The sequence below is a fragment of the Notechis scutatus genome, chromosome 3, assembly GCF_049901735.1.
Source record: "Notechis scutatus isolate UNSWTSFEM ecotype Mainland chromosome 3, rNotScu1.2, whole genome shotgun sequence".
NCBI lineage: Eukaryota > Metazoa > Chordata > Lepidosauria > Squamata > Elapidae > Notechis > Notechis scutatus.
In genome coordinates, this window is record NC_142011.1 from 179,329,681 (window position 1) to 179,598,640 (window position 268,960).

The 268,960-nt window shown below is 37.1% G+C and overlaps 1 protein-coding gene and 1 long non-coding RNA gene across 5 annotated transcripts; one reads left to right on the top strand and one right to left on the bottom strand.

The window, feature by feature from the left end:
* Positions 1 to 7,064: 7,064 nt before the first annotated feature.
* On the bottom strand, positions 7,065 to 38,470 carry SNX16 (sorting nexin 16). Of its 4 annotated transcripts, none has more exons than XM_087961950.1 (9): positions 38,251 to 38,470; positions 33,026 to 33,472; positions 32,002 to 32,088; positions 23,673 to 23,821; positions 20,187 to 20,256; positions 18,003 to 18,139; positions 17,041 to 17,160; positions 16,462 to 16,569; positions 7,065 to 7,184 (listed from the first exon to the last, which is right to left on the bottom strand). In XM_087961950.1, exons 2-9 carry the CDS (start codon positions 33,392 to 33,394, stop codon positions 7,181 to 7,183), a joined length of 1,044 nt encoding a protein of 347 aa, XP_087818076.1. In that variant the 5' UTR covers positions 33,395 to 33,472; positions 38,251 to 38,470; the 3' UTR covers positions 7,065 to 7,180. The 4 variants fall into 4 exon arrangements, with proteins under 4 accessions (XP_087818076.1, XP_087818073.1, XP_087818074.1 ...); XM_087961947.1 differs by lacking the exon at positions 7,065 to 7,184 and adding an exon at positions 8,252 to 8,566; XM_087961948.1 differs by lacking the exons at positions 7,065 to 7,184; positions 38,251 to 38,470 and adding exons at positions 8,317 to 8,566; positions 37,947 to 38,061.
* Positions 38,471 to 77,246: 38,776 nt separating this feature from the next.
* On the top strand, positions 77,247 to 242,313 carry LOC148131508 (uncharacterized). Its single transcript, XR_015748382.1, has 3 exons — positions 77,247 to 77,273; positions 161,892 to 162,049; positions 242,271 to 242,313. It is a non-coding gene; the product is annotated as an uncharacterized LOC148131508 (long non-coding RNA).
* The last annotated feature ends 26,647 nt before the right edge of the window (positions 242,314 to 268,960 follow it).

The window sequence follows — 268,960 nt, forward strand, 5'->3', positions numbered from 1 at the left end:
CAAAATCAGCAACACTGATATCAATCAATCCCCAGCTGTCAATCTTACATTGGGCTTTTCCCTCTAAAAATATTTTTTAAATAATATTCTGAATGATAAGAAGGTACTACTCTGACTTCATAAGGCAAGTTGTTCCCCTTTAAGGTTCTGTGACTGAGAAGGTCATCTACTCAACTTCTCCCTTCTTAACTATCCAGAATGTGGAAATTATAGCATGCTTCACAAGCTTCAAGTATTCGGGAAACAGAATCTACCTAAGAGATGGTCTTGAGATAAAAGAGAACAACCATTCAGGGCTTTATACAATATGTGATAACCAGCACCTTGAATTTTTCCCAGAAGCCAACTTGTAACCAGTGCAACTCCCATAGCATTAAGGTGCCTCTGCTATAGCACCTACCACTGAGCGGATGGGCAATTTCATTCTATGCCAACTGTAGTTTCCAGGTGATCTTCAAGAATAGTTCCATGTAGATAGAACTATAGCTAGCAATTGATGAAGGCATGGGTCACTATTGCCTTGACTCTTAGTCCAAGATAATTCACTAGTGATTGGACCAATTGGACTTAACCAAAGATTCATCTAACCATGAAACATATTTTCATAGTTTCATTTTGAAACTAAGAGAATCCCCAGACTGTGAGCCAAAATCTTCAGGATTATCTCAGCCAAAGCTTTCTTAACCACTTTGGTACAAGAGGGCCTCTTTTTTTAATAGTACCCCCTCCTTGCTGAGGTCCTCCTGAATCTGTTCCTTCACATGAATTTAGAAACTTTTGAAACAAGTCTTGGTCAAATACAGACTTTGTATTTTAAAAAATTAATTGTATTAATACATAGTTCTTAAATCTGCTAGTAGTATTATGACAATGGAAATATTTTCATCAATATGTGTTGTGGAACTCATCTTAAACTGTCTACTGCATATTTCTTCTTTCTTTAAATTAAAACAATAAAACAACAAAGAGCAAAGTTGTGTTTGAGAAAATCCTTCCCTTTTCTAGAACTTAAGATGACACTTCTGTTGAGAAATAATGGTAGTAATTTCCCACTGCAAGCTTTCTCAATATGTTGCTCTTCAAATGACCCAGACTACAACTGTTAACACCCCAAGCCGGCAGTCATTGGAAAGAGAAACTGGTCTAGTGGTTAATGCTAGAAACTGGGAGATTGTGAGTTCTAATCCCACTTTAGGCATGAAAGCTGCTTTCTCAGCCGACCCACCTTATAAAATATATAAGCATTAATAGCCAACCTTTAAAAAGTAGTAGCAGCAATCCTAACCTTAATCTTCTCCTGCTTCTGGAAATTATTTTTGTATGCAGTTTATGGACATCTTATTTATGCAGTTTGTCCATTATATCCAAAGTATGCTAAATTACTCTGTTAAACTGAGAATTTGCTTATGCCACCATAATCAATGGGCCCTACTCTAAGTATGAATAAGCTTGAATCTAATTCCAGACTTCATTGTGTATGTGTGTGTGTGTGTGTATACATATATTGATAGGACTGGAAGGGGTTTAGTCCAACCTCTTGCCCAAGGCAGGAGTCCCTATGAGTTGAAAGGGATCTTGGAGGACTTCTGATCTAATCCCCTGCTCAGGCTGGAAACCATATACCATTTACATCATTACAGACAAATGGTTGTCCAATCTCTTCTTAAAAACCTCCAGTGTTGGAATACCCACAACTCCAGGAGACAAGCAGTTCTACTGATCAATCATTCTGTCAGGAAATTCCTCATTTCCTCTGATGAGTTTCCATCCATTGTTTCTTGTCCTACTCTCAGGTGCTATGGAGAATAAGTCAATACCAATTTTTCTGTCACAGCCCTTCATGTATTGGAAAACTGCTGATAGGTCTCCCTTAAGACTTCTCTTCATTAGGCCAAATATACTTGTTCCCTTGGCCATCCGTCATACGATGTAGTGTCCAGAACCCTTACCATCTTTGTTGCTCTTCACTACACTCTTTCTAGGATCTTGGATTATTTTTTATATCATGATCAGAACTGGACGGAATATTCCAAATGTGGCCTCACTAGTACAGTACAGAGCAGAACTATCACTTCCTGTGATCTTGATGCTGTCCCTCTGTTGATGCAGCCTAGGATTACGTTGTGTTTTTTTGGCAGCTGTAAAACACTGCTGACTCATACTTAAGTAGTGGTCTACCAGGACACCTAAAGACCTCTCACAGACACTACTGTTGAGCCAGGTACTGAGTGGTGGGATTCAATTTTTTTTTACTACCAGTTCTGTGGGTGTGGTGGGCATGGCAGGGGAAGGATACTGCAAAATCCCCATTCCCTCCCCACTCCTGGGGAAAGGTTACTGCAAAATCCCATTCCCTCCCCACCCCACTAACCTGCTTTTCAGCTCCGTTCTCCTGTGCAGGGCAACAAAAGAAGACCCAGCCAATCAGCTGGGAGTCAGGAGGCAGAGAAGAGATGGGGGCAGGGCCAGTCTGAGGTGGTATTTGCCGGTGCTCCGAACTACTCAAAATTTTCACTACTGGTTCTCCAGAACTGGTCAGAACCTGCTGAATAGCACCTCTGCAGGTACTGCCTATCCTGCACTTGTGCATCTGGTTTTTCTTGCCTATGTGAAGGCTCTTACTTTTCACACTGCTGAACTGCATATTGTTGGGTAGAGCTCAATTTCCAGGTCTGACAATGTTATATTTATAAGAATAGATACATTTATAAGTAATCAAATCATTGAGCTGTTCTTAATATAATCCTCACTTGAATTACTCATGTTTTCAAATCGTTAATTATTTTCTATTAAGCATTTTTTTAGATGTTTACTTAGCATTTCATAATGGGAAGTCTAATATTGCTTTGAGTGAAGGAAGGAGCCCTCAGTAGCCCTCCTAGAATTCCAATGAAATTGAATCAGCTATTCTTTGTTATTTATTATTTATTCAAACAATTTTTTAAAATGCAGGCCAGAACAACACTCAAGCTATTTTGCGGTCTCTAGATGGAGCTGTGGATTCAATAATAATCTGAAACTTGTTTGACAAAATCTACTAAAATACTTGCTATTTCATGCTATGTTTCTCCTATGAGGAAATCCATAGCCCTGGAAATCTTAGAGGTTATGTAAATAGTATTTACTGTTTCGGTAGGGTCATTGCTTTGTGAAATCTATTTGAATCGGCTGTATAAAAACTGCTCTAGCAATAAATCTCCACTCCACCTACCTTGTGGCCTTTAATGCAGCTGTTGAATTTCGGGGGGAGGGGGAGGGGGAAGGAGAAGTAAAAATAAAAACTTGTTTTCATTTCATAGAATCTGTTCAGAGGAATAAAGGGACCATTTCCTGGACTTCTTTGTATTCTTTGATAAAATATATGAGCACATAAAGCACAAGCGATTTACAAGCGGGTGACATTACTTTGGAAAGAGTGTACAGAGAAAATATTGGACTTTTAAAAATGACATCCATCTTCTTCTCCAAGGTGACTGGAAGTACATGCAAAGCATTCTTCATACTTCAGGCCTATTTATTTCACAAGCATTTTTCTGAGCTAGTTTAGGATTACTGGCTCAAAGTCATGGAGAATTTCATGACTGAGAAAACATCCCCAATTCTTTTTATAAGCTAGTCTCTCTGTGCTGGGAATGATGGGAATTGTAGTATAGTAGATGTAGGATGAAGATGTATTGGTCTTGTCATCAACACATTGGGAAGGCCTTAGAATAAGGAAGGATGCTTTAACCACTAAGCATACCTTTCAGTTTATATTCAAAGGTAATAAAAATAATTATTTCTATTAGAAAAAATCCTTATTCCATCTATTATATCATCATTGCTCTGCCAACTATGTCACAGAATAGTAGCTCACCAAGACCATATAGGCAGGAGTTGGCACAAGTAGCACTGAATTCTGTGCTTGCACAAGGAAACATCTTTGGAGGTAAGAGAGAGTAATCTTACTAATGACTCTACTAATAAATTGGAATTTTCACAATGGTCTCAAGTGCCTGAAGAGACAAAACGCTTTGCATTCTTTCCATAAGGACCACCCCTATTCTATTATTTGGACAAAAATGTTTTTAGTTATACTAATGCTCAATTTTAGGCCATCCTTTTATTTTCATATTTCTTATGTGTGCCTTAATTGACTTTTTGCAGAAAGCCAATACAAAAACATTAATTATCAAGAAATAAAAACAAGAAATATGTTTCATTGTTAAAAAGCTAGCTTTTAATGAATTTGGGGGTTTATGAAAAAGATCAGTGCAGAATTGTGAAAGGGAACACAAAAGTGTTAACAGTTTGGTATTTTTACTAATGTCTCAAACAACTGATGTCTAGTGTCTAAACTTCTGAACCTTGGGCTTTCTAATTCAATCTGCCTTTGGATTATGGATTTCCTGTCTGGCCACTCACAGAGGGTCAGATTAGGTAATCATACCTCTTCAGCCCTTATTCTTAACACTGGTACACCACAGGTTTGTGTGTTGAGTCCCTTATTCTTTATGTGCATGACTGCATTCCCACTCACGCTAGTAATACTATTGCTAAATTTGCAGATGATACAACAGTGGTGGGACTCATCTCCGAGGGGGTGGGGGTGGGGGGGTGAGTTTGCCTACCGAGATGAGGTAGACCAGTTGCTTTTGTGGTGTGGAGACAATAACTTGGTCTTCAACACCAATAAGACCAAGGAGCTTATAGTGGATTATAGAAGGAACAGATCAGACATCCAGCCCTTGCTTATCAATGGAGACCGAGTGGAGCAAGTGGCCAGTTTTAAGTTTCTGGGTGTTACCCAGTGGTGGGATTCAAATTCTTTTACTACCGGTTCTGTGGGCGTGGCTTGGTGGACGTGGCAGGGGAAGGATACTGTAAAAACTCCAGTCAGAGGTGGTATTTGCTGGTTCTCCAAACTACTCAAAATTTCCGCTACCGGTTCTCCAGAACTGGTCAGAACCTACTGAATATCACCTCTGGTGTTACCATGACCTGGGGTGCTGACATTGCAGCCCTGGTCAAAAGGGCCCAGCAGAGATTATACTACCTGAGACTTCTCAGAAAACAACTAAATGAAAAACTGCTGGTGACCTTCTACTGCTGCACCATAGAGAGTACCTTAACTTACTGCGCCTCTGTATGGTTTGCCAATTGCACAGTGGCAGATAGGAAAGCACTCCAGAGGGTTAACGTCATTGCCCAGAAGATCATTGGTTGCCCTCTCCCCTCTTTGGAAGAGCTTTATAGCTCCCACTGCCTTAAGAAAGTTCAAACCATTCTCAAAGATCCATCTTATCCTGGGCACCCTTTTTTTGAACTATTACCATCTGGCAGACAGTACAGAGTAATAAAAACAAGGACAAATTGGCTGAAAAACAGCTTCTATCCCAGGGCAGTAGCTCTGTTGAATTCTGCTGTATAGTGCACTATTGGTGCAGTGTCGGGGGTTTTCAGTTCAATGTGTGAAGGGTGAAGGATGTGTGTTTGTGTTTATTTTCATGGTTTTGGTCATGATGTGCACTGAAGATGGTGTTTGATTTCGTTGTACGAGGTGCAATGACAATAAACTAAACTAAACTAAACTGATAGATCTAGGTTAAAAAGAATTCCACACTGTACTACTTAAATAGGGATTGATTTTTAACTCAGCCTGTCAGCAAAACGTCAATTAAGGGGAGGGTCTTGCTGCAACGTAAGGAATTGAGTACCTCTCTGTCAATGTTATATAGATTTATTCTAGCAGCTATAATAGCTGCTGGATTATAAACCTATTCTGCCACACACAGAAAAATAGTATTAATTTTAATATTAAACTTCTTAGGGGATTTACTCAGTGGTGGTATTCTACTGGTTTGGCCCATTGCTTCGCATGGCACAGCTGATTGCCACTGAAGACACGGAGAGTGCAGGATTGCAGGTTAGTAGGAAACCCTCTGTGCATGTGTAAAGCGTGTGTTTGGCGTATGTGTGCATGAAGCGTGCCCACCAAGCCACATCCATAGAATCGGTGGTAAAAAAAATTGAAACTCACACTGGATTTATTTAAATATTTTAGCACATTTATCTATAATTTAAACAGCCAGAGGTATTATATTACTAGAGACAAGTAACCTTAAGCTCCATTATGTTTAAGCACATATTTAATTTTCTGTCAAGTCAGTGAAACTTCAAGTATTTTTCAAACTAATTTTATCTCAGTGTTCTGAAGCCACATTTTCCGAATCCACACTGTAATCACACTGAGTTTTAACAAAACCACTATTAAACACTAAAAGGACCCAAGCAATTTGCCATATAGAAATTTGCACTTGCTAATCTATGGGCGAGGATACAAGTATACCAAATTAAGCATCCAAATCTGGTTGGGCAGTCCAAGAATTGAAGGAGTTGTCATAGCCACTATTACTTCCCTCGGATCAGCAGTTCTCCCTCTTACTCCTTAAGGTCTCTTTTGTTCCTTTGTGAAATGGCCACTATGTTCAAACACTACTTTGAATTTGTGAACTGAAATTTTTATGCCTCCCTGATCAAGAGACTCAAGCGTTAAGTGAGAATATAGCTACCCCTCAGAGCTTTATTCTCACTTTAACATCTCACACTGTACTATTTAAATTAATCATGTTTCTTCCTCAGCTACTGAAGGACTCTTTTCTAAAATAAATCTATTATTTTTTGAATATGAAAAAATAGTATTTAATAATAAGATGTGCCTTGTTAAAAATACTATTTTGTGAATTACCTCAATGATTACTGATACAAGTTTTGTACCATAGGACAGTTTTTGGCAAAAGGGAGTCTTTGATAGTTGGACAAATTCTAAATGAAGATTTCCTTTAATTAATCATCTTTTCAGCTAGATTGGCATACAGATTTAGCAGTTTCCTGGCAACCTCTGATATTGTATCAAAATATTAAATTTGATAGATAACCTGTCAGAACAGTCTCATTCTCTTTCAGAATTCAATTCTTTTGATTTCTGAAATTCCTTTAATGGCCAATTGCAATTCCCAAGCATTCCACAGAGTGCTTTCTGAATTCCATCATGGATAAACCTCTTGCTTCTCTCTCCTACACCTTCCTCTGAGTAACCTTAAGTTCTACTTCAATAACCAACTTACATAACGATGGCAAAATATGCAATTCCAATGGGATTTTCAGATCTCAGTGATGGACTGGGCATGCTTTCACGGCTTCATCTGAAAGAATGATACCAATTTTTCAAGACCTATTGGAAAGATTTTTGAGAAACCATACACAATGCGTTTTAAAACCTAGAAATGTGCTAAAGAAATGCTTTCTGGTAGGTGTGCAATATATTCTACAGCTATGCAAATAGTATTTGCACAAAATATCCATCCCAAACAAGAGAAGACTTACAAAACATAGAATGTAGAATCATAGTGCTGAAAGGAACCTCAGAGTTCTTCTAGTCCAACTCCCTGCTCAAGGCAGATACCTTATACTATCCTTATACTATCAAATAGTTGTCCAGTCTATTTTTGAAAACCTCCAGCGATGTAGCATCTACAACTCTTGAGCAGCAAGCTGTTCCACTGATTGTTCTTGCTGTCAGAAAATTTGTCCTTACTTATAGGCTGGATCTCTCTTTAGCAAGTTCCACCCATTAATTTTTGTCCTGCCATCTGGTGTTTTGAAAAATAAGTCAATCCACTCTTCTTTGTGACAGTACTGGAAGACAGTTATCACGTCTCCCTTCATCCTTCTCTTCGATAGGTTAGACTTACCTGGTTTTCTCAACCATTCATCATACAATTTAGCTTCTGGACCCTTTATCATCTTTGTTGCTCATCTCTGCATACTTTCTGGGCTTGGTCCAGAATTTTGTATTGTGACATCAGTATATCATAGAAATTTTATCAACACTATTATGGTTATTGCAATCTATAGAAATTCATTCATATAACCCATCATTTTCTATAGGAATATATTCCAAGTAAATGAGCATGAGTGAATTTGAAACACCAAAATAGTAATTCTTTATGAATCAAGATGAGTTACTAACTTGAATAGTGTTTCCACAGTTTGGAAGTAGAATATATTTGATTTTAACTCTTGCCCATTGAAGCTTTTCATATTGAAAACTGTTGGGAGACCAAGTCCTTCCCACAGAACAAACCGCAATTTGCTAATCCTCCAAATTACTGTCACTGCAACAATTTACAATCCACAGCAAGTGAGATAGGGTGCCAGATCCTCCACCGAGAAAACAAAGGAGGAAAGAAAGTGCACAAATTACCATTTCCAGAGGAGAGATGTTTATTTGGGAAAAGAAACTACACATTTAAGAAACTGATATGTTCGTGTGATACTTTGTTGTCCCAATGTAAAATGCTTTTTGTTTGAACAGATCAGAGCTTACAGATGCACACACTACTAATGATATGACATTTAATATCAATAAGTTAATGCCTTGGCCAAAGGCCTTATTTAAAACAAAGAGGGGAAAAAAAAGAGGTATAGCACAGGGAAAAGGGATTCTGTTGAATTTGGAATGTTACAGCACATAGGAAGTGGAGTGTTGAATGTTGCAAATCCTTTTTCCTCCTGGGCAATCAAGCTGAAAAAAATAATTGGCGGCAGTGAAAGCATTTTTTCTAAACTTTGTAGGGGTCACAGGATAAAGAGGAAGTTTACCCTTCCCTTACAAACTTGTACACTTATGCTTTGAAATTCCTTTCCTACTCCCCATTGCAAATTAAACTTAAAGAAATATTTTCTGTTGGCTTTCTTACCTCCCCTAGTTTAAATACCATGTACGGTAGAATGAATTTTTGGAAATTACAGCCCCGGGCTTTTGCTTCTTTTTCCAACTATAATTTCCCAAGTTACTGACACCCAGGGATCTCTAGGAAGCAGATTTGGAACATGGGGAAGTAGACTTCAGATTGAATGCCTGTAGGGTCAAGCCTAATAATATTGATTTGCGAAGCATAGCACCCGGAATTAATTGTATGGGGAAAGGTCCGCACCCAATTTTGCAGTTTCCTTTTATCAATTTGATTACCTTTCTATCCTTTAATTCTTCAAGGAGCAGAACAGTTTTATTCTGGCTCTAAATGATTAGAATGGTGTTTCCAAAGAAATGAGATGATTTGAAGAGTTTGCAAGGCTGAAAAAGATTGTGTGTGTGTGTGTGTGTGTGTGTGTGTGTGTTGTGTGTATTATATATAACAGATGGGAAAATAAATTGAATTGATAAAACTGAAAAAATAATAGAAATTACACAAACATGATTTTATGAAGAAGAGGAAAAAGTCAAAATGAATGCAAGGACTACTCAATTAAATTGCCTGGGGAAATGGAGTGATGTGTAGGAAGGAAAAGAATACAGAAAGGGTTTTAAAGAGGAACACCTCAACATGAACTGATCACATTCAATCACAAAATTACTATCAGTTAGTAAAGAGATTTGGAGAAGAAGGGTAGATATAGATTTTTTTCCTGCAGAAAGGCATTGGTGCCTTGAAGCTCGAATAAGAACATTTCACTCTGCAATATTTTGATTTCAGATTCTATTTACAGTTCCTAATACTTACTATATATTGCTACACTTCTGCTGCTTTCTTAAATCTTTTCTTGATTGATCAAATAGGTGCAGTCAAGTCAATGTTGATTCTTCATCACTATACTGTCTTTTTCGATTATGACTTGTTGTCCATCAGGCTGTTTGCTGTCCATACATATTCCTTGCTACTGCAATCAAGTCCATCCACCTTGCTACTAATCATTCAATTCATTCAGTCCAGTTTCTCACATTAGAAACTTTTCTTTGGGGGGAATTTTATTTGAGTTTTCACACACACAAAAAAACACAATACAAATAAAACATCTTTTTTGAAAGTAGCATGGTCCCAGGTTACACTTCTTCGTACAGACACAAATTCAATTTCATGCTCATTTTTATGTTCTGTTCCATATCTTATTGCTATTTTACATTTTCTACATAGCTTTCCCCCTCTTTTAATTTTCTCAATTTTATTTTGATTATCTCGTCTCAATTCAAATCATTGTATTTATATTTTTTGTCTGTCCTGTTTCAATTATCTATTATCTTTTCTCATTAAACAAAATTTCTCCTGTAATTACTAATTGGAGTATGACACCTTTATATCTTTTAGTTTTATCCATTTAACTCTTATTTAAGCTTCAATATATACCTTAAAGTTATAACATTCAATATAATACATAACTTCCATTCGAATTCTACTTGGTACATTCTTAAAATACACACTATATTCTTAAGAAAAGATTATAAATATATGTAATTAAAACACTCATTCCATTCCAATTCAATTCTATCATTAATATTAATGTTCATTAAAATCTTAACTTCTTTAACATTACTTTTCAATTAAATATCATACTTCTTTGGGAACAGTTATGAGCTTTCCATAATTAATTTTTTCCCTCTATTCCTCTTCACTTATATTTTATAAAATGTTAAATAATTAAAATGTTCCCATCCTTTCCTAATTCAATTCTCTCATTCATTTTATTTCATTTATTTATTAACAAACATTTCAGTGGGTTACAATAACTATTTTATCCATCATTTTAATCATACATTATTTCATATTTTCTAAAATTATTTCTATTTCTAATATAACAATACAATCTTATGTACCTTTACAGAATCCCTTTTTCAATTAAATTTTCACCCCTTACCTCTAAATAGGCCCTGTTTCTCTATATCTTGTTTCTGTCCTTTGTAGCTTCTTTTCCTTTCCTTCTTCCCTCTCTTCTTCTCCCTCCCCTTTTCCCTCTCTTCTTCTCCCTCCCCTTGTCTCTCTAGTTCTATTTCTCTCTTCTGTATTCCCCTCTTCTGTTGCTTTCCAATATTATACTTGTTTTTCAAACTATTTTTCTTTTCTTTGGTTGTTTTTTTAAATCTTAAACTTTTCATTCTCTTTTCCCCCCTTTCCTTTTTCTTCCCCACATAAAATTACTTGTTCATTAAAGATGGCTTCTTCTTTGTCCCAATCTTCTTGTTCTGCAGGAGTTTCTTGTTGTTTCTCATAGTTCCAAATCTCCATTTCTAAAAATTGAAATATGAAGCCAAAAGAGCTTCTTCCTTCTTGTGCATCTTCTTTATACTTTTTAAGTTCCATCTTCAATTCTTCTAAAAGTGGTGCCATTTTAAAAACCTTTAAACAACCACCTGATTAATTTTAGTCATTCAAATGCAATAACCAAAAATCCAGAGATCACCAAGTAATCCAAATACACCGAAGCTGTTTCTTTTTGCTTCTTTTTTCCACTTTCTCTTCTTGGGGTTCTACTATTTTGTTGCCAAGTTTCAGTTAAAATGTATCTTTTAGAAGTCTTGTTAAAGTTTTACTGTAGATTCCTTTTAATTCCAGGCAGTCTCCTCCTTTCCCCCCCCCAGATCCTGCCCTTTTATTCTTTTTCTCTCCTTTCCCGCTTTTAAAAGCTTTTAAGTATCCAGAAATCTTTATTATCCCTTTGACATTTTATTTTCAGCTTCAATGCCTATTGATGTCCAAGTGAATTTTTTTTCCAATTTCTTGCTTAGCTGTCAATATAGGGAAAGGGAGAGAGAGAAAAAAAACCAAATCCTTTCCCTTCTCTCTCTTTTGCTGCTTCAAAATCTTCTTTGGGAATGTTACTTTTTTTGTAGTTTAAATTCCAGGGTACCTTAGTTGTTGCTTTTGCAGTTTAACCCGGTTAACCAAGACTTTCTCTTCTTATCTTCCTCCTGCACATTCTTTTCCGGTCAAGTTCTTCTTTGAAGTGGCCATTTCTGACCACCGCTGCAACCACCTTCGGGAAAGGGAGTAATGGCCAGCTGAGGAGGAGAGATGCGGCTCTCCTCAACCCTGCTGGCAGTCTCCCCCTTCTTCACCACCTCTACAGGGTGGCTTAGCCCCGAATCCAGCTGGCTCGGGGTGCTCCAACGGCGAGCACGGATCGAAACTGCGCACGATCGCAGTTTCGGTCTGTCCGTGAAGCTCAAACCAGAAGTCCACATTAGAAACTTTTCAAAGGAGCTGATTTCTCATGATTTCTCCAAAATATGAGCGTCTGGTAATTTGCACCTCAAGCAATAATGCTGAGTTGATTTGTTTTCTGAGTTATGCATGCCATTTCCAGGAGTCTTCTCCAGCACCAAAGTTCAAAAGTATCAAAACTCTTTCCACATTCTCATCTTTAAACATCTTCTATTTGTTAGACTATCTTATTTTATTCTACCAAGACCTTTCTTCCACACTGATATCCCAGCACTCCCTTTTTCAGCTGTTATGTGTACTCTTTTTTCATACAAATAGAACTTTCTGGCAACTAATAATGTCATTTTGGGGCTTTAACAATATCTGCCAGCAAATAAATATTAACTTTTAAAAATAATCAGTCACAAACATAAAAAAAGCCCATTGGCAATCTGGTAGACCTGGATCTTGAATAACATGAATGAGTAAGTTATGTAAAAATAATTGATGGTAGCTTGGGAATGTATTTTGATACATTTAGATTCTGTAATCCTATAAACTAAATTGCAGATTTCTAATTTAGTTATTCTACTTAGTTGAGTTTTTGCAAAAGACAAAAACCTGAAAAGTTCTTTAAAATATGCTTAAAATAGAGTTTGGATTCTTGGAAGATAACGGAAAAAAGGAAACCAATAACAATAAAATATTGGAATGCTGTATTATTAGCAGTTAGACAAAAGAACAAATGATATTTTAACATTCATAACGCACATGCTTTTACAATTTATCAATTCCATTAAGCTGCTTTGATTTCAAATTCAATCATTAAAAATAGATTTTAAGCACCTGTTCATAACATCCAATGAAGAAAATTAGGTTTTGTTATTTTTCTTTAATCATTCAAATACAGCGTATACAGATAATGATTACAGTGTTATGCAATGATTATATAGTATATGATTGCTTTATACTCTCAAATTGCTCTATCAAATGTTTGCACAGACATATCAAAGGGAAAAAAAAATCACAAATTGTGTGGAAATTACCTGCATGTCTGCTACACTATGATGGATAGGAGGTCACAGAAACAAATGTGCTGCATGTGTTGATTTTAAGAATTTTGGAACATTAAAAAGTTCTAAAACCTTTTAATGATTGCAAACATAGGCCTCCTTTCTTCTAAGTGAGCAATCATTAACATGGATTAGAATCTCATGTAACCCTATCTTTACTCTTCCAGCAATATTAAAATCATGTTAACAAAGTTGCCCATAGAAAGCATAACCTGTATGGACAATAGGTCACTAAAGCTTAATAAAGTATGATTAAAGTACTATAGCTTTATGTTGCACATAACACAAAGTTACACAGTTAAAGTTTTTGATGTAGTTCAGAGTGAGGAAAAAGATGGCCTGTTTTCTGTTTACATTGCAGAAACAAATGGGTGCATACAGAACAGGGTAGAAGAAGCCTATGCATACAGTGCGTTTCTAGAATTAAACTCACATAGCAATTACCATGAAGTGCAATCTATATAAAACGCTCTGCATTTTAAAATATTGATTGCAGGAAAAACCAGAACATAAAATAGATCTCTTCAGAGTGATACTATTCTGATCTTAAATGTCTCCTGCCTTTGGATAATTATTTGGGAAATCAAATGAACGATATTTTTAATGTATGGCTACTAAGAGAAAGCATACTTGATTTTCTCATTTTAACAGCCAAGATTCCTTTACTATATAGGAGAAACTTTAAGTTTCTCTAAATCAAGGGTGTTAAACTCACAGCTTGTGGGGCTGGATGTGTCAAGTGCTGGCCCTGCCCTCACCCAGTTTAGTGAAGGAGAAAAAAGTCCCAGCATATCACATGATGCCATCGTGATGATGTGAGTTTGACACCCCTACTCTTAATTGCCTCTGGAATTCCTGTTCCAGGGATGTAATTCCAAAATAATTTCCTACTCTGCTCAATTATACTCCATTTCCTTTTCATACGTGCTGCACCCAGTTTCTACATTTCTTTGGAAACAATAAGAAGAGATTTCATTTTTTCCCCCCTGTGTGTCTTTCCCCACAGATGAGAATAATAATAGATGTAAGCCAATAGTACCAAGAAATGGGGGAAGTGGGTAGTTTGAAGGAGAAATGAAAAATGTAGAAAGTAAGATTAAGAGAAGTAAGGAGAGTACCACATATCCTGTTAATTTCGCCAACTCTCTATTTACCTCAAGTGATAACATGGGAGTAGAGATTCATTAAGATATGGCATTTACTCTGTTCTTCAAATGGCCCCCATCTTGGGAGGCAACAACATTGTATAGTGAAAGTTACAACACTGTTTCATATCTATGATTTTGAATCTTTCCTGTGTGGAGATGCAGATGCCTGAAATAAACTTTTAAATAATTAGTTTGTTGACCTAAAAGACCAGCCCTATAAAATTCTCATCTAAACTCTTATACAAAATATACCTTTAAAAAAATCTTCAAATCTGGAAACTGTATTTTATAACTACTGGATTATACTTAATAGTAGGATTTCAGCATTTAGACATTGTGTATTTGTCTTTGTGTCGGGAACCTTGAATAAATATTTCATACCTAGTATATAAAAATACCACACCCAAATGTTTATCTGCATATGAACAAAATATCTGGTGCATCAGGAGTTTTGCTGTTAGGCCTGTTTTTGAATTTTGGTAGAACTATTTAAAAATATATCAACATGTCAAGTAATAACATATAATATAGGACTAGATCCAACCATGCCATTCTGTATTCATGGAGGGTCTGTATCCAGAGAAGTTCATAAATGAGAGGAAAATAACTATTTGTTATATCTCTTCAATTCCTGAAGACTGCTTGAATACTGAGAGACTTTATGGACAAATTGGAGATGGGAGTGGAAGTTGTAGGAATAAACAGTAATTGAGAAATCTATATGAAAGTATACCTTATACTTTCATACAATGAATATATTTCATAATATTTATAATGCAGATGAAACTTTGATGTGTAAGTGTGACACAGGTGAATGTGTCACTAAAGTCAACTTTAATATGAGGAAGCTTTTACCTTTACTTTGGCTTTTGAATTTTTTTCCACAAAAGACAGCAAAAGATCTCATGTCGAAATCTTTATTTTCCTCGGACAGTTGTATACAATTCTACAGAGTGCTTTTCCTCAGACCCAAAATTACAAAGTGAACATTGAAAAGTCCAAGCACATGGAGACGTGTGTGCTAACAACATTAAGATAAACAAAGAGTAAATGGCATAAAGAAGAACAAAGCTTGCATTCTTTTCACGGGAAGAGGAGACAAAAGGCACTTTGAGCAAACAGCCGCTCAGCAAAATGTTTCTGAAGATTCCATAAAGCTGACGCACACTACAGCAAACATAAGTAACAGGCATAATAGAAAGAGACATGATTGTGCAAATCACTTCACCTTTTCTTGATCAAAAGGTATGCATGGGTGTGTGTGTATGTGTCTCTGTATACGCATATGCCAGTGATCCTGACACAAGGTGTGTGTTTACAATAAAGTGCATTGTTGGGCATAACAAAATTTGTATGTAAGCTACAGAATTCCTGGTATCTTCATACAAACTGCAACTAGATTTCATTAACGGTGCAGAAGTATGGCTTTAACAAATGGCCATTATCAATCATATACATATTGAATAGGTATTAAACAGCACACTTATGCATAAGTAACAAAGTAGGAGGTAGTGTTTATATATATATATATATATATATATATATATATATATATATATATATATATATATATATATATATATATGATTATTATAGCAAAATTATCGTAAGATTTAAAGAAAAAACAAGTACAACGTTAAATCAGTTTTTACAATATTTTCAAGTGTATATGACTATCTACAGTATAACTAGGCTATTATTCTCCCTCTCCCATTATAAAAAACTCTCAATCTTATTCCTATTTCTGAAGTATTATTTTGGTACTTTAAGCTTTTCTAGTTTATTGCATTAAAACATACATATTTAAATTTATCACTTTAAAAACATGAGAGATCATATACTGTTTCTGAAGCCTGATGGCAGTATTATATTTCCAGAGCATAAAACTATATCCTATATAAAGAATCTGCAAAATCAGATACCAAAAGCTGCCCATACAAAATAGTCACATAGTAGTAGTAAACAGGTGTGACAAGCCAAATGATAATTGACATTTAACCTTTATCTACTCTGCTAAATTATACACATTACTTAGGATTCTAGGCATAACATAAACTTAACCAAAGTTGTTATATATTAATATAGTTCTCCACATATCAATATATCTTAGATAACAAATGAATTAAAGCAGCAGCACTGATTATTCTTCTTGTGTCAAAAATGTATTCTGAATGATTTATGTAAACATTCCTATCATCTTCAGTTCTACTGCTGTTGTTCAACAACTTCCAGATAGATCTTTTTTAAAAATAAAATAAAATAAGCAAAACAAGTGATGCTTACATCTCATCTATATCAGCAGTATATGCCACTTCGGCTACTTCTATTTCTGGCACAAAGTTTTCTACCAGTGACCCACTCCAAGAGGTTTTCCAATCCTCTTTTTCAGACCTGCAGATTCAGATCAATATATTTACATTAAAAATGTGAGCCAAAAATGTGAGCTATCACTCAGTTCTAATATGTGCTAGTATGGGGACACTGTCTATCTGCAAATTGCGGGGCTCATATTTTATACAATACTCATATCCTACAAGTTACCATGCCGTGTGATTTTTTTCAGCATACAGCCAACTGGAAAGCTATTGGCATCAATTAATTAACTTTTAATTTCAATGTCATCCAATGACTTTTTAAGCGGTAGAAAAGCATTGGAAAACCCAAGTACGTGCAGAAACTTGAAGACAAGTAATATAAAAATTACTAAGTTTGATTATAATGAAGGCACAATCCTATGGAAAACATCTCCAGCAAAATGCCTGAAATGTCTGCAGCGGGTTACCCCAAAGGACTGTTCTAAGCTTGCAGATGATTTGCATTTCAGAGCTTAACTTTAAATAAAACTGCTCAATGATCATTTACCGGCTGTCTTCTTCCAACGTTCTTTGATCTGCCTCTGTTGCGGATGACTCCACTTCTCCACTGCATTCACTTCCCTCTCCTGACAATTTACAAGACTTTGTTTCCACTAAATTTAAGTCCCTGTAACAAAATCAAGGCAGGTCTTTTATTTTAGCTGGGAATTATTATTAAAATGTCTCTGGGGAAAGCTTCTTTCATTGGAGAAAACTATGCACATGTATTTAAAAGAGTCATTGCATTCAGTGGAGTTTTCTCCTAGAAATTCTTTTAAAGCGCAGCTTTCTATTGATAGAACAAAGCAGTAATTTTCATTATTGTTAATATTACATAGTCAATGTATGCTGAAAAATGTTCATTGAAGATAAAATAACCTCTGATACCATTTATCTGGTGTCTGGGATTGTAAAATTGAATGTTTCTGAATTATTAAATATAAACAGAATATTTAATTCTGAAATGACCTTTGCCAGAAAAGCATTCCACCCTGAATACTTATTTTTCTCCCTTAAGAGACTACAAACTCTGTTGCAATGTTCTCGTTCTCCTTTTCAAATAGAAGTTAAGACATGATACGGGTTTTATCTCAAAGTCTCACACATGTTCTTGGTGGAGAGACAGAACTTAAAATTTCCTCTCTGATTACCATCTCAAGTGTTTCCTGCCTTTTGGGGGCCCCTGGGGAACTGGACAATAGTAAGATTATTAATATCTCTTTGTCAATTTTTGTTCAGCTGTGTCTTACAGTTTTTAATACTTTTAATAATTATAATTGTTATTTGTGAACTATTTTTTAACTTTATTATAGGCCTCCCAGAGTCATTTCTGTTGTAACAGTTGGGAAGCTATAGAAATTTGAAAAATAAATACATACAAGGAAGTATTCAGAGTTCCTAAAGTATTTGATTCCAATCACTAGGTATGATAGTGAGATTTTGTGGTGAGCAGCTTTGTTTCAGTCTTACCCAAGTCTTTTCTCCATTTCATTTATGTACAATTCTTTTTCATTTAACAACTTTTTCAGAGTTTCCACCTCTTTTTGTTTTTCATTAAGTTCCTTTTGGAGCCGGTAGTTTGCTTCCTCCAAAGTTTCACAAAAAGCCTAGAAGGAAATTTAAATTTTTGAAAGTAATGTTCTATCAATGTTCTACTGATATCCTTGTACTAGAAAACTAATAACCTGAAAAATTATTAATTTTTCTTTTGGATAAACCTTTTATTTGATCAGTTAATTTAATCAAAAAAGTTGACAACATTGTGTAACTGCCTCAAACATTTCTATTTAAAGATAAAAGTCAAAACTGAGATGGGCTATACATTATTTATGTAAATAAGCCTAGAGGGTATGTACGTGTATATGTAGGTGTACTCACACTGTTCAGATTCTGAAAGACTAATTATAGGATTCTGTTACACCTTAACCACAATAAAAACAAGCAACTCAAGAGGATGCTCAAATATCTCTGACATGAAAGCCCACTGGTAGCCTCAGCAGATCATAGAACTTAACTGATCTTGTCTCAGCTGCTAATTAGGGCTGGTCTGATTAGTCCTTGGACGAAAAATAATCAGTGTATGAATCCGGAAGTTAGAGTTGGAAATTAAAGATACACAAGATGCAAGATGACAAAGGCAAACAACGTTTTTGAGAAAACTGCATAGATGTGTCTTTATGAAGTTAAGCCTTAGAATGCCTTTTACTTTCTGTTACACCCACCATTTTGTGAAGCAAATTATGTACTTAAATTACATACTTTGGTTAAGATAACCAAATAATTTTTGTTAGACTCCCATTTATCATTCATATGTGACGAATATTTTATGGCAGTTCTGCATTTTCATTGTATGTAAATACAGTTCTTAAGTGCAGCATTCTTCCTTACAGCAAAATATTATGTGTATAGAAGAACTATTTAACGAAGAGAACTATGAAGCATTGGCCAATAAACAATTGTTCTCTTAAAAGCAAATCTATAGTTAATAGTGAGAAGTTTGCAGTTCATAATTTATCAGTGCCAGAAAACGCTAATTTGGTAGGATATCTCATCTGGCATTTTTTAGTCTTTTCAGTTAACTACTGAAGTTGTTAGATATATCCTCCCAGTTCTTCAACTGTAAAACACTCTGACAATACTATTAATATGCTACAGTTAAAAATATTTGGGAGTTGGTATTGGATATAAAATAGTTCAATCTTATTTAGGAAAATCCAAATGAGCACCAAAAGCCTTATGCAAAGCTATTATTCTTTTAAGATTGCTAATAATCCATTGTAAACAAAAAATAAAAAATTAAATTCATATTGATATTCATAAGTGCAACATACTGTATAGCGTTCACAAAAACAGAAAATTTCTGTAGTGTCAACACTAAGCTGTTTCAATCATATTTGCTGGAAATAATCCCAAATGATACATTATTCTATATATTTCTGCTTAATGGTAGCAATTTTATGAATTCTCAAAATACTATTTGTGCTACATCAAAAAAATTAGTGACTCTAATATATTCACAAAAATATGACAAAAATACTTTTTTCTCTTATTACAACAATAACAGTAAGATAATTTAAATAAGAAATTATTGATAAGGCAAATATATCAACTACCTGTGATAGATTTTTATTTCATTTCATACCTGGCTTTGTATTCTAGAATTACAGTATATACAGGACAGGCAAACACATGATATTTAATGTTTATACAGAGAAAAAGAATAAAAAAGGCCCATCCAATTGTACATCATAATTGAAATGGTTTTAAAAGCCTATAAACATACAAATAAATCACATCTAAATATAAATATAACAAAATAGAACATACACATGGCATGAACAAAGCTGTGGAATCTCTGTGTAGTTAATTATTATATTTCCCGAATTCTTTTCCCCACTGTCCTATTCTTTTCACTTTTGCTCTTTTACTAAATCCATCTCTTTGCATTTTGGTCCCCAGCTCTGCTCATATATAGTGCATAGTTTATTCATTCAGTCTATTTTGCTACATGATGACCATGTTGAATTTATAGTTGGAGAAAGAACAAAAAGTTGCTGCTATTCACATGAAGGCACTATGTGATAAAACTTAGGTCACTTTGCAATTAAAATCTTCTCTTCTATGGTAAAAAACAAATTCCTCTATTGCACTTACCCTGCTCTCTTCAAGGCTATCAAAGGGCCCCGGAGGGTCATCCAAACAAAGAAACTCTCTTACTGCAAGGCTTTGAAAAGAATGGAAAATAAGAGCAATTGATAAATAAGAGCAATTGACAACGAAAATACAAGACAATGCATGCTGGGAATATGCCAAATGCTGTACAGTAATGCTTCCCCAAATAGGAATTAACTGCATTATTAAAATTTATAAAAGCAGATGCAAACATAATTAGAGGCAAAGATTTGAACATAATTTTCTCTCTAGTAAGCATACATGTTATTAAAAAGAATGAAATATTTTGAAAAGGTGGTTCAAGATAAAAATAAAATTAATAGTTCAACTACACATCATTTTCCTTGAATACAACACGTCATGTGTAATTGAATTTTAAAATAATCCACACCATTTAATGTACTGGTATGCTATAAATGGCTTACTTGATACACCAAACTTTTTCTTCCTGCCTTTTTGTTCAATTTATGCACTACAATATCCAAAAAGATTCCATATAACTGCAGTTAGATAAGTATGATTCCACATTCTTTTCCAACAGATTGCTACATAATCCAATTTGCAGAATTATTTCTTTTAAGAAGTCTATCCTAAGATTTCAATCAAAACTGTAAATAGCTGTGGCTACAGCATGAAATACTATCAAAATGGGGAAAAAAACCCTTCACATTATAAGAAATATGAATGAAGACATTCATTTCAGTATATCTATTCCATATCTATTAGCTTATATATTTTTAGAAATAAATTATTGTTTAAGTTTTCTTAAAAACATTGCTTTTTTAAAAAAAATACATTACAGGTAATAATATCTGAAAAATTCTAACACTACAAAGTAAAACCTTATTATTGACTGTTGTCATCACAAAGTTCCTACCATAAAGTTACAAAAGTCCTTTATTTTATTTTACCATCCTCCATCCATCCATTTGATTTAGTCATCTAGAGGCAACTTTATATTACAGCCCCCCGCCCCCAAGGGAAAAAAACCCAGTAGGATTCTACAAATTTGTAGAATCCTACAGTAGATTGTCAGTTTTCACTTTGGTAAGGCAGAGGGAAGGAGAAATTATATGGTACTAAAATCTACCTAGTAAAATGGAAACAATACTCTTTTTCTTCATGTAATATGTTTGGAAAAGGTCACCTTTTGAAAACGTAATTATGTTACAGTGGATATTTTTTATCAGTAGCTGAACTGCTTCTTTGAAAAGAAGTGAGACAGGCTGCAAAAGGCCATCTCATGAGTTTATTTTATGAAGTATTGCTGCTTGCAATTTGTCCTTGATTTTATTTGTTCTATAACACATTGAGAATGAACTGTCAAGTTAAAAGGATAGTTCCAAAATACATACCTACAAAACTGAATATTAAATAGCCAATATCAAAGCATGATAATAAGGTGTACACTTCTACGCACTTAACTAAGAATGTCAGTTGCCTTTACAAGTAATTAGTGATGCAGTTTATAGCCTGTATAACAGTGGTCATTCTATGTATACAAGAAGCAAAGTTTTCATTAAGAAAAAATGCAGCTTAAATGTGCAATTCGGTAACTCTCTCAAACCACATTTGAAAATAAGCCTCACATGAAAATATGTTTCTAGGAGCTAGATAAATATGGACCAAAAAAACAAACAAACCCCGAAACCCAACCCTCACACAGAAGTCTTAGTACAGAGAACCAACTAAGCTCTTGTTTGAAACAAGTTGTAATGTAGCAAGCTACTTTAATATATTTTATTTATTTTTTATTTATTTGATTTGCCAATTGTTTACAAGATAATAAGTATAAGTGTATACATAGTTGTGAATACATGAAATGGGTACATATAAGAAAAATAAAAGAATAAGAGAAACAATAGGACAGGGACGGTAGGCACGTTGGTGTGCTTATGCACGCCCCCTATATGGTTAGATTTGTGTAATCTAATCATATAGTGGAACGGGCTGGCCAGCAAATTGGCTAAAATCTGGTTGATTTGGGTTTTTGTTAGCAGGATTTCAGAGAAGAGAATTTTAGGTTTAGGTTTTAAGGCACCTGAGAGCTGTTACAACCTACTGTATTGAGATTATAATTTAATAGCAATGACACTTAAGCCCTCTCTGGGTGGTTTACAATGTCAGCATATTGCTCCCCACAATCTGGGTCTTCATTTTATTGCCCTCATAAAGATGAAAGGCTGAGTCAATCTTGAGCCTGTCAGGATCACAGTTAATAAGCAATATGCCTTTAACTCTTCAATAACAAGATAATAGTAACAATTATAAGTTATTACTTATGTGTCTTCTACAAAAAGTTATGATTTATAGCAGTAAAAAACATTTATATATTCATATCTTGCTTACTAACTATGCTGAAAACAGAAAAAAACACTGAATTTCCATTTTTAGATTTTCTTTCTTCTTTCTAGCATCGAGCAATTAATATCGATAACTGAGGAAAAGAAGAAAGAAGACAACTATATAGCTTTAAGGTTTCTTCAGTTTTGAATATTCACACATGGGCAAAACTCACTAATAAAATCCTATTATTATCATCCAGAAATGTTTGTCACACAGCACTATAGAATCAGTACAGTATGTTTTACTATATTTCATACATACCAGAAAAAATATAAAGAGGAACATGCACTCATGCTTTAAGAGTTATCTTGATACAATTGGAAACCAAATAGCTAATCAACAACGCCTTCGTCTATTGTTGTGTTTATTTACTCCTTAAAATTGAGACCAGAACTTATTATTCTTTTTTCCCAGATACTTGAGGTATTATTAAAAAATAATATTTAATATCCACAAAAGCAGCCAAGCTCATAGATTTAATTAAGTCATAGTATGTCTGCTGGTAGTTTTTTTTTAGCACATTGTGAAAATCGAGCCATTGTGTCTTATTCAACAAACCACGATTAAGCAAAAATAAAGCTAAAAATAAAGCCTTTTCTACAAAAGTGTTCTGAAAGAAGTTTATGCAGCTGCCAATATTAAAGTCTGAAACATCTGGGATAAACAACAAATATGCTCTAAGATTACTCAAATCAGGTGCCTATGCAACAGAGTTGACAGTTGTCTACCAAGTAGTATCTATTTTTGTCACTACTGTTCTGTCTCATTCAGTCATCCACACATTCCCTGCTTCTGTATTGAAATATTCAACAAGAATACAAAAGGTACAACTTTTCTCAACCAACTCTAAATCGTTATATCTTTTATCCATTCTACTCTGTAAAGACATTACAATCACTATTCTGAATCTCTATTAAAAAGAATAAAGCCTCTGAAATTGAACCTTGCAGTCTCAGAATTATTTAAAATGTAATGCACTGCATTGCCAAATTCTCCTTGTCTTATTAAATACTTTGTTTACAGAAGAAAATTATTTACACCCTCTGAAAAGTAACAGTACCATTTAAATGAGGAAAGGAGAGCTGCAACATCTGCTGAGAATAGTTTAAAAAAATTACATACCAGTTGGCAATGTCTTTGTGAGCTACTAAATTCTGTAGAAATGCTTGGAGTCCTAGCTGTCTATCTTCTAGGAAGTCAGGATTGTAATTATCCTTGAACCAACGCTTTGGGGGCAATGCCAATCGAAAACCAGGAAACATATCTTTCAGCTGAAAATATATACCAGAAGGTTATGGTGTACAGAATCATAATTTCTGTAGATAAGAGGGAATAGTAACATTATACTATCAGAGTTATAAAACGTCAGTGGTTAAGGCATCAGGCTAGAAACCAGGAAACTATGAGTTCTAGTCCCACCCTAGGCATGAAATCCATCTGGGTGACTTTGGGCTGGTCACTCTCAGCTCAACCCACCTCACAAGAATGTTATGGAGAAACAAGGAGCATTAAGTATTTTAGATGGCTCAAGTTATTTATCAAAATAATAAAAGTGGTATAAATAAGAAAGTAAAGTAAGTAAGGTAAGTAAGTATATAAATAGGTAAAGGAAGGTAGGATAGGGGTAGGAAGGTAAAAACAGGGAGACTGTGAATTCCAGTCTAGTCTTAGGTGTGAAGCCAGCTAGGTGACTGTGGGTTAGTCACTCTTTCAGTCTTAGAAAAAGAAGAATTGCAAACCACTTTCAAAGATCTTGCCAAAAAAACTGCAGGGAAGGGATTTTTTTTTTCCATCCAGGAAGTCATCAAAAAACAAGACTGAAGGAGCCTTCATACATGCACACCTATGCCCACTCACAGAAGAAGAGTTACAGCAGTTTAGCAAGGATGCTAAAATGCATTTTGCATTTCAGATTTGTATTAACATTAGATTAGCAACATTTCCCAAAGTTGCACTCTCCAAATTAGACAACTTTTCATGCTCTACTTTATTATACTCAATGATTCATCTGATGAATACTGTATGTATATTCAAGGAAGCAACCTATCTTTAGATATGTAAAATAAAAGCTAGCCGTACCATATCTAAGCTGCAAAAACTTTCCTTTTTACCATCTATAGTAGTAGTTTCCATATATTTGCAGCCTACCTGTGGTACGCCTATTAAAAAAATACAGAAACTCTATTAAAAATAAGTCACTTTCTCTCAGAGCCTTTTCACATCCTTTGATAATTATATGTGAACTGTTGAAATAGAAACAGCATTTAATTTTCATTCATTCAGTTCAACAGTAAACATGTCAGGCAAATGATTTAGGACTCCTATCTACATTTATTTTCTTTGAAGGCTGCAAGCTTCAATTTCATTTAACTCATTACACAGGATTACCATAACTCATTTCCACAAATACATTCCATGTCAGTGCAATGTGCTTGGGAGTTTGCACCACTGAAACATAACCTATAAACATGATCATTCAGCAATCAAAATGTAAGCATTGTTGACAATTACCAAAAATGTAATCTGTAGTTTCTCCCATGAGCTGTTCAGAGCATCCAGAAGTGGGAGGTGCTTCAGTCTCTTCTGGAAAGGCTGGGCTTAAAACTCCGGGACGCTCCTCCTCCTCCACGGAACACCTCCCCTGTATCCCCCCGTTTTAGCTCGTGGTAAGAGGTTGTGCACTCCCTGACTGGAACGGTTTTCTGATTCAGGTTTGCTCTTGGGTTATTTCGGCTTATAAAAATCTTCCCCATTTAATTTGGTTTTTTTTTCAGGCTTGTGCCTCTATTAGGTTGCCTCGATCAGTTTAAAAACAGTTTCTTTGTAACTAGCGGAGCCTGCCACTCCACAAGCAGCCTGAGGCGACTGCCTCAGGCAATTACCTTATCTAACTTTCTGATCGTCTTCTCTGCGATTGTAGCGGAGCGCTCGCAGCCGCGGCTCACTTCGCCTTGCCGTTTCGTCTGACAGGAGCATTTAATTCGCAAGTTAGAGCCTCAGCAGCAGCGGCTCATTAGACTTCTTAGACATTAGCGGAGATTCTGGCTTCCCGCCTTTTTCAATGGCTGGCTCAAGTTCACACCTAAATATCACAGGCGCCATTCCCCGCTGGTTTCCCTTTTTGGGGACCGGGGCAGTACCTTCCCACTTCGTTCTCCCTGGGTTTAGCTCTCCCTTGTCTGGCTGACGTTGGATAAGCAGGCTAGTCATTAAAAAGGAATTTCCTTGCAATTGCCTTTGGATCATTTCTTTGGAGTGAAGCCGCAAGTGCCATTTTAAACAGCGGGATGTTTTGTTTTGACAGGAAAGAATCCACCTCAGATCCTGTATAGCTGGTTTCCCTTGTTGGGGACCAGGGATCCAGAAAGTTCTCGTTTGGAGCGCTTGGGGATTTCCCTTGTTGGGGACCCTGATATACTGTTTACCATATGCACAGTTTTACATATAGATATAGGCATATGTATATGGGCATGTATATATAGATATAGATATATATATAGACTTACTCTCCTGGAGGAGCGTTCTACTTTCAACCACAGGGGAAGGCATCACCCCAAAGTACAAATAATAATAAAATAATAATAATAATATAATAATAATAATAATAATAATAATAATAATAATAATAATAATAATAATAATAATAATAATAATAAATTAAAAATTAAAGTCAGAGGCAAGAGAATCAGTCATCCACAATGGAAGGTGACAACGCTTTCCGCTCCAAGACAAATAAGTCTCGAGATAAGCCAGTAGGCCCCCAAAAGGCCTCTAAGACGGCACCTAGCTTTGGAAAGGCAATTGCAGAAACGAGCCAGGGAGGCAGACAAGGTGGCTATGACACAACAATCTGATCAGGACCCAAGTCCATTGTTGGGGCCAGGCAGGCTGTTTCTGGACAACCTCCCATAGGCACATCTCCTCCAATGAGCACTGCCTGGCTAATCCCAGTGGCAACCTTCACCCCTACGGTCGCCGGCCTAAGACAGGAGGAGGAATTACCTGAGACTATCCCCATCGAAATGAGGCAATGGATGGAGATGGCGATTCAAAGGGGCATTGTGGCTGGAATTCAGCAACCCATCAGGACCAGACACTTCTCGGCCGCTTCGGATGTGGGATCCCTGTCCGGTCAATCCTTTGCGCATATGGGACAACATCAAACTCAGGTATTCCCCAATATTCCTAACATACCAGCCCAGGGTCTTCGGGAGGAGGTGGAATTTGAGGATCAGGATGTTCCCATGGAGGTGGGGTCGATCCATCAGATGGACTTGGGGTTGTCAGAGGCTGACCCACTAGAACGGGGAATGTCGGACGACGAAGGCCTCATTCCGGACCAACCTACCTTTTCTGGCCTTTTTCGCCCACACCTCTTTAAATCCTTACTGTTCAAGGCAAAGAACACCGCTAAACTAGGCACATCAAACCCTCATCCATTGTCAACAGGGTCTCAGGACAAATCCGAGGATCTAATATTCTCACAACTGGCTAATGAGGCAGAAACTATTCCTGTCCCTCGTATGTTTGCTGAATTAGTACAAAATCAAAGGGCATCAGCAGTATCATACCCAGTCCCAACAGGGTACGATAAACGATATTATAATTTGGCACCAGAGTTTTCAAATTTTCTCAAAATGCCGGAGGTGGATGAGCCCATTGTGGCACTGGCCTCTTCTTCAACCTTTCCCAACGAGGCCGAGGAAGCCCTGAGACCGGAAGAAAAGAGAGCAGAGTTGGCACTCCATAGGGCGCACGTTTCTGACGCCTGGGCCATTAGGGCAGCTACAGCGGCGTCCTTTTTTACACGGTCCTCCCTACGATTGCTCTTCCACTTGAGGGATATATTGCCGGCGTCAAATGTCAGAGCCCACCAGGACATAGCTAAAATTATTGCAGCAGCAGAATTCTCCGCCGACGCCACATTTAATGCAGTCAAATTCTCATCTAGGGCCATAGCATCTCACGTTTCAGCACGGAGACTGCTATGACTCAGGCATTGGCAGGTGGATACCAAGCATAAATGCAAGTTGGCATCAGCCCCAATATCGGGGGATAAATTATTTGGCAGTGTCTTGGAGTCCGTCCTTATAGAGAATAGAAACAAGAAAAAAGTGCTTCCCCCTCTTTTTCGGAGGTCTGAAAACAGAATGCCCCAGTCGTTTCGAAGGGGTTCTTTTCGGCCCTATTATCAAGGCTCATACGTTCCCAGATCTCAGAGAACATCAGGCTACAGGCCCAGTTTTAGACAGGATAGGTCTGAATCTTCCGATAGAGGTCAGCGGGGAGGCCAAAACAGAAGAAACCCCAGAGGCACCGGAGGCCGATTTTTTCATCACCCCAAGTGAGTCCTTGACAGCAGTTCCCATTGGAGGGCGGCTAAAATTGTTTGCTGATCAATGGGACAGCTCCACCTCTGATGTGTGGGTCAAGGACACTATTAGGTTTGGTTTGGTGCGAGAGTTTCAACAGGCATGATATTCCGCTCTGAAAAAAAAATCGGGGCCGGCCAAAAGAGACCCCCCGCCGCGCGCCCGGGGACCGCCCGCTGCTTTCCCTCGCCAGGACCGGGCGGCGGCGTGTTGCACGGAGGCTGGTCTGTGGCTGGCCCAGCTCCCTTTTCCTGCCGCTCAGCGGCCTCCGCTCGCACCGCCCGGGCTCCGCTCAGGTATCCGGCTGGGGCTGTCAGGAGTTGCTACCGCCGGCGCAGCTCCATGCGGCTCCAGTCCCGCGTTGCCTCGGGAAGGAAAGGCAAAACCAGGAGCCGCTGCTGCCGTTGTAAGCGCCGCCGCGGCTCTTCCTTTTTGCCTTTCCCTTCCTGAGGCAACGCGGACTGAGCCACGCGAGCCGCGCCAGCAACTCCTGACTCAGGGCCTCCGAGGGGAGGGAAGGAGGAGAAGAAGGGGTGGGGGGAAAGGAGGGGGCGATTCCCCAAAAAATCGGAATTCCGATTTTAATCGGAAGAATATCATGCCTGGTTTCAATCCTCCCCCCCCGAACTTTTTCATTAGGAGCCCTAGGTCCACGGACCCCATTAAGTTGATGCAGGAGGCTATCAATCATCTTTCACATATTCAGGCCGTTAGACAGGTCCTATCTGAACAGCGGGGTCAAGGCTGTTACTCTCTATAGTTTGTGGTCCCAAAGAGTTTGGGGGTCTGGAGGGCAATTCTGGACCTCAAACATCTGAACAGATCATTGGTTTATCGAAAATTCAAGATGACTACTCTCCAGTCCATTCTGCTCAGCATCAGAGAGAACGATGTCCTGACCTCTATAGATCTCACAGAGGCTTATTTACATATACCAATTAGACCTGCTCACTACAAAAATCTTAGATTTTGCTATTGCGATCGGCACTACGAATATATCGCCCTACCATTCGGTCTGGCTTCGGACCCTAGGACTTTTACCAAGGTCCTAGCGGCTTTGGCTACCTCATTCAGGATCAAATCTATTCGCTTACAATGTTATCTGGATGATATTTTAATTTTGTCATCTTCCAGACATCAAGCAAAATTGGATACCAAGATTACTCTGGAGACCCTTCAGGGTCCTGGCTTTTCCATAAATTGGGATAAAAGCCATTTGATCCCCTCAACTAGGTTAGTTCATTTAGGTGCAGTGATAGATACCGTGGAGGGCAAGGTCTTTCTCTCTCAGGACAGGTTAAACAGTATCCAGTCTTTGGCCAGAGAGATCAGAGCCTTAAAGAGGGTTTCCCTGGCAGTGCTGTCTCAACTGTTAGGGAAACTGATTTCTTGTATTTCCATTGTGCCTTGGGCTCGATTCCATTCTAGAGAGCTGCAATGGTTCCTGCTACCTTTCCAGCGATCCGGAAGAGCCACTTCCAACGTCCGGATAAAGGTACCGCACAATGTTCTCCGATCGCTCTGCTGGTTGTCGGAAAAAACGATAAACAAGGGGTGTCCTTTCAAGGAACCTTACAGGGCAATGATCACAACTGATGCCAGCCTGGTAGGATGGGGAGCTCACTTCCAATCCCACACAGCTCAGGGAATTTGGACTATTTCCGAACAATCACAAAGCATCAACCTGTTGGAGCTGCGAGCAGTTCACCTGGCCTTACTCAGTTTTCTACCCCTTTTCCAATCACGCCACGTTCGCTCAAGGCAGAACACATAGCAGGGGCCTTAAACACACAAGCGGACTGGCTCAGCAGGGCCATGATAGATCAGGCAGAGTGGCGCCTACACCCGTCTGTCTTCCAGGAAGCAGTGCGGAGGTTTGGGCAACTGGTGATCAATCTATTTGCCTCTCCTCTCAACGCCCAATTGCCCCAGTATATTTCAAGGTACCCAACTCAGGGGACGGAGGCCGTCAACGCTCTGCGATGTCAGTGGCCTCCCGGACTTCTATATGCGTTTCCTCCACTCCCGGTAATACCCAGGTTGATCCAGAAGTTATTGGAGGAATGAGCGGAATTGATATTGGTCGCCCCTTACTGGCCCAGGCGAATGTGGTTCGCAGACTTACAGGACCTGTTGAACAACCTTGGAAAATTCCACCATCGAAGGTTTCCCTCTCCCAAGGGCCAATACTTCACCCTAACCCACAATGGCTCAGTCTAGCCGTATGGAGGTTGAGCGGAGCCATTTAAGGGCCCAACAGATTTCAGAGGATGCTATTGCCACCATTCAAGCATCCAGACGGTCCGCAACAAATCATATATACAAGGCCACATGGTCCGCTTTCTGTCGTTGGTGCCAGGGGTCTAAGATCGACCCAACTGCCCCATCAATAGGACAATTATTGGACTTTTTACAGGAGGGGTTGACCAAGGGCCTATCTCCAAATACTTTACGCAGACAGGTGGCGGGTTTAGCCTCGGTGATAGCCTGGGGTGACCTCCGTTCCATAGCGCACCATCCACATGTCCGCAGCTTTCTTAAGGGTGCTGTAAACTTACAACCTCCTGTAATTCACCGCTATCCCACCTGGGACCTCAACAAGGTGTCAACCACACTTACAACTGGCCCGTTCGAGCCTTTAAGAACTGCTAGTCTTAAATTCCTGACATATAAGGTGGCCTTCCTAATTGCAATCACATCAGCAAGGAGGATTTCCGAATTGGCGGCATTGTCAATGAGAAAGGACCTGTGCGTGTTTCATGCGGACAGAGTGATTCTCCGATTAGATCCATCGTTCACTCCTAAAGTAAATTCAGCCTTCCACAGAGCGCAGGAGTTGGTGCTTCCAAATTTTTGTCCGAAACCATCTCATAGACTGGAGCATCAATGGCATCGACTTGATGTTTGAAGGGCCTTAAGCATCTATCTAGACCGCACGGCGGCATTTCAAAAATCTGAGGCTCTATTCCTATCCTTCAACCCATCCACTTTAGGACAAAAGGTGTCGTTGACGACCATCAGTAGATGGTTGAGAGCCGCCATAGCTAAAAGTTACGAATGCCAGTCCATCTCAGTTCCTAAGGGCATTACAGCCCACTCAACAAGGAGTGTGGCAACATCAGCAGCATGGGCCACATGGGCTTCCATAGAAGAAATTTGCAGAGTGGCAACTTGGGCTTCACCATCTCCCTTTGTCAGAAATTATAAAATTGATGTCTATGCCTCAGCGGACGCTTCATTTGGCAGAAGAGTCCTGCAGAGGGTCCAAAGAGTTTAGGAGTGGATTTCGATCCAGACAGGCCAAGCTTTGGTATGTCCCACTTCTGGATGCTCTGAACAGCTCATGGGAGAAAGGGCGTTGGTACTTACCCGATACGCCCGTTCTCTGTGAGCTGTGAAGAGCATCCAGCCCCACCCATTTCTTTCCATCTGGGGGGTTCCATTCCAGTCAGGGATCCAGATTAGGTGATGAGTTCCGGACTTTGGCACTCAGTCTTCGCAAAACTGGGGGATGCTGGGGAGGTGTCCCGTGGAGGAGGAGGAGCGTTCCGGAGTTTTAAGCCCAGCCTTTCCAGAAGAGACTGAAGCACCTCCCACTTCTGGATGCTCTGAACAGCTCATAGAGAACGGGCGTATCAGAGTACCAATTGTTCTAGAGTACCAATTGTTAGGTGTAACTTGAAACATTTGAAAAGAGCACTGGGCATATACTACATCGCTATCTCTAGAAAAAATGTAACTGCAAAATCCTACGAACAGGTACTGTTAATTTTTGCTTTAATTTTGAAGAACAGCTGACTGTTAGGTACAAAAGCTGAAAGGGCCTATACACAGTGTTGGATTCATTTGTTTTTGTTTCTCATCCAACCATATTATATAGAATAGATCTTTACAAATTAGCATTTAAATCAATTATATATTGTCTTTATGGCAAATAATACACGCATTTTCATGCAATCTTTTATGTTGATTTTCATGTGTTCATTTTATTTTTAATTTTTCAAAGAAATTTATGAAACACAGGAATAATATTAAATTAGTAATATTAATTAGAAATTGGCCTATTTAAATGGATGTACCTTGTCATTAAGCCTGGAGAAGTCTGTATACCTTCTGAAAACTACCCAGTTTTCTTCTGGATTTTTCTTCACAAGTATTTTGTAAATCTATTAAAAACAAAAAAGACAAAGCCCCATTAAAATAGTTTCAGGAAATAGCATATGTAGCAGGCTTCTCATATTTCACTGCAATTATTGAATAGTTCACACAACTGTTCTTTGTTTATGGAACCAAACTAACAGATGTGGCTAAGTTTACAGAACTTTAAAAAAGATTTTTTTCATACAAGTTCAGGATAGGTATGGTTTCTACTAGCCAAAATGAACTAATTAATGATGTTAGCCAGTACTTTTAAAAATTGATTTCATAAGCACTTCAGTTTGCTGCAAATTATATACAGGTATCATTTATTTAAATTATATTTAATCTGAAGGATATTTAATTATAGTCCTTGTTTCCTGGGATATATTCTTACACCTTATCCATGCCTCAATTCTGAAAGTTATTGTTGTGTTGAATGAGAAAAGATTGGAGAGTGTTTGTCATTTCATCAACTTGCACTAGATGTTTTCTTCAAAATGTAGCTTTTATAGGTTATATTTGCGAAAAAAGATGGCAAGGAAAAAGCAAAGTTCTGCCTATTCAAAAATGCATTTTGTGAGGCTGATTCCAAGGGAAATAAGGTTGCAAATTATAATGAAAACTATGTATTAGGCACTATCTCCATTACAAAATCAGCTTAACATTAGAATATAAAAATTAATATTACTTTATGTAAATCTAGACATGCTTAAAATTACCCATGTAGGTAAAACTGAACAGGATTAAAATATACAAAGCTAAAGCATGTATGATATTTAAGAACTGTGCTGAAACCAGTAAATTTTACACAAATGCAGCAGTTTGATGTAGCAAGCAATTTAAGAGTCACTAGAAAATGTCCCTTACAGTTGGGAAGCTGTATTCACATTTATAAAACGTCAATGATTAAATGAAATAATGCAATACAATTTGTATTTCACAATACAAAATATTACAACTTACAGTGAATTTTGCTCTCTCTTCCATTACTTCATAACCAAGTATTGTAGGAGTAGCGGGTCGATCTTCCCAGTTCTCCAAGGTATTTTGCTCAGTTGTTTCCAATGGTTGAATATAATATTCCAAGGAGGTGTTAATACCTAACATTTTAGTTCTAACAAGTGGACTATTGCAAGGACATGAAGTAGTACCAATCTCATCGGGAACACTCATTTTTTTAAAGTTACTTTGAGACGATTCTTCTAACTGTCCCTTTGGAGAATCTGAACATGCTGAAATACTCCCAAGAGATGATCTTCTTTGATTTCTATTTATGGTAAAACTAGTAGAACTTCCTATAGGAATTGGAACAGGAACATATGGAGTAGTCATCCTTCATTAGAAGGTTTATATATGCACAAATTGTTGAGCTTAAATGATTCTCTTGTTTTAATTTTTTTTCACAGGTATCTGGAAGGATAAAGAAAGTTTAAAAGTATTTCAATTTTCCAGAATAATGTCCTTTCAAGCAAAATGTCAAATTAAATGACAAAGAAGTATGGAACCTTACATATAAAAATATACAATTAAATAATAATTCTACAAATCCAGAGTATAATTTAAGGTTATTAAATATCATAAAGTATTTTAATAGTTATATATAAAAACTAGCAATCTCAAACCAAAGCTTACTAAAGACAAGCAGACATGGATATTAAAATGTAATACCTGTATCTTTCCAAATATATTCCCATAGCATAATAAAAAATAACAGAAGAGTTATTTCAATCAGCTGATGAGTATAGAAATTTGCCATTAAAAAGAAATTATCTGAAATGGAATGCCATTTCCTAAAACTCATTTCACTGTAAGAACTATTATTTACCCAGCACAAAGGAATGTTTTGAGTTTTGAAAATATCAATACAGTACAATTTAATATTATCTAATATGTCTTTATGCTTTAAGCTTATAGCAATATTTTTAAAAGAACAAAAACTTCAGCCTTTGTATTTTCCATCATGATTGCCATCCCAGTAACATATATGCGCTGGATGTCAGCATTATTAAATTATATACAATATTTTAAATTGGATCACCCCCACATTTCCACCTAACACTGAAAATGCTCATACTACTCCCATTGTTTAATTACAGACAAAATTACATAATATTTGCCCTAAGTTGAGAACTGTACTGACACAAAAGTAATTTCATTATTATCATTATCATTATTAAAAGAAATAATTTGAACCATGTCATTTCAGTTTCTTCTTTGTAACCTCCCTTCTCATACTGTAATGCAGATCTTGCACTTTCTTTTACTCTATTAATTGTCCCTTTTCTTTCAACTTCTTCCTCTTTCTTCTGCACCCTCACTCTTTGTGTGAAAAGTAATTTATGCTAACTTTGCCATTTTAATTGCTATCATATGTCTGCCTCCTTCAAGAAAGCCAAGTGGAACTCTGGGAATGTAGACGTGAACGTGGCACTGTGTGCTGTTCTCAGCTGTGTTTGGATATACCTAACAATAAGAGTATAAATTTTTTGACAGCTTCCCAATTTAGAGTAGAACATTTGGCTATCCAGGAAAGTTATAGCGGAAGAAAGAAATTAGTCTTTGAAACGTGAACCTACAGGTAGACCTCAACTTACAACCATATAGTTAGCAATCTTTCAAAGTTAAAATTCACTGAGAGGTGACTTATGATAGGTGCTCATACTTATGTCCATTGCAGGTCAGGTGATCAAAATTCAGGAGCTTGGCAACTGACATGTATTTATGATGGTTGCAGTATTTTGAGGTCATGTAATCACCATTTGTTATCTTTCCAGCCAGCTTTGACTAACAAAGCTAATGGGGAAAGCTGGGTTCACTTAACCGCATAATTTGTTTAACAACTGTGATAATTTGCTTCACAGCCATGGCAAAAAGCTCATAGTTGTGAATCTCTGAACAACTGCCTTGCTTAGCAACAGAAATTTCAGTCCAAATGCAGTTGTAAATGTGGATTACCTTTACTGCTTTCCAAAGTATTCACCAGGAACATAAAAAATGAGGACTGCATTGTTAAGAAGCCTTACAGTTGATTATGCATTGTTCCAGCACTGTATTGAATGTTTCAGATGGAGCCATTGATAAAACTTAGTGAGTTCAGGCATGCTTCTATGATAGATCACTTCCTAAGACCAATGCTGAGCAAAGAGAATTAGAGAATGCACAGCTGGTAACTTTATCTCCCCCCCCCCAAAAAAAACCCCAAACAACCCCTCCATTCCAGTGTAGTAATCAAGAAGACAACGCCGACAAAATATGCAGAGGTTAGACTTTTTAAAACCATGACTGAGTAAAATAATAATTGTGGTCAACTTCATACATAAAATTTGTTCAACAGAAAACCAAAAGTACAATTGGCCCAAAATCAAGAATGACACATGGTAATTTTATTCAAACTGAACTCCTTATTGTTTCATACCTATAGGCCAAATCTTACCGGACTGAGTACTCTGGTATCTGTATCTACAATATACTCTTAAGATATACTGGAGAGGGGCAGTTTTCACCTTTTTTAAATCACACATAGTATCTGGACTATGCTGCCTTTAACTCCTCTGGAATCCACCCCTCCCTCCTGGAAATCCATCTCTTTACTACATATCATCACCTTACCCATTATTTCACTAGAAGTTCAAGAGCTGATACTACTTGTATACCATCAACATATTTTCAGCCCAACTTACTTCGTAGGTTATTTTTGTGGAGAAAACAGGAAGGAAGAACATTATGTATGCTTCCTTCACTTATACAAAATGAAGGCAAAGAAAAATGTAGTAATAAATAAGTAACTGGGTTCATAGAATCAAACTGGTGGAATTGATTTAATAGTACTGGGCACTTGAAAGGTTCTCAGGGATGAAGTAGGTTTCAAGGGTTGAAGGCTACTAGAAAAGCAGCAGAAACTTCTACAGGAAAGTTATAAATCAAACTTTAGCATAGGTAGAATTATGTGTATAAAGCACTTTATCATTAATTCTGTTAAATATAAAAAGAAATACTGTAAAAGAAAAAACTCAGCAACTTTAAGATACATCTTAAAGTCTTGGACCTAGAAAAACCAAGCAATGAATTTTGCTCATAACTGCTAGAATCAATACAGTGTGAATTTCTAACCTTTTGAACGAGTGGACATACTGTATTTGGAATCTAATAAATTTATTTATTCACTCAGTCACTACTTTGTTTTCTTTGCAACTCCAGTCATGAGGCTCTTGCATGGTTGACATTAGGCATTCAAATAAAATGACTGCCAATGGAAGGATGTCACTGTGGGTGTGACTTGTTACAAAACAGGAGATATGAGAAAGCAAACTTGTGACTGTATTTTTCTTCACCCTATCCAGCTTCTTAGAGCATGCTCTACCACCCTAGCTTGCATGTCTTTTTCACTGATTAGGTGGACAGCCTTCTAAATAAACAAGTGTACGCATTCATTGTATAGTTTTTGAAGACTATGCACTTCTATAATAAACATTCTACTTTACTCTGCAGCATGTCTATTGTAGTCTTTTCTTTTTTAATTGAAAGAATCAGCAATAACAAAAATAAAACTAAGTGGATCAAAGACCCTTGTGGTGGCAAAAGCAGCATTTACTGAGGCTACTGTGTTAGCAATTGCAATAATACAGGAATTTCACAAATTGTCTATGAGTTTCTAACTCAGTGTTTTCCAATCTTAGCAATTTGAGGAAACTGGTTGGGGAATTTGGGGAGTTAAAGTCCATGCATTTTCAAGTGGCAAAGGTTGAAAAAATGTGGTTCCTAGATAATACATGATAGAAGGATCCATTATAACACCCCCCACATGTTAGTGCAATTATGGATGTCATCTTAAAGTTAAAGAAAAGGCAAAATGATAAACCATGGGAAAGAAAGCCAGTAGTGTTCAAGGCAAATATTCTAGATTTGTGGGATACATGTTAAATGCATGTAAAATGTTTGTTCAAAGCAAATTTACAAGATGAAACATAATTTTACCAAATGGACACTAAAAGATATAACATTATCAATTGGAAGAGAAAGATGAGAAAAAGGTACGTATCGATTATAAGAAACTATCTATGAACGTACAGTTGAGGAGACTCAGAAATTATCTGAATCAGGCAAGCTACTTCATAATTTTGAGTACTTACATATTCAAATATCAAAAGAATTAAGCTGAGAAATGAACATTTCAATCAGCAAATTCAGAAAAATATGACATACCAAAGGGAAGAATACTTGTCAAAATAATTGTTTATAAATAGAATTAAAATCTAGAAGCCTAGAAGTTATTTCATGGTTTTTAAAAGAAAATTTAAGATTATTTACTCCTTCTTTCTTCAAACAAAATAACCATCAATTCAAATGGGACAGTCTAAAAAGCCAATGAAATCTCAGATGTCAAAAGAAAAGAAAAGACAGGCAGTCTCACCAATAAATATATTGCACAGACTTCGCAATTTTTTTTTTTTTTTTAAGACTATGCATGTCTTAGGACAAATCCAGGCTGGACAACAAGCTCCCAAAATACTGTGGGAGATCAAATTACATCAACAGATTCAACTTATAGACAACTGGGAATTGGGCAAGGAAGCCATGAATATGAAAGAACCACAGGTGACATTAGAGTGCCAAGCATACTGTAGTTATTAATTCCACAGTATGACTATCCCGCAGTAACGCCCATTTCCTCAAATACAATTTTATATATTTAGTTTGGAAAAATATAAATATATAAAACATAAAGATAAACATACTTTATACATATGTCTCATTTATAAAGAAGACGGAAAAGATCTCTCCACATTGAAATTGTACTTTACTTTTGATTTGATTGACAAATCAAAATAAATAAATAAAATAAAATAAATTTTCACTTCAAGCCTTCCTGAATAGCTTTTCCAACCCGGATTCGCGCATCACATGATGCTCGGTCGAAACCACGAAAGTTTATGCCGCATCACAGCTCTTAGTCTTAAAGTGCCCGGACAATTTCCCCATAGTTTTATAAGTATGTTTTGTAAGTTAAACAATTGTTTCGCTCTTGGGAGGGGAGCGCGAAGTCCGTGGAAAGCAAGCAGCAAGCGAAAGCAGACGGCTGCAAGGGACCGGGGCAAAATCCCGCACAATCCCTGGTAGAGAAAGGCACGCGCACCCACCCGCCGCAGTGCGAGGTCCTCTTCTCCGTCCGGACGCTGGCTCGCCCTTACCTTGCGGGCAGCAGCTGGGCGCTTCCTTGGCTCGCCTGCCTGCCTCGTCTCGCCTTTGGCAGCTCGCCGCCTCCCACTCCCGAAGAGGCGACGAAGAAGGGGCCGCGCAAAACCTGTTGCGAGGGGCGGGAAGCTGTTTGGACGCGGCGCGATCCCTGGCCGCCACTGGTTTGTCAGGCCGCCCCGACTACATCTCCCGAGATGCACCACAGCTCCGTCCGAGGCGCTGCCTTTTGGAAACTACACAACCCAAGAGGCATCGCGGTCAAAGAAAGCCGTGAGTCGGCGTATTCAAGTTAAAGCCTGACGGCTAGACTAACCTCTTTCTCCTCCTCCTTTTGCCGGCTGCTGGGATTTGCAGTTCTTGGGCGGAGCAAGTGTGAGCTAAAGGTATTAAAAAGTAAGGTTGGGTTCAGGTTGAATTCGCTCCTTGTCTCCGCCCTCTGCTGGGAAATCTTTAGCTAGGCAAATCGAATTAAACAGACATCGACACAGGAGCACAAAATGTGGGCTGGAGAGTTAGGATGGGAGAGAAAAGACTCTTTGCCTAACAAAAAATGCTTCAGGAGGAAGAAAATATCACACTACTAATATCACACTACTAACCAGAGCATACAAAACATTTGCTAGACCAATACTCGAATACAGTTCATCAGTCTGGAACCCTCATTACGTATCTGATATTAGCACAATTGAGAAAGTCCAGAAATATTTCACAAGAAGAGTTCTCCACTCTTCTACTGGTTGTAGAATACCTTATGCCACCAGACTTGAAATTCTAAAACTAGAAAACCTTGAATTACGCCGTCTTCGGTCTGACTTAAGCATGGTATATAAAATCATACATTGCAATGTCCTACCTGTCAATGAATACTTCAGCTTCAACCATAACAACACAAGAGCACACAATAGATACAAACTCAAAGTAAACCGCACCAAACTTGATTGCAGGAAATACGACTTCAGCAATAGAGTGGTCAATGTCTGGAATACTCTACCCGACTCTGTAGTCTCTTCCCCAAACCCCAAAAACTTTAACCTTAGACTGTCTACTATTGACCTCACCCCTTTCCTAAGAGGTCTGTAGGGGGCGTGCATAAGCGCACCATCGTGCCTACCGTCCCTGTCCTATTGTTTCTCTTATTCTTTTATTTTTCTTATATGTACCCATTTCATGTATTCACAACTATGTATACACTTATACTTATTATCTTGTAAACAATTGGCAAATCAAATAAATAAAATAAATAAATAAAATAAAGACACAATAAAGCAGAGAAGTTTCTGATCTGAAATACAATTTTGCTTTCAAAGTTATATTTCAAATCAATTCTTCTAATCATTCAGGTTATTTTGGGATATGTATGTATGCGACACAAATATATAATTGTCAAATTTTGATTCCAGTCTGCAGTAGTCTTGTATCTAAATAGCAGTACAACACTTACAACCATCCTTTTAGTGACTGTTCAAACTTACAAAGACACTGAAAAAAGTAACTTATGATCATTTTTCACACTTAATGACCATTGGTACATCCCAATAGTCATGTGATCAAAATTCGGATGCTTGGCAACTGGTTCATAGTTATGACCGTTGCAATGTCCTGGGATCATAGAATTCACCTTTTGACAAACAAAGTCAATGGGAAAGCCAGGTTTAATTTACAACTGTGATACTAATTTAACAACTGCAAAGATTCGCTTAACAACTGTGGCAGAAAGGTCGTAAAATGGGGCAAAATTCGTTTTAACTGTCTTGCTTAGCAATGGAAATTTTGAGCTCAATTGAGATCATAAGTTGAGGACTATCTGTATGAAATAATTTCATAGGACTTTGACTTCTTGGTAAACCAAGGCAGCAGCTTATTTTATAGCAATAGTCTTTGCTTCTGATTCAAAGAGAGGGAAAAGAAGCACATCAACCTGCTTGTGAAGTTAATTTATTGTTCAATTCTGAATTAGCATTAGGCATTTAACAATGAAAGAGAATATATATAGCTCAGAGCTGGACAGTGGAGTCCTGGGTGTTCTCTGAGTAGACTTTTCATTACCCAACTAGGTAACATCATCAGTGTAAGATAACTGATGATGTTAACTAGTTGGATAATGAAATATCTGCAACCAAATAACCAAGCTCAGAGAGCATCATAGATCCACAGTTATATTTCTAGAGAAAGTCGGCAGGTTTTTCTGTGTGGTGATTGTGCTCTAATGCAGTGCTTTGGAGTCATAGTGACTTTAAGATGTATGAACTTCAACTTCCAGGATTCCCCAGACAGCATTCTTAATTCTGGCATTATATTTTGTTGCAAATTGCCATAAATGATCAGGATAGTAATGACAGAAGCATCCTGACGAAAAGAAAGCATATAATTCTTTTTCTAGATTCTTGGGTGTCAGTTCAATGCAACTGTACTGTCAAACTTTTTATCTGTCTTTTTTTTTTTAATAAAAAAATCTTCATTAAAAAATACAACTTGTGCATTTTGGCTAGTGGTTTTGCTCAAAAGTAGTTGCATTGAGAGCTGTTTTGTTACAGCTTTTAATAAACAGTAAACAGAGAAAGAGAATGGAAGATTAAAGGCAATAGTCTTGTTCTAGAAAACAAAATGAAGCCCTCTGGTGGCCACATAATGTATTTTACAACTATTATGAAATTATGCAAATGATCAGTTCAAATTTGCAAAGTTCTGTCCACACATGGGTAATGTTTTTTCAAGTGTCTACATTTATTTTAAAGACTTTGATGGCTCCTGTTACATATTTTCCTTTTTGATTGATTTTCTGTGGTGAAGAAAACGCAAAGGAAGTATAAGAACATTGTACCTCTTCCATAAAATTTAATGAATGAAGCGGAATGACTGTACCATATATATATATTATTTGGAAACACAGATATTTAGGAATAAGTTCCATAATATTCAGTAGAATATAACAGCCTAATCAAAGTGCCAATTAAATTCAAAATGACATCCAGTGAAAAACTTGATTTAAAATTTCGTCCTTTAAAAATATGCAAGGTATAAAGGCAGTTGGTCAAGAGTAGGTAGAGACATTTATTTTTCTGGCCTCACCAGTTTAACCATAAGAAACAGGTATTTAAAGGAACTGCATTTAGCAGAGCGGACATTTGATTAATTAAGAAGTTTTCACTCTGTGACACTATGTTGTGATACTTCCTGTAGAAGTTCCCCAAAATATTAAACAATAGACCTCTATATGGCATAAATACTAGCCTCTACATCTTTTAAAAATGCTGCATAAAGTACTGTATATTAGATACAATACATCTATCTGAAGAATTAAAGCAGATGTATACCTTGGAAGACTCATGTTTCTATTTCAGAGGCTGCCCTCATCTATACATCCGTGATCATGCACATGGAAAAAAACCAGGACATTCTTTGAAGCAATCATGTGAAACTTGCAGAGGACATGGCTCTTTTAATCTTTTGAAGAAAGGTGTTCTGTTTATGACAACCTTCTTTTGAAAGGACTTAATTTGAATGTACATCCACAATGTTTACTATTTAATCATACAACCCTACCATTATGTAAAACAAGCCATGTGCAGTAGGCATACTGTAACGAGATGGCAAAATAGCAAGCTTGAGGGATGGTCTATTTTGCACAACCCAAATTGTCTTGCTTCAATATAATCGTGAATGTCTCACTGTATATGTTCATGATCAAGAGGCTATTAAAGACAAATTCTGAAGCAGGGTGAAAATTGAGTCCCTGATCGGCTTCTCCTTTCCCATTTTTTTGATTATATGTGGATAAGGGTGAGGGGGCTTTCATGATCTCATTTTTTCTTTTACACTTTTTAAATTTTTTAACTTGCCCAGAGTTGTTGGAAAATGGGAAATCTATATATTGCATAGTAATCTCTCATCCTCATTGTGCAAACAATATTCAGCTATTAGTCCAGTAGCTTTTCAATATGGAGAGCAAGCATTATTTTGTTTATGTCAGGCAGTAAAATATCTTGGGAGAACTCTACACATATTTAGCAAATACAGGGAATCATTATCCTACAACAGAGGAATACTGAATAAGGTGGTCCACAGGCACAATCATAAAAAATGATACAGACAGCAGACATTTAAAGTTTTTGTTGATATTTTGCAGTATAAAAAAATAATATAAATAAAGCAAGACTATATTAAGAGAATTAAAACTTGAACAGGAATGCAATTCTTCTGGATATCAGTTTTGTTTGAAAACTGTTTAAAACTGGTATTTGAGCTTGTTGGTTTATTTCCAGAATTCATACAACAGTATTTTTATTAGGTAAGTCTGGATTGAATGAATATGTTGCATATTCAAATGCAGATGAGAAAGTCTTCACATTCATTTTATCTCCAGAAATATTCTATTTAAATTCATTGCTGCATGCTACAAATGTCTTTTACAAAAAGTGATAGATGTATTAACTTTTTCTTTGCTGTATGTTAAAGATGCTGGTGTCTATCCAACTGTATTAAAAGCAAATAGTTATTTGACAAACATACAAAGATGCTTTATAGAAGAAGTTAGGGGGAGAAATAAGAGGATTGTCTCCAGTACATGATTGCAGTGATCCTGTAGAGAATTCAGGCTGAGCGGCAGATAAGATTGGACAGCATGAAGCAAAAAAGGGAGAAATAAAATTATATGAATTTGTTTATATATTATGACATTATCTATAGGCAATTTTCATAGTCTACAATGCACTTCCCCTTGTATATGTCTTTTCAAACCTGTCTCCTCAGGTTAATGTCATTGCCCAGAAGATCATTGGTTGCCCTCTCCTCTCCTTGGAAGAGCTTTATAGTTCCCGCTGCCTTAAGAAAGTTCATAACATTCTCGAAGATCCATCTCATCCTGGGAACCCTTTTTTTGAACAATTACCATCTGGCAGACAGTACAGAGTAATAAAAACAAGGACAAATAGGTTGATAAACAGCTTCTATCCCAGGGCAGTAGCTCTGTTGAATTCTACTGTATAGTTCAGTGTTGGTGTGGTGTTGGGGATTTTCAGTTCAATGTGTGGAGTGTGAAGGATGTGTGTTTGTGTTTATTTTCATGGTCATGATGTGCACTGAAGATGGTGTTTGATTTCGTTGTACGAGGTGCAATGACAATAAACTAAACTAAACTAAACTCCCTGTTTCCTCTTTTTTCTTCTCCCAAAGCCAGGAATGAATATATGATGTTCACTTTGGATATATCCTGTGGAACTGATGAAGTAGCTGTATTCCATGGAAGTTAAAAAAATGTTACCTTTTAATGTGATACTATTTTTGTTTTTGATGACAACAGACCAGCAAGGCTATTCCGTCCGAAATTGTTATATTTTGCTGTAAAATTAGGAATGAGAGTACAGTAGATCCATCCTATAGAAGCTTAAATAAAAACAAAAGGTTAGGCAGGGGTGTCAAACGCATGGATCACATTTTCGTCACGTGACGTATCATGACTTTTTCTCCTTCGCTCAAATGGGGGTAGGCATGGTTAGCACGTGATGCATCCGGCCCATGGGCCGCAAGTTTGACACTCCTAGATTAGGCTTTCAAATTGGAAAATTACTAGTATCTTTATCTATTTCTGGAAAAATTAATTTGTATGTCAACCGGGATGGCTCTGGCTGCAAAGATGCTGCTATCTGTACTTGGAACCTAACTCAATGCAATGGCCTAGTGGAAGAAGTTTAAGAAGAAATGTAGGGTAATTCATTTTTCAGCAGAACACTTTTCCTATTAAAAAAAAACTTTGTGCCTTAGCCTCAGTATGCATGTACTCTTATTTCCATTCTTTATTTCTCAGCACTATTCTGTATGCTGTTTGAGTAATTTCAAAGGAGTGATGAGCAATCACCGATAACTTATTTCTTCAGAAGTTTTTAGTAATTTCAGACATGGACATTTTTTTTATTATTTTCCAGCTTATAACTTTTAGCATCATTTTAACGGCACAATTCATTTCTTTGATGTATAATAATTTGTTGCAGAAGGGAGAATTTTCATTTTGCTGTCTCGAGCCTAAATTAGATTTGATGAGCTCCATGTCAAAAAGAAATGGCAAGGAATTATATATGCTTTCCCTTTTGAACATGTATCTTGCATTGAAGCTACAGTGCTACTCTTTGAACTATAATTCTGGATTTATTGGACTGACAACATTTCAGTGAAGGATAGTAACTATATAGAGGTTGGAGCATGCAATTTTATTACAAAAATGGTCTTTTTATTGTATCCAACTTTGTATTCCAATATCACCATTGTTTTAGGATCAGAACTGGCTTTTGTTTATTGTATTTAGATGATATCTAATTAGGAGAAGGAAAAAGTAATTAAGAAATATTTCTGATTTTTAAAATTTCCTATATTTTCTATTGCCAGATTAATGCTAAGCATGAAATAAGACTATGTATCCTTCTTCAGAAAAACAAGTTTCATTTAGTTCCTTCAGAATGGAACTGATTAGTAGAATCCATTAGCAACCAACATATGATCATCAATTGCAAATTGTACTAATACTATTGAAATTATTCTATAGCTTTATCCAAAGGACAACCATTAATTCCTTACAAAGAATGCCAATTATTTATTGTGAATATAGCACTTAGCACTTAGACCAGGGGTCTTCAAACTTGACAGCTTTAAGACTTGTAGACTTCAACTCCCAAAACCTCTCCTCCAGTCATGTTAGCGCAGGAATTCTGGGAGTTGATGTCCACAAGTCTTAAACTTGCCAAGTTTGAAGACCCTTAACTTAGACTTATATACTGTTTTACAGTGCTTTACAGCCCTCTCTAAGTGGTTTACAGAATCAGCATATTGCCCCCAACAATCTGGGTCCTCATTTTACCACCTCAGAAGGATGGAAGGCTGAGTCAACCTTGAGCCTGGTGAGATTTGAACTGCCAAATTGCAGTCAGCTGGCAGTCAACAGAAGTAGCCTGCAGTATTGCACTCTAACCAGTGGGCTACTGTGGCTCATTGTTGGTGGCCTTTTGAGTTATCCAGGTTTTAAAAACTTTGTTTTTAAAATAAACCTTGCCCTTAAGCTGGGGGTCAACTTATTATTCTTTCAGAAGAAATATTTTGTGCTTTGTTTGTACAGAGTTCTACTTTGATATTTTATACACTGTATTGCACTCTAACTACTGTGCCACTGTGGCTCATATAGCAATATTTATTCTTATTTTAGGAGAGATTGGCAATCTGTGGCCCTCTAGCTGATCTTGAACTTTAAACATATCTCATAATTGATGAGGAGTTTGGGTTGCTGGAAGTTAGAGTTCAATAATAGGTTACTGATAAATTATTGATAGATTACCCATCTCATCTAAAGAGTTTCCCTGTCCTGCTACTGATGATGGAATGCCTGACAGTCCATGAGAACACAGAGGGACAGCAAAATAGTTAAGGGAGGAAAGAGTGAAATGGAACAACTTGTCCTAACCAACTCACCACTGCCAGTTCACCACCGCCAACTTGCTGTGGCCAATTTGCCTTGGCCAATTCACCAAGGCACAACTTGCCACAGGAAAATTCAACAATTCAAGTTAATTATTTAAAATAATTAAACATTATTTAAATTTTTGTCAGTCACATTTTATTTTGTCCCTCCTTTTGTATCCTTTCTTTAATGATTGTATTCCACCATTTCTTTGATATTAGTGTAACTCTTGTCCTGTGACGAGTTGGCCATGGTGATTTTTCCCGTGGTGAGTTGGGCTGTGGCAAGTTGTCATGGCAAGTTGGCTGTGGTGAGTTGGCCATGTCAAATTGTCATAAACACAGAAAGAGAGCCATTGCAGAAGAGATTCTTGAGTCCAGAAGAGAGGGGAAGAATTAGAAAGAGAGTAACTTCACCCAAATTTTAGCAGGTATACATTATACAGGAGAATGACTTTGGATTCAGTATATTATCTTATTAGCAATAAAGATCTTTCCTGCAATCCAAGTGGTTCTTGTTTCCTGAGTTTGCCAGTCTTGAAGAACTTGATACTATCCTTTAAGGCCAAAGATGTTTCCTCCAAATATTAATACAGTGATATTACTTTCACATATTAAATTATGTAACTGTAACATAGTAGGGTGGATATATATCATCAGAGCTGGTTAGAGGGATTCATTATGACTATGCCACAAGTTTATATAAAATCTTATTTCCATTGCCTTGTGAACAGATTATGTGTCATGTTCTGACAAATTACAAAATGTCATTCATTTTACCTACTGCTGAGTTAAGAAGCCGTGGCATTTGGATTTGGACTGCAAATGGCAATTGAGAGGGCAATTCATGAATAAGCATTGTTGATGCTGAGACATTCTGCTTACTGGTTTGTGGCCACTCTTTCCAGTGGAAGATCCTGAGCACCTGCACTTTGTAAAAGGTAATGAAAAGATTTTGATTACATTATTTACTGGCAGATGAACTTCTTGCTGAAGATTAGTAAACAAATTACTTTGTACTATTAAGACTCCTTATGTGGATGCCAGATGTTCACTTGATGGACAAGACAGCTATTAGATAAAAGGTAACTAACCATAAAACAATTGATTTTTGTATGGAAGTTTACTGTGCGTGAGAAGGTGTAGGAGCAAGATATGGGGTTACTTATTGAGTATGCTGTTGAAATCTAACTAGGTTAAAAAAACGTATATTGGGTTGAACTGGTAAAATTGAGGAGAGATTAAAGAGAAAAGGCATGAAACCTCATGCAACCATGTGACTTGGAAGTGACCCCCCATGTATTTAAATTATTCATTAACTGGAATATGCATGCTGAACACTGTAGCACATGTCCCCATAATCTCTATTTGGGGCCTTAGACATTAAGTTGATACTGCAATCTACTGCAATCTACTGTACACAGAAGAAAGTTGATAGCTTTACCGCTTGTCTCCAATAATTTGGAGGAAAGCTGGTGTCTATTGAGGACAATAGGGTATGAACCATTCTTTCCATAGCCATATAATTATTTTACACTGAGTTCTTTGTAAGTAATATAACTTTCTAAATATTTTACTATGCATAGACTTTTGCTTACGCTTCCAAACCATGAAAAGCTGCTGGCTTTTATATAAAAATGTAGTTGTATTTTTAAAAATAATCTGTCAATCAGCTTCTGTCCGACAGGGCTGTTGGACAAAAAATCCCTGACACTTAGCATACATATTTCTTTCTTTAAATAGAGAGATAAAAATTGAATGCCATCAACAAAAATATAAGCTCAATGCATTGTTTAGATTATTTGCAATGAACTTTGCTCAAATTGGCACAGGGGAAAAGAAAACCCCATTCTGTGTTCTCTTAGGAAGAATCTACTTTATTCCAAGTCCGATAGCATTCCAACTGAATCAGTATAATTGTTTACAATGAATTAAAACATCTCGTTAAGCCATGTTTTGCTTAACTGTTTCCTTCAATAAACTACAACTGGCTTTGTTTACATATCACAGTAAACTGAGAACCACACTTTAAAATTTACAGTCTGATAAACTAAACGAACCATGATGTGTGAAACATGCCTGTCATTCAGAATTTCATTAAGGTTTTAGAGATAATTTTTTTCTGGTCGAACCTGAATGTGCTTGTCTTTGAATATGGAGACTTTTCCACAGAACTAACAGATCATATAGGATTTATATGGGACGATATCTACAAAACCATAACTACTATTGTTTTGATGGTAGCTGAGATTTTCATCTTTCAAATCAGATATGAGCTTCTGCTGATTAAATCAACTTAAATATCTTTGGTACATAGGAGAATTCTTAACAGATAAGGTATGTGATCATTATGGTGCTGGATAAATCCAGGTCTGCACTCAGCTTTAGAAAAGAATTGGGTGACAGTCATCATTTCCTAGCTGACTTTGGAGATAAAATTGGAACAGCTCTATTAATTTCTTAAATTTATATACCATCCATCTCACTGTTGAGCAACTCAGTGTACACTATTTGCTTCAGGGAGGAATGTGGAGCTACTTCAATATGTTTATCTGTTTGTCTATTTATCATCTGTCATATATCTATCACTCAGAATTAACACAACACACACACACACACACACACACACAGAGTATATATCACTTAACATTTGTTAAAAGGTTAAAAAACTGGCCTAAAGTCAGAAATATTGGGAATTTTTCCATAAAAGCTGGAGATAATCTCCAAGAGTTTCAGATAAGCTTGTTTTTGTCAATTCTGTCTAAGTATACCAAGAATGGGGCATTTGTACTGCCATTGAGTCTGTCTCTTCCACTACAGAGAAGCCTGACTAAAATTTTTAAGATTGATACTGTCTGGAATTTTTAATCACTGTGTCAGAAGCTGAAGTTTTTTGTGTAACTTTTTAAAAAAAATCTAAACTGCAAATCTATTACGGGATAGTGCCAAGCATGTAATCAAATAATATATTCTTTATGAATCACAAATTAAAGTTAAATTTGGTTTAAGAATTGTACCCTGCTGTATAACCCTGCAAGTAGTATAGCTTGCAGACATCAGTTGTAAGACTGTCTCTACTAGCAAGCAGGCTTGTAATCTAAAGGATATGATCTACAAAAAGAAATCTCAGAATGAATTTATCTTGAGGGCTGCAAAGTTGCTTTCAGACAAGGCTTTTATTGCAAAATTCTCATGCCTTATTAATAGAATTTTACGTAGAACTATGGAAGATGTAACCATGCATTGGGAGTTATGCATCTTTTATGTTTGTTTTCAGTCTACTTATAGTGGAGTTCTAAAATCGTGAACAAGCGACCTATTTTTATTTAAAAAGTAAAAAATGTGATATGGAGACAAAGAGTAGCTTGTCAATCTCAGCAATTGCCTTCGTTATCTTTCATCTTTAAATGAGGAGAGTTTGGAAACAATGAGCCTTTCAGTTCTTGAAGGATATAATTAAATACTAATATTCTTGTCCCCCTGTGAAACTAACCATAATAATGAAGTGGTAAGTATGAAATCAGACAAATCATATAGGCAAGCTTTAGAGCTATATTATGAATATGATGAGAAAAAGCTGGTACAATCCATGTTTAGTTCAAACTAACCTACTTTCTGTTTAATCGTTCTTAGCACATGCCTAGTTGTTCCAGCCAACTTAGAGACATAAATGGCTACAGGCACAGTGAAACAATAGTTTTCTTGTTGAGAAAAAGAATGCAACTTGTGAACTTTCCCAGTTCCTAATACTACTGTTACCCTAGAGATCCTTCTGTGTTTTTTAAGAAATCATGGAGAGCAGACTTAGTGCCAGAGAGGATTGGAGAAGGGCAAATGTTATTTTTCAAAAGGAAAAGAGAAAAAGAAAACTTGGGTTACAGCAAATCACTGGAAGAGATTATTATACAGATGATTTATAAGCATTCCTAAACGAAGTCTGTGCTTGGAAAGCAAAAGCATAGTTTTATTAAAAATACATGATGCAAAAGCAGATTTTTTTTTAAAAAAAAAGACATGACCAATTTAGATGACCATGAAAATGGGCTGCACATTTGATAACATTTGATTTTGATGTTAGAAAGTGCTGGACATAGTGTATTTGATTTTTCATGAAGACTTAGAGAAGAAGTTGACAAAATGTGGGCTGGATTGTGCTATTATTAAATAGATACAGGTTTGACTGAATTATTTCACCTATTGAGTGTACATCACTGATTCTGTGTCTAGCTGGAGGGAAATATTTCTTGATGTCTGCAGGGTTACCTTCTAGGCCCTATGTTTTTCAACATATTTGCAAATGACTTAATGACAGATAAGAGGAAAACTTCAATAATGAGCTGAATTCAGTAAGATGAAATGCAGTAGGGACAAATATATTTGGTTGGGTAAAAAGTAAATACATGAATAGGATGTGGGAAGGAAGGAAACTCTTCTAAATAACAATTCATGCAACCCAAACAAAAAAGAAAACCTCAACTAGGTTTCTAGGGTTCACTCATGAGTCAACAGAGTGATGCAGCTGCAAAAAAGCAAATTTAATTGTAGGTTGCATTAACATATGCATAGAATTTAAATGAAGATCTATTATTCCATATTCTCCATTGATCAGACCATACTTAGAATGCTGCATTCAGTTCCAACCACCACATTTATGAAGGACATTGACAACTTGGAATATGTCCAGAAGGGAAATATTAAGGACCTGGAAGGAAAAAATGATGAGGAATGGTTTAGGATGTATATAATTTTGAGAAAAGAAACTTGTAAAAATATGATTGCTGTCTTCAAGTATCTGAAGAAGCTATCATATAATAGAAAATAGGGCAGAATTATTCAGATTTGTTCCAGAAGAGAGGATTTAAAAAATAGGTTTCAATTACAAAGCAGATTATTGTCAGACATTAGAACATTTTGTAATGGTAGCAACTATGGATGGTTTGAATAAACAAATGGAATAAACAAAGGACACTAGAAATATTGTCAACCATCTGGATGATCAATCAGGGATGTTATAGAAGTGGATTCCTGAAGTGGACAAGGGTTAGCTAAATGATTTCTATGATATGTTCCATCAAATCTTTGTTCTATGAGTCTATGATACCCATCAAACCTTTCTCAATGCATTCTTTGTGACCCTCAGCCATGTCTAGCTGTGACCCTGTCTTGTGATTCTATGGATTGCATTCCAGCTTCCAAGTTTTGCTATTGTACAAGTGAGAGCATCTGACTTGATTTCACATTGTACTACTCAAACTTGTTGTTTGGAAAATGGGTCTAGTATACACAAACATATATCACATATCATCATATGAATGGATGATAAAAATGCTGTATAGAGTGATAAGCCATTTAGAAAATTTTTAGGTTGGATGTCAGCATTGGGACTGATCACAGTAACCACAAGTTCTTCTTCACCTTTTTGTTATGTATTCAATATTAATATTTAATATCAATGCATATAAATGGTCTATAAAAAGAAATACCCCAAAGAAACAAAAATAGTCACTTTATATAGATTTTCTGCATTGTTTTGTAAGAAAGATTATACCTGCTTTTCCAGTAATATTTTTATTGTCAGACCAACCTGCTCCTGCAGTGCATTGCTCTTTATAGACACTTGAAGAAGAAAAATATTACATAACACAATATAGCTAGTTTCTCACCACAGTGGTGCTTTTGTTTTGTATAATAGCGCTTATTCCATGCAGTAAATAGTCATTGACTCTTGGCTGAGTCTTTAAAGCATAGTTCTTTCAGGGGAACTTCCACATTTTATGTGTTTTTTTTAATAATGGATTTACTTTAGAATGCTTTCTAAGAATGAACCAGGGGGTAAGTTCTCTAAGAGATACTTGATTATATCTTTTGATCTATCATTTCTGCTAATGGATGGCTTTGGCTTTTCTAGTCAAAAGCAGTGCCTCAGCTCAGTTTAGTTCTTTCCATTCAAATTCCCTTTTAGCTGAAAATTAATGATGCTGCCAGGCATGGGCTCTGTGATCTAGATCCATAAATTCTCCTTGGTATCTTTTGCCTGGCAACCTGGTTTAAAATTGGCAGAAGGTTCCCAGACTCACAATGCAGCAGGACTAAAAAAGGATCTTTATTGTATATTTGGATAAAACAATTTAGAATACTGTAGTTCATTGCCTTTTGTCAATGTGAGACTGCAGTCCCTCCATATTCTCACTGCAGTTGAAAACTGGGAGTTTTTTTCAACCATTGCATGGTTGAATGACAATTTTTCTTTCCCTTTTTCATTGTTACCAGTAAAAGACAAAAATCCACATGACCACCAACAAGAAGAAAGTGATTATACAGTGGAGAAAGGAAACCTAAACTCATTCTAGTGATCAAAATAAACTATACGTGACAAAAGAAGAAGAATTGACAGTGGTAAAAAGAATCATATAATAATATCATATATTCATGGAAAAGTTTGAAAAGTTAAAAAAATGATAAAAAATTGTTATATTGGATCCATTTGTTAAAATCACTAGAGAACGTTTTTTTTCCAGTTAGGTCAAGTTGCTGTGTCCTTGGTCTTGGTACAGTCAAAGCTGTTCATGAGATAACAAATTAAATGTGGAGGAATATAGTTTAATATCACATTTCAAAGCTTAGCTATGATATTTCTTCACAAAATTTTACTGATTTCACTGATACATGCAAGAATTCCAAACCTAAATGAAGCTATCACTGGACAAGATCATGCGAGATAATTGTCAAATTGTTTACAATGCCAACATTAAATGTGTTGTCTGTTAAATATAATGTCAGTGCCTTTTAAAATATACTTTGAATGGGCCAATAAACAGGAAATAATAATTTCTGAAGAATTCATTTCAGTCTTAAAGCCTGGATTCACTGATTTGCCAAATAGGATATACCAAATCTTCATTCCACATATTTAGTATTTAAATATCTCAGTTGTGGAATCAAAAATTAGAAAAATCTTATTTTATTTTTAAATTTCATATAACATTAAATTACAGTCCCTTCAAGTGCTAACAGTACAACAGTTGTTTGTGTTTGGTGGTTTTGGCCTTTTTATTTTCAGCTTTAATAATGATTTTTGTTGGCATGCATGATTGATAGCATATCTGCACCTCCCATACCATCTTCCCTCTTCTGTGCCTGGATGGTTAAGATTCCACCTCTCTTTCCTGACTTAGAGGAGAAAGGAGGAAAACTTTTTTCCTGCTTTGTTATATTGTTGTAATAATGGGCATCTTGTTCTTTGGTGAAGAGATTGATGCTTCTCTGCCTGTTCTCTCTTCAGACTCCATTTTTATCTATTCTTCAACTTATACTGCAATATTTCCATCATTTATGAACTCTCATAAAGTGCAAGATTACCCTTTCACACCCATCCAGTGTCCCACCTCTAATTCCAGCATATGAGAAATGTTGGGTTACCATGTCCTAGGTCATTTTGGGGCAATTTAAATGGGGGGAAAATGAGAATAACTGAAATAAATCATGTAACCACCTCTTGACCCTGTGAACTGAAGACTGTAATTGGGGAGATCAGACATTCCTCCTTTTGATAGAGTGATTTCACCAGAGATAAATAGATTCAAAATTTATTTTTCTAAAAAGAACAGGCAGACCGGGGGGATAATAAATTGTATGTATGTATGTATGTATGTATGTATGTATGTATGTATGTATGCATGCATGCATGTGCTTGGCAAACACAATAACAATATGACGTTGGTCTAACCTTAATTTAAAATTTTGCTGTTACATGAGTTACAAAAACACACAGCTTACAGAGCAGTCTAAAGCATCAGTACCACAAATAAGAAAGAGGAACACAAATAACACTTCAATCTTTGAAGTCTAATGTAGTACTTAGTGTTCTTTTCTTTTCCCTTCTTCTCTAGAGAAAAGGCTGGCCTCGAACCAAATTTCCTCTTTGATTGTTAGCTAGAAATTCCATTTTAAGAAGCTTTTGGATGGAGATCTTCGCTTTTTACTTCTGCTCGCCAATCCCTCCCTTGGCACACACCTTTTTGTTCCTTTTCGCCATGTGGTCTGATGTCTGCTTTCACAAGAGCAAAAACTCTTCCACCTGCAAAGAGATGGCTGGAGTCTGCGAATTTCTTCTGTTACGTGCTCAAGGAAGCAGCTCTCTCAAGGAGATTCTTCAAACGTTTGTTTCAAACGTCTGAGCTGGCAGATTGTCATCTGGCATGAGGGCCTGGCTGGCAGACTGTAAGAGTAGAATTTTTTTGCCTGCCAATTCAGTGCCCCATAAAATAAAATAAATTATTCACTAAGGTATTAAAAAACCTTAGGGGTGCAAAACAAATCCCCCTCTTTGCAGATTAAGACTCCTTTTCCTTTTTAGTTTTAGGTGGATGGTTTAGGTCACTAAGAAGGTTTCCTTCCTTGCCCAGATCTGTTCTGAGATTGTCATATGTTTTGATTCTATCCTATCTTTAGGGAGAGTGTTGTAACAATACGTTTTTAGATTTTCTGAAAGAGCAACAGATATTTGGTTTATTGTTATTGTATTTTTACTAGGGGAGTGATGGCTGTTTGTGGACTCTTGTGATATTTGTTTTCCCCCCCAAGAACTCAAATAACTAAACTGCCTTAATGCAGCAGAACTGGGGAGGAAGATAATAGTATTTGCTTGTCTATTTCATGCGGTAAACATTTTGGATTGCCCAGTGACTTTACTTCGCCTTGTCTAGCTAATTTTTCAGTCTGATGGGTTGCAGTTGCATTGGCCGAAAGTCATGGTGTTGTTGTAATGGTAAATGAGAAATCAAATATGCAATCTGATTTATCTTAGTCTCAAAGAAAAACAAATTAACTAGCAGTATGTTCAATTCCTCCTTGGTAATGATATCTATTTTGTCTTTTTGTATAAGAGAGGCTTTTGGCAAAACGATTTATACATTTCTATAATCCTAATTTGATTTCTGCCTGGCAGTTGCTACCATACTTCAGGTAGTTCTCAATTTACAAGCACAACTGAGCCCAAACTTTCCATTGCTAAGCAAGACAGCTAACTGGGTTTTGTTCCATTTTATGACCCTTCTTGCCACAGTTGTTAAGTGACTCACTGCAGTTAAGTTAGTAACACAGTTAAGTGAATCTGGCTTTCCTTTTAACTTTGCTTGCAAGAGAGTCAAAAAGGGGCTTATATGACCCCAAGACACTGCAGCCATCATAAACATGCCATTTACCAAGAATCCAAATATTGCTCATGTAACCATTGGGATGCTGCAGTGTTCATAAGTGTGAAAAATGTCATTGTTTTTTTCAGTGCCATTGTAACTCACTAAACATGAGCATTAGAGATCATGATTACTTGACCATGGAGTAGTTGCAACAGCCACAACATTGTAAATAAAACTGTCTGAACAATGTGGGCATTTCAGTTTCATAGGAGGGTCCTGGATTTTTCAATTATTGTCTAACTTAGTGGATTTTAGGTACCTTGACTCAAAAATTGTTGTGGTACAATGCACCACAGGTAATTTGAGGGTTCAAACAGAAAAATATAAACACAATGGCAGTTTTAATAGTACATAAGTAGATTTTCAAACTACTCTATGTATGAATCTTTAAGCCCCTGTTTGTTTTTGTGGGCAAATTCCTAAGGATGACCATTCATTTAAATTAAGATTTTTTTTTTAAAAAAAGTGGCCCTTGCAACTAAATATTTTTGAATACAGTCTTTTTTTTAAAAAAAAGATCTTGTAAGGCCTGATAGAAGATTACATAACCCTGCTTGTGATACTGGGGCTTGCCCAGAATAACACCTACAATGAGGTAGGTTTTGAGATGTCAAAATGCAACAGCTTGTCCAGATAAAGAAAGAATCCTGGAAGTGGATAGAAGTGGGGATCAGCCCAATGAAGAGAAATGATGTGACTGGAGAAAGTCCTTAAAATTCTTCATTCATTGTTACAAAAGATGTGATCTTTTGTAAGATGAAACTATTGGCAAGCTTGGGTGTAGAAAACAATGGCCAGGAATTCCTAACTGTCCTTTCCTGTAGTCTTTGAATTTCAGGGTGCAGTTAGCAAAAGTTGGCATGTTAATTGTAGTTGTAGGCACTAAAATATGTTTACAACATTAAAATCTTAGTTTTTTTCATTAAAAAACATAGAACATAAAAGGTACCACAGTCACTAATATATGAAATAGTGCCGCCTATATCCCAAAGGTGCTTTTTCAAGAGGCAACTGGAGTTTCTTGTTTTTCTTTGAAGACATTTAACTTCTCATCCAAGATCACCATCCAGTCAGAAGTGAAGAAGTTTCTTGGATGAGAGGCAAAACATCTTCAAAGAAAAACAAGAAACTCCAGTTGCCTCTTGAAAAAGCACCTTTCAGACAACCATGACCTGGATGTTGAGAAACTCCATAGACAATGTCACCTATAACCCATAAACTCATGTATTGCAGACATTTTTTCATTCAAAGACCTTAAAAGGAAATGAATTATGGTATACTTTGAGGGTAACATTGTTATCTTCAGCTTTGCAGAGGCTTAAAACTCCTATTTATCTGTTTAATACACTATAATGCTGCAAAATGAGAATAGTTTCTCCCACTTAGGGCAATTGGATGAGGACAAATTACAGCCTCAACCATAAAAGATTATACACACATTATAATATTTTTGCTTAAGACAGGAAAAACATTGAAACATTGTTTATTTTGTCTCATTAAAACAAAAATTATTTAAGCTTGCTATAGATAGTACTCAGGTTTATTTCATGCATACCAAACAGGAAAATTATTATATATGGCCAATTTCTGCATAATTTACAGATAGTACTTCATTCTCTATCTTGGGAATTTTGTGTGCAATAATTAAGAACATTTAAGCATATTTGCTTTACTGTAAAGTTCTTTGTTTTATGCCTTATAGACAAGAAGAAATTGCATTTAATAGTGTACATTCTGTTATGTTTAAAAATGTCTAAGCTGCAATGCATTCTCTATTATTATTAAATGCTGAAATATTTAGCTGCATGCAGAGTTGGCACTGAATAGCTATTTGAATTTCTGATTCTAGAAGAACATTTTCCATGTTATATAAAGGATTCTGTTCCATTTCTATAAATATTACTCATGCACCACCTTTTTCAGGGTCTAATGGCAATTACCAATATGCCATTTTATGGCCAGTATTTAGAAAGCAGCTGGTGACTTAAAATAAGATGTGAGTTTTCCCCCCAAATTATAGTACAATGCATGGCAGAGGCATATTTTAAGCAACTCTATGTAGATAAAGTATGTAAACTAACATGGAACAATAGTTTAAAAAAACATTTTAAAGTAGAATAAATAATTGTTGACATAATTTCTGTTATAACCATGTAGATACACGGTCATGAAAAAAGGTTCAATAGAGAGTAAGAATAATACAATACAAGGTTAATGCGCTCAGTCATATCAGTTGAGTCACTTTTCCTGAAAATAAGGATTTAACTCTGAATGCAGAGACAGCTGCACTTGAACAATATTGCAAGTTATCACATCACAAATTGTTTGGGAGATCAGCTGTTTTACTAGAAAAATTGCCCAGCCGTTTTACTAGAAAAATTACTGGAGAATTAAATTTCTTCAGGACAGATTTTTAGACATTGCCTCTATCCACACATTGGATGGATAATTTTGATGCATTATTTCAGACTGTAATGTTAAAAACCCAGTTGACACGTACATCTTAATGCTAGGTTGTTAACATTACCATCTGAAATAATGCATCATAATTCTCCATCCAGTGTGTGGTCAGAGGCAATGCCTGCAAATTTCTCCAGAGGAAAAGAGAAATTTTTGAAGAGTACCATTTTCACCCTAACCCAGACCCACAAGCAAATACTATTGGGAAAAATACCTTTTTGATCTTTTAGCTAGGATTTATCTGGAGCATGAAAAGCCAAGGAGGCTGAAAGCTACTGGAGTGGTGATCACAGGATAAAAGATAAGACAATCACATCCATAAACTTGTCACCTTGCAGTTGATTGAGTAAAAGAATACCATGTTCCACAGATACAAATTTCTCTAAAGGTACTTGTCCTTTAAAATAATTTTTAAAGTTAATTCTCTTTCAACAGAACTTGTAGGAAAAAATATATCTATCTGGCATAATTAAAAATGAATGTTTAGACAGAATTTTTAACATGAAGTATATCCACACTCCCTACAGGACTGGTTTATAATTGCCTGGGATGTACTTGATAAAGTATTTATGTACTCAACCACATAAGTGGATGAACAAACAAACTTTTCCATTATAGAATGGTCAAGGGAGAGATGTGCAAATTAGATTCTTGGAAAGGAAGGCAGCGGAGAAAAGAAGACAGGGAAGCAAAAGATTCTTAGGCAAAACAGTCTATTGTAAGTATCTTAATAATGTTTTTAGTTACTGAAGTTCAAAAGATGACCAAGCATATTTCTACATTTTGTTTGCTGGCTAATTCAGAAAAAGACATGGAAAACAAAGAAAACAAAGATAAAATATATACTGTCTTAGGCACTAAATTTTGTATGATCTTGTTCCCATTGTTCCAAAGACACATATTAAAATTAACATCATTCTTCATAGATTTATATAATGCAAAATGCAAATGAATAAAATTAAGGGGGTGGGAGAAAAGAAATGATTTCTGGAAAGCTTTTCTTGAAATTATGATATTTCTTCATTGTGTATCAGATTAATTTATTATATAGGTAATATAGTATTAGTTTTAACTAAATTTGATTGAAGAAAATGCATAGCTTCATTTCCTCTCCTATGAATTCCTGAATGGTACAGGAAAATTAAATTAGTATGGACTCAAACAGGACATACTGTATTTGCTGGCGTATAAGACGACTTTTTGCCCTAAAAAACATGCCTCCAAGTGGGGGTCGCCTTATACGCCGGTAAATACATTGTCACTCGGTGCAAGAGCGACGGGGGCGGAGCTCCGCAACTTGCGAAGCCCCTTCAAGCCCAGCCGAAGTCTCTCTTCCTCCTCCTCCTCCCACCCACCCACCCACCCTCCGCCCGGCTCGGGCGCGCGGAGGCCAATCTGGAGGTGGGGTGGGGTGGAGCGGGAGGGTCTCTGGTGGGGCCGCCGCCCAGCCAGCCCCGAGCCGCGTAATGGCCCGGGGAGTGGGGGGAGAAGGTGGTGGGGTGGACTGTGGCGCCTCCTTCTGGGCAGCGGGGCGGGGCGGCACTTGCTCCTCCCGCTTCTCCCTCCCTCTTTGAAAGACCGGGAGGGCTGTGCTTGGGGCGGGGGGGTGTGTGTCCTCAGGAAGTTCCTGATGGGACCCCGCTGGGCAGGGCCACCCGGCTCCCGAGCTGCTTTCAGGGTCCCCTTGGGAAGAAAAGGGTCCGGTGGGCGGTGGAAGAAGGCGAGCGCCCTCCTCCCGCCCCTGTCCCGTCCCGTCCCTCCTCTTGTCCCCTCCTCCCTCCCCGCTTAAGAGAAAGATCTGCCTCCCTGCACCGAGCTTCCACCCGGCGCCGCGTCTCCCGGCCAGCACGCGCTTGCGACTTGGGAACCGGCCAAGCGACTTTAAAACCGAGCGGAGGCCAGAGATAGCCGGAATTACCCTCCACACCACACACACACACACACACAGAGAGAGAGAGAGAGAGAGAGAGAGTTGGCAGCTGTCCATCCCCACCCTTGGAGTCCCGATGGCACGCACGCGGGGCTGTCACAAAGAAAGGGAGAGGAATTGAGTGCCAGCCTGAGAAAGGCGAAGCTGCCTCTCTAAAGCATTTTGGTGGCTTTGTAAGTTTGGGGGAAAGGGGTTGGGGTGTCAATCAAGAATTATATCCAGAATACCCCAAGTGTTACAACTTACCGTGTTGCCGGCGTATGAGACGACTTTTTGCCTTGAAAAGCATGCCTCCAAGTGGGGGGTCATCTTATACTGCGAGTATATAACAAAAACTATATTTTGAGTGGAAATGTTGGGGGCTCGTCTTATACGCCCAGTCGTCTTATACGCCGGCAAATACGGTATATACAAACCAGTGGTGGGATTCAATTTTTTTTACTATTGGTTCTATGGGCATGGCTTGATGTGTGTGGCAGGGGAAGGATATTGTAAAATCTCCAGTCAGAGGTGGTATTTGCCAAGCCCTCCCCCACAAATTATCTCCCCCTCCCCCCCCCCCAGAACTGGCCTGCACCCTACCAACACCCCCCCCCCAAAAAAATAGTGCAAAAATAAAAAGGAATAATTTTTTATCAAAAAAAAAATAAATAATATAAAAAAATTTCCTAAAATAAAAAAAAAAAAAAACAAAAAAAGAATTTTAATTGAATTTTAAACAAAAAATTTAATTATAAAAAAAATAAAAATTAAAAAAAAAAAATTAAAATAAAAAATGTGTTGTGAACTAAAGAAATGTATTTAATAAAGATTCATTTGCATGGCAGGATCGTAATCCTGCACTTCCTATTGGCCCATATAATAGCAAGTTATGATTGGTTCATCTCGAGCAATCTGATTGGCTGTTGGCGGGCCGCGCCAAGATTCAAACGCTATAACACTATCCATTGGTTATCCGGATAGCAGCTTACTCTATAAAAGAGTGACTGCTAGCCGGGGGTTTTTGTCTCTGTTATCATGCTTTAAATAAAGAGCTGAAGTTCACGGTTTACAGTCTGGTCTCCGTTCACTAAACCCATGCCTCAAACTTAACACTGGCGACGAGGATGGGATGCGGAGACAAAAGAGCTGACTAAACCCTACAGAGCACCAACCGAAGCACGTGGTTGAGAGTGCATCTACATCGGCAGGATGTCAGGTGGCGCTATACCACCCGCTCCTTTTGACCCAGAAAAGGAAGACTGGGAGTCGTATATGGATCGGTTTCAAATGTTTCTAGAAACCAACAATTTGAAAGACGCTACACCCGGAAAGAAGCGGGCGGTGTTCTTGACCCATTGTGGACCCGCCATTTTTAAGATGGCGAAAGCACTCGCGAAAACGGCGGAGGTGAAATCAATGGATTGGGACAACCTCGAACCTATCCTACGGGCTCACTATGCCCCCGCCGTACCAACGTTGGTCCGGAGACACGAATTTTATCAACGGGATCAGCGGAAGGGTGAAAGTATTGCAGACTTCATCGCTGACCTTAGAAACCTGGGAGGCCTCTGTGATTTTTCAGACCTAGAAGAAGCTATGCGAGACCGCATAGTTCTGGGATTAGATGACCACACAGTACAGAGCAAGATCATGGCAAAGGGGGACATCGGTCTTGCAGATGCCATTGCAGACGCTACTGCAGCAGAGGCAACCAAGAAGTCGGCTGCTCGAATGCGCCGCACCAATGCACCGCTCCGTCAATTCGCCCGTGAAGCCTCGCCTCAACTAGAAAGACACTCAGCAACAGCGCACCATGAGGACCTCGAGTCCCAGTCCGAGAGTGATGAAGAAGAGGTTAACAGACTTCGAGCCGAACGAGATCAACAAACTCTAAAATTTCAGCGCCCATGTGCGGGTTGTGGGGGAAACCACCCGCGATCCGGTTGCAAATTCCTCGACGCAATCTGCCGTTCCTGTGGGAAGAGAGGCCACATCGCATGGGTCTGCAGAAGTAAGAGGGAATCCAACACAAACAGAAAGGAGAACAACCTCCACCAAACCACAGGGAACCTCCCTGCAAATCGGGATCGTTTGAATAACCAATGGAACAACCATGCCTACAGCAGCAAAACATCTGCTCTTCCAGCAAGACGAGAAGAGGCACACCAGACTATTATTATCAGCCACGCTTCGTCATTAGACAAACAAAAGATCCGAGTGAAAGTTACCATCGAGAACCAACCTTGCCTGATGGAAGTCGACTCTGGGTCGTCCCTCTCGATGGTTTCCTGGAAGACCCTTAAACAGCTGATCCCTGCCATTCGTCGTCAAGACCTCAGGACACAGAAAATCATCCTCAGAGACTACCAAGGGAACATGATCCCAGTCGTCGGAGAGAGTCAAGTCCAAGTATCTTTTAAAAATCGTGCCGTGTCACTCCCATTAACTGTCGTCGATGGTGACCGGCCCAGTTTACTAGGCCTACAATGGTTCGGCCCACTCGGGATCGAGGTGGCCGGCATTCACCGGGCCGGAAGCGACGATTGGGAAGAGAGCATCGTCCAGGAATTCCACGACGTGTTTTCGGACAACTTAGGCAAGTACAAGGGGACCCCTATATCCTTTAGCCTCAATCCAGAAGTAGCCCCTATCCGCCTTAAGCCTCGTCGGGTGCCGTTCGCCCTTAAACCCAAGATTGACGAGCAACTTGATAAGTTAATAGCCCAAGGGGTGTTGGAGCCTATTGACCATGCCCGTTGGGAAACCCCAATCGTAACCCCCATCAAACCGGATGGGTCGATTAGAATTTGTGGAGACTACCGCGCCACCCTGAACCACGCACTCCAACAGAGCGCTTATCCGGTGCCGGTGGTTCAACATCTTCTCCACTCCCTGGGCGGCGGGAAGATCTTCGCGAAGTTGGACTTAGCGCAAGCGTATCAACAACTACCCGTTGATGCGGAAACCGCAGAGGCACAGACTATCGTTACACACCGAGGTGCCTTTAAATGCAACAGACTCCAGTTCGGAGTCAGTGTAGCCCCCGGGATATTTCAGAGTCTAATGGAGAGACTTTTACAGGGAATAAAAGGGGTTGTACCGTACTTCGATGACGTTTTAATTGCTGCCCCAAATAGAGAAGAGCTTGAAAGGCATCTCAGATTGGTTTTACATAGATTTAAGGACGCCGGTCTCAAGGTTAAAAAAAATAAATGTCAACTGTGCACTGAAAGGGTAGAGTTTCTTGGATACCTCCTCGATAAACAAGGTATTCACCCTACCGAAAACAAACTCAGGGCAATCAAGAACGCCCCAAGACCTAAAAATAAGACTGATCTCCAGGCTTTCCTGGGACTTATTAACTTTTACAACATCTTCTTGTCCCAGAAGGCGACCGTAGCTGAGCCCCTACATAGACTTCTCGACAAGAAAGCCACCTGGGTCTGGGGACATCGAGAAGAATGCTCTTTTCAAAAAGTGAAAGACTTATTAACATCCGATGCTGTTCTAATGCAGTACAACGAGACTTTGCCATTAAATATTACGTGTGACGCATCACCATTTGGGGTTGGAGCCATTTTGAGCCACGTGTTACCAAACGGGAATGAGGCTCCCATTGCATACTTTTCCCGCACATTATCAAAGGCTGAACGAAACTATAGCCAACTTGACAAAGAGGCTCTTGCTATTGTATCGGCCGTGAAGCGATTTCACGAATATGTTTACGGGCGGCCCTTTACTCTAGTTACAGACCACAAGCCTTTACTTGGCATTTTAGCAGGTGATAAACCAACGCCGCATATATTGTCGCCTAGAATGACTCGCTGGTCAGAATTCCTAGCAGCCTACAACTACGTACTGCAGCATCGCCCGGGGAAAGCCATTCCCCACGCTGACGCTTTGAGCCGTTCCCCACTTCCGGAAACCGTCAGCGACCCAGCTCCAACCCTCACTACGCTGCAAATTGAAACTCTCAACTCGCCGCCACTAACGGCAAGGGATATCGCCGCCGACACAAAACGGGACTCTATCCTCGCAAGAGTTCTCAGTTGGGTCGAACGCGGGTGGCCAGTCGAAGAAACCCCCACCATTTTTGCGCCATTCAAACACCGGCAAACAGAACTATTTTCCCAGAAGGGCTGCATCCTATGGGGAGATAGAGTCGTTGTGCCAGAGAGACTACAGCGACTCGTGTTGCAAACCCTGCACGAAGGACATCCGGGCATCGTCCGCATGAAGGCTCTCGCTCGAAGCTACGCCTGGTGGCCAGGCATCGATAAACAAATTGAAGCCTGGGTAACCACGTGTAGAAACTGCCAAGAGGTCAGCAACGCCCCACCGAGAGCAATTCCCACCGAATGGGAAACTCCTCGAGGCCCGTGGTCCCGCATCCACATTGATTTCGCGGGACCCACTAAAGGACACACCTTTCTTCTAACCGTGGATGCTTACTCCAACTGGCTCGAAATCCACAAGATGAAAAGCACGACTACTGACTCCATTATTAATAAACTAGATAGATTATTTGCAACACACGGTTTCCCGGACGTTCTAGTTTCCGACAACGGACCCCAGTTCACGGCCCTCACCTTCGAACAATACCTGGCGGACCGGGGCATCCGCCATGCCTTAACTTCGCTGGCTCACCCTGCGGCAAACGGTAGGGCGGAACGGATGGTCCAATTCGTTAAAAAGACACTACAAAAAATGGATCCTGGGGACATCGACACTAGATTGAACAAAATACTCTTACTACAGCACATTACCCCCCACAGTGTCACCAACAAGACTCCAGCCGAACTTTTAATGGGGCGGAAGCTTCGCTCCCACCTCGACCGATTACACCCGTCTTATTCGCCAGAGAAACCTTGTGGATCCAGTGGAACGTATCGCCAATTCAAGGTAGGCGACTTGGTCTATGCCAAAAACCTTTCCGGCAAACCGTTGTGGGTCCCAGCCACCGTAGTCTACCTCACTGGCCCTAGATCTTACCGCCTTAAAACGACAGACGGCAAGATATGGAAACGCCACATAGATCAACTTCGATCTCATTTACAACCCAATATCCGCGACCCTCCGGACTTCCAAACTCAAGGGGGAGGGAATACCGAGAGGGACGAAGGCCGTATAGACGACGACGTAATCGAGGACAGACGGCCGCTAAACCGAATACTCGCGCCACCTGAAGAAGGTCCGGGATCGGGGGCATCCTCCCCGCAGAGGAACACCGTAGTGGTAACATGCCCGCCCAATCCAGGAGTGGACTTAAGGGACCCTGATAGTATCGAAAACAGCACCGCGGAATCAACCCCGTGCGAAGACGAGCCTTGCGTTCCACCGGAACCGAACTTTAAACAAAAACCGGTGGAACAGCGAAAATCAAATAGGCAGGTAAAACGACCTGCATACCTGCGTGATTACGTCACCACGGCCGTCAAACGGAACCCAGGGGGGAGGGGTGTTGTGAACTAAAGAAATGTATTTAATAAAGATTCATTTGCATGGCAGGATCGTAATCCTGCACTTCCTATTGGCCCATATAATAGCAAGTTATGATTGGTTCATCTCGAGCAATCTGATTGGCTGTTGGCAGGCCGCGCCAAGATTCAAACGCCATAACACTATCCATTGGTTATCCGGATAGCAGCTTACTCTATAAAAGAGTGACTGCTAGCCGGGTTTTTTTTGTCTCTGTTATGCTTGTGAATAAAGAGCTGAAGTTCACGGTTTACAGTCTGGTCTCCGTTCATTAAACCCATGCCTCAAACTTAACAATTTGAATAGCATTTAAGTACTGGTAAAGAATCAGTATCACTTTAAAGTCGTTTCTCTCAATTGAAACTGGATGCTGCTAGTATATTTTTTATGATAAATAAAATTACATTCTGTCTCAAGGAGACCTTATAAATAATTACGTTAGGATGGGGGAGAAATTTCTCTCCTCCACCCGGATTTTCTGTATGGAATCTCTAATCCATTTCTCTTTTTCTGGTATTCTTGCTTCTTCATCTCTCCCAATTTTTCCCTCTCCCAATCATGCTTTATTGATTCTTTTGTGGTACTAAAAGCTGCAGTAAGCTATATATACTCAAGAATTGAACTTTCCTTTGTCAGTCAAGCTGTTTTCATGTTATATCCCTCAAGACTAAGCTATGGCATCAGCAACTGTGAAGTGTACTGTCATCGGGTATTTAAAGCAAAACAGAGCAATTACAGTGTGTGTATATTCAAATTAAAAAATGATACTGTACATAGAGCCTGATATTGATTTTTCAGATTTTTGCCTTGCTCCTGTGTTACTTCTTGCACTGGAGTGGAAAGGTGATTTTTTTTGGATGGAAGCTTCTCCTTTCCTGGTTCTGAATAATTGCTTCACATTTGCATCCAGAGGGAATTGGCTAGAGGCAGAATGACAACTTGAAATGTGCTTATAGATTTCAGTTTCTTTATCATTGTGCTTAAATGTTAAATCTAGGATTTTCTGCAGGCCAGTTGAATGTTAACAGGTTCCAGATGATGGAAGCAGATTTGCCATTTATGTTAGGCAGAGAAGCAGGATGATAGGGATTTGCAAGTGACAAAGGCGAACAGAAGATTTGAATAAAGGATTGCACCATTAAAGTAGCAATGCCATGGAAAACTTGGTAAATATACTTGATGATAATAAGTCAGCAAAGGAAAATACTGTTAATATAGTATACCTGCTGTTTTGCATTTATTAGGGAATCTGCCTGTTTTTCTCCAAGAATAGAAACCGATAGAATATATATCTGTGAAAGATGAAAGACCAATAATTATTTGCTATTCCTTTATGATAGAAATCTGAGTGAACCCTCGATGCAACCAAATACAATTTCTGCAGTCAGTAAGAACTAATTTTCAAATATATATACCATCTCAATGGTCCATCTTAGATTCACTGGGTGCATCCATGACTTGATGCTAGCTTTGTTCTTTGTATCTCACTTTCGTTTCTCACTGTTTTGTTAAACTTCTCCATTATTTTTGTTTGTGTTTTGGGAAAAGAACAGAGCAAGAACAATAATTTGTACAGAAGAGATGCTTGCTTGTATTTTTGGTCCTAAGTTAATAATTGGAAGAGGACAAGGCTTAATTTGCTTACTTTCAATGAATACTTTCTTGGTAGTTTGTGGAAGCTGATGATTCCCTCAATTTGTCCATATCAGAGCTCAGTAAATTAATTCTTTCCTTTATTTCTGTTCCTTGGTTCTACCCAGCAATTCTACTATTAGTCTGCATGCATATTAGGCTTAACCACATGAATGAAATACTGGAATTGCCCAGCATACTAAATTTGGATGGTTAATCTTGGGCTATTTCTTTTTGTGTAACCTGTTAATGCAAACCCAGCCCTATTAGTGATTTCAACAACTTTTATCATGCATTTAAAGAAGTGAAGTGTGTTGGCAAAAGCAAAATACTTCTTAAAGTTGAGATAACTGCATTCTCTCCATATGGCTCTCCATGTGGCTGTTTTGAGGGCTTTTCTAAGTTGCTAGCATGTGCAAGCACAGATAAGTTTCCCCTGGGCAGATACAACCTGTGAAACCTTCAGGCAGCCTTCTGGAGGATATAGCTGCCTCAGAGCTTCAAGAAGAGGACTCACTTACTCCAACATGCTTCACCAAGCACCTTTGCATGCTTTATACAATCCTGCTCAGATTTTTATGTATGGCACATTATTCCTATTTGAGCTCTGTATGTTCTTTTTCATGGGGGTTTGAAGTGTGTCTAAAGAGTACATTCTTTTTAAAGCCAGTGAAATTATATATTTTATTACTCTTTCCTGGAAGCTTTCTTCTGTCATGAGAGTTATGGCTGAATTGTTAGTAGTCTTGACAGATTCCCAGAGTTTCTTATATAAAAGCATGATAGTAACTTACATATTGATACAATTTATTTCTTCTCCTACAAAATTCTTTTGTGGTATAATATAGATGAATATGAAAAATTCAATTGATTTCAGATATTGGAGAAATACCAAAAAAATCTTCCTTCTCTCAAATTCATTGCCTTATATACTTGTTATATATTTTCTATAATATTTTTTTTCAATACATTTTTTATTTTTATATTTTAAAAAACATCTCTTTTGGTGAACAATGTGGTTCCAGGTTTTTACATTTCAATACAAACATGACCATAGTTACATATTCATCTTTCATATTCAATTTCATATTGTATTATTACTTATTTCATTTTCCTTAAAATATTCTCAAATATTCTTATATTCATTACACTTATTTTATCCAAGTCATATCATAATGTGTTTCATTTTTCTTTAAATATTCTCATATCTTCTTTTACAATATTATCTAAGATTCTTATTTCATTTCTATATTCAGTACACATATTTACTTTTATCTGTCATATTTGCAATTTTATCACACTATTATTCCATTCAATAGGTTCCATCCTAATTCTAATAATCCAAAAGTTGTCTCCTTTAATTGTCAATTCGAGTTTGCACCCCTTTGCCTTGTACACTCCCCCAATTTATTCTCTTTAAATACTTATAAAGATTTACCATAATATGATCACTTTTAATTCTACATTAATAATAATAATCTATAATATATATATATATATATATATATATATATATTTGAGTCAGATTCTGCATAGTATTCTTTTACTTAATTACATTCTAAATAATCTATTTATTTCAAAAATATTACTCTATTCAATTAATTTTAGAAACTGATAATAGTCTTTCCATTACAATTCTCATAGTTCATTTTAACTTTATTCATCGCTTTATTAAATAATAATTAATATAATAAATTCCCATTACCATATCTATTTCAAATAAACCTATATTGGGTTTAACAATAATCCTTAAGAAAAAAAATCAGTTTCATTCTTTTATATATTTAAATCTATGTTCTTATATGTCACCACATGTTACCTTGCAGAATCCCCTTTCCTATTCTTCTCCTACACATTGTCTCTCATCCTCCTGATTATATAATTTCTTTTCATTTTTGTTTGCTTTCTGCTTTCCATCATTTTCTGGTCCTTTCTCTTAATTCCCCCCTTTTCCTTTATTATTTCCCTCCATTTCTTATTCCAATTATTTATTTTATTTCCCTCCCTCTCTTGATTTTTTCTCTGTATTTCCCTCTTCAGCTGTTTCCTTTTTCTTTGTTTAACTTTCCAACCAATTCTCCCTTTAAGTATCACATCAAACCTCAAACTTTTAGCTTTAATTCTTTTTCCCCCCATTTTAATTTTTGTTGTTCCACTTGTTCTTTAAGGCTGATTTCCTCTTTATTTAACTCCTCCCCCTCTGGTTCTTTTTGTTCTTCTTCAATCTGAATAGCCATTTCTAATTTTTGTAGTATGATATTGTACATTTCCAAGTTTTCTTTCATCAATTCCTTCATATTTTGTAGTTCCAATTTTATTTCCACAATCTACAATCTTTCATTTAAAAATTCTTCATTTCTTAATTCCAGGGTACGTTAATTTCCATGCATTTCACCTGGTTCACACACTGCTCACAGCTTCACCAATCCAACACAGTCTTAGTTTCCCAGATTGCTTCCCTTCTTCATGATGGCCATTTTTGACCACTGCTGCAACAAGGTTTACCTTGTCAGGGAGGGAAGATGCAGCTCCCCTTGACCCACCAAGTGGTCCCCCCTTTCTTCACCACCCCTCCAGGGTGGTTCTGGTCTCAATCGGGACCCTCCAACAAATGAGCACAGAGCGAAACTGCGCAGGATCACGGATTCCACTCCGACGCAATGGAAGCACAACCGGATTATATGTTCTATAATCTTATCCAACATAAAACTGCAGCTGAGATTTTTAACAAATATTTGGATTAGTTCAACATATTATTATTGTTGCTCAGTATTGGTATGCAAACATCACTGAAATACAGAATAATTATATATGGAGCAAGAATATATTTTTCCTTGATTTTTTGGGCATGTTCTAATAACTCTTTTCTGTGTTTTCATGCTAGGTTAATTACACACTAACAAATTATGATGGAGTGGGGCCACACATTCTGTAAACTAAAAGCTGTACTTTATAGACATGAGTAACTTGGCATGTTGGGCTATGTAGTGTAATATTTACCCTGTTGCATAGATGGGAATGTTCATTTCTCATAATTCTGGGTCATGTAATCTCACCATTTGTCAAAGCCTTTTAAGGCTGGGATTTATTTTAAAGCAGTTAAACAATTTTGCTGAGGAATGCTTCTGTCAGATTACAGATAGTCTTTACTTAATGACTGCTCGTTCAGCAATGATTCAAACTTACAACAGTATTGAACCAGTGATAGTTCCAACAAGTTTTCAAAATTCCAGCCATTGCAGAGTCTGTGACCACATGATCACAATCTGGATGCTCAGAACCCTACTTGTGATGATGGCAGCATCCCATGCATGGTCACACATGATATCGTCGCTTAATGGTGCATTGTGATTTGCTTAACAAATCAGTACTTTAAAATGTTGACATTTGTGGAGCATACAGATTATTTATAATTTTAGTTTTTCAGATAATAGGCATTTGAAAAAAAAGTGGCCCAGATAATGAATGGCAATCAGGAATTAAAGCTTAGCCAACACCCTCTCTCTAACAGAAAAGAATAACAAGGGGTTTGCCCAAGAAATTTTGAATGGTATTTTATTCTGTTTCCAAACTGGGGGGAAAAATATCCTAATCCTTTGCCTCAGTGAGGTTAATGTTTCTGGCTGTTCTTATGATTTTTTAAAAATTTGTACACCAATCAAAATCCATTTGTTATTGTACAGCAATAACAAAATTATTGGGGGTTGGTAGCCAATAATTTTTAATGAATAAATAAATGATATTTACTAATTATACAATGCTGTGATAAATAGCAATAGCTCTGTAGGAAAGCAATCCTGAAATTTATAATACATTTCTTCAAACAGATTTTTCCTGGTAGGTATATCTTTCGTTCTTGTAGTTGGTATCTAAGTATTCCCCCATTCTTTTATTATAATTTCATTTGAATCATACCTGTCATGACTGATTCAAGGACTTGTTAATAAAACATGTTGGAAATATAATTTTAATTGACTGCTATCTCCCAAGACAAACAGAATAATTGTGCAGCTTCTTATACATTTATGATTCTATGATGTGCTGTTAAAAGCAGCAGTGTTGTTGTTATTGTTCTTTTATTGTTCCTATTTTCCACATGTCATCTTAATTCTGATATATACAGATTCTTAATTACATTTATCTTTCCATGGAATATTGTTTCTTGAAAGGGAACTGAGTAATATTAATTAGAAATCCTTTGCTTGTTCCAAGGAGAGCAATGTGTACATGGGACAAAATTTCTCTTATTCTTCTTGTTTGGTTCCTATACAATTTTGTGGTTGTTGTTCTTGATGGTAATGATGATGTTCCCAGGATTTCTTCAGCTAATGGTTTTGGATATTATTGGCAGTGGATATTATTAGAAATGCAGTTCTAGAAGCACCAACTTTATATCTTCTATTTTATTGATCTCTAAAGAATTAGCAGAACCACCAGCAAGCAATTACTATTTTAGCTCTTTTCACCTCTGATATGCTGTTTCCTGAATGGTAGGCAAATAGTTCTGTGGAAAAGTATTTGACAACTTTGGGGTTTTCTGAATTTTCATGTCTTTTGATCATCATCAGAGTTTCATGTAGATCATAATGATGCATAAAGGGAATCTGAGTGCATAAATAATACTAAATTCTGGGATATGTTTTCTTTATATCAAACATCATCCCACATCCACAGCATTGATAACTATGAAAAAGTAATTGCTTCTTTAATTCAATCAATTCAATTAATGGACTAATTATATGAATGCTCAATTAAATAAGCAAGGCTGATTTGAATCAGCCTTGTTGTGCTGTCCCAGCTAGTCTATGGGAATTGGATAGTTACTTAGGAATTATGAGCTGTCCCCCTAAGGGAATGCATCTTGGTAAATGTAATTAAAGGTATCCTGGGAAATGTAGTCCATGTCACGTGACCACGTCTGTAATCCTGATTGGTCACTAGTGTGACCCTCGAGGGGTTGGGGGAAGTTTTCCTCTTTCTTTGACTGAACTCTCTTACTCATAGCACCTTCTTTCTATCGCTACGAGATAGATTAGGAGATAACCGTCTTTTACTACAAGGCTACAAGGCAGATATACAAAGGATTGGTCATAAAAGAAGAACTTCATCACAAACGTGAGTTATGAGGATACCTGATGAACCAATAAATGTAATTTGTTATGGACCTCTTTTTGAGTTATCTATCTGCATCTGTACAGCTTCAAATCCACCTCTGTACAGGATACAGAAAACTTGTCATTTATACATTTCACAACCTTTGACTCTCCTCATCAGTGAAATTCTTTAGGTAAATTCTAGAGGCATATTATGCTTAAAAGAAATTCCTGGTGACTTCACTAAAATGTAATTTGATATCAGTTCAGTTCAGGAAGTCACAGAGAACCTCAGAAACATATTCATATACTTGCATGTCTCAAATCTGTGTTCATATTAGGAAAAATATCAACACGGCAAAAGCCATTTCTTGCTAAGAACATTGATGTTCATCTCAAGCTTGCAAAAATATTGTGGCAGCCCGAAACAGATAGTTTATGCTAGAAAATGCACTGGGTGTTACTGGGTTGAAGCAATTCAGCATTGAAGGGATGGGCTCAAATTCCTACACAGTGATCACCCATTACAGGAAACATTTACTTTTAACTGAAGTTGTGGCCCAGATTTGGCTCAGTAGAGCAATCAAATCATTTTGAAGATGCAACATAGTTTTATTAGCATGCATACTGTAATGCAGTACAGATTGGGCTCCAGGCAAAGCATTGGCAATTTGTTGAGCAACGTTGAGCAAAGACAGTTGTAGCTTATATTGTCTTGGCTGAAGGAAGGATTAAAACAAGGGTAGACAATGTAAATTATAGCACAAAGGAAAGATAAAAATAAAGGTAGAGAATGTAAATTACAGCACATCATTGGAATACTTTTGATAAACCATCCATGTGACCCTCTCCCCCCCCCCTCCTTTCTTAGATCAGCATGCTAGCCATACCATCTTTGAGATATGGCCAGTGAATATAAACAATTTACTTTACTGGATCACAGGTTCTTGACTGATTTTAATTTAGTTTGCTGTAAATATTTTCTTATAACGGCACTTTAGTTTACATGTAAGAAGGGGCATCTCAGAGGTTTGATAGTGAATATAGTTTATATTTTAGTTATATATAAACTAATATAATAGTGATAGTGAATATAGTTTATATATTAGTTATCAGTACATTTACTTCAAAGATGGTATAATCAATTACTGTAACTAAAGGTATGACTACTTTTCCACACTGTCACAAGTTAGATTATTTTTTACAGTAATAATTATACAGGAAAGTACTGAATATAAAGGGTATTTGATTACGGAGTACCCTAAAATCCATATGGAGTTCTTGGTAACTTTCAGTGGCAAAGGTATGTTACATTCAGAAAATCTATAAGAGCTATAATAATTTACACAAATCTGTAGGTTTTCCCCTTCAACCTGTTTCTTACAATATTTCTAGAGTTTTCCATGTTTTCCTTTCCTCAGTCATGAAGAAAGAAAGTTTAAAAATGGTCAGTTTTTAAAGAAAGCTGACATAGTGACTAGCAAAGCACCAGATTCTGGCATCCTATTTTCCTGTAAGAAAGCCTTTATATTATCTCAATTATGTAGAGCAGAGCAAGAAATAAACTCCATGGAAGTCTAAAACTCAGCTTAGGTACCTCAGCTAAGATGGACTATAGTAACAGAATCTTGCAAGATTGATTATGCTTTATCTCCTCCCCCTCTTATACTGATGTGAATTAGAGGGCTATTTGTCTAAGATGTAGCTTTGGTAATGGAACTCTCCTATCTTGTCAAGGACATTTTCTTTTCCCTCTATACTTTGGCTAAGATAATAGTGTTCTCAGTCATCTAGATTACCTTTTGGTAACTGGATATTTTATGACTTGCCATATCCACTAGGGCAGCCATTTCGTAGACAGGTAAATGTCTCTTGCCATTTATTTTTAGAATGTACCTTTTACATGGTCTTAAATTGCAATATGCTTCCTAGCTGCAGAGTAATGAAGCCATTCTAGTTCCCCCCCACAATAATATATACTCCAAGATGGGAAGGGAGAAGGATCAGTAAAACTTTAATTTTATCAGTCCAGTGCAAATATACTTTACTTGCCCCAATCTGTTTTGGAAATTTGATTTTATCATGGTAAAGAATTTTTTTTTGGGGGGGGGGGGTGTAAAGAAAATTTTTGAGCTTGGATTTCTGTTTCTGTGATAATAATGGTTTTTTTTGTCTTCAGAATGATAGACCACAAGATACTTGTGCCTTTTAGAAAAGTAAATATTAGACAAGAGCTGTATTCTTTACCTAAGCTGAATTCATGTATAGATCTAGATATTGGAGGCAATAAATCAACCATTTGCTCTTCGGTTCAGTATAACATTTTTCTATTACTGTAAGCTTTGGTCAATTTAGAACTATATCTGTAAAGTTTTAGAATAATACAAATGTAGCCAATTGTGTATATAATTTATTTTAATATTTCAAAAAATTAGATTAATTGGTCCTTCTCTTCTACAAGAAGAAAATACCATGTAAAGCAAAATCAAGCATTTGTAATGCCGGCAGACTTGCATATATCTGTGCTTGGGATATATTAAAATGTATGTTATGCTCCTTCTTGGAGCAGGATGTAAATCTCCATTATTAATTTTGGCAGCTTCCATGTATTTAAATATCTGGAACTCTTGCAGATATACTCCCTATGATTATTTAGCTTACCAACTGCACTGTTGAAAGAGATGGTTTACTGCGGGAGAATATTGTGCTTATTCTGGGAAAGCTGGAGAGATCACTACAAAATAACAGAATAACAGAGCTGGAAGGGACCTTCTAATCCAACCCCTGTTCAAACAGGAAACCATTTCAAACAAATAGTTGTTCCAATCTCTTCTTAAAAACCTGCAGTGTTGGATCACCAACAACTTCTGGAGAAAAGTCTTTCCACTATATTATATTATAATAATTAACAATATACTAATATTATATTAATATATTAAATAAATTAATTTTAATAATTAATAAAGGTATGTCATGATTGTTCACAGATGGCTTTATGGAACAGTAAACTAAAAACAATATTGTCAAGATTTAATGGGCTTTGAAAAAGTATGAATCACAGCTATGAGAAGAAAGAGATATATTTTTCCTCTCTCCCCCTCCAACTCTATTATTCTCCTGTACATTCTCAGTATTTTGAATGCAATTGTAAATACATCTTATGTATCTTATTTACTTATGGCTATGAGTGAGTTACATCTTAGTTCTGTTACAATGACATTTCAAATTGCCTGTTTCTTTTGCACATTTGTACCAAAAATGGTAGAGAAACTCAAAAGTGACTTGCATAAAATTGTTTTGGATATTGCTACACCAAAGTCAATGGCTTCCTGTTGTCATTTTGTCTTTTTTGTTTTCAGACGTTCAAGATAGTTTTAAATCAAGGTCAACTTTTTGATATCTTTAATTTGAAGTTTCGAATTGTTAGCGTTCATGAGGGACATTTCCTTGAGGAGCTTTAAGCTTAAAGTTTTTGATTTGTTTCTGTTAAAAGAAGATTTTTTTAAAAAATGCAGAAAAGGACACACTAGAGCAATGGCCCCCAACCTTTTTTGTGCCGTGGCTCGGTACCGGCATCACAAAATCATCTGCGGCCTGGTACCGGCATCAGCATGCATGGCAAGGCGAGCCGAGCGACCGGCCAGCCAGCCATCCCCCACTTCTCCCCGCCACCTTCAACTCCTCCTTTGTACCTGTGTCGATGGGCTTCGGGACGGTCGCTCGGCTCGCCTTGCCATGCATGCTGAAAGAATCCTCGCGCCATAGTTTTGTTCGAAGCCGCCCCCCCCCCTTCGATGAAACTAAGGCACGAGGATTCTTTCAGCACCCAAACGCCGCTTTCTACCCGGAAAAGTTCACCGGAAGCACTTTTTCATCAAAACAAGATGGCGGCGCCCAGCAAACCGGCGGCCCGGTAGAAATTGTTCCGGTACCGGTCCGGGGACTGGTGGTTGGGGACCCCTGCACTAGAGAACATATTAAGTAATTAATTTGTAAAGGTGTTCCAGAGGATAATCAGTACATTCATTTTTATTATTTTATGAAGCAATTTTCTTTAGGAAAACTTAGTGGGTCTTCAGTTGAATCTTTTTTGTTCTGTTTTACAAAGCAATTGGCCTCTCTTTTTAATAGAAAATCAATATGTGTTGTATGTTCCTTCAGTGGAACAGACTGCACTTCAATGGAACACCAAAAGTACCAGAATCAATATTTGGTATCTTTAACTAAAAAGACTGTCAGCAAAGGTCGGAACAGATAGTGGCCTTAACTATCAAAGTAGTGAGTCCCAGTTCAGTTTACTGATCTGAGACAAATGGGGACTTACACATTTCCTTTCCATGTTCTGTACGGTCTGCCTTTCACAAATTACTGCATATTTCAGGCACAGAAACACCAAAGCTTTGTCTCTGATTATTACCATAAGGCTTGTCACTGTGTAGTTGAACAGGTAAGGGGAAATGACTTATGTCCACTAATCATATCTTTATGCCTCAGTGTTTCCAGATGAGGAAGAGGAGGAGAAGGAGGAGTAGGAGTAAGAAGACAGCATGTCACAGGCAATATACCTGGTAGCCATTACAATTGTGCAGAACTTCAAAGGAAAGCTTGCTTTGATGAAGACTTGAGCAAAATAACCCTTTGAAAGACTTCGATCCATCATTTGCAACACTTGAAAGTGACTAATTTCCACAATTTGGTTCCTCCTTCCAGCATTTGCTAAGAATAGAATAGAATAGAATAGAATAGAATAGAATAGAATAGAATAGAATAGAATAGAATAGAATCACTAGTTGATAAAAGAGGAAGTGATTTTTGTGGATGGATTTCCAATATAAAATCTTGTATCTCCAGTTCCAGATGAACCAGCTATTCCCCCCGCCCCCCACCAATTTCATAGCTGTAGAAGAAATATCAGTTCATTCCCCAGGCCACTTTAACCAGTATCACAAGGCTGAGATGAACATGTCTTTTTTTCTAGGCTTCCCTTTTTTTTCCAAATCATACTTTCTTTCCATCTTCATTTCCAGCTATTTACAGACATGAATTTTGGATTATTTGTTCATTATTTACAGTACTTCAAAAATCATTTAAAAAAAACCTTTACGATAATATTTTCCCTTTCCCCTCCCTGAAATGCTAGAATTGAACCTTAGACCTTTAACAGGCAAGCTATATACTCTCTGATTGCATTGTGAATACAAGATAGTGGCATTAATCATGGTAACTTTTTGATCATTCAGTGCTCCATATAATATTTATTTTGGGATAACTTTTTCCAATCTGGTGCCCTCCAAGCTTGAGAAATACTTTTTTAAAATACAACAACATTTTGTTATGCACTGTAGGTGAATTTATTTTGCAAATGATCCTTTGGGTGGCACTATTCAGTAAGAAGATAAAGGGCTGACTGCATTGAAGGTTTTGAAAAAGTCTGTTGGTTTGTTCAGTAAGTAGATTGTAAGGCTGTCTTTAAAACTTCCTCAAATGTCCTCTGTTTCTTTCCAAGTGTGGTCAAAAATATGAACAATTTTCTCTGAATTTATATATATTGAGTATCTCATATAGTTTTATTAATTTTTATTTGTAAGGTATGCTTTTTTCATCAGCCTTACCTTGATGCATATGCTTTAGTATGTAAGTACATGAATGACTCTGTGTGGGTGTGTACATATCATTTTTCAAAGCAGCCTTACCAACATTATGAAACATGCTTTTCTCTGATAAAGACTTTTTTAAAAAAATTACCAGGGATGCTTTTGTCTTCTTAAGTTCCCAATGTTTTATGAAGTCCATATCATCTTTGGGTGAGTATGATCCATTAAATTCAGTGAGACCTCTCCTTTAGTAGACATATAAAGGGTTGTGTTATTGTGATTCCTGTCTGTTGTTTTTCATTATGTTTTACTTTATTTTCATTATATTATTTGAGTTTTTAATTTACTTTGAGGGTAGCTCTCTGTATAACCCCAAATCCCACAAAACATAGTATTTGTGATACAATAGAAGAGAATACATGTAGCTCAGGATTGAACTATGGAATCCTTGTGCTGTCTGAGCTTTGTTTTCCTGCAGATGTTTCATTACCTATTTAGGTGAGCAGGAAAAGCAACAGCCTAACCAAGGAACTACCAAGGAGAAAATAGCACTCCAATCAACACTGAGAAGGAAAGCTATTGTTATACAGAGAACAAAGCCTGCTCTTTTCTAGCACTGAAGGTGTTACCTAGATATTAATCTAGCACTGAAGGTGTTACCTTGGTAAAGAAATGTCTGCAGAAAACAAGCTCAGACAATACTATGGAGTATTTGTGTTCACACTGAATGCATTGAGAATGGAGAAAGTAGAGGAGAAAAGAAGTTACAAGTGTTGGATGGTACAGTCTAAGAAGACAGCTGCCTATATAGTGATGATGGTGAGACATCTAAGACATTTTTAAACTAAGACCTTCAGCTTGTAAGACAAGCTGTAAAACAAGTGAAAACCTGAGGAACTTGATTGTCTAATCCAAATATTGTGTCTGACTCTTCTAGAATTATTCAGACAAAAAAAATCAAAACCTGAGATGAGTGACCTGCTTAATTGAAGGAAGCAGGTCAAGTGTTACTTGACTTTAACCAAAGTGATTTACAATAGTACCTTGGTTCTCAACTGCTTTGAAACTATCAAATTTGGTACTCAACGCATTTTGATGCAAAAAAATTATCTCGGTACTCATTGTTTGGTACTCAGTGCACAAGCTAGAACTTGTTGGTGTCAGCTGCCTTGGTGTTGATTCACTACACTATTCCTTATGGGAAAAAATTGTTTGGTACTCAGAGTTTTTGGTACTTATTGTTCTCTCCGGGACCAATTAATGATGAGTACCAAGGTGCCATTGTACTGTAAAATAATTTAAAGTATAAACTATTTTACAACAATAATATGGTACAATTAAATATACAAACAAATATTTATAATAACAAATATCAAAATTCTGTAAGGTTGAAATTATTCGGGATAGCTGATAAAACTGATGGAAAAATGCCACAAACATATTTAATTGATGAGAGTATTCATTATTAAAAGTCTTCTAAATAACATCACATGGAGGATAACATCACACAGTGAATGCCACAACAGAGAATGACTTTCTCTGCATTTTTAGAAGTAAGTTGTGGCACAATAAGGCTTTTTTGTGTGTGCAATAACAACAGAATTGTTTTGAAGAAAAGGGTTGCTTGAATAACTTGTCAGAACATGGACATGAATTGTTGTCTAAATGCAGACTTCAAAACAGTGTTACAAGGTGTTCCATTGAGCAACCCAGCTGCTGTGTTAGGCAGTTGGCTACAGTTACTAAACAGCCAGTAACTATACAAAAAGGAATGGCTGAGAATGCTAAAATATTCGAGTATTGGAACATAGAATATTGGATCTTTTTCACCTTGTAGTAGTTTGCTTCTTTATGTCCACTTAAGACACAGTGGAGAAGAAATTTCATAGGAGCCTGAGTAAAAAATCTATTTTGAAAAAAAAAATCAAACACATATCAGATTTTTCCTCTCTGTGTCCATCTACACATAAAGTGTATAAATCATTCAAATAATTAGCCAAACTATTAAATAGGAATGTTGTGTTTGTAATTCAACTACATATGCTTTGCATATATAACCTTTACATATTAAAAATGAAAAAGTATATAAAATCATGCTTTGTCATCCACACAAACTTGCAAAATACATTGGACTTTTTTTTTTTTGGTTTACAAACATTTTTACTGATTTTCCTGAGAATCATCTCTTTCTAAACAGGCTATTTTTGAAAGCATTTCCTCATCAGTCTTAGTTTTTCTGAATCACTTCTGCTGTCCACGATTCTGCCTTTGTTCATCTAATCATCTTTTTTTTCTGTCTAGTTGCTTTAGTGATGCAAAATTAAAAACAAAATACTCAAATCTAAACAGAAATCAAGTTTGCAATAGTAAAAAAGAAAAAAATACATTGAAATCTGCCTGTTCAAGGGTTGCCATCATTGTTTGCATCTGTTTGAATATTGTGTGTAGAAATTGGTGTATTTTGTAATCCTGAAGTTCAAATTTTAATAAGATCGCTGCATAACTGTAAAGCAAGGCATGAACTCAGTTAAACAGTTCCAGATGGGTCTTGCAAGACAGACTTTTTTTTCCAGAGGGTAATGCATACATTCAGTTTCAAGAAAATTATATGTTCTGTGCCACATTCCACTTTTGTTGCTAGCTGAGGAAATAAAATCATGTTCCGTTATCCTGATGACATTCATTAATGAAATGCTAAAATATTTAGTCATCCACTCGCTCATCATTCTTCATCTTGATTTTAGATCCTGTTATTTCTAACCTAATTATATTCTGTTCATGTCTGGTTTGGTTGGCAATTTCTCCAATGAAACAAGTTAGAGCATCTGGAGCTTTTGATCTTCTTTTTCTTCTCTGGTGCATCCGGGATGGGTGGGAAGCTTGCCTTACATTTTAATTATACTATTGTATGTGGGTGCCTATGCACTGCGCATAACTAAGCGGTTGCAGAACATAATTTGGTCAAGGAATGGCCATATTGTATATTTAAATAGGGATTAGGAAACAAAATATTGAAAGATGTTTTTACATTTAGAGACTACAACCTGTATATAAAGAATATCAGGGACCTTTGCAAGTAGAATACAAATGGAATCAAAGACTGAGGGAGCTTTCAGGCTTGTGGTGATCACACCTGCTAAGCTAACTATCCACTGTTCTGCTATTAAGATCAGCCATCAGCCATGTTGGATAGTACAGAAGATCTATCATAGTGTACTATAGTGCGTTTCCTCCTTAGAATTGTATGAATAACCTCATTTTAGATTCAAACATGCACTTGTTGCCTTTTTTAATTGAATAGTTCACATTATGTTGCCTGTTGATAGATACTTTCAATCTCTAGCCTCTTGGGTTCAATTAAAATAGTTGGTAATATGTAATATTTATGAATATGTTTTTGATACAGTACTGCATTATTGCAGGCTGCCATAGGAGGAGGATTGTCTTGAGTGACAGTTGAGTAATTTAGTGACTAAACAAACAAACAATAAAAACAGTGGAAAAGAATAAATATAATAGGTGTGGTATGTGATTTGACGAATTCACACATTTTTCTAGTTCTTTATCCAGAGCTTACATTTTCCCCACAAATTAAATATTTTTCAATACATTTGAAATATGAAGCTTAAAAAGTGTATCATTGAAATAGAGCTAGATTTGACTTTTCTTTAATTCTTATTTCACTTTAATTGCAGTTACCTTTTATGCCTTCTGAACTTGTATTGCGCTTTTGAGCTTTCATGGTCTTCCTTGCTTCTTTGAACATCTGAATAATATTCTCCCTCTGGATTATTCTTCTCCTCCAAGCCATATTAAAAATAAAAAAATAAAAACAAAAACAGAGGCTAGTGATTAGTAGCTTAATAGAGCATCCCTTTCCATTGTTCTTCATTAGGCAACAACATATTTGCCTTGTGTTTCTCAAAATGCTTTAACAATGTCCTTCCAAGAGCAAGTATTCTCTCATTTGTGTTTCTACCATGATTAGTTTTCCTGACAAATATAATAAATGAAGGTTCAGAAAGGGCTTTCTCTATTTCAAATTCCCATTTTATTTTTCTCTTCACTAGTACCCTTGAGAATGCATTGAATTTGATTTCAGTGATTGATCTAACTTTTTTTTATATAATTTACTTTGCCAAAAATGTTATGAGAACTGATTCCTGCCATTGTTAATAAACAACAGTAAGTATTTAATTAAGAATTAAGTACTTAATGTTGCTTTCACTACATGATTGGTTAAAAAAATATCAAGGTTTTAATTTTATCCTTTTTTAGACTGTATCCACAATGTACAATTCCTCTATAATATTTTTTTAATCCTAGGACATATCAGTCTATAAGTCATGCTATATCCTGTGCCAGTCTGACTTCTACTTCTAAGTTTCAATATTTTTTGGATGAGAAATATATAATAAACTATCTCTATAGTCGTGCTTCGCTATGAAACTATGTGGTCTGGCTTAATTTTTGGGGAGGAAAATAAAGGCGAAAATTGTGCATCTGTCTATCAGCATCCATCGATATTCATCTGGCTAGCGAACTGTCACTGTATGAGAGAGTTGAGGGCTGTTTGAAAACTGAAACAGTATTTGCTGTGTGAGCAAGAAGGAGACAGCAGGGAGCCTAGGTTTGGCTTAGCTCATCTGTTCTATACTAGAGCTGGTTGCTGCTGTGAAAGTAAAACTGAAACTGAAACTCCTCTCCTCTGTATTTTGCATTTGGAACATATTTCTTTTCAGGTGGGGAGGGGAATAGAACTCCGTAGCATCCGAATGTGTTAATAATAATATATGAAATGATGGTCATTTCAACAAATCCTTTCTTAGTGAGCACCTAGAAGCCAAGAGGAACATGCGTGCCAAATTTCAAGTTTATAGGCTTTACAGTTCTAGAGATTTTGTGATGATGCATGAGTTGTATTTTGTTTTTATATTTATAGATTGATTTAAGTGACAAGCTTCCAAGAGCACTTTTCAAGTATGACATCCCTTCTCTAGAAAACACTACTGAAAGAAAGCATGGCCTGTTTTTAATTACAGTTTATATACAAGTTTAAAGCATACCTTTGTATTTGAGAACCTCATGACTCTGCAGCCAAACTAATTATAGACACCTTTATATTCTTTGTTCTTCTGTTATATGTTGCAAAATTTACATTGTTGTATTGCAATAAAATGTACTTTTACTTTGTCTAAAAATGCAGTGCATGATTCAGAATTCATACAGATTTTAAACATACAAACAAAAGACTACCATGAACCTTAAGGTATCATGGTTCATCTGGTGGGTTTTTCATTGTCTACTCTAGTCAATGTACCTTTTGGTATTATCCCACCTAAATTAGGAGTTTTAAAATAATTCTATTCTAAGCTGATCGGCTGGGTCTTTTTTTGTTGCCCTGCACAGGAGAACAGAGCTGGAAAGCAGGTTAGTGGGGTGGGGAGGGAATGGGGATTTTGCAGTATCCTTCCCTTGCCATGCCCACCAAGCCATGTCCACTACACCACACCACACCACACCACACCACATGCACCACGCCATACTCACAGAACCGATAGTAATTTTTTTTGAATCCCACCACTGAAAAGACTGATAGCTGTAGGACAGAGGTGTCAAACCCAAGGCCCATGAGCCAGATCTGGCCCACGGGTTGCTTAGATCTGGACCACAGGGCTGCCCTAGAAACTGCGAAGGACTGGCCTATGATGCCTCTGCCGGCAAAAATGAAGCTGGTGATATCAAGCTGGTCACCCCCATCCTGGCCAGCCTCCCCGAGGTCAAACACAACCCTGGTATGACTCTCAATGAAATCAAGTTTGACACGACACCGTTGCTGTAGGAGATGACTGAGCTGAGCCCAAGTGAGAGGTCAAACACATCAATGGCAAGTGTAATTGTTTCAGGGTTCATTTTATTTGCATCAAATATAATTCATTTCAGAAATTGGAGAGCATATCCTGTACTGGTTGCAGAATCTAGTCTTTCTTCAAAGATATTCATGGTGGGATGTAATATGCTGAAGGCAACAGTGGCAATGGAATGCATTTGTGGCCCATGGGGACAACCGGGAAATAAAAATGTGTGAGTCAGAAAAGAATTTTTAACCCAGGTATGTTGTACATGCATAAATTTGGACAAACTTTGAAGAAATCTCATCTCTTTTAAGTTTTATTTGGTATCATTCAATAGAGCAAAGTCTGAAAATGATTCTGTGTGCTACTGTAGGAGTCCAACAGTTTAGCAAATAAAACAGGAACTTAGTGTTCCAGGGAGATGAATTTAAACTGCATGGAGATGATGAAAGGCTGTGCAGATTTTCCTTTGGAGTGTCACAAAGGCATTTAGGGAGCGTGCTACAAACTGTGAGCAGTACAATATTTGTCAAATAATAGCTGGATAAAATGGTGGGGGAAAAAATAATTCCAACTTCAGTGAAAACTTCAGGTTGGCACAAACATTTTCTGGCGTGTATTGTGATTGAGATTAGCCTTCAGAGAAATGCACTGAATGAAAAAGTGAATTGAAACCCAGCATAAAATAACATTACATCTTTAGAGGTTACAAGCGGCAATCCTAGTTTCCCAAGAAAGACTATTAACTCTTCTAATGTAATCTGCAGTCGGAGTTCTCTCTCTGCAGGCATGGAAGCATTCATGGCTGCAATAATAGGAAGCTGTGTTACTATTGCACGTACTGTCTGTCTGTCTTCTATGCCACTTCCATCATTCCAATTCTGAGCAATTTACAGCAGATAAGATAAAATGAGATATTTCCAAAACATTGTCCTGATAACCGGAGACATCTGTGAATAACGTAAATCCAACTTGTCATAAGAATCAATAAAATATATCCATATCATAGATGCATCTTTCCCCATTCTAGCACCCCTAACACTTTTTTTTTAAAAAAAAATATTTTTAACAACATTCTAAAAATCAAAAGCAACAGCACAAATCTTATTTTTGTTGGCAGAGAATTCAGCTGAAGGAAATTCCTGTATAAAAAGTTTGCCTTTCATGAAACTTACGTGGTTTCAGCAAGCATTCTCTGCAGGGATGACTTGAAATAGATTCCATTTGCGGTAAGCAAGATTGTCAATTAATAGAACACAAGCCATGTAGGATTTTGTAACTTACCACCAGCGTATTTGGGGTAAATATAAATTCACATCATAGAGTTATGTTGCGTAAACAATTTTAAGTAAACTTTCTTGCGTGTAAGATTCCTTTTTATAAGAATGTTTAATGCAGATTTCCAGAAGTTTTTTTTTTCAATTAGGTAACCTAATTAATTGTAAATGTTTACACAATTTTAAAAAATAACGTGGATTTTTAAGAACTTTTCTCAAGATATGCTAATTTTTGTGAACCCTTCTAGGAAAGAATGGCAGTCAGCAGCATACTCTATGTGGTCATTTATGCTGTAGCAGAATCCACTTTAGCAAATCACAACATTTCAGGCTAAAAGAAAGCTATGATGGATTCCCCCCCCCGCCCCGATATAATTCACAACTGCCATGATGCCATGATCCACATTCAAATATGGAGCAGGGATTATAGCAATCACTCATCTTTCCATACTAGTTTCTTTCCATACTAGTAATCTGAGTTTGTGTACATACCCTAACAACTATACATATGTAGATATTGGATGCAAAAATGGACTTGGTGGCTTTCTCATACACGTTTCTTGCAGTTCTTTGAAATATTTGAGTTAAGAACTGTGATTATGAATAAACAGTTACTGGATCATTTCACATTGATGCGAGCTAGAAATTGTAGCAAAGATGCAAATCCAATTATAGTGACATAATTTGTGTTCCTTTGCCTTGTTTCGGTTTACTAAACTCATCTGTGTATACTTGATTATTTAATTATTTTTTAGCTGCTGCCATTGTCATATCTTTGAAATGCCAAGAAAAATGACTAATTTGTGGACTTTGAATTAATGCACTTCAGGCAGTAATTTTATATAATTATGTGTTTGTGTGCCAATTTCTGATTTTAAGCGATCTGGTTAACCACCACTGTATTTTTTTTTGATGCTGTCATATTCTATTAAACTATTAATATGAAAACACCTGGAAATATTTTGTAGCTTTATTGTCGTGCATTGTGGCATCAGTAACACTTCTGATATTTGAGGAACTTCCGGTTGCAAGGCTTCGACGGCAGCAGGAATCCGCTTCTCTGTGGGTCCCTGCTGCGCTCGCCGCTGAGGTACCCCCAATCCAATTGGATTTTGGGGTTGTCGCTGCCCCGAAGAGGCAGCGGAAGACAGAGGAGATCCGGGCAGGGGTCTGGGGATATCACACCCCCTTTCCCTAGCCGGCTAGACTCCTTTTTCCTGAGGCGGTGGAGCGGCTGTCAGAGATGGCAGCCACATAGGAATCTTCAACCGGATAAGAGTTGTGCAGGAGGAAGAATCAGAAGGAGAAGTTTTCTTGGCTGAACCGGGACATTAAGATACTTTTAAACACCCTGGAAACCTGACTTTTGTATTGATACATTTGTTTCCAAAAGGAGTTGTTAAAATGGCGAAAGTGCTGAAAGGAAAGTTCACTCCCCTTCCTGATGGAGAAAGCAAATGAGCACTGAAAAACCTGATGCTTTAAGGTAAAAACAAGCTCTTTGTTATAAGTGGGAAGGAGAGGACTAAAAAAAAATCTTTTAAAACTGGTTGGAGGAGACGCTTTGAAGATTATAAGACCAACAACTAATTGTAATACGGCTTTAAAATATATTTGGGATTTTGCCCCAGGAAGAAAAGTTGCAAAGAGAAAAAGAGGAAATAATTTCTGGCTGTTTGGATTGTTTGATAACTTTGACATTTGCAAATTACCTTAAGACTAAAAACATCTGGGTTGTTTTTAAAAATTTACAATGGCACCATCTCTGGATCAACTAAAAATGGAATATGAAAAATTAAAAGAAAGAGAACCAAATGGCAAGAACTCATTGGGAGCTGTCTTCCACTTTTTAGAAATGGCGGTTTCTACGTACCAGCAAATACTTGATGAAGAAGGAGAAGGAGAAGAAGAAGAAAAGGAAGCCATTTTTAATGGACAAAAAAATTGATTAAGAAAGAAAATAGGAAGAGAGGAAGGAAAAATGAGAATTTAAGATTTAATAAAACAACCAAGAAAAAGAAAAATAAGGTGAAAAAAAGGTACAATGTTAGAAAGCAATTGAAAAGAGAATTACAACAGAGAGGGGAAGCTAAAAAGGTGAAGGTTAGGAGAAGGGGGGGGGGGGCAAAAAGATCAGACTGGAGAAGAAAGGGAGGGAAAAAGGGGGGAAAAGCCACGGTCTGGAACAAGATATTTTTTTTAGAGATAAAGGATAAAGGATGTATAATTTAAGAAAGATTCTGCAAGAGTACACAAGATAGTATTGTAGTATTTGCATTTGAAATAGTCCATATTTAATAAAATATTAAAGAGAATGTGTAAAATGATTAATGTTTAGTTATACTATTAATAGAATTAGAATTAGAGTGGAAATTATATATTTAATTATATTATAAGTTTATTATTCTTTTTCTTTTCAAAATGCAACATGTAGAATGTACTAAGCAGAATCAGGATAGAAATTATGTATTATTTTAAGTGTTACTTTAGGGAAAGGCGTCACACCTTAAAAGTGATTACAGGGGAAATTCTTTTGCTAAAGAGAAGAGATAAATAGATGATTGGAAAAGAACAGACAAAAGATACAAACATAATGATTCTGAAATAAGATGAAGTAAACAAAATATAACTAAGAGAGTGAAAAGAAGGGAGAAGTTATATAGAAAATATACAATGGTTAATAAGATATGAATGGTATATAAGGTGACCACGAACTCGATTTAGGTCTGTCAAAAAAGATGTAACCCGGGGCTAAGCCACTTTTCAAAAGAAGTTTTATGTTTTGTGTTTTGTGTTTTGGTTAGCTATGTTTTGATTGTGAATTAATAAAACATTGGAGGAATAAAACTAAAGGGAGAGAAATTTGGAAAAGACATGTATAAATAATAATTAAGAAGGTTTTATCTGTTTTATCTGTATTTTGTGTGTTTATGCTTGATGGAGAATTAATAAAACCTTGATAGAAAGAAATATAATTGAATAAAAGTGAAGGGAGAAATAATGAGAAATTGGGAAAAGATATATATGTGTTTAAATGGAAATGTGATAATGTGGAACTATGCTTTAAAAAATAATGCCTTATTTGTATAAGTAATTTTTGAGAAAGGAGGTTTTATACTTTGATGTCTTATGTTTTGTTTGTCTTTAAAATCAATAAAATTTGTTTAATTAAAAAAAAAAGTAACACTTCTGATATTTCACAATGAATACATATCAGTTAACATTTTTTCTTTTTAGTTCTTAAATTTTCTTCTCTGGTTACCATTGTGTTTCATGTGTAAAGTACATTATCATAATTAATAAACTCTTCCCCATTTGACAAAAAAATATCAAAACCCCAACAATGATAACTCTTTCTCTCGTCCATACCTTTCTCTCTGTCTTATACTGACTCAGTTCATTGTTTAAATGTCTAGTTTATTGTATAGTGTAGTTCTACGTTTCTTCTTCCTTTCTGCAGTTGTACAGATAGGGCCACAATCTGTCTATCCTTTGTTCAGGCAATTGCTTAAACCAAAGTGCTACTTATCTCACACTTTTGGTTGACAAAAATGTAATCTGTCTGAAATAATGAAATATTATAATTATGAGTAATAAGATGGAAATATAATAACCTATACATCCATGTCTATAATTTTGAATAGCAAATATAAAAATCTGATATCAAGTTGGCAAATTCTTATAAGAGGGCAAAGTGTGGGAAATATCAATGGCATTAGACTTTCTGTGCTTTAAATGGTTCAGCTACCATTCAAAATTATGATAGTGCTGAACAAAGGGTATTTCTGATGGGTTTTTATAGTGGTAACTGTCTCAGTAGTGGCCCCATGGTCACATGATAGCAATTTGGGCACTTGGCAGGCAGTTTGCAATTATGATGTTGCAGCATCCCACAGTCAAAGATTCACCATTTGTGACCATCACTGCCAGCTTCCAACAAGCAAAGTCAGTTTACAACTGCCATTGTAAATTGACACAGTCATGTGACTGCATTGCTTAGCAATGGAATTGTTGGTCCAAATTACTATGTTAAGTGACGATTAGCTGCACTTATTTCAGGATGGTACAGCATGACTTTTAATATGATGCTTACAGTTCTATGCAATGGAATTATACGCTTTTCTCTGGAACTTTCATGGCAAAATTGGTTTCAAACATTGTTCCAAGCATTTTGTAAGGAATGGAATCACCACATGGGTCCCAACTGTTATTGTATACCAATGCAGGTTCTTCGGCAAACCTGAAAAGGGAAACATTATTCTTGCACACTATTATTCATTACACACTGTCTGAGGGGTAGGTCCAGTGAGACTGCCAGTTCTAGAAGCCTTTGTGTGAAAGGATATGATCCGCAAACACAACGTGATCCCCATGAAATTAATGACCATTTTGATCAAGAGCATTTTCATGGAATATTTGAATCTTAGAGAGTAGACCAACCAGAAAGAGTGGGGCTGGTAGAATGTTTTGCTGTGATGTGTACTTTGCCTTGATGGAATGAGTTTAATTGCTTTATAATAACAGATAAAGCTGCTGCCTTGTTTTTCCAATTAGTGGTGTCTGTCTCTGCATTCAAAAAATGCTGCTGGCAAGGTAAATAGGACCAGCAGTGAGCATTACTGAAAGCTGCAGCTGGCTGACAGTTGTAATTTTATGAAAACAATTTTTTTGCCCTTCAGTGTTTCTGGGAGGTGGAATGGAGAAGAGGATATGAGCTTTGGTAGTAGCTGCCTGCAGCTTCCTTCAACTTCCCCTTTTAATTAAAAAGCTTAATTGGGAGTAATAAAAACTCCCAATTAAGCTTTTTAAATAAAAACTAAAAGCTTAAAATGGCTATGTAAGAAGATAGTTGCAGTTGAAATCCATAACTGGCAATTTCATTAGTAATAAGTGGTGCTTTACCAAGTGAAATGTAGTTTATGTTTCTTGACTGCCCACAATCAGAAAAGGGGATAATAGATCATCTAAGTAGGAGAGAGTGAGTCTGTCTCTTGGGGATATCCTAACCTATTAGAAAACAAGAGAATATTTTTCTTCTCTTTTAAATAATTTGGTTCTTTTAAAATTCATATTCTTATGATTTGTCATAGAAATGGGTTGATAAATTGCTAAGACTCATTAGACAACAAATTTCAGCCTGATATAATTGGAATTTGATCACAAGTACTTAGATATACTGCAGAGATTGTACAGACGTATATATTTCTGCCTGTTTACAGTATCCTGCTTTGGAAGTTGAACCATTTTTAAATTTCAGCAACAAATTCAGCAATTTGTTCTGTAACTACTTCCTTTTTTCCATTCTGTCAATACTAGCCCCCAAGACTGGAACTTTTCTCCACAATATCGGTCCTATAGTAGAAGAAAAATAATAGTATGTACTGTGTAGTATTACACTCTGATAATTGCCTTTTTATTTTTCTCTTAACCTAAGTCAGATATATTGTTGGGAAACAAAATGATGTATGCCAGTTGGCTCATATCCACAGACGTTCTTCTCCTTAGAATAATTTTTAAAAAGTAAAGTGGTTGGGGAAAGTTTGTTTCTTTATTGGATGACCTCTTCTAGCAAGAATTTGGGCACATACATATTAGATGGACCCTCTGGAAAGTACTTGACTCCCCTAAGGTTTTTGTTTGTTTGTTTTGTTTCCCTACTGCAGTGCTGATGTTGTTTTTATGAGTGAATGCCAACAGCTCTATGCAGCAGTATCTTCTAATGCGCAAAATGGAGTTATTGATTAGTTTATATCACTTCACACACAATAATGTGCTACAGTGCATAAATTAGAAATTCTCCTGGCATTAATTTGGAACAACCTAATGTGAGCTGCACTTTAATAATCTTAGCTGGATTGTGGCAACGCTATCTACATATAGCAACCCTTTAAGATATTCTAGAATTGGGCAGAATGCAGCTAAATCGAATCATCATAACACTGCTTCTGAAAATGCCGTTGCTCTATTATGAATGTCTGTGAACTGATGGCTCAATTTAAGGTGATTTTATCAGACTATAAAGCCAGACCTAAAGCTTAGGCAAACATAGTTTGAGTGCTTTGAAAGTGGTGTCCTCGGTAACTATTCCCCTGAAGAAAAGATTTTCACTAGAAAAATGTCAGCTCTGAGACAGACATAATATGCACCATACTTTTTTATTTAGCATATTATGTGAACTTGGCCATCTGCAAAACTGTGGTTAAATAAATTAAGATTTAGCATCATTCTCTTTTTGCAAAATTTGAATAAAGTTATTTATTTTTAGATTTGGAGCATACATATTAATTATTTCCCTTGCATAGTTTTTGCCGGGAAGAAAGATTGCAGTACTGTAGGTGAAATGCTTTATAAAGAATTATAGAATTCCTTGCAGAAAGTTTAAGAGACACCATTTTGTGACAGCCATAGAGCTCCTCAATTTATGTATGTTAATTGTCTCCTGGATTATAATGATACACTGTGACTTTTGCATTTGATTTTCTTTAGCTATAACTGAGGAAGTCATGATTATTTTTGAAAGGTTGTGCTCTTTGGCATCATCTTCTCATGAAGTCAGCATTGCAGCTATTCATCAACTGAAATTTAATTCCCATTGTCCTTTGATGATACTATGGCCTTTATTTTCTGCTCTAGCTGTTTCTGACAGAAGTAGTTAGATCACTAGATTCTAAAAAAAGAATATTTAAAGCAAGGAAGTAATAAGTAAAAGGTAAAGGTTCCCCTGTACATACGTGCTAGTCATTCCTGACTCTAGGGAGCGGTGGTCATCTCTGTTTCAAAGCCGAAGAGCCAGTGCTGTCCAAGGACATCTCCGTGGTCATGTGGCCAGCATGACTAAATGCCAAAGGCGCACAGAATGCTGTTACCTTCCCACCAAAGTGGTCCCTATTTTTCTACTTGCATTTTTACATGCTTTCGAACTGCTAGGTTGGCAGAAACTTGGACAAGTAACAGGATCTCATTCCATTATGCACACTAGGGATTCGAACCACTGAACTGCCCACCTTTCTGATCAACAAGCTCAGCATCTTAGCCACTGAGCCACCGCGTCCTTTCAAACAGAGGTGGTATTCAGCAGATTCTGACCAGTTCTGGAAAACCGGTAGCAGAAATTTTGAGTAGCTCGGATAACCGGCAAATACCATCACTGACTAGAGATTTTACAGTATCCTTCCCCTGCCACGCCCACCAAGCCACGCCCACAGAACCAGTAGTAAAAAAAAATGAATCCCACCACTGCCTTCCAGTAATAAGTAGTTATTGGTTAATAAGCTAAGATTTTGAATATTAAAGGAACAGTACACATTTTATTTATTTATCAAATTTAAATGCCCTCCCTATCTTATAAGAAGTGACTCTGGGCAATGTACTGAAAAAAGTATAAAAACAATGAACATCTCAAACAGAGTTATCTTTTTTAAAAAGTACATAGAAGATTGATCAGTAATGGAGTTTCATAAGTCTTCTGAAACCCCTCAGGTTTAATGACAAAGCCAGGTCTTTCAATTCATTTTCAGTTCATTTGGACAGGAAATTGTGTAAACAAGAGCGTGAGATATGTATATATCATATAATAATGCAAAGCAGTTTGAGCAGTCTTTAATATCATTTCAGATATTACAATACTACAATTCTAGCTTTAAAGCATCTCAAGATATTCAGTTGAGAATTGTACAGTCTAAGGTTGAATAGTGTGCTGGGTATACTTCATGAAGTTTTATTTTCTCCTAGATAGTAAAAGCAGAGCTTCCCTTTCATTGCATCAGCTTTTGATGTATCTTTGAACCTTAATTCTGTCCAGAGCTTTCATTTCTGCTTTGCTGATATGTTAAATTACAAGAAAGGAAGAAACAGTCATTTTAAGACATGGCTTTTTCAGCGTGCTATGTTCCTTCTTATAAAGCTTATCCATAATAAAATAAATTTAACAACGGAGGGAGACTTTAAACTGATTTTTTAAAGTATCAAGGTCTTACTGAACAGTATTATCTTCTAGTTCAAATCCCCTTCAAGTCACAGACAAAGAATAATATCTATATTTAGCCTTCATGAGAAGTCTAGAGAGTTTGCTGACTTTCGGTTAATGAAAAGATTTTCCTGCTATCAGAGTTTAAGCTTCATTTCTCAGTCAGTCATTCCTGACAAGACCAAAATAAGGTGCTAATAGCGATCCATGTAAAAAAGAGTTCTTTTCCCCATTGGATGCCCACTTTAAAAGTGTTTGAAATAAAGTTAACTGGCCCCTAATAAATTTAGAATTCTTCACTGATTATCAGAAAGGCAATATATACTATAGATCCTTTTTCTTTGGAAATAAATTAGTCTAAGCAAATCCCTCTTTCTTTATAGCTTATGAAAATGCCTGCTCCTCCCACCTCCCAACTGATTGTTATGTTTTAAAGCTGCATAGCTTCAAGAATTTTGGAAGTTTGTTATTGTTGTTAATCAAGAACCCACAAAATTGCAATAAAATCAGTGGTAGGATTCAAATTGATTTCCCACCGGTTCGGTGGGTGTGGCTTGATGGGCATGTTATGTGTGCGCACACGCGCTTTGCGCATGCACAGAGGCTTTCCTACAGATCTTCTCCTGCACTCTTGCACTCTCCCTGTCTCTTCAACAGCTGACGCACGGCAACCCGCTGTGCCGCACAATGTAGCTGAGCATCAAAAGCAGGAAAATAAAGGCCAGTATGGGGCCAGGGTGGGCAGGTGGGCCCAGCAGCTGATTGTCAGAGCGAACCGATTCTCTCCTAGATGCTCTTCGGAGCTATCGGTTCAGCCGGGTTCGGCCGAACCGGTAGAATCCCACCTCTGAATAAAATGTTACTTAAATAGAGTGGTAGACCTTATTGTTTAGGGTTATTACTCATATAAAAATTAGCTTCTAATATTTAGATAAAATATATAATGTTTAATAATATTCTTACTGTATATTGTGATATTTATTCAGTCTGCTACAAGGTAGAGGTAGTATAAGCTACAGCTCTCCTATCTGTTGCCAAGGATCATATGTGATCCCCAGAGATTTTTGTATTGTTTACATCTCTCTTCTCAATTGCCAGTGATTTTCAGTGTGCAAAATAAAATTAAACTTAATTGCTGTAAGAAAAGATAAGGAGAAAACATGATGAATATAAGTAGTCAATGCAATGTAATCTAAGAAAGTGAAATTCTGAATAAGATTCTGTTTTGACCCTCCTCGTTTTCCTTCCTTGTCTTGCTCTTACATACACGGTTCTCAACCTGAAAAAGGTTTCTGGACAATTACTATGGCATTTTTGTTACCATAAAAAGCTGCTCTTAGGAGCATGACACAGTCTGAAACCCATTGCTCTATTTAACAGTGTGTGGTTCACATGTGGTAGGGCATTGTATAAACCAGTTCTTTAGAAAACTATGGACAATGTATAGATTAGGATGCAAAATGGAAGTCTCTGCATTAGGGTTGTCAACTACTGGTTTTAAATCAATTATGCCATAAATAGATTTTGTAGTATCCTTTTCTGTAATGGCCACATTCTAGCAGCAAAGAGATGATTAAAGAACCACTTTCCTTTTCTTGCCAAATATTTTCTTCTTGATTATGCAAACATTCAATAGACAAATATAGGAAGAAAGGAAGTGTGATGACGCAGGGCGTGGCACAAAGGCAACACAGTCACATAAATAAGAAAAGTCCCTTTAATACCGCCAACTTTGCCCCCAAAGTCTAGTTACCTTCGGCTGGAGAAAAAACTCTCCCAAGAACAGTCTTTAAGTGGAGGAAATTCAGTCCGAAAACAAAGTACATACAAACTGAAAATAAAAATCCACGCAAACCACGATGCAGCAATTAACTGGACAGGGCAGGATAAGGAATTGCAGACTTCAAAGGCCAACAAAACACATACAGTTGGGAAGATGCCAGGAACCCAGATAAGCCTCGACAAAACAAGATAATATATGATTTGTTTCCAACAAGTTGCTTTGCGCAAACTCCCTTTTTAAACACCGTGTTCCCAGCTGCAGCTAATGAAGGGAATCAGGGCCCTTTCCTCCCCCGTAAGCCATTCAACTCATGTTGCTCCCTTCTCTGTTTCTCCCTGCATGCCCTAGGATGAAGAGAGGATGGACCTGGATCTTCCTTTGAACTCTGCCTTGCTCTACCTCTCCTCTGCTCTGCCCAGCTGGGCTGTGCCCTTCTCCAGTTTCTTCCAAGCCAACAGAGCCACACTTCCACTCCCTGTCAGCTGCTCAGCCTCCCTCTTGGAATCAGATTCCAACAGGGGCATGACAGGAAGCTTGAGAATAACATACTACTTCAGAAGAAGGGCAATGGTACCCTTTTTAGTATCATTGTTGGGGGCAATTTGCTGACTCTGTAAATCGCTTAGAGAGGGCTGTAAAGCACTGTGAAGCAATATATAGGTCTAAGTGCTATTGCTATTTCACTTGCCTATGATTTCTCCACCTGGAGACTAAAAAGCCCAATAATGATTAGTTAGGATACTGAAGATTACAAAGAAGAAAGAGGGAAAGAATACTGCTTAAGTCAATTTTACTCCTGTCCAGCATATCTTTATTAGGGATAACAACAAAACTCCTCTGATACTGCAGAAACTACCCCCTTTATGATGGAAATGTTTTCATAAACCATGAAAATTAATACTTATGATTATAAAAAAGATACAAGTTGAGAACATAATTCTCTTTATTTGGGAGTCAATTAGCTACTGATAGACAAGTTCTTTATGTTTATGTACCATGGATGCAAGAACACCATTAATTACCACTAACCCTTCACCTATTTGCAAAACTGAGCTTGAATATACTCCCTTCCTTTAAAAAACTTACTTGAATACCCCTACTTAGGATTTGGAAACTTTGATCCAACTATATCAAGTGACCTCTTGGCAGTGATGAAAGTGGGATTAATGGGCTTCATGAACTCTTATACTCAAAGCTAGCTTCTTTAAAAAGAAAAATGTTTTTGGTACTCACAATTGACAATTCATATGAAGACAGGTGGGGAAAGCAATTGATACTTTATAGGTCTGTGCAATTGATATGTCAGATCCTGTTATGAAGAACATTGTAGTGTGTGCATATTGTAGTGTGTGTGTGTGTGGCCGATATTTTGACAAATATTCATTAGAGTTTGAACTGATAGAAGCAAACAAATGATAATATGCAGTTTTACCTAGCATAAACTTGGCAAGGGGACAACTAATTTTTTCTAATTCATATGTTTTTTACTATTAATTTTGTATGCACTTTTTTAAATTACAGACTCTAGTACAAAAAAGTTAAAGGGGTAAAAGCAACCTCCTATATCTGTGTTCGTTCATGGAAGTATGAATTAGATTAATTAATATTAAATGTAAACAAAACACTTGGTTCCTGTCTTTACTGTGTTCTACATAAGAAAAAGACTTCTCAATTAGGTACATTGTAAGTATATGGAATCATGGGTGGATTCTTGATAATTTGTTTGAGGATCTAATATCTGTGTTGATACTCTTTAGGCACAATTATTGCTATGCTATAGGGATCTATCTACATATTTCATTTGATCCAACTATATCAAGCGACTTGGTGTCTCTAGAAACCAAGTTATACAGAATTCCAATCTTTGCTGATTATTTTCAGGTGAACTCCAATGCTGACGATTGCTTGAAAGCTTATAAATATTCTTTCTATCTTACCTTGAAGAATGTTGATTTTTATATGATGTGATTTATTAAAATCATCAAAACAGGCTTGCCTACATTTTCATTACCTGATCTTTGGAATGGATTGTTTTCAAAATAAAGACATTAATTACATAAGCTGGCATTTTTTATTTCAGGTTGTCAGTCTCTCTCTTTGGCTGGCAAGATACAGTCTTCCTGTTTTCTGGCTGTCATATCACACCTCTTCTTCCTTCTGTGGGTCTTCAGATATCTTCCAGAGCCAATACATCATAGAATCTATAACAATCTATTAACCATTATATTTCCTTCATCTCAGAAGTCTTTCTTTTAGCCCCCAGCATTCACTTTTTCTTGCCAGGTCTGCTGCAACCATCTTTCCTAAGAGATTGTTATGAAAAACGGAACTATTTTTCCTTTCCTCGGGTTCTGCTATAAGATAAAAAGAAGAACATGCTTGGCTGGGTGTATACATGAAAGATGCTAGAGAACCAAGGCCTTTTTCAATTGCGTGTAAATTCCAAACTGCCTTGAGATCTTTGGCAGGTAAAGATCAATAAATAGTTTAATAAATTAATCCATTAATTTTAAAAATCTGGTTCTTGTCCAAAGATGAATATATTCTCTCTATAAAATTCAGACATTCTTCCACAATATCACCAGCAACCAGTCTTGCCAATGACAAAATTACATTTTAGCTATAGAAATGTATAATTTTAACGTTAAATTTCAAATAAGATTGGGTTTTGCCTCCACCATTTAGAATTCATATTCAAAGAATTAGAAGATTCCAATGTCCTTAATTGTTCCCTTAACGTTCTTTCAGTTAAATCAGAAAGTGGTGGGCAGAAGTATCTAAGCCAGGAGTGGGATTCTACCAGTTCGCACCTATTCGCTAGAACTGGTTGTTAACATTCTAAGGAGTTTGGAGAACCGGTTGTTAGAAGAAATTACTGGCCTAATCCTGTAAGGAAGGCAGGAAGGAAACATTCTGGTGTTGCTTACAGAAACTGCCTCTCCGTTAACTCTTATTACATGCTTGGCGGGACTAGACTTCCTGTCTCAGGAATGTCTCTGGAGTTTTTTCCCCCTCCTTTGCTGGTACTTTGCTTGTGTGGAGTGACCATTCAAAGTTACAATGGCACTGAAAAAAGTGACTTATGACCATTTTTCACACTTATGACTGTTGCAGCATCCCCACAGTCCTGAGAGGCCAGGCGAGGAGATGCGTGCCTCGATGTGAGTGATATTGAGTTGGCCATGCCCAGCCAATAACATGACCACCAAGCCACACCCACCAACTTAGCCACGCCCACAGAACCAGTTGTTAAAAAATTTGAATCCCAACCCTGATCTAAGCCATAATAAGCATGCAGTTATAATGACAAGAGATCTAGGTTAGCACAACTGCATCTATTATGTTGTCATTTTACATTTCCCATGAGACAATGCAGTAAATATTAGAGCAGGCCTGGTTTGAACAATCTGCCTCTTTATGATCTTACTGAGGAAGCCAAGCCTTAGCAGAGGGCCTAATTCAATATGTGTTTCGGCCCTACAGATTAAGAAACACAACCATGTTTCCTTCTATTTGATTAAGTTGTGACATCTTCTGTGAACACTATAGATTTTCTTGCATAGAAAGCTTTGAGTGTGATTCCTTCAGAACAAGAGGTAAAAATATCTCCATTAAACTTGAGAAACAAATATTCTGCCCATTGCCTGTGGGATACTCTTCCTGAAATGTATCAGCCACCTTTTTGTTTCATTTCTATTCTGTTTGTACTTGCTGACAGGGAAAAGGGGCATTATTCTATTTTAAATAGCCTTTCCACCAGCTGAAGTGAATTACATGCCTTCAGAGCAAATGTGGATTCATTGGTGCTGTTATACTCAGTCTTAATACAGCCACAACTTTTCAGCACCCAGTATTGATGAATGAATTGTAGCGTATTTTGATAAATACACTGCCTGGAGGGCAATGTTATTGGTGCAGATACTAACCCCCTAGTTATCTTGTAATATTTGTTCACAGAACTGGCCTTAGACATTTTGCAGCCTCGGGCAAAGGGCAAACTAGTGTCTCTCTTAAATTCCACCTACAGCTGCCCAGCTCTGCAGATGACTGCTGCTTCAACACTGAGAAAATATTATATTCAAGACAAATACTAAACAAGTTTTAAACCCATGTCCAAAATAGCCAAGCAGGATACTGTCCAACACACTCAGCTTTCCTCTCAAAGAAAAGTTGCTTGCTTGGGTCATGGGGGAATGAAGGAAGGGGTGTGTGTGTCCAAAAATTAATTTTTGAAATTGATTATATGGCATCAAGCTGTTGTCAAATCTTGGAGACTACATGGATAGATTTTCTTTTTGATGAACTATGTGTGATCAATCTTTCATGGAATTTCAATGTTGCATTCATTGCAGTATAACTAAGTGTTTCCACTTGTTGTCTTCTCTTTCCTTCCATGTTTCCCAGTATTAGCATCTTCTCTAGAGAGCTAGTATTCACATACTGCATTTGAAGTAGGTGTTGTGGTTCACCAGCAGCAGGTATGGATGGCAGAGGTATCTGACAGTGAGGATGAAAGGGAACCAATCAGGGAGTCTGGTGAGGACTTTGACGAGGGTCCTGCATCTGATGCAGAGATGGGGCCAGGACTATCTGAGAGTGGGGTGCTGCCTTTGGAGCCTTTGGAGTCTGGCAGCAGCGAAGCAGAGGACCCCAAGAGCCTGTTCCCAGTGTACGTATGTGCAGGCTGTTAGAAGGAGAGAGCAGCTGAAGCAGCAGGGGCGACTCGGAAGTAAGGCTGGGAGATAATTGCCTCTCCCATAAGGGATAAAAAACCAGCTCTTGGAGATGTGCTCTTTGCAGGAAGCAAAGAAGTTCATTAGACTCTGATTCCTCATTGAAGCCCTGCGATCTCTGGTTTGTCTTTGCTGGAACTTCTGTCGGTTGATACTTCTTAGTAATGAGACTTCTGTTTTTTGGCAGCCATTTACAACCTTAAAAGGTGTGCTCTTATCTCAGACAATTGTGTTTAATAAGTTTTGGCTGGGAATGCAAAGAATTCCCAGTGTTGCATTAAAAAAGGTTTGTTTTTACACACAGTTCGTGTTTTCTTAATTTGAATGAAGCCTGGGTCAGAACAGTAAGATAATTCAAGCCAGGCCATTTGTGCCTTACATGAAAAAACACAGGATCGGTGTATTGGTTTGTTTTCTTGGTTGTTCATGGTATTATCCAAGTCTTCTCCAACGCCAAAGTTCAAAAGCATTAATGCTCTTGAAGTCTTCCTTTCAAAGTTCAATTTCACTTCCATAGGGTGTCATCAGGCTTGTATAATTCTGATCTACATAGGTATAGATAAATCATGTCTATAGTTTCCAAGGCCTTTATGGCTGCTCTATCAAGTATTAGTCTGTGGGATATGTTTTGACTGCTTGTTCTTTTACTCTTAATTTAGAAACCATCCATCACTTTAGTGTCTTCAGTTTTCAGTTCTAACATTGGTTGTTCTACCTATTCTCATTACAGGTAATCCTTGGGTTACAATCAGTCATTCAGTGACTGAATACATGTACTTATGATTGGATCCTTCAAATTCTGGATATTGCAGTGCTCCTGAAGTCATGTGAGCTTGCATTTATAAGTGGCAGCATTTTCCTGCTTTGAACAAACTGCATTGCTTCAACTTCCCTCATCTATCTATCTTCTTCCCGCCACCTCTGTCCTTTTGGCTGCCTTGCATTCTGACACATAACCTTACTGCACCCCCCTCACTGCCAACCTCTTCCCATTGCTGTTTCAGGATCCAGACACTGAATATGCAGCCCTGGAATACACGCAGCAAGCACAGCATGATGGTGGAGTCTTCTTATCTGCCAAAGTGCCAACAGCTTCCATCTCTTCTCCCAATCTTTGCTATTTTTTGCTTGCCTCTGCAATTTCCTCACTGCCCTGCCCTGTTGTTATGCAAAGATCATGGGTTTTATGTGACTTTGACTTGCAATGTTCTTCTGATTTCCAGCAAGAAAAGTCAGTGAAGAAACCAGAAGGATGTTATATATCCTAGATGCAAGAAACATTTCCTTAGGCAGCTTACAAGCAGGTTAATGGGAGAGTGAGTGCTGTAGAGCAGTGGTCGCCAATCGGTGGGCTGGGGACCACTGGTGGTCCATGAGAAAATTTTGGTGGTCCTCAGAGAAATGTCCCACCCCAAAGCACTCCCTGCAAAGCAATTAATCCAGGCTGTGTTGGAACACAAGGCTGTGCTGCCCACATGGCCTGCCCACCTGCTGGCCCCCACCCTTTGGCTGACTGCAAACCTTACCTTGACTAGAGTCACACAGGCTGGAACTGGAAGGTAAGACCAACAGTGGGGAAGGGAAATCTGCCCCAGGGTGGCTTGCTGACATTGGTGGGAAAGTTGGTCCCATATTCCAGACATGAAGTAGTCACAAGACTGGCCCTTTGGTCATCCTGGAGCAGCTCCTCCAGTCCATGGCAGGCTAGTGCACCCGGGTGGAGGAACAGCTGCTCCGAGATGACCAAAGGGCCAGTCCTGTGACTACTGCAGCTATGGAATATGGGACCGACTTTCCCACCGATGTCAGCAAGCCACCGTCAGTCAAAATTCATATTAGTGGTCCGTGGGATTTAAAATTATGAGTTTGGTGGTCCCTGAGGTCCCAAAAGTTGGTGACCCCTGCCAACCTTTTGTTGGTGTATTTGTGTTTTTTTGTTATAGAGGGCATGTGAGTATTACAGTACTGCACAAGTGCAGACAAGCAGGCAGCTGCTGGTTTCTCCCAGGCCTGCACTCACTCTTCCACCTGGGGCTCCCAAAAGAAAAAGCAGTGGGAATAAGAGCAGGGGTGGGATTCAATTTTTTTTAACAACCAGTTCTATGGGCATGGCTTAATTGGTGGGTGTGGCTTGGTGGTCATGTGACTGGGTGGGCGTGGCCAACTCGACATCACTTACGTCAAGGAGAGCTTCTCCTTGCCTGGCCTCTCATGACAGTGGGGATGCTGCAAAGGTTGTAAGTTTGAAAAATGGTCATGTCACTTTTTCAGTGCCATTGTAACTTTGAATGATCATGAAATGAACTGTTGTAAGTCAAGGATTACCTGTACAAAAATACAAAAAGCTGCTTTGCTTGCAAAAAGCTGCCCTAAATACGAACCATTAGATTAAAAATACCTGCAAGCTGGAGTTACAAATCAGGCAGGATGCCAGAGCACCTTGAGGAATTAAAATAGTTAAAATTTAATGATAACTATCAGCAGCCAACTCTTGCTCATAAAGTGAAACCCTTTAGCAGAGAGGTCATTTAAAACTTTCCAGAAGAGCACACTCAGGAGAAGCAATCCTTAGATCCATTTGCACCACTTAAAAATACCAGCTGGTCTCACCTCACAAGATATCCTAAAAAAACCATCCAAATTAAAGGAAAGGTCACATGCCCCCCAGAAAGGCAGTAAAAAAATCAGTGCCAAGCTTGCATCCTGCCTCTTGGAAGTACACCCCAAAAGGACAGTGCCAGATACCACAGTGAAGGAAGTCCCCCTCCCCAGATAAAAAAAGAAACCATGAGGCAGGAAAAAATTCAAACACAATACAAATAATTAAATCACAATAGTAGCTGTTGTTTGTTAAACCAATTACCAAAACAAATAGACCAGGAACTAGCAGATTTCTCAAACCAGTTTCTTTTCAGGACCAAAGATTAATCTTTTTCCTTCCAAACAAAGCTGAATAGGGAAAATTATCCTATCAATAAACACAGGATTAAATGTCACCAAGCACAGAATTAAACTTCACCAAAAACCAGTTTTAGACCAAAACTCAGAAAGGGTATGTAAACTCAGGTTTGAATGTCAATCTTTGTAGGTAGCCAAGAAGTATTTGCAAGGGAGTATTTCTTCCCAATAGCAGTGTAAAAAGCTTAAAATAACCCTTTCCCTTTAAGAAAAAAAAAACCTCCTTCAGTAAGTCTAGGCTGTCTGCCAAGAATGTAATAAGGGTGGAAAAAAACAAAAGAAGATTTCTTCTAACTACCAGTTCTCAGAACTGCTTAGAAAGTTAACAAGGAGTTCTATAGAACCCGTCAGAACTGGTAGAATCCCACCCCTGAATAGGAGTGTCCAATCAGAGCCACTTCAGATTTTTCCACTAACTTTGTCTTTAGGAAGCTGCCAGGGAAAGTTGCAAAGGCTGATCACATGACTGGGGGTTGTTGCAATCATTGTAAATTTGATCTGATTACAAAGGCTTGAATCATGAAGATGTAACTGTGGCTGCAGCTTCAAGGGCTACTTGTACGTTTCCCTTGTTTAGCACTGTTGTAACTTTGAGCAGTCACTGAATGAGTGATTGCAACCCAAGGACTTACCCATAGAAGGAAATTAAGGACATTGGTTTTTATTTGACACTTCCAGCTTTGACCATAGCCACTTTCCAGTTGGCCTGCCTTTATGAAATTATGCCTCTCTGTCCATTCTACAGGATTAGGAATGCCCAAGAGTCAATTTTGGAAATTAAAAGGAAGACCAAAATGTAGGATGTATAACATCATATAATTGTTTTTGGTTGATTGAAATTCTGAGATGAAAATCAGAATTCAGAAATATCGTAATAACGATGTTTCAGTGTTGTCTGAAAAAAGCTACTAAGAGTTTTTGAGAAAATAAGTTTGTGAATATGAAAGACATGTTTGCTGTAGGAGTAATGGAAATAATATAAGAATGCTAACAGCATGTAATGGCTCATTAACAAAACCATATTCTGTTCCTTCGAAAAAGAGGCCAATTTACGTTTTGATGTATCATTTGAATAGGAGTACGGATTCACCCGTGAAATAATAGTCTTCATAATAATACATGTGTGTTGGATCTTTTTTTCTCTCTTTCCTTATCTGAGTTTTAATGTAGGTATATAGATAAAGATACATACATATATAAATATATTGTAAGACAATACTGGATAATTATTTTTATTTAATAATCTGTGTTTATTGCCACCAGCGAAAACCTGCTACCTGTCACAATTCAGAAAAATATGTTCATTTTGTATTTTTAACTTTTATTTTAAAAAAATGAGCAGATTGCTTGCATTGGTTTTTTTTTAAAAAGAGTCCTATTTTATCTATCTTTTTGTAGTGTGCTCTTAATGAATCTGTGCCTGTTTGTACTTTTTAAAAAAAAGCAAAACACTGTTAGTGCTTCTTTAATGAGCCATTGAATACAAATGGAAGTTCAAATGCAAACCATAAATGGGCTGTTAATTGAGAAAAGTGGAATAGCAAGAACATATGTTATATAAGACAACTTAAGAAATTTAGACCAGGGGTCGCCAACCTTTTCGACCTCAGGGACCACCAAACTCATAATTTTAGATCTCAGGGACCACTAACTGGTTCTGTGGGTGTGGCCTAATTTGTGAGTGTGGCTTGGTGGTCATGTGACTGGCTGGGCATGGCTTGTATGTAAATATTATAAATATCTATATAAATATTTATTTATTTTATTAAAAAGAGCAATTTTTACCCAAAATCAGACAAAGCAAAGTTGCTCACAGAATCACAGATTCATTCAGGGATCTATCTATCTGCCATTGGCTAGCTTAGTCTGTCACATAAAATTTATTTGCAAGCAAACTCACAAAATTAACTCACAACATACCATGCATGTAAAGATTAAATTTTTTATTTAAAAAGAAGAGCAACTTTTACTCAAAATCAGGCAAAGCAGGCAGGCAGATTGAGTTGATCACAGAATCACATGTAGGCAGCGCATCCTTGTGTTTCTGTGCAGCCTGGATTAATTGCTTTGGGTGGTAGTGGTCTGGGGGTGAGATTTCTCTGCGGCCCACCAAAATTTTCTCATGGCCCACCAGTGGGCCGCGGCTCACCGGTTGGAGACTGCTAATTTAGACAATAGCATTCTCAGATTGTGAATGTTTATGTCCTTTGGCTGAAATATATTTTTTACATAATTGTATTAAACCGAACAACATACTTTTGCTATCGAAATGTAGCCTTTGCTTTATAGAAAAAGTCAAACTCTTATTATTTATGATCTTTCAATTCCATTTTTTCCTGAAAAGTTATATAATAGAAAGACTTAGTAGCTCTGATTAAGAATGGTAAAAAAGGCAAGAATGTTCAATATTTTCTCCTCCTAATAAAACACCCTCTTTTTTCTAGTTCCAGAAATAGTTTCTTTAGAGGTGGAACAATTTTGCATCCCCTTAGTTACTGCCTTTTGCACTCTTTCTTAGTTACTGCCTTTTGAGACTGCTTTTGATTACCATATATTAAGAATGCTTGAGAAAAGAAGCAGAACTGCATCACCTAAAATAGAAAAGATACATTTTTGAAGTTTGTATTATTACTTTGAAAAAATAACTACCCATTATTTTTTTTCTAAAAAGTTGCTAGATGTAGGGTATGAAATAGTGAGAGCAGGTAAGTCACCTTCTGCATGAATTGTAGATGTTGTAAACTAATTATGCAATTTGGAGACCCTGTGGACTTATGGCTCTTTTTGGAAGAGCAACTATGGCCTGGAGAGTTTTTGCATAGATCTATTTTGTGTATGAACTGTGTCTGTTCTTAGACTGGTAGATCTTGTTCATGGTCTTTCATACTTTAGTGACCTGTTACTTCGATGATTGTAACATGTACTATATTACGTGACTATATACTTGTACTTAATTTGGAGACTCTACAAGTGGCAGAGCCAAGGGGCATACTCACAGAGATCTATAAAGCTGGTGGTCCAATATTTGAAGAGAAATTTACCCAGTTATTCCAGTCTTTTTAAAAACAAATATCCATCCCTCAGAAATTCTTCATCCTTTGTACACTTCTACAATGGGAAGGATAAACACAAGTATTCAACAACCACTGCGGAATCTTGCTGTTCTCCATCAGAGGGACCATCTAGCACGAGTTCTGCTAAATCTGGTGACTTATCTAGAGCTGGGTCTGTTACGGGGGCACAATATGGCTTCTGCAAAGATCATGAGACTACTGACATGATTTTTGCTATGGGCCAAATTCAGAAGAAGTGCCAAGAGCAAAACTATGAAAACTGTACAAGATTTGTTGACCTCATAGAGCGTTTGATACGGTCAGCCAACAAGACATGGGGAGATCGTGTCAAAGTTCAGGTGCCCTGCCAAATTCATTCAGATGGCATGCCAGTTTTATGATGGCATGATGGTTAAAGTGCTGGATGGTAATGAATCCTCTAAGGCAGGAGACCCCAACCCTTGGGCCACAGACCAGCTCCAGGCCATGGACTGTTAGGAACCGACTTCACAACTGGAGGTGAGCAGGGGGCAAGTGAGTAAAGCTTAATCTGTATTTGCATCTGCTTCCCAGAGCTAGCATCACTGCCTCAGCTCCACCTCAGATCATCAGACGTTACATTCTCACAGGAGCACAAATCCTACTGTAAACTGCCTAAGTAATGGATCTAGGTTCTGTGCTCCTCGTTCCCCCACCCCCGCCTGATCCATGGAAAAATTGTTTTCCACAAAACCAGTCCCTGATGTCAAAAAGTTTGTCATAGACCGCTACTCTATGACATTCTCAATCAGCATTAGTATTAAACAGGTGCTGTGTCCCGGCACCCACACTGCTCAGCAGGATGTTTATTGCCATGTTGAATGATGATTTTCAAGACGTTGATGATAGAATTAGTCTCAAGTGTAGAGTGAATAGTGAATAGCTCTTCAATCTGAGGAGAGTTTAAACTTCACTTTAGTAACGTGAAGAACGTTGTTGTATTTGCCAATGACTGCTACCTGAATGCTATCTCAGAACCAAAGATGCAAGTCAATATGGACAAACTCTCCATGGTTTGTGGCAACTTTGGACTTACTATCAATATTCAAAAGATTGAATTTATGCATCAGCCTGTTCCTCATGCTCTGTACACAGAACCCAAAATTACCAATTACTGTTACTGTCTTCACTTGCTCTTCAGCCTTGCTTATGCTTATGTTTATATCCCTAAGGCCTAATGATAAGTATTACATGTGTTTTAACTTTTTATACTAAAATATGAAACCAGCATTATAGTTTTCCCATATCAAAATAATGAGGTAAGAAAGCATAGAGATGATAGTAAATTTATTTAATTAAGTATTGCCATAACATGCTGCTTTAATCAGGACATGAGTGAACATCCTTATTGTTCATGTAAACACTGGAATAATTTTGAGAAGGGCAAGAAAGGTTTTTTTTGCATATTATTAAGGAATTCTTTGAGTGAATTCAGAAGTTAAGAGTACATTAGTTGTTTTGGCATTTGCACTCCTTCTCCACTAACTATACAGAATACAGAATAACAGAATTGGAAGGGACCTTGTAGGTCTTCTAGTCCTACTTAAAAAACCATATATCATTCTGGACAAATGGCTGTCCAATATCTTTAAAAAAACCCGCAGTGATAGAGCACCCAAAACCACTGGAGGCAAGCTGTTGTGAACTAAAGAAATGTTGATTCCAGAAGGTTGATTCCAGAAGGATTAATGGTTACATGGAAAGAACAGAGATACAGAATTGGCTCAATTGACGAAGCAGAAACGTTTTATAATGAATTCTTTAAAAGAAGAGAAATAGAGATAGAAAAAGAGATTACTCCAACTGAATTTCAAGAGGACCAAATAGAGATGGGAAAAGAAGAAGGTGCAGTAGGTGGACGAGTGGAGACTAAAGAACAACGTGAAGTAAGATCAACGAGAGCTGTTAGACCTAAATATAAATCATAACTATGGAGGAAAAAAAATTGATTTCTTTGAATATAAATGGACTGAATTCAGCTACTAAAAGAAGGAAAACCTTTCATAAAATAGAGAAATTAAAATTTGACATAATTTGCTTACAAGAAGTACACATTAAAAAACAACATCAACAATTATTGGTGCGACCAAAAATAGGGAAAATTTTTACTTCTTTGACTCATTGTAAGAAAAGAGGAGTGGTTTTGTATATTAAAGAAACTATCCAAGCAAAACTGATTTACAAGGATGAAGATGGAAGAGTATTAATGGTTGAAATAGTGGATAACAATACAAAAATACTCCTGGTTGCAATCTATGCTCGAATGATAAACAAAAAGATTTTATAAAAAATTACATATGAAAATAATTGAATTGGACTATGCTAATATATTTATAATGGGAGATTTTAATGGAATTGTAGACAATGAATTGGACTATACAGCAAAAATAACACGACAAAATAGGAAGACCCTCCCTAAATCCTTTTTGAAATGATAGAGGAACTAAATTTAAAAGATATATGGAAGGAAAGAAATACTAAAACTCAACAATATACTTTCTATTCGAATAGACATTCATCATGGTCCAGAATAGATATGATTTGGATGTCAACAGAATTATTATCTAATATTCAAGAAATAAATATTGAAACAAGTACATGGGCAGACCATAACCCAATGACAATTAAATGGAAAGGACAAAAAGAAGATCTCCTTCTCTTCGAGATGGACATTAAATAATACTATTTTAAAGGAAAAAAGACTTTTACACAATGGATGGAAAAACTTTCTTCTTTAATGAAAACAGAAAAGAAGATACTTCAATACAGAATGTTTCACTATATGGAAATAAAACTAAGACATATGATAAAACAGCTGTCTGTTTACTGTGATAATCTCACTTTTATAAACCTGTTTTTATCCTAGAAAACTGACTTTGCATTCTTTCTGGGCCCATAACCAGTGTTAAGCCTGGATTCCCCAACGGATGTTAAGGAAAAACAAACTAAACAGAATGTGCAGCGAAGTCAGATAGGAAGACAGGTAAATGTGTGAGATAAGTTTCTCGTTAACACGCAGTAAAATACAGATACGCTTGTGCTATCAAAATTATAATTTATTCCATTTTAAGAATTATAGCATAGTCATGTAAACAGTCCAGTAGTCATATATCAATTTCAGTCAAGTCTTGTCAGGGATACTCTATTTGCAAAGTCCGTGTTGAATAGCCAATGTCAGTACACTTACAATAAATCAGTCCAATCTTCTCTCCGTTGAGAAATATCAACACACTTCTTCACTCCCGTTTCAGCAAGAACGCAGTCTTCAATAAGCCAGCCAGTAAGAGCCAGAGAGTGCCTTGCTGCTTATATAGTACTTTTACAGCTGCACCCTTAATTACATTCCTTTAGCTTAAAGTCACATACACTTTATCTGACAAACCATGATTCATCATTTTATTATCTTTACCCAAAACAGTTAGGGTAAAACAATGTTATCCCTAACAACGTTGATGATAGAATTAGTCTCAAGTGTAGAGTGAATAGTGAATAGCTCTTCAATCTGAGGAGAGTTTAAACTTCACTTTAGTAACGTGAAGAACATTGTTGTATTTGCCAATGACTGCTACCTGAATGCTATCTCAGAACCAAAGATGCAAGTCAATATGGACAAACTCTCCATGGTTTGTGGCAACTTTGGACTTACTATCAATATTCAAAAGATTGAATTTATGCATCAGCCTGTTCCTCATGCTCTGTACACAGAACCCAAAATTACCAATTACTGTTACTGTCTTCACTTGCTCTTCAGCCTTGCTTATGCTTATGTTTATATCCCTAAGGCCTAATGATAAGTATTACATGTGTTTTAACTTTTTATACTAAAATATGAAACCAGCATTATAGTTTTCCCATATCAAAATAATGAGGTAAGAAAGCATAGAGATGATAGTAAATTTATTTAATTAAGTATTGCCATAACATGCTGCTTTAATCAGGACATGAGTGAACGTCCTTATTGTTCATGTAAACACTGGAATAATTTTGAGAAGGGCAAGAAAGGTTTTTTTTATATTATTAAGGAATTCTTTGAGTGAATTCAGAAGTTAAGAGTACATTAGTTGTTTTGGCATTTGCACTCCTTCTCCACTAACTATACAGAATACAGAATAACAGAATTGGAAGGGACCTTGTAGGTCTTCTAGTCCTACTTAAAAACCATATATCATTCTGGACAAATGGCTGTCCAATATCTTTAAAAAACCCGCAGTGATAGAGCACCCAAAACCACTGGAGGCAAGCTGTTGTGAACTAAAGAAATGTTGATTCCAGAAGGTTGATTCCAGAAGGATTAATGGTTACATGGAAAGAACAGAGATACAGAATTGGCTCAATTGACGAAGCAGAAACGTTTTATAATGAATTCTTTAAAAGAAGAGAAATAGAGATAGAAAAAGAGATTACTCCAACTGAATTTCAAGAGGACCAAATAGAGATGGGAAAAGAAGAAGGTGCAGTAGGTGGACGAGTGGAGACTAAAGAACAACGTGAAGTAAGATCAACGAGAGCTGTTAGACCTAAATATAAATCATAACTATGGAGGAAAAAAATTGATTTCTTTGAATATAAATGGACTGAATTCAGCTACTAAAAGAAGGAAAACCTTTCATAAAATAGAGAAATTAAAATTTGACATAATTTGCTTACAAGAAGTACACATTAAAAACAACATCAACAATTATTGGTGCGACCAAAAATAGGGAAAATTTTTACTTCTTTGACTCATTGTAAGAAAAGAGGAGTGGTTTTGTATATTAAAGAAACTATCCCAGCAAAACTGATTTACAAGGATGAAGATGGAAGAGTATTAATGGTTGAAATAGTGGATAACAATACAAAAATACTCCTGGTTGCAATCTATGCTCCAAATGATAAACAAAAAGATTTTATAAAAAATTACATATGAAAATAATTGAATTGGACTATGCTAATATATTTATAATGGGAGATTTTAATGGAATTGTAGACAATGAATTGGACTATACAGCAAAAATAACACGACAAAATAGGAAGACCCTCCCTAAATCCTTTTTGAAATGATAGAGGAACTAAATTTAAAAGATATATGGAGGGAAAGAAATACTAAAACTCAACAATATACTTTCTATTCGAATAGACATTCATCATGGTCCAGAATAGATATGATTTGGACGTCAACAGAATTATTATCTAATATTCAAGAAATAAATATTGAAACAAGTACATGGGCAGACCATAACCCAATGACAATTAAATGGAAAGGACAAAAAGAAGATCTAGATGGACATTAAATAATACTATTTTAAAGGAAAAGACTTTACACAATGGATGGAAAAAGAACTGGCCTTCTTCTTTAATGAAAACAGAAAAGAAGATACTTCAATACAGAATGTTTGGGACACAATGAAGGCATATGCAAGAGGATTGATAATGGATTATACAAAGAAAAAGAATATTAGGAAGAGGCAAATGATTAAAACTTTAGAAGATGACTATAAAAATTGGAAAAAGAATTACAGAGAACGCCACAGAAAAAAGATATTAAATTTAAAATGGACATAATCAAACATAAAATGGATCAAACAGAGAAAGAAGAATTGGCGCAAAAAATCAGAAGCGCTAAACAGAACTACTTTGAGGATGCAAACAGGCCAGGTAGATGGTTAGCATACAAACTGAGAAAAGAGAAAGAATCAAGGAAAATACTACAGTTAATGGACGAACAAGGTCAAGTTTGTCATGGTAACAAGGAGAAAAAGAGAATTATTCGAGACTTTTATGCACAATTATATAAGCAGGAGGATTTTGATGAGGGGAAAATCAAACAGTATTTACAAAATGCTAACCTACCTAAGATACCTGATGAAACTGGGAAAATGTTAGAAAATCCTATAACAATGATGGAATTAACTGAAGCACTCAATAGGCAGAATAACGGGAAAGCACCAGGACCAGATGGTTTCCCGGCAGAATTTTATAAAACATTACAAGAATCGTTGAGTATTCCATTGTTAGAAATTATGAATGAAGCTATGATAAATAAGAAAATACCTAAAACATGGTCAGAAGCTTATATTACGCTTATCCCAAAAGAAGGGGCTGACCCATTACAAATTAAGAACTATAAACCTATTTCTTTATTGAATGCAGATTATAAAATATTTGCTTCAATTTTGTGGCAGAAAGGCTTAAAAATACCTAAATAATTTTATCCATCCTGATCAGAATGGATTTCTACCAAAGAGACAAATTAAAGACAACATGAGAGTAATTTTGGACACTTTGGAATACTATGAGGCACACCCTGAAAAACAAATGGCTTTGATATTCTTAGATGCCCAAAAGGCATTTGATAACATGAATTGGAGATTTATGTTATTATTATTGGAACAGATGGGCTTTGCTAGAAAATTTATTCAAGCAATAGAAGCCATATATTACAAGCAAACAGCAAAAGTGATGATAGACGGAGAATTTACAGACCCTATCAATATTAAAAAAGGCACAAGACAAGGATGTCCATTATCCCCTTTGTTATTTGTATTGACTTTGGAAGTGTTAAATAGAAATATTAGAGAGGATACAAATATAAAAGGAATGAAAGTTAAAAAGGAGGAATTTAAATTGCAAGCCTTTGCGGACGACTTGGTCTTTATTTTGGAAGACCCTCTAGAGACAGTTTTAAAATTATTGGAAAAGATAGAGACGTATGGTGAGATGGCTGGCTTGAAAATAAATAAAGACAAAACAAAGATTCTGACAAAAAAATATGTTATTAAGGCAAAGAGAAGAGTTGGCAGACCTATTGAAAATTCAAGTTACGAATAAAGTTAAATACTTGGGGATATTTTTGACGTCAAGATGTATTACACTGAAAGAGAATAACTATATTAAACTTAAACAGCAGATAGCATCTGACTTGAAAAAATGGGAAAACCTACAATTATCTTTGATAGGTAGAATTTCAACAATCAAAATGAATATTTTACCCAGAATTTTATATTCGTTTCAAACAATACCAATTAAATTAGGTAAGGATTATTTTGAAGAATTAAATAAAATTGTGTTGAAGTATATATGGCAAGGTAAGAAAGCGAGAATAAAACTAAAACTTTTACAGGATGCTAGAACTAGAGGAGGATTTGGCCTTCCTAATTGGGAGTTGTATTATCAAGCTGCAAACTTAATGTGGGCTAAAGAATGGATAACGTTAAGAAAGTCTAGATTACTGGCATTGGAAGGACATGACTTATTATTGGGTTGGCATGCTTTTTTATGGTATAAGGGAACTAAATCGCAGGGTTATTTCAGAAGGCACTATATACGGGAATCGTTATGGTTGAATTGGGAGAAAATTAAGAAACAATGTTATCTGAAAATACCAGTTTGGTTATCAACTATCGAAGCTTTTTCCTATCCTATAATTTATAAGAAGGAACAAACAGTTAGATATGGGGAAATATTGGATGAAAAGGGTGAACTTAAAACGATGCAAAAGTTAGAAGAACAAGATATAAAGATGAATTGGTTTTCATATGCGCAAATACACTCAAGGTATCTTAAAGATTCTAAAACAGAAGGATTTTATGATAAATTGACTGATTTAGATAGGATTTTGACAGGTTCTGATGAAAAAGTGATTAAAAAATTATATAGTTATTTGTTGGAAATTAAATTAGAGGAAGAACAAGTCAAAGAAACAATGATTGTTTGGGGGGAAGAACTTTGGATATGGGATTGATTTAGAGAAATGGCAAAAATTGTGGTCTCAAAATTATAAAATGACAATGTCAGTAGCATATAAAGAAAATTTGTATAAGATGTTTTACAGGTGGCATTTCCCCCCGACAAGAATAGCAAGAATGTTCAGAACAAATCTGAAAAGTGCTGGAAATGTCATCAGATCCCTGGCTCATATTACCATATGTGGTGGACTTGTGAGGAGGCCAGGAAATACTGGACTAGAATTCGCATATGGTTGGAAGAAATGACAAAAGAACATATAGATTTGAAACCAGAGATTTTTCTATTGGGAATCTTACCTGATACATTTAATAAAAACTTAAAGTACTTGATTGTAAATGTGTTAACAGCGGCTAGGATCGTATTTGCTAAAAATTGGAAAAGTGAGAAAATACCATTAGAGGAAGAAATTATTAAGAAAATATTGAATTGTGCTGAAATGAGTAGATTGACATTTGAAATTAGAGAGCAAGAAGATAAACAATTTTATGAAATTTGGGATCTTTTTTACCAATGGTTAGATAATGCAATATAACAATAAAATATTTAGAAACCTAGGAAATAACGAATATATACTTTTTTTTCCCTCTCTCTTCTTGGTCTTGATAATATTTTTAGAATATTTTATTAAGATAGACTTGGTATGATTTTATGATCTGTTATAAATTAAGTTAATTAAATTATAGTTATCTCGTTAAAGTATGAATTACTAAAATCTGTTAAATGATAGTTTAATAACGATATTAGGATATACAATTGTTGATTGATAATATGAGTTATTATGTAATATAATTACTATGATGGTTATGAAATGGATGCACAAAAAGGAGTGGTAAACCAACCGATACACTGCCTGTAAATATATGAAGAATAATGATGGTTTTATGTTATGTCTTATGTTGTATGTGTTTTTGTTTGTTGTTAAAACCAATAAAAACTTTAAAAAAAAAAAAAAAAAAAAAAAAAAAGAAATGTAATTAATAAAGATTCATTTGCATAGCAGGATCGTAATCCTGCTCTTCCTATTGGCCCATATAATGGCAAGTTATGATTGGTATTGGCCGTTAGCGGACCGAGTCCCATTGGACGAGGTTCAAACCCTATAACAACATCCATTGGTCATCCGGATAGCACTTCACTCTATAAAAGGGCGGCTGCTATCCGGGGGTTTTTGTCTCTGTTATCATGCTGTAAATAAAGAGCTGAAGTTCACGAGAAGCAGTTTCGTCTCCGTTTCTACGCCCATGCCTCATACTTAACACTGGCGACGAGGGTGGGATACGGAGACAATAGAGCTGGCTAAACCCTACAGAGCACCAACTGAAGCACGTGGCTGAGAGCGCACCTACATCGGCAGGATGTCAGGCGGCGCTATACCACCCGCTCCTTTGACCCAGAAAAGAAGACTGGGAGTCGTATATGGATCGTTTTCAGATATTCTTGGAAACCAACAATTTAGAGGACGTTTCCACCAGCAAGAAAAGAGCAGTGTTTCTGACTCACTGCGGGCCTGCCGTATTCCGGGTGGCTAAAGCAATTGCAAAACCGGCTGAAGTAAAAGAAATGGATTGGGACACCCTCGCACCTCTCCTGCGGGCTCATTATGCATCCGCTGCATCAACACTGGCCCGAAGACGCGAATATTACCAGAGGGACCAACAGAAAACCCAGAGCTGCCTAGTTCTGGGATTAGATGCACCACACGGGTGCAGAAGGCCTATGGAGAAAGGCAACGTCAGCTTTCCAAAGGCTGTCACCTATGCTACTGCAGCAGAAGAAACCAGGAAGTCGGCTGCTCGAAGGCGCCGCAACCACGCACCACTTCGTCAACTCGCCCATGACACTTCACCTGGTTTAGAGAAGTTCTCGGCAACAACCCATCACAAGAATCGTAATCCAGAGTGTGATGAAGAAGTCAACAGGATTCTGGGCAATCAAAGTCCACGAACTCTAAGGACTCCGCACAAATGCACAAGTTGTGGAGCCACCCATAAAAGACTCAACTGCAAATTCCGCTATGCACTCTGCCACGCCTGTGGGAAGAGAGGCCACATCGCACAGGCCTGCAGAAGCAAGCGAGAGTCCAACCCGAACCGAAGGGAGAGCAACCTCCGACAACCCACAAGAAACGTTCTTGTAAATCGGCATCGCTTGGGTAACCAAGAGAACAACCACTCCTACAGAAACAGGGCACCGGCTCTTCAAGTAACACGAGAAGAGGCACACCAAACAACAGCCATCGGCCACGCTTCGCTACTAGACGCACAGAAAATCTGAGTGAGAGTTGCCATCGAAAACCAACCTTGCCAAATGGAAGTTGATTCGGGGTCGTCCCTCTCGATGGTTTCCTGGAAGACCCTCAAACAACTCATCCCTGCCATCCGTCGTTGGGATCTCAGCACCCAGAAGATCGTCCTCAGGGATTACCAGGGAAACACGATTCCAGTCGCCGGCTTGACTCAAGTCCAAGTGACTTTCAAAAATCGTAGTGCAGCACTTCCATTGACTGTCGTCGATGGTAACCGGCCCAGCTTGCTAGGCCTACAATGGTTCACCCCACTAGGGATTGAATTAGCTGGCATTCACCATGCCAAGAGCGACGATTGGGAAGAGGGCATCATCCAAGAATTCCAAGACGTGTTTTCGGACAACTTAGGCAAGTACAAGGGGACCCCTATATCATTTAGCCTCAATCCAGAAGTAGCCCCTATCCGCCTTAAGCCTCGTCGGGTACCGTTCGCCCTTAAACCCAAGATCGACGAGCAACTTGATAAGTTAATAGCCCAAGGGGTGTTGGAGCCTATTGACCATTCCTGTTGGGAAACCCCAATCGTAACCCCCATCAAACCGGATGGGTCAATTAGAATTTGTGGAGATTACCGCGCCACCCTGAACCACGCACTCCAACAGAGCGCTTATCCGGTGCCTGTGGTTCAACATCTTCTCCACTCCCTGGCCGGCGGGAAGATCTTCGCAAAGTTGGACTTAGCGCAAGAGTATCAACAACTACCCGTTGATGCGGAAACCGCAGAGGCACAGACTATCGTTACACACCGAGGTGCCTTTAAATGTAACAGACTCCAGTTTGGAGTGAGTGTAGCCCCAGGGATATTTCAGAGTCTAATGGAGAGACTTTTGCAAGGCATAAAAGGGGTTGTGCCGTATTTTGATGACATTTTAATTGCTGCCCCTAATAGAGAAGAGCTCGAACGGCGTCTCAGACTAGTTCTGCATAGATTCAAAGACGCCGGCCTCAAGGTGAAAAAAAATAAGTGTCAACTGTGTACTGAGCGGGTGGAGTTTCTTGGGTATCTCCTCGATAAACAAGGGATTCACCCCACTGAGACCAAACTCAAAGCAATTAAAAACGCCCCAAGACCTAAAAGTAAGGCTGATCTCCAGGCCTTCTTAGGACTCATTAATTTTTACAACATCTTCTTGCCTCACAAGGCAACAGTAGCCGAACCCTTACATCGACTTCTCGACAAGAAAGCTATTTGGGTTTGGGGTCATAAAGAGGAGCGCTCTTTCAGAAAGGTGAAAGATTTATTAACCTCCGATGCTGTGCTAATGCAGTACAACGAGACTTTGCCATTAAATATTACGTCCGACGCGTCACCATTTGGGGTTGGAGCCATTTTAAGCCACGTGTTACCAAACGGGAATGAGGCTCCCATTGCGTACTTTTCCCGCACATTATCAAAGGCTGAACAAAACTATAGCCAACTTGACAAAGAGGCTCTTGCTATTGTATCGGCCGTGAAGCGATTTCACGAATATGTTTACGGGTGGCCCTTTACTCTAGTTACAGACCACAAGCCTTTACTTGGCATTCTAGCAGGTGATAAACCAACGCCGCATATATTGTCGCCTAGAATGACTTGCTGGTCAGAATTCCTAGCAGCCTACAACTACGTACTGCAGCATCGCCCAGGGAAAGCCATTCCCACGCTGACGCTTTGAGCCGTTCCCACTTCCCGAAACCGTCAGCGACCCAGCTCCAACCCTCACTACGCTGCAAATTGAAACTCTCAACTCGCCGCCACTAACGGCAAGGGATATCGCCGCCACCACAAAACGGGACTCTATCGTCGCAAGAGTTCTCAGTTGGGTCGAACACGGGTGGCCAGTCGAAGAAACCCCCGCCACTTTTGCACCATTCAAACACCGGCAAACGGAACTATTTTCCCAGAAGGGCTGCATCCTATGGGGAGATAGAGTCGTCGTACCAGAGAGACTACAGCGACTCGTGTTGCAAACCCTGCACGAAGGACATCCGGGCATCGTCCGCATGAAGGCTCTCGCTCGAAGCTACGCGTGGTGGCCAGGCATCGATAAACAAATTGAAGCCTGGGTAACCACGTGTAGAAACTGCCAAGAAGTCAGCAACGCCCCACCGAGAGCAATTCCCACCGAATGGGAAACTCCTCGAGGCCCGTGGTCCCGCATCCACATTGATTTCGCGGGACCCACTAAAGGGCACACTTTTCTCCTAACTGTGGATGCTTACTCCAACTGGCTCGAAATCCACAAGATGAAAAGCACAACTACTGACTCCGTTATTAAAAAACTAGATAGATTATTTGCAACACACAGGTTTCTGGATGTTCTAGTTTCCGACAACGGACCCCAGTTCACTGCTCTCAGCTTCGAACAATACTTGGCAGACCGGGGCATCCCCCATGCCTTAACTTCGTCGGCTCATCCTGCGGCAAACGGTAGGGCGGAACGGATGGTCCAATTCATTAAAAAGACACTACAAAAAATGGATCCGGGGGACATTGACGCTAGATTAAACAAAATACTCTTACTACAACACACTACCCCCCACAGTGTCACCAACAAGACTCCAGCCGAACTTTTAATGGGGCGGAAGCTTCGCTCCCACCTCGAACAATTACACTCGTCGTATTCGCCAGAGAAACCTTGTGAATCCAGCGGAACGTATCGCCAATTCAAGGTAGGCGACTTGGTCTACGCCAAAAACCTTTCCGGCGAACCGTTATGGGTCCCAGCCACCGTAGTCTACCTCACTGGCCCTAGATCTTACTGCCTTAAGACGACAGACGGCAAGATATGGAAACGCCACATAGATCAACTTTGATCTCGTTTACAACCCAATATCCGCGACCCCCCGGACTTCCAAACTCAAGGGGGAGGGAATACCGAGGGGGATGAAGGCCGTATAGATGACGACATAATTGAGGACAGATGGCCGCTAAACCGAGTACTCGCGCCACCTGAAGAAGGTCCGGGATCGGGGGCATCCTCCCCACAGAGGAACACCGTAGTGGAAACATGCCCGCCCGATCCTGGAATGAATGTAAGGGACCCTGATAGTATCGAAAACAGCACCGCGGATTCAACCCCGTGCGAAGACGAGCCTTGCGTTCCGCCGGAACCGAACTTTAAACAAAAACCGGTGGAACAGCGAAAATTGAATAGGCAGATAAAACAACCTGCATACCTGCGCGATTACGTCAGCACGGCTGTCAAACGGAACCCAGGGGGGAGGGGTGTTGTGAACTAAAGAAATGTAATTAATAAAGATTCATTTGCATAGCAGGATCGTAATCCTGCTCTTCCTATTGGCCCATATAATGGCAAGTTATGATTGGTTCATTCCGAGCAATCTGATTGGCCGTTAGCGGACCGAGTCCCATTGGACGAGGTTCAAACCCTATAACAACATCCATTGGTCATCCGGATAGCACTTCACTCTATAAAAGGGCGGCTGCTATCCGGGGTTTTTTGTCTCTGTTATCATGCTGTAAATAAAGAGCTGAAGTTCATGAGAAGCAGTTTCGTCTCCGTTTCTACGCCCATGCCTCATACTTAAAACAAGTCATTCCACATTTTCATTGTCAGGAAATTTGTCCTTAGTTCTAGGTTGAATCTCTCCTTGAACAGTTTCCATCTGTTACTTGTTGTCCTGCCCTTTGGTGCTTTGGAGAATAGGTTGCCCCCTCTTCTCTATGACAACCCCTCAAATTAGCGGTGGGATTCAAATTTTTTTACTACCAGTTCTGTGGGCGTGGCTTGTGGGTGTGGCACGGGAAGGATACTATAAAATCTCCAGTCAGAGGTGGTATTTGCTAGTTCTCCGAACTATTCAAAATGTCCGCTGCTGGTTCTGCAGACCTGGTCAGAACCTGCTGCTGAATACCACCTCTGACTGAAATATTGGAAGGCTGCTATCATGTCATCTCTAGTCCTTCTCTTTGTTAAAACAACTTCAGGTTTCTCTTGTTCAGATTTCTTCAGAAAGCAGCTTCACTGAGTTCAGTGGGGCAGATTCCAAATAGGTATATTTATCTGTCTTAAAATGACATTTCCCCCCAGAAACAAAAGTTATTATTTTGGCATGGCACACTGTCATCATTCTATCTAGCTAACACAGCACTTGAAACTGAGTTCATTAACAGTGTTGCACAAGAAAGGGCAATATTAGCCACATTTCACACATTTGAGAGAAGAAAAAATAGGATTCCAAAATTATATTCTCTTTCAGCACACTCTGATGAGATTTCAAAGGGGTAATTTCTAGCTCACGAAGCTTGCTAGCATTCTCAGTTTTCTGCAGCATTGTCATTTGGCCTGATTTCAAACATCCATCACAATCGTATCTGACACCTTTGATGAGAATTAAATTGGAACGGTTAAATTTCAACTTTAAGGTGAGAACATGGTGAAAGGCCAAGAAACAGCTCTCAATGATAGAACAAGATGCTGTATTTCTCAATGCCACTTTTTCCAATGCTGCCTTCTCAACAGGGTTTTAAATCCTTGGAAATGGAGTGGCAGGTGAACACAGAAGGTATGAAAATGCATGGGAAAACAGGAACTTTCAATCTACTTTCCTAAGGCTAAGATAAGTTAATATCTAACTTATCTCTCCATAAAATAGTGTAATGTCTTAGGAGATAAGAGCATACCATGCTAAACTAAGCAGCTACAAGGTCAAATGAACTGTAATAATGCAAGATATATTTGCCCTTGAAAATATTATATTGGAGATAGTAGCAGAGAACAGATTTTTGGCAAGTAGTTTTCCACTTGGATATGGGCTTTAAAGTACAATAGTACTTTGCAAAAGTACACTATGCATACAATGGATCAGTCTTAAGGGATGGACAATCCACAAAAATATCAGAGTGAGCATAGAATTTCTGCATCTTGAATAAGCTGTCAAGGATACATAGAACTATGAAATAGCTAGAAAGTTTTTTTTTAAAAAAATTAGCATTTCTTGTTTATTGTTTATTCTATTGCCAGCACTTGAAGGAGTTTTACTGTCAGAAGCACATGCCCACACCTCTGTAACTAATACAGTCTTTGTGCATTTTGAAACTGGTTTTCATAATTTTTAAGGGAAATTATCTGAGGGAGGCAATGCAAAAGAATAATATAACAGTGGTTGGGAATGATCAACAGTCCAGATGTGCCTAGCTTTTTTTAAATCTTAAGGGGAAGAAGGAAGCATTATTGGGTGAGACAACTGGAGTGACTGCTGACTTGTTCCTCAATTGCCTTAATGCAGTGCTGCTTTGGGATGATACAATGAGGTTATAATTAAATTGTTTTTGATAAAATTTCTATTTATTTATTTTTATCTCACTTTCAGTATTTTTTAAATTAATTTTTAATTAATAACTCGAGCCAGTGAACACACATAATATTCCTTCCTTTTCCCCACAACAACAATTTTGTGAAGTGGGTTGGATTGAGGGACAGTGACTGGTCCAAGGTCACCCAGCTAAATTTCATGCCTAAGGTAGAACTAGAACTCACATTCTTCTGGCTTTGAGCCCTGTACCTTAGCCACCAAACCAAATATAATGTGGCATTGTTGTCAGCTGCACTGTAGGTTTCCAGGATTCTGGTCTAAACATCTCAGTTTCTTATACCATGACAAAAAATTAAAGACATTTTTGGTGTAATGGAATTAACTTATTTTTTCCTTTTCTAAAGCAGTTTTTTAAAAACTTAACTCTGTGGTGGGTACATATTTTTCTGCCCTATATCCATAAGTTCCATTTCCTCAAGTCCCTTTTCTTTAAACCCCCATGTCTCATACTCATCATAACAACATACCCTGTAATAACAATGACCTACAATTCATAGTGCACAGTTTACACAAGCCTTGCATAGTGTTCTACAGCACAGATTTCTTTGTATTAAAATCAATAGCAGTTTAAGCTATTACTGCTTGATTCTTTACTTCTGGTATGGCTGCACATCAATTTTAAATCTTCTATACATTTATATCTACTGTGAGTTCACTTTGTCAGCAGTTTTTCTAATTATGCTGTAAAATCCTGAATTAATATCAGACACTGGATGCAGAAGAGGCTGGTAAATGCAATTAATTAAGAATTACTTCTCTGGGTTCATGTTGGAAGTTTATTTTGTGGCCATTCCTATATCAGTTTGTCATTTGTATATTTCATTTCAGAAATATACCTGGTGAGAATCAAATGAACCACTTAAAAGGGTATTTATTAATACACTGAACTAAGGTGTGTTTAAACATGGCATTGTATTAAGATATTCAATCAATCTGATTCATTTCCTTTGAGGGACAGTATATTGTATTTTTTATCGATCTATTTATTTATTAAATGTATATGCTTCCCTACTCACTGTCAAACAACTCTAGGCAGCTTATGACATCATAAAAACAGCAGTATAAGATATTCACATACACACACACACACACACACACACACACACACACACAGATGAATACTTTTAAGAACATACATGGGACATTTAATTCTTTTTATCAGTCATTTCTCTGCCCGAAACACTACTTCCAATGTCCTTTACTCAGGAGTCAAACATGATTAATAGTTGAAAGGTGAGGTCTATCTGGAATAAACAGACACTGAGAAGAAAAATGTTTTATATATCTTTCCCTTACTGATTCTCACATGGAAAATCACATTAAATACCTACCAAAAATGGGGGGGAAAGGAAAATACTGTTGCAAGCTGTCTGGAATCATTGGCTGTGTGGCACATAAATATGGTTTGTTTATAAGTAAATGCAACTGAACATACTGTACATATAAAGTTAGCTCCCGAGTTAATTGCTAATATTGTAAGAGCTCATTTGCTTTGCTTGAGGACTAAGTATTAATGATTTCTGTCTTTGTGGAGCAGAACTTCCTAAGCCTTATTATTTTTCAGAAGTGTTCGCTGGCTTAAAAGTATTTGCTGAATGACACATTCAAGAAAAAGTGCCAGTTCTGCTTTGGTGTGCATTACGTGAGATCTCGGATGGCTTAAGCATCTTTGTATTGGCTTATTTCAAGCACAAACAGAAATATTTTCTGCAGTCTAATCCCACTCCTAAATCAGAGGGAAGTATTTAGAAAGTGGTATGAAGGCAATCTTCATTACACTTATTTGAAATGCGGGACTTGAATCAGGTTCCTTCAAACAGATTCAGATGTACTATTATTCATTTGCTTTACAAATGTAAACAGGATCTTGGGTGATTTACACATTCCTATGTGAACAGAAATGAGACATGGGTCCTTGAAACCACACCAGAGTACTGTAATGGCTAATTCTAAATTTAATCACACATTTCCAAGGAATTCTAGCAAAGCTATGGAAGACTCAATGTTTCCATACAGAAGTAGTGGGAGGGAATGTTTGTCCATGTGATAACCCGTGGCGTGGCACAAAGACAACACAGTCAAATAAGCAAGAAGAACCCCTTTACAGATAAGCCACGACGATACCAGATAAATTCACAATTTGTTCCCAAAAACTTGCTGTGCGCAGCTTTCCTTTTTAAATACTGTGTTCCCAGCTGCAGCTAATGAAGGGAATCAGGGCCCTTTCCTCCCCCATAAGCCACGCAACTCATTAGAAACTTCTCCGTTCCTCCCTGCGTGCTCTAGGATGAAGAGGGGGTGGGCCTGGGTCTTCCTCTGAATTCCCTGTCACTTGCTCTACCTCTTCCCTGCTCTGCCCAGCCGGACTTTGCCCTTCCCCAGTTTCTTCCACAGCCAATGGAGCCACACTCCCACTCTCTGTCAGCTGTTCGGCCTCCCCCTCCAAATCAGATTCCAACAGGGACATGACAGTCCACAAATGGCAATGTGTCTCCAGTACCTTTTTTAGTGGTGTACCAATCTTCCTGACCCACCTAAGTTTTTTTTTAATAAAAAAACATTTTAAAACCTAAGTAAAAATTAAACATAAGTAGTCCTTGACTTAGAACTGTAACGGAAACTGTCTATTATAGTTGTAAACCATGATGATTGTAAAATTATGCTACTGATTCGACTTTTAAACCTTCTTTTGCGGTGGTTGTCAAACAAACCTATTGTTTGTTATAGAGCGTTTTTGCCAAAAACCCAAAGTAAACACAAGTTTTCAGCAAAAATGTGGTAAGTTTCAGTTATGTGACTGTAAGTCACTGCAAATGGTTGTAAATGTAGGTTGTTTGCCAAGCGCCCAAATGCAGTCATTTGACTAAGAGGACAACTGTCTGAACTTTGAAACCAATTGTAAGTAGTTTTTAGGGGGTCCATCATAACTTTGAACTGTCACTAAGTGACTGATTGTAAGTTCAGAACTACTAGAAGGAATCTAGTGGAATCTGTCATATTGCACAGCACACTAATATACATCATCATACTATCTGCAAGGATTGAGAGCCACAAGTAGCCATTTGGATGATAAAACATATCCTAGAGAAACTTGTTTGCCTTCCAGTAATGGAATATTTAAGAGTGGCCATGCCACCCATGTTGGCCATTAATGAAGTAAAAGTAAGTGTTCTGCCTGCTGTTGGAAAATACCACTTTTCTCAGAATTTCAAAGTGCTTTTAATTCAAAAAGGTTGCCTTGTGCTGTACAACAAGGGATTCATAAAAGTAGCCACATAAGCATTGTAGAAATTATATTTGATATTATATTTTCATAATTTCTTAGCATGCATTGGTTATCAGCCTGCTTTCCCTCTTATGTTTTAATTTAATCATTGTGGGAATTAAAATTAATATTTCACCAACATTATCCTCACTCAATTGAACATGGCTTCCCACTTCAATAGAATAAGATATAATTTTCTGTTCAGATAATAAAAAGTAAAAGTCTTATTTTGAGCAAGTACAAATGACCTGATTCTAAACTTAAGTCACAAATACGTGAGAAACCTAATACACTCTGTGGTATCTCTTGCTTTCAGGGATCATCTTCTAAGCAACTTATTAATAAGTCCATTTTTTCTTGCAGAAAAATTAGGTCTACTAATATTTCCACTATTATTTCCACCAGAGGTTTTCATACTCTTACTGTTATCAGGATACAGCATGCACTTTGGTAAACTGACTGAATTTGTACTTTCTAGTTAAATGTAAACTGAATATTGAAATATAATTGCATAATTACCTAAGCAGTACTTGCATTTCAAAGAAACATGTATGATCTACATTGCCAAATGCTACAATTGCACATATTAGATAGACTCCTGAGATTTTCCTTATACTCTTTTCCCTGTTTGGTATTTTAGCTGTTATAGTTTATTTTGTTTCTTTCAACAGTGCTGTTAATCACGATTTCTCATTTTCTTTCACAACTGGGATTTGATAGGGATTTTCTTTCACCTTGAAAATTTGTACATTGTCAAGACTTCCTATGTTATATTCTCATAGACTCAATATAACTTGCTGTTGGAAAGTCATAGTTTTCAGCCAGGCTGCTTTCCTCTGAAGGATTACTTTAAAATTAGATTTTTCTCTCGGTGCTGAAAGTTCATAAACAAAAATGCTTGCTAAATTATTATTTCTTCTACCACAAGGCTTCATGATTCAATTCAAAACACACCTTGAGTTAATTCAATAAGCAGTAGACCAGGAAATAGTAAATGGAACTGCTGTTAATTTTTATCTCTGAAATTTATTTCCAGTAATACATTTTGAAATGTTATTTATATTTTTATAGTACACAATTTATAATCATGCTAGAATATTTTCAACATCCCTCACTGAGACTGTCTAGGTAATGCATGATACACAAAATATGATAGCAGAACCATGTGGAACAATTAAATTTGGAAGAAATCAATAATATTTATCTAAGAGAAATATTATCCATTGTTTAAGCTTTCTTGGGTGGAAAAGGAGGATAGACATTTCCATAGAAACAAAATACTGCAGCTAATTTGGTTTCTGGATCTATTATAATAAAGAAATGGTAGCATAAATGTAAAACTAATTTGTTTTGCCAGGACTAATATATTACTTGTGAAAAATCTGAAAACATTCATTTGCAACAAATGCATTATTTTGATTGCAAATGCACTAATTGATATAACAGTTTTATAAACCATTGTGCAAGTCACTGAACATTCATTACTATGATCATTCTGTTGGGTGATTGACCAATCTTTTGCAGATCTGTGACAAGTCCCAGACCTCAGAGATGGTCTGGAGATAAACTTTTTGAGAAAGGTGGCTTCTTTCAGCATACAGAAGAACTAAATTGTCTCCTGTCCGCAACATATTTGTGATAAGCTTTAATATCCAAAAGGGGAGTAGCTCTTTGTGTTGTGAATAAGAGAGAATTATAGAATTAGAATTATAGGGCATTGTTACACATCATCCATTCATTACATTTGAATGACTGCCCACTTGCTATATGACTCTGACCTTGAGTTGATATAACGTTGGCTTCATATCTTGTTGTTCCATTGTCTCCAGGCTTGCTTTCAGTTCAATTATTTATCAAACTGTGCATACTGCTTTCTCTCACTTATTCCCAAAGGGATGTAAGAGGACATTGTAGTATGATATGTTTCTTCTATTAGCACTTCCTGTTTTCATCCCACTTCCCAACACTTTCTGGGTTTTTTTTCTGACATCTTGCTCAATTATACGATGGATGTGCAACATCAGATTCCCCTGTGTTTCCATATGCAAAGTAAAATCAATAGCAAGTTTATGGAGAGATTTGTGTCTTGCAAGAAAGAGGACTCACCCTCTACATAGCTCTTCATTTACCCAGGCACTAGTTAAGTATATCTGTAGAGGGTTTAAGCTGCTACTAAAGTTTGGAATAGTAAAAAAAGGACTGGGGACACACAGACAATTCTGAGACTGTAGACCTTCTCCACCCACATTTTGAGAGAGAGATAGTTATAATGCAGAACATCTGAGCAAAGAATTACCAGTACTGTTTGGTGATTGATCATATATATTATCATTTAGGCAGCTTACTGTTTGGCATAGAACAATTGTCTATGGCTGCTCACATCTTAAGAAAACTGCATGTTCTTGAGTGTGTGGAAAAGTAAGGAAAGACACTGCATGAATATTATATTATTGAGAAGCACATGTGGGAGAAGGATGCTACCTTCTAATATGGTGCTATGACAGTGTTACCTTATGGCTACTGATACAGTCTCCACAATTTACAAAATAACTCCATAGACTTGTTCATGAATGGAGAGAAGATAATTAGGAAATTACCTTGCTCTTTTTGCTAATGAAGGATGGCCTCAATACATTTTACTGGCACTTCTCTCAATATCTGGATTTTGGTTTTCTTTTGTGTCCATGGCTATGCATCCTAATGATAAATCTTGGCAATATCGCTAATAGATTATGAATAGTTTGGAAGAATTGGTCTTCTAAGCTGCATCACCACCATTGACTGAAAGCACACTCCTATTTATGATCTATCTGATCAATGTCATGCATTTTATAACAGGAAAAAAAGTTATACTCTGCTGCAAAGCATGACTGATTGCTTAGGATGCTCCACTGATGTGGAACTTGGCTATAGCAGAATAACCATGCTGCATAATTTTCATTCTTTCACCCTCTGTCAAGTAGGGATTCTGGCCTTTTTTCATGTTTTAATCCAAATATAACAGTAGGAAATATTCGGGTGTCTTCACTTTTTCTTGTTAACATGGTATAAGTTGTAGCTAAAACTTTTGGCAAGGAAAAGGTGAATTGGATTTTTAATCCCTGCCACAACATGATGGAAAATGCAGTTAAGAAGGTAAGTGCCTCTTAAGGTAAGTAATTTGCCTCACAATAGGCAAATTAAAATATGATGGTTGCTATAAGTGTCTGCTTTTGCTAAATATCTATGAGAGCAGAGGCTGTGTTTGTTACCTTATATTGCCCTTTGTGGCTAAGGAAAATTGTAACTATCTCTCTTTACTGTAATACTTGAACTAGAGTTAGTGACTTTGGTGCCCTTTTGGGATGCCCAGGAGTAATTTTTGTCACTGAATATATTTGAGCTAGCTTGCAATCTAAATGAGGCACTAGCAATATGTACTATCCAATCTTGAATAGGCTATTATGTTGTATTAAAAATATCATATAAAATTTTAGTTTTGGTTTGACTTTGTCTTATTTCTTTAGATTTTTTTCCCTTTTAGTGAAGAGGGTTTGGGAGAATCTGGAACCATTTTTGGGCTGTTAGTATAAGGGGCCATACTAACTTGTTATTTGAGTTAATAGGTATTCTTTGTAAACAATATGATAGTAAAGTAAAAAAACCTATTGTGGAGACTTGATATCCTAGCACTCACTAGGATTCCCTCCGGAATCAATAGGTTGGGCCAGATCATCATCCATAGCATCCCTTTACCTAGTAGGCAAATGTCAGTCTAGAAAAATGCTGATATAGGGAGTTCCAGAAGTGATGACTAACAAAAGTCAAAATTCTGAAGTTTAAAGGCTGAGTTTCACTAAGTGAGGGAACCTTATCTGGATACTCCTGGGAGGAGCAATGGAACTACATGATTTGCGGGATGTTTCTATCACATTGTGAATTGTGCGGCACTACTGTATACAGGTATTGCATAATTCTAGCAGTTATGTTCCCATGTGTAATTTGTGCAAGGTGGCAGTTGTGAAGCATGAGGTACTTTGAAACCACATAAGGGTTTTCTTCTATTGGCCTTCAGGATGTTGTCCGATATTTATTGTTGCTTTTGCTATTTCTGTTGTATCAAAGATACAGAAAGAGTAGCAGCTGTTGAAGGAGCAACATTGAAGGAGGAGGGTTCCTTCTGGAGAAAAAGAGGAAATATCATGAGTGATATGTGTTAGGAATTGATTGTCACCTACCAGTTGGGTTGGAAATAGATAAATCAGGATAGACATTTAATACTGTCTCTTTAAGGGAATGCTAAAATTGTAATTGGGTGTGGTTCCTCAAATGGCCATAAGATGGAGCCAGAAACCTGGGTTGTTAGTTCTGTTGTTAGTTGCTAGTTGGTCGATGTTCTGTTGCTCGCTGTTTTTGGTTCCTGCATTTTTCCCTATTGACTGTTGCTGATCGTTGTTCTTCTTGGATTGCTGTAAGTCTATGACTGAACTGTGTATGATACTGGACTTTGTTATTTGGATTATCCCTGGCATGAATACTGACTGCTTTAACCATGTATGACTTGGACTGTTTGTTGGACTTTGCTTAACCATTTACTGGAAGTAAAACCTACATTTTACTATTCAGTGTATCTGTGTGCTGGTCGTGTGTTATTCAACATCACTCTCATTATGTCTCCCTGTGTGCACTCATTCTTCTAATGGGGAATTACCTCAACAATATGCCAGCATGTTAATTGAGTAAGAAAATGGCAATGAGGAAGGGATGAGATATTGATAAAGAGGAAGCAGTATCTCAAATTGAGTAGATAGGTGAGAAAAGGAAGGTGGGTAAATTGAATGAATAATGCTAAGACGTAAAGGAAGCTGCAAAGGAAGGAGAATAGACTGTGTGAATCTGCCTAACTTGGGGGATGTATCAGAGACAGAGCAGACTTTCCCAGGACAGGATGTGGTGCTTTGTGTTTTCTGTGCAAATTTTCCTGCCCTTTCTAGCATTCAAAAGAGATTGTAGGAAGACAGACAAACTGTGTTCCCTTGCTTTTAGTAGGCTTCTTGATGTGGACATAGAGAAACAAGCTTGCTGGCATAGTGTTAACAGATCTGGCCAAAACAGTGTTGGGCTTGTCCTCACTCCCCTAATCTTGTACAAACATATTTCATTTTCTTTTAATGTGTCCTTGTGATGTTGCCTTCATATCATTCCTAGCCCATATCTGATGCAGCTTAGGGTTCTCCTTTGCTGTCCTTGATTTTAAATTACTGTTTTCCCTCTTATCCCAAAACAGTTTAGCCAGTGAGCATTTGGTTATGGGCATCTGCCCAGCTGTTGACTATTTGGTACTGTATTAGGCACACATCCTCTCATCTGAGCATTGCCTTCCAGTTTTATGTAAACAAGATAAGTAATTTCTGCCATAATATCAGTTTGGTGATATGCTGACCTGTCTCACAATAATAACAGAACAATATTCTTTCTGCTATATTGGATGCTAATTTTGTATCAGACTGCAGCTCCTTGGCAAACTAATCAGAGTGATCCTTCTTTTAGTTGCAAGCTCAGCTGAATGAACCTTGCAGATACAATTGCAAAGGTTTGGGGGGAAGAGAACTTCTCAGACCTGTGTCCTACATTTGAAATATTCTTGACTTGTCCTGCTTTATATCTGGCTTCATATTTTCCATGCAAACTACAGAAATTCAGCCAGTCCAGTATTTTCCCTGATGACTTTGCTTACTTCTTATTTCCTTTCTGCATATAATTTACTATACAACTAAGAAAAATTAATGCTTCTGAGTATGGATGTTTTCATGAATCAGCAGAGCTTGCACTGAGTCGATGATACCTTGTCTACCCAAGGGAGCTGATATTCACAGCTTTATAGTGTTTTTTTCCTCTTCCTTCTCCCTGATCTTTTGCAGATTAGAGAGCAATAGATAAATGGCCCAATGAGTAGATCTGAAAACATTATATAGTGCTTGCATAGCAATTTATGTAACTGGCAGTGCAAGAAAGAGCAAACATGAATGCTATCTATTAAAGGCATAAGGCAGGAGTAATCCCAGTACATTGAGAATGTTGCCATTTCAGCTAGTATTAGCAGAAGCTCTTTAACCTTTTGCTTCCCCTTTAAAGCAGCAAATTTCTTCACGCTGAACTGAGTCTCCATTTGACCCAAAAAGGAATTGCCCCATGGAAGTGATCAGGAAAGAAGCCCCTTATCTCAAGCATTCCACTTACTGTAGATATCTTAGTGTTTCAGTTGAGTAGCTTTGCACAAATAAAACACTGATGAGAATTCAGTTTCTTGATGGCTTAAACTTACATTATAGTAATAGAAGAGGGCCTGAAGATAGCCTAGAAGCAAGTAACATGCCCTGCAGAATAATAGGAAAGTTTGGATAATATTTTCTTTCTAGTTCCATTTCTTTCATATTCTCTAATTGTAATGCATTGGGATGTTTAGAGACGGTGTTTTCACATGGAGCTTTCTAGTGCTGCCCAGAGTATGTACATCGCTACAAGCACAGCCATTGTAGTGATTCAAAAGGGTGGAGAAGCAACACTATCTAATACAATGACGAAGTAGGTCAGCTAATGACAACTCATTGTATGTTCTTTCTTGCCAGGAGCTGGACAATCCCCTCTTCCTGTTTCCTGTATTTATTTAGACAAGCAATAAAATCAAAATATTTTATTGATACATGGATACATATTGGGCCATTGTACAAAGGACTAAACTGTATATTGACAAGAGAGAACAAGCACCTCAAACAAAGTGTCAGTAAACTTATATAGGAATAATGCAGTTTCCACTTTTTTTGGACATGTAAGCATCTTTTTACGTCTTTACCCTGCATTGTCTGATGGATTGAAAAGAATTCTGGTCTGTTAGGGCTGCAGGAACTGTGGCACAATTGAACTTCTCAATCCATTTGGAAGGAAGGAGGGGATGTAGGTTTAAATAACCCATTTTACTGCTTTTTCCATCCCCCAAATCATGCTACCATCCCCCCAAAATCAGTTATGTGCTATCAAATATTGGTAGTAAAACTGGGCCGTTTAGAAACTCCAAAAATGAGGCTGATGATTAAATGAATGCTGTAGACTCTGGGTTACTTTGCTATAGGATGAAGACAAAAAACTTTCTTTGGGTTAATACCCCATGTTGAATCATAGTAGAGTTTATTTTGGGTTTGGTGGAATGCATGAAGTGAGCCCTTATACATTATATAATATAGCTTAGCAAGATATATGATTGACATGATAATGGCTTGTTCAACAATGGCTTAAGGCAAAAAGAGCCTTTTTTTGACAATAAAAGGGCTTTGAATTTTACATTCTGCTCAGTGACTGCTAAAGGGCAAACAAAGCCAAAAAAGAAACCAGCTTTTTATGTGAGATTGGAAGGGGGAAGTTTTTGAACTTTGGGCATTCTTTCTATTCAAGAGACAGATTTACCCATTCATATTTGTCTTAACCATAACATGCTTTTCCATAGTTAACTGAGTTTACATGATTACATTGACTATCAGATCTATAGTCTGGTGTCATGCAGAAATACAAACCCACTTTCTCAAATTTTTACTAGAATATTTCCTTTCTTGTTTGCTCAACTACTGAAGATAAGCTCTGCTGTCTAGGATCTTTATCTATTACTAACTCATCAGTTGCTATCAAACAATCATGCATGGCCTAAGACTAGTTGAAAGACAAAAACTTTCAAAACATTACAATACCTTATGTTGCCAGCCAACAGAAGAAATGCATACGTTTCCTGGCCAAACAGCTTTTTGCCAATAATGAGACACATTGTACTCCTATTTAAATGATAAAATCCATATTATGGCCCTGTGTGTACTGTTGTAGAAGCCTAGAAGCAAGCAAGAAAAATAAAGGAGGCTACTGGACAGTCTGGTGATCTTGGCACAAGAACAAATTAAATGGAAAGTTTCACTTTGTGGTTTCCATATCTAAAAAACTTGCATAAGAAAGTGATAGGCTGCGGTGAAAACATAATGGGAGCAGGAAGGAAAGCAAACTCTTCTATTTATCACATTCTAATCATTTCAAGGCTTAGCAAAACTACCTGCCATCCAAATGGAGGCCTAGTAGCTTGTCAAAAGGATGAAGAATTTGAAGTAGTGCGGCATTATCCTATCTGTATTGAAATATGGTTAGTTTTATCATGTCAAGTTCTTTGACATTCTGCTTTGTGTCTGTGTGCTGCCTGTCACTCAAAAAACCACCACATCAGGCAGGATCTTCATGATTCAGTGCATCAAAATGAGCAAACGTGAAAAAGATACAGACTACATTGACAGACCAAAAAAAAGCCTCTTCGAATTGACTGGATTTCATTACAGCACAGCCCTGTTTAAATGCAGATTGCAACAGGGGATATTTCTTTGCTGCAACCTCATCTGGAGAAGCTGTTCTTTGCATTTTCAGGCATGTAATATTGAATAGGGAGGGGAAATATTAGGACAATTTTCATATAGCAATAGCACTTAGACTTATGTACCACTTCACTGTGCTTTACAGCCCTCTCTAAGCGGTTTAGAGTCGGCATATTGCCCTCAACAATCTGGGTCCTCATTTTACTAACCCCAGAAGGATGGAATGCTGAGTCAACCTTGAGCCTGGTGAGATTTGAACTGCCAAATTGCAGGCAGCCAGCAGGCAGAAGAAGTAGCCTGCAGTACTACATTGTAACCACTGCACCACTGAGGCATGTCTTCTGCAGGGAGCAGCCACTGATTTGGTCGTAACATGACCATGTTCAATCATGGCCTTCCTTGGGTCAAACTAGGAATTTCAAATCTGATCTGGAAAGTTTTTCTTGTTGTCTTAAGTTATAAATACTAATTTTATATTGTAGCTTTCTCTTTTCTTTTGCTGGTGTATTTGTAATGGCTGTCTTCACAAGGGTATGCATACTCAGGTTGTACATGTATTTTAGATGCATGTCAGGCACTGCATTTTACAAGCGAATGAATGCAAAGTGGGTGGACCTGTTGTCCCTTATCACAGGGTAGATATTACTTCAGATACAGGATGCTTGAGGGATCTTCTCTCTTTTTAGTGCAAGACCTTTGGTGGAAGATTTTATGTTACTTCTCCTGCTAGTGCTGCTCCATAAGTTTAATGTGTTATAATACATTATTTAATTTTTCTGCATAGGGAAAATACAAACTGGGATCTGTTCCTTACATAACATGCATTTCAAGCTAGGTCCTTGAACCTCCAAAAGCTACTGTCCAATTCTTTTTGTTTCACATTGCGAAAATCTTTGTGTCTTCTGCTTTGTGAATGCCTGAATGTTTTCTGAATAATGCCTTCTTGATCATCCTATTCAAATTTCCTAAGTTAAAAAAAAAGAAGAATGTTGGATGAAATGCAGTAGCATTCACCTTCCTTGGATTCTACATCTTCTGGTATCTGTGAACAGATGCATCTGTGGGCAATTGCAGTTTTGGAATATTTATTACTTGAAAATAATAAACAGAATGTTGCAATCATATTAAAAAATGTGCTATTCAAAAGGATTGTGGGTTACTGAAAGGTTGTGGTAACTTATGGTACCTTGATACTAGTTGCAAATCAAGTTGAAGAACTATAATCGTATCTGCAGTTTTTAATGTTTCTGAAAGTTGTCCAGAATTTCTTTTCTTACATATGTATCCATCATGAAATTTTCTGCCTGCTCATAGGCACAAAATCAGCGGGTCTTTTACCCCAGAATAAAAAAGTTACTCTCATTTCATTCCACAATCAAAAAGTAGCTGCCATAAAAGCTTTCATAACTAGTTAACATATAGTATATGCTTTATGGATAGTTTATTGCTAAGTTTTGTCTCCTACTTGAAGTAAGAGGCCACAGACCACATCTGGAACAACAAAGAAAAATCTTGTTCTGGAATAATTATCTCTACAAAAATGACCAATTAGCTCCAAAGAGGCTGAATTGCCATATTCCTGAAGAAAAAGTATGCTAGACTATCAAGAATGTTCCATTACTGGGCATATCCATACTTTGTAGATAATGTCTCAGCAGATGGTAGTACATATTCATTCCTACATGAGTTAGAAAGCTAAGCAAGGTTAGCTGGGGTTAGCACTAGGACAGAAAACTGGGAAAGTCGGATGTATAATTTACCCTAGAAATGAAAAAAAACAACCTTATCATCATGAAAAAAGGTAATGGCAAATCAATTCCATATCACACTTAAGACAACTTCATGATTTTTTTTGTATAAGTCAGCGCAAAACGTAGTTACTGAACCGGTAGTAACACCAGTTGAATCCCACGCCTGCCCTAAATATTTGGAATGTATGTACAGGAAACTTTCAGTTTGCCTGAAATGCAAAGTCATGTTAGAACAGTTCCTTAAACAACTTGTGTTGCTTTTTTATTAGTTTAGTGATGGGCTTTCCATTATTTCCCAAAATTATTTATGTGGGAAATTGGAATTTACAATATGGAAAGTAATGATAATTATTTTTATAGTCATCTGCGAATTGTCCATCTACCAACCATGAATTGTCAGAATTTTGTACCAGTGGCTTCTTACTTCAACTAGGAGACAAAACTTAGCAATAAACTATTATTATTTAGCTTTGTTTATTTAAATCATAACCCGACCCATGTATATTTGTAAAAAAATAAGCAAGTAATAAATCAGCTTCAGTGTTGAAAGTTCTATATATATTCATATATAGAATAGAATAGAATAGAATACTTTATTGGCCAAATGTGATTGGACACACAAGGAATTTGTCTTGGTGTAAATGCTCTCAATATACATAAAAGAAAAGATACATCCATTAAGGATCAAGATAGATATAAGAATAAGCACCCGCCTGGATGAACACAAAAATGCAGTCAAAAAGCTGGAACACACTTCCTCACTAGTCCAACACATGGAAGCCACAGATCATAGAATCAACTTCGATGGCACCAAAACCCTAGCCACTATAGAAAATCCCAGCCACAGAATCATCAGAGAAGCCATAGAGATTGAAAAAAGACCAGAAAGCATGAACAGAAGAGATGATTCCACCAGGCTGCCAATCATTTGGAAGCCTGCACTCACAAACAAAAAAATCTCCACACCACAAGCCAGGCAAACACCTGGGCACAAACAGATCCCCCCTGATACCTCCAGCTCAAACACACCCCAACCAGGCACCCAAATGAAACCCAGCTTCCTAACTAATGATAGCCGTCCATTTACCCGAAGCCAAGCTGCACTAAAGGCCTCCAATAAAGTAACACAATGTTGCCAGCCAATCAAGATACAAAAAGAGCCAAAAAAACAGACAGAAGATATTAGAAGCAGAACACAGCAAACTCCAAGACCAATAAACACAGACCAAGACTCTCAACCAATCAGGATGAAGAAAAAACCATTTTGGCACAGCAATAGGCTGCCCCAAATTTAAATCTGAAACCACTGTAAAAGTCTAACTCACAGACTAACACAATACAAAAGCCTGATGATGGCAGATGAGATTCTGCTGAAACGTTGCTACAACTTTAAAAGCACCACTACTATGACGTGGGAAAATACCCGAACAAAGCTGAACAATGACGTGGGAAAATACCCGAACAAAGCCGAAGGCCATACATGTAAGTATTATATTCTTAATACCATACACACACACACACACACACACACACACACACACACACACATATATGTGCATATCCTGATTTTATGTTTATAAATTGCTTAGACTACTTGATTCTATGCATATTATTTATTCTTAATTTAATTAATTTAATTGAAGGTTTGATTTAATGAATGCATAGATTTGCAATTTATGAGGAAAAAGTGCTTGGTGTTTTCAGGAAATAGGAACATTTCAGGTGTTCTTGTGTTCTGAAAGCAAAAATAGCTGCATGCTATTTACAATAATTAAGAATTTGTTTTCCCCCCAGTTAGTATCCTTTCTTCTAAAATTTAGGCATATTATGTAATTGCGTTATAATTGAGCACAATTCACCAAATAGAATTAAGGATAAAGCTGGTAATCAGGGATCCTTCTCCCATCAGAGAAAAGTTAGTTGAGGTGCATTTTATAATTAGTTTACTGATATGCACTCAAGAACAAGTGAAACCAAATTAAAATGATATTTCCCTTTCATCACTTGGCAGGAGAACATTTGGAATTTATTTGCATCATGTAACAATAGTGATCATTACCATGATCATAGGGCAAGTCTTGGAAAATTGAATGTTTATAAGGAGATAAAAGAGAGGCGGATGAAAGAAAATGAAATAAATGTGACCCAATTTCAAGGTCAGCTTTGAAGCAAGCTCAAACCTATTGATTTTTGTTGTTGTTGTTTATATACAGTGGATATAATTGAACTGTCAACAGCTACCATATGAGCTTGTTAAATTGGTTGCACTATTTTTAATTTGTAGACAAGGAGCACAAATGTAAAATCAAACGACATGCAGTAAGCACTGGAAATTATTGAAGTGAAACCAAGAGTATGTAGAAGTATTGGCAGAGGTAATTCTGCTTTTTTTTTAAAAAAAAACATGTGTTTGTTATGACACGACTGATTAATAGCATACTTATGTAGTACTTTCTGAAATTACCAACTGGAGGGGGGCATATATTTATTCGTTCTTAACCTTTTAGTGCCATAGATAAAAAAAAACTGTCTGGTGATACTAATAGAACCGTTTCTGCTAGAAAAGTTAATAAAAATAAATTTGCTTTTTTTTTCTATCCAAATTCACAGAACCCCTGAAACCTATTCAAGAGCTACTGAGAGTTCTGTGGAGGCCAATTCTAAGGGCTGCAGTAGGGACTCTACTTTATGGGCTAGCTCCTAAGGGCTAAGAGAATTATGATGATGATGTATTAACATCAGCAAAGTAAATGAGATTGACATAAGTGTCTTTAGTCTAATTTCTATCTCAGTTTATTTTATCAAATTACCATGACTTAACACTACTAAAATGAATTTCTATTGATTTTGGAAATGCAACCTTGATAGAAATAGTCCGTGATCCACATGTACCACGAGAGAAGGCTGACTGTTTCCTAAGCTACCTTTATCCAGAATATTATTAATAAGGCTGTGGCACTAATGTTTCCCTAAGATCACTTAAGCAAGACAATTTGAGCATGATATGAAATGATGTGGTTTGCATGTAGCTAATCCCCGACTTACAACCACAATTAAACCCAAAATTTCCATTGCTAAGCAAGGCAGCTGTTAAGTGAGTTTTGCCCCATTTATGACTTTTTGTCACAGTTGTTAAGTGAATCATGGAGTTAGGTTTCACCCATTAACTTTGTTTGTTGGAAGCTGCCTGGGAAAGTTACAATTGGGGATCACATGACCCAAGAACAATGCAACTGTTATAAATACACGCCAGTTGTCAAGTGCCCAAATTTTGATCACGGGACCAAAGGGATGCTGCAACAGTTGTAAGTGTGAAAACCGGTCATAAGCCATTTTTTTCAGTGCTTGAAAACTGCATGATCACTAAACAAAGTTATAAGTAAAGGACTCCCTGTTATTATTACAGCAAGACTGCTCACAGAAACACTTAATTGGGCCAATGGCAGGTTTAGTGGGTTGTGTGAACCCCCATACTCAATGAGCAATAATCAGGAGAAGGGTTACTGAGCAAGTAAACAGGGAAACTCATAGTTTTATGTATGACTTCAGCTGAGGGAAGAAGAAAATATAGAAGGGAGCAGAAGAACTATGACGGGAGATTGCTGACTAATTGTTACTGCTGGCTGCTTTCTGTGTACCACTGATTTTCAAATGTGCTCCTGATTTTCTGCTGATTGTCCATTGTGAGTGATTGGAGCATTGCTTACTGCTGACCTAACTGAGGCAGTTTCAAGGGACATATAGGGAAGCCAGTTTTGAGTAAATATGAAAAGGTAAAGATACTCTCAATTTGACCTTGATCCTTGGTACCCAGCTCATGATTGCTTCATTTCCTGGTATTTTCCTGTCCAGGTATGATTTTTCCCTAGCTTACATAAACTTCACAAGAATGTGATTCGTTAAAAAAAAAAAATGTCATTACATAACAATTGAGCAAACATAACATTAAAACTATGCAATCTAAATTATTGCAAACATTTCAGACTGACAATCCTACGTGCAAAGATCGTGCTTTCAACATCCTAGTCTATATAGTCTTTTAACTTTATAGTCAAATACTCTAATTTCTTAGAACACAGGTGTCAAACTGGAGGCCTGAGGGCCAGATGCGTCATGCACAGGCCATGCCCATCCCAGCTCCATGAATGAGAAAAATGTTGTGAAATGTCATGTGATGGCAACATGATGTGGTGAATTTGACACTCGTACCTTAGAATGCAGATAAATTCCAGACAATAGCATAATAATAACTGGCATGCCACAATTTTGAGCTCTGCAATAACAATGCAAATAAAAGTTTATACCAGAAGTGCAAATATTAAGTCTCCAGCTCTTTATAATTGAACCATATATGTTTATTAATTTGGTTCACCTTATATAGTGTTAAGAAGTCATAATGATTATTTGCAACAGAAACATGACAACATTTGCACATACAGAGCTTATCTTCAGTGGTAGCTTTGCTCTTATAGCAATGGTGGGATTCAATTTTTTTTATTATCTGTTCTGTGGGCGTGGCTTGGCATGGGAGGAATACTGTAAAATCTCCAGTCAGAGGTGGTATTTGCCGGTGTTCCAAACTACTCAAAATTTCCGCTACCGGTTCTCCAGAACTGGTCAGAACCTGCTGAATACCACCTCTGCCTTATAGGTTAAAGCAACTGGTTCCTAGGGATTACAGAACACCAAAACCCAATCAGCTGTGAATACTTTTCAAAACTTAGATCTGTAAGTAAATCCTCTAAGAATAAGAGTTCAAAACCATGAGCATTTGAAAAACAAATATTGCAGAATTCATGGCCAAGAGCTGCCAGTCCATTGATCCATTCCCAGTGTTGATTCTGCTATCTGTTCAGTAGGAAACAGCCAGTGATATCATCTAATATTTTCTAGTATCCTCCTGCTCATATGCTCATAAGTTATCATGGTAAGACTGGTGGGAATCTAGAGGGATTATGAATTATGATTATGAATTCCAATAATTGCAGATTTTGACTCAATTAGTGTGATTGTTGTGAAAAAATGGGTAAAGAGAATAGATTAGGTTAAGTATATTGTGCAAACAGGGCCTAAGAAGAGTCATCAATTACCACATCTGCATAATTTAAGTTTCAGCCTTGAAGGATGATGGCACACACTTGAGTTTCTCCACCTGATATTCTTCAGGCTGGAAAAGAAGGATGTTTTAATGAATTTCATTAAATGCCCATGTTTATTGCTACCTGTTAATATAGGTCTGCTTATTTTTGAAGCTTTAAAGACCACTGTTTCATTTAAACACAAAATCTTCCCTTGTGCAAAGACTTCGTTTTCCCTTATTCTTTGAAGTTATAAAAGTTGGCTTTTCTTGGCTTGGATTCCTTATTCTGTATTTCTGATGCAGATTTGAGAATAAATCTTGCTGATTTCATGATTTCAGAGACAAATTCTCAAATCTGCATCAGAAATATAGAATAAGGAATCCAAGCCAAGAAAACCCAACTTTTATCACTTATTTTCAATAACATATTTCCCCAAATAATATGATAATTCTGTAGTTGCATTTTGGGGTGTAAGTTTCACTGATTCTGTGCTATTTCCTAGCAAATTACTAAAATAGTTATGTTAATTAGGACCAACCTAAATAGCTATCTCTAACTTGAGCTATATTTAATATAATTTGGAAAGTTCAAAGTTCAAACCAACAGAAAATGATGGACTTTTAAGGTGGAATGGGTGCCTTATGCCTCTTGTTTTCTCTTTGAAACATTCTAAAATTTCCTTTGCCTGAAAACCCATCACCACCATCACTTTGGAAGTCTCATAGAGCTGCTCTGTTGGCCACAAAAATGCTGGGAGTTGCATAGCCTCAGTCAAACAAAGAATTTAGCAGGATTTACAGTAATATCATAGCTGTCCATGTGTCCCTTTTTTCTCCTACCTGGCATACTGGGAATTTTCAACTAGCATGGTGGAGGTCAAGCTTTGAGAACAAAGATAGAGAAACAGGGAGTAATGACACTGAGCACATAATCACTTCAAGAAGGTTCAGACAGTAATTCTAAGAACTCAAGTGGTCCATTGGCAATTTTGAATCTTGGCAATTGGCAATCTTGAATGAGAATGCTTAGTGGGTTGGCATTTAAATGCTGCTCCAGTAACCCTTGTGACCAGGAAAGCAAAAAAATCAGATTCACATTGAGTATTCCCTAATTTATATGACAAGCTCTAGATTCTTCTTCTGGAAGCTCTCTAATACCTCTCCATGTATTAGATGGGCTTGGAATAACGGAGTTGGTGTCCAAATCATTGGAGGACACCAGATTAGGGAAGGTTGTTATAAAAACCCTAAGCATTGACCCATTATCCAGGTAGCCTCTAGAATTCTGGAGCTGTCTAAATGTGTGCTACACTAAATTCCATTGAAAGTAATTAAACATGTTTTCCTGAGTTTTCTTTTTTATATATTGAAATGAATTTCTGATGTAGGGAAAATTGTTTTTTGTAAAAAATTGGATTTTTCTCTTTTCTTATTTTTCTTGATTTGCTGTCTACCAAGATCCTTGTTTATGCAATGCAATGCACGTTTCAGATGAAGTCAGTCAGAGCCTCCAAGGCTTTGGGAATATAATGTTTGAGAGAATATGTTTATTTATTATACCGTTCTCTTTGTATCTTTCTGCTTTTTGTTCTTTATTTAAAGGAGATTTTTTTAAAGACTGGGACATTCTCCTGATCTCCCATTTGCTTGGTGTTACATCAGGATGTCAGACTCAACTTGTAACATTCAGATTGTGATAAAATTAATTCTAGGGCTATGAGGTTTTAAAAATCCCCTGCAGGGATGTTAGGTAAATAAGGAAAGAAGTAACTCTCCTCTTGTTTATAATTTCACTTTCAATAAACACTAATGGATGTGTCAGAAGTAGGCATGTTATGAAGAATAAGGAATTGGTGCTTTATATTTTCACAAATAAATTCAGTTGTTTCTAAAACAGGAGAATGCACAAATCCATTGAATTTTCAGATGGATAATGTCAGATAGAAATGTAACACAGCATAAACAAGATTATACTTCTCAGTCTGGGAAATTCTTTTTATAAGAGCAGTGTGCAAATTTTGTGGAATTTTACCCTTCGGTGCTACTTTTGTGAGCATTCTTTACAAGCATATAAAACTGGTGAAAGTAACAGTGGAACTATGATGTTAGGGAGAAATTTGCTTCCCCCTTTCAGTTTGTGTTTTGATCTACTGAATAATAATTTTTAGATGATTGAATTGTTGCTAAATTTGCAGAGTTGTCCTATTGCAAGTTGGCTATGGTGAGTTGGAAACAACCTGGAGAATTCATAACTATGATGATCTCTCAATTTGTGGAATTATCACTATGTCTCTGCCAAACTTGAGGACTAGCATGAGTAGATTACATATGTATTTATCCACAGATTTCATATGGAAAAGAGGATTAATGGTGATCATCAAATCCTATGAAAATGAACACAGAGTGGAAAGCTTAATAAAGGCTTTGGGTTAGTTTTCCCAATCTAGTGGCATCCACAGGTGTTGGGTTTGCATATCCTGCCCAACACATCCAGATTGTCAAAGACTGGTGACATGCAATTACTGGACACCTCAGATAATGTATTTGAAAGGAGGGATATTCGATTTTTGGAGATGTAAAAAAATTGAAGGGTCTTTTATTGTATGATTTGGTCTTGTGAATCACTAACATTCTTTTGGAATAACATTTTAATGTAGATAAATAGATTTATGGATAATTTTTCTAGGGTTAAAGATGTTACTAATGTATTTCTTGTAATTTTGGAATTTGATTGGAACTTTGAAAAGTTCTGGCTTTATGGGGTCTGAGGTGAAGAAAATTATTTTCAGGAATTGGAGAAATTGGAAATATTCCTCATACTAAAGACTCCAGAAATTTGTAACTTTAAAAAAATGTAATTGTACTAATCAAAATGACTTAATATACTTATATAAGGCACTGAATTTAATATATTTCAAAATGTTTGACAATTGTTTGTTTTTAAAATAGATTTCTATTTGACATTTGGTTACTGTGACATATATTGATAATTTCACCCTTATCTATTTTAGTTTGTTTGTTTGTTTTTGTAGGTTTCCATGTATTTCTTTCCTGTTTCTTTGTATTTTTTTCCTGTTTTTTTATATATCTACACACTTTTTATATTCCTTTCTGTAAAACATGTTAAGGAATAAATATTTTTTAAAATAAATGTAATTTATCAATATAAATTGTTTACCCAAAGATAGATCCCAGTGTGAAAACAAAACCAATTAGATATTGACTAACACCATTTTCCTATGCCTTTCCCTATAACAAAAAAATCCACGAGACAGGTCATTTTGATAGGGAATTTATTTATTTGTTTATTTATTCTTTACATTTACAATATGTCTGTCTCTCATCTTGGCAGTTCAATAGGTATGCTACAATGTCTACACTCTAAAACTTAAAACAAAATAAGCCCAGAAATCTGAAGAACTGATGGAGGACCCAAAGTTATCGAATACATTTGTCTGAGTCTCCCCAGTTAAAGATGAACATTTTAATTAATATACTCCACTGGCCTTTCGCTAACTTTACTGCTATCTTTAAAAGTTCTAGTATGCTGTATAACTCAGAAGATATATAGTAAATAATTAACCATACTAACTGACCCTACCCTAATTACTGCCTACCTCTGATTAGTAGACCTCAGAAATTCAAATTAAATACAGAGATTCCACAAAAAATCTGCCAAGCTCTGGCTTAAATATTAAAAATTTAAATATGTCAAGGTGGAATTTTAAGTGGTGGAAATCATCATTGATGAAGCATGTCAGACTCTTTGGGAGAAGACAAGAAGAAATGTTAAGTGTTAGATCTTAAGATTGCTAAAAATCAACTGATGTCAGCAGGAAGCAAGTGTACTTCAATAAATGGCACAGATGGTCTTTAGTCCTTGTGGAGGCAAAATGTTTATGGAGCTTTGATGACAGCTCCAGCCTCACTTTGAAGGATAATACAAATGCTATAGGGGAAAAAAATCTGATTGAAGAAGATTTTTGAAGATTGAAGTTAGAATTAATTCCAGTATCCACAAAATATAGCAGTGAAGAAACTTTTTCCTTTCTCCCTTCAATTTCAACTAACCATAACCATAAGTATTTTCAAAAGCACTCTTAACCAAACATCCATGAATGGACTTTCTGTAATAATAACTTGAACACATTCAGATATGATGAGGAAAGTTACAGCAGTTGGCCTTAGGGATCTATGTTTCTAGGGATTTCTATATTTCTGTAAGAATAAATTCTGCTTAGGTGTTGAATAAAACAAATTATTGTATATTTTGACTAGGACACAAAATATCGGATCTCCAGAGTTGAAGCATCTCTGGGACTTGTTGTTTGGCTCATTTCAGTACTACATGTAGTCTAGAAAAATGCTTAAATGCCCTTAAAATAAGAGATTTTTAATCCACAACAACCACAATGGTGCAGCTCAATGTTTTTCAATTCATTTGTTCTTATTTATATCAACCATTTTTGGAGTATAGGAACTATACAAGATGAACTGTATACCACAAACACAGTAGATAGTCTTTGGCAAGCCAGCCATCTTCAGTTCACCCTGGCCTTCAGTTCACCCTGGTCATCTGAATATTACTTGATAGGATTGTTTTAGGGATTGTAAATGCATGTAATATGCAATCTGAGTATCTTTGTGGACTCACAGCTACTACTGTACCCTACTTTATGAGCCAATGGCAGTTATGACCAGAAAGGCCTTTGCACAGCTTTATTTAGTGTGCCAGTTTCATCCTCTCCTAGATTGGGAGTCCTTCAAACCATCACTCATGCCCTGGTCACCTTGTAGCTTGACTAGTACAACACATTATACATAGAAGATTACCTACAACTTCAACGTGTCCAAAATGCAGCAATCTGGCAATGTTGGACTTGACTCACCTGTGTAACACCTGTTGGATATGACTCACCTGTGTAACACCTGTACTTTATGACCTGCCCTGGTTTCTTTCTAGTTTGCTTCAGGTGTAGTTCAAGATGCTGGTTATTATCTACAAAGCACAAATTATTTAAGGAACTACTTGCATTTCATAATATCTGCCTGCCTGGATAATTTGATTTATCAAGGCTGGTGCATTTTGGTTTCCTTTGATTAAATACTGCCATCCATTGAGACTTTAGAAGCATTGTGCCTGTGCCTGTCTTTGGAATGAGTGAGATCAGGATGTCCCCTTCCTCTGCTGCTATTTTGGAGAGCCTTGAAAACCTGGCTCTTTGCCTAGTCCTTTGGTAAAGTTGGTTGAAGCCCACTTCTGTGTAAAGTGGGTATGCTCTGGCTGTTGTTTGGTTTGTGCCATCTTTTGTTCTTTGTTTTTATCATTGTTTTGTTTTAATTCATGTCTTTATCTGTGAACTGCCCAGAGTTGCTGGGAATTAGACCAGAATAAAAATAAAGTTTTTGAGTAATTTGAATTACTTTATAATTAAATGCTTTGATTAAGGCATCTGTGTATCACTTATAACGAAACTGTGATTCAGCCTTGTCATTGTCTTCTTCAGGCTAATTTAAATATATGCCGACTTTGCTTTAAGAGTCGTGTTAAAGGGGATTTTTTTTTGAAGCACTGCCACTTTTTTCCTGTGTCATGCAGAAGTCGGGAAAACCCAGCTGTGTTAATGAATAGCAGAGAAGTGCTTGCTTGTGAGTGGTCCAAAGCACTTATTCCAAATCATTTTCAAAGCATGCATTCACAGCCCTATTATTTATAATTCATTTATGTGATTATACTTTCAATGGTTACCCAAAATCACATGACAATTCCAAGAAGCTTAAGAAACAACAATTTCTGCTAAGAGCCCCTGCTATGAATTAATAAAGATTTTTTGCTGTGAAAAGAAAGAAAAATGAACCAGTTAATGTATAGTCAGGAAGTTTAATTAAAAAAAAGACATAAAACTGACAGAAAGGAATCTGTCTTGGAAAGTGGGCTTTTAAATAAAACAGTTTTGTACTATCCTAACATCTATAACTACCATCATTTTAATTAAAGGTGATATAATAGTCAAAAACCATCAAAGAGTACTGCCACCATGGAACTTGAAAGTCAGGTCCATATTTAAGATAATTGTCCAGTTTTAAGAAATTATTTGATAGTTTCAGCAGGTTCTCCAGATCTTTATGGTGCCCAGAAAGGGAGCCAGTTTGGGTCTGATCAAAAGAGAATAAAGTAGAACAATTAGTTCCTGTTTAAAAACTAGGTGGCTACTGATACACCCTAAAATTATATTTTGCCATTACTCTGTTGACTCATACTCAGTTTGCAATCAAGTACTATTCCCAGAACTTTTTCATAATTACTACTATCCATAAAATCCATACCTGGATTTTATTTTTGTTTCCCACTGTAATATAAAGAACTTTGCACTGGTCTTTGGTAATTTTTTCACGTTAAGTTTCAACCCGTTTTTCTAACCTATCAATTCTAGTTTGAATTTTATTGCTATCACCAGGAGTATAAACTATTCTGTTCAATTTTCTCTCATCTGCCAACATGATAAACATCCTCTTGATCACTTCCTACAGATAATTTTGTATGGAAGCATAGAGAACTAAATATTGATCTTTGTGACACCACATTCAGTACACTTTTTCCAATTTCTCAGTAACCATTGAGGAGTACAATTTTGGACACAGCTATGTAGTCATTAAATATGCTATCCAGACCAACTTACTAATCACTATTTAATCTAGCATTTTGTCAAAGGCTTTACAGAAGTACATTTTCCCCATTTCTAGGTCCATGTAGGAAGAATTGGCAAGTTTCAGGTTTAAGTGTTGTCACAGATCTGATATCTATTCAACCATAACTACATTGTTATTATGCAGTACTCTTAATGAATTGAACAGCACTCTCTCCAGCTAACCAGTAGGGAGGCATGATATCTGATTTTTACCCAACATCCCCATGTTTGCTCACAGTTATTATTTTTGCAGAGAGGACCACTCCCATCACTCAGTTATAAAAAGAAGGTGAAATCATGGCTAATCACCATAGTATCCAGGTGTCAGCATGGAGAAGGGAGCCAGGAGATGAGATGAGTTCAGAGTTCTTGTCTTTGGAAAGCTGTCTAGTTTGCAGCTTCAGCATTATGCTGCAGAGCTGTTTTTATAGCTCGTGAGTCACAGTTGAGCTGGAAATCAATTGGTTCAGCTGCAGTAGAGCTCAGAAGGCCAGCAACATCATGAAAACAGAGAAGATGTAGTGTCAATACTGGATCAATGCAAATGCAATTCTCGGCAATCTTAGAAGATTCAGAAATATTCCTGATGTCAGGAGTGGGTAAATAGAATCACTGGCTTATTATGTACCATAATATGATTTTCTTTTTTACAGAGAATCTCCGAATAGGGTGATACTGTCCCTTTTAATCTATTTTTCTGTGTAATTGTTATACTTTGACTGATTATTAAATATCATTTAAATGATTTATTAATAATTTCTATGTTTTTAGGCATTTGTAAGGCTGCCTAGTTCATGATTTACTTTCAGTGGAATAAAAAATTAAAATAGTCAAAAATCAACAAAAAATAATGTAATATCTGGAACATGTAGAAATCTAAAGTGGGACAGAACAGATTCTCACTGTCCCAACAGAATGGACTCAGTTACCATCCTGACCCAATGCCTGGGAGAAAAACCAGGTCTTCAAAAGGCTGATAGGGTTGAAGGCCAGTCAAAACACAGGGAGAAGTATGTTCCAAAGGATCAAGGAGAATGTGGGGCCCAGGGGAAACATAGGATTTGAGTCATAAATGCATGAATTTGAAGGACTCTGAATTGTGTCCAGTCCTGATCCAGAACTAAATATATACATTTTTATGTAACATTTACTCCACATCCAATAGTCTTGCTCAAGTTAAAGCAAAGCCTTTAGGCATTAGAAAAGCACTGAATCATATTTGATCAGGGGCAGACTTGCACGATTGAGTATCATCAGTACTTAATTCTGTGCCAATGGATGATCTTACCCAGCAGCTTCATATAGATTTTGAAAAGGTTGAGAGAGAGTGGAAATATAACCCATTCTTCATAGCAGTGATCTAAGGCTAGATATCTTCATATTAACTCATATATCATATTAACCCATATTAAAAGTTACCTAAGAGAAAGAATGACCCCATTCCCACCTCCTTGAGGTGGACCAGAAGGGTATCATGGTTGATGACATAGATGACAATGGTTGTTAAGAGATCAAGGAGGACTCCCCACATCCTTCCTTCTCATTAGGTGGCACACCCTACCATATGCTAATTCAGTAGAGTTGGTACAATCATCCTCACCTATCTTTTCCTCTTCTGTTATCTTCTGACACAAAATTCTGTAGTATTTCTTTGAAGGTATTGGAGACCTATAGCCCAGACTAGATCTGCTAGTTCTGAACCATGATATATTTTGCAGCTTCTCATTTTTTATTCCTAATGTGATTCTATCATATTATAAATCCTTCAATGAAAGCCTTACTGAAATTTTGTCTACAATTAGCCAGTAGCCTTAGTAGTTTGTATGCCTGTAATATAAGATAAACATTGTTAAAAAGTACGGATAGAACAAATTGTAAAACCGTAAATGTATTGTTTGTAAGTTGTCTGTAACTAGTTGTGACTTATTTGCAACAAGCAGAGCAGTGAATTTAGTTCCTCATGAGTGGCAATCACAATTCAGTTTAATTTGATAAGGAAGTGATATATATGTGCCAAATTAAAAATAACATTGTTGCTGTTGATTTTAAAGCTCTGAAAATGGGCTTTCTATTCTTTTAAGGCGAAGTTAATTGCTTTTAGATTAACTATCACTTGTGCTTTCTTCTCTGATTATATCTCTCTCCTTTATATAGTTTCGTGTTGTAAATGCATGATAATTTGCTGTGATTGTATCTGTAGTTCATGTTTTTAGTTGTAATCGTATGGTAATTTCTTACTGTATATTTATCTGATAATGAAGTGCAATACCGGCTTTTTCCTGAATTTTTCTACATAAATAATTTAACTTAAAGAACTCACACCCTGTTTAAAAGAAGATTGTTCGAAAGCCTTTGGTTTGCCTTAGTGGAAATTGGAATGTAGGATTAACCAATTTGATATCCCCAAATTTTTTGAGGCTACAATTCCATAATTTCTTGTCATTGGTCAAGTCAGCCAGAATTGCCCCAATGAATAGAGAGATTGGAGTGCATTTTGCTTTTATTTTTATATTTCTACAAATGCTGGGACAATCATTTTCAGGGTAACATTCCAGTTAGAATGTGCTGGATTGTTGATCTCTTGATCCCATAACAAGTTATGCATTAGATGGGAAGATGAATAAATAAAGGTATTGGGATCATTTGAATGCCTTTGGAAAAATCCTTCAGTTAAAAAAAATGAAATAAATTGAAATCTATAAAGAAATAGCTATGTTAACGCCCACAGAAATGTATATTTGAGAACAAGAACGACATTTTAATACAAATTGTTGCTACAATGTTGAATAACGCATCATTCCACATATGGAATGTTTTAAAAACTTCAGAAATAAAAGGTTACAGCTTATGAATGGATGTATTGCAAACCTGATTCAGGATAAATACCAGAGTTATCAACAGAATAATACAAAACATATTTTTCTAGGTTTCTTGTTTTTGCTTGAACAAAAGAAAATTTGCTCCATATTTTTTTATATTTTGATACATTATAAAACTTTCTAAACATCCACTTTAACATATTATTTATTCAAAGAATATTAGAAGTGTCAGGCACAAATTATGAATATAACTTGTTTTCTTTTCTTTTTATAAATTTCAACTATCTATTGGGTAGTGGGGGCACAGAGGGGTTTAATTTGAATATAGTTAAACTGTGTTGTTTGTAATTTTTATGAAAATATCAGCACAATAAAATGCTCCAGTGATTTTAAATGAGTTGAGAAAATACAATATATTTTGAAGTACACAAAAGGACTTTCAGTTTAATAAAACATGGAGAGTACAATAAGAAGAAAAATGCAAATTGTTAACAAATTCTTTGTAACTTGCTTTATTCTGTAATTAAATTGTGGAAGGTAATTTTGGTAACCTTGACTTTATATTGAGTAGAATGAATGTTTAAGAAACCTGTATTCGGGCACAACGAGTCATGAGGGCATGAAAATATTAAATAAAGCTTTCAAGTGTTTATTGTAAAAATGTAATCATTCAAAGATTATTTAATATTATGATGTTTAACAAATATTTCTGCATAGAGTTTTAAAGCAGTTAAAATGCATGAGAGAGCCAGTTGGTGTATTTGGTGCATCAGGCTAGAAACTGGGAATCCTTGAGTTCCCATCTTGACACAAAACCAGTTGGGTGACCTTGGGTCAGGCACTCTCTCTCAACCCTAGGAAGGAGGAAATGGCAAACCATTTTTGCAATATTTCTGAGAAAATTGAAGGGACTTTTCCAGGAAGTTGCCTAGAGTCAATGTTTACTTTAAGGCAAACATTAAAATAATACTAAATAAAATAAAATGCATAAATCATGACCCATGATAGCATTCATTTAATTCTTTTAGGTTGTACAAATTTAAAGGGAGATAATGATTTTACAACTTCATTGGGCAAGCAACCGCCAATCCAGGTCACTAATTTCCATAAGGAACATGTTCCTAATTGATGGTCTTTAAGTTATTGTAGAAGGGGACAGTGATAAAAACCCATGTTCTTCATGAGTTAGTCAGTGACAGAATGGAACATCAGATCTGGCCAGAATCAGATTAAACAAAATCCCAAATAATGCAAAAATTTCCATTATTCTAGAACTGGCTCTAACAGGATTATTCATTATTTCAAGGGTTCATTATAAATCAAGTAAGGCCTTCTTCCCATTCTGCATCAGGAGGCTGAAGCTTCAGGCACAAAGATGGACTCATGTTTGATAATCACATCTCAAATGTTGTTATGAGCAGAAAAGGAAGTGCAAGATTAAGTCCAAAATGCCAAGGAATTGAAAGTAGTATACAATACTATATGAAGGAAGTTAAGGAGAAATGGTGATTGACTACAGTTGTACAATAATTTGAAACTCAGAATGTCTAGAGCAGTGTTTCTCAAAATAACTTCATGGCAGACTGGGATTTCTAGGAATTGAAGTCTACACATCTTAAAGTTGCCAAGTTTGAACAACTTTAGTCTACACTTTGCAATATATTCAGTATTGAACAAACTAGTAAACAGGAACTCTAAATTCTAAAACTCTTAATGTTCTTTCTGATTTCCATGACTGAATGAAACATGCTGTGATCTATTTTGTCAAATTGTATTGTGAAAATACCTGAAGGTGGAAAACAAACACAAGAAAATCAAGCCAACATACAAAGAAAAACATGATATAATCTTTAATTGCTAAAATTGGTGTTCTTTTTACTAGCTGTAATAAATGTTATCAAATTCACTTGCTTCCCACCTCATGTTTTAGTGTACAATGTCATCAGCATAATTTTTCTCAGAGAATAGTAATATTACAGGTCGCATACTTGTGACAACCATTAATCATGGATGTACTTGCAATACAAAAAGGCTTGATTTAACTGGGTGGGGTGCAGAGAACACATTCTGCTACCTGACCAGAAAGAAAAGGGGAGGCATAAGGAATTGTTCCAGTTAGTCAAAAATGTATAGAAAAGAAAAAGGACCCTTTGTTTTGTGTACATAGCAATAGTAATAGCACTTAGACTTATATAGTGCTTCACAGTGCTTTCCAGCTCTCTCGAAGAGGTTTACAGAGTCAGCATATTTTCCCCAACAATCTGGGTCCTCATTTTATCAACCTCAGAAGAATGGAAGGCTTGAATCAACCTTGAACCAGTTAGGATCTAACTCCTGGCAGTGAGCTCAGTTAGCTTGTAATACTGCATTCTAACCATTGCGCCACCACGGTGCAATGCCATGTGTGGAAAACAGTTACTATTTATAAATTAGGGTTTGCATATAACAGTGGCTGGGTTTACACATTACTAAAGCAGAGGACGGGGGGGGGGGGCACAGGGGTTTGACTATGTGAGTTGAGCTGTTGTAAAATTTGACTTGATTCACTCATCCATTTGATACCTGTTTCCTTAGTTTTAGCCTGAGGTGCTATGTATACTGTCATGATTTGTAAACCATGATTTATGATTTAATGCATTGTTTTCAATAAATCAAAGCTTACCAAGCCTCGGATTAATGTGATGATGCATGAATTCACTAAATGTGTTTTGTAAGCTAATATTATATCAGAACTGGGCTATGTTTGAAGACCTCAGTATCACTGTTAGAGATCCTTTTTTGTGTAATTTGGGGGTGTTAAAGGTGGGCAAATCCATCCTATTTAAAACAGCTGAAATATTGCCATTTTGGTGTTGCGATCCCACAATGCCCACCCCTGCAAATCCCAGGTTAAAAATGATGTATACTAATTATATAATCTTGTATAAAACAGTCAGATCCTACGGATGCATACTTTTATAACAAAAACATTAAGAATAAAAACAAAGGTGGTTGTTAGGATTTGAAAATATAAAGAGAACACAATCATTTAAATCTTATTAATCAACCAAAATTTATTAGAAGACATTTGCAAATCCATATCCTACAGGATGAGCATTATTCAGAATAATTTTAGCTTCTTAATAGCAAACATAATACTCACCTTATTTATTTATTTTTAATTACAGGGAAAAGTTGTGCAAATGTTTATATATTACAAATATTTTCTGACAGATATTTTTAAATAATTTGCATGAAATATATGTGTTAGCATATATTTTAATCATTATATTATGTTTGTCATGCATCTCTTCCTTGTTTATTTTTTAAAAATTCCTTCCTTTCAGTTCAAAGGAATTTAATGTTTCCTTGTTTCCTTTCTGATATTAAAGCTTGTTTTCTTTGGCTTAAGTGCCAGTGTAATTTAACTAACAGAATGCCTCAGAATATCAATAAGTAAATGACGTAGCCACTTGTTTATACCAGACAGAAAGAACACCATTTGAAAGCTGATGGCCTCTTAAAAGAAAATCTGCCAGACATATTTAAGGTTGTAAAATATTTGGCTTACATCTTCCCATCATACTCCCAGGGTTATTCACACACCTGTCTCTATCATATACTCTGATAGGAGATGAAGAGGTGAGGTTTATTTTATTTCGTGTTCAGATCAAACCTTAATCTTCCAATTGGCTATTGTTGGACAGAAACAAATCACTTTCGGTGCATTCTACTGGTAGTAATTAACAAATGGGCTGGACCAGAGGTTGGATTCAATTTTTTTTACTACTGGTTCTGTGGGCGTGGCTTGGTGGGCGTGGCAGGGGAAGGATACTGTAAAATCTCCAGTCAGAGGTGGTATTTGCTAGTTCTCTGAACTACTCAAAATTTCTGCTACCGGTTCTCCAGAACTGGTCAGAACCTGCTGAATACCACCACTGGGCTGGACTCTGTGTCTCTTCACATTCACACAGCATGTTCTTATTCACCACCAATCCCCACTTAAAGCATATTGGTCTTACACTTACTCACTCCCACCCTCAACCTATTCAGTGTCCTCCAAGTAACATGGGAGAGATCAGATCCCTCAACCATATTCTCTCCTGGGATCATTCCTTGCTCCATTAGTTCTTGCCTCCATCTTCTAATTCAGTTAATTTGCTCAACTCACAAATGGGCGTACCCTGGGCAATAGCAAGTTTCTTGCGGGCTAATCTTTCTCATACTAGATCAAACCAAGAAACTAAGAGGTGAGGTGCCAAGGTAGGAAAGGAGGGAGAGTCACTAAGCCTACTACAGTACTTCCTCATCTGCTACATCAGCCACCCCCTTGCTCACTTCACAAGTGCTGAGAATTTGGGGGAGGCCCTCATGTGACAGCAGTAATGGCAGGGAAGAAGTGGCCATCAGACATGCTTCCTTTTCTCCTAACCATTCCCAGTCATGGTAGCTTGGAGGCAGAGCCTTATATGTAAACTCTTTCAGGATTGTCAGGGCTACTGAGCTGCGGTGGCACGGTGGTTAGAATGCAGTACCGCAGGATATTTCTGCTGACTGCCGGCTGCTTGCAATTTGCCAGTTCAAATCTCAACAGACTCAAGGTTGACTCAGCCTTCCATCCTTCCTAAAATGAGGAGCCAATATGCTGACTCTGTAAACTGCTTAGAGAGACTATAAAGCACTGTGAAGCAATATATAAGTCTAAGTGCTCTTGCTACTACCTAAGAAATTGGCCCTGAAGCTGTTTTAAAGGAGAAGATGTGCCAGATACAGTGGGGATAGGCTTCCCTTCTGATAACTTTCCCAAACAGTTGGCTTTCAGGACAGGTAATTCTTACCAGAAGTTGAAACTTTTCTTGCATAGAATTTTGAAATTAACACAAATATTACTGGTTTTCTATTATACAGTTGAAAATGAACAGAGAGTATGCTTAGCATAACCAGCATAGGATAACAAAGATGCTAGCATCTGCGGTAGTGAAGGTGGAGTTAAGCCTTGCACTGCAGACCATATTTACTCATCTGGACCAAATCTACAGTACATGATATCCGAATACAGTGTAAAGAATTATTGATTACATATTGGATGTTTAGAATTTCAGCTTGGTGAGTTGTAAGAGTTTCTCTTCTATATAAGACTAAAGACAGAACAATAGAGAGAACTGTTTTAGCTTTCTACTTATTTTTATTTATGGTTAGGGTTTACATTATTTAATTTTCATCTTATTTTTATACATTCTTACCTGAAAATTTATCTTTGATGGATATGCAATTGATTTATTTATTTTTTAAAAAAATTATAGATGCCAAAGGTGTGAGGTAATATCTAAACAAATGAAGTGAACAAAAAATTAAAAGCTCACTGATAGATCGTTTCACATTCAACAAATCCATAAACAAATTGCATACTTATATGTTTCCAGTATGATTCTTTCTTTTCAAATCATAGAAATGTTAAGCATCAAGATTTTTGGAATATGAAAAAACAAGTGGGCTGAAGTCTTCTATTTAAAAGGAATTCTAAATGGGCTAGCAAGATGAATATTCCCATTTAAAGCTGACCTATTCCAACTAGTGTTATATGTGCGAACAATGACATATCTGGGGAAATTACATTTTCTTATACATTTTACTTTCTCTTGTTTCAAGTAGAAAAAAAGATTGTTCTATAAGCTTCAGCCTGAGAAAGTAAAGGTCTATGCCTGCCAGGGAAATAAAAGGCTTTTGGATATAGCAAATAGAAGCTTCTGTTGATGATTCCCTTCTAGTTGAAACTTCATGCTATGGAAGTCTCCATAGAAGCACTGATCTTTTCTACTACTAGTAGTCAGAAAAGAACTGATTCTACCAATTCTAATGCATAAGATTTAGGCATGTTGGGATTAGTGTCTATGGTCTGGAGAAGAAATTTCCTGACATTTTGCTGCTACTGTGACTGGCATCTTCAGAGGCAAATTGGCCTGAAAATGCCAGCCATAGTTTCCAGTGAAGCATCAAGAAATATGTTATCTAGACCACAACCACTAAACCAGAGGTAGTATTCAGCAGGTTCTGACCAGTTCTGGAGAACCGGTAGTGGAAATTTTGAGTAGTTTGGGGAACCGGCAAATACCACCTCTGACTGGAGATTTTACAGTATCCTTCCCCTGCCACGCCCACCAAGCCATACCCACAGAACCGGTAGTACAAAAATTTGAATCCCACCACTGCACTAAACCCTGAAGCCCAGCACTGCCCAACCAGCCATGAAAGCCTATCTCAGTATATTTAAGCATTAGTTTCATTACTATTTAACCATCTTGTGATTTGTTCCCTAATGGTTTTCTAAATTTTGCAGTTCACATAGGGTCGACCAACTATAGGGAGAAAAGTTTGACATAAATCATATAAATACATAAGAAAAATGTTTGAATGAGGTCACAAGTCTGGAATGATTTCTTGAGCTAGAGATATAAATCAGTTTATAAATAGGATTTCTCATCTGTTGTTGACTTAATATAATTTAGATGCCAGCATGCCTTTGTAAAGAATGATAAATTTAGAAACATCAGCTAGCAATAATAATATTTTTTATTCTCAAGGATAGTTAATGCATTTTTTCTGATTGGCGTAATGTTTATGAATTCTGTCCAGTATTATGTAAGGAGGTGTTTGAAAAACCAACTTTTATCCATTTCCTGCTATAGTTTTTGTGATAGAAAGCATGTTTTTTTTATAAACTTTATAACTACAATGGTCGGCATTAATGTATTATGCAAATTGTATAAAAGAAGTAAAGATATAACATTAAATACTGAGCTTTTTTAAAAATACAGAATTGACTTGGATATTGATTAAGATTTTGGGTGGTGAAAAGTAATACATTTGAAAGGTATCAGTTTGGCATCAGCTGCAGAACATTATAATAATTTCATTTATCTATATTTAATATGTTTGTTAACAATGCTTAATCCAACTTGCTTCCCAAGATGAATTATGCTATAAATACCATGCCATCCTTTATATTTAAGCAGTAAATTTAGAATAAGCCAGTTCCAAGTGAAATCCTATTTGAGGCAAAACAATCCAATATTTCAGTGAGCCAAGTAGCGGATCAGCATTTACAACCAAATCTTCAATTAAAGGCAAAGAAAACAAATATTTTAAAGCCTTAGGGGGCTTAGTGACTCTCCCTCCTTTCCTCCCTTGGCACCTCACCTCTTAGTTTCTTGGTTTGATCTAGTATGACATTAGATGGACCAGCCAAGAAATCTACAAAGTACCATGTCCAATCTGTCAAGTACTAAATGGTTTGGGGCCAGGGCACTTGAAGGATGCTCCGATATGAACTTGCTCATGTCCTAAGGTGGATGCCATCGAAAGTTCCTTGATAATGCAAGATTCTCATTGAAGGAGAACTCTTGGACTTTATACCTGCCCTTGAAAATGCTTTCTAGATGCATGGAATGCAGTGTCATTATACAAGATGTAGGAGAGTTATTTGCATGGCTTGGATACAGAGATAAGCTCTGTGATAGGTGAAAATAGCTACAGTGGAGGGACAAAGTTTATTATTTTCTTTTTTAATATTTCCAACAGTGTTAGAAATAATCTTTCTAGACAATAGTCTGGACTGAAACATAACCAAATGCCACTTCTGTAGTTAAATAAGTCTGTACTGTATTCACTGTCTGGTTTTGGTGTCTCCTGAGCATTGTATACATTGTTATGAGTTCTTGACAGAAAGAACAAGGCATGTGAAATAAGTAAATATTAAGAACACTAAGAATTGTTACAGAGAGAAAATGAATACAGATTTCTAAACTAATATGTTTTTATGAAAGTTAATTCATCAGACAATTATTTTGAAAGCTGGCAGTTGTTTATGATGAAATAGAATGGGAGATTGGCTAATATTTCTAGAAGAACCTTGCATCTCTTTCCCCCCACTGAGAACAGTAATTATTTCCCCCATTTCTCATACAGAGTTTCTCTCTATCCCATTTTATACCATGGCATACAAATGAATAAAACAAAACATGGTTATTTTGAGTTTCTTTCCTCACATTTTCCTTTCTCTTAGGAGAATAACAACAATAGCACTTAGACTTATATACCGTTCCATAATGCTTTACAGTATTCTCTGAACAGTTACAATGTCAACATATTACCCCCAACAATCTGAATCTTCATTTTATCTAAGTCAGAAGTACAGAAAGCTGAGTCAACCTTGAGCTGGTCATGATCAAAATCCTGGCTGTGGGCAGAGTTGCCCTGCAGTACTGCCTTCCAACCACTGCACCACCATGCACCACCAAGAGGCCCTCTGCCCCCCAAATAAAGAGGTTCTACCTTTTAGGATTAAGTAAAGAAACAGTCAGTCAAGAAATATGCTGCAGACTAGCACTTGAAATATATTCAAATGCTATGATGTGTCTATGCATGCAAAGATTAGAATTGTGCAATCTATGGTATTCCCTGTGACACTCCATGGAAGCAAAAGTTAAGACTTTGAAAAACCAGGAGAGAACATATAGAATAGATATTTTTGAAGTGTGATGTTGGACTTCTGAAAACAAACAAATCTATCATCAAAAAGTAAACTGAGATTTTCATTTAAGGCACAAATGATCAGGCTCAAATTATCCTATTTTGGACACATTATGTAAAGACCAGAGGTGGTATTCAGCCAGTTCTGACCAGTTCTGGAGAACTGGTAGAGGAAATTTTGAGTAGTTCGGAGAACCAGCAAATGCCACCCCTGACTGGAGATTTTACAGTATCCTTCCCTTGCCACGCCCACCAAGCCACGCCCACAGAAATGGTAGTAAAGATATTTGAATCCCACCACTGGTAAAGACCTAATTTTCTGGGGAAAGCTCTAATGTTGAGGGAGATACTCGGAAAGAGAAGGGGAAGGCCAGCAGCAAGGTGGATGGATTCTGTTACAGTGGCTATGAGGGCACCATTGGAAGTTCAGAAAGACCAAGTTAGAGATCAATTGTCATGGAGAAAATCTACCTATGTGGTTTCTGAAAATTGACAATTTTTTGATGGCACATAATCAATAAATCAGTCAATCAATCAATCACTATTTCAGACATGGAAGATTTTGATGCTCTAGTACCATGATGGTGAACCTATGGCATGCGTGCCACAGGTGCCATGCAGAGCCATTTGTGCGGGCATGTGAACCCCAGCCAAACTTAATACCGAAAGTGATGAAACAGGTCAGTTTTTTTGGCTTCCAAAGGTTGCAGAGGCTTCCCTCGAACCCCCAGGAAGCCAAAAATCAGCTGGGAGGCACACACATGTGCAGTGCAGGTAAGCAGGTGTGGGAGGGTGTTGTACGCACATGCATAGGGGGGCAGGGCACATTGCCTTCTGGTGCTGGCATGTGAGAGCATGCGCACAAGCGCACGTGCAATTTTCGGCATGGAAGCCCAAAAAGGTTAGTGACCACTACTCTAGTACTTGATTACTTTCCAGGGACTAAAAAGTCAAGATACAATGCCATAATCAAGTTGATGATTAAAATTGCAGAAATACCAAGGTATATTTAGATTTTTCTTTTACTCAGGACTATCTCATTAACTGGGTTGAACAGGTGAAATAATCTAAATAAAAGCGACTATGCGCAGGAGAGTTCCTTCCAATGAACGGAACAAAAATGCTTCTATGTGCCAGGGATACCTAGACATGAGCCAATGAATAGACTCAAATATTTAATGGCTTCATTTATGTCAAATAGAAATGTTGATAATAGTGGGGACTAGGCAATTCCAAAATGAATTGTAATGACATGGCATTGTCATATAGTATATAATATACAAGAAATCTTGTAAAGACCTGTAATAGATTATATTTCATTATATTATCTGATTTACATTTTACATTTTGGCAATATTCTAGGAATCTTATCCATAGTGTAAACTGGGACTTACAAGTGATCTGACTTAAGTACTTTTTAAAAAAATGATCCTTCAATTTTTACTTAATACAATAATTTAGTATAATCTGCCATGCATATATGGTACTTATCTGGACATCATGGTCTAATTATGAACATAATATAATGGCATAACAGAGTCTTTTCTTCCCAATCTGAGAATATAACTGTACAGTAGTTTAAGTTGTTTCTATCTTGTGTGGTTGTTGGCTCACTTCTAAGATGGTTTAAGATTTTTTTTTCTGAATTTGGACACATTTGTTACATTCCTTCCTATCAGTACAGGACAGGGATCTCCAAACTCGGCGACTTTAAGACTTGTGGATTTCAACTCCCAGAATTGCCCAGCCAGCCTGGCTAGCTGTGGAATTCTGGGAGTTGAAATCTACAAGTCTTAAAATTGCCAAGTTTGAGGACCCGTGGTATAGGACATAGACTCTGTAAAAGTTGCTGCAGCTGAACCAGTAGAATATCAACTCAGGAAATACCAAGCTTGGAATAATCTGTGGGCACCTTCAGAACAGCTGGGTCATTCAGATAATTAGATAATTAGGTATTGCCACCAAGCTCTTGGACAACAGAACAAAGATGCTCAGTGCGATTTCTTGACAAACAAGTAACTTTTAACTTGAATGAAGATAGCTGGCTGCAACTTGATTTAAAATTTAATCCTAACCCATGTTTCTCTGTTGGGATTAATAGTTTGATCTCCTGCCCTGGTGCATTGTTTCTTTATTTTTTTAAAGAGTTTTTATTTATTTTTTTAAAACAAACATACACATACAAAACATAAAAACATAAAACCATCTTTGATTTTATATACATACAGTGTGTCAGTTGGTTATGAATCTTTTGGGCTATCCTTTTGTAGTCATTACTCACAGTTCATATCAATTTTCACATTGTCAAACTAACATATGCTTAATCATCCATGACTAAACTATTTATTCCATCATTTTATATGAGATATTCCAAATTTTATCTTAAAATTCATGTTATACTTTCAGCCAATGGTTATATATATCTATATTATGTTTTATATCAGTCTATTAAATTTCTATCACAGAATTGCCTAGTCTATTACATTACCATGTCTTTTTGTCCAACCATTGATAAAACAAATCCCGTATCATATAAAATTGTTTATCTTCTTGTTCTTTAATTTCAAATGTCAATTTACTCATTTCAGCACAGTCCATAATTTCCTGGTGCATTGTTTCTGTGAATTCCACTTGTATAAAGACACTCTGAACTTTGATCTGGCTGACAAAACTGGCTCTGTCGACTGAATTTTGACTTCTCCTCCATGTGTTCCTGTTGAAAGGAAAACTACTCAGGAAAGCTTTCCCCCATCTGTTTTGATTTATGTTTCTTTTCTTGTCTGCAACTTGTCTACTTAGCTTTCAGTAAATTGCCATTCTCACATAGCAACTGATTCTCTTTCTCTCTCTCTTTCTCTCTGTGTGTCTGTGTGTGTTTGTGTGTGAACTTGAAACCTGAAATAGGACATTCACCCTCTTTCCTACATTGGTATTACTTGGTGCTTAGATGAAACTAAGTGCCTTGCTGGAAAATATGAAATAGTCCTCTAGATGAATGGATGTGTGTAAATATACAAATATATACACACACACTCATGCACACATACCTGTAATCAAAAAAATAGGTAGCTTAGATACTTTTCTGAAAACATATTTCTGCTAGTAGATCTAATTGGGGCAAAACTTGGAAAATGATTAAGTGAAATTCCTGCCCCCATGCAATAGATAGTCAAGGTGCAAAAGTTTTCTGAAAGAAAATGCGATGTAGTAAGCAAACTGGACAAGAACACTTTAACTGGCTCAAGTTCAAGGGTGGAATTCAAATATTTTAACAACCGGTTCTGTGGGCATGGCTTAGCTGGTGGGCGTGGTTTGGTGATCATGTGACTGGGTGGACGTGGATTGGTGGTCATGTTACTGGCTGGGCGTGGCAAACTCAACATCACTTACATTGAGGCACGCTTCTCCTTGCCTGGCCTCTCGTGACTGTGGGGATGCTGCAACAGTTGTAAGTGTGAAAAATGGTCATAAGTCCCTTTTTTCAGTGCCATTGTAACTTTGAATCGTCACTCCACACAAGCAAAGGAAGAAAAAGGAAAGGAAGAAAAAAAACTCCAGAGAAGCTCCGGAGACAGGAAGTCTAGTCCTGCCAAGAATGTAATAAGGGTTAACGGAGAGGCAGTTTCTGTAAGCAACACCAGAATGTTTCCTTCCTGCCTTCCTTACAGGATTAGGCCAATAATTTCTTCTAACAACTGGTTCTCCGAACTGCTTAGAATGTTAACAACCGGTTCTAGCGAATAGGTGCAAACCAGTAGAATCCCACCCCTGCTCAAGTTGTATAATATTACTTTCTATTGGAGCAGGAAAGGACATTTGCAGTGCGGTAGATACAAGTAGAAGACAGTGATGCCCACTTTTGCCCTCTATAAATTTTATTATAGAAATTTTGTTTCATTTTATTTTATTATTTGAAAATATGGATATGCTCTATGCTTATAACAATGCCTTTTCTGAGAATCTGAGCAAACAGAGCTGTTATTTGCCAAAGTGTCTGTATAGTCTGAACATTATAATAGATAATCAATTGTATCAATTGGGCACAGACTCCATTATCTTTTAAGGAGTGATCTAGTTCTCTCTATGCTAATTTGCAATCTGTATTCTTGTCCCCAGGATGCAGTCTTTCTGAACTTGATATGAGTTACTTGTGAATGTACATCTATAATATGCTATGTTCACATTTTAATTATGGGTTAAGTATTGCCTTGCGTAACTTCTATCCTAGTTAAAAAATAATTAACTAACTCTATATTCTTTATTCTTTCCTTGGTCTTTGGTGTATCCCAATAGTTCCCAATCAATGCTGGAGTGGTTCTGAGGCCTTCTGACAAAACAACGTACAAAATAGCAAGAAGATAACTTCTATATCTTCCATTAAATCAATAGCTACTCATGTCAGACCAGAACTAATGCAAGCATAGTACTTGTGATTTTTTAATAGGATCCAAAGACCCTCAGAGTATTACAAATTGCCACATATTGAGGGAATATGTAATTTTTATATCTTTGTGGGAAAAATAGCCACTTCAGGCTAAAAATAAGAGGGTACATTACTGTATGTCCTGATGAAGAGGAATTAGCATTTGCTGATATACCATGATCTCAATCTGAATGTCTAATTAACCCCTCCACGTGGGCATTGAGAAGCTCTGGCTCTTTGTAATTACAGAATTATAGGCATCAGAAAGAAAATTCTCTTGGGTTATCTAATTCATTTCCTTACCAGGGGTAATTTCTTAGTTTTCTTATTATCAGAATATTCCATTTCTTCCTTGAAAGTAAACAGACTTATTGCTACAGCAAGGAATGGTTCTGTTCCCAGATCTTTGCCACTATCTCGATGGATAGTTTGAAAGACGGTGAATCAGCCAAAGAATGAGAGCTTTTGGAAGTAACAGCAGATCAATAGTAAGAAATAGCCACATAATACTGGCTCGGCTTTGTTGCATGGTATCTGCCTTTCCCATCTGGTCTTATTTAGATTTGCATTGAGATCTGCCAATCTTCTGGGTTTGATCTGGAAAGAACAAAGCAACTGCAGTTCTTTCAACTCTCTATACCCTTTATTAATAGACAATAGGGACTGGAGGTGGGATGTGAAAGATTAAGAGAAAGGAAGGCAGAAAAATAACTAAAATACATAGCTAGAAAAATCTGAGATCACAAGGTGAGGCTCATTATTTTATCAATTTGTGGCAATCTCCCATGGGCTGGATAAACATTGAAAGTTTGGTACATAAGAAACTATTAGAGTATATTAAAAATTCATTTCAATGCTTCTGCTAACTCACTTTTTTACAACCCTGTAATCCCTTAATTCAGCATAGAGTGGGTTGACTGGATGGAGCTGAGCGTTTACTGGACAGATGCCTATCCTGATGTCTACATGGAGATTGCAGCAGATTTTTTTTCTTTGTGCTCTAACAGAGAGAAACATCTACTGCTACCTAGGACTGAACTCTCAAACTTCCAAGTGGGAGGTAAGCATTTTCACCACTAGGCCACCACACCAGTCATTCCAATGCTTCTGTTCTGGGTATAAATTTGGATACAATTTAATAGAGTTAACATTCTTGAAAGAATAGATTTTCTCTTTGGTTTTCATTCATGTTTTGATTGAGAAAGACCTTTTAAAAAAACTTTTCAACTACCTGAACTACTGTTGTAGTTCAGAAAATGATCAAACTTATCTTTTGCAAATCTTTTAAAGGATTGTATTTGGTTTGGTGATTTAAAATGCAGCAACATTATCTTCTGATTTATTTAATGGTTATTAGCACTTCTATTCATAGACTCACTTAATTATTATTAATATTCCTCATTTCCAAATGAATGCCTTCATCTTAGAACTTAGTTAGACAAAAGTCTAAAGGTTTTTTTGTTAAGTCTGGAAGGATGGGTCCAAGAACGGAGACGAGACTCAGAAAGTAACTACAGCTCTTTATTAGTGACTTCCGATCTGAGCGAAATATCCTAGCCGCAGCAGCCCCTTTTATAGAGCTGGCTGCGGCTAAACGGCCAATGACAGTGATTTGAGCTTGCCGCGCTTGGTTTGCCCAATCGCGGCAGCCCGTTTACTAGCCAATCGGATCAGTCTGGAGCGACCAATCACGACCCGCTGTTAGCGGACCAATCCGCTTTGCAGGCTTTCAAGCCTGCTAATCCGGAACACCCCTCCCCTCTAGGTTCCGTCTAAGGGGTGGGGTTATGTAGTCTCGCAGGTAGGCGGGTCTTCGCACCTGTCTACCTGACTTGCGCTGTTCGAAATGTCTTTGCTCGGTCTCGGCTTCCGATGGGCTGCTCGCCGGAATTGCCTGGAACGGTGAGCCGGTTCTGTAGCTGTGATTCCCTTCAGGTGACCTCGGGATGATTGACACGCCTCCTTTGTTGCTACCGCTTGGGCTCTCAGGGTTCGCTGAACCTGCTCGGTTGCTGCTACTAGGTGAGACGATCAATTGCCAAGGCTCTTCATCAGCTGGTGAGTATTGTAGGCTTTGATGTGGTGATCGTGGGGTTAGTTCTTCTATGCCAGATGTTGGTTCAATTTCAGAACCCCCGGTTTCCCTTCCCCCTCTGGTTTCGTGGTTGGGGTCACTGATGGGAGATGTGGTCAGCCTGGATTGCAGCTGGTCGATGTGGCGTTTCCACATTCTCCCATCTGTGGTTTCTAGCCGGTAGGAGCGGGGGCCTGTAATTTGAGTTATTTTGGCAGGGATCCACAATGGGTCACCTGAAAAGTTCTTTGCAAATACAGGGTCTCCTACCTTAAAGGCGCGGTGTTTACTGCTGGAGCCCAGGGGTTTTTCCTGGGTGTATGCAGGGTGTATGCGGTCTAGAGGCGATCTGAGTTTTCTGGCCATCAGAAGTTCAGCTGGGCTTTTGTTGGTCGTACTGTTTGGTGTAATATGCTGGAGAAGGAGCATCCTGGTGACTTTATCGTGGATGTTTCCTTGTTCCATTTTTTGTAGAGTTCTTTTTGTGAACTGAACCATTCGTTCAGCTCTACCATTTGCCGCCAGGTGAGCCGGTGATGTCAATGCGTGTCATATGCCACGGTCTGCTAAGTATTGTTCAAAGGCTAAGGCGGTAAATTGAGGGCCATTGTCGGATACCAGGACATCTGGTAACCCGTGCGTTGCAAAAAGTCTGTTCAATTTCTTGATGACTGCATCTGTGGTGGTAGTCTTCATTTTGTTAACCTCGAGCCAGTTAGAGTATGCGTCTACTGTTATTAGGAAAATATGCCCTTTTGTAGGTCCTGCAAAATCGATATGGATGCGCGACCAGGGACCCCTGGGCGTTTCCCATTCGGCTGGTGAGGCTTTCAGTGGGGCCGAGCGTGTCTCTTGGCATTTGCTACAGGTGGCGACCCAGGTTTCAATTTGTTTGTCCATACCTTGCCACCAGGCGTAGCTCCTCGCCAGCGCTTTCATACGTACGATGCCCGGGTGCCCATCGTGCAGTAATTGTAGAACTTTTTTTTGTAGTTTTGCGGGTATGACCACTTGGTCTCCCCACAACATGCACCCTTTTTGTGAGAAGAGTTCTGTTTGTCTGTTCTTGAAGGGTTTAAAGGTTTCGTTGGGTTCGATTTCTGGCCATCCCCTCTCCACCCATCCAAGAACTCGTGCCAAGCAAGAGTCTTTTTTGGTTTCCAATGCGATGTCTTGAGCTGTTAGTGGAGGTGAGGGAAGTGTCTCAATTTGTAGTGTTGATAATGTGGGAGCTGGGTCATCTTGGAGTTCTGGCAATGGAGAGCGGCTCAAAGCGTCTGCGTGGGGAATGGTTTTCCCCGGGCGATGCCTCAATTGGTAGTCGTAGACGGCTAGGAACTCCGACCATCGTGTCATTCTAGGGGATAGAATATGTGGAGTAGGTTTGTCACCTGCCAAGATGCCAAGTAATGGTTTATGATCTGTGATGATGGAAAATGATCTCCCATACACATACTCGTGGAACCTTTTGATTGCAGATACGATAGCGAGGGCTTCCTTGTCTAGGTGACTATAGTTCCTTTCTGTTTTTGACAAAGTTCTTGAAAAAAATGCAATAGGCGCCTCAGTACCGTTTGGTAGGACGTGGCTCAGGATGGCTCCCACCCCGAAAGGTGAGGCGTCACAAGTCACAGTTAATGGAAGTGTTTCATTATATTGGATGAGCACTGCATCCGAAGTTAAAAGGTCCTTTACTTGTTGAAAGGCAAGTTCCTCCCGTCGTCCCCAAATCCAGGAAGCCTTTTTATCGAGGAGTCTATGAAGGGGTTCAGCGACGGTCGCCTTCTGGGGTAGGAAAATGTTATAAAAGTTAATGAGTCCCAGGAAGTCTTGAAGGTCTGTTTTGTTTTGTGGTCTCGGGGCATTTTTGATGGCAGCCAATTTCTTTTCTGTAGGGTGAATTCCTTGTTTGTCAAGGAGGTAACCAAGAAATTCAACCCTTTCAGTGCATAACTGGCACTTTTCCTTCTTTACCTTGAGGCCAGCGTCTTGGAACTTTTGTAGGACTGTTCTCAGTCGTTTTTCTAACTGGTTCCTTGTTGGGCGGCTATTAACACGTCATCGAAGTAGGGCACAACCCCTTTAATGTCCTGGAACAACCTTTCCATCAGACTTTGGAAGATGCCTGGTGCTACGCTTACTCCAAACTGGAGTCTGTTACATTTGAACGCGCGTAACTGTGCGTAACTATGGTTTGGGCTTTGGCGGTTTCAGCATCTACTGGCAACTGTTGATAAGCTTGGGCTAGGTCAAGCTTTGCGAATATTCTGCCACCCCCAAGTGAGTGAAGGAGATGCTGGACCACGGGTACCGGATAGGTGCTCTGCTGTAATGCGTAGTTGAGGGTGGCCTTGTAATCCCCACAGATTCTCAAAGATCCGTCAGGCTTTATGGGAGTTACAATTGGGGTCTCCCATCGGGCGTGATCAATGGGTTCTAACACGCCTTGTGCAATTAGTTTGTCCAGTTGCTCGTCAATTTTTGGTTTGAGAGCAAAAGGGACTCGATGTGGTTTTAGGCGAATGGGCGCGATATCAGGGCAGAGATTAAAAGAGATAGGGGACCCCTTGTACTTGCCTAGATTTTCACTGAAGACTTCTTGGAAGTCCCGGACAAGGGCCGCTTCCCAGCCTTCGTCTACAGTCTGATTGATGCCTGCCATTTCGATTCCTAATGGCGCGAACCACTGTAGACCCAGTAGGCTGGGTCGGTCTCTGTCAATGATGGTGAGAGGTAGTATTGCGGTGTGGTCCTTGAAGGAGACCTGGAAATGACTGGAACCAGCGACCGGAATCCGGTTGCCCTGGTAGTCCTTTAATATAAGCCTCTGAGTGCTGAGGTCCTGGCGGCGGATGTTGGGAATCAGCTGCTTCAGGGTTTTCCAGGAGACCATGGATAGGGAAGACCCGGAGTCCACTTCCATGATGCACGGTCGATTTTCAATGGTGACCTCTACATGGATTTTTCTGGTGTCTAAGGATGAAGCGTGGCTGATGGTGATAGTCTGATGTGCTTCTTCCCATCTGGGTGCGCCAGTAAACTTCCGGGTTCTGTTGTACTGGCTCCACTGGTTGTTTGGGCGGTCTCAATTTGTGGTGGGGGTGCCATCTGTTTGTCAGAGACTGTTTTCTTTTCGTTTGGGACTGGATCCTCTTTTGTTTCGGCCCTCTTCTCTCACAAAAACGACAGATGGCATCTAGGAATCTGCATTCGGATCGTGGGTGGTTTCCACCACATCCGGCGCATTGGAAATTCGATTTACGACCCCACTGGTCTCGATGTTCGTGCTCTGACCGGAGTCTGTGGACTTCTTCCTCTTCACTGTCTGATGAGGATTCGATGTCTTCATGATGGGTGGCTGACGTGTATTTCTCTGATGGCGTTGCCGTATCGTTGGTGGGTTGGTGGCTGGCCCCATTTGTCCGGCGCATCCGTGCTGCTGATTTACGGGTGGCTTCAGCTGCAGTGGCATCGGCTATGGAATCTGCGAGGGAGATGTCTCCTTTGGCCATGATTTTGCTTTGGACCGTTGGGTCTCTTAGGCCAAGGACAACTCGATCCCTCAGGGCTTCTTCTAGATTTGCGAAGCCACACAAGCCGCCTAAATTCCTTAGGTCAGCTACAAAATCCCCGATGCTCTCACCTTCGCGTTGATCCCTTTGGTAAAATTCGTGTCTGTGGATGAGAGTCATTACTGCCGGGGCGTAATGGTTGCGAAGGATGGGAGCAAGGGTATCCCAGTCCATTGATTTGACTTCAGCCGGTTTTGCAAGCGCTTTGGCCATTTTAAAGACGGCGGGTCCGCAATGCGTCAGGAAAACTGCTCGTTTTTTGCTGGGAGTGGCATCCTTCAGATTGTTGGACTCTAGGAACATTTGAAACCTGTCCATGTATGAGTCCCAGTCTTCGCTGGCTGGATCGAACGGGGCAGGTGGTATAGCGCTGCTGGCCATTCTGCCGACGTCTGCACGCTGTCAGCCACGTGCTCTGTTGATCTTCGGTGAGTGCTCAGTCAGCTCTGCTATCTCCGGACCCCATCCTCGTCGCCAGTGTTAAGTCTGGAAGGATGGGTCCAAGAACGGAGACGAGACTCAGAAAGTAACTACAGCTCTTTATTAGTGACTTCCGATCTGAGCGAAATATCCTAGCCGCAGCAGCCCCTTTTATAGAGCTGGCTGCGGCTAAACGGCCAATGACAGTGATTTGAGCTTGCCACGCTTGGTTTGCCCAATCGTGGCAGCCCGTTTACTAGCCAATCGGATCAGTCTGGAGCGACCAATCACGACCCGCTGTTAGCAGACCAATCCGCTTTGCAGGCTTTCAAGCTTGCTAATCCGGAACATTTTAGTTTTAGTTTTTTTGGGTGAGATTGCTAATGTGTTTTAGGCTACATTCCTGAGTTGCAGAATGTAAACAGAAGGTACAGTCTGTCATCTGCTTTATAACTTCCCATCAAAATTTGTGTACATATAATAGTCTTGCAATTATAACTTCTACGGCTCTTTTCGAATTGACTGCCCATTATCCCATCAATAAAAGTTCTGGTGAAAGTTTGGTCAAACTTAGTGTCCTTTAAAAGGTTGCACGTTGCAAGTGCGAGCAAAATATCTTTCGCATGGTCCCCAACCACTTTATTCTTGAGAAAACCACAAGAGTTTCCTTCCACAGTTTCCCTCCCAATGAATAGTTATCCAGGGCAGGGGTTGCCAACCTTCTGGACCTCAGGGACCACCAAACTCATGATTTTAGATCCCAGGGACCACTAACCGGTTCTGTGGGTGTGGCCTAATTTGTGGGTGTGGCTTGGTGGTCATGTGACTGGCTGGGCATGGCTTGTATGTAAATATTATAAATATTTATATAAATATGGAATTTTTTATAAAATAGACCAACTTTTACCCAAAATCAGGCAAAGCAGGCAGATTGAGTTGCTCACAGAATCACAGATTCATTCAGAGATCTGTCTGTCATTGTCATAGCTCAGTCTGTCACATAAAATGTGCTTGCAAGCAAACTCACAAAATCAACTCACAAGACACCATGCATGTAAATATTGATTTTTTTATTTTAAAAAAGAGCAACTTTTACCCAAAATCAGGCAATGCAGGCAGATTGAGTTGCTCACAGAATCATTCAGTGATCTATCTATCTGCCATCGGCTAGCTCAGTCTTTCAAATTTGTTTGCCGTGAGTCTGCACTGAATTTGCTTGCAAGCAAAACTTCAGTCCTAAGGGAGGTTCAGCTGTGCTGAGCCGAAAATCTAAAGACTAGCTAGAAAGCAAGAAATCCAACCATTTCCTGTTTCCTAGCTAATCTAAATCTCCCAGCACAGCAGAACAGATGATGGTCAGAAAAAGGAAAAATAGCAATTTAGCAGGCAAGTTTAATGGGTAAGGAGTGAGTGGGCGGGGAGGGTTCCTGCGGGCCATGTGGGTGGCGCAGCCTTGTGTTTCTGCGCAGCCTAGAATAATTGCTATAATAATGGGGATGAGAATAATGGGGATGAGATTTCTCTGCAGCCCACCAAAATTTTCTAATGGCCTACCAGTGGGCTGCGGCCCAACAGTTGGCGACCGCTGATCCAGGGCACAGATGGGCAAGTTCTTGGTTTCTCCTTTATCCAGAAAGACTTCACCAGCCAGAAATCACTGCTGGTCACTGTTCATACTGCAAAGCTATCACTGCTCCTTTGGAGATGTCTAGTGCTCCATAGAACCTCACTTGGGAGCCCCCCCCTTTGTATTTTTCCAATTCGTTATAAAGTACACATTGATCATTTAGGCTAATTTCACGAAGGGCTTTATTAGTGCTTTCCTTCTTCCAAACCTAGTTTATTTCAATAGTTTTCTGTCAGGCTTCCCCGATTTCTCTTTCCTGATTTAATCTAGATTAGGGCTGCTCACTTCCATGCTACTCTTATATCTCATTACGACAGGGTGCTGCTCATTGGCTGCCTGTTTAGAGCTGGAACTAAATTACTGGTGCTTGTGCTTGGAATATCAATCACTCCTTATTTCTCTGTATGGCTCTGATTGTTCTTTACTTTCCTAGGAGGTGTTCCTGCGCTGAAGTCTCCAGGTTTCAGCTTGTTAAGGGACTTGGATTCATGAAAGTGAAATCAGTTCTAATATTCCCTTCAACTCTGAAAACTTTTGTAGTATATAAAATGGCTTTAAATATATCTTTATTTGCTGAATGGCTTAGTATAGGGGTGGTGCTAATATCTTTTCGCTGGTTTGGGTTCACATCTGAGATGTGAATTAATTTTATCGTATGGCATTTCATAATTATTGTGATTTGCATTGCACCTTGCTGATGATAATTCGTTATATCTATTACATTTGAAGAGTGGGTATATATCAAAAGGGCTTCTGATAATTTTTTCCCATATATTTATACCCCATCATCTAAATTCATAAAAGCTCATATATTTAGACTATTGTGCATTTTATAGCCTTGTGGTTATGCAAAATATGATCAAATTAGAAGAGAGGCATTCCAATTGATACAGAATTCACCATGTTCAAATCATATTTAGAAAGATCTTATATAAGTATAAATTAAACGCTCAGCTGAAAATGGATGCTGCTAATGTTATCCTTGCTTGAAACAAAATTCATTTGCATTACTTAAAATTTCAAAGTATTATATGACTTTCTGTAGATATAGTTGCTAGACATGGGATGACTAATCCTGGCTCAGAAGTTTCCACCTAGAAAGAACTCTAGCTTCCGTTTTTCTTAAGTATGTACTTCTTTCCATACTGTGTACAAGTTAGCTGAATGGTTCTGAATATTGATTTCTTCTAAAAAATGAAAAGGATGTAGAGCTTTTCTGCTTCACCTCTTGGAAAGGGGCAGAATAGAAAGCCAAAGATGTCTTTTCATGCACAAAGAAGTTGATGACATGGCCAGGGACACTATGAGATAAGGTTATGTTAAGGGAAGCTGCAACATAAGATAAATAGACAACGACTACTAAGGCAGAGAAACAAGGCAAACGTAGAGATCAGGATGAATTCAGCCCTCGAACTGTATGAATCAGAGAATGCATTAACTTCCTTTGAGAGGAGCTGCCCTGATGTAGTAACTGAAAAATGCTTGGTTTAAAAGCATATTTGTCATTATTCTTAATTTGGTATAATAAGATGTATTGTTAGCAAAGGATCAAAACTACCACATGCCTTTCTTCTTCTAAAAACTGTATACATATTTTGGCACCAAAAGTTGAGAATTTTATTTGAATGCTAAGTACCAAGAGAAAAATGGATTAGTCTTTAGTAAATGAGTGGGGTGAAATTGCTGGTGCCCAGGGGGTTAATGGAAAGAAGTATGTCATATGTATGATGTTCTCCATTTACTATCTCGGTCAGAACACCTGGGAAATGTGTTCTACATAAATTATAATTCCATCAATATGCTGAGAATCGAAACACTGGTTCTTTGAAGGGAAATGTCTGTTGTTAAAACTGGGCATCCAGTTAAGTATGCAGTTTCTGTTAGTCTTATCATTTATATTCCAGATGCAAAAAGTATAATATCTGCATTTTTTAAATTTCTTCAGGCCTTCTGAATATAATGATCAACTATCCATTTTCTCAATATGACATTTAAGAGACATCCCTGTGAGTTTCAAATTGTTCTTTAACTAGTTTTACAATACTGCTTTGCCAGAAATGCAGAAACATTTTATCTTAGTCTATAAACCAGAAAATTAAAAATATATTTCCTGCACCTATTTAAAGTTCTTTTGGCTCATAATTCAGTTTCAGTTGAAAAATATAATATGTTGTATACTTACCAGATAGCCATTATGTATTCATATTTTCAGTGCATAGATGTTGCTTTATCAATGGCACCGATGCATTTTTGAAACTTTGTACTAAAAAATGGGCAAGAAAAGCGAACTAACTGTTTTAGCTTCATAGAGCCAGAAAGAAATGATATCTGAATTCTGCTATTTCTTCATACCTTTCAAGTATTATGTATTGTCCTTGTTCCACATATATGGTTAGATAGACAGAGAAGTCTGATTTGCGAGGAGTGAGAAGAGAGATGGGATATAGGAGTGAAGAATGTTTCAATATTACAGAATATTGTGGGATAAACATGAGCCCCAAAGAGACATTTTGATTGCTAGAGTCTCTGGATTTGAATTTTCTGGATGCCAATAGACTTCAGGTTCCCTATATATTAATTAAAACATCAGTCCTGCCGAGCACAGTCTTATGCTAAAGCGTGACAGGCATAATATAGTCTAATAATAATATCAGTCTAGTCAGGGTTCATTAATTGTCATCTCTTCACCTGACCCACATCAGCATATTATCAATTAGGATTGTTATCTAAAATTTGATAGCCAATTACATCCTTTATTGAATGGGGAAAGACAGCATAATGTTATATAAATCTTGACAGTGAAATATTTTCACTGTTAAGATCACACTTATTTCTCAATTTGCATAGGGCAGAGCTTTTGTTAAGTTGCTAATAGCCTTTGATGAGTAGGAAATGTAGCTAACCATTGATTAGAGATAAAGGAAGGACCTCCAGATCAGTGGTGGGATTAAAAAGTTCCCACCATCGGTTCTGTGGGCGTGCCTTGGTGGGTGTGGCTGTAGGGGGGTCACGCAAGTTGCGCAAGTTGTGCTAAATGTGTGCTTTGTGCACATGTTAAAACAGTAAAAACTAAGCTACTGCGCCTCTTAGCTGTTTAGCACAGCAATCCGCTCTGCCACACCAAACAGCTGAGAAATTAAAAAGGACCTAGGAGCAGGGGTGGGTGGGTAGGCCCAACTGCAGAGCATCAGAGAGACTTGGAATTTGATGTGGGTTAAGGAATGGATAACATTAAGAAATACTAGATTGTTGACACTAGAAAGACATGACCTGTTGTTGGGGTGGCATGCTTTTCTATGGTATAAAGCAGGGGTCAGGGAACTTTTTACCTTTACCCCCAAAAATTTATAAATGCCGACGTTACCCCCTTGATTTGAAAGGAAGGAAATCATACACTATTTGTATGTAAACCAGTGGTCCCCAACCTTTTTGTGCCAGGGACCAGTTTCACTCAGAAACACTTTTTCAAGGAACGGGGGGAGAAAGAGTCCGAGTTTGGTGGTTTGCTTGCAGACGTTTCATTATCCGACTAGGTAACATCTGATGTTGTTACCTAGTCGGGTAATAAAACGCCTGCCAGCAAACCACCAAGTTCAGGGAAACGCCAATGCCTCCTCATTGCAACCCTGAGCGACAGATAGTCCTGCAGGATGGCTGAGAAGCCGCGCCTCTCGGCCCTGCCTTCATCAGCCCCATCCCTCAGGTGTCTCCCTCCCTCCCTCAGCCCCATCCCTCAGGTGTCTCCCTCCCTCCCTCAGCCCCATCCCTCAGGTGTCTCCCTCCCTCCTCAGCCCCATCCCTCAGGTGTCTCCTCCTCCCTCAGCCCCATCCCTCAGGTGTCTCCCTCCCTCCCTCAGCCCCATCCCTCAGGTGTCTCCCTCCCTCCCTCAGCCCCATCCCTCAGGTGTCTCCCTCCCTCCCTCAGCCCCATCCCTCAGGTGTCTGCCTCGTTCCTCTCTCAGTCGCTTCTCTCACTCCTCACCAGCCCAGGAAGAAACTGCTTCAAAGAAGCCGGCAGGGTGGCTTTTCCTGTCGGCGCAGCTTCCCCAAAGCGCCCGTTCACCCCCACCCCGCCGCCCATGGTTCAATCTTCCGTTCTGCCTGCCTGCCTTCGTTTCTGGTGGTTTCGGAGCGCAGCTTCTCCGCGCCCTTCACCCCGGCTTCTTTGAAGCAGTTTCTTCCTGGGCTGGTGGAGGAGCGAGAGAGCGACTGAGAGAGGAATGAGGCGGGAGGAACTCAAGCTGCTGAGCCAGAGAGCAGGACAGGCTTCGTTGCTTCCTCCCTCCCCTTCTCTCATTTGTGTCCTTGATTCCCGATCCCAGCAGCATTCACCGAAGGCGAACAGAATGTCGGAAATAAAATGCCTGGGGTAATGAGAACGCAGTCGCGCCAGCGCGACCGTCTCATTACCCCCAGGATTTTCAGTTTACCCCATTTGGGGTAATTTACCCTGTTCCCCGACCACTGGTATAAAGGAACTAAAACACAGGGGTATTTTAGAAGACATTATATATGGGAGTCTCTGTGGTTAAACTGGGAGAAGACTAAAAGACAATGTTATTTGAAAATTCCAGTCTGGCTATCGACTATTGAAGCATTTTCTTATCCTATAATACAGTGATCCCCAACCTTTTTACGCCGCGCCGGTGGGCATCAGCTGGGCGCCGCGCCCGGTACGGCATCAGCTGGGCGCCGCCATCTTTTTGATGAAAAGTGCTTCCGGTGACCTCACCGGAAGCACTTTTCATCAAAGCAGGCGCTTTCGGTGAGCTTTTCGGTGAAATGGCTTTCTACCCAGAAAAGCTCACCGGAAGCGCTGGCGCCATCTTTTTGATGAAAACATGCTTCGGTGAGCTTTCCACCCGAAAAGCTCACCGGAGCGCATGCCTCATCTTTTTGATGAAAGCGTGCTTCCGTAAGCTTTCCACCGGAAAAGCTCACCGGAAGCACTTTTCATCAAAAGATGGCGGCCCAGCAAGCCAGCGGCGGTAGGACTTGTTCCGCGGCCGGTACCGGTCCGCGGACCGGTGGTTGGGGACCCCTGCTATAATATATAAAAAGGAACAAACAGATATGGTGAAATATTGAATGAAAAGGGTGAACTTAAATCTATACAAAAATTAGAGGAACAAGGTATAAAGATGAATTGGTTTTCATATGCACAAATACATTTAAGGTATGATAAAGACTCTAAAACAGAAGGTTTCTACAATAAACTGACTGACTTAGATAAGATTTTGACAGGTACTGATGAAAAGGTGATTAAAAAATTGTATGGATACTTATTAGAAATTAAACTAGAAGAAGAACAAGTTAAAGAAACAATGATTGCTTGGGGGAAGAATTTTGGATATGGGATTGATTTAGAGAAATGGCAAAAATTGTGGTCTCAAAATTATAAAATGACAATGTCAACAGCATATAAAGAAAATTTGTATAAGATGTTTTACAGGTGGTATTTCCCCAATAAGAATAGCAAGAATGTTCAAGAACAAATCTGAAAAATGTTGGAAATGTCATCAGACACCTGGCTCATATTACCATATGTGGTGGACTTGTGTGGATACTAAAAATATTGACTCATTTGAAAAAATGATAGTACCAGAGATATTTTTATTGGGAATTTTACCAAATATATAGAAAGAATTGAAATCTTGATTGTAAATATATTAACAGTGGCTGATCGTATTTGCTAGTTTGGATCATCAACAAAATCAGGTCTTGGTTACTAAAACATGGTAATGAAATATGTAGATTCTTAATAAATATATAAAGATGTATTCTGTATTTTATTTTCTGAATATTTTTTTTTTGCCAATATGTAAGACAGAGCATTTATTTGTTGAGATTTGAAGTTGCCATTTGTTTGACCATTCTGATACATAGTCAAGATCTTTTTGTAGGGTAGCAGTATTGTCTGTGGTATTGAACAGCTTTACATCATCAGCGAAAAGAACGCATAATTGCTCTTGATATGATCACAGAGGTCATTTATGTAGAGTATGAAGAGAGTTGGTCCTAGAACACTGCCTTGGGGACACCACTATTGACAGGTACAGAATTTGATAGGACGCTCCCAATTTTGACCATTTGTTGTCTGTTTGCCAGAAATGCTTCTATCCAGTTATTCAGTTGTCCAGAGATACCATAGGATTTTATTTTTAGGAGTAGTTTGTCGTGTACCACTGAATCAAAGGCTTTACAGAAGTCTATGTAGATTGCGTCTATTGCTTTGCCCTGGTTGAGTTGTGTCGTCCATATGTTTTTGCAGTGTAAGAGTTGCAGATTACAGGATAGTTTTTTTCTGAAACCTAATTGTTTATTAGAGAGTAGGTTGTTTGTCTCTAAGTGGAGGATGATGGATTGGTTAATAATTGATTCCATGACTTTACAGGTGATGCAGCATAAGGAGATTGGTCTGTAATTTTCAACTAGGCTTGGGTCTCCTTTTTGAAGATGGGGATGACTGTGGCTTGTGACCATAGGTTAGGCAAGGAGCTGGTCCTGAAAGATTTTTCAAAGATTATGCTTAGAGGTTTGGCTATGGCAGTGGATAGCTTTTTAAAGAAGTAGGCACATATTCCATCAGGTCCAATAGATAGAGATGGTTTTAGATTGCGTAGTGCTTTTTCAACATTGTCTTCTGTAAAATCGATATGTATTAGATCATTGTTGTTATCTGTGGTACGGCTAGGAAATACTGGGCATGATCCATTGCTGTTTACAAATACTGAGCTGAAGAATGTGTTAAAGATGTTGGCTTTAGTGGTGTCGTCGTTGCAGTCTTTACCATCAGGTCCTATCAAGGGTGGGGTAGACCTTGAGTCTTTTAGTTTGTTGTTTACAAAATTGTAAAAAGCACGGGTGGAATTGGTGCTTAGAAGGTTTTCCTCTTGTTTAATGTGATAATTGATGCATTCGGTCTTTATCTGGTGGCATAAATTTTTGTATCGGCTTTTGAAATTGGCAACGTGACCAGATTTGTTTTTCCGCCAGAGTGATCTCTTTTTGGATTGAAGTTTCCTTATTGTTATGGGTAATCTGCTTTTTGTTTTGTTTTGGGAGTTGTTGTTGGTACATATAGTTTGATGACTCTTTTGACTTCAAGTAAAAATATGTTGTAATGGTCTTCAACAGTATTGCATCCAGTGAATAGAGATTGCCAATCAAGGGATGAGAGGTCGTTGTCTATAAGATCATAGTTGCCTTTTTGAAGTTACAATTGGGGATTACATCATTGTGGTGATTTTTGTGTGGACGTATGTTGAGACAAAAGTCAATCATATTGTGGTCACTGCTGGAAAAGGGTTCTTTAGTTTGTATTCCGTACATTAAATTCAAACTATTGCAGAAGATGAGATCGAGGCAGTTGTTTAGTCTAGTGTTGTTGGTTACTAGTTGTTCCAGTCCCAGATTTGTAATAGCATTGTAGAAGGTTGTGTGTATGATTTCAGTTGTACATTCATTTAGGGTCCAGTCAATATGAGGTAGATTGAAATCACCAAGAAAGATAAAAGGGTATGGGCAGGATGCAGCCCATGTTAGTAATGTATTTAGCTTGTTTACATGTTCGATGTCATAATCAGGTGCTCTGTAACATAGTAAGAATCGAATTGTGATATTTAAGGATAGTTCACAGATGATGGTCTCAGGAAGAGCAAGCTCCTGGGTAACTTGGATATTTTTTAGATGTAAGGACTTTTTATAGAAGATAGCAACACCACCTCCTCTACGAATTTCACGATCTGATCGGTAAACATGATAGTCCCTTACTGTGGTAATGGAGTCAGGAGAGATGCATTGAGCCATGTTTCACAGACAAATATAATGTCGAATTTAGCCATATTTAGTAGGAGGAAAAATTCAGGTATTTTATTCACGAGGCTTGTTGCATTGAGTAGTTTGCATTTAAGGCCAGTAGTAGTTGGAATTGAGGTAGTTAGGGGCGTGCATGCCTAGTCTTGGGTGATGGTGGATCGGTTGAGGTAGGGTTGTGGTTGAGGGTTAAAGCTGAGTTGCGGGTTGTGTGGCTTACTTTTGATACAGTCAGCATGGTAGTCAATGTACAGGTCCTTCTCTCCATTGTCTAGATGTTTTTTGAGTTCATGATGTTTTACAGATTTTGAGTTCAAGATGTTTCAAGATGTTCGTGATGTTTTACAGAATTTGAGTTCAAGATGTTTTACAGGTGGTATTTCCCCTGATAAGAATAGCAAGAATGTTCAAGAACAAATCTGAAAAATGTTGGAAATGTCATCAGACACCTGGCTCATATTACCATATGTGGTGGACTTGTGTGGATGCTAAAAAATATTGGACTAAAATCCACACGTGATTGGAAAAAATGACAAAAAAAAAAAAAGCATATAGATTTGAAACCAGAGATATTTTTATTGGGAATTTTACCTGAAATATATAGTAAAGAATTGAAATACCTGATTGTAAATGTATTAACAGCGGCTAGGATCGTATTTGCTAAAAACTGGAAAAATGAGAAAATACCATCACAGGACGAAATCATTAAGAAAATATTGGAATGTGCTGAAATGAGTAGATTGACATTTGAAATCAGAGAACAAGATGATAAACAATATTATAAAATCTATCTATCAATGGTTAGACAATAAAACATGGTAATGAAATATGTAGATTCTTAGAAAATAATAAATATATAAAGATGTATTCTTTTCTTATGATATCTACAAAATGATTGTAGGATAGATTTGAGATGATAATATGAACTGTCATAAAGCAAATTAAGTAAAATATGATTATTTCGTGAAACATGAATTAATAAAAGTATAGTCAAATGATTGATTAACAATGATATTAATGTATTTAATACTTGATTGAAAATATGAGAATATATACAATGTAATTGTAATTGAAGACTACAAAATGGAAGCACAAAACAATTTGTAAACCAACCGGCACACTGTATGTATATATATGGAAGATGGCTTGATGTTTTTATGTTTTGTTTGTCTATGTTCGTCTTAAAAACCAATATATATATATATATATATATATATATATATATATATATATATATATATATATATATATATATATATATATATATATATATATATATATAAAAGAATAAATATAGTTTTGAATACATGAAATAGATACTTATAAGAAAAATAAAAAACAAAATAGGACAGGGATGGTAGGCACGATTGGTGCGCTTATGCACGCCCCCTACAGGGCTCTTAGGAAGGGGGTGAGGTCAATAGTAGACAGTCTAAGGTTAAAGTTTTTGGGGTTTGGGGAAGAAACCACAGAGTCAGGTAAGTATTCCAAACATTGACCACTCTGTTGCTGAAGTCGTATTTTCTGAATCAAGTTTGGTGCGGTTAACCTTGAATTTGTATCTATTGTGTGATCTTGTATTGTTATGATTAAAGCTGAATTATTCATTTGCAGGTAGGACATTGCAATGTATGATTTTACATACTATATTTAGATCGGACCGGAGGTGGCGTAGTTCTAGGTTTTCTAGGTCTAGAGTTTCAAGTCTGGTGGCATAAGCTATTCTGCAATGAGTAGAGGAGTGGAGAACTTTTCTTGTGAAATATTTCTGGACTTTTTCAATTGTGTTAATATCAGATACATGATATGGGTTCCAGACTTATGAGCTGTATTCAAGTATAGGTCTAGCAAATGTTTTGTATGCTCTAATTAGTAGTGTGATATTACCAGAGAAGAAGCTACGTAGATTAACAATTCTTAATGCCTTTTTGGTTATGTAGTTACAGTGGGCTTTAGCACTTAGATCATTTGAGATGAGTACTCCAAGATCCTTTACAGAGTTTGGATCATCAACAAGGTCTTGACTATTTAGCCTGTATTTTATTTTCTGATTTTTTTTTTGCCAATACGTAGGACAGCATTTATTTGTTGAGATTTGAAGTTGCCATTTGATTGACCATTCTGATACATAGTAAAGGTCTTTTGGAGGGTAATAGTATTGTCTGTGGTGTTGAATAGCTTTACATCATCAGCGAAGAGAACGCAGTTGCTCTTAATATGATCACAGAAGTCATTTATGTATAGTATGAAGAGAATTGGTCCTAAAACACTGCCTTGGGGGACACCACTGTTCACAAGTACAGAATTTGATAGGACATTCCCAATTTTGACCATTTGTTGTCTATTTGACAGGAATGCTTCTATCCAATTATGTAGGTCTCCAGAGATACCATAAGATTTTATTTTTAGGAGTAGTTTGTCGTGTACCACTGAATCAAAGGTTTTACAGAAGTCTCTGTAGATTGTGTCTATTGCTTTGCCCTGATTGAGTTGTGTAGTCCATATGTTTTTGCAGTGTAAGAGTTGCAGATTACAGGATAGTTTTTTTTCTGAAACCAAATTGTTTATTAGAGAGTAGGTTGTTTGTCTCTAAGTGGAGGATAGTGGATTGGATAATAATTGATTCCATGACTTTACAGGTGATGCAACATAAGGAGATTGGTCTGTAATTTTCAACTAGGCTGAGGTCTCCTTTTTTGAAGATAGGGATGACCGTGGCTTGTGACCATAGTTTTGGCAAGGAGCTGAAAGATTTTTGGTCCTGAAAGATTTTTCAAAGATTATGCTTAGAGGTTCGGCTATGGCAGTGGATAGCTTTTAAAGAAGTAGGCACATATTCCGTCTGGTCCAATAGATAGGGATGGTTTTTGATTGTGCAGTGCTTTTTCAACAAGGTCTTCTGTAAAATTGATACATATTAGATCATTGTAGTTGTCTGTGGTTCGACTAGGAAGTACTAGGCCTGATCCATTGCTGTTTACAAATACTGAGCCAAAGAATGTGTTAAAGAGGTTTGCTTTGATGGTGTCGTCGTTGCAGTCTTTGCCATTAGGTCCTTTCAGGGGTGGGACCTTGAGTCTTTTAGTTTGTTGTTTACAAAATTGTAGAAAGCAAGGGTGGAATTTGTGCGTAGAAGGTTTTCCTCTTGTTTAATGTGGTAATTGGTGCAGTCTTTATTTGGTGGCATAGATTTTTGTATCGGCTTTTGAAGTTGGCAACGTGACCAGATTTGTTTTTTCACCAAAGTGATCTCTTGGGTAATCTGTTTTTCCTGGTTTTGGGAGTTGTTATTGGTACATATAGTTTGATGACTCGTTTGATTTCTAGTAAGAATATATTGTAATGGTCTTCAACAGTATTGCATCCAGTGAATAGAAATTGCCAATCAGGGGAAGAGAGATAGTTGATTATAAGATCTTAGCTGCCTTTTTTGAAGTTATAATTGGGGATTTTGTCATTGTGATGATTTTTGTGTGGACGTATGTTGAGACAAAAGTCAATCATGTTGTGGTCACTGTTGGAAAAGGGTTCTTTAATTTGTATTCCATAAAATGAATTCAAACTATTGCAGAAGATGAGATCGAGGCAGTTGTTAAGCCTAGTATTGTTGGTTACTAGTTGTTCCAGTCCCAGATTTGTTACAACATTGTAGAAGTTTGCATGTATGGGTTCAGTTGTACATTCATTTAAGGTCCAGTTAATATGAGATAGATTGAAGTCACCAAGAAAGATAAAAGCGTGTGGGCAGGATGCTGCCCATGTTAGTAGTGTATTTAGCTTGTTTACATGTTTGATGTCATAATCAGGGGCTCTGTTACATAGTAAGAACTGAAATGTGATATTTAAGGTCAGTTCACAGATAATGGCCTTAGGAAAAGCAAGCTCTTGGGTAACTTGGATGTTTTTTAGATGTAAGGACTTTTTATAGAAGATAGCAACACCACCTCCTCTACGGATTTCATGATCGGATCGGTAAACATGATAGTCTCTTACTGAGGTAATGGAGTCAGGGAGAGATTCATTGAGCCATGTTTCACAGACAAATATAATGTCGAATTTAGCCGTATTTAGTAAGAGGAGAAATTCAGGTATTTTATTTACAAGGGTTCTTGCATTGAGTAGCTTGCATTTAAGGGCAGTTGTAATTTGAATTGAGGTAGTTGGGGGTGTGAGTGCCTAGTCTTGGGTGATGGTGGATTGGTTGAAGAAGGTTTGGATGCTGAGTTGTGGATTGTGTGCCTTTCTTTTGATACAGTCTGCACGGTAATCAATGTACAGATCCTTCTCTCCATTGTCTAGATGATTTTTGAGTTCTGTGCGTAGTATACGGGAGTGGGCACGTTGCTGTAAGTTAGGTCAGGATGAGATCTGAGGTTTTTATGGTTGGTGTTGTTTTTAGCGAGTGAATTTATAGTATAAATGAATTTACATTTGCTTAATTCATTTTTGCAAATGACTCTGCAGAAGCATGGGGCCACAGAGCTGTCTGTTTTTGAGTTCTCCGCCAATTCGAGAAATGTCAAGTATTTCATCAGGGGAGATGGTTGATGCTTGATAGTCACTGATGATGTTCCGTACAATTGTGATATCATCACTGCTATTGATGTCCTCTAGACCAAATAAGATGGCGTTAGGATGCTTTCGTTCACACTCAACAGCTTCTCTGACAAGGATTGGGATATCATTATTTGTTGGATTTATGGTGTTTTGTGGATTAGGTTGCAGTTGTTGGTTTGTAGCTATTGGATTAGGTTGCAGTTGTTGGTTTGTAGCTATTGGATGTTCAGGTTTTTGTGTTATGTCTTCTTTTTTTTCTCAAGGTTAGTTAATCTTTCATTTAAAGTGTCCAGGGATGCTACTATGGCGTCAAGGGATGATATTCGCGTTTCTATAGAGTCAACTCTTTCAAACAGGGCTATATGTTTGTCCAGTTTGGGTTTGCATGATGGGCAGAAAAATGGAAATGCATAATTGGATGTTTCTAGGAATTGAGTCATTTGCTTGGGTAATTCCAGGCAGTCATGATGAGCGTATTTATTCATTGCAAGCAAGAACTCTGAGGCAGGTGAATTCCTCAAAGAAAAGCTTTATTGGAAATATCATATTGGTATATATCTGGTGAAAAACAGCTCTGAAGGGCCCCTTGGTTTTCACTTAATTAAAAGTGCAAGTTTTCCCCTCAACCCTAAACAATCAGTCACATGGCCCAATCACTGCAGTACCCAGTTGTCTTGTGATATCACTTTTCATTCCTCCAACAAGGTGTGAGAATGTCCTTGGTTCCCAGGAGAAAGTTTTTTATTTATTTTGACTACATAAGCCCAGCTATCTCTAATCCCCCCTCCCTATCCCTCACCACAGTGTGGCAACACTGAAGCTCCAATATGGCTTCAGTCAGGTCAGCTTTAGGGTTGACACCATTATTTGAAAACCCCCAGTGAAGAAGAACTACCCTTTTCACAGGACAGCTTGTTCTATGGGCTAATAGTTCCTATCATTAGTGTCAGTCCCACTAGGTGGACCAGACCAGAAAGTTATATCCATAGGAAAGCTAAACTACTTTTATTGGAATTGGCTATAATAACAGAATCTTGCAAGTGTCCCTGTGGTGTACCTAGCCCTCATTCTTATAGTTTAATGTCTACCTGAGTTGCTTCTGAATGTTATTTCACAGTTGAAGACTTACTTCAGCCCCATTTTCATAGGCAACAGTTCCTACATATCTCCATCAAGGTAGTCTTCCTTTCTCACTATAATTAGAATGCTTTTCCTATTGTGTAACCTGATCCTATTTCCTTGTAGGAGTTTCCATCTTTTCTGGATACATTTCTCCACCAGGATTTCATACATACATCACTGCATATATTTAGCATACCCTATTGGGGCAAAGGAAAGCATAATTGCAATGAGAATATTTTTTTCTATGTTTCCACTTATATTTTTAATTACTTTCTAACATGTCACTTACTTTTTTTTTTTTTTTACTGAAAGTATTGAAATGGATTGATGGCTAGTTGAACAAATATGTCCTTTAGAAAGTACATGTGCCATAATGACACCATGGCAATAATGAAAAGTATTTTATTTATATAGTTTTCAACTTTGTCTGCTTTGACAACTGTCTGCACTAAGGTTTTCTGAGTAGCATGAAATTGGCAGAGACTCATAATTAATCTCTTTCAATCCCCAGACATATTTTGAAGTGACAGCATGGAGGTAAAGTCTTGGTTATTGTTGCCTGCTTGAATAGATTGTCAATAGTTATTTCAATTTCTAGCAGTTTTAAAAATGCTTACTTAAAATACACTGAGAAACTGGAATATATTCCAGTAATATGCAACAGCTAACTTTTTAGAAACAGACATATATAAAATGTAAGATGAAAATTTTTGTATAAATTAGAAAAGAGACAACATTAATGCAACACTCATTAAATGTACGAAGCAGATTAGAAATAGGCTGTTCATTCTGATGTTATCTCTAGTGATTTTCTTATGTTAAAGTAGCAAAGGAGATAACAATGCAGCATTAAGATAACAATATCTTAATACTGCATTTGCTGAAATGGTAGCCTTGTGTAGCCCATTTTGGTAACAGCTGAACATGAATTAAAAATATTCTTTGAACAGTGTTAAGCAACAGTGATAAAACAAATATTAATCATTTAAGAAAATAGTTGGCACTTCCATTTTGTATTCCTGTTTTAAATTCAATTTTTTTTCTTTCTTAATGGAATATTTCTTATCTTCTATGTCACTTGTCCCACCTTGATAAATGTGGCTTGCAAAAAGCATCCATCTGTTGGATATTATCCTCATCCACCAAATTGTTCTTTTATGGTGCAGAATAGCGAAGGGATCACCAATGCTCTATTTTCCACCTTTCTCCATTATTTATAGAAAAGTGTTAAAGCTGGAATGTCTAAAAGCCACTCTCTTTGAGACTATGCAATGTTCCTACAATATTGTTTCCTGACCAGCTCTTAAAAGTTCTATATACTTTTATAAATAGATATACTGTAGCTAATATAATTTATTACTACTATGTTTGCTGTGCTCTGTCTCTTTCTAACTTTGGTTACTTTTTGTCCTACTTTTTCAACAAGTACAGCTTGATGATTATTTATCAACAAACACTTTTTGACATTTATTGATAAATAATCATCGTTGTATTTTTTCCTAAGCTGAAGTGAGTGATGTGTGTACTTTCTCTGATCTGGATGTAGGGATTGCCGGGGAGCAAATGAAACTGGAAATTAGCCACATTAATTTTTGAGCACACACTGGTTCTCATTTCAGCCAACCCTACCAAGAAGTGCAGATCCTGCTTTATAAAGAAGTTCAGGTTTGTGAAAGAGCTTTCCTGTTCAAAGTTGCCTCAGCCCTGGCTATTCTTAATGTTGCTATCTTGTTCTTCGATCCACAGAATGCTTTTCTTCATGAATATGAATCAAATGTTTGAATCCTGCCAAATGGGTTTTTCACAGCAGCTTTGGCCTCCATCAAAGATAATGTTGCTTTAATGACAAGGTCCTGGGGAAACATTTTGACACTTATCATGATTCCCTTACTTCGCCCCCCTTCCCCCCAGTTTTGAATGAAGCATACTGTAAACTCAGTTAGGGATATCAACACCCCCTTGTCCTTAGCTTCCCAGATCTGGGCCGGTAAGAAAATCCTTCTTAGAAGTTCCATTCAGTTCCAGTGCAATTATTCCTCAGAAATCTCGCTGAGTCCTTAAGTACACTTTTTCAAAGCTGAAAGATGGTTTTGGTTTTTATCTCCTTCAGCGACAACAAAAGCTATTTCCTTCCTCAGCTTAGAGCCTTCTTTTCCTCCTTCTTACACAATTCTACTCGTAAGGATTTTCAGGTCAATAAAATATGACAGCTCTGCCCCCATTTGCACTCAACCTTGTCCGCCTATCTATCAATTTCTCATAAAGTCTCTCCATAGCCATTCGAAATATTTTCTCTAAAGATTACCTGAAGTATGTTAGATTGCCTCAATGACTTCTTGACCATCTTTAACCACTGCTGCACCTGACCTGAAATGGAGAGCTGGTAACATATTTCAATTTTTTTTGGTATCTCCATCAATTGCTTTGGTTCAAAGGATTTCCTGGCATTTTTAATAAAGATACAAACTTGTAACCCAAAGGGCAAAAACTAAACTATCAGAATTACAGTATATGTTACTATTTCTTCTCTTATTTTTCCTAATGCTACAAAGGGGAGAATTTCTGATTCTTTTATTTAACAGTGGTTAAAGATGGTCAAGATGTCACTGAGGCAATCTAACATACTTCAGGTAATATTTAGAGAAAAAATGGCTATAGAGAGACTTTATGAGAAATTGATAGACTCAGAAAAATCCCCAAAAAATAAAAAGAAAAGTGAAAAATTGGTTCTGTGAACCCCAATGTCAAGGAGTTTGGAAATTACTGTATATACAACATATTGGCAGCCCTGCTTTAGAGACGACTTTATCTTGTAAGTATGGAATGGATCAAAGATCTTTTTAGATCTGACTTACTAAATTCATTGCAAACAGATTTAGGTAATTCACTGAGAATATTAATAATATGTTGTAGGAGATATGTCTGAAAAGATTATTCATATATTAAATAAATAAATTTATTAAATGATGGCTTGGCTTCACTTCCTTTCATTTTCATTGATATAAATCAAAGAAAAAGACAACCAAACAACTGGTAAGCCAATGTCAAAGAGACACAAGTGATTTCTAAAGGCCATCCCCATGCATGTTAGGAATAACACTTAAACTTATATACTGCTTCACAGTACTTTACAACTTTCTCTAATTAGTTTACAGAGTCAGCATATTGCCCCTAACAATCTGGGTCCTCTTTTATTGACCTCAGAAGGATGAGGGCTGAATCTAACCTTTGCACCATGTGCAAAACAGTTACTATTTATAAATTAGGGTTTGCATATAAGAGTAGCTGGGTTTACACATTACTAAAGCAGAAGGTTATTGGTGGGGGGGCATAGGGGTTTGATTATGTGAGTTGAGCTGTTGTAAAATTTGACCTGATTCACTCATCCCATTGATACCTGTTTCCTTAGTTTTGGCATGGGGTGCTATGTACACTGTCCTGATTTGTAGACTCCTCATTTTACCGACCTCAGAAGGATAGAAAGTTGAATCAACCTTGAGCCGTTGAGGATTGAACCCCTGGCAGCCAGCAGAATTATCCAATACTGCATTCTAACCACTGCGCCACCATGGCACCTTCAAATACTCCAAAACCCCAATAAAATCCCTAAATATGAGAACATTATGGGTCCCATATCAAATAGCATTATATGTCTGGCCAGAAGCTTATTTATTTAGAGTATGGCATATCATATATGCATTAGCATTATATAATAACATTTCAAATAGATCAGTAAAGCACAATAAAATAAATGTTCCATATTCAAATACCAATGTCTAGGCCATCTAACCATTGAAGTGCAGCATTGTTTATATTAAAAATTCATTTACTGACTGTCATATGTCCTCAGCTTACAACTGTTTATGATGTCAACTACAGTTGTGGGACCCCATTATCACATTGAAGAGGGGATTCTTGCCCCATTTATACCAAGGTTGCTGGCAAATGCCTCTTTCTTCTGTGCTTCCTTAATATGTGTTGTGCTAAGTATACACTTTATACTTAGACTAGCTATTTGCAGAAAGCAGGGTATCTTTCCTTATTCAACTGAGTCTATCAATGGGGTAGTTTGGAAAGGAATTTTCCAGTCACGGAAAAGCATTATGCTCAAAGGAATATTGGGTGGAAAAGTTGAATACTTTTCTGCAAGTGAGGCACAGTGTGAAAAAATACTGTCCTGAAACATGGCTTTCATTTCCACTCCAGAAAACATTAGTTTTTTGAAACAGTCTTTTGTTTTTTACTCCATCCACAGGTGTTTTAGGTCTTTGATCATTTACTGTAGCAATGCAGAGATGGAGGTGATAGTATAGCCATTACAGTTTTCAGTTACGTGTGTTCTCATAATTCTTCTGTTTCTGCTTTTCTGTGTGAAATAAAAAAAAGAACTTTTGTGACTTTCATTATTGCTAATCCTAATTTCGTGACCACATTTGGGACCAGCAACTGGTCATTAAAGGAAGCAGTCGCTAAATGAAACCACCACAGTTTTTATGATATTATTTCAGCTTTCTTTTGCTTTACAGACCTGCCGAGGTTATTAATTTGAGGATTGGTCACAAAGTTAGTTCATGATGGTCATAACTGTGAATGGTAGCAAATGAGGCAGTTGATAAACAACTATAAAATGAAATGCTGGAAGCCCAAGACGTAGGATGCTGTAAAAATAATACTTTGAAAAACAGGATACTTACACATCCATCTTGGCTGCTTGGTAATTTGGGCAAATAAAAGAACCATTTAATTTAGGGATACTGGAATCAGGAAATGGCAAGGCTTTTGATTCACACTTAGAACTAGCCAATGATGATTTCACCAATGCAGGGGAGCACATCTCATGAAAAATGCCCTGTGGGGAAATTTGTACACCTTACAGTCAGAGACTTGAAGAATTTAGCAGGCAAATGCTGGTTCAAATTGAGCTGATTCTCTGCTCCTCAAGTAAGTAGCGTAATTACACTTTTTATTTTGTGACAAAGTTCTTGACTCAGAAATAATTTTAGTGGCGTTAGTGCCTCTGAATCTGGAAATTACACCAAAGTCATTTAAATAGATTCAGGCCTGTGGGTGACTCATTTTGTACAGCTTGGAGATAGAGGGTAATGGGAACGGTATGAGCTTGTAGGATTACTTCCTTGTTTACCATTCTGAATTTCTATGAGATTTCAATGTACGTAGTATAAGAAAAGAATAATCTAGTATTCTTCCGTCTATTAAAAAAAGCTATTTCTTGAGAGCTGCATTACATACAGTTATGTAAAAAGGGAATTCATCTAAAATTCCCTCAATATGGCAGTTTTTCTAAAAAATCATTGTTCAGTCTAATCCAAAATTGTGAAGACATAATCGTGGCTTTCTGAACTGCAGAGAGAGAGTTTCTGAAAGATAGCTGAGTTACCCATTTGCATTTGTGCATTCTTTCTAGGTCTATTAAAAAGCATTTCTGAAAGGGGCCAAAGGAAGATGCTGGAGAGATGGAAACTATTGTAGGGCCAGATAGGCAATTTAAACAGTGAAATTTTGAACTGGGGAGTTTCTGATTCATAGCTTCTTCACCACATTTCTTCTTACAAGATTTCAAAATGCAGGCAAGTAAAGTTGCATTGAGAAAAAATAATGCAGGAATTATTGCTGAACTGAGCCTTGTGACTACTGGCTATAAAATTCTACGGGATTAAAAATATTGGTGCAAATTTTAAAATTTCTCCTCCCATACAAATAGAAATAGCAATAGCACTTAGACTTATATACTGCTTCACAGTGCTTTACAGCCCTCTTGAAGTGGTTTACAGAGTCAGCATATTGCCCCCAACAATCTGGGTCCTCATTTTACCAACCTTGGAAGGATGGAAGGCTGAGTCAACCTTGAGCCTGGTGAGATTTGAACTGAGTCAACCTTAAGCAGGTCAGGATCGAACTCCTTGTGGTGGGCAGAGTTAGCCTGCAACATTGCATTCTAATTACTGTGCCAGCAGACCAGAAATAGCAGCATTGCTGTGTTAAGTTGTCAAGCAACACAGAACTATATGAAGGGTTAAATGCTATAGATTGGTTCTCTTGGATGCAGGGATATTGTTCTTGTTTTTGGCATAGTTGGACAAAAATTTAAGACAGGCTGTATTTGATTTTTACAGAATGTAATGCATTTTAATTGTAAAAGTATAAAACATCAGTTTGTGTCTTCCATGTTGTACCCTATTTAATTAGAATGTAGCATCTTTAGGAATTTTGTTCCCAATAGTGAATTGTTAGATTTGCCAGTGCTCCTGGGGATATGTGTGAATGTGTGTATGGCTATACACATTTACATATACAACATAGAAATAGCGATATGATCTATCTCCACTCAGTTTCTCTGCCTAAAAAATTGGTGGAGAATTTTGAAAGGCCATTTGGCTCAGGGGTAAAACTGTAAGTCAAAAATAAATTAACTGCCATATAGCTTTACTTGATAGTTATGTAATGGCTGAGTGCTCTGGCTCCAGGATTTTAGTAAATACTAGTTATCTATCAGTTATTTAAAATGTCTAATGATATAGTTTGTATACTACTACAATCAATCCTTTTTTTGCAATTTACTTTCTGATTAGGCTTTTCAATGTTCTACGACTCTCCCCAGCACACCATCAACCAATGCTTCATTGTCCACCAATATTACTGAAAGACAAAATTATATCCTGGGATGACATCCAAGTATTTCACTAAATTGCCTGGATTATGTGCAATTCAACCCATTTGTGTAAATATAACTATTTATTGTGGATGATATTGTTTCAATGCCACAAATCATTGTGGTTTATTTTCTATAATTAATTTTATAGGCATGTAAACTACTAACATGATGAATACCATTCAAAGTGCATGACAGAGAACAGTATTGTTTGTTAGCAAAGTTAATACAGTGCAAGAACAGAAAAAGGCTTGTGTTTAGTTATTGTGGAAACGAGAGAAAATGCCCAAAAACTGGAAGGAAAACGTCACCATTACCAAAACAATTTAACATTTAGATTTGTACACATCCATATGACTTTAGAATTCAAACAATGAAGCACTTGCCACATAACACCCTGGACATAACAATTGTCAATACAAAAAAAAAAAGTCTGGATAGTGGATGTTGCAGTACTTGGAGATAACAGAGTAGAAGAGAAAGAACTGAAGAAAATCACAACATATAAAAACCTGCAAATAGAAATAGAACAATGCGGGCAAAAGGAGGCAAAGATAGCATCATTAATGATAGGTGCCTTGGGTGCAAATCCAAAACATCTGGAGCATTGTTTGAATACCATCGACGTTAACAAAATCACCACCAGTCATTTGCAAAAGGCAGCTTTACTTAGAAAAGCTTACATCCTACAATGATATCTTTAACGCCATCAAACAAAAACATCTTCCTACCCCAGATCCTTGGGAAAGACTCCATAGGTGGGTAAAAATTCCAAACCCACTCTAAACGATTGGCTGACTGTGCAAGCAATCATGAGGGTTTTTTTAATAACCGTAAACTTCTTTGACATTTTTCAGAATCTAAAAAAACAAAAATAAAACCTGAACCCTGAGGATGACATGTACATAACAAAACAACAACAACACCACATTGAAATGAATGAGCAACACACTGATTACTTTACACCCCCATTCTATAGGTCTTTTTGTTCCTGTTCCGGAGTCTTAAACAATAGAATATGTGTCTATTGCTCTTAGGATTTATGTTCTCAAACACAACAGTTAAGAATTGTTCTGATTTCTGCCTGATGAGTCATCTAAGCTCAAGCTGTATAAACTTCATAGGGTATTATGTTAATGCATAAGTGATATGATTTAATTGTGGGTCTCATTAGGAAACTGCTGAAGAATTAAGAAAGAAAAGAAAACATGTTGCTTTATTGAGATAAACAATTAAAAAGTCCTAGATTTAATCTGTATTACCTTGATAATAAACAACACTGAAAAGCAATACATTCATATTAGTTTTGTCTTTTCTAGATTAAATGCTTAAGATCAAATTGCATAGTATATTTTTGGTGGATATAAGTGTTTTTAGACTGGATACAGAAATATATATTTTGCTAGATACAAGTATTTTAATTACAAACATTAAAATTAAGGAAAAAAGCCTCAAATACAAGTCTCAGTTTCAGGACAGTACAAAAATTATGATTCCACAGAAATTAAATTTGTAAGATTACAACAGACATAACATATGACATGTATCAATAGTATACTGAAAGCAATATTTTCAGGATTATATAAGTAGACAAATTATCTAATACTGTTATATTATTGGCTCATGAGGCTTAGAAGTGAATTCACAATTGTGAACCTTGCACATTGGGAGGGATTACTTGTCTTGTCATTGCGTCTTTGTTATTTCAAAAATATAAATGGACCAATGCCATTTTGATAGGCCTACCTATTCATTCCTTTGTCAGTTTGGCCTCATATTTGGCCTCACACCCAGGATAATGTCTTGAATTAAGAGAAAAAGAATGTCATCTATAAAAGAACCTGTAGTTTTTCATACTACTTATATGTCTTGATTATTGCAAAATTAATATACTAAGAAACACACTTTTGAGAAACCAAATTTCAAAATAAGTACATTTGCCAAGCACCTAAATTTCTTGTTCTAGGGAAGTTCCACCATCATCCACATGAATATATCTTAGCTTGAATATGGGCAGGCCAGTAAGCCTGTGTGAATCAACTTTCATTTGAATTGAATTGGAGAACCAAGATTCAAACATGGAAAGATTAGCTTCAATTTTGTGATTTGGGATTCAGGAGCAATTTCACTCAGTTTAAGCCATTTTGAGATTAAATATTTGCTTCTAAAAAGAATTTCTACATGGATGTAATTTCAAAACACATGAAATTGCTTCACTTTATGCAGAAGTGAATAGCAGAAACGGTAGACCCCTTAGAAAATGTTGATTTTGCCTGGTTTCTTCAAAGATATTATAATAAATGTTAAAATATCCTCTTCCCCACACTCACACCCCAACATTCTCTTTTAGGGATAGCAGAGATGAGGAAAGGTCAGCACAGAGGACCCTAAATTGCTTAGTGAAGAAGCCATGAGGAAGTTGGTTGAATCAATGCAGAAAATCACCTAGTATAAATTAAAAATACAATCTTTCAAAAATAGTATTAAAAAATAAGTGCTTACTTTTCCACTTACTTTTAAAAATTATTACGGGTTTGTATTATTTTGCAGTTTCTGATCACTAGATTTTCTGGGGCACTAAGAGGGAAAAGACCCACTTCGGTCTGCCTCAATGGCTTTGTGACCATACTCTATGTTAATTAGGAGAAGAAGCAGGCACAATGAGATGCAATGGCACAGAAATAAATTATTTCAGAGAAAGATTTGTAGTCTTGATCCTTTACTGTATAAAGCAGAAAAGCAATGGGCCAATCACTCTGGCTTGGCGCTCATTTACTCCTTGTCAAAAGACTTCACTCTTTTCATTCAAGCAGAACTTAAAAGTAAGGGCAGCCTAAAGCCCATCTGTAGAATATTGAGTACTCCAGTGAGCTGCCTGCTGAATTTGCAGAAAGTGAAATGTTCCATGAATACAAGGCAAAGTTAGGGCTTGTGCTTACCACATTAAAGAAGCTGAGAGTTGAAAAAATGTCCCAAACAATGTTAGCCTTGCCATATCAAAAGAGTTCTGATTGACAGAAATTTCAGTGAGATGATCAGTCTTATTGCTTAACACTTCTGTCAGTGTCAAAGAGCTTGTCATACTATTTGATCTCTTTTCCTGAGTTTTCTGTATATGAAATAGAAATTGCAAAATTGTACACTGATTGTAAATATATAAGCAGAAGCCAACAGAAAAGCCATGAAGGTCCAACATACTTCAAAATAAATTGATTTGATTTTTTCAAAGCAAGTCCATGCTTTGCTTCATAAATCTGTTTGATGAACGTGATTCAATTAATGTTGTCAAATTAAATGATTCAAAACTTCAGTTTGGATGTGTATAGGGCCCTTATTTGCAGAGCATGCAAAACACAAATTAGCATGAAAACCAAATTACTAATTTTATGAGCAAAACTAACAAGACAACTAAATAAACTTATTCTTAAGAAGGGTTAAATCAAAGCAGATTGAAAGCGGAGGTGGAGGAAGGCAATCAGAGACTCCACTGTAAAAAAAGCTTAGGTTTGATTCTCAGTCTGGGTTCAAAGATAAAGCTTAGAGCAGAGTATCTGAACCAAACAAGCAATTTGAATCCCATGTGTTAAGAATTTGGCAAATTTGCCTTAGCTCAGAAGAACAACAATTTCATCATCTTCCAAAGGAATAGTAATAATAATAAAAAACAGAAAGAAGGACCCAGGTGGCAAGTACTATATACTGTACATCCAGACCAGATAAAGTATGCTATTCTGTACAGAAGCTCATCTCATAAGCCTTTTGGCCTGAGAAAAGTTGTTAGAAGTTGTTCTTTTTGTTCTATATATTTTCATAGACCTTTCTTCCATCTCTCTGTCTCTCTCTCTCTCCACACACACACACACACACACACACACTTGATTTAACTCCATTCAGCATTCAAGGTGACTTATGAGTGTTAAAGAAGGTACAGAATATAAAGTAAAACAATGCTATTTAAAATTGATAAAATCAATTAAACAAACAAACAAAAAGGCTAGGCACTCATTTCAATACCAGATTTCATTGTTTTCTTTATTAATGGTCCCTCTTTTTGGTTGTCAATTTCAGCTTTTGTCCCATGCGGTCCATTAATTATGTTAGATAATATGCAAGGGCATTGATTGCTTTGTTAGAGTTGTAAGGTAAGCAATAAAGCTGAGTATTATCAGCATAGTCATGATGTCCACCTCCAAGGTTCTGGATGATTTCCTCCAGTGGTTTATCTATATGTTAAAAAGTTCAGAAAAGTGGCCAAGATTTTGAGCTATAGCCTATAAAGTTCAGCCACAAAGGAAGTTAGTCATCTTTTTCAATGGGTATTTCACATACACAATACTGCTGCTTGTATTACAACATTCTTTTCATTTGCTACCATGCTTTATGTACAAATAGGTGCTTTTCGAAGAAAAAGAAAAATGTGATGTTGTAAATTGAGACACAGATCATCCACAAAGTGTTGCCCTGAAGCTCAAAAATTTGGTTTCATATATTGTGTATTTGTTCATATAAAGCTCAATACATATTTGATTAGGGATCAAAAAGAGCATTAGAATGTATATCAATTTAGATTGCTGACAGGCATAGTTATGTATTCCGATACACACATTCTGATTTGATTCCTCTTTGTCTTTGTCTCCATCTTCTGCCCTGGTTTGTGCAGAATTTCACATATTCAGCTTGTTTTTCCTTTTTCTAGGATGTCTCAATGGAACAAATATATTGATTTTAGGAATCATGTAGTGATATATCACAAAATAGAAAGATACATAACTATTGCCTCTGAAGAAAACTGTTATTAAATGTGCTGGTCTGTTGTTCAATTAATTAGATTGCCACCCCACATAAAGTTCTATTAATAATTTTATTGTAAATTTTCTGTAACAATAAGAATCTTAACTGAATATTAAAGACATTACAGTTTAAACACACACACACACATTCATAGTTGTAACAAACATTTACAATAAACCCTTTACACCTTTGTCTTTTAAATGGTAAGAGATAATAAATAGCCTCAGGGAACCCATGTGTCAAATTTTCTTTATGACCCCACTATTTTGCTGACTATTGGTGGTACAACAAGATAAGTCATTGCAAATTATTGCTGAGATTTTGATTTCAATTTCAGAAACTGAAAGTGCCTTCAGGTGTGATGAGCAGTTGGCAAATCTGAAAAATAATAGCATCTCCACGACATGTTTAGAGAGCCATGCTTCCAAAGCTTGCAAAAAAGGTTACCTGTATGAAACAGTTATGAGCTTGCCTTATTTTTAAAATGGTTTGTAGCTAATGTTACTTGTTGGAGCTTTGTGACTATTCAAAAGGTTGACTACATCCCATAAAAGCCATTCTTTTTATGGCTACCAGCAGAATTGCACCTGATGGTTTAGGCCTTCTAAGACATGGGGATGAGGACAATCAGGAAGGTTTGATTCAAAATCTACATTAGTAGATTTCTTAGGAAGATTTTGAATGAGTTTACATTAGGCTGTACCACTTGTACTTTCTGTACAACTTTATTTCAAGGATAAAAAATCCAGGAGACTCTGACCCTAATAAAAAATGAGATAAATTTAGTCTGGCAAGACTTTTCCTTGATAAATCCATGCTGACATGCCTATTATTGCATTGTTCTCAAGTACTTTTAGATCAAATTCTATGTTTAGATTTCATTCTTCCTGTGTTCTAACTGCTTTTGTTCCATGGATCCCTTTTTTTCATTTTGAAGATAGGGACATTTTCCTCTTCCATTCATTTGGCTCTTCACCTGTTCTCTAATATTTTTCAAAAATAATATATAACAGTTTTTCCAGGCCATTGGCAAAATGTTTCAGGATCCTGGGATATAAGTCATATGGCCCAGGGGATTTTAATTCAATTAAATATTTATCTGAACATGTTTTTATCAGTGTCAGGCTTCAGTTGTACTTTTTCATTTTCTCTTCACAGTTCCCTTGTGAGACATGAATCTTCTTTTCAGATACTGAGCCAAAATAGGAATTCAAGTCCTCTTTCTTTGTTATCTGCTGGCACTTTGCTACCTTCTTCATGCAGTTGTGTACTGATTCTGAAGTCCTTTATGTTTTTCTTCAAATTCTTCACCAAGCTCAGTTCATTTTGAACTTATTTTTTTAGTGGTGTGGCTCTCTTCTTAATCTCTTCTATATATGCCCTTTTTATTTTCAGATCTTCTAATCTTTTTATGTAGCAACATGTAAATAGTTTATTTTCTTCATTGAGCTGTTAGCAACCATAATGGTATGTAGGAATGACCTTGGGGAATAAAAGTAAAAGCCACAGCCAGACAATGATAAAATGGAATCTGATCCAGAAGGAAAAATGGGGTGAAGAAAGGATTGCAGAAAGAAATCTCCCTAATTTTCAGGAAAGTAAAAGTAAGGAAGGGGAGAGGTACTTTCAGATGCTACCTGTGGTATCTGATAGTTTAGATATCATCAAGAGGGGGCCCTGTAAAGCCATTATTTATTTATTTATTTGATTTGTCAATTGCTTACAAGATAATAGGTATAAGAATACACGTGAGTATGAGTACAGGAAATAGGTACGAATAAATGGGGACAATAGGACGGGGCACGATTGTGCACTTATGCATGCCCCTTACAGACCTGTTAGGAATGGGGTGAGGTGAATAGTAGATAGTTTAAGGTTAAAGGAATGGGGGTTTGAGGATGCAACAACAGAGTCAGGTAGTACATTCCAGGCATGACCACTCTGTTGCTGAAGTTGTACAATCAAGTTTGGAGCGGTTTACATTAAATTTGCATCTGTTGTGTGCTCTTGTATTGTTGCGATTGAAGCTGAAGTAATCATTGACTGGTAGGACATTGTAGCAGATAATTTTGTATACTACGCTTAAGTCCAACTGTGGGTGGCATAGTTCTAGGTTGTCCAAGCCCAAAATTTTAAGTCTGGTGGTAGGGTATTCTGTTGCGAGCAGAGGAGTGCAGTACTCTTCTTGTGAAATATTTCTGAACTCGCACAATTGTATTAATGTCCGATATACAGTGCAGATTCTTAAAACATTTTAAATTTAAATGTTTTAATTTTAAAACATTTAAAAATACAAAATATTAAAATTTTTGATTTCCATTATTATGAGCATTAATAGCTAAGTAACAAGGGCACAAATTTTATGACCCAAATGTTCTGAGTTTTATTAAGCTTAATAGATCCATATAATTATTCCCACTTACTTCTACTCCCACTTTATTTTACTAAACACTTTGATGCCTCCTTAAGGTTGTTTTAACTGCTATATAATTAAGTTGAAAATCTTTCTGATCAAGTTCTTCTTAACCCAGTCCTCATGAGGTACCTGCCATATTGTCCCAATAGGCCACCTAGCCATGATCCCATAAACCTGTCTTCAACTAACACCATCTGCATAACTAGTCATTCATTCTCAGTACTCTTTCTTTGTTCTTGTACTCTTCTATAAACTGGAAGGGTGGGGAGAGCACCAGCTGAGCCCTGATGTTCTTGAGCAGTTGTTTAAGGTATTATTTATCCTGCAAAGGTTAGATAACTCTGGATCCCTATACCTTTTTACTGTATGCATTTAATTCTCTTCTAAATAAATACATAAAAATAAAATATTCAGATGAGTTCAGGCAAAGTCACTAGTCAAGTCAATATTGTGAACTGTAGCTAAACAATATGACAACAGAAGTAAAAATTAATGTTCTACATAATTGATTGGCACAACATTGCCATATACTTCATTAAGAGCAGAAGCTTTCAGCTTTTTTTTAATTCATGTTTTTCATCTGGATATGGTTTTTTTTATAAGTGTGAGCTGCTCTGGAAAAGGTCACTGAATGTTCCTCTGTTGAAAAATTACTATTCTTTTGGGGCATTGGATATCTAGGAGGATTGGCTTTCAGAGATAACTTGCTATAGCCAAGGATAAATGAGAAGAGCTGGTCTAATCTTGTAATATAGGACTGCATACAATTTCATCTGAAGAATAGCCCTTGATGGGTTCAGAAAGCTTGTCTTGTCAAGCTTTTATATCAGCTGTCACAACATTATGCATATAGCAGAAGTAAAACTCAATTGGCCTCAAAGGACCAGTGGTTGTATAATTGAAAGAACGATGTCAGAACTTTGATGTTGGTAGGAAGGAACATAGAAAAATAAAACTATCCTGGTGCCAATGGGAACCGAGACGTTTAATTTAGCACTTAGATAATTTCAGTTAAAGGGATCTAGTAATGCCAAGGTAGCAGACACAATATTCAGTTAGAAAAGCCCATCTGCGCATAATTTGACATATAGATACAGTATAAATATTTACAATATGCTTTCCAATTTTAAGATTTAGAATCAAGCCTTAAAAACAAATTTGCTAGTAGATATATGTGAAAGTTGTTTATGTTGCAGTAAACTGTAAGAAGTTTATTAGATCATTAGTAATGAAGCAGAACCACCTTTGCCACAGTTGTTGTTTCAAATAACTTTTAAATTCCCATTTTACTGACATAATTTCCTTTATCCATCATATATTTTGCTAATTGAGCCAGATCATAGATTCATTGGGACATTTCATGACCAAATCCATTGTGCAGCATTTGACTAGATCCTCTGAGATACTAGTGTCAGGCTCAAAAAACCAAGATAGACATGCTGAATTATTTCAAAGTAATTTCCTTTATTGTTTGCTATCTCTAAAGAGAAATCTTGCCAAACTAAAGCAAACTACTTGCATCATTAAAAATACAGCCTGAGAACTTCTGGGAAGGAGCTGCTTTGGTCCTTTTCCTCATAACCAACTGTGTAAATTTCACTGTCTCTTGCTCCTGGGAATCCAGACTGAATTCTACCACATCTGGATTTCCTTGAAGACATATTGCTGATTGAGTAGCTATTGCCATCTTGTCCAGATCATGAAACAATGAGAAATGCAATTAAAAATAGATTTGGTCAAAGCCATCAAATTTCCCTCCCTCCCTTTGAAATTATTTCAGAGCAAATTAGTATAGCTTTATGACAAGCATAAAGAAGAAAATTTACTGCAATAAAGAAGAGAATCAAAGAATCTTCTATTAATGTAACAATAATATTTTAGGACTAAATAAATGCATAAATCATCTGGTCTTAAAAATTAAAACTCATTAAAATAATCAATGATAGATTGTGTTTCAAGATTCATTCCTGCTCCTTCCTCTGCTCTTCAGTTACTTATCAGAATATGCATTCTTCTGGCAGAAGATGTAAAATAGGAGTTGAATGATTTTATTCTTTATTTTACCACTTGTAATCATTTTTTGCTGTCTTCATGTTTAATATATTTATTTTCTTCTTGTTTTTTCCTCATTTGGATATAACCAAAGAAGCCTTTTTGTTGTTCTTAGCATTCTTTCTGTATCCCAGCTATTTCTGACTTTTAGCTTTTCCATACAATTCAGACTTCCTATATGTACACATGAACTCCCAAGAGTTATCCAGTTCATGTACAATTATCCCTTTCTGCCAATCTATGTGAAAATAAATAATCATGCCAACAACAGCTACAAACACATCACCTTGGAAATCAAGGAGGTCAGGACCCTGGAAACATAGCAAAGACTCTTTTAGATTAATCTTTCTGAAAATCATTACTTTCCTTGCAATGGAAGGTTAGAAAAAGATCAGTTATATTTGACTTCATATTAACCAGGAGTGAAGACATAATTGAGGGATTGGAAGTAATAAGAATTCTGAGGAAAATGCTGATCATTCAGGCTGAAACTCTTGATGTTAAGAGAGAATAAAGCTGAATATAGATAAAAGTAAAGGTTCCCTTTGCACATACATGTAGCCATTTCCGGCTCTAGGGGGCGGTGCTCATCTCCATTACAAAGCCGAAGTGCCAGGGCTGTCTGAAGATGTCTCCATGGTCATGTGGCCAGCATGACTAAATGCTGAAGGTGCACAGAAGGCTGTTACCTTCCCACCAAAGTAGTCCCTATTTTTCTACTTGCATTTTTACATGCTTTTGAACTGCTAGGTTGGCAGCATCTGGAACAACTAATGGGAGCTCACTCCGTTATGCGATACTAGGGATTTGAACTGTTCGGACCGCCGAACTTCTGATCGACAAGCTCAGTGTCTTAGCCACTGAGTCACTGTTGTCCCTAAAAGCTGAATATAGTCAAACACATATATTGGATTTCAGAAAAGTAGATCTTAAATTTAAAGCAATAATGAAATAGGACTGTTTTGTGGCAGGAAAAGACAGGGCATATATCAATCCAATAAATAATTAAAAAGGGATTGGGGTAATTATTATTATCTTTATTGTCAGAGTACAACATGTGTATAATGAGATTGTCTGAGCCTCCCTTCGTACACCCTTCCCCAAACACAACTCACAGTGAGGACAGAAATCCCTAACGCAGTCCCAATCTTATTACGCTATGTGACCTTGTTGCATAACGTGCCGGCCCCACAAGTCTATCATACTATGTTGACATGAAGTTATTTTCTGTTCAGAAGTCTGATAGCTAATGAGTAAAAACTATTCTTCAGCCTGTTGGTGTGGCTGGCTATGCTTTATATCTCCACCCAATGGTAGGAGAGTGAAGAAGTGCTGACCAGGGTGTGAGTCATCCTTGAGAATTTTCCTCACTCTTTTAAGGCAGTGAGCCCTAATGATGTCATCCAGTGGTATCAGGTACAGCCCACAATGTTTTGTGCTGTGCTCACCATCCTCTGTAATGTCTTTCTATCCACAGCTGTCCACACTGTAATGCAATATGTGAGGACGATTTCTGTTGTGGACTGGTAAAAGGAGATCATCAGTCATTGTTCCACTTTATTCTTTCGCAAGACCCTAAGGAAATGGAGTCTTTGTTGGGCCTTTCTGGCCACCTGGGTTGTGTTGATTTTCCAGATGAGATCTTCGCTGAGGTAGACTCCCAGGAATTTAAAAGAGGAAACTCTCTCCACACAGCCCTCCTTGATGTAAAGTGGGATGGGTTCCTCTCTCTTCTTCCAGAAGTCTAACACCATCTCCTTTGTCTTGCTGTTTAGGTGCAGGTTGTTTGCTAGGCACCATGAAGATAATTTTTGAACCTCCCCTGTACACTGTTTTGTCTCCAACTGTAATGAGACCCAATACTGTAGTATCATCTGTGAACTTAATGATCACAGTGGATGGATCAGACGATACACAATCATGTGTGTACAGTGAGTACAGGTAGGGACTGAACACACAGCCCTGTGGGGAGCCAGTGCTAAGCTTCAGGGAGGTGGATGTGACAGACCCAGCCCTCACTGTTTGTGGTGAGTCCCGCAGAAAGTATTTGATCCAGTTGCAGATGGAAGAGGGAAAATCCAAGTCAGTCAGCTTTTCGATAAGGATGCTCAGCAGGATAGTATTGAAGGCCGAACTGTAGTCAATGAAAAGCATCCTGCCATAGTTTCTGGGTTTCTCCAGATGGCTGGCTACAGAATGTAAGGCAGTAGCTATGGCATTGTCTGTCGACCTGTTCCCCCTATAGGCAAACTGATGTTTGTCAACATCTGGTGGGAGGCATGTCCTAAAGTGTTGGAGAACCAGTCTTTCGAAGCATTTCATCACAAACTCATCACTAAGTGTGAATTTATAAAAAAAGATAAGAAAAGGTCAGTTGTAAACAATTCTAATAGACTTAAGATTTTGTTTTTGTAATAATAAAGAATAGCCAAAAAAAGCCAACCAATCTCCATAAAAAGCCTGGCAATTACCTGAATCAGTAAGACACATTATCTCTCTTTCTACTAATGAGATCAGTAAATTCTAGAACAAATTAACATTTTTCATAAGCTCTTATGCAAGAATCGTATGTAGATTAGTATGTAGAAATGAAAAAAGGACAAAAAATGCAATTCATTGAGCACTGGGTATGCCAGTTGGAAGAGGTTTTTCATTCACTGACATTAATTGAGGGAGGGAAATTTCCAGGGAATCAGAGACACAGCCTTTAACCCATTTTAGTGCACAGTAAGGGGAAGCTGCAGGATTATTAACATTTAGGGCATCATGATTTATTGCCAGTTCCAGCACTGAAAGGGAATGTGGCATAATATTTTTGAAAGATAAATATGATTTTGATTTATAAAGTATAAGTTTGTGTGTTTGCATGTGTGCATGTGTTCGAGTCATCCTGATGACTGCCAGGAGAAATATCTGCAGTTTTTTGGACAAGATTTCCCAAGTGGCTTGCTATTGCCTCCTTCCCAGAGATGAGAGTGACTGGTCCAAGGTCACCAAGTTAGTTCTGTGCCTAAGGTAAGTCTCCCAGTTTTTTTGATGCTATCATCTTAATCCTAACTCTTTTACCAAAAGTCATGTTAACTACTGTGCCAAATAGGCTCCTCAGTATAATACATTTGGACAATTTAAAAAAAGGAACTGATGGAGTATATTCCTATTGTTTACCACCACGTGTTGAAATTCACTTAATGCATAATCTGTAAATATCCATGGACACTTTATTATTTACCTAAAGTTCTAATAAATGGTAGGAAAATATCTAAGAAAATATCTGTCTACTCTTCCTTAAAATCTATTGGATTTATGGCTGAGTGGAAAGCTCATTGATGTAGCCATTCTACTAATTGCCCAGAAAATGCCCTTCACTATGTACTGTGTTGCCACTATAATCCATTTTCTCTAATAGAAAAAACATATTATCAATACATTTTGAGTGGTTGCCATTCTTTTGAATTGCAGTAGAATTTTGCTTGCATAACTCGGCTTATGACACAGATCTTTTGTTAGTCTTGTAGTATCTGTCGTATTAAATGCAAGTATGTTGTAACATATTTGCATTTATTACAACCTAAAAAATAAAATAAAAAGAGGCATTCAGAATCGAGCTATGGAAGGCAATTAAACAGCATTTTCCTAGCATGTTTCATTTTATTTATTTTTTCCTCAGGAAGGAAAGATAACAAAATAAAGTACGAAAACTATGGCAATTTCAAGTAAATGTTCTAAGGTTATTTTTTGTTAATGCCAAAGGAAATGTTTACAAATTGGTTTAAAAAACCACAGGTATAAGTGTTTGCTACATATGCTTCATATTGCAGGCAGGAATCAAGAAGACAAGATACTTACCCCGTAAATAGCTGGGGGAAAAATATATATATATATAAAAATATTGCTCCATGCTAAATGGTGGATAGACCAATGGTCTGACTGCATCTTTTTATGTAGGATATTCGTATATATTTATTTAATTAATTTGACATAGTTTGGTTCAAAGGGAACACAGTATATAATTTAAAACATTTAAAAATACAGAATATTAAAATTTTAAAAATTTTTTAAAGAATATATATAATATAAATACACACATCATGAGACAAGTGAGTCAAACACAACTTCTGATGAAATGCCTGTTGCAATTGAAGAAGACACACTTTCTCCCACAGCTGACATGCCACTGAAAAGTATAAAAGTGGTTGAGAATGAGTGAGAACTATCATTCTTGCATTCATGAATTGTATTATTTTTCCATTATAAAAATGTCATGCTGAATGCAAAACACACATATACAATTCAGATCCAGCTTTAAATTATTTTAAACCAGATGTTTATCCAAAATAAAAATGTCTAACTAAAACATTTTATACATATAAATTGAGTCATAGACCTTGGCCCTGAGTCAACACGCTTTGAAAATCAGATAGCTAGATTGCACAGTTTTACATGCACTAGTCTATACAAGTCTTCCAATGAAGGCAACAGGGAAAATTTGTGCAACAGTTTTTCTCCTCTCTACATATACAATCATGCCTACAAACAAGATGAAAAGGGGGCACATGAGATATTTGTCTTAATAAATGTTTAAATGCAGAAGATCATAATGAATATATGTTCATGTCATCACAGATTTATATTTTTGTGACTTGATTATTAAGTTAGAAAACATCATTACATTTCTTGATTTCATATTCTAAGATGCTTCTACAAGGGACCATTCCATTTCCATATAGTTGGAATAGCTTAACAGCAAAAGGCAATCCATAAATACCACATGCACTTTCTCTTCCCTTTATTTGGAGATTTCACTGATCTTTAATGTTTGCATAAACTGTACCATGTCTGAGTCTTCCAATGGACAAAGGTTAATTGTTCTCCTTGTCCATAGGTACATTTAAAAATGTGTTTCATTAAAGTGATAGGTGCTGAAATGGCTTTACAATTGATCATCATTTGCAGCAGGTATTATCTGTCACAGAGTGAAACAATGATGAATGATGCAAGCTGAGTTGTCCCCATCTAAATGGGGAACCAGCACAAAGTAAAGAATGCTTTCCAATTGTAGCAAAGAAAGAGAGCTGATCAAAACTCTGAGCTCTTTTCACCTTCCCCAAATTGTCTTGGAGCAGAACTCGGTGATCAGAGCCCAGTTCTATAGGGGATTGGTAAAGGATGGTCTTCCTTATAGATAAGCCAGCCCTCTATGAATTTTCAGACTTAAATATGTATGTAAGCCAGCTCTATCTCTGATTCTTCTTGTTGTGAAAATTTAAATACAAAAGCACAAAAGATGTTTCAGATCAGTCCCAGGAATTATGGGAAGAATGCTGAAATTCTGCTCTAAATCAATTTACTGAGTCTTGAAAGAGCTCATCAGGAATAAACAGGTTGTGGTGTTTATTTTGTAGATACAATTATGTTTTTTTGTCAGAAGCATGGCAGGACAAGCAGACCGTATCTCTCCATATGCTAAGATATCAAGGCAATTAGTAACACATTTAATTTGGCATTTATTTATTTATTTTGTTCGCTTGTTTATGGGGATGTCCTTTCATTCTCCTCAAGTCAACAACCCTATGAGATGGGTTCAGCAAAGAGGGAGAAACTGACCCAAGTCATTCATTTTTCTCACCATTCTCACATATATTGGGAAAAAGAAATTTTATTTTTCCTCACAGGATCAGCAGCTCTGTGACATATTTTGCCTGGGTGCTGTGTTCTTGGACATTCCTTAATTATGAAGCGACTGAGAGGTTTATATCAGCATGTTTCTTTCATTTCCCCAGGAATTGGCACCCTTTCTGATTTCTCAAACTTCTGTTCTTCTTTTTTTAAAATATATATTAATTTTTTAAAAAATATAATAATTCCATCTTCAATTGAACAGTGTGTCATCCGGGTACAAGCATCTTTGTAAAATAATAATCAAAATTTACTGCATTATTCATTACATGAGTAAACTTATGTTCTGATAAATTCCAATTCAAGTGAAAGATAATAGAGAAATAGACAGACAGACAACTCTAAGAATTAAAAATATAACACTCTAATGTAATGGTAGCAGCTACTGCTACCAATGTGTGATCAGATATAGAAGTTTCAGAGTATTATGTATAACAATAATAATTACCAAAAACAGACATAGCTTTTTATATAGATATAAAAAGAAAAACATCATTGTGTGAAATTCTAAAGAAATTTTCCAACAGTTTGAGAAATAAATATGGAAGAAAGTCGAAGCCTTTTCCACTGGAAAGAAAAATTAAAAGAACTGCAGGGTCCATTTTATTTTCAAACCAAGTATGAGGTGTGTTTGTATGTGAACCTTTAGTGCACTTTCCCTTAATATACACTATTTTATTGTGTGCAATGACCCAAAGTGCCTTTGCGTACACTCTCATGAGAGAGCTGTTTCTAAAGCAGCCACGCAAGACTTGAAAAAGACAAGTGCTTTCATCATTTTTGCACTTTTTCCTACATCTATCACACACCTGTTTGAGCGATGTGCACGGTCCTAGCGTGGATGCGTGCCAATTTGTGCACAGCTTGGGAGCTGTGAATTGGGTTGCTTGTGCTCAGAATAAAGTGCCCATCCATTTCCAGTTTCCTACTCTTCTTTTTTGCTAATGATATCTGCTCTGCAAGATAATTCCTTGACTTGTATTTCAAACCCCTTTTTCCTTTTACAAAATGGATATTATTGCAATCCCCCACATCCTGCTCACTGTTGCTGTGAGAATAAAGGAAATCCGTATTTTAAATCATTTTTCTATAATAGCTCAACATTCTATTGAAGATTATGTTAGTTTGACCAATGCTGAAATAGGAATTTCAGAGTGTTTGAAAACTTTTGAGGAAGCCTTGTGATCGTTTCAATTCTCCAAAGAGAATTGACATCAGTAGTAGAAGCTGGCATTTTTATCAGGGGATAGAAATGTATTATTATTTTTGAATTTATTATAAAAATATTGCCCTAGGAAGACATGCTGACCTTGGGAGACAAGTATGCGTGTTTCTGATATTTATATTTTCAGAGAAATAGTAATTCTTGTTAGGTTCAGGATAGTTGTTTTCTTTTCTGAAGCAGAAAGCTGAAATTGTAGCAGTTGCCTTTCACCTTAAGGCCACCTCATTCTTATCAATTCTGCTTTCTCTCTCTCAGCAACCCAAAGGTATTATGGGGAAGCTGTCATCAAAAATGTATTCATATTGAAGATATTTCATTTTGCTGTGACATATTACCAATGTGAAGTGATTTTTTTAAAAACCTACAACGAAGAAAAGCAGACAACTCAGCCATCCTATGGCTATCTTTTCAGCACTTAGCGTGCCTACATGTGTGATCTTGTTTTATATTGGAAGTAGAAAATTGTGTTGGATTGTATTTCTCTCAGCATTCTCTCCTATTGCAACTGAAATTGGTTTACACACTATTGATAAGGATTTCCTGTATTCATTCCTTTCATACTTAGCACTTTGTGAGGAAACCCCCTACCAAGGCAGTTTTGGAACTGTGGGTTGGCAGTTGAGCCATGGAAGGAAATCCCACCATCCTTTCTCCTTCTGATTCTGGCTTTGCCCACTCCTCCTCCAGCCAAAATGGTATGGCATTTTGCCTCACCCTCTGCAGTTATTCTGGTTGTAGTTTTAAATCATGGATTTCCCTTTCCACAAAATGAATAGGACAGCAACTGTTACCCATGTTTTCAGTTTTCCCACTGGCTAGCTGAACCATAGGACATGACCATCCAGAGTAGGTCATTTTGTTATTTTTGCTTTCCAGGATGACCTAAACATTTGTCTACACAGAAAATAAATCTAATCAGCCACATAGACTTTTTGCTCATGAATTTCAACTTCTTAGATTTTGAAAAAATAAATGTTCATTTATATATTACAATTATTTATATCCCTGCTTTTAGGATAAAAATTCAAAATGCATTTCCTGAAAAACCTGTTTGCTTTTCTTTTGATATTAGAAAACATGCAGAGCTAAAATGAATATAGTCATGTAAATTCTTTATGATGATGATGTTATCCATTCAGTCATGTCTGACTTTTAGTGATCCTGTGGGCCAGATCTCTCCAGCTCTTCTGATCTTGCACTGCTTCTTTCTGTTTTTTTATGCTCTGGCTGGTGTTAGCTTTGATAACGTTCAGCTACCATGGTGGTTTTTTTTGGGTGGTGGTGGTGGTTTCCTTTTACAATTAACTCTTCAAAGCATAATTGCTTTCTCCAGGAATTCTGCCACATGACATGACCAAAATACGCAGTTTTCTGATTTTGCCTTCCAGTGACATGTCTGAAGTTATGCATTCCAGGACTTGCATATCTATGCATATATTTTACCATATGTAGGAAATGAAAAATAATTTGACTTTTCCTAGATTTCAGTTTTGTAGGTAAAAGCTACACAGTCAATATTTATATCAACCTGTTTGTATAGTCAATATTTATATCAACCTGTTTGTGCAAAAAACACCATTAAAATTAGACGTTATTCAAAACTACCATTAAAAAATCACAGCTGAGTATTTTTTTTCTATTGAATATATCCCTCTATTGTCATCTGAAAGAGAAAGCAGACTGATTAAAACCAAATAAGATCTAATTTGCAACAAATAATTTACTACATAAGTCTTGACCTCTTTTTCCACAGCTTTCAGCTTGGCCTACAACAACATCTGGTTCCCACAGATATATTGGTTAAAATTGCCAACTATATTTGTCGGAATGTTTATAGTGTTTCTCAGTCTGGCCAAAAATAATTTGTTATATGTATTTGGTGTGCTAAAATAGGAATGAGATCTTTGGCCTTTAGTTCACAGTGGTATTATAAATCATGGAGGCTCCTTTCCTATTTTCAGAACAAAGTTCATTCTTACAAGCAAGAACAAAAAAGCACAATCTAAAATGAGAATTTAGACAGGATAAGCTAGAAGTTAATATGATAAATATAGAGTTTGGAAAGTAGCACCTGGAAATGTACTAGCTTTAATGGGTTCATTATTAATAATTTCACATTTACACTAATTTAGCAATGCATCATTTAACTAGCTTTAGTTTAGAATTACGCTGTGTTCTGAATGCACAACAATGTTCACTAAAACCTGCTGCAGAAACAGAGATCTGGAAAATATTGCAGACAAACCCTCCAGATTGAAATACTAATTAGCGCACATCTTTATCATATCCTTTATTTCTCTAACGGGACTCTGATACTTTTATATGCAAACTGAGAGTTTTCCAATATAACAATAGAGTTGTCAATTAACCAATAAAAGACATTGATTGGGTTGCATTTGTTTAGTGCTCAAAAAGTAGAGGCCAAAAATGTGGCTTGAAAAATGGCTTATTGGAGAATTGAAAAGTCTTACTATTTTGCACTTCTGTTTCTCTAAATAGCATAATGGCACACACACTTGGAGGAAGCTCAAGGCCTGAGTTTGCTCAGGCATCAGTTCATCTGGCACCTCACTGGTCATTGTCAATCTTATCATCAGAATCTAAGCTGGCCATGAAAATAGTTGTAGTCTGTATTTGGTTGTATCCTGCCCAAAATTCCAATATATATTTATTAATCATATTTGTACAGTTCACTGCACCAAAAGTAGTGGTGGGATTCAAAATTTTTTACTACCGGTTCTGCGGGAGTGACTTGGTGGGCATGGCTTGATGGGCATGGCAGCGGAAGGATACTGTAAAATCTCCATTCCCACCCCACTCCTGGGGGAAGGTTAATGCAAAATCCTATTTCCTCCCAACCCCACTTATCTGTTTCCAGCGCTGTTCTCCTGCACAAGGCAACAAAGACCCAGCTGATCAGCTGGGACTCGGGAGGCAGAGAGTAGATGGGGGCAGGGCCAGTCAGAGGTGGTATTTGCCGGTTCTCCAAACTATTCAAAATTTCCACTACCAGTTCTGCAGAACTGGTCAGAACCTGCTGAATATCTGATCAAAAGCAACTCTAGGCAATGCACAACAATTGGATAAAAACCACAGATATAAAAACAAGATATACTGTAAGATAGATATAAAAGATATAAATATCTACACAAAGATGTATATGTATATGTGTGTATGTATGTATGTATGTATGTATGTATGTATGTATGTATGTATGTATGTATGTATATGTATATAAAATATATTGCCCTCTAGGATAAAAATGGTCACGTCAACAATGAGTCACCCATTCATATCTCTGGTTCCCTGGGAGCCCCAGGCCAGATAACATAATCAGATTTTGAGGGTCTTGAAATGTCAAAAGGGATGGAGCTAATCTAATTTCAGACGGAAGAGACCATCTTGTCACTCTAAAGATTATGATTGGAACAATCATAAAGATATGATATGTGAGTACACTCAATAACATAAAAACGGGGAACCATATTTATTTTGATCTATTTCTAGAGGTAGAATGCTCATAAGCTATTACAAGAACATAACTCCTGACTGAATATCTGTATGGGGCCAGGTGTCACTACTGATACTAAAGAAAAAACCCTATTTTGTTATGGGTTAACATTCATATATCACATCCTTTAACCTCCAATGGATAAGAGTGGCTGTCTGGCCTTTTTTCTTTATAATAAATCTAGTCTTGGGCTACTCTAAATCCCAAATTTGCTAATAAGTCTATGGTTAGGATTATATTAATATTCTAGAATGTGTGAATGTCTAGGTTGTTTTCATCGTATGAAAAATCAATCTTTAATATTTCTGAGATTAGTCTCTTGAGCTCGCATGTACCCATCACTAAATGACATAACTGGATAAATAAGGCCAGAGATAACTAATTTGTGGGTGAGATGGCACTGGTTTTTATGTGGTTTGGCATGCATAAATGTAAACTTTGCTATAATAAAAGTCAAATTTGATTTTCTTCATTTTCTGAATTCCACTTGCAACATGTGAAGTTTAAAATGACACAGAGAAATTATCTTCATTAGTAATGTTGTCTGCTTTATCAAAGTATAGGCAAATCCTTTGAAAATTCTTTAAAGTTTGAGCTTCTCATTCACATGATGGAACAAGCTCATTCATCAAAATATTCCTATACTGAAATTATAGAAAATGCCTGCCTAATTTTTGATGAGAATTGGGATATCAATATTTGTCTGGGTTGTGTTTATTTGTGGATTGGGTTGTGGATTGGATTGTGGTTGATTGGTAGAGATGTGGTTAGTAGCTATTGGATGTTCAGGTTTTTGCGTTGTGTCCTTTTTTTCAAGGTTGGATATTCTTTCTTTTACGGCGTCCAGGGATGCTACTATGATGTTGAGGGATGTTGTAATGGTTTCGATGGTAGGGGATGTTTCAATGGTTTCAATGGTATCAACTCTTTCAGACAGATCCAGTTTGGGTCTGCATGATTTGCAGATATGTGGAAACTCATTGGATGATTTTAGGTATTGAATCATCTGCTCAGGTAATCCCAAGCAGTCATGATGAGTGTATTTTTACACAGAGAACATTTGATGGAGTTTTCATTATCCTTTAGATTTTTGTAGCATTTAAGGCATGTGCAGGAGTCTTGTGGTTCATTGGTGGGGATCATCTTCTCTTTAGGTTGTGGTTTGACGTAGGATTTTCTTTTTGGCATGGTAGGATTGTTAAAATAGTACGTTGATTGAATTAATTAGAGGAACAATTTTGGGTAATCTATATAGCCAATATTATATCAAACAATCAATTGCAGTAATCTCTCAAGTCAGATAATATTCCTGAGCAACAATCAGCCTGAATAGTTAATTACTCTAATCATTAATCAATTAATTACACTAATCATTAACCACACTGTTCATTTAAATTCACTAGATCAATGATTTTGCTATTCAATTAAATTACATGAATTTTGATCTTTTAAACTAGTCAGTAATCACACTATTTGCACTAAACACTCTAATCACACTAATCAATTAAAAACAATAAATCAGTTAAACCATTAATAAAATATTTTATAGAAATTGATTATCTAATCGTTGATATAGAAAAGTTGTAAGATTTGAGGTAATGAGGTAGTATTAAGAGTCTGCAAGGAACGGGTTAATTGTTTAACTGGCAGCTGAATGGGAGGAATTTATCGCTGTTTGAAAAGCAGATCGCTTTTATATATATATTTATATATTTTATTTATATTTTTATTTTATTTATATATTTTATTTATATATATATTCCTTGCCATACCCATATCTTGTCCTAGTTCCACATTTTTAAAGAGATTTGTATCCCAGCTCACATTTATAGAATCATTATTATTGCATTGGTCTGCAAAATGTTTTGCAACTTGCCTGTTCATGAATAGGCTCCCATTAAAGGTTTTATTAAATATTGTTTCAGTTATAAATATTACTATTACCTTATTGTTTAGTAGTTATAGGTCTGGAGAATTCTGAATTATGAAAATGTACAAGGATTCTTATAAATAGTATTTTGTGAATTGTGAATTTGATGGTCAGAAATAATAAAACTAAAGCAAAGAAAGATTTTTTTAAATTGTTAAAAAGTTCAGAATATTGGTTTGTGAGGGTCAAGAGCAAATTATCCAAGCAAAAAATCTGTTCTGTCATGGGACGGAAGAATAATATAGTATGTGAATTGTGGCTGAATCTGATGGCTGAAGTGCATTTAACCTAAATGAATGCTTCAGTAAGGTACAGCTATAAAAATGGAACATCCTTTGTGCAAGAACAAATGCAAACTTGTCTGTTTGAGTTGTCTAGTGAAATAACATTTTTATTCCAGCAAGCCTTGTATAATTTGGATTGCAAGTGCTCTTTGTCACCCAAGCTAATTATTTTATTGCATTATAAAATACAAATAATACATTATAGAATACAATGGTATTTATGCAATAGAAACTAGAAATTGTTAACACTGTGAAAACTAAAATAGATCAAACCTTCAAAGATGAAGAAAAATGTGCATATAATATCAAAATGTTAATAACATAAGATTGCTTAATTGTATAATTAATGCTAAATATGACATTGATAAACAATGCAAAGTGCACTTAAGTTATTTTACTGAAGACATTTTTGTTCATTTGTTCTAGTAGTGTATTTCAGTTGAGTTCCATTTATATTTTATTGTGTAATTAAATTGTTTGTGTAGTTGCTAGTTTTGATACAGAGTTGGGATACAAATAAAACAAATCAATTATTCAATATTTCTAGAAGTCATGCATAAGGCCATAATAGAAAAAGGAAACCATTTTGACTAATAACTTTAAAAGAATTCCTATACCCCTCGGTAAAATAGATCTGGAAGGTGAGGTCTCTAGGGAGTTTCTTCAACCAACAAATCCAAATTAATACATTGGCATTGGAAAGGGGAAAATCTATCTAACACCTCTCTAGATAAGTTCTAGTTACTAAATCAGCTGTGATGGAACTGTGAAATCCTTATTGCTTTGGCAGTGGTTTGTGCTGAATATGCAATAAGAGTGAAGTCTCACATGAGAAAATTAACCAATGAGTGAAGTCTTACATCAGACTTCACTCTTATTGCATATTCAACAGTGCTTGTTTCAATTTAGTTTCTGAACATTTTGTTATCAGATGAGGTAATATCATTAACAGGATTTTCTTCTCCTATTCCTCTTTATATGCCTTGTGTGCCAGTGGTCAGTTGGTCGTGTGATTGATTGTTCATTTGGAGCTATATTTAAATTCTGAGCAGGTGATTGGTTCTCTTGTTGATTGGTTGTTCGAATGGTCTGATTTCTTACGTATTCATATGCTGGATATAAACCAATATGCTTGTTAATTGGTCTTTTGGTAGAACACCAGGCTTCAATGCATTCATGTATGTTGGCATGGCCAGTGATTTTTGTCCCTTCCTAATTGAACAGGTGTTGTTCATTGTCAATGTGGCTTGAGATCAGGGATTTTTGGTCATGCCCTTAATTGCAAGCCTGTGTTCACTTATCTTTGTTTTCAATTGCCTTTGTGTTTGTCCCACATAGAACTGGTTACAATTATTGCAATTGGTTTCGTTGCTGTTGCTGTTGTCTTCTTCTGTATTTTGTCTTTGACTTTAAATAAGTCCAAATTATTTCAAAATCTTATTGCTTTCTGAGCTCAGTTGTTTTGTCTTCTGTATTTTGTCTTTGACTTTAAATAACTCAAAATTATTTCAAAATCTTATTGCTCTCTGAGCTCAGTTGTTTTATTGCAGACATTGCCCAACTAGATAAGGTCTTCAGTGCTAGAAAGAGTGGGGTTTATTTTCTGTTTACATATAGTGGCTTTTCCTGTCAGTTTTGGGAATAGTGTCATTTTCTTATTGGTAGTTCCTTGATTACACTGTTATTTACTGCTTGATATTTTTGTCTGTGTTATTAGTTCCTTGACTGGGGTATTGTTTACTGCTTGATTGTTGATCTTGTACTAATACTGGTATTAATTCCTGCTTATCTGAGTGTTGATTGCTGGTGAAATGGTGTTTTGGACTTTTTGTTTCTTTTGTTGTTGTTTTTTATTGTCTCTTTTGAATGATACATTAATATTGTTTGTCTCTATATGCCTGTTGAGGGCTTATTTATCTGAATGCCAGGCTTCCAGGAATTCTCTAGTTTGTTTGTTTGTTTTAACTTAGCTTGTCTAGGATGCTCACAGTTTCCCAGTTGAAACTATAGTTAAGTCTTTTCATGTGTTGTTAAATAATTTTCATCATGTCTTCTGACTGCTAATTGGTGTTAAGGGATGTGCTCCACTAATCTTATGTCTCTATTATATAGTGATTGTTATAGTCCTTATGCTATGTTGTATGTTGTAGATGACTGCTGTATTTTTTTTTGGGAGGGGGAGGGCTATGGAGTTGTTTAGTTTATTTAAGGGCTTTTTATTTAATGTTTTTGGGGGCTTAAGTTAGTATGGTTCATGTGCTACATAATGCTGTGTTGTTGTAATAGTCTTATTGGATGTTTATGAGGTGTTTTTGATGTGTGGCATCTTTTTCATTGTTTGTGTTGGTTGTGTTGTAGTGAATTGAGCACTTTTTGATCAAGTTGTATGGGTATCCATTTTGTTGAAATATATTTTTTGGAAGATGTAAGGTGATTTTTGTTGTAAATGTTGTATGTGAAGGAACCACTGATACTTATACTTACTTTGTTTTCTTCTATTTGTGATTCTTTAGATCTAAATTTCTTCTTTCACCACTGACAGAAAAAGCAATAATGATGTTGCAAAATAAGATTCAAAATTTTATCAAGGGTGCAATGCAATTTTTAAAAAAGCAACAGTGAAGATTTGGAACAAAATAATGAATCAGTACTTCTGAAGGCTTTCAAAAATAGGTGAATTAAGCACATGTATATAAACATCTGCAGGTGACTAGTGGATTTGCAAAAAGCCTCATTGCATTGAGGACACGTCACTTAAGAAAGGATCTTTAATGAAGAGTGAAGGGTAGAATAATTGCATTCTTTCAAAAGCTGATGTGAACAGGAGGGAACAAATCTAGAATTAAAGCAATGGAACAGGATGTTGGAAAGTAAATAAAAAAAAATCCACAGACTTTTGCAGTTGAGAAGTAGGAACTGATATAAATCAGCATTCTGCTGCCTTGATAGAATGGTGAATTGTTGGCTGTGCCATCTGCTGGCTGAAGAGACTTTTCTCCATCTAAATTAGTGCCAAATTACTGGTGTTAAAGTTAATACCTTACTGACTTAGTATGGCTAGAAGAACAAATACATAAATAAATACTGTATTTGAAAAAACAGAAGTGCCCCTGAAGGAGTTGGCATATTTTATGACTCTTTAAGGAAACAGGCTACTAAATTAAATTTTAGATGGACTAGGTGAGTTTCAATAAAAAGGTTATTCAACTGAGGGACAAGACATCAGGAGAATTTTATTACTGCTGTCATCAAAAAATATACTTTTTCTTCCTTTAATCTGAAGTGTGCCTTCAAAGAAACTCCTAATTCCACATATTTCTTTGGCTACCATTATTATAGATAAGTCTGCAGCAGGGTTGTTTTTAAAGACCTGTCAAGAAATTATATATACATTAATAGGTTATATAGCTAGGCCAATTGGATCAGAGACAATTGAAATGATTAATTCAGTTCAACAAATTACTTCAGTTTGGGTGCTAAACAGGGGTGGGATTCAACCAGTGTTACTACTGGTTTCAGTGACTATGTTTTGCGTGAGCATGCGCACTTTGCGTGCTATGCATGCATGTAAAAAAAACTTCAGCTGTGCTGCCCGGACAGCTGAAAAGTGCTGCGCGCGGGTGCGCAGAGTTTGAAAAGCCTCTTTTTTCCTGCTTTTTCACCCTCAGCTGTGCTGCGCAAAGCAGCTTAGGTTGAAAAAGAAGGAAATAAAGGACAGGTCGGGCAGGCAGGCCAAACAGCAGCAAACACAGAACCAGTAGCATCCCTGGTGCTAAAGGTCCATAGATATTCAATTCAATTCGACTATTTGAATTCAGTCATCGCTTTGATTTAAAAACCTAATTAAATTTGGATATTTGATCAAATCACCATTGAGTTAAATCTCTGATTTAATGACATTATCATTTGGAATCTGATTAAGTAAACTATGGTCAGTACACAACACGGCTGGACATTTAATCTCAACATTTTGTGACATTTTGTCTGCCTATAGAAATTTGAATTGTAAAGATATGTGTTTAAAATTTTGAAGACTGGAGGGTACCTGTTTGATTTTGCCTGTGTGTGTATCATTCTCATTTTTTAAGCTGATTTGAAGCAAGTGGGGGCAGCTTTTGATTCTCAGTGGAATAATAAATCCCTTATTTTCTCTCTAAGGTCATAACTGACATTTTGATTAGAATTGCAGAATATCCTAACCATCCCCCCCAGTCCCAGCATTACATTAGTGCAGCTCCATCTATATTTAAAAGAAAGCACATGAGTATACATACATTTATTCAAACAGACTGCAGTCATTTGGCATTATCTGATTTACCCTATGCAATTAATTAAAACTTAATGCCCATTCACATTCATCATTTATCAGACACTCATTTGAATAACAAAGGAGATCAAATGAAAGACTGTACAGTGAGGCTACATTTGCATTCGTTTCTGAAATGACAAATGCTCATTAGGACCATGTGAGTTCAGGGCTGGATAAATGGCATTGAGAAATGCAGAATAAGACCACCCAGTAACAAATTTTTGTAAGCAGATCTATTAATATCTATTAATTTTTTGGGGGGAGGGGCCATGAATGCCTTTGAAAGATGAAGTCATTCAAACAAAGAGAAAAGAATGTGGGCATGCATTTTTATTTATTTATGCAAGCTATTTTTTGGCTTATTTCTGAAGTGTTCTCTGAATACACTGAGTGGGATATTTTTATAGCTGTGCTTCATGCAGTGAAAACATTCTTCAGGACTTTTCATTGATGGGTTGTGATGACCCGGGGCATGGCACAAAGGCAACACAGTCAGATAAGCAATAAGAGTCCTTTATTATTTCCATTTGCCCCCAATGTCCAGGTTACTTTCGGACTGGAGAAAAACTCTCCAGGAACAGCCTTTGAATGTAGAAAATTCAGTCCAAAACAAGGTACACACAAACTGTAACTTAAAATCCAAACAAACCAAACTGAAGTAATTAGTTTGGCAGGTCAGGAACAGGAATTTCAAACTTGAAAGCACAGCAAAACTCACACAGTTGGAAGACGCCAGGAACACAGATAAGCCACGATGATACAAGATAAAGTCACGTTTCCTTCCAACAGTTTGCTGCATGCAGCTTGCCTTTTTTATACACTGTGTTCCCAGCTGCAGCTAATGAACGGAATCAGGGCCCTTTCCTCCCCCGTGAGCCATACAACCCATGTTGCTCTCTTCTCCGTTCCTCCCTGCGTGCCTAGGATGAAGAGGGGTGGGCCTGGGTCTTCCTCTGAATTCCTTCTCCCTTGTTCTACATCTTCCCTGTTCTGCCCAGTCAGACTTTGCCCTTCCCCAGTTTCTTCCATAGCCAACGGAGCCACATTCCCACTCCCTGTCAGCTGTTCGGCTTCCTTCTCCGAGTCAAATTCCAACAGGACCATGACATGGATCTTGCTAAAGAGAAAGCTTTATTCAGATATCATTGGAAGACGGATGCGGGTGCTAAGCTAATTGATAAACTTCCTAGTAAACTACAGTATGACTGATTCAATGCAGGTAGACCTTGACTTATGATCACAATTGGGATGAAAATTTCCATTGCTAAGCAAAATGGCTGTGAAGTGAGTCTTGCCCAGTTGAAGGATCTTCTTTTGCCATGGGTGTTAAGCACATCACTGCAGTTCTTAAGTGAATCATGTGGTTATTAAGCAAATCCATATTTCCCCATTTGATTTTGCTGGTCGGAAGCTGGCTGGGAGGATAGCAAATGGTAATCTCAGGACCCCAGGTGTGCCAAGGAAAAAAAGGAGGACAACTGATTCAGAAGTCTGTGAGAAGTTAAGAAATCATCCCTTGAAAAAAAAATGTTGACAGCTGATTCCGTGCCATGATTTTTGGCTAGTATTTCTTATCTAGTGATAAGCTTTTTCCCCTTATGATGAATTATTTTTGGCTATGAATAAGAGAATTAAATAGAGTTAGCATTCTCAATTAGTTGGTTAATCTTTTTCCTTTGTTTCAACTCTATGCATAGCACCTCTTGTTGATAGACTAATGTTTCCTTTTCAAACAGATCTAAACATTTAACTCTTCCTACCCTATAAACAAATCGATAAAACATCATCTTTTTAGTCCTAGTGTTTAGTCCTTTCTGATGACACTAGGACTAAAAAGATGATGTTTTATCGATTTGTTTATGGGATAGGAAGGGTTTCAAGAATATCTTGTTTTAAATCAAACCAATTTTATAAATAAACTAGTTGTTTTCAACTTTTTCTTCACCATGAACTCTCTTTAAACACCTTTTTTGGAGATGGACCACCAAGAATAAATTCAGGGTTGAAATCATAACATTTCTTCAAGCCTTCATGGAACCCCTGTGGCGACAATGTGGCCCCCACTGGGGTTTATGGACCACAGGTTGAGAACTGCTGAAATATTATATTTCTTTTTTTCTTAAGCTTTAATTCATTCAAATATTGTCACATAATTTTATTTCACATTTTTTTTCTTCATCCCACCCCACAGAGTTCATTAAGGTTTTAACAAGCCCTTTTTGTAAATGGGAAAAAAATACCCAAGAAATTTTTGGATTTGTCATTTATATTTCATTTGTAATTTTAAAATTTCAGCCAATTTCTTTTGAAAATCCAGTGAAATATCATTTTCAAAGTAATTCTCTGGCCTGTCAGTTGTAAATCCATTTTTGCTACCATATCTAATGGCTAATAGCAATAGCATTTATACACTGCTTCACAGTGCTTTACAGCCCTCTCTAAGTGGTTTATGTAATGTCAGCATATTGGCCCTAATAATCTGGGTCCTAATTTTACCGATTTTGGAAGGCCAAGTCAACCTTGAGCCAAGGAGAATTGAACTGCCGAACTGTTGGCAATTGGCACTCAGCAGAAGTAGTCTGCAATATTGCATTCTAACCACTGCGCCACCATAGCTCATTCCATTATTATTAAATCCCATTACTTCTTGGTTCTCAAACCCATCAAAAACTGCTGTCCTGAGGTCTCCTCACAAGGAATAGCTGTCCAGAGTGCATGTCTCCTTATCTGGAGAGATTCTGAAGAACTACTCACCAGTTCTTTGGTCTTTGTCATGGTCATCAGCTTCACTTTTGTATAGAGCTGTGTTCAGTTCAGCATACCTCTCCCAGAAATCTTTAACCATTTTATTCTCAAACATTTTGGATATTCCTTTCTTAATATGCTTTCAGGCTTTATTTTAGGTGTTGGAAACAGTGCTGTTACTCTTCTTTATTTTGCAGACTCCCTGGCTGCCTCTCCTTTTGATCTAAAGAAATTATCTTAAGTAGAGATTCAGCAGACAGAATGGGAAGACAAGAAAATCACACATAGTTCTTAAGATTAATCATGGAATCCAGTTGAACTTATTGGATTGTGAAAAAACTAAGTGAGGTTGTATCATGTTAATGTTGAATGAAAAGAAATATAATGACTGCAGAAGGTAAAAATCTCAGAAGTAGGTAAAGGGAAACCATTTTTTTATTGCTATCAAAAAATATATATAACATGTGCTGTGTGCTGCAACTGCCAAAAAAGCTAACACAGTCCTAGGCTGTATTAACAAGAATCAAGATCACATGAAGTGTTAGTACCGCTTATAATGCCTTGGTAAGACCACACTTGAAATACTGCATCCAGTTGTGGTTGCCACAATGTAAAAAAGATGTTGAAACTATAGAAAGAGTACAGAGAAGAGCAACAGAGATTATTAGGGGACTGGAGGCTAAAACATATGAAAAACAAATGCAAGAATTGGGTATGTCTAGTTTAATGAAAAGAAGAACTAGAGGTGACATGATAACAGTGTTCCAATATCTAAAGGGCTGCCACAAAGAAGAGAAGGTCAACCTATTCTCCAAAGCAAAAGAAGGAAGGGCAAGAAGCAATGGATGGAAACTAATCAAGGAGAGAATCAACCTAGAACTCAGGAGAAATTTCCTGACACTTAGAACAATTAATAACAGTGGAACAACTTGCCTCCAGACATTGTGGGTACTCCAACACTGGAAGTTTTAAAGAAGAGATTAGACAACCATTTGTCTGAAATGGTATAGGAGTTCCTGCCTGATGGGTTGGACTTGAAGACCTCCAAGATCCCTTCCAACTCTTGTTATTCTATGTTCTATGTCACCTTATAATGAAGTCAGGCATATTCCACTCAGTTTTTTCCCTTCCTTCAAATCATTTCAAAAGCAGTTTCTTGGCCATCAAGCTAAATAAGAAGTTTTAAAATGCAGTACGAATTTTGACATAGTATATTATATATGATGCACCTTCATTCTTAACACATTTATTAAAGTCAACAAATAGTGGAATTGTGAACAGTTAGCAATTGTGTTAATGCCTTTTTAAAAACCTGCAGCCTGTAGGAAGAAATGGCTTAAAATCACTTTGTATGCCAAGGTCCTGATCCAGATGGGACATGGATAAAATATTCCTTGAAAATGGATTAATGACATTGTTAAGTGCTTGGAAATATCTCATCAGGTTTTGTGCTAATTCAGTATTCTGTGGCTGCATAAGAGCTCAATTAATGGTAGTGCCTATTATTCTCTGTACCTCCATCATCACTATCACTATTTCAAGATATCTTAAACTTACAGATAAAATATAAATACCACCACTGTCATAATCATATTCATCTAGATCAGTGCTTCTCACACTTGGGACACTTAAAAGATATGGACTTCAACTCCTCAGCTGGGAAACACTGGTCTTGACAGAGGCCAGTAATTTGGAACTCCAAGCTACCTGTGTCACTTCCTTGGAGTTTTTGCTCTAATGCTAGTACTAATCCAAGAATGGATGGATTGTAATTTCAAACATAGTGTGTAGCATTATTAAACATATGGGAAATAATCATATTAGTAGTATTTAATTAATTAAATTTAACTTTAGTTAAGTTTACATTTAAATTAAATCATAGTTAATTAAATCAAGTTTGAATTAAATGCATTTAAATTAGCTTTGTGACAGACACTTTTTCTTTATTTGGAAGGAAAGGAAGGCTCTGGTGAAACCCTGGCTTGCCACTTATTGATCAAGTGCAACCCTACCCACAAAATAATCTAGATTCAGTTTTTTTTTAAAGTTTATTTATAATATTGTATGCAAGCTACTTAAGAAGGGAATAGTCTGGCTGCTCAAGACCTTGAATAAAAATGGCAAAAAAAGTTGTTGATATAAGGAATGAAATATTTTGGTTCGTTATCTATTCTCTGTGTAGAGAGCATAATAAGAGATGGGAGAAGTCTATAAATATAGTACCACTTATCTGTGTTAAAAATTATATGCAGCATGACGATTAATATCCTGCATGATGCTGAGATCTGATAGGGAAAAGTTTATGAATGACAGAGATAGATTCTTTCCAAGAGAGCTCTGACTAATTTTTATGCTGCAATAAAAACTCCCATAGCAATTTCATATTTGCATCTGAACTATGGCCAATCACTCACACCAAAAGGCCTGCAAGGGATATATTTGGAATTTAGATGGTATTTGGCATGGACTCAATGCAAATGAATCAAACAATATGCAGTAAATTTCATGGATAGTTAAGTTTTAGTTTTGGCAGCATAAATCACAGGTGGGATCATACTATAGACAGCTATACAAGGAAACTGATGAAACAATAAAGCAAAGTCAGATCTTGTTGTGGACAGCCAGGCTTCAGTAGTATGGGAAGCACATGAGTGAGATAGAATGGCAGGACAAAAAATGGGGTTTAACAATTTTCTTGAAAATAAAGGCTTGTCTAACAACTGTGAAACCACCTTTTTGACCCAACTGCGTGTTCAAAGCAAGACAGAGAATGAAATTAATCGATCAGAGCTCCACAGCTGTAATCAAGCATACTGCAGTATTAAAGCCAGATACATACATACATACATACATTTATTTATTTATTTATTTGATTTGCCAATTGTTTACAAGATAATAAGTATAAGTGTATACATAGTTGTGAATACATGAAATGGGTACATATAAGAAAAATAAAAGAATAAGAGAAACAATAGGACAGGGACGGTAGGCACGTTGGTGCGCTTATGCACGCCCCCTACAGACCTCTTAGGAAAGGGGTGAGGTCAATAGTAGACAGTCTAAGGTTAAAGTTTTTGGGGTTTGGGAAGAGACTACAGAGTCCGGTAGAGTATTCCAGACATTGACCACTCTATTGCTGAAGTCGTTATTTCCTGCAATCAAGTTTGGTGCGGTTTACTTTGAGTTTGTATCTATTGTGTGCTCTTGTGTTGTTATGGTTGAAGCTGAAGTATTCATTGACAGGTAGGACATTGCAATGTATGATTTTATATACCATGCTTAAGTCAGACCGAAGACGGCGTAATTCAAGGTTTTCTAGTTCTAGAATTTCAAGTCTGGTGGCATAAGGTATTCTACAACGAGTAGAAGAGTGGAGAACTCTTCTTGTGAAATATTTCTGGACTTTCTCAATTGTGCTAATATCAGATACGTAATGAGGGTTCCAGACTGATGAACTGTATTCGAGTATTGGTCTAGCAAATGTTTTGTATGCTCTGGTTAGTAGTGTGATATTACCAGAGAAAAGGCTACGTAGGATTAGGTTAACAACTCTTAATGCCTTTTTGGCTATGTAGTTGCAGTGGGCTCTAGCACTTAGATCATTAGAGGTGAGTATTCCAAGGTCCTTTACAGAGCTTGGGTCATCAACAAGATCTTGACTGTTCAGCTTGTATTTTATTTTCTGATTTTTTTGCCAATATGTAAGACAGAGCATTTATTTGTTGAGATTTGAAGTTGCCATTTGTTTGACCATTCAGATACATAGTCAAGATCTTTTTGTAGGGTAGCAGTATTGTCTGTGGTATTGAACAGCTTTACATCATCAGCGAAGAGAACGCAATTGCTCTTAATATGATCACAGAGGTCGTTTATGTAGAGTATGAAGAGAGTTGGTCCTAGAACACTGCCCTGGGGACACCACCATTGACAGGTACTGGATTTGATAGGACGCTCCCGATTTTGTTGTCTGTTGTCTGTTTGACAGGAATGCTTCTATCCAGTTATTCAGTTGTCCAGAGATACCATAGGATTTTATTTTTAGGAGTAGTTTGTCGTGTACCACTGAATCAAAGGCTTTACAGAAGTCTATGTAGATTGCGTCTATTGCTTTGCCCTGGTCGAGTTGTGTCGTCCATATGTTTTTCAGTGTAAGAGTTGCAGATTACAGGATAGTTTTTCTGAAACCAAATTGTTTATTGGAGAGTAGGTTGTTTGTCTCTAAGTGGAGGATGATGGATTGGTTAATAATTGATATATACATACATACATACATACATACGGGAAAATGAGTTGGGGAAATTAAAGTTTATTGTTTTAAATAAATCTTAGGGTGTTATGCATTCAGGAGTGGGCTGCTGGGGGTTTGCAGGGGCTTGGGAGAGCCCCTAGCTAAGATTCTGTGCAGTTCGGAGAATCCCACTCCTGGCTGGCCCCACTCACCCCACCCCGCTTCTCCCAGCAGTCCCCATGTGGCCCATTTTGGATGCAGGTAAGTACAGGGTATGTGTGGAGGGTCAGGGAGGGAAAAAAAATGGGTGTCCCAGAAGTTCAGGAAGGCTGGAAATGGACCCATTTCCAGGTTCCGGAGAGCCTCTGAAGCCTGGGGAGGCCGTTTTCACCTCTTGGAGGCTTGAGGAAAGTCTCTGGAGCCTGGAAAGGACAAAAAACTATCCATCATGGTGCAGGAGGCTGACTAGGCCACATCCACCATGGCCATGCCCACCCAACAACTGGGCAGAGAACTCATTGCTAAAAATTTTGAAGCCTACCCCTGTAGGCATTGAAAGAATATATGTTTCACTGTTTTTACTGTAAAACATTTGGAGATTTGTGGGAGTTTCAGTTCAGTTGTAGTGACGTTGTGCTGCATATCACAGTCCCAAATCCTCTGGCATCTCCAAGTAAGACCAGAACCAATGGTATAAGAAACCTTGGAAAGTTGATGCCATCCATATTAAGGAAGACACATTTTCATAAAAGGAGTATCTCCTGTGTAAAAAAGCTGAATTTCCTGCTCATTGTTAAAAATCGGAGCTCTTCACTATTGTTGTGAAGCTAAATTTGTCAACTGACTGTAAGTATAAAAGGGGGTAAGTCATAGTCTAATGAGAAAAAAAGAAGGAAGGGGGCTAATTATTGTACTGAATACTATTCCAAAATCTGTCTATTTTTATCTTCAGGATACCTTCCCATTAAAATAAAATTTTCTACATCTTTGTCAGGTTGCTAAAGACAGTCATAAGTATTTATTTTAATAGTGGCTTTGAAGAACATAGGACATGCTGGAAACAGACAAGTGCCTGTCACTAATCATGAAGGCTTCCCATTTTTCTTTATCTGGAAATTTGTTCTGTACAAAGAGAACATCTTCTCTGGGGATTTAAGTGAACCATGGCATCAAGAAGAAACCTTTGGAAGACAAAAAAGAGACCATCAAAAGAGAATATGTGGCCACATTGCAACTCTTACCCACCCAATAAGCTCCAGAAGTCAAATGAGGGAATATCACTGATCTTTTCTTCTTTCAACAAGCAAAACAAAACAAAACAAAACATTGAGAACAATTCTCACTGTTCTAAAATTGAATGAGAATGGTGAAAAATGCAGAAGCACTATTGATATCATTCAAGAGTTGAACCTTCTATATCAAGCCTTAGATAATCTGTTGAGAACTTTTTGTTTTATCTAGTTTCATATGGGTATAAATTGATCGACCTGTTTTTGAACAAGTTGGTAAAATAAACATGTGTTTAGTGTAGGAAGTGATCCTTTCTGTTTATAGAGATCTGAATTTTCTGTCTGTGGCTAATAGCCTGACTGATACCTCTTAATGTTTCAGGCCTCTGCTTGAGAAAGACAAGATGGAAAATATATCTGAACATGCTTTTAAAAACTTTCTCTATATAAACGAGCGAATTTATGTTGACTTCAAAATATCATTAAAGGAAATAAGTAAGTGTCAATTATTTTACTTATTGGTATATTTTGATATCACTACAATATATGACATTGGGAAAACAAGTAGATTTTAGTTTTCTGTCCAATGTTTTGAGCTGTTGACACTAATTTCATTTAATTTGATAGTATCATATTAAGTAACTTTTCCAAACTCATGTATAGATTTTTCATGCAATGGAGTGTGGAAGAGAGCCCAATCAACAGTGATTATTCATTTATTATTTCTCTATCTCCATCTCCATCTCCACCTCCATCTCCACCTCCATCTCCACCTCCATATCTATCTATCTATCTATCTATCTATCTATCTATCTATCTCTCTCTCTCTCTCTCTCTCTCTCTATCTATCTATCTATCTATCTATCTATCTATCTATCTATCTATCTATCTATATCCTGAGGCTTATAATAGGTTATACAGCTATTTTTCCTATTGTGGCTCTTCTGCCCAGTTCAATCCATTAAAGCGTACAGACTGCAATAACAAAATTGTATTGTGAATTTCTAATTTACCAGTTCACCAGTGCAGACTTCATGAACTCAACATCTTCTGAACTAATGGACTGATATTTAGGGAAGATTCTATGCCTTGCATTCTCTCTTAAAGTACTTCTGAGTATTTTTCTGTCACTATTTTGCAGGCACATAAAGAATCTTGGAAAGTCAGACTGAACAAAATAGAAAGTGAATAATCTTGAGTACATTCTTTCTATAGGTTTCTGTATAGAGTCACTTACTATAGAGTGCTATGTACATATTCTAAACAATGATACTTACTTAAGCTCTTACTTGGAGAGTTTAAAATTGGAATACTGCAACTCTCCAAAGTAATAACATTGGGCAAGAAGTAAATATATAATTTGTGTGTGTGTGTGTATGTGTGTATACATTTTTTTAAATAAATTCAGTATATGCTCTTTTTAGATTTAAAAATCCTGATTTACATATAAGATGTTTGAACTACAAATGCTACCAACAGATTAGTTATGTTTAGCTTATTTTTCACTATCTGACAAAACTTTTCAGAGGCAGGAAATTTAAAACAATGATTAAAACAGTAAACTACATTAACACCTCCACCTCCAGATATTTCAGAGACGATGATAAAACACACACCAGTGGAGATATGTAATTCCAGGAAAAGCCAAACAAAATAATGTTTCATAATTAAAATTATAAATGATGCAATTTTGAAGGCTTTGCTTATGCTAAGAAAAAGAAGCAAGTGGAAAACTGATTTCTAAGCTTGAAAAATGCCCCGAACTATATATTCAACTGCTACTCCTAAGTTTTTTTTTTTAAAAAAAATCTGATCGCCTCCAATTATTGGTAGCTCCCCAGAAAAACTATGACCCAGAGTCTGAGAATTTCTATCATAGATTCCATGTAAAACATGAATAATACAGACCTGAGGCTACTTTCTGATAGTGAGGAAAGGCTTTTGTGATTGGCTCTGTTCTTTTAGTATTAACAAAGATCAGAGACTTTGGAAGCAAATTATCATACTTCTATAAATGATTTGACTGAATAACCCTGATGCATGTCGTATTTCTTCTACCAACTACTTGCTATCTCAATGCTTACCTGTCCTACTGCTCTGAAGGTTGCTAGTAATTACAGTGTTTATGTATATGAAGTAATTATATATATATATGCATGTATGTAATGTTTGTATGTATGCAACTATAGGAGGGTAATACTACCGTCTGTTCAATTATTTGCTTTTTAAAAGAAGTATCAGTTTTCTTTAGCTACTCTATTCATGACTCAAATTAACCTGGTTTATGAAGTTATTAATGTTCGATCGCGGGAAAAGAGACTCGAGACCAGGGTGACTGTTCAGCTCTTTATTTGGTATACAGATCTGTGCTGGACCTGCGAGCCTCGACAGCCCTTCATATAGGGATTGCCGGCAGCTCGCAACCAATGACGGCTCTTTGAATCTCCCGTGATCGGCGCGGCCAATCGCGGTTGATTCATTATGAGCCAATTACTGCTGTTCTTTCCACCAATCACAGAGTAGTCTGTTTGGACCAATCAGGTGAGGGTATTCCAAGAATGCTAATATGGAACAATTAATTGTTAAGGTTATTGTCTGGATCCTCTGTAAGGTGGACCTCTTTATCTTAACATAGCAGAGCTGCTTGCAGCTTAACCCTTAGTCTCTTATTCCAGATCCAGGTTTCTTATGTACCTTTGCTAGTTTTCCTTCAGTGCTTCCCTTCATAATACCATTTTAGTAGATGTATGCTAAAGGTCTAAAGCTTTAGGCCTTTGTATGGTCCCCAGAGCTTATTTTCTGGTTCCAGATATCTCACCAACTACAAGTGCTGAAAATGAATAGGATGGCCTGCCTGCACATGTCTCAAATGCAAGGGAAGATACAGAAAATCCTGCTCTTTCTCTTTCTCTTATTATGATTTAGCCCAAATTCCTTTGGATTAGTGCTGTCTGCCTGGAGCAATTCTTGCCTTGCCAAAACATTTTCCTTGGCCGGCTTTTTAGCTAGCTTGCAATCCTGTTATTATTATGTTATAGCTTATGTTGTAAGCTGCCCAGAGTCATTAGATTCAAAATGGGTGGCAAATAAATTTCATAATAAATAAAAATAAATATTTGGGAAAGGATTTTTTGTTTTTGGATAAGGATCTAAAATTTGATAGATACAAGAGAATATTGTTATAATGGAGAAATCCATTAAAACAAAACACCTTTCTCCTCCTCCCATCAAATTGGGTGAGTCAAACTTAGATTTCAGGGCACAAACAATCAAGAAAACTATTTACTTTAAAAAAAAGTGTAGTCCTGAGAGGATTAATTTTATACAGAAGCTTAACACACTTTACTTTAAAACTCACATTCAACTTTAAAGCATGGGTATTAAGTGCCACACTAATGAAATAATAATAGCAGTCTGCTCCTCTGCTGTTATCCAATCCATCCAAAGTTTGGCCTTCAACCTCATCATTTATCCACTTGGATTCATCATTATAAGCCCACATACCCACCAAGGGGGCTCTTACTGCACTAAATAAGCACACCTTATTAGCAATGTGTTTTGGAATATTATACCAAGATCTTTGGTGCTCAGTTTAAAAATTGCTACAGTAAATGAGATGGTTGCACCTTTATAATTAAAGCCAAGGGGATCTATAACAGTATGTCATTTTCAGTTTCCTACCGATTTATTGGACTATTACATTCATTATTATATAATTACTGTTACCTGGTTTTATTAATGTGAATTACCCGATGAACTTCTTGAGCTGTGAGTGAGAGGGGTGTGGTAATTCAACATGGAAAATGTCCAAGGTTCTAATATGAAGGTGAGGCGAGAGACTTTTATAGCTTTTATTTCTGTTTGATGACAAGTTCATTGAATAAAAGTTTCCATTTGAAAAGAGATATGGTGTAGAGAGCAAGGGAGATGACCTTGAAAAACTATGCAGGAAGAATTACAAAAACAAAAGTATACTTTAAGCAGAAAACACAGGAAGAATGAGAAAGAATCTCAATCTGGCTTGAACCCAATACAACGAAGTATGAAAGAAAGGCAAGGCAAAATACAGTCAGGCTTTTATTATTGAGTTCATCTGTTTTTTTTGCCTCTTCACAACCCTGTAGATTGATTTTCTTTGTGACAATCTATCCCTAACTAGGTATCAGATCACTGAATCCATTCACCTGGTCATCCAGTTCTTCTCTTTCCTTCTATCTTTCCCAACATTATCACCCCCTAAAAAAGTCTAATATTTGTGTAAGATATCCAAAATAGATAGATTTGAGCTGGTTATTTGTATCTCAAATGAGAACTCTGGTTTTATTTGTTTGAAGATCCATTAGTTCATTTTCTTGGTTGCCCATGGTAGTTGCAGGAATCTTCTCCAACACAAAAGTTCAAAAACATTTAAGACTATAGAATTATAGCATATATGTTTCATACAGGCTGGCAATTCTGGGAGTTGAAGTCCTATATTTTGAAGTTGCAAAATTTGAAAATCATTTCAATAATACATAGTTCTAGTGTAACTTGTGGAGCTAATCTGGTGTCTCTCCAAGGGCTGACATATATAAATACAACCATTCTTGACCTACAATTATTCAGTCATTGACTGTTGCCAGTTACCAGAATACTGACTGACTGGTGGTTATGTCTGGTCCTCAGAGTTCTGGCTGGCCCAGCATCTCTGTGGTTATGAGATAGTGATCTGGGTGCTTGGCAATTTGTTTGCACTTACAACTGGTTGTCAAGTGCCCCATGATCAAGTTATCTCCATTTGCAACAGAAGACATAGTACATTTAAACATACATACATACGTACGTACGTACATACATACATATACATATACATACATATAGATGAACACAATACACAAGCCTGATGATGGCAGATGAGATTCTGCCAAAGTTGCTACAACTTTAAAAGCACAACTATAATGACGTGGGAAAATACCCGAACAAAGCTGAATAACATACATACATACATACATACATACATACATACATACGTGTGTGTGTGTGTGTGTGTGTGTGTGTGTGTGTGTGTAGATTTTCACGGGTACAGGTATGCAGGTCTTGGCATGTTCAGGTCTTTTCCCGTGTAAGATTGAGAGCATCTTGGCAACATTTCGACGAGGTCCCACTCGCCATCTTCAGGCTGGTGCTTTCAGCTTTGTGCTTGTGCAAGCAAAGCGTGATCAGAGCTGCTGTCTCCCTATATATACTGGTAGGAAGGTTGGCTGTGTTGTCATTTCTTGGTTGATGGAGTTGATGTTTGCAGACTGGCTAGCTTTTTCGTAAGCACGTGTGTGGCTGAGGTATTGGCTGTGTGTCTATCAGCCTCCTGTGTTGTAATGACCTGGGTCATGGGCTGTGTGATGACCTTCTGAGTTCTATTGTTGTGGCATACTGGGTCTTGTGCTGTAATCTCCTGGGTTGTTGGCTGTGTTGCAAAATCCTGAGGTTTTGTGGTGTAACCTCCTGAGTTCTGTGATGTGATATCCTGAGCGGATGGCTGTGATGTGATGTTCTGGGTTTTGGTTTGGCTCCGAGTTTGAAGCCTGGATATGTGTTCAGGGCGTGTGTCCATTTTCTTGGTTTGGGGGTCGGGGTGTGTGGTAGCTGGTGATGCAGCCGTGGTCTGGTTTCTGGAAGGTGATCGTCTTTTGTCTATGGGATGGGTTTGGGTTTGATTCTGGTGAGGGAGAATGGTGGTGGTGTCATGTGTTGTTTTGGGTCCTGTGTTGGTTTTCGTGGCTGGGACTCGTTTGTTGATAAGGGCTAGTTTCCAGATGTCTGGTAGGCAGGAGGCATTGTCTCATGAATAAATGAAACCGAAAGCACCAACCTGAAGATGGTGAGTGGGATCTCGTCGAAATGTTGCCAAGATGCTCTCAATCTTACATGGGAAAAGACCTGAACACACCAAGACCTGCATACACACACACACACACACACACACACACACACACACACACACACACATATATATATATATATATATATATATATATATATATATATATATATATATATATATTTCTTAAGTTTTCGGGTATTTGTATGGCCTTCAGCTTTGTTCGGTATTTTCCGTCATAGTAGTGGTGCTTTTAAAGTTGTAGCAACGTTTCAGCAGAATCTCATCTGCCATCATCAGGCTTCTGTATTGTGTGATGATGATGGCAGATGAGATTCTGCCGAAACGTTGCTACAACTTTAAAAGCACAACTATAATGACGTGGAAAAATACTCAACAAAGCCGAATACCATACATGTAGTATCCGTGAAAACTTAAGAATATATACCGTGTTTCTCATATAATAAGGCCGAGTCTTATTTTTTTTTGAGCCCCGAAAAAATGGCTAGGTCGTCTTTTCAGGGGTGACTTAATCCCCCCCCTGCATCTTCGGGTGGGTGGGCGGCAACAGCTTGGATGTTGACCTCGGCGTTGATGGGGCACTTCATATCGGGGTCAACGCAGGCAGCATCATATCTGGGTGTGCAACAAAAGTACTTCCTAACGGCAAGCCCCCCACCCCCATTTCGCATGTTTTAATATAGGCCTTAATTTGGGGGAGGGGCTTAATTTCATTTCATGCCTATAAAACATGCTGGGACTTCCTATTGGGGGAGGCCGTATTGTTGGAGAAACAGGGTATATAACCTCAACATTAAATGGACTGAAAATGCAACTTTGCCCCTTATAGCATTTAGCATAGGGGTTCACAAATTTGCAGGAAAGATGAGGATGGGCATAGTTGGAATAAAAAATAAATTTGATTTCATTTACATTTAATATTGTCAAAGTATATAAGAAGCTGTTTGGTGTTGTGACCATGGCATTTGTCTAGAAACTAGGAGACTGTGACTTCTAATTTCATCTTAGGCAAAAAGCTAGCTTGCTTGGGACAGTTACTTTCTCTCCGCTTTAAGAAGAAGGTAATGGCAAAGCACTTCTAAAATCTTGCCAAGATAATTGCAGGGGATCAACATTGCAATTAACACTGACATAAAAGCACCTAAAAATTTGTGTAGAGATTGCTCACATATATTTAATAATCCCCTTGTTGTCAACCCTGAAGCTGACCTGACCAAGGCAATTTTGAGGTTTCAGTGTTGCCACATTGGAGCTGAGTGATAGGGAGGGAGGAATGCTTGTTATGAATGTATTACTTGAACTCTGACACTTGTATTATACCAAAAAATACAAATTAATAATAACTTTTGGTGGTCCCTGTGGAGCACAACTATATTCTAGGACCATTGGCTGGGTACATCTTAGCAAATGCTAAGGCTATGAGTTGCAGATTGTAGTCAAGATCTCTCTAACTTGTTAAGCATGCCTGACAGGCATCTTAAATGTCAAAAAGCATATAAGCTTTTGAAATAAAACAGTGTATGCATAAACCCAGATAGATGTCTGAATTCCTCCAAAAAGGGCAAGATATAATTATCATTCATAAATGTATTAAAATAAATGAGTTGAATTTTCTGTATAAATGGTCAATTATTATTGATGTAATGTTTTGATGAATCTTGTCATCCATGAGAAGGTTATTTTTTTTTATTAATGAAAGATTTAATAATAATAGATAGGGAGATATTGATATTTAATAGAGTTTTTGAGACTTAATGAGAGTAAATGGCACGGCATGAAATCAGAAAGTGAAAAAACATCAAATTATGATTTTTAAAATGACAACTAATTTTGTTTTGTTTTTTTGGAAGAAGCCTCTGTAGGACTTTAATAAGTAAACTTGCACAATGTTTTGTTACAAAGTGTTTTTAACTTATTAAAGAGTATTGAAAGAAGCACAATATTTATATATTGTATTGTATTATTTAGCCTTGGAAAAATAAGAAATATATTTCTGGAAACATGGATCTTATAAAGGTGAAGATATCAAATCTAAATAAAATAAAGCTAACTCAGACATTTAAGAAAATGGTCAGACAAGCAGCAATAGACATGTCTTGGAACTATAGCCAAAAAGTTTTTGGAAGATGTGTGTTGTGCTTAGTACACAGCCTTTAGCAATGAGTTGTTTAATTGAAATATCTGCACTTTCATTTGCTCTGCAACTGAAATTATTTCTTGGAAAACTGTGATGATTTTGGAAGTTGCTCCACATCTGTTTAGCCTTTATGTGATATGACTGCGAAGGAGATGCCACTTTAAAGACTATTTCAGGCTATATTGAATTTAAACATATCTTTTCCAACTGTTGATAGAGTTTGGCTGTTTACATTTTATGCTAAACCTATCAGTATCGTAATTATGCACATTCAGTGACTTTCTCTATGAATAGGCATCTTCCTGGAAGGTAATTTAAGTGAACTCAGCTTCAACATTTAATTGACTATGTAGATAGAGGACCTAATTTGCTTTTGACGATGATTTTGTTTATCAAAATTGGCTTAGAATTCTTTTAAAGAGGTATTGTGGTTAGTGGCTAAGTGTAAGATTGGGACCAGGAAGATCTAGGTTCAAATACTTATCTGATAATGGAATCCATTGGGTGACCTTGGATCATTGTCATTATCTCTTAGCCCACAACTTAGCTAACTGTAAGAATAAAATGCTCAGTCCTTGAGCAACCAGAAGATAGGATTTAAATGTATTAATAAAATATACTTATAGTATGATGTAATCTGTAAGTAGCATGTAATAAACTGTTAGACTAAAACTTGTGTTATGATCTTCAGCTTGATAACCTTATCCTAAGTTATATTTTGCACTAAGACTTGATTTAGAGATTAATTCTCAAGGAAGAACTGCACATGGGTTGCAGCATAAACAGAGCAAATGAAGACTGATGAAAACTTTTCTTCTGATACGCCTGTACAACAATAAACAGGAGGAATTGATCCTAGACAGAAATATCCAATTTGAAGGTACTATTGGCAAGCCCGGAGAGAAAATAGCCCCAATTAGTCTCAGTGCTATACAAGTTACACAAATAGGTATGAAAGAATCTATAAAATATCACGGAAACTGTAATTTATCTTCTTCTCAAAACACTTCTGTGGTTTTTGTTCTTGCTTTCTTTGACTTTCATTTTATGGCTAAAACATACTGTATTTTCCTCTAGTTCATAAGTGCTTTGTTTGTTTATTGATTTACTGTTTCCTATTTTGCTCCTCTACTTCCTAAGTTATCCCGCCAATTATAAAATAGATACCATGTTTTCAAAGGAATTAATAATTAGCATTCTTAGTATACCAAAGACTTTATAAAAGGTTACTGCAGATAATTCAGAATTATTCAGAATAGCTTGTGGAGGCACAGAATATAAATGAAGAAATAATAGTCACAAATTCTTTTTTGAGTTCAATGATAAACAACAAACCATGATACTAACTTGTATTTTATGAGATGCAAATTATTTTTAGCGTGTTCTATATTTACATTTACTTTGTCTAACCTGGTTATTAATATTACAAATATAGTGAAGTCTTGATTTTGCAGACCTTGATGAAAAATATGTTTATTTCAATAAGTAAAATGTAGTTACATCATTTGTATAATTTACAATTAAATGCATGAAATAAGAATACATATAATTTCACTGGTTGTTACTGTAATCCATTTGGAATGAAATGTAACTTGTTCTAGTCATTGTGTAAGATTATCACAGTTCTGTAGAATTCTGTTTTGAACATAGAATAAATGGTCGTTTAGCACCATTGGTTAAAATATAATTTTTATGGTTCAAGAAGGGTTCTATGACCTGTTTCTAAAGTGACTGATTTAGCTAAGTACCAGTTGTATTACTACCTGAATTTTAAAGACTTGAATGGGGTAAATATTTTATGGATTCCAAATAAACAACACAAATTAAATTACATTACTGAGTATATTGTGCTGATGAAAACATATCAGGCTTATGATTTTGCAACATGTAAACTAGCACTAGATCAACTAATTTGGCTGTACACCTCAAATAACCTTTGTTGACTTTAATAGAGATTATCCAAGATACAGTAGTCCCATGAGGTTAAAGTTTTCATAAATATTTAACATTTATTGTATAAAATTAGAAATCAAAATGGAAAAAGTCCATTCTGTTTGTGGAGACTTTCAAAAATAGTCTGAAACTTTTCAATATATGTAAATTCAGCAATTTCATGCTTTTTGGGTTAACTTTTTTCTAAAATAACTTTTTCATGCTTTTTTAATGGATTTTATTTTTATACTTCAGAATCATATACAGATATATTTCATAGCTTAGTGTGGATAACTATGGCCTACAGTTTTCATGAACACACTTGCAGTAAGGATCTCTGATCTGTGAAATCAAACCACTAATAACGACAGCAATAGCACTTAGACTTATATATCACTCCGCAATGCTATACATACACCTCTTAGTGGTTTATACAGTCAGCATATGGTTCCCAATAATCTGGGTCCTCATTTTACTGACCACAGAGGGATTGGAACGCTAAATCAATCTTGTGCCTCTTAGGATCAAATTCCAGGCAGTGGGCAGAGTTAGCCTGCAATACTCCATTCTAACCACAGCACCACTAGGGATCCTATTAAATGCAGGACAGGATTATTTGCAGGGAATGGTCAATGATGGAGTTGGGTGAAATGGCAAAATTGAATATTTTGATTAAAGAACTTTTGTTTCCACTTATTTATTTATTTTTTATTTATTTGATTTGTCAATCACTTACAAGATACAGGTATAAGAATAAACACAGTTTTGAATACATGAGATGGATACTTATAAGAAAAATAAAAAGAAACAATAGGACAGGGACAGTAGGCACGATTGGTGCGCTTATGCATGCCCTCTACAGGCCTCTTAGGAAGGGGATGAGGTCAATAGCAGACAGTCTAAGGTTAAAGTTTTTGGGGTTTGGGGAAGAAACCACAGAGTCAGGTAGAGTATTCCAAACATTGACCACTCTGTTGCTGAAGTCCTATTTTCTGCAATCAAGTTTGGTGCAGTTAACCTTGAGTTTGTATTTATTGTGTGCTCTTGTATTGTTATGATTGAAGCTGAAGTATTCATTGACTGGTAGGACGTTGCAATGTATGATTTTATATACTATATTTAGAACAGACCGAAGGCAGCGTAGTTCTAGGTTTTCTAAGTCTAGAGTTTCAAGTCTGGTGGCATAAGGTATTCTGCAATGCGTAGAGAAGCGGAGAATTCTTCTTGCGAAATATTTCTGGACTTTCTCAATTGTGTTAATATCAGATACACGATATGGGTTCCAGACTGATGAGCTGTATTCAAGTATAGGTCTAGCAAATGTTTTGTATGCTCTAGTTAGTAGTGTGATATTACCAGAGAAGAAGTTATGTAGGATTAGATCAACAACTCTTAATGCCTTTTTGACTGTGTAGTTACAGTGGGCTTTAGCACTTAGATCATTAGAGATGAGTTCTCTAATGATCTAAGTCAAGGACTTCTGTCAAGGTCCTTGACAGAGTTTGGATCCTCAACAAGGTCTTGACTATTTAGCTTGTATTTTATTTTCTGAATTTTTTTTTGCCAATATGTAAGACAGAGCATTTATTTGTTGAGATTTGAAATTGCCATTTGATTGACCATTCTGATACATAGTGAAGGTCTTTTTGGAGGGTAGTAGTATTGTCTGTGGTGTTGAATAGCTTTACATCATCAGCGAAGAGAACGCAGTTGCTCTTAATATGAGACCACTTAATTGGAGACCACTTCAGAACTTTGTGCTTGAAATGGAAAAGAATGAAACTTTGATTTTGGGTTTTACTAGTTAGATTGATAGATCTTCATAGAAATGTTTCTTTTTCTTTTTTTCCCCTTATCCCTCCTCACTTCTCTTCCCCCTCTCCCTCCCTACTGTTTTCCTATTTAGCTTTGTATTTTGTATCTTACTTTATCTTATAACTCAATAAAAATGTTAAACCAGGGAATGGTCAATGAGCATTACCCTGAAGTAAGGCTTCCTAGATCTTTAAATTCTGAACAATTAGCATCAATTTATTAATACCCTTTTCTGTTCTAGAGGAGAGCACAGTTGTTCAATTTGGGTAACGGGGTCACTAAATGGGACCATTTGTTCTGAAACCCCCTGCAGACTACCAAGCCCAATTTCAGAAGTTGATATTAGTTTATAAAACTACAAGCAGCTTAGAACTCAAGTCCTTAAATTATTGCCTGTCCCAATATCTTCCAACTCAGACACTAAGATAATCTGGTGAAGACGTTCTGCTCATGGTCCCACAGGGTGTTTCAGTTCACAATGCAGTGATTAAGAATGGACTTTTTCAATGGCAACATGTGAATCATGGAATTCTCTTCTTGAGAATGTTCAGTTGGCCTCTTCTTTGCAACAACCTATGAAGACTTCCTTTTTACTCAAATATTTTTGGCTGTCCATCAATTCCAGGACTAATCTTTTCCAGATAGCCTGTGGTATTGCTTGTATTTATATTTTTTTGTTATTTAGTTAAACAGCAAGCATTTATTTAAAATTATTTCTTACAACATGCTCTCAATGCTTCCAAGAGAAAGAATAGTTTAAAAATACCCAAAAATATATTCTTCCTGCCCAAGAACCTTATGGAGGATGTTGCCTGGTTAGACACGTATAGAGAAGTTATTTTTTTCCTTTTATGAAAGTACAAAGGATAAATGATTTTGAATAGTTTACACAGCTGAAACCCTTGTATTTAGCAAGTAAAATTGGCAGTGTCAGCTACAGTGTCAGCCTGTCCTGAAAGGTATTATGCTAATTGTTAGCTCTGTTGCTACAAATCTATACTTCACATATCATTTATTTGAGATCATACTGATCTGATGAAGATCTGAGACTATTCTACGAAACTATTGTTCAACAATAAATGATAAGTGCAAGTGAAGCATAAAAGGAATGAGATGATATATTGGATAAAAGATAGCAATCCTGCTAGGGGCTAAATATTATGCTAGGCTTCCACAAACCTATCCTTAGCTTCAAAGAGAGAGAGAGAGAGATGTGAAAAGATGGTACAAATCCAGAAATTAGTATGTCTGTTATTTTAAAATATCTTTTCAAATTCTGTTATTCTGCTTTTCAACTATGAAAGCAGGGAGCTAAATTTATCTTCCTATTTTTTTTTTCAAATTCATTAGCATAATTCCAATTTTTCCCCTCAATCCCAGATTGTTTCTTCAATTTTGATATATGTATCAGTCTTCCGTTAATGGGGTTCTATAAATCCCCACTGAAAAATATAAATCAGAACACCTGGTGAAATATCTGTTTTTGGAACAGATTTTCTAAAGTGGAATGCTTGCTGTGTTATTGGTAATGTAGCTTTATTGCTGCAATTCAAGATTTCGCTCCTAAACACGCTAATATAATTTTTTGTTTCATGAGATGATTCTTCCAGCATCTTTAACAATCAAAGAGGTGAAACTTTTTGTATTTCTTATAAGTTCAGATCCATTTCAATTCTAGGTGAGCAGTATGTCTAAAATGCAAGACATTTTAGCTTTCCCAAGAGACAACAACTGTCATATGAGATTACTTGGGAAAAGCTTTGAAACAGTCAGCACTGCTGATCTTTCAATGTAGGGATAAGGGCAATGTCTTCACAAAAGTGACCTACTAATCCTTACAGCAGCTTTGTATGACAGGGACAAAAGCAAAGTGCGCCCATCTGCTGATAATCTAGGCCCCGAAGCAAAACCCAATTCAATTGTTATTGGTTTTCTGCAACCATATTATATAGGGGAATGTGAAACACTTTATGTACAGGCTACCAACTGCTGCATGCAATGAGCTGGAGAACACGGCTCTTACAGTTAGCTTTAGTTCTGTGCTTGTATCTTATCATTAATGTTAATGTCACTGTTAACATAATGTACGTCTCGTACGCCCACTGGAACACAAAATGGGAGTGAACCAGGTTGAATGTTTGCCTACCAGCAAGGGTGGAAAAGGTGAAGAACTAAAACACATCAAGGAAGTCTTAGAACTTGGGGCTAGCCCAACTGGGCCTTCCCAAAAGGAAAAAAACAAAAGTCCAGTTGCCTTTTGAAGAAGCACATTTGGCACAACTATGACCTGGATGACTGAGAATTTCCATACACAAACGAAACTCCTCTTTCAGTATCTGAAATGATACATAAATTCTAACTAGGCACTGTGTATTGATGATATTTCTTAGTTTGGTAATGAAATGTGTGCAAGAAAACAATCAAGCTGTTGTGGTTAGCCAGCAGCAGGTGTGGACGGCTGAGGAGAGCAAGGACTCAGAGGAGGGGCCAGGATCATTAGGGAGTGGACTGCTGCCTTCAGAGATTGTGGGGGCTGGCAGCAGTGATGAGGAGGTTCCCGAGGAGCTTGTGCCAAGTGCGTGTGCATTCAGGATTGCTTGCAGGAAAGAGCAGCTACAACAGCACAGGTGACTCGGGAGTAAGGCTGCAAGGTAATGGCCCCTCCTTCAAGAAGATAAAAGCCAGCTGTGAAACGAACGTTCTTTGCAGAAGGCAAAAACGTTTTGAAACTCCAACCTCGTGGACATTCCAGTATCCTGAGTTTGTATTTGAAGATTCTTGTATTGCAAATTATTTCTTGTCTGTTATCTTTTGGCAGTCTCGCACAGTTTGGCAAGGCTTGTGCTTATCACAGCTAATTATTTTGCAGAAGCATTAAAAGGTTTCTGTTTCCTTTGGATTGTGTTTGATTTGTTGGGAAAGGGTGTGGGTCAGAACACAAGCTCAGAAAGCATCAAGGTCCCCACAATTCAACCCTGAGAAACAAATACAGGTAGTCCTTACAATCATTTGTTTAGTGACCTTCAAAATTACAATGGCGCTGAAAAAAGTGATTTATGACTGTATTTTACACTTAAGACCATTGCAGCATCGCCATGATCATGTGAACAAAATTTGGGCACTTGGAGACCAGCATGTCTTTGTAACAATTGCACTGATCCCGGGATGGTGGTGATAATGTGATCACAATTTGCAACCTTCTCAGCTGGCTTCTGACAAGCAAAAACAATGAGGCTTAACAACCACATGATTCACTTAACAATGGGAGTTACAATTGCTTAACAATTGTGACTAAAAGGTCATAAAATGGGTCAAAACTCACTTAACAACTGTCTTGCTTAGCAGTGGAAATTTTGGGCTCAGTTGTGTCAAGAACTACTTGTATTTGCTATTGACTCCCGAATTATATTAGGGAAAGGCAAATGACAAATGTAATTGTTTGCAAAGTTTGTTTGAAAGAGGCTAGCAATTGACCAAAAGAATATATTTCTAATCTGACAAAAAATGTTAATATGTATCCCTAAAACAAATTTCTGAGAACATTTATGCCAAAGAAGGCCCGTTTCTTTTCACTGAGGTCCATTAGCCTCTCTCTTTAGGTCAAGTACCTTTCAGAAAATTTATATCAAAAAAATCTCTATTTTATCTTTTAGTTGAAGATTTTCTTTAACATGTCCACTTCAGAGGTGGTATTCAGCAGGTTCTGAACAGTTCTGGAGAACCGGTAGCAGAACTTTGAAGTAGTTTGGAGAACCGGCAAATACCACCTCTGACTGGAGATTTTACAGTATCCTTCCCCTACCATGCCCACCAACCCACACCCACAGAAACGGTAGTAAAAAAAAAAAAAAAATGAATTCCACCACTGCTCCACTTCCATCTCTATTCACATAACTTCCTTTAATATATTTCCCATCCCTATCATGTTAATGATTTTGTTCCTCTCCCCTTTCCCTCTGCTTCTGTCTTTAAGTACATACCATAATTTTTGCACTATAGGATGCTCCAGACCATAAGACGCACCTAGCTTTTGGGGAGGAAAACAAGAAAAAAAATCTGCCTCCCAGCAATTTGCCTCCTTTCAGCAAACAGATAACAGATAACCAGAGTTGTAAGGGACCTTATAGGTCATCTAGTCCAACCCCCCACCCTACCCAAGCAGGAGACCCTATACCATTTCTGATAAATGGCAGTCCAATCTCTTCTTGAAAGTCTCAAGTGATGACAGCAAACAGTCTGGTCAGCTTCAGCACAGTCTGATTTAGCATGAGCAGCTGATTGGCAGTTGGATCGGCCTCCTGGAATACCGCCCATTAGCTGTTCCAGACTGCAGAGATTCCACCGCTCATTGCTGTCGCCGCCTATTACCACCTCTGTGTGTCCCATTTTCAGCCTCCGTGCATCCCATTTTTGGCCTCCGTGCATCCCATTTTCGGTCCATTCCAGGTGGTGGGGATAGGCGGTGGTGGTGACAATCCCTGCTGCCTGGAATGGGGTGAAAGCGGGACACATGGAGGTAAAAAATGGGGCCCACAGAGGCAAAAAATGGGGCACGTGGAGGTGGTGATAGGTGGCAGTGATTGGCAGCAAGAACAGCAATCAGCAGTGGTGATCCCTGCAGCCTGGAACAGCTGATATCAGCAATCAGCTGCTAAATCAGGCTATGCTTAAGCTATTTGCTGTTTGCTGCAAGGAGGCAAATTGCTGGCAGAGCCTGAAGGGTGGGGGCCGGCGGGTGGGTGGGGCTGTGGCAACATTCACTGTATAAGATGCACAGAATTTCCAGCCACTTTGCGTCTTATAGTGCGAAAAATATGGTAATTCTGATTTTCAAGTTGAATTGAGTTTATATGCGTATCTGTTCATTTATTCAATCAAGTCTCTTTATTGATTCTATTTATAAAACATGAGTCTCTGCAAATAACCATAATGATTAAGAAGCAATTGTCAAGGTTCCAACTGACTAACCCAACCTAAGCAAGCACAATGGAGATAATCTGATCTTTTAATGCAAAACTTTATTGAGTATATCACTTTGCCATGAATGAAGCAAAACCAGATCTAACAATTTCCTGCGCAAACCCATATAGTTAAAGTTCAGGTTCTCCCTCCCCGCAATTAGATCAAGTCTCATTGTCCAATGGAGACTCCTGGTGTTGTTGTGAGAAAGTTTTTTAGCTCTGGTAAACACCTGCCAAAACTTCCTTGGTTCTCACGCTGGCATCTCGATGTCTGCTTTCTATCTCTCCCTTCCCTCCTCCCATAGTTCATTGGCAAGTGGAGAAGCAATAATAGTTGCCACAGCACAAACACCTTTGAAGCTTGACAGCAATGATATGCACGGAGTAATGACACAATGCAAATCCTGCCCTTTTCAATGCCAGAACGTAAGTCCAGGATTTGAATTGTGATGTCATAATAGCCATTTTGTCACTTGAGTGCAATGCTGTCAAGCCTCTTTGTTTTATTTAAGTGCCATAGGATTCTTGATCAATCTAATCCAACATAGTCTCTCTGACTCTATGTAGACTGTACATAGTATGTATGATTTGTGGGATTTACCCAGATATGTTCATGTAATTTCCTTGACAACAAATTCTGGACAATTGTCTTCTTTTACAGTATTTTTTTCAAGTTTCCATCTGAATTCCAGTCAGCTAGATTCTGCTAATGCCTGTGTCATACTCAAGAGTACTGCTTGCATTTTTATTACTTATACAAGATGGTTCACATTACTTCCTACCTGATCCTTTTCTTGATATGCCAGAGTGGGATTTTTTTTACATGCAAATAGGAACCTCTATTAGGTGCGGTTTTATTCTCTGATAGGCAGAATGAGATCAAGGACACGTTTTCCTTTTTAGTATGTTTACTAAAATGAAACTATTGTGAATCCAGGCTCAAAATTAAAATTATACGCAGCTGCAATACACCAGAGTTTAAACATATATTTCTGAGCATGAGGGAGATAATTATGGGGACCAGACCTCTTTTACAAATTTACTTTAGGAAAAACAATCACTTCCTCCATGCTGCGGTTGGGACTGTAAAAGTCCTCCCATTTGTGTGAACCAAAGCTGTTTTCTAAGTGTATGTGCCACCCAATGCGGGAGGGTCTTTATACAATAAAGTGGCTAATTTACTTCCTCTCTATGACCAGGGTTATATGATTTAATGCCATTCCATTAAATGCAATGTTTAGTTTGACACATAGCATAATTGTACTGTGGATCTTGTTAGTTGAGTTGCTCTTTGTCTATATGAATAATTCATATTATCTATTCAGACAAATATTATTGTAACAGGGCAATATTATGAAAATCATGTAATCAAATTCTGAAAGTTAAATTTATTATTTTATATATGATCTTTTTTAACACTGAGTAGTGGTTTCAATTCATATTCAGGCCATTCTCCTCTTGTCTACATGCATAATGTCTACATCATAAATGTCTACATTTATTATCTATTTTAACACTATATCTAAAACTAGGAATTTTATTTCCGGTAATGAAGATGATATAACTAAATATTGAACTATTAAAAAACATTTTGTTTTGTAAATATCTGAAGGAAAGCTTCTTAAGAAGATCCGTTCAGATTCTTGTCATTCTCCCATCACAATGTTTCCATTAACATTGTTAGCATTAATGTCAGTATGGATTGTTTGCTTGCAGACGTTTCATTACCCATGATCATTATTCGTGTTGCCTAGTTGGGTAATGAAACATCTGCAAGCAAACAACCTGGTTCAAAGAGCATTACAGACTTTGCAGTTCAACCCTGAGCTAGATATATTCTCTTCTATTGTAACTGTTAACTATTTGGTAATTTCTCAGAGATGGTAATCCATAGCTTAGCTCTTTTTGAAGAAGTCCTTTGAAAATCAATTTGCTTATCACTGCTTTTACAGTCAGAATTTCTTTTCATTGCAGTATTTCTCCCCAATATTGGATCTATGATTTATTTCTCTGTCGAACACTGATCTTTTTCTTTTATTTTAGCTTTCATGTCTCATTAAAGCTGGATTTACATTCTGTTCCCTTGATGAGATTGTGATTGAAGTTTATGATTACATTATTATAATCATTATGATTACAGATAACAATCATTACAGTTGTTGTTCCCATATATATTGCTATAACTTTCCAGTCCTAAGTTGAGAATCTCACCTAAGCTTCCATGTTTCATGAGAAGGTGGAAGAAGCAAGATTCGGACATTCTGGATACTGTCTGTAAATTATGTATATTTGATTTTATTTTCAGATATTGAAAGGAATACTGAAGAAACAAGAAAAAGGAGGAAAAGAAAGAAAAAGAGATTTACAACCTGTATAAAATTAAATGACAATTTTTGAAGGATGATTAGAGTAGTACTATGTATAAAAGTGAACTTATAGCCATCTAGCACTTTAAAGCTTTTTTAAAAATCTTAGAAATAATTAATAATAATCAAATAATGATCATTAATTAGAATAGATCACACTAAGAATAAAAATACCTATCTCATCATAAAAGTTTGTCCTTATTATAACTAATAAGTAAAATCTAATATTCCACTTCAAATCTCTGATATGAATAGTCCATGAATATTTTCCATGATTAATTAAAAAGTCTGTCATTTCTCTAAAAAAGAAATTGTTGCCATTTCCAGAAGAAAGTAAGAATTATCCTGACTGTTTATTATATATTTTATTGCTTTTAAACTGTTACTAGGGGCAATAATCACTGTGGCCTCTTGAGGGGAAAACAAAGAGTTGTCCTCCGAAGGATAATTCAATATTTAAAATGATGAAGCACATAAATTCTTTTCTTTCTAAGTAATTTCAGATATAACCTCAAGAATTATTGAGTATTATTGATTTCCCATACCAGGACATTAACATAAGACTGTCTACTGTTAGACTGTCTACTGTTGACCCCATTCCTAATTGGTCTGTAAGGGGCATGCATAAGTGCAGCAACGTGCTTACCGTCCAGTGGTGGGATTCAAATGTTTTTACTACCGGTTCTGTGGGTGTGGCATGGTTTGGTGGTCGTGGCAGAGGAAGGGTACTGTAAAATCTCCATTCCTTCCCCACTCCAGGGGGAAGGTTACTGCAAAATTCCATTCCCTCCTCACCCCACTAACCTGCTTTCCAGCTCCGTTCTCCTCTGCAGGGGAACAAAAGAAGACCCAGCCAATCAGCTGGGACTTGGGAGGCAGAGAATAGATGGGGGCAGGGCTAGTCAGAGGTGGTATTTGCCGGTTCTCCGAACTACTCAAAATTTCTGCTATTGGTTCTTCAGAACTGGTCAGAACCTGCTGAATACCACCTCTGCTACCGTTCCTGTCCTAATGTCCTCTTTTATTCATACCCATTTCATGTAGCATAATCATGTTCTAATTATATCTGTGATCTAATACATGCTTGACAAAAATAAATAAATAAATAAAATAAGGGGGGAACCCCGCTCAGCCTGAAATATAACTAAACCTGAAGGACTGGAGCAGCAAAATAATATTTTTTTTACTTTAATAATCAGAAGCAAAAATTGTTACTGATGTGTGTGTGTATGTGTGTGTGTGCATGCGTGTACATTAAATAACAAGAAAGAAGCTAACTTCTCAGATTCTTCTCATTCCATTCCTCGTCAAACCTCACCCCCAAATGCTTGAAAAAATAGGTTGGGCTCTTTTGGTGACTTCACCTGGGTAGCAGAACTGTCTGTTCCCCACAACAGGAGCTTCCTGGTCTCTTCAAACATTGCCCAGGCCTACTCTAGGTCAGGGTCTTGAGCCCAATACATGTCTGAAGGTCTGTGGCCTGTCTCTTTCCTTCTATTGGGGGGTGATGGACATGCCACCATAGCTAGAAGCATTTTGTTTCAAAAATATCAATAGAGTATTATTTTTCTTCTGACTTCATTATCAACAACATGAGAAATTAGTTCTGAACTGATACTATTTTATGCACTTGAAATATTATGTACTTGCAAATCACTCTGAAATCTCCCAGAATCTCCTAATCTACTTTTGGCAGGACTGTTCTTCAACACTGAGAACACAGTTGCTTTCATCATTGCATCTGTGACTAAAGGAAAACGCTTTGCCCTGAGTTATATATTTTGAGTTATTTCCTTGTGTTGATTAATTTGTCCTTATGCTGTTATTCAGCATAAGGTGTTTTGAACAATTTTAACTGAATATTTAGTTTCAGTGGGCTCAAATATAGTGAAATACTGAGTTCAAAAATTTACATGCAGGTCTATATATATTTATATCTATGAATAAATAAGCACTACTACTTTCAACAGGACTAATTTCCAGCTAAGTGTGAATAACATTGCTTTCTTACTGTATATTTTTAAACTATGTGTCTATTCTGTTTTTCACAAGTAGCATGATTATCTTATCATTTGAACTGTTCAGATTCTGAAAACAGCGTGGATGAAAGAAGATGAGAAATAAGAGTACAGTTAGTCAGAAAAAGAAGAGAGATGAATAAATCACAATGATGGATAACCCTATTATACCCGACAATTGTTGCTCAGCTTAACAAAAACAGCCTGCTAAAGAAAATCATCTCCTTTTTCAGTTACTCCTCATATAGTGAAACATTTCTACTGAGTGTACAATTGTAAATCATTTTATTAGTGGACAGACGTTTCTTTCAGTCTCAGAGAAAGAGTAGAAAGCTGATACTCATTTCTTTTCATTAAATCTCTGAGAATATAAGCTGATTGTAAAATGTTGCATATTATTTAATAAAATTAGTGGTAGAAGTAAGCTAACTGTATTGCTTAAGCATATGCAATGTAATGTTTCTTTAATGGTAGATTAATGGAAATAAGAGTCACAATGTTCTCTACTTGGGACCTAGAAAAATGTAAAAAATTGTTTAATTGACTCTGAAGTTTGGTTGAGTAAGAAAGGCTAATAATCTTGGATGTGATCTAAAATGAAAAACAAAGTAAAAATCCAACCTTTCAGTTCTTCTACATTGCTGACAGTCATGAGGATTAACAGTGATCCTATACATCTAATTCAAAAATAAGTTCACATAATTTTTTATTTCAGGCATAAGTATAAGGTTTGATACCAAAATTGTGGGTCTCTTTCATAGTTCCCCTCTTATCTCTTAAAACTATTCAGGGATAGGAGTTGCACGCATATGCTTCTTTGTATACTTGCCTTTTTAGATGTGACTGGTAGAGGCTATAGTGATGTCTCTTGCATCACAACAGCAATACACAAATAATATCATAATGCCGAATATCATGGTGGCCTATTTGATCCCATAGAGAATGTCCATATTCCTAGTTTCTGCCAATTTTTAAATGTGTTTTTTAAATTAAAAAAAATAAACAAACTACAGATAGTCTTTGATTACAATCATAATTGACCCCAAAATTTCTGTTGCTAAGTGAGACAATTTTAAAGTGAATTCTCTTATTTCAAGTAAGCTCCATAAACTTTCTTGGAAGATAAACCTGTGATAAGTACCTGTGATAATACTTCGTTTGGAACAGGAACTCCCTTCAAGCCAATTGGAAATGAAATATATTGAATGAATAATTTACAGAAACATGTTGTATTTATATGCTATGGCAGCTTGGAAAATGTGCACCATAGCCCAAATGTGTATTTTCATCTCTTGGAATATTGTTCCCATTTTCTTTGCAGTCTGTTCTATCCCCCTCATCTTAGAAAATCAGAGGCTTAAGAACCTTTGATACGGTGGAGAAGCAAAAATTCTAGAATAATGTTTCTGCTTCTTTCTACTGGCAAAATCCTGCAAGAGACCCAAAATATTCTGTAGATCGAAGAAGCTTGTTCATTCATGGATGGCTAAGTGACAGTCCAACTTATTATCTGGAAGCAGGCAAGGCATTTTTTTGACAACAGACAAGGACAAAATGTTATGTGTTTGAAAATACAGTCTAATTATCTGATTGAAAGTTATAGGAACATGTCTGTGGGTTTGGATGTGAGAGCAGTATGAAATAACACAATAATTTAATTTGATAAATTGCTACAATTTAAAAAGAACTTTAATAATTAGCAGGAGTCATGGAAACAGGTAGTTTATATTATTTGGAATAATAACTTAAGAAGAGGCTTTTTTAGATCAGTTATTTATCTTGGAATTCAGTGCACAATCACTACATCCAGGAAGGTCATAAAAAGCACTCTTCCTTTTCTGTTTCATAGCAACTAATATTTAGGTTGCCAGCAATTCAGGAGATATTATATTGTTATAAGAACTAGTAAATACTGATAGCTCTTAGCACCATAAATTGGCTTTATAAAACCATCTGAGTGAGTGGCCATAATCACATCTCATGGTCGTCTGTGATTTAGCCATGAGTAGTATAAAGAACTTCCTTTTATTTTATACTTCCTTTTATTTTTCTGCATTTAGTTTCAGCTTAGATGACATTGAAATCTAATATTGTAAGATAAAGGGAACAAATTTTTATTGTCCACAGTTTTCATATAATGCATAATAATTAACTCTGTTAGTTATGTACTAGAATACGTAATATCTTCTCCAGACCAAACCAAACTGGCTCTCTGGGGGGAGGGGATTGTATCAGTTCTTTCAAAGTTCATCTTCTTTGTGATGCTCTAAAAAGGGGGCTATGGATCATGTAAAAAAAACCATGTTCAGAACACAATAAATCACACTTACTAATACATTCCTGTTATTCAAAGGAATTCCTGAAGATCATTGAATGCTCCACTTCCAGATTAGTAGGGTTTCTTTTTGTAAATCCTTAGAATATATCTCCAGTTATGTGTCTTCTCTGTAAGTTTTAAAAAAATCCCTCCAAAGCTGTAGAGTTTCCATGCAGTGAAGCCATACAACCCATAAAAATCTTGGTTTCCTCCCCCTGGGACGTATTGTATCTCTCAAATAGCATATCAGAAGTATGAAGATCAGAACCGTATACAATAGACCAAAACAATATAAATAACTTTGATACAACAAACACAAGAAGGAATAAACAGAGAATGATTATTTAAATATGTTGTCCATGGAGATGCTCACTTATACAGGTCATGGTTGTCCCATAGGTGCTTTTTTCAAAAGGCAATTGGACTTTGTTTTTCCTGGAAGACCTTTTGCTTCTCATCCAAGAAGCTCCTTCAGTTTTGACAGTCAAGGAAAATCGAAAAAACAAAAAACAAAATCTAGTTGCCTTTTGAAAAAAGCACCATTAGGACATTTAAATAAGTTATGTGAGTAAAAAAAAAAAAGAATTAAATATACATGGCTGAACATACATGACTAAACAAATATTATATTGTCTGCCTGTCTGCCTGTTTGTTATTTATCTAACCAAGAAAAATCAAGGTTAAGATTACTTGTTTTAATATAAATTAGTCTAGAAGTTAGTCTAGCAAAACAGCATTAAGAAGACAAATGAGGAAGTTATTCATATTATCCAATCATGAAATAGATTGATATACAGTAACTTCTTCCCCATCTCTTCATAAGAGTAAAACAAAGTAATATTTCCTTAAAAAGTCAGCGTGTAATATGAGCTCTAGTTTCCCATAATATACTATGAAATATATGAATTATTATGTTAAAATAAATATTTATAATCCTTCATATTCATAGAGTTAAGATTTATAGAATGAGAGAACAGATGGGTTAATTTCCACATTTGAAGAAGAAATCCCACCCACCTTGTCAGATCCCCATAATTTGAAATTGTAGGACATGTGAGCCCCGTAAAAAGATCCTACAATGTGCAAGGAAAACAACAATGAAATAAATGACTGTATATTAATTATATTCGGTATGGTCAGCTAAAGATAATATTGGCAAACCAATGGACTGACTCTGTATAAGGCATTTTCTACATTGAGGAGTATGATTGGAAAAGGTTCCAGAATGAAGGTTTAAGCTGATAATGAGGTACTTTCTGACCTTCTTGCTCTTGGGAAAAAAATATGTAATTCCTACACATACTTGTATCATTGTTTCAGGGATGATAGTAGTACTCCCTGCTCTTGTCTAAGCTTAGAAGCTAAGAAGGGTCATCTGATTACATTTGGATGGGAGACTACTTGAAAATCTTAGGGCTATAGGCTAAACTTGAACGTACCAACAAAACAAAAAACTGGACTGCTTTTTGTTTTTATTTGCATTCGGTTGATGGCCAAATCTATTATGCTTCTCCATATGTTAATTGCTGTTCAACAATGCAAAAGTTTCTCTAGGACACCATGAGCTTTTCCACAATTTGAATCTCTCTTCTCACAAGGAGACTTATTCACCAGCAAGATTTTCACAGTTCACAGATAATGACCCATTCTAGAATAGGTCTAGATCAGCAGTGCGATTCAACCAGTGCAACAACCAATTCGGTGAGTGCACAGCATTTAGAAAAGACCATTTTTAGCTATAATACTTACCTTCTGCTGCAGCCCCGGGGAGTAAAACAGCTGATGCGCAGCAAACCGCTCTGCCACACGAATCAGCTGTGCTCAAAAACAAGGAAATAAAGCACAGGAAAAGGACAGGGATAGGTGAGCAGGGCCAAATGATCACTGGAACTACTGGTTCGCCCGAACTAGTCTGAACCAGTAGAATCCCACCCCTGGTCTAGATGCTTTCTCCAAAGTAAAAGAGACCAGAACATTGAAATACAGATGACTCAAACACTTTTGGTGTTTGAAAAAAAAAATGTGAATACCTGATTCCCCACCCCCAGGCACCGGGACCAGGAGGTTGATAAAACTGACATGGTATGGTTAGTGAAGACATACACATTTTTGTCAGGGTCTCAATGTAGTTCAGCGTTTTAAATAGTAGTTTATACTGTATTTTTACTTTTTATATTGCCCAGAATTCCTTTGGGTGGCTATATAAATTTGCTTAATAAATAAACAAAACAATACGTTAAAATAATTTGCAGCGTATCATGTAATTCAGAAAGATGATAGATGATAGATAGATAGATGATAGATAGAAATAGATGTTATTAAGACAAACATCAAAAAAAGTATCATATAACTTGTAGCACAGTCTGTCATGATTATCACAAACCATTTGAAACTAAGTATTTCATTCTATTTGCATTGTAAAATGACCAGCTTCAAGAAAAGGTTTTTTAAAAACAAAAAAAACCCCAAGGTCGAATAGAGGCAGTAATGGCAAGGCCATGTTACCAGTATTCTTTGAATTGTATCATGACAGTCCTTGAGATATTTTGTGTGTGTGCTTGTGTATGTAGCATGCATGTATGTGTGTGTCTCCTGGATGCTCAATCCTCTGTGTGTCTGCAGTGGAAATGAATTGAAAATTCTCCATTTGCTGAGAGGCTGACAAAAGAACCAGGCACTGAACATATTTTCAGTGTCTCCTTGAATAATCTATTTATATCTCAAAAAAGAATAAATAGCTCATGTCATTTTACAGCAAAGATGGTTTTGATGCTCAGACTTGTCAACCTTAATGGAACCTTTTGATAAAACCATTGAAAGCCAAGCCTCCTTAACATTACTTTTAAAACCTTGCTTACTTCATGCTACAGTGCACCATTGTTTTATTAGTTCATCCTGTCAGATAACCAATCTTTTGTTTCATAAAAGAACTCAGTCATAGTTTTGTAAGATTTATTTATTTATTTATTGCTGTGGCTCAGGCAATATCCTCCATAAGGTTATCTTCCTGTTTAAATTACAGAGGCGAATCAATATTATTTTTAAGGATTAGTGGATTATATCTGTTCTGTTCTTTAACCAACAGAGAGATTGTTACATACAAAATTCTGCCCCCCAGTGTAAACTTCTATGAAATATTTTTAAAAAGCTTTTATCAAAAAAGAAGGTATGTACATGTTATTTTAAAGAAATTACCACAAATACAACACACACACACACACACACACACACACACACACACACACGAAGCACATATCAATTTCAGACCTAGTGGCTGATTTATATAACATGCAATGAGTAGCTTATTATGGGTTTATATGTAGTTCATGTCCAGGTCTTTTGCTTACCTATATTTCAGTCTAAGACAGGGTTATCAAACTTGTAGCCCACTGGCTGGATGTGTCATGTGCTGGCCCTGCCCCCACCCCCCATTTAGCGAAGGGGGAAAAAGTCCTGATACGTCACGTGATACCATCATGACACTGCAAGTTTGACACACCTGGTCTAAGAAAAGAGACATCTTAGTCTACTGTAGCCAAAAATCAATCAGCTGGTAGCTCCTTTGAAGATTACCACCTGTTATAAGATATAAGATTTTGTTTGGTACAGTTCATGAAAGCCATTTTATAATAAAATGTGTTAGTTTTAAAATATGCTACCAGACTCTTTCTAATTTATAGGTTCATGTATTATGCAAATGGCTTACCCAGTAACAGGTGCATTGTGCAATGCAGCTGTAAAGCCAGTATATCATTATAACAAGATTTACTGTGAATAATGTAACTGAACTGGAATACCAGATTTAAATTATATTTGTTCCTTAGACTAAAAGAAAATTCATGGATATCCAGCATCCATAAAACAATCCACATCATTTTGTTGATTAAAGGCATGAATGCATTCCCACTGATTTGCTGATTAAAACAAAGCAAATGCTGATTCTTCAATAATGTTTCTACTCTTGAGAATATGGGGAGAAGAAATAAAGAGTTTTTACATGAAGTCTTAGACTTCCTACCCCAAACATTCCCTATAAAATCTCATGCATGACCATTCAGAAATAGCTTTCACTGATTTCAATGGGACATATACCCAGGATATAATATGGCAACCTTAACTTTTAGTACAAAGCTACAATATTCATTTTTTAAATTTTTTTAGCAATCTTTTCTCCTGAATCTTATAATTACATTACATTGATATGGCACAATCACATGAAACTACATTAGAATTAGAATTAGAATTACATGTCTACATTGTTTATATACATCCATTGGATTATCTTTATTTCCCTAATATGCACCAAATTTCTCTAGTGCATTGTTGTGCTGCTTAAATTAATAGAATATGCTTGACAACACTAATTGAAATGTTCTGGAAAACAGACATTAGGAAAGTACTCTTTGAAACTTCAAACAACAAATAAAAACAAAATCCTTACTGCTTATAAATGTAATAGGAAAATTCTATTAAACTGCACTAGAAAGAATACATTTTAATGAATCTCATAAATCAGTGAATATCCTTTCATTAGTATCAATGGAGACTTTGTCATAACCTGACAATGTACATAACTGATTGTAGAACAGCAGTGGTTCAGTGGCTTAATGGCGCTAGGGATGGACCCTTTCACAAATTATAAGATCATGGAGATTGGCACAGCTCCAAGTATAAGGGTTTTCCACAACCTTCTTCCAAGTGCCTCATTCTATGGTTTATATTTCTCTAATCTCTCTCTCTAGATATAGTGGAACCATTCCTTTCATTTATTCCTTTGAATGTTAAGAGAACTTGAATGGTTACTTTTCCCAATGTCTTCATTTGTCTAGCAAGTGTCTATGTTGAATTGACAGAATCTCTGACTTTGGGATCAGAGATATGCCCTAGAGATCCAACCTTGGGAGCACTATTACCAGCTCTCCCCTCTTCTATTCATGAAGAATTCTATTAGATCAAAGTTCATTTTTCTCAAGGGGGAAGCATGAATGGAAATTTTTGAATAATTTGGAACCTAATTCTATGGGGGTAGTTTAGTCCATTCTAAAATTGAGAAAGGAGCAGCAGTATAGAAACTGCATAGCAGAGAACATGAAAAAGAATACATTTTAGTGCTTACCGTTTATTCATGAATAGGAAAATTGATAGGGAAGAAACAGTTTAGGGTAAAGTTCTGGCTTTTCCCCCCCTGTGCCAAGGAAAACTGGTACATTAAAAGATTGAAAGAGGGGCAGAGGAAATGAAGAATATTTTAGGGAATATATCCATAAAGAAAAACCCTTTCTGTATCTCAGAATATGTAATGAGAAACTTTGGTGAAGTTTTAGAAAAGCAATTTCAGTGCTTTTCACATACCCAGAAAGGGAGAGCCAGATAGAATGACAGAATATTTAAAAAATACAGACCCAGGAAAATTAAGTTGTATTGGGCTTGCTTCTACTAGTACTATTAAAAAAATAACAAAAACTGACATGCCCCTGGTGGAGACTGACTCTGAGGGAGAAGAGGAACAGCCGACAGGGAGTGGAAGTGTGGCACTGGAGGTTGTGGAGGAGGCTGGGGAAGGGCAGAGGCTGGCTGAGCAGTCAGAGGAGGACCCAGGCCCATCCCCTCTCCATCCTAGGGCACACAGGGAGGAGAGGATAAGGGAGAGACATGGTCTACTCGGGAGAAGAGGGCCTTGATCCTCTTCATGGGCTACAGCTGTGACAACTGAATAAGAGTATGGTCCTGCGTACTGGCAAACGCTTGAAACAAAGTGTGTAAATATCTCTAGCTTATCGTTCCTCTCTGAGTTTGGTGTCCTTCCCACTGTGGGTTATCTGTGGACATCCTCCAGCCCTTATCTTGCCTGGTTTGTGTTGCTTTTTTCCATCTTCGTGTAACAGTGTGTGAGTTTTTTTGTCTTCTGTCAAAGATATTTGGAGCTTGGAAGCAAAGTGAAGGAATAAAAGGGCCTTCACCTGTTTTCTGTGACTGTGTTTGTTTTGTATCCCACCCTGGGTCGTCACAAAAACATACTTTTTTGATGGTGTCACTAAAAAAAATTGTTACAAATCCCACCACTTTTGCCTCCCCATATGGCAACAGTGATACATTTATTCTTTTGAAAGAGTTAGGCAAATTATAAATAGTAGTAAATTATATTTTAAAGTCTCTCTCCCTCCCTCATCCCCTCTGTTACTTGTCGGTCAGTGGAATAATTTGGAATCAACCCAGAATACCTTCTGTTAATCCTTATTAATAAGAAAATGAAACATTGACAGAAACAATAATAACAAAAAAGGTGTTGGGCAGGAATATGATTCAAAAAGCTTCTATTATCTGCTGGGGATTATTTCCTTAATTTTTTGTGGTCCAGTTTATTTTTCATTTTAAAAAATCATCAACTCCAAGTTAGAAAACATATATAAGACATTTTGGTTTATAAGTATTATTTGTATTATTGTGTAACATCATTCAAGCCAAGCCAAAAGGCATTTGTGAGAAATGGTGACCTTGCCATTAATCAAACAAACTCTTTTTCTTTGTTTATAGTTAGCACTAGTTATCAACTGTTGCTGAGGGCAGTTGAAAAATGTGCAAAAATCAATATTTCTACCAGTCAATGAAATCTTGTAAATGGTAGAGTAAGCATGGCAAGTTATTAGGGCTAATGGATGTGACTATGATCCTAATTGGGAAGATTAATACAAATTTAGTACCTACGATATCCTTTGCTCACATGCATTTATATGTTTGTGTATTGTGTGATCAGCAGTAACAATTACCCATTTCTATTATGACAGTGCCAAAGAACCAATTTCCTAGCAGCAGATGATATAGTACAGGAAATAATACAGAATTTAAACCACTGCTACATAAACTCTTATACTGATCAAACTCTTATAGGTCTAATAATATACCAATGAATGGTTCACATTGAATTCAATCATTCTTTAAAATAGGCATCCGTGTAAAAATACAGTGCTTTTTTAATTCACAGATTCACAGATTAAATTTCACCTGGGTAATTCAGGCAAATTCTTGATGAGCGATGGGTGATGGGGGTTAATATTTAGCTCACAGGAGAATGGGAACAATTTAAGCCTCACCATTGTGGAAAGTGAAATTGAGTCTTACAAATGAAGGCAAGTATATGTGTGCCAAGATAACATTGCAGGATCCATTCTGGGTTGGTCACCAGGACTGGAGTTTTACTCTTCTGAGCTTTCAGACTTGTGCTGGAACCAATCCTTGGGAGCTTCTCTCTAGCAGAATGTTTTAGAGGAAAGTTCCCAAAGGATGGCTTTCTATTTACATAATAAACCCAAGAATCATTTTCTATATAATACTCTAAAATGTTCTCTAATATAATAGAAAACTCAAAAGCAGGTGAGACACTGAAAAACCTTAAAAACCTACTTCCACCACTTAGTTAAAAACAAACAAACATGTTTATCAAACAAAATAGTAATTATCTGAAAAGAAACATAACCTTTGACATATCATCTGTTCAAATTTTTCAGACTTCAAGTTTGAAGACCAAAGATGACAGCATCCCTGATAAGCTGTCAACCTGAGTTAACCATAAATGATTTATCTATAATAAATTGATGGGCTGTTTACAAGTTTCAAATCTATACAAGATCAAGGCAGATTAGAACCTTGTACCAATTATGTATGCTGTTTATCTAATCATAGTCTTTCACCGTTATGCTGAAATATGTTTATAAGGTACATATGCTACAATTCACAGTATCTAAATAGTTCTCAATTGGTTATGAATAGCTACTGTGCATACTGATGCTGAACAGCAGACCTGTGCTGTAAAATCCTATCAGTATATAAATATCCACCCATCTGTCTATGCATCTGTGCATTTGTCTTCTTACTAAGACCTTGTAATAATAAAATACCCTGGCCTTGGACTTTAGAGTGCATAATCCCAGAAGAGACAATGAAGATTTCATATTTCTATTTAGAGACATCAGATTAAATATGTCTTTGATTTCTATGTCAATCCTCTCCTAGGCTGCTTTACAAACATACAGGGAAAAGGGATGTGTTTTAAGTTCTACTAACTTAATTTAATTTTATACAAAATTTGAAATAGAACAATTGCTAAAAGCTTAACTCAGCTCTACAATATGGAACACATATGTTTATGTTTGTTGGCATGTTTAAATAAAATGCATAATTCAACCTCCACAATTAACCTTTTATTTTAATGGCAAATATTTAGAAGGAAAATATTCTTCTTTTTAGCTATTTCAGAAAATACTTTCTACATAGAACATAACATACAAGTTAGCAGTGAGTGGTCCTACACAAATCAGTTGTACTGCAGTGACATCCCTAAAGATACAGTCCATATGGGTAAAACATGACTGTCCTTTCTTATATATAAATACTTATCTTTTTAAAATTATTTGTATTAAAGAAATATATTGCAAAATTAAATAATATGTACATAAATTTAAAGAAAAGGGAAAGACAATAAAAGTCAAAGGTAAGTAAGAAAAAAGAAAAAAGAAAGAGAAAATAAAAATATATAAAGAAATGGCTTCCAATCCTCCAATTGAAATGGCTTCCAATCCTTCCAATTATAATGGTGCTTAGCAGCCCTTTCTAAGCAGTTTGCAAAGTCAACATATTGCCCCCAACCAACTGGGTCATTTTACTCATTTTACTGCCTTGGAAAGATGGAAGGCCGAGTCAACCTTGAGTTAGTGGGAATCAAACTGCCGAACTGCTGACAGCCGGCAGTCAGCAGAAGTACCTGCAGTACTGCATTCTAATCACTGCGTCACCCTGGCTCATATGTTATCCTACTTTCCATATTCTGCCCTTTCTGTATGTATAAAAACTTCTATCTGAGCTGGAATTCTGATTATTGCTTGTTTTATTTCCTACTTGCCCCTCCTTTATTACAATTCTCAATTAATGCTGTAAATTTTCAATATTTTATCAATTAATTAAACAAACTCAGTAGAGTACTTGACCAATCTATTTAAATGTGGCTATATGAGCATATATTCATAAAACTCCATTCCATGAAAAGTGAAAGGCCGGAGGTCTAAAAACTTCTCTTATAGAAACCCTTTGGGTCTTCCTGCTCTTGCTCTACCTTCCCCTTGGTGCAGCAATTTGGTAGTTAATGCTGCTATCACTTATCATCTAGGAAGCACCTCACCAAGTGTCCTTTTCCTAATGCCAACGTGTGAGAGTTAGACACACCATGTGTTACATTCTGTAAATTTCCTTCCTTCTTTCCTTCCTCCATGTGTATGTCAGCAAAAATCCCCAAAAGATTTCCTAGAACAGACAAATCTTGTTGGCTTTTTTGAACGTCACCAGGTGGGATAGGCCTCAATTTTCTTCTTCAGTTCATTTCAGTATTTTAAGTTATAAAACTTGAGCCCCAGTTTCACCACCCCCCCAACTTGCTCTCATTTCTCTTTTAAGTTGCTTCTCTTTCCTTCTTACAATTTAGACTAGAAGTCTCCAGACAAGGCATAACTCCTTTTATGTAGCACTTAGTGCCTTCTATGCCTTCTTAGTAATTACAATAGCACAATAAGAACCCGTACCAACTACCTTTTAATTCAGCACATAATGATGTGTCTAGCTCTCAATGTCAATATCCCATGTATATCACCAACAATAGGCAATATGACTAGAAAATTATGTATGATATCTAATAATTTCTAAAATGTTTTAACTTGGATAAGAGAGAACCAAGTAGAAATGTTTGGTAGCATGAATACTGATTGCTAATTTAGGCACATTACTTTCTATACTTGGTCTGCATTACTGCTAACAACTTTGGGAATAAAATACAATTATTAACACCCATTTTCTTCATCACCATTCCATTATCAATACATATTGCAAACAGCAAGAAGGTGTTGATTGTTCTCCATCTTTTATATTCAAAAAAGCATGCAAATTTGTAATTGTCAAAAAATACCTTCAGATTAGATTGTGGTAGCCAAGAGAATGGAAGGACTAAATATATATATTTTATTCTAGAATACCATTTTTTATCACATTAGTGTGGACAACAGAGAGGAAAATGACAATTTCCTGCAGAAAAGTTTATCTGACAGATCAACTATATTCTTCATAGACATTTGTTCCACTGTGAAGTATGGTTGCAGTTCCTTGACAGCATTGCTTGTAAATCATTTTCAAACCCATCAAGGTTACTGCTTACCTATAAGGAAATTAATATGCACAATGGAAAGGGGTAGCTGGAAGGAAACATCTGCAAATGATATCCTTAGATATGGGATAGATTCAAGAAGTGAATATGCTTCTCCACATGCATTGGACTTTCCTAAAATGAATCAAAGTACAGGAAGAGATAAATGGCTGCTGGAAATGCCAATGTAAATGGAGAAGGCGCATAATGACTGGAGTCACGGGGAGCCAGAGTTTATTCTAGATTAGGATTTCTTTGATTTGCTGATTTGTTTGATTAATTGATTGATTGATTTTTATCTTGTCTTTATGATTTATAGGTAAGGTCACCTAACTGCTTTTCATGCCTAAGTCAGTCTCCTGGTTTCTAGGCAATGGTGGGATTCAAAACAATGTACTACCGGATCTGTGGGCATGGCTTGGTGGGCATGGCTTGGTGGGAGTGTCTTGGTGGAGTGGCAGGGAAAATCTCCATTCCCTCCCCACTCCTGGGGGAAAGTTACTGCAAAATCCCATTCCCTTCCCACCCCACTAACCTGCTTTCCAGCTCCGTTCTCCTGTGCAGGGCAACAAAAGAAGACCCAGCCGATCAGTTGGGACTCAGGAGGATGGGGGTGGGTATTTGCTGGTTTGCTGAACTACTGAAAATTTCTGCTATCGGTTCTCCAGAACTGATCAGAACCCACTAAATACCACATTCTGTTTTTAGACCAGCACGTTAACCACAACACCAGCATTACAGGTAGCCCTCAACTTACAACACTTCATTTAGTGACTGTTCAAAATTACAACAGCACTGAAAAAAGTGACATATGACTGTAGCTCCCAATGTAACTCTGCAAAACCCTGAATATTTTGTTTCTATTGAACCCTCAACAATGCACTTCTTCAATATGGCTCCCTGATCCTAGATGCTGCATTAGAAATATTGCTCCACCTTATTTTAAACGTTAACTTAATAATATATTAACTATTAATTAGTGTATCCATTATGATTAAAGCAATTTTTAATAATTTAATAAATGAGAGAAATGTGATTTGTGTTAAGTCCATGTGGAAAGGGAAAGATGAGAAATGTTTATAGAACAAAATGCTCTGCTGGATAAATATTAGTTAGGCTCTATTTAAAATGCTTCACACAACAGTGTTAGTACTATTCCACATGTGAGGACCATCCATTCAATCTCACATGTTTAACCTAGTTATAACTTCTTAATACAGACATTCTAGATTTTATGACCAGAATATAGTGTCACATTTTCTTTCTAAGCAGAGCATTGCTTTTTTTATTTCTGAACATGCTCTGATCAGACATCAGAGACTTCAGGGAAAGAAAGATTTTCTTATATTAAGCAGCAATAGGAATGGGAGATTTCCTCCCAATCCCATTGCAGTGCTGTCTTCCTCCGATTTACAGATAAAACAATCTGAGTAATTAATTTTGTTTGAAGCATAATGGCATGAATTAAAGGCCTTGCAGTCTATCTACTTTGTACAATGGCTCTGTTAAAGATGCAGCTATGTGTTCATCTGTTGTACATGTGCTTTTTAAAACAAAATATTTCTTGTAGTTGATGATTTTGAACTATATCAATCATCAGAAGAAATAAATGATATTCAGAATAGCTTTATAATTCAATGGTACCTGCATTATTTGTACCCATTATTTCAAGGTTTAAGGGATAGCAAGAGTGAATAAGTAAGTCAAATTATTTAAAACTGATGACAATAGGTTTAATCTATATACCACACTTTTTCTCTTCAGTCTTTTGAAGTAGTTCAGGCAAAAAGCACCAATCATCAGTACTATACTGCCATTTTAAGGCTACAGTATAAGACTCTACCAAGCCTGACATTAACCTCTCTCCGTCCTTATTTTTAGTCTGTCAAAAACTACGAGAGTAATGATTTTTTTCTCCACACCTTCTCCTTCTGACTCATATTTTCTTTTTAATTAGGCTATTGTCTAGGCCAGGGATCCCCAACCTCTGGGCCGTGGCCAACTAGTGGGCTATTTGCAACCAGACCAAGGAAACAATGGGAGAAGGTGCATGCACACATCCCCACTTGTATGTTTAGAGGGTGAGTGCGTGCATCTGTACTCCATTTGCGTAAGTGGTGGATGCATGTGCATGCCGCTCATGCAAATGGAGCTGCGCACTCATGCGCTTACCAGCCACTCATGTGGAACCCTCCACTCTCTTCCTGGCTGCCAGTCTGCAAAGCCAAAAAGGTTGGGAACTCTAGCCTAAGCTATGACTCTTTTTCCTGTTTTCCAAGGCCATACCCATATAACCATTAGACTCTTGATCAGCAACATCTTTATGTTGCCTGTTTATTATTTCATCTGTTTGCTGATCTAGAATGCCAAAACTGTCTTAAGAAAGGGAAAGCGGGAAATAAAGCTTCTTAGAGGTAGTCACACACTTTTCAGGACCACTTCTCTTGGTGGGTATCTGCCTATCCTTCTTGGTTAGATAAAGTGGGTATGGTATAGGTCCCTCTCTTAAACATAGGATCTTGGAAGCATACCTTTCTGGTGGCCACCAGGTGAGGGGGTAGAAGGGGAACTCACCAGGCTAAAAGCAATAGCTAAAACTTTGGAAAATAAATTCAAGATTCCAAAGGATCTTGACAGTTAGAACAATTAACCAGTGGAAAAACTTGCCTCCAGAAGTTGTGAATTCTCCAACATTGGAAGTTTTAAAGAACAGATTGGACAACCATTTGTCTGAAATGGTATAGAGTTTCCTGCCTAAGCAGGAGCTTGTACTAGAAGACCTCCAAGGTCCCTTCCAACTCAGTTATTCTATTCTATTCTATTCTATTCTATTCTATTCTATTCTATTCTATTCTATTCTATTCTATTCTATTCTATTCTATTCTATGCTATGCTATGCTATGCTATGCTATGCCATGCTATGCTATGCTATGCCATGCCATGCCATGCCATGCCATGCCATGCCATTACATTTTGATAGACTAGGACACTGGGCCCTATAAAAATGCAATTTAGCAATGAAAAAAATAAGGTTCTACACTTAGGCAAGAAAAGCCAAATGGGTAGGGATATGTCTGAATAGGTGGTACCTGGCTCAACAGTAGTAACTGAGAGGGAACTCAGTGTCCTAGTGGACACTGAGTTCCTACCGAGTTCCTGGACACCTAGTGGGCTATACAAGAAAAAGTGAGGATACATCATTCTTTAAATAAATGTAGCAAACAGTGGCGGGCAGTGAGACATTATCTGGAATGGAAAATATTTCATGTATCTATAAGTATTCATTTGTCATAAAAGATCAGTTTTTCCTACTTGGGATTCTTTTAAAATGCAATATTGGATTGTATTTATTGTTTTTGGAACAAAAGCATTCTGCCTAGAAAACAATATTTTCCCCTTTTGCATTTTCATGTCGATTGATTTTAGACATGTTCTTTTTCTGAGAGAAAAAAAAATCTCTCTCAGTCCTGAGAAATTTTAAAACTGAAATGCAAATATAGATAGCTATTAACATCATATTTAGAAATAGCTTCATATTTAGAGAAAAAAACAATTTGTAAACTCTAAGAACTTATTAATATGATTTGTAACAACTGGTTCAGTTAGCAAAATGCCACAACAGATTAAGAAACATAGTCAAATAATTCCATTTCACCAGATTTAAGCTGCAGATGGCCTCAAGCTATTATTAATGAAATGCAATGCATGTTAGTTGAATGCTTGTGTAGTCAGTACTACTAAACATAGTGTTTCTGGTACAGTACAATATTTGCTTGACAAACATGGGAAAAAATATTCAGGACTAATAGGAATGGATATGTAAAACACTTGGGAACAGCGTAAAATGTGAACATATATACAGTATATAGAGAGAATAACATAGTATTAAATTTAGGACAATATGTGACCTATTTTATTTAGTATAGAATATGAGCAGATTGGACAAAAATATGCAGTAATCATTTCACAAAGAAAAATTCAGACATCAGTACTTTTGATTGATCATTGCAGCATATGAAAACAGTATAGTATAGTAAAATAAATGTCTTCCATTGTTATTTCTAAGATGCAGATATGATGCATGCAGTTTTCATTTTCTATCCATTAATCTTATTGCAGGAGTTCCCTTTTGGCTAGACACACAAAGCCTTCATTATGCATGTTTTGCAATCTCATGCTATAGGATGATAATGTAGTTGTGTTATTTGAAACTGACTGTAGTATTCTCCAATTCTTCCCACCCACCCAATATAAATTTTAAATGGACTAACCACTTCTCTGAGCATAAAGGGATATAGGAAAACAGTTGATACTTTGGAAATGTCTGGATACAGACAAAATATTGCTATAACAAGACTTAAAACATATTTTATCACAATCTACAGCTGTGGTTGCTGGTCCAGGGAAGGTTCTTCTGGAATAAGTTTGACCCAGCTGCTCCTCGAGAAGCAGGTGGCTGTTGTAGAAAGCACAGCTCTTGTGCACTTATGCCTTGTGCACCAGTTACACCCTTTCCTGGACCCACAATCCCTGTTCAAAGTACTCAAGCCCTAGTCACCACCCAATTGTAACATGCTCAACATGGGGCTGCTCTTGAAAAGCACCCGGAAGTTCCAATTGATTTAAAAGTAGCAGCTGCATCATTTTGTGCAGACCTACTGCGAGAGGTGCATTGGCTGCCATTTTCCTTCTGGGAGCAATTCAAGTAGAGCTGGTATTCAGCAGGTTCTGACCAGTTCTGGAGAACCAGTAGCAGAAATTTTGAGTAGTTCGGAAAACCGGCAAATACCACCTCTGACTGGAGATTTTACAGTATCCTTCCCCTGCCAAGCCCACCAAGCCACGCCCACAGAACTGGTTGTAAAAAAATTTGAATCCCACATTTGAAACCTTCAGTGGTCTGGGAGCAGGTTATCTGAAGGATTATCTCTTCCAGGTTACATCAACCTGACCCATGAGGAGGCAGGGTATGTTGCAATTTCCTTCTCCTAAGGAGGTACATCTGACAGGACCTAGAAAAAGGCCCTTCTCTGTGGTGGCTTCCTCCCTTTGGGACATCATTCCTGTGGCAATTAGACCGACTCCCACTTTGATACTCTTTTACAAGCCCTGAAGACCTGGTTTTGTCAAAGAGTCTAGGAAAGAGTGTTTGATTGCTTGTCAGTGCCAGAGGATGGGTTATTGTTTTTATTCTTTGTATATTGTACTGTACATTTGTATACTGTACATTGACTACCATGCTGACTGTATCAAAAGTAAGCCACACAACCCGCAACTCAGCTTTAACCCTCAACCACAACCCTACCTCAACCGATCCACCATCACCCAAGACTAGGCATGCACGCCCCTAACTACCTCAATTCCAACTACTACTGGCCTTAAATGCAAACTACTCAATGCAAGAAGCCTCATGAATAAAATACCTGAATTTTTCCTCCTACTAAATATGGCTAAATTCGACATTATATTTGTCTGTGAAACATGGCTCAATGCATCTCTCCCTGACTCCATTACCACAGTAAGGGACTATCATGTTTACCGATCAGATCATCAAATTCGTAGAGGAGGTGGTGTTGCTATCTTCTATAAAAAGTCCTTACATCTAAAAAATATCCAAGTTACCCAGGAGCTTGCTCTTCCTGAGACCATCATCTGTGAACTAGCCTTAAATATCACAATTCGATTCTTACTATGTTACAGAGCACCTGATTATGACATCGAACATGTAAACAAGCTAAATACATTACTAACATGGGCTGCATCCTGCCCATACCCTTTATCTTCCTTGGTGATTTCAATCTACCTCATATTGACTGGACCCTAAATGAATGTACAACTGAAATCATACACATAACCTTCTACAATGCTATTACAAATCTGGGACTGGAACAACTAGTAACCAACAATACTAGACTAAACAACTGCCTCGATCTCATCTTCTGCAATAGTTTGAATTTAATTTACGGAATACAAACTAAAGAACCCTTTTCCAGCAGTGACCACAATATGATTGACTTTTGTCTCAACATACTCCCACACAAAAATCACCACAATGATGTAATCCCCAATTGTAACTTCAAAAAGGCAACTATGATCTTATAGACAACGATCTCTCATCCCTTGATTGGCAATCTCTATTCACTGGATGCAATACTGTTGAAGACCATTACAACATATTTTTACTTGAAGTCAAAAGAGTCATCAAACTATATGTACCAACAACAACTCCCAAAACAAAACAAAAAAGCAGATTACCCATAACAATAAGGAAACTTCAATCCAAAAAGAGATCACTCTGGCGGAAAAACAAATCTGGTCACGTTGCCAATTTCAAAAGCTGATACAAAAATTTATGCCACCAGATAAAGACCGAATGCATCAATTATCACATTAAACAAGAGGAAAACCTTCTAAGCACCAATTCCACCCGTGCTTTTTACAATTTTGTAAACAACAAACTAAAAGACTCAAGGTCTATCCCACCCTTGATAGGACCTGATGGTAAAGACTGCAACGCGACACCACTAAAGCCAACATCTTTAACACATTCTTCAGCTCAGTATTTGTAAACAGCAATGGATCATGCCCAGTATTTCCTAGCCGTTCCACAGATAACAACAATGATCTAATACATATCGATTTTACAGAAGACAATGTTGAAAAAGCACTACGCAATCTAAAACCATCTCTATCTATTGGACCTGATGGAATATGTGCCTACTTCTTAAAAAAGCTATCCACTGCCATAGCCAAACCTCTAAGCACAATCTTTGAAAAATCTTTCAGGACCAGCTCCTTGCCTAACCTATGGTCACAAGCCACAGTCATCCCCATCTTCAAAAAGGGAGACCCAAGCCTAGTTGAAAATTACAGACCAATCTCCTTATGCTGCGTCACCTGTAAAGTCATGGAATCAATTATTAACCAATCCATCATCCTCCACTTAGAGACAAACAACCTACTCTCCAATAAACAATTTGGTTTCAGAAAAAAACTATCCTGTAATCTGCAACTCTTACACTGCAAAAACATATGGACGACACAACTCGACCAGGGCAAAGCAATAGACGCAATCTACATAGACTTCTGTAAAGCCTTTGATTCAGTGGTACACGACAAACTACTCCTAAAAATAAAATCCTATGGTATCTCTGGACAACTGAATAACTGGATAGAAGCATTCCTGGCAAACAGACAACAAATGGTCAAGATTGGGAGCGTCCTATCAAATTCTGTACCTGTCAATAGTGGTGTCCCCCAAGGCAGTGTTCTAGGACCAACTCTCTTCATACTCTACATAAATTACCTCTGTGATCATATTAAGAGCAATTGCGTTCTTTTCGCTGATGATGTAAAGCTGTTCAATACCACAGACAATACTGCTACCCTACAAAAAGATCTTGACTATGTATCAGAATGGTCAAACAAATGGCAACTTCAAATCTCAACAAATAAATGCTCTGTCTTACATATTGGCAAAAAAATCAGAAAATAAAATACAAGCTGAATAGTCAAGATCTTGTTGATGACCCAAGCTCTGTAAAGGACCTTGGAATACTCACCTCTAATGATCTAAGTGCTAGAGCCCACTGCAACTACATAGCCAAAAAGGCATTAAGAGTTGTTAACCTAATCCTACGTAGCTTTTTCTCTGGTAATATCACACTACTAACCAGAGCATACAAAACATTTGCTAGACCAATACTCGAATACAGTTCATCAGTCTGGAACCCACATTACGTATCTGATATTAGCACAATTGAGAAAGTCCAGAAATATTTCACAAGAAGAGTTCTCCACTCCTCTACTCGTTGTAGAATACCTTATGCCACCAGACTTGAAATTCTAGAACTAGAAAACCTTGAATTACGCCGTCTTTGGTCTGATTTAAGCATGGTATATAAAATCATACATTGCAATGTCCTACCTGTCAATGAATACTTCAGCTTCAACCATAACAACACAAGAGCACACAATAGATACAAACTCAAAGTTAACCGCACCAAACTTGATTGCAGGAAATACAACTTCAGCAATAGAGTGGTCAATGTCTGGAATACTCTACCCGACTCTGTAGTTTCTTCCCCAAACCCCAAAAACTTTAACCTTAGACTGTCTACTATTGACCTCACCCCTTTCCTAAGAGGTCTGTATAAGCGCACCAACGTGCCTACCGTCCCTGTCCTATTGTTTCTCTTATTCTTCTTTTATTTTTCTTATATGTACCCATTTCATGTATTCACAACTATGTATACACTTATACTTATTATCTTGTAAACAATTGGCAAATCAAATAAATAAAATAAAAAAATAAATAAATATTGTTTTTTTTATTTTTTGTAAGCCACCTCGAGTCACTTAAAGTGAGTGTGAGCAGCCATATAAAATTCTATAAATAAATAAATAAATAAATAAATAAATAAATAAATAAATAAATGAATAAATAAATGAATAAATGAATAAATAAATACCAATATATACAAAAACTTTGTAGAAAGAAATTGCTCCTCCTTTTGATGTTTATAGCAACTTTATTTATTTCAAGTACTAATAGATTTCCCCAGTTGGAGAGATTCTGGGCAATGAACAAAGAAGCAGAATTAAAAATAAAAAAGCATAAGGAACTAGTCATGTATACTCAAGCCAAGTGTCTAGCCTCAAAACACTAGCTATATCCCTTCTTCTAGAAACTTTAATGCACAGTTGCTAGCACCAATGAACTCCTTAGAAAATGTTGTGTGCTCTCAAATAAGCTAAATAAAGCTAAAAAGAAACTTGATTGCCTCCTGACCCAACAACATTTTAATATTGCTTTGATATCCTGATTTAAATACTTAAAGAAAGATATTGGATTGAAATTTTCCCTGCAGTTTTCTGATAGAGTTTATTAATCCAGCAAAGTTCCTGATGAGAAATAATTATTTCTTATTCTTAATAGTGGCCATCCTTCATAATGACCATGTCTTCATCTTTATTTATAGATGATATGTTATCTTTTAAATTTGTTTTTTTTATACTTAATTCTTTTCTGCTCTTGTAAAACTAAGTTTCTTTCAACAGCACAACTTTGCAATGCAACTGGCCAATAGATTTCTCAAATTGTTCTTCCAGTTTTTCACCCCAGAAACTTTTTGACTGTTTGGAGGCATTTATCCTCTTCTTCAGTTCTTTACCTTGGTCACTCTTCAATTCCTGCCCCTGAAAATGCATGCTGCTTTGAGGAAAATGACCCACTTAAGTCCAATACTAAAATAACAGCTTCCTATTGCAATCAGCTTCAATCATAATGTCAGACTATTTTGCTGATTTCACAAGCAATTATGCAATTTGACCATACTTTACTCTCAGTTATTTCTCCAGTAGGGCTCCCATCTATCCTGAGTGTAGGTGGTAATTTCTAACACATTTCTCCCCCTTGAACTTTCCCATCTTCAAGTTCTATTTGGCCAGCAATTATTTTATCACTATCTCTGTTTCTGCACATCCAGTTTATGGGATAAGTCTTCTGATAATTAGGCCATTTTTCATTTTTGTGACATCCTACATGTTATGAGGTTGACTGGTTTACAGTATTGTAAACACTGCATTCTCCTTCTCCATTATCTTTTAAAATAGTGCACCACTTTTTCTTTTCTTTTGTACCTCTTCTGGTGAATTATTAAAGCTAGTCCAGCCTTGCAAGCTGCTGGTGAGTTTTCCAGCGCTCAACTATTTAAGAAATCATCTGCCTTTATACACTTGGATTTGTGTGTGTGTGAGAGAGTGCCATATTTAGTTAAGTTGGCAGGGGAAAAACTTTCAGAAATAAGCCATAACACACGTCTTAAGATATTCAGAGTTTAGACGTTGAGATATTTTTCTTATTACTGCTTCAAAATACTGTGAGAAGGAGAACTAGCCATCTGAAAGGCTACCCAACAATTCAGAGGAGATATTGAGCAACATCTTCAAAGACAATAGTGGTACCAAAATCATGACATGTGTGAGAAAGTAAATACCGTATTTGCCGGCGTATAAGACGACTTTTTTGCCCTGAAAAACATGCCTCCAAGTGGGGGGGTCGTCTTATACGGCGAGTATATAACAAAGGTCGTCTTATACGCCGGCAAATATGTTGTTGTCACTCGGTGCAAGAGCGACAGGGGCGGAGCTCCGCAACTTGCGAAGCCCCTTCAAGCCCAGCCGGAGTCTCTCTTCCTCCTCCTCCCCACCCACCCACCCACCCACTCCGCTCGTGCGAGCGGACAGGCAAACTCCAGGCTTTGCCCCCATCCCTCACCTCCTTCCATCCCCCTCCACCCCCACCCAGTGGCAGAAACTTCGCCGCACGTGGGACGAGTGGAGGGTGGGAGCTGCAGTGACGCAGCTCAAAGCTGAGAAAGCGCCATCCTTGCTTTTGTGCTTCGGGAAGAGTTCGTGTTTTTGTTTTTTTGTTTTTCTCCCAGGAATGGGATGCTGCTCGTCGATTTTCTTTGGGAATTTTTCTCTTCCCGGTTTCAGCCTTTGCTCGAATCCTCCCCCATTCACTTCTGGAAAGGATGCTTGTGTAACTCTTTTCCTAAGCGTTGCTGGGGTGGAGGGGGCAGTGTGCAGCGTGAGCGAGAGGCTCTTTTCCTTTCTCCCTGAGCGCAAAACCGTCTGCCTTCTTCTCTCTTGGACCGACCGAGCAAGGCTAATAAGATAATAATAAGATAATAAGATAAGATCCTAAGCGCGTTGTGGAAACAGATCTGGATCTCATTGGAGAAAGGTAGCAAATGAATGAACTGGACTTTTGGCAAGTCTCGGGTAGGAACTCGACGCTTTCTGGAAAGTTAGTGAGCAGGAAAATAGACATCCTTTCCGCTTTCTCCCAGCGTGGGTATTTCATTATCCCTCCCTGTAAGAAGTAACAACCACAAAGCCAAGGGAAAAAACAATGCGCAGGAAAAAGCCACAGTAGGAAGCAAAGATTTCTCCCCCCACCCTCTCTCTCTGAAATAATTAATGTCGCAATCAGTGTGGTGCACCCTTGGAGACAAATTGGTTGGGGAGGTGGAAAGATATTAAGAAACAACTCGACTGTTTTTCGTCCAGTTTTATTTTTATTTATTTATTTTCCCCTGAAAAAAGCAGATCGCAAAGAAAGGGAGAGGAATTGAGTGCCAGCCTGAGAAAGGCGAAGCTGCCTCTCTAAAGCATTTTGGTGGCTTTGTAAGTTTGGGGGAAAGGGACGGGGTGTCAATCAAGAATTATATCCAGAATACCCCAAGTGTTACAACTTACCGTGTTTGCCGGCGTATGACTTTTTGCCCTGAAAAACATGCCTCCAAGTGGGGGGTCGTCTTATACGGCGAGTATATAACAAACTCTATATTTTGAGTGGAAATGTTGGGGGCTCGTCTTATATGCCCAGTCGTCTTATACGCCGGCAAATACGGTATGCAAAGGCTTCAATTTGATCAGAACATCTGAAATAGTGACATAAAATTTATATGCCTTATCACATTCATGATGTCATATGCCTTCTCCTGTGGATGCCATGGCGGAAGGCAAGGAGGAAATGATGACATATATATTGCAATATTGTGACTCTCTGATCTAAATACTGATGCAAGTAGAAAAAACAGGGATTGCATCAAGGCATTATAAAACATGTTTTTTTTTAAAAAAATAATTCATTGAAGTTTATACTATGTAAATATTTTATAATCTTTTTAACAAATAATCACTCATATCTAAAGCATTATACTGCAAAATATTTTCTCCACAGAAGAGAGAAAGTGGAGTTTCTCTAACCCTAATTTAATTTGGGTTATTATAATGTGCTTTTGTTCAGGTCTTCCAATGAAAAAGGCAAAACTACAAATGTTCAAATGCAGTTGCCTGAATGTTAATGCATGACAGCTGATTCAGGAGGAGAGCACTTCTATTGTGGGCACTGCATTGTCCACCAGTATGTTGCCAGATATAATTCAAAATCTTGGTGTGACTATGAGAGATTGTGAGGAAGCTGAAAAAGAAATAGGAAGATCTCTAGATATATACAACCAACAGATGCAAGAAGAGTTTGTTAATAGCTTATGTCCTAAATACAACTAAGCCTAGACTGTAGACGGCTCTGGAAGAAGC

Coding starts and splice junctions, on each gene's coding strand:
- SNX16 (XM_087961947.1), bottom strand. CDS start 33,394: ATGACTACTCCATATGTTCCTGTTCCAATTCCTATAGGAAGTTCTACT. Junction 32,089..33,025: donor AAGAGAGAGCAAAATTCACT/GTAAGTTGTAAT, acceptor TGTTTTTAATAG/ATTTACAAAATACTTGTGAA. Junction 8,567..16,461: donor ACTGCTGATATAGATGAGAT/GTAAGCATCACT, acceptor TATTTTTTTCAG/CTTGATTGCCCAGGAGGAAA.